This window comes from Mixophyes fleayi, chromosome 4 (genome assembly GCF_038048845.1).
Source record: "Mixophyes fleayi isolate aMixFle1 chromosome 4, aMixFle1.hap1, whole genome shotgun sequence".
NCBI lineage: Eukaryota > Metazoa > Chordata > Amphibia > Anura > Limnodynastidae > Mixophyes > Mixophyes fleayi.
Genome location: NC_134405.1, coordinates 61650504 through 61898411, shown reverse-complemented (window position 1 = coordinate 61898411; position 247908 = coordinate 61650504). Strand labels below are relative to the sequence as shown.

At 42.9% G+C, this 247908-nt stretch overlaps 2 protein-coding genes across 5 annotated transcripts; one reads left to right on the top strand and one right to left on the bottom strand.

Annotated features, from left to right (window-relative positions):
• Positions 1-50172: 50172 nt before the first annotated feature.
• Positions 50173-190671, bottom strand: TCF7L1 (transcription factor 7 like 1). 3 transcript variants are annotated; one of them, XM_075207224.1, is made up of 14 exons: positions 190600-190671; positions 189695-189763; positions 83423-83542; positions 83020-83080; positions 81291-81421; positions 60162-60245; positions 55846-55978; positions 55660-55762; positions 55469-55552; positions 55178-55321; positions 54580-54739; positions 54350-54457; positions 54018-54084; positions 50173-51791 (listed from the first exon to the last, which is right to left on the bottom strand). In XM_075207224.1, the coding sequence occupies exons 2-14, from the start codon at positions 189719-189721 to the stop codon at positions 51370-51372; spliced, it is 1644 nt and encodes a 547-aa protein (XP_075063325.1). In that variant the 5' UTR covers positions 189722-189763; positions 190600-190671; the 3' UTR covers positions 50173-51369. The 3 variants fall into 3 exon arrangements, with proteins under 3 accessions (XP_075063325.1, XP_075063323.1, XP_075063324.1); XM_075207222.1 differs by lacking the exons at positions 189695-189763; positions 190600-190671 and having other exon boundaries at positions 83423-83879; XM_075207223.1 differs by lacking the exons at positions 189695-189763; positions 190600-190671 and having other exon boundaries at positions 54018-54066; positions 83423-83879.
• Positions 190156-202970, top strand: TGOLN2 (trans-golgi network protein 2). 2 transcript variants are annotated; one of them, XM_075207225.1, is made up of 5 exons: positions 190156-190273; positions 190634-190818; positions 194696-196032; positions 200237-200320; positions 202422-202970. In XM_075207225.1, the coding sequence occupies exons 2-5, from the start codon at positions 190683-190685 to the stop codon at positions 202425-202427; spliced, it is 1563 nt and encodes a 520-aa protein (XP_075063326.1). In that variant the 5' UTR covers positions 190156-190273; positions 190634-190682; the 3' UTR covers positions 202428-202970. The 2 variants fall into 2 exon arrangements, with proteins under 2 accessions (XP_075063326.1, XP_075063327.1); XM_075207226.1 differs by lacking the exon at positions 190634-190818.
• The last annotated feature ends 44938 nt before the right edge of the window (positions 202971-247908 follow it).

Genomic DNA, 247908 nt, shown 5'->3' with positions numbered 1-247908 from the left:
TAGGCTGGTCAACTATATAATTGACAACATCTGAAGACCTCTATGGACACATTCAGTGTTTTTTTCAGCTTTGGTCCTTAAATACCTAGAACAGGGCATGTTTTAGGACTGTCCTTTGTAGAGAGACGCAATAGTTTTAGACATTCAAATAAAGTATGTCACCTGCATGATTACAGAAATCTTCAAAGCATTACTTTTTTGGTGGTACTTGAGGTGTGAAATATAAACAGCACATCATCACATATCACAGACTATGGTATTGCAGTGCAGTATTTAACTACAGCATTTCCTGCCATAGAATAGCATATGATAATAGATTGAAGTATGTAGCGGCACATATCAGAGGATAGCATATGGTATTACAGTATTATCTGTAATGGTACAGCCTTTCATGTCATTATTATTTTTTATTTAGACATATCAAGCAAAATTATAGGAATCAAGGAAAAATGAGCTTACAATTTTAGAGAGGTGCGGGGAACACTTGATACATAAGGTAGTAGACTAATAATTGTAACTGTTGATGGGGAAAGTGTGTGTTGCTTGTGTAAGTCAGCAGCACTATTAGTCTCCTGTAATAAAGCAGTCGTTGGCGACTGTCGTTTCTGTGCAGCTATCGGTGGGGCAGTATGGTTAGAACGATGAGAGAGTGGGAGGTGGACACAGAAACTTAAACCAGTCACTCTAGAAATCTTAAAACATTCAGCTGCTGTCAACCATAACTATCCATAACAAATTTATCTTAACCAAACCTCCTCTTTTGGTTCTGGGGAAGGTTTTCATGCTGCTCAGTCCATGGGGATCACCAAAGGAGGAGCAGTGATGGCAACAGTAGTGACAGTTGAACTCACTGGGTTTAGCAGCTAAACTGAGATGCTATTCAATATCATCTAAACCTTGTCCTTGATGTGATGATAGTTATCGTCATTACCAAGTCATTTCCCACTCCTGTCACAAATTTGTAATGGTTTTATATTTGTAGGAAGATAGTTATGTGGGGGGACGGAATAGCGATGATATAAAGCTCAGCCATCACTAGCTACACTCACATCCTTCTCATAGACTAACCTATGGTATTAGACTGAAGTATTCAGCTGCAGAGAATTACATAATCAAAGAAAAGCATGTATTTAATGTTAAATACTTTCGTGTTAAAAATGCCTCAAACAAAAGCATGGTAATACAGTGTAGTCTTTAATGGCAACATTGCATATCACAGAATAGTATGGCATTCTAGTGAAAGATGTAGCAGCAGGACTATATAGTACAAAAAGCATGTGTTATTACAGTGATGTATGCAGTGGTACACTGTATTGATCAAGTGGGAAGTTTGAACATTGTTTCATATTAACAGGAGCCTCATATCAATATACTGTGCTTTTGGAGGGCCCAGCTTCTTTCACAAATTAATTCTTAGTCTGTGGTTTTGCACTTGCTTCCAATTCCCTCCTCACATAATGACACTCTCCATGTTTCGTGCAGCAGTATTCCCTCCTCACATAATGACACTCTCCATGTTTCGTGCAGCAGTATTCCCTCCTCACATAATGACACTCTCCATGTTTCGTGCAGCAGTATTCCCTCCTCACATAATGACACTCTCCATGTTTCGTGCAGTAGTATTCCCTCCTCACATAATGACACTCTCCATGTTTCGTGCAGCAGTATTCCCTCCTCACATAATCATACAAGTGAAGAGTTACTGCCCTCCACAAGATCAGCACACTCATCTCCTGAAACATTCTGCTCTGCTGTGAACATTCAGATGATCTGATTGGAAACACAAGATTAGCATGATATAGAGAATTATACAAAAATGTGTTCTGCATAGTTTGGTTTAAATGTTAAACTACTTTATGTAAAGCGCACATAAGAAGGGAGCAGTTGGATAAACAACTGTGGCCTGATTCATTAAGGATCTTATCTTAAGAAACTTCTTATTTAAGCCTCCTGGACAAAACCATGTTACAATACAAGTTTCCCCTTGTAAAGGGAAACTTCCTTTTACAAGGCAGCGCCGCTTTAAATTTAAGCTGTCATCTTGCCGATTTCCGGCGACTTGTACAACCCGCACTATGATACATTTACCCCCTGGTCTCTATCTTCTCTGGCTTAGTGTCAGGAAGGCTGAGAGTTTGAGTGCCATTGTATCATTGATGCCTGCTGTATTGTGACACCTGCAAGAAAAAAGGTGCCCAGTAGTCCTGGCACTTGTGAGCAGTTATCCCAATGAGAGACTGGCATACGAGACCTGAAGATCAAAGCTGTCCGATAAGGTCATGTGACACTTTTTTTTAGCAGGGACAGTGCTGCATTTAAAGATCTAGATCAAGGGTCACTTTGCTGGTTGCTCCAAGGAGAGAACCACTTGGCTGGCATAGTTATTAGAGGCACACCACGACCGGCCAAGTTGCTGAGTCCTGAGAGAACAGGTCATGAAGAGCAAAGCTGAAGTTGATAGGTTGGAGAAGGTGAAATCATGATGGATGTAACCAAAGTCACAGGGTTGCGAAGACAGGATGACCACCAGGTAGATATTGTGATTAAGATAGAATGGGGATACACCCATGGAATCTTGCACCAGGTTTCATGAGGACTTTCCCCACCAGCAATTGGGACCAGTTGCCCTGGGAATCTGAGACAAAGTAGAGTAGAAACTGCTCAAGTGATTGGTTGGCATTCTCCGTCTGTCATTTCAACTGGAATGTACCCATACGAGAAGAGGAGAGAAATTCCCAGCCCTTTGTTGAAGTCTTATTAAAGTAATTCTATCGTTTTCAAATAAGCATTGCCCAAACGATTGTATTGTGTTTCTAACGCACAAAGTGATTTATTTTAGCAGATGTAAATAGTCAACAATTCAATACATTCTTATTATTATTATTATTATTCATTTTTATTTATAGGGCGCCACTAGGTATCCGTAGCGCCGTACAGGGACAAACAAGATTACAATACAAAGGTGAGACAGCAGGATACAGTAAACAAAACGCACAGAAACTCAGTGAGCTCAAAGCACAGCTAGAGGGGCGGGGGAGGGGAGAGGGGAAGGTCCCGCATACGGCGGAGCCCAAGAGGGCACGGATGGCAGGGAAACCCCCAGAATGGAGAGGAGGGAGCAAGAGGGAATGGGGAGAAGAAGGTCCTAGAGGAGGAGGGCGAGGTAGCTGGAGAGCAGAGTTAAAAGTGGTGAAAACAGGAGGAGAGATGACCCTGCTCAAAGGAGCGTACAATCTAAGGGGTGGGGTAGACAGACAGAGAGACACGAGGGAGGGAGAGAAGGAGGATAAGGGAAGGGGAGTGAAGGGGAAGAGGCAGAAGATCTGGTAGGGAGTTAAGTGGGAGACTGGAAGGCTTTAAGAAAAAGGTGGGTTTTTAGAGCCCGTTTGAAACTGGACAGATTACGGCAGGTTCTGATAGAGGGAGGGAGCTTGTTCCAGTGGAGGGGGGCAGCGCGGGCGAAGTCTTGGATACGCGCATGGGAGGAGGTGATCAGGGGAGAAGAGAGGCGACGGTCATTGGCTGATCGGGGAGGGCAGGATGGAGCATGAATAGAGAGAAGGGTGGAGATGTAGGGTGCAGTGGAGTTGGCGAGGGCCTTGTATGTAATAGTGAGAAGCTTGAAGAGGATTCTGTAGGGGAAGGGGAGCCAGTGAAGGGATAGGTAGAGGGGGGAGACAGACGAGGAGCGGCGAGAAAGGAAGATAAGCCTAGCGGCTGCGTTAAGAACAGATCGAAGGGGAGCGAGATGAGAGAGGGGGAGGCCAGTAAGGAGGAGGTTGCAGTAGTCCAAGCGGGAGATGATCAGAGAGTGAATAAGACACTTGGTGGCATCTTGGGAGAGGAAGGGCCGGATGCGAGCGATGTTGCGCAGCTGGAAGCGGCAGGATTTCGCAAGAGAGAGAATGTGGGGGCCGAAGGAGAGAGAGGAGTCGAGGATGACACTGAGGCAGCGAAGTTGGGGGACAGGGGAGATAGAGGTGTTGTCGACAGTGATAGCGAGGTCAGAAGGGGCGAGGTATGAGAGGGAGGAAAGACTAAGATTTCTGTTTTGGCGAGGTTGAGTTTGAGGAATCGAGAGGACATCCAGGAGGAGATGGCAGAGAGGCAGGCGGACACCCTAGAGAGGAGGGAGGGAGAGCGATCAGGAGAGGAGAGGTAAAGTTGAGTGTCGTCAGTGTAGAGGTGGTAGTTGAGGCCATAGGTGCTGATGAGTTCACCCAGGGAAGAGGTGTATAGAGAGAAGAGTAAGGGTCCAAGGACAGAGCCCTGACATTATTATATTATGATACAGTACAGTACAGCCAATACCAAAAGATAGATACATACCGCTGCTATCGCATGCGCTCGCTGTGCACCCACGGGACCCAGTGGACAGTATATCTGTTAGAATACTGCGGTCAGTGAAGACTGAAGACTGGGTGCGCAGCTATGATCATATATACACATGCAGTGTTACAGAGAACAATGCAAATGACGTGGCTCGCTTCTATAGGTCCAGACTTCAGATGAGTCCAGGCTAAACAGGTCATAGGCTGATTCAATCTAAGGAATCCAAAGGTGGGGGTCGTCTCGAGGGGATGAGCTCCTTTCTTCCCGCCAATGCTCCAGTTATATCTCAGTAAATTAGCATTTCATAGCCAGCATCATACAAAGGTTTATTCCCTAACATCAATAACTAGAGTATGCAATATGCGATCTCTTCGGCGATGGAACCGGACAGTTGCTGATGAATAGGTTTTTAATATGATACTAGGCATGATACTTTTCCTATAACCTGAACCTTGATTATCACTGAAGTGTACATATAATCAATATATATATAGACTACTAATAAACCAAATACTATCTGCTCATAAATTACAGTGTAACGGAACCAATATGAATATGAATTATATAAATAACTAAATGTTGTAATGCGAGTGTGTGCGTGCGTATTTTACCGTGCGATCGCACCATGCCACGTGTTACGTGGCGTACGGATCGCAATCGCACGGCAAAACAATATTAACCAATATACTTTCGTTCATCCAATTATACGATTTCGACAGTCTCCAAAACGTAACCACGAGCCTCAGTTAGAGACAAGCTCAAAGGGAAATCTGTGCAGCCGGAAGACCTCTTTAGTGAATATCTGGGAGATACCGATTGCCAACGGCAGGTTTTTCAAGACCATGAAGTGGACTTGCTTGGAGAAGTGATCACTACTTCCAGGATTTTACCTTGGGAGCTGGGGAGGTCAATGATGAAATTCAAAAAGACATGTACATGGTCTCTGTGGAATGGACAAGGGCATCAGAATCCCAGAGGACAGGGTCCATGGCACCTAGTTGTGTGCACAATTAGTACAGGATTGTATGAAGTAGGTGACATCCTTACAGTCGGCCACCAGAATTCCCAGTGGACCAAATAATTTGTTTTCCTGATGCCAAGATGCCCTGCCAATTGTGAGTCGTGTTCCCGTTGCAGGACCTTCAGCCGACAGGCAGGAGGAACAAAGCTCTTGCCTTCGGGTGCCCGGGCACCTTGGTAAGTGCTGGCATTTCAACCTGGATCCTATCCAACAACTCTGCTGGTTGCTCCCAGAACCAAGCCTCATTGAATAATAGCTTTGCCCTCCCATGTGTCACACCTGAGGATTTGTCTGTACCCGGATTGGGTTGTGTCTGGAACTGAACTGGCGGCTACCTACTCAAAGCTGGGTTGCTTGAGTAGGTTCCTTTGCATGAGATGGAAAGAACTGGAGCAGGTGGTGGTTGCTGAGAGTTCAGGAGATTACTAAACATGAATGGCACAGGAGACTGGCAAGGAGTCAAAAATAGCAAGACGGTGATCAGATTTAGCAGGAGAGACCAGACTGGAACTGGATTGCTAGACCGGGCTGGAACCAGATTGCTGGACTGGACTGGGACTGGACTGGAACCAGAGTCCTGGCTGCGTTGTCTGGGCAGAATTAACTGAGACAACTGCTAGAGATCAGGTTGGTGTCTGAGGAAACAAGGTTGCACTGGCAATTGGTTAGTGGCCCAGGAAGTCCTTTGTATGAACGGCTATCCCCTGATTGGAGGCTGCTGTCAGCTGAGTGAGAGCAGCACTCAGACTGGTTGAGAGGGAGCATTCGACAGAAACCACAATGGCAGCGCCCATGCACTGGTTTTGAAGGGATCTCTGGAGTGGCGACAGACTGGGCAGCATGCCGCAGAGAGATCTGAAACCAGCAGAGCCTGCGAACCGCAGAAACAGCCGAGAAAGACAGCGGAGAGGCAAGTAACAGGTCTTGAGATTCGTGACACCATGACAGTTCGAGAGAGAGCATCTGCATTGACATTGCTAGATCCAGGCCAGTATGCTTTTGTCAAACCTAATTTCAAATAGTACCCACCACACCTCTTGAGAGAATTTTTCAGGTTGTTGTGGTTGGTGAGGATAGAGAGAGGGAATATGGCTCCCTCCAGAAGGCTCCTCTACTCAATGAGGTCCATAATGACGACGTTCTCACTTCATAGTTGACTTTGGCAGAGGTGAACCTCTTTAAAAAGAAGGTGCATAGGTGAAGGATGTGCTTGTCATCAGCTGGGAGAACATAGCTCCTGCTCCATACTTTGATGCATCATCCTATTATGAGTGTACAGGCCTGTATTGGGTTTGGTTTCTGGAATATGGGTGCAGCGGTAAAGAAATAGTTCAAGGTATCAAAAAATTGTGCCTGGGGAGCCCATGTGTCCTAGGATTCCCTGTTTGTTCAAGACTTTTATAGAGCACACGACCATTAGTGTCCTTAGATCTCTATGGAGTGTGCAGAGTTATTATCTTTTCAGCCAATGGGTTCGACAGATGAAGAACACAAATCTGAAGATAAATCTTGTAAATCTTTTGTGTGTACACATGAATCGATATACTGGTTGGGACTTTTTGTTAACATTATCGCATGGGACAATTTTTTTGTAGTGTGTACCCAACTTTAGCCAGTGGGTGTGTCAATCAAGGGGAAAATACAATTGAATGGAATCAAGGTTAAGAAGGGTATCAAAATTTTGAATCCAATCATTGAACCAAACTGAATGTAATTTATAGTTGTTCTCTTATTGTCCAAGCAAAGACAAAAATCAATAACCAAAGAACAATCCAATCTTCATCTAGGTTCTTACTTGTCCTTTGATTGCTGTTTCAGTCCTGGATATATAAGTAAATGTAGGATAAAAAAAAATCCTTATTTTTTGGGCATAGAAAAGTCATGGCGTATTTTCTAGTAGCGTGGTGGTTCAGCTGATCAGAACCCTGTGGATATTTCAAAGTTCAAATTGCTGTCTGATGTAGATGTAATTAATGTCAAGGTGCTAATTGGGATCTGGGATTTCATCTACAGTTATGGGAAGCCAGATATCTCGTATGGGTTTTGTACAACACAATATCCAAACAATGCAAAGTTAATTATTATATCATAATGAACCACTATAGTTAGTAGGGAGCCTTTATGCAGGTAATCAGTATCCAGATACTAATATACAGATGGTATTTATATTTCTACTAATATAATGTTTAGAATAATTAGCTTTAGAATTGTTTGGATATTGTGTTGCACAAAACCCATATGGAACATCTGTATTGCTTTAATCCTTCTGGGCACCGGCCAATTGAGCACAAAGGAGAACTTCTTTGGTTACATTTTATCCTTGTGCTGAAATAAAGTGTCCCAGGAAGCTTACTCTGGACTGGTTGAAGGAACAATTCTGCATCTTGGCAAATAGTTGATTTTACAGGAGCCTTTGCAATATGTATCTAGCTAAAATAGTTGGATGGATCGATGTGAACTCTGGTCTCCTAACAAGAGTTTTAAACTTTTCTCAAAACTCTCTCTCCTCACAGCTAGTAAAAGTGCAGGAGTCTTTTCCCTGGGACCCTTGCAATTATCAGATTATTCAATGCATTTCCCAGGTTGCTGCACCTGGAGAATTTTGATATAAACATGATGTTCTTCAAGTGTGCTGGAGAAAATGAGAATATCATCCAGGTAGATGATATCCTCTACCTGCCTCCAGCAGGTCCTTAAAGAGGGAATTCTCTAAAGCTCACTGCACTTGCTTCCTACTCTGGTGAGCAAAGCCGTTTCCCAAGGGCTCATAGTCCTGGGCACTCTTTCTTCCACTGGCCTCGGCAGCCACAATAAAGACATCTGCTCATTTATTAGCAGCGACTTCTCTCATCCTCAAACATAGAAAACCTCCCTAGCTGTTATGCTCCTCTAAGCGCCCAGCTGGCACAGTGCTGGTTGCTCCCGAGAATCACCTTGTTGTGGGAGCTATCAAATACACACCACGATTGGCCAAGGTGCTAAATCCTCAGAGGACGAGGCTCAAGGGAAAAAGCTGAAGTTAATGGGGTAGAGAATGTAGAATCATGAGGGATAAAGGCAAAGTCAATAAACAGGCAAACAAGACTAGATTTTTGAAGCACCAGCATATAAACAACATTATAACTTTGCTTGTGCAAAGAATGGTAGGAGTGAGGGCCTCTTAAAGGCTGCATATAAGTGAAGTCTCTTATTCCTAATAGACATGACCTTTCGCAAAGTGCTGATTGAAGTAAGTGAAAATGCGGATCCTCACGTTTGCAGTTGTCAGTGTTGACGGTGCTCTGCCACCTGTCATCTGTAGCTGGTGTTGCAGCAGATCCTCATTGGGTCACTGCCATGTCCAGAATTGATTTCTTTCTGTCTAGGCCACTTTTTTATGGCTTACCCATGCCCTCCACTGTCATTGCCCATGGATGGGTGAAGGTATAGTGGAGATTCTTATGTAGACCTTTTCATCCCAGTGGGTAGTTACATGGACAGGTGCCCGAGGCACATGCAGGTTTAGCAACAATAAAATTGACATTGTATTGTTATAATCATTCACTATATTACAGAGAATACAGAACCATTCACATTTGTCCTTGCCTCACTGAGCTTACAATCTAAATCCCTGCCACACACACATTTGGGTTCATTTTGTCAGAAGCCAATTAACCTACTATACTATATTTGGACATTGGAGGAAAGAAGAGCACTTGAGGAAAACCATGCAAACAAGCTCCACGCAGATAGTTCCCTTATTGGAATCAAACCCATGGCAAAAGTGCAAAGATTTAGCAATCACATACTTTATCCCCAGAGCTGACACTATCAGTAGTCAGAACTATCCCTCTGCCTTTCTGTCCCCAGCCTCAGCACTACCAGGGCCACATTATCACGATCTGCCCCCTGCAGCTCCTGTTTGGCAGGAGCTATGTTGGACTTTCTGAACATATAGAGCCTGCAGTACCACCATGCCACCAAAGGGGCCACTGTGACGCTTGAACTGTTTCCTGCTGAACTAAGCGCGTTTTCTCAGGATAATATATACACCTGCTGCTACTCCTTAAAAGACAGCCTTGCCCAACAGTCTGGGCCAGATCATCAGGTCACTCAACCTGATAGGAAGCATTATTATTACTCTTGGTGTTTTTGCTGTTCATTTTAGTGCCGCAGACACAGCTTGTGGATCTTGGTGCTTTTGCTCTCTGCAGCTCATTGCTTCTCAGTGTAACCTGTTTAGCTTACTTCCATCTTTACCTGCTATCTGCTCTCAAGTATTTCAACATTGCCAGGCTACTCATCTCTCCACCTTTGCAGAGGTATTCAACCCTGCAACCCGCAGGCTAGTCATCTCTCCACCTTTCCAGAGCTATCTAACCTGGCAAACCTGCAGGCTACTCATCTCTCCTTTCCAGAGGTATCCAACCAGGGCTGGACTGGGACTAAAAATCAGCCCTGGCATTTAAAGTACACAGGCCCACCTCAGTACCAGCAGGAAATAAAATGTGTGCCGCCGCATTGTGTTGTGTGTGTGGCCAACATGGGGCATTGATACATACATTATAATAATACATTACATTTATCATGCCCTCCCAGCCACATCACGCCATCCCCCCAGGCAAATTATGACACCCCAAGCACATTGTACTTATCTATGCTTCTGGTGCTGCTGACATCCATAAGGGTGGGAACTTCCTGTAGAGTGAGCAGGGAATCTCTTTGTCTCACAAGATTACCAAATCTTGTGATACTTAGAGCTCCTCGGCTTGCTCTGCAGTCTGTGTCCTGTCCAGGAACTGGGAGCAGCTATCAGTTCCCTTCCCCTAACCAGAGGTTATTTAAGGTATTTAAGACAGCAGGGCCCCTGACATGGTTATCATTTTAGACAAATACACAGGCACTACTGTTAGAAGCACACAGCTCTGCCTTCACAAGCAGTACGTTATGAAGCTGGACATACCTCCCAACTGTTCTTGCAGTCGGACCAAATCCTGACTAAGGGAGATAGTCACCCAAATTCAGGGCTGCCCCAACAGATTCAGGACAGTTGGCAGACTGTCCTGCTCTCTCCTACCTGACTTGGTCAATTTCACCACCTGTAGCAGCTGGTTTCTTTAGCTCAGTTCATTCTTGTCTTGATCCTGGAATATTGGATGCCCTATTTGAAAAAAAAAAATGGGTACATGAGATTTAGAAAACTCCAACCAGCCCCGGTGTTAAAACAATAGCACTCACGTTTTATAATTAGACCTCTCTCCAGTCCCCACAATAATAATATTCACATTTAATAAGTAGACCTATTTCCCTCCAACCAGCCCCAACATTAAATTAACAGTATACCCATTTACTCAAAACATATTTCCCTCCCTCCAAACAGTCCCAGCAATAAATTAAATAGCATTCATCTTCATCATCATCATCATCACCATTTATTTATATAGCGCCACTGATTCAGCAGCGCTGTACAGAGAACTCATTCACATCAGTCCCTGCCCTATTGGAGCTTACAGTCTAAATTCCCTAACATACATACACACAGACATAGAGAGAGAGTGTCACTCACCGGACCGTGAGTGCATCTGCGCTGGTGCGTGGTTCTCTATCCTTCCTGCCGGCGTCTGTCCTGAGCCGCGGCTGTCCGCCATTTTGATGGGCTGCGCATGCGCAGGATCCATGAACTCTTATGACCTTGCTTTTAACCTAATTGGTGGATCAATCACCTCTCCCTATTTAAGGCACCTGTGGCCATGGTATCGTTGCCTGATCTTGAGTCTCATTCCCTGTGAGTCTCATTCCCTGTGAGTCTCATTCCCTGTGAGTCTCATTCCCTGTGAGTCTCATTCCCTGTGAGTCTCATTCCCTGTGAGTCTCTGAAGGTGTCTCCTGTGTCCTGCTCGTATCTTCAGTTTCCTGCTGGATTACCTGCTCTGCTCATCGGCGGTTCCCATACCCGCTACTGACTCCTGTGTCCTGCTCGTGTCTTCAGCTGTCTGGTGGATTACCTGCTCTGCTCATCGGCGGTTCCCATACCCGCTAATGAGTCCTGTGTCCTGCTCGTGTCTTCAGCTGTCTGCTGGATTACCTGCTCTGCTCTCCTGAGGTTCCCATACCCGCTACTGACTCCTGTGTCCTGCTCGTGTCTTCAGCTGTCTGCTGGATTACCTGCTCTGCTCTCCTGCGGTTCCCATACCCGCTACTGACTCCTGTGTCCTGCTCGTGTCTTCAGCATTACCTGCTCTGCTCTCCTGCGGTTCCCATACCTGCTACAGTCTCTCAGCTCTCCTGCTGTGCCTGCATATCCTCGTTGGACAAGCTTCTCTACTCAGCAGCGGTATCCATACCCGCTATAGACTATTAGCCGTTACGCTGCATATCTGTGTGAACAAGCTTCTCTACTCAGCAGCGATATGCATACTTGTTATTGACTATCAGTTGTTATCCTGTATATCCGCTTTGGACAAGCCTCTCTACTCAGCAGCGGTATACATAACCGCTATAGACTACTAGCTGTGACGCTGCATATCTGTTTGGAACTAGCTCCTCTGCTCTCCAATTGTATTTATACAGTTATAGACTTATCTCTCCTCCACTTATCCGCACCTGGACAAGTCCTCACCTCATCACAGCAGTGGTACAACTTGCTATACGCAGACCACTGACTCTCCCGCTACCTACCTACACCTGGACAAGTCTTCCCTTCACAGCAGTGGTACAACTTGCTATACGCAGACCACTGACTCTCCCGCTACCTACCTGCACCTGGACAAGTCTTCCCTTCACAGCAGTGGTACAACTTGCTATCCGCAGACCACTGACTATCCCGTTACCTTCCTTCACCTGTTCACTTCCACTCTACTCTCCTACCAGTACAGCTGCAAGTCGCTGACTCTCCTACTAGTATAGCTGCAAGTCACTGACTCTCACCTATTCCATTGGCATTCTCTCTCCATCTGCTGTTATATACGTTCCTACTATTCACCCTACTGCCCAGAGGACCGCTGTGTAAACCCCGTCCCTCTGGTAAGCATTATCAACCAGTGAATCCTGGGCAGAACTCCTAGTGCCCGTGACAGAGAGAAAGACTAGGGTCAATTTTGATAGCAGCCAATTAACCTACTAGTATGTTTTTGGAGAGTGGGAGAATAATTCATATTCACATTTAATAAATAGCCCTCTTCCCCAAAATCAGCCCCATATTCAATTGATAGCCCTAAACCACCCCAGCATTAAATTAAAGGTTCCTTCACCTCACCTTAAATAATTAGCCCCCACTTACACTCCACCATTAAATAGCCTACCTCCCACACTATATTAAGATCCTCCCTTCCCTTACATATTAAAATACTGCGCGCGCGCACACACACACACACACAGATGGACCTTCATAGGACTATTCAGGCAGCCGGACCTTTATACGACTATTTTTATTTTATTTTAATTATATTACTCTATTACCCTCTGGTCAGGGGTATTCAGCATTGAGCTAGTCTACTGTGCAGGGGCCCGCTCCTAGAGGACCAACCACACTGATGTAAACCAAGAAGAAATAAGAAGTGTTAAAAAAACAAACCAACTGCAGTGTAAGGCAAGTTAAACAGACATAAAAAAACAATATATTTTAGCAAAAAAAGACGCAACAAGCCTTGTCTCTATTTGCAAAGCTGTGCTTGTTAAAATAAAAAACACATACAAAACCAAATAGTGATGAGGCGCTTAATCGCAGCAAAAATACCACTTTGGTTTTTAATTACTATGTACAAAAGGGTGTATCTACTAAACTGCGGGTTTGAAAAAAGTGGAGATGTTGCCTATAGCAACAAATCAGATTCTAGCTGTCATTTTGTAGAATGAACTAAAAAAATGACAGCTAGAATCTGATTGGTTGCTATAGGCAACATCTCCACTTTTTCAAACCCGCAGTTTAGTAAATATACCCCAAAATGTTTAAAGTGTTTTCTACTAGTCGACCACAAGGTGGCACTGGCATGGCATGGAGCTGTGCAACCTATTGGATATTATGAAGTGTAGGCTTTTGCAATTTAACATTCCAGCTTGCGACTTGCGTGGCATGCTGAAACCTTTAGTTCCACAACATCTGGAGATCCATGGATTGTCTGCCTATATTACAGAATAAATGTTCAGTATCATATTTGTATTTAAATTATGTGTGTAGACAACAAACCTGCAAGAAATGCTTTACCGTGAGAAATTTATCATAAAAAAATTGTAAAGTTTTTCCGACTTTGTTACTACTACGACTCTTTTCTTAGGCATTGCATTCTAGACTGGTCTGCTCATAGCTGTATGTAATTGTGAGCTATTGTGCCCTAGCTGTACTTAGGTATCATAATAGGCTGTCCTGTCCCTAGCTGTATACAGTTATCACAAGCTGTATACAGTTATCACACTTACCACCATCTGATTACTGGTAGAATAGAAGTGTGTTATTCAATGTGATGGGATTGCGATATGGAGTCATAAAGAGTTAGGACAACAAATGTGGCTTAAGGGAGTAAAATAAATTATTCAGGTCCAGCTGTAATTCACTATCTCATTCTAGGCTGCCTCCATATAAATACAGATAGCGGACAAATAAAACACCAATATAAAGTCACTCAATTGAGATTTGGGCCACAACATTTTACCAGTAGGACCTTTTAGCGTCCCAGCTTTGAGTCTATCAATGCCTGGAAATGTGCTGGTGGGATGCCACTCCATTCTTCCCCAAGAAAGTCACTCGACTGATACTTGGTTGATGGTGGTGGAAAACGCTGCACCATACATCAGTCCAGAATATCCCATAAATGCTCTATTTGGTTCCTATCAGGTGACTGTGAAAGACATGAAAATAGAGAATTATACTCAGCATTAATTTCCTTTCCTTGAAATACTCCATGGCAGCCCTTACAATGGGTTAATCCCTGATCAGCTAGTGTAGACAGGAAGAATTTTGTCCCACCTGGCCCCTATATAAGACAGCTCCTCCTCTTCCTCAGTGTCTTTCGTAACTTCCCAAGCTGTCCTATACATAGCTACAGAACAAGGGTGGGAAAATATAGGGCTGCCATAGAATATCTCAAGAAAAGGAAATTAACGGTGAGTATAATTCTCAATTTTCCTTTCCCTACTCCATGGCAGCCCTTACAATGGGATATACCAAAGCAGTACAATAATTAGGAGGGCAATAAAACCAACACCTTAATAAGGTCAAACAGAAAATTTATTCACAGCACTTGCTGGAGAATCTTTTTCCCAAACTGTGTCTCCTCAGAGACCGAAACATCAAGAAGATAATGTTTAGAAAAGGTGTGCATCGACGACCATCCGGCTGCCTTATAGATGTCGGTTGCCGATGCATGGGTTCTATGTGCCCAGGAGGCCGCTACCGCCCTAGTTGAATGCGCCTTCAGTATCCTAGGTACTTCACGGCCTTTCCCCCTGTAGGCCTGTGCAATCACTTCTCTGATCCACTTCGCCAATGTGGGTTTGTATGGGACCTGTCCCCTGCGAGGACATTCAGGAAGTACAAATAGTTGCTTTGTCTAACTAAGATTTTTTGTCTTGATAATGTACGTATATATAGATCTCACCACATCTAGAGTATGGAGACGTGTTTCGTCACTATTAGTGGGATGAGGGTAGAGAAATGGCAGAATCAACTCCTGATTGATGAGAAAGGAGGATACCACCTTGGGTAAATAATCCGGATTCGTCTTCAAAAGTACTCTATCTTCATAGATATTTAGAAAGGGTTCTTCACACCACAAAGCATGTATGTCCCCTATTCGACGAGCCGAAGTGATAGTCACCAAAAAGAGCACCTTCAGAGTGAGGCATCTCAGAGATATGTCTTGAAGAGGTTCAAAAGGATAGGCTGTTAAAGCATCTAAGACAATATTAAGGTCCCAAGGGGCTAAGAATGGTTTCCGTCTTGGGCGTAATCTCTTTAGTGCTTGAAAAAACTGGAAGATAAGACCCTGAGATGCCAGTTTGATATCAAGAAGGATGCTAAGGGCAGATACTTACACCTTTAACGTAGCAGGTGCTAGTCCTTTAACAAAACCATCTTTGAGAAATTCTAACACATCCGGCACACTGGCAGACATGGGATCCTTCGCCATGTCCCCTGCCCAACAAATCATTTTTTTCCAGATTCTGTAATAAATCATAGAGGAGTTCCTTTTTGTGGCCTGAATTAGAATGTCTATTACTTCATCTGAGACCCCTTTGGATTTCAGTAATTGCCTCTCAGTCTCCACGCCATCAAACTTAGGGAGTTTGAATTTGGATGCAAAACTGGACCCCGATGTATGAGACCTCGCTTGACCGGTAATGGCCATGGATGTTCTAGCAACATTCTCTGTGCTACCGCGAACCAGGTATGCCTCGGCCATGCCGGGAGGACCGCTATCACCTCCACTTTTTCTTTCCTTATTTTCCTTTTATGTTGTGATGGTGTCAGATGGCTTTTTGATACATTGACTAACCAACTGTGCTGTTGCAGAAACTGGATTACTTGGGCTGCTCCTTCTGACTATTGTCCAGATACGACCACAAAGTCACCCCTCTTTCCCTGAGTGCCGCTATGAGAACTATAAGGACCTTGGTGAATGTTCTTGGAGATGTGGAAAGGACAAACGGAAGGCAACTGAACTGGAAGTGACGGCCTTGAATGCAAAATCTCAGAAATTGCTGGTGACAATGTAATCGGGATATTGCTGTCAGAAAATCTCCTGTTTCCACTGCTTTGAAAATTGAGCTGACAGATTCCATCCGGAAATGTTTTGCTCGTACATAGCAGTTGAGAGCCCTTAAATTTACCACTGTCCTGAAGGCACCTGCTGGTTTCTGGACGAGAAATATTCTGGAATAGAACCCCATGTTTTCCTGACTTGATGGTACTTGTACGATAGCCTTTGTTTTCACCAGGCCTCTTAGGCTTTCCTCCAGCGCTTGCTGTTCTAAGGGAGACGAGGGGCTTCTTGACTGAATAAATTTGTTTGTCACTGGGTATGTATGAAATTCTATGGCATAGTCCTTGGTGACTTTCTCCTGGACCCATTTGTCTTGTGTGGTCTGAATCCAAACTTTTGCAAAGCGTGATATCCTGCCGCCCACTGGAGCTAGTGGAGACTAGATCTGTAGATAGTCATTGGGATATCTGCTGTCCTTGTTTTTTGGTCTGAAGGGCCGAAAGGACTGTCTTGCCATATTATCTTAATGCCTAGATTATTGTCTCCCTGGCCTATAGGTACGGGCCTCTTTGAACTGTTGTTTTGGAGAATAAGTGCAAAAAGTCTCACCTTTCTGTCCTGTGGTAGGCGATTGGCATTGCCACTTGCAAGTCTCTGCATTAGATTATCCAGTTTTTCACCAAACAAGAATCTGCCTTCGTATGGAAGCGTTGTCAGACGGCTCTTGGATTGATGATCTGCCGCCCACGGACGTAGCCAGAGCGCCCTTCTTGCTACAACTGCCGTGGTCATGCTCCTGAAAGAGAAAACAATTGTATCCAACGAAGCTTCACACAGGAAATGAATGCTTTTCTGCATAACCTCTAAGGATTTAAGAAGATATAATCTATTTATCTTATCCTCAATGTCTGTATGTAGAGTACTGGCCCACAGCCTCAGGGCTCTAGCTACCGAAGCCATGGCTATACCAGACTTTAAGGTTATGCCTGAGGAGATGTGTAATTTCCTGAAGGAAGTCTCCATTCTCCTATCCATAGCATCTTTCAATGGACCTCCATCATCTCACTGGAGAGTGGTCTTTGAGGATAAGCCAGCTATGGCTGAATCCACCGAACACCATTTCAGCATATATTCATCTTGAAAAGGATACGTACGATTTAGTCTCCCCATGTTAGGATGACTTTTGTCTAAAGCCTGACATTCTTTAGCAATCTTTAACCACTTTATGCGTATGGAACACTCTAGACTTCACTTGGTGCTCTAAAAACAATGCATCCTGTGGTTTAATTGGTACAGTTAGCTCCTCAATACCTAAAGACTTTTTAATGTTATTAAGTATAATATTCACAGTATTCAAGTTAAACATCCTGGGATCATCTTTCACTTCATCCTCACTATCTGACTCCGAATCCCATTCCCGAGCAGAACTAAATGTTTCAGAGGACGGCCCTGGCCTTACTTCCTCTATATCTTCTGCTATAGGGATCCTGTCCCTTATCGTTCTCTGTTCTGGGGCATGATACTCTTGCATTGCTTTAACCATCCATGAAAATAACTGCTTAACATGTTCAGGGGGCCCAGGCTCCTCTACCGTTTCTGGGGTGCATAACACACATAACGGATCAATACAATCTTTCGGTAAACTGACATCACAAGCTGCACATACACGATTCTTCAGTTTATACTTCCTTTTTCCCTGCACAAGCTCCACAGAGGTTCGCGATTTCCAAGTGTGCACGCCCACCGGCAATCTTACTAGACTTGCTCGGTACTTTCCCCGCTGGTACTGTCATCCTAACAGCCAGCTCAGAGGAAAGCCAGAAAACCTCCAGGTAAGTCTTTTAGAATGAAATTAAAAAAAAACACTCACTACACTACCTGTCCTGCACACTGCTGAGACAGGAAGAGAAGACACTGAGGAAGAGGAGGAGCTGCCTTATATAGGGGCCAGGTGGGCCAAAATTCTTCCTGTCTACACTAGCTGATTAGGGATTAATCCATTGTAAGGGCTGCCATGGAGTAGGGAAAGGAAATATGGATAACATCAGCTTCATGCTGTCACAGCGCTTACCTGTCTCAGCGCCGATTCCCCGCTCCATACCGCCGCACTTCCAGGTAGGTCCCGGCAGAGGTTAGCTGATCTCTGGCCGGGGAATTCAAATCCTACTTTAGCCCTGCTCTGACACACTGTCTGTGTTTCCTGCTTCTGGCTGCATTCCCTGTGCTCCTGTCTCCCTTGTGCTTCCCCTTTGCTACTCCTGACTCCTGTGTACCGAACTGGCTGTATTTCTGACCATTCTCCTGCTTCATCCCTGGTACTGCATATTGGACAGACTTCTGTGTACCGAACCGGCTGTGTCCCTGGCTATCCTGCCTAAATCCTGGTACCTCGTATTGGACTGATTCCTGTGTACCGAACCGGCTATATTCCTGACTACTCTTCTGCCCCTGGGGCTACACCGCGGATTGATTCCTGCGTACCAACCAGCTTCCACTCCAGGCTGCTACCTTCTATATATACGGTTAGTGAACCTGGTCATCAGTTCCCTGTAGATCTGTCCGTACCTCTGCATGTCCATCTCATAGAACTCTCTCCTTACGTCAGTAGGCTAACCTGGGGGCCGCGACCTGCGGTTCTCCGGCAGCAAAACTTACCCTGCCTTGCAGCGGTTCTTGGAGAAGACCGGTAGGGCCGTTAGACTCCGCGCCCTAGGAAGGCCGGCGTAAATACTGACTAAGGTAACTTGAAACCTAACACATGCTCATCAAACCACTGAATGACAACCCTCGCTCTGTGGATCGGGGCATTGTCATCTTAGAAGACACCCCGCACATCAGGAAATAGACGCTACAACATGAGGTGTAGATGATCATAGTACTATTATGTAGTGATTAGCATTGACCTGGCATTCCATGGGAATGGCTACACCCAAACCATGCCATTAAAAAATGCCTACAACTGAACCACCAGAACCCTTCACCATTTAAAGGACTTTGGAAGAGATGGGAGACAGGTGATATGTTTGAGGTTTGCTGAATTTCGGCAATATTCAGATATATGTGTATGAGGGATGTGGGGGGGACCTGGATTAGGTGATATATCACCAGCTAATGGAAGCAAAGAGCGAAAGATAGGTGAGATGATTGCAAGATTTATTACCTTTTATTTTCTGTAGACAGTGTGAGGATGTCCCAGGTTAAGACTGTGCTGTCTTAGGGCTAGATTTACTAAGCTGCGGGTTTGAAAAAGTGGGGATGTTGCCTATAGCAACCAATCAGATTCTAGCTTTCATTTATTTAGTACTTTCTACAAAATGACAACTAGAATCTGATTGGTTGCTATAGGCAACATCCCCACTTTTTCAAACCCGCAGCTTAGTAAATCTAGCCCCAACATTCTGACTGTAGAGTTCTGTAGGTTGACGTTACACGTGCACTTGTCCATTTGTTGACAACATGATAAAAGATGATTCCTATGGCCATAGCACCTTCATCCAGTCAGATTACGTGTGATACAGCCACAGTCATAAAACATACAGTGTTGGCTGTTAAGAAGGTTAAACCAGTTTATGTTGTATGGCTGGTCGGGTGATTAATTGGTTGATATGGTGATTTTTACTGTACAGTTTGGAATACAGGTAATTTGTCAAATATGAGTTAGGCAGCTATTAGACATACTTTCCTTCAGATTTGTCTTTTGAGGAAATTGTAGTCATATTCATGTGGTTATGATCTACATCCGAGTGTTATATATTACATATGGAATAAGTAACTTTGTTATGTCTGCACACACGTGTTAACCACTGCTTTTATTATTTGTAATTTTACTTATAATAAATAGATTTTAACTGTATTTGGGCATTTAATATATTCTATAACCCCCTTTTTTTAACCCACATTACTTTAGTGCCACTTTCTTGCTTGTTCTTCTTATACTCATCAGGAGGCACAATGTCCCTTAGTGCCTCATGCCTCGGTGATATCACTAGTTCCTAGTGTACTGATATTGGATCAGTACAAAAAATGGCTGTCTCCGCCGTGTATCAGCGACAGGTAGACTTGAACTTGAGCCACGCAGCTGTGATACATGTGCATATGTGTGTGTATGTATGTATGTTATATATATATATATATATATATATATACACACACAGAGAACATGCATATGCTCCCTCTAATATTGCATGGTAATGCAGAAATCTAGGTCTTACCCTCTCCCATGGAGCAGCTGCTCATATGATTCTGTGATGTGGATAAATGAATAAGCCCAATTAACCCCAGCCTACTCCATGAGAAAAGACACCAGGGACATCATTAGCCATTTCAATTAGCACGAATTAAGCAGCCCATCATTTGGGGTGGGGGCGGTACACTGGAGAGAGCAAAGACTCCCTTGAGATTCTTGTCAGCCGAAAATCCAAAGCTGCCATTATTAATCCAGTGACAATTGTGAAGTCTTAAAATTTAACAGACAAAAAATAAATACCAGTGATAAAATTAAAAGAAAAATGTCTTTGTGCAGTACTATACACATTATTTCACTACAAATAGTAATTGCTTTGTGATGATGGCCATCTCATCATGATATTGAGCTCAACTTGTATGTTGTGTTCTATGCCAACCGCTCTATGAAGACATTAGCAATTTGCTGAAAGAACCTAGCACCACCTACAGAATGTAAGCAGATGCTGTCAGTAACAAACTTCTGAAAAATTTTACAGTTACCACTAGACACATGTGGGGGCAGCATGGTGGCTTAGTGGTTAGCACCTCTGCCTCTGGGGTCACGAGTTTGAATCCCAACCGTGGCATTATCTGTGTGGAATTTGTATGCTCTCTCCGTATTTGCGTGGGTTTCCTCCCACACTCCAAAAACATACTAGTAGGTTATTTGGCTGCTATCAAATTGACCCTAGTCTTTGTGTGTGTGTGTGTGTGTGTGTGTGTGTTAGGGAATTTAGACTGTAAGCTCCATTGGGGCAGGGACTGATGTGAGTTCTCTGTACAGCGCTGCGGAATTAGTGGTGCTATATAAATAGTGCTGACGATGATGATGTGCAGTTGTGTGTTACTGGCAATTGACTGTCTGGTTACTTTACTATAGTCTAAGGGGTATATTTACTACACTGCTGGTTTGAAAAAGTGGAGATGTTGCCTATAGCAACCAATCAGATTCTAGCTGTCATTTTGTAGAAAGTACTAAATAAATGAAAGCTAGAATCTGATTGGTTGCTATAGGCAACATCCCCACTTTTTCAAACCCGCAGTTTAGTAAATCTAGCCCTAAGACAGCACAGTCTTAACCTGGGACATCCTCACCCTGTCTACAGAAAATAAAAGGTAATAAATCTTGCAATCATCTCACCTATCTTTCGCTCTTTGCTTCCATTAGCTGGTGATATATCACCTAATCCAGGTCCCCCCCACATCCCTCATACACATATATCTGAATATTGCCGAAATTCAGCAAACCTCAAACATATCACCTGTCTCCCATCTCTTCCAAAGTCCTTTAAAGGTACCCTTTGGCATGTACGCTCTGTTTGTAACAATCTTAACTCCATGCAAGACCTCTTCCTCTCAAACAACCTCAACCTTCTGGCAATAACAAACATGGCTCACGCAATCAGACACTGCCTCACCTGCAGCCCTTTCACTTGGAGGCCTCCATCTCACCCACACCCCCAGACCTGGAGGCAGACAAGGAGGTGGTGTTGGACTACTTCTCTCCCCACAGTGCACATTCACAGTTCTACCAAATGTACCATCACTCACGTTCACACCTTTTGAAGTACGTTATTCAGATTTTTAATCCATTCTGTGTTGCTGTGATCTATTGCCCACCTTAAACATTTATCTGCATGACTCTCTCCCTAATTCAGTTAATGTTATCTACTGCCTCTCCTGTCCATGTAATTTGAAGTATATTGGAATGACGAGCAGACCCTTTAAGAAGCGAGTTTTGGAACATATAGGGAATATAAAAAGGGCGGCCAATGACAAGGCCAATTTAAAGCAAATAACAGTGGTGGCTAAACATTTTTTAAATTTCCATCACAGTGATCCCAAGATGTTAACAGCCTTTGCTATGGAACAAGCTAATCTAGGTCTGAGAGGGGGGGATATTACTAACGAATTATTACGGAAAGAGACCAGGCAAATCTTTTTAATGGGCAGTATGGTACCATATGGACTGAATGATCATAGTAACTATACAGTGTTTTTGAATTGAAGTGCTTAACAAATTCTTCACTCCACCTGTAGATATTTTATAGTTATAGAAATGATCTATCAAGGTCAAGAAGATATCTTGATACATTATGATATCAATAGTAACCTGTATTTCTACAATCTTTTGTTTAATTGCACTACTTTAGGTTTTTATTTATAATAATTTTTTCACACCAATCACCACAATAAAAATTGGCCATAAATGACCATCTTACATAGGAGGTTTTTTCTCAATACATTTAATCTGTTTAAATTGTTTCACTTTATTAACCTAATGTTTAATGTATGGGTTAGAAGTAAATTTGACCCAATCATCACATATTTGCACAACATATTAAAAAACAAAAACAAAAAAAAAAATCTATAATTTTTTTTTTTTCTTTTTATACTCATTCCGATGAATGGATCACTATCACGGTATCTTTATCGCTTATAATGCTTAGCAATATAGGTTAAAGTAATCAATAATAATAGACTAATTAATATCACTTTTAATATATATTTAATTACACTTATTTTTTGGTCATAATGTGGTTATCTAGAGCTTCTTGGAGATGAATTAATAGATTATAATACCAACTACTATACTTACCTTTAGATCCTCAAAGTTTGGAATAGAATTCAAAGAAATTAATAAAGCAATAAGATCATACAGACTACTCTATTTGTCTGTATTAAAGCACTGTATTTACAGTTACATCTATGTTATCAGAGAAATCTACAAGATAGTAATAAAGTAAAGATCATCCAATAACTATATTTGTCTCTCAGTATTTCATATAGTGATTGACATATTTAATTAAATTAAGATGATCTTCCCATATAGATATGGTGTCGCCGTTAATATGGACTGTGGTAATTAAATCAAGGAATTTATCCTCCGTTTATAACAATATTTAAATAGTTAAATTCATTTATCCATTGTCAGTCATTAATCATATATATGATCTAGTCTGATTACAAAATAACAATTTCTATATTAGCAGATCGGTGTAAGAACATAGGTATATCCGTTTTTAAGCTTAGCACCCCTGGTTACTAAACACGTTGCTAAGGAAGTAGTCATTCAAGGGGAGGGCTCTCCACTTTAAATAGCTTACCAAGCCGTGAATTCGGCTTGCCTCGTTAAAGCTAATAGCGAAACGCGCATCGGCGGACGCCGCGATCGCTGCTCAGCTTTCCCCTAAATAAACTGGAATAGTCCAGTATTACAAATCACTGATGGTAGTTGTTTAATCCTCAGTTTAGCGTTCATTTGCCTTGTCAATTGTGGAGGCATAGTAGTACAGCGACAGTTAGAGGCTAGTGGAACCAGTTAGAATACAATGTAACAAAACCCCAGCCTCACTGAAAGGATTAACCCTAAAAGGTTATGCAGGCAATTATATAGAGTGAAAACCAGAAACAATACTGCTTCTATCTATATCCTAATTCTAAAACATTAGATGGTTAATGATATGTTATTAGGAGTACCTGATAATGGGAATTATCCTACCATGAGTAATAGGACTGATATATATCTACCCAATTTATACTAAGAAACAATTTAGAGGGATTATCATAAATTCTATCAGCCCTATTGAACATTATTAATAAAGATTAATTATAAGCTATATGTGATAGATTACTCATTAGTCTCATCATATTGAGCATAAATTAAGTAATATCAATCATGTGTTATTGATGTGTAATATTAGAATCAGAGGACTATCAGTATCCACCAATAGGGGAATTATTTAAGAACAGAATAATTTTGATATACTCAAAAACAAAAAGACCATTTGTTCTGAGCAGGATAGCGGTTAGACAAGGAATTATTGTCTATTTTATCAGTATTCTGTTAATTTCAGTGTGTCAATTCATTACATCTTTTATATTTCGCTACTAGACCAATTTTAATCTATTTAATTAATAAAGAATAATTTTAAGGATTCCAATATACAGCAACATTAGGTATAAGTTTATGCTGCTTTCATTCTGAGTGCCCCAGATGATCATTCTTTTTTTCTCTGTTTGATATTTGATTAATTTATGATCTCCCTGCTCAGTGGTCAAGCACTTGTCTGGGCCTCACCGGTTGTTCAGTGTTCATTTCTCTGCATCTGACTCCTCTTTCTCAGTTGTGTACACAAGCCTTGATGATCATCATCAGCCTAGGCTCTCTGCTCTCCTATAAAGTTACTTAAACTGGACACATTTTTATTCTTGTTCTGTGAACTGAGGCTAAAATTCAACAGAATATCTATAATTTAAGAACCATTTATAATGGTAATGTTTTACTGGTTTGACCATATTCGAGCCAGTTCAACAGATTGAGTCAGTTCACACACATGCAAACCAGATTGCAAAAAGTCATCTGGTTTTCATGCATGCAAACCGGCTCCAATATGTTCAATTTAAATTTGAAATATTTGGGCAGTTTTTATTTTGAATGGCGAAACTCCAATACAAACTGTGAATGGTGAACTTCTAGAGTATTTTACTCTATTACTCTTTCTATTAATTACAAATAAAATTTATATAGTGGTTTTTTTTTTCTCCAAACATAAACAAAAACATAAAAATTTTATTTCATTCACAAATAGGCGATACTGAAATCCAAAAGGTGCTTATTATCAATCCAAGAGATGTGGTTTAGAATTGAAATGCTTAAAAATTTCAAACTGGTTAGAAATGCAATCAAGTTTCACCTTTTCAAAAGGCCCTGAACATCTTCATGGTGCAAATGTCAATAGGTTTGAAATTTGCAGTTTCCGTTCACATTAAAATTATTGGTTATTTATCCACAATGGATCTTCCACCATCTCTTTTTGCCTCTATTAATGAATGACTTTCTGCCATTTTATCTTGGATGTTGTCTTCACCACCAAACTCAATCTTTCAAAATCTAATACATTTTACGGGAAGTGTGGCCATTAGCCTAAACGCAGGTAAAAACACGTGGGTGAGTGATTTGTGTTTAGGCTATAGGCTTCTTGTTTTGTCAATCAATAAGACAGAGGCGGGGGGTGGTTTAATTTTATATAGGTTGATGTTCTCCAGCAGTTCTCTCTCTCTGCTTCCGGATTTCACGCTGAGGAGTCGGGCTGAGTAGACCTGGTGCCTTGTGGTATCGTATTGCTGTGCAGTTATATATTGTTTGGTGAACCAGTGTTGCTTTATTTTTGTTTGCTGTATTTTCCCTGCCGCCCTTCCTTTCTGTCGCCTTCCGTTCTCTCCCTATCCCCTACCCTCTCCCCTCCTCCCTCTCGTCCTCCCCCTCTTCCCCTCTCCCTTATCTCTGTACCTCTAGCTGTTTCCTTGGCCGCAGGGCTCCATGGCTGTCTTCCCCCTTGTCTGTCCGTGTGTTGGTAGGCGCTGTTATGTCTAGGCCTAGTCGGGTGCGCAGTGCACCGGCTAGGTATCGGGAGGCGGGGCCGGGTCCAGTGTCCCTTCCGTCCTCTCCTTCGTTCCGGTCAGCGGGAGATGCAGCCCCAGTTCCTGGCAGTGTGCCCGCCAGGGGGTCGCGCAGTGTCTCCCCCCCTTTTGGCACCAGGACCAAAGTTCTCGCGAGGGGGCGGCGGGGCGGTCAGGGCTCCAGTGGCAGAGGCTTCTGTGGTCTGTCCCCTGGGGGGGGTAGGGGAGGCAGCGGTGAGTCAAGGTCCCGGAAGTGGGCGAGGTGGTTCCCCGGTCAGTTCTCTCCCTGTGATGCGGCCCTCCCAGTCTGTTCCAGCAGGGGGCATGTTTAGGGGGTAGGGAGACGTCGCAGTCCTCGGCGGCCCAGGGAGGTGTCATTCATAGGGGGGGGCGTAGGTCTCCATCACCTTACAGGGGCTTGGGCCCGGTTATCTTGGATCCTCTTATTCCGGGGGTGCATCCGTTTATCCCCTCTAGCGGTGATCCTTTTAAAGGGGTGTTGGCAGGAGGCAGTGGCTGTAGTTCCTTGCCCTATTCTGTGGGAGTCAGTGGTGTGGGCAGCGGAGGCACAGGACCTGCTATCAGCAGGCCTTGGCAGGTGGATGTTCCTTTGCCTCCTGTGGGGGGTGGGGTAAGGGCTGACCTTCTGGGGCATGGGGCTGTTTTTCCCTGGACAGGTGTCTATAGTGCGGGCCCTCAGCTCAATTACGGGGTGGGGTTCCTGGCAGGGGCGCAGTCTTCACATGCAGGCCAAGCCGGTGTGCGGTCACTATTGCCCCCGTTTCCGGTGGCCACGGCGGTTCCTCCACAGGTTTTGTGGGATTTGCCGTACCCACCTGTGGGTGGTACCTCATTTGCTCCTGCGGCGGATGGTGTCCCCCCATACCCTATTCCTTCCAGTGTATACACTCATTACTACCTGGTGCCCATGGCGCACTTTGGGGGGAGGGGGGCGACCCGGGGGAGGCCCAGGCGCTTCATTAATTAGACCCCCTCCTCCTGGGTTTGTTGTGGCAGGGCAGGAGCTCTTAGGAGGCAGCGCATCAGGGGCGTTGCTAAGTTTACCGGCAGGGAATCAGCAAAGTCTGTCAGATCTTAACATGCCTCTTGTTGCAGATTCGCAAGCTATGGTTGGAGGGTCAATGGCGCAGCCATCACAGGTGGTCGGTGACAGGCCAGGAGTGGAAGGGCAAACTCTGGTCGCAACGGATAGTCGGAGGTCGCAGGCAGGAGGGGCATCGGGTGATTTGCCGGGACCGGAATCACAGCAGGCGGGCGCCATGAAGGCTGCATCGGCAACGGGACCTTCCGGGGCGTCAGTATCCATGCCACAAGCAGAGGCGGTCGTTGGTGGTGAGTTGTTGGATCTTGGTCTGTCTCAAGCACGCACACATAGCCCACCATTGTCTTCCACTGACGAGGATTCCCCCTCTTCATCGGGGGAGGGTCCTCGGAAGTTGATAAAGTTACTCAACACACATTTTGGCAGGTCAAGATCGCAGGGTGAGAGAAGGGGAATGGCAGCAAAGTTGGCAGCGACTAAGGCCCCCATGGTTCACTGTGAGAACACCGCTCTGTTAGCAGGTATACGCCCCAGTATTAGGGACAGGATTAGGAAGGGCTGGTTCGGGAACATGTTTGAGCTGACGAAGGCGGCGAAAAAGGAGTTAGACGCGGCCTGCGCAAAAGGGGGCATAGGTGAGGAGGCCTATAAAACTTTCCCTAATTGAGTGGCCGGGTATTCCTTGGCGTGCTACATCGAGACTAGACCAGAGGCAAACGGGGAGGTCTGGAAGTATTTGCACCTCATAAATGAGATGTATATAAACGATCGTCCGGGAACTTGGCTTAAATACGAGTTATTTCAAGAGAGAGTGGACGGTCGTGTTGACATGTCGCTGGGTGTGAAAGACGTGGAGATTTGGATGCAGCTTAATCGGGCTAGCTTAGCTTTCGGTTCAGGGGCCCAGGGGAATCGGTTTCTGCAAGGGGGGGGGGGTGGAGACGTGGTGCTCCCCAGTTTGCAAAGAACAGATGTTTCGCGTGTATAGGCACAATTGTACATATTGCAGCGGACCACATTCTGCCAAAGAGTGTCCGAGGAGTGCCCCCGGTCTCTGCAGAGGTCGCGGCAACGACGGTAATGTTGGTTAAAGCTCACTCCCCTATTTGTAATGATGTCTTAGAACGCTGGCTTAGACTATACCCAGATGCAGAGCAGGCTTCTTTTTTCCAGGAAGGTTTTCGTCACGGCTTCCGATTGGGGCAACGGTTAACGCTAGGGCCGCTAGAAATCTAAAATCGGCATATATTGTTCCGGAAGTTCTTGACGACAAGATTCGTGGGGAAATTAGCCTAGGACGCTGTTATGACCTGCCTTGTTTCTTTGTGTGCATTTTACCGTGTTATGATTTGCCTTGTTACCCTGTGTGCACATTACCATGCAGTATCTGTGATTCTCCAGAGGAGCTGCTGTCCGGCCATTCCTCTATCTGGGGGTTAACTAGCACTGCTATTAATTATCCTCACCTGTCTGTGGCCTATATATGCCTGCTTATTCCTGAATCCTTTGCTGGTCATTGATGTTCCTAGCCTGCTCATGTGTCTCTCTGTTCCTGGATTACCTGCATGTTTCTGGCTGCTACTACAAACTGGTTTCAGTTAAGTCATCTGCTGCATTTCTTTATTATTTACTGCTTGTTTGCCAAGATCTGGAAATCCATTGTTCCATTCAGCCTGAACTGTTACTGTTTATTTTTGCCTTACCTGGACTTTACTGCAATAAACAGTTTAAACGTTTATTTCATGTGTCTGGCTCCATGGCTGTAATCAAGGAATTAGTTTTGAACAGAACCTTAACAGAATGACCAGCCCAAAAAGAAAGCCTTGGAGTCATGTGGAAAAACCCTGCTTCAGATTTCACCTGGAACTCTCATTGCAATTGATTTCATTTGTTTTCTCCCTGCAAACATGTCTGCTCTACAAATGGCTGAACAGCCTCTGCTTCAGTGTCTACAAACTGACATAATTCTGTTACGCTCTCAGCTGGCTCAATTTTCTGCTATACTTTTGGACCCACTCACGAGACTATCAGAATCTATTTCTCTGAAATCCAGTACTGTTGATTTGCGTCAGCCAACTCTGTCTGCTGCTGAAACTGTGCTGCCAGCACCTCTTAATAGTACTATGACAAATTTGCATTTAACTAACAACTACAGTGTAACAAATGCCCGGTTCACAGGTGGTCCACGCCCCCACCTGACCGAAGCGGAGCGACGGCGCAGAATAACCAACAAACTGTGTCTCTACTGTGCAAGTAATATACACTTCTTACAAGCCTGTCCTCTCCGCAGACCACGACAGCCTACCAAACCATCTTCTGTTGTTACTTCTCCGCATTCTGGATTTGTTTATACTTCACCTATTCTGCTCCCTGGCATGAGACCCAATCTGCCAACCCCAGTTACTAGCTCTGAGGTGCCAGCCCCAGCCGCCTGTCCCGAGGTGCCAGCCCCAGCCGCCTGTCCCGAGGTGCCAGCCCCAGCCGCCTGTCCCGAGGTGCCAGCCCCAGCCGCCTGTCCCGAGGTGCCAGCCCCAGCCGCCTGTCCCGAGGTGCCAGCCCCAGCCGCCTGTCCCGAGGTGCCAGCCCCAGCCGCCTGTCCCGAGGTGCCAGCCCCAGCCGCCTGTCCCGAGGTGCCAGCCTCTGCCTCCTGTCCCGAGGAGCCAGCCTCTGCCTCCAGCTCTGAGGTCACATCATCTGCCTCCAGCTCTGAGGTCACATCATCTGCCTCCAGCTCTGAGGTCACATCATCTGCCTCCAGCTCTGAGGTCACATCATCTGCCTCCAGCTCTGAGGTCACATCATCTGCCTCCAGCTCTGAGGTCACATCATCTGCCTCCAGCTCTGAGGTCACATCATCTGCCTCCAGCTCTGAGGTCACATCATCTGCCTCCAGCTCTGAGGTCACATCATCTGCCTTCAGCTCTGAGGTCACATCATCTGCCTCCAGCTTGGAGCCTGCTGCCACTGTGTCCGGTCCTGAGCCTGCTGCCACTGTGTCCGGTCCTGAGCCTGCTGCCACTGTGTCCGGTCCCGAGCCTGCTGCCACTGTGTCCGGTCCCGAGTCTCCTGCTGCAGCCATTGCACCCGAGTCTCCTGCCACTGTGCTGCCCGGTTCCGAGTCTTCAGCAGCTGCCTCCAGTTTCGAGTCACAAGCTGCTGTTGTTGTTCCTGCCCTTACAGTCCGCTCCAGAGGGGGCGCTGCCCTTACAGTCCGCTCCAGAGGGGGCGCTGCCCTTACAGTCCGCTCCAGAGGGGGCCCTGTCCCTCCAGTCTGCTCCAGAGAGGGCCCTGTCTCCCCAGTCTGCTCCAGAGAGGGCCCTGTCCCCCCAGTCTGCTCCAGAGAGGGCCCGGTTCCATGCGGTTCAGCCCGAGTTGCCAGTCCATGCGGTTCAGCCCGAGTTGCCAGTCCATGCGGTTCAGCCCGAGTTACCACTTGGTGCTGCCTGCTCTGCGGCTCCTCACAGTGCTGTCTGCTCTGCGGCTCCTCACAGTGCTGTCTGCTCTGCGGCTCCTCACAGTGCTGTCTGCTCTGCGGCTCCTCACAGTGCTGTCTGCTCTGCGGCTCCCCATAGTGCTGTCCAGTCCGAGTGGTGTGCTCAGTTTGGGCAATCCATCCAATGTGCCCAGCTTGCCGTCCCAGTGGGGGACTCCTGCTCTGACGTCCCAGTCGGGGACTTATGCTCTGCCATCCCAGTGAGGGATTCTCCAGAGACTGCTGCTCAAGTTGAAGACTCCCCAGAGTTTCCTAGTGAGCCAGAATGCCCAGATGCCTCTTCCAAGTCATCAGATCCTCCTCCAGTCTTCTTTGATGGAGACATCAAACAGTTTATTTCGGTTCTTCAGCTTTCCATGAAACTGTTTCAAGACTCGCCAGATTACTTTACCAGCCAATTTAACCAAGTGGGTTCTATGATCATGAGTTTTAGAGGGGAGCCACAGACCTGGGCCTTCTCCCTTTTAAATTCCGATAACCCCATTATCCATAATACCATGGACTTTGTTAACGCTGTGTGCAAGAAGTACTCTCCATCAACAGTTGAGTTTCCTGGTCATAGTTCTTCTGTTTCCATTCCAGCCTGTGTTTCTGCACCTAAGCTTATTCACAAGTCATCGATGTCCGTTGCTTCCATTGCTCAGCCTATATCTTCAAAAAATAAAAAGAACAATCACAAACAACAAACCTTGGTTACCGGCTTCATGGGCATTTCACCATCTTCTCATAAAATTAACAGTCCTGTTCCGACTCTAGGCTGGGACTCAGACTCTGAAAGCGAATTTTTGGAGGATACTAGAGTGTTAGTGGACGAACTTGCCAATTCTTCTGCTTCTGAAGAATTGGGTCTTCTCTGTACTCCATTAGAGAAGAACCCAATTGTGTCTCCAGGGAGATCTTATAAAAAGAAAAAGAAGAGGAGAAAAATCTGAAAGGAGCATGTATGGAGCGTCTGGAATCCGCTCCTTAAAGGGGGGGGCTATGTTATGATCTGCCTTGTTTCTTTGTGTGCATTTTTGTTATGATCTGCCCTGTTTCTTTGTGTGCATTTTACCCTGTGTTATGAGTTGCCTTGTTACCCTGTGTGCACATTACCATGCAGTATCTGTGATTCTCCAGAGGAGCTGCTGTCCGGCCATTCCTCTATCTGGGGTTAACTAGCACTGCTATTAATTATCCTCACCTGTCTGTGGCCTATATATGCCTGCTTATTCCTGAATCCTTTGCTGGCCATTGATGTTCCTAGCCTGCTCATGTGTCTCTCTGTTCCTGGATTACCTGCATGTTTCTGGCTGCTACTACAAACTGGTTTCAGTTAAGTCATCTGCTGCATTTCTTTATTATTTACTGCTTGTTTGCCAAGATCTGGAAATCCATTGTTCCATTCAGCCTGAACTGTTACTGTTTATTTTTGCCTTACCTGGACTTTACTGCACTAAACAGTTTAAACGTTTATTTCATGTGTCTGGCTCCATGGCTGTAATCAAGGAATTGGTTTTGAACAGAACCTTAACAGACGCATGATTGGCCCTTTCAGCTCACCCCCCATAGCGGATTTAGTCATCTCCCCAGTGGGGATAGTCCCAAAAAGGTCCCCGGTAAATTTTGTCTAATCCAACATCTGTCACATCCGGTGGGCGGTTCAGTTAATGACGCTATTGATCAGGACATCAGTTCGGTAGTTTATCAATCATTTGAGGAGGCCCTGATGTTGGTTAGGCACTTTGGAGCGGGTGCCCTCATGGCAAAATTGGATATAGAATCCGCATTTAGATTACTTCCCCTACACCCCAACTCCTTCAAATACATGGGGTTCCAAATCAAAGGAGAGTATTACGTCGATAGATGTCTGCCAATGTGTTGTTGTCTATTTTGTGCTTATTTTGAATCATTTAGTTCTTTCCTCCACTGGGCGGTTCAAGCAGGGACAGGGCACGAAGGCATTGCTCATTACCTTGATGATTTTTTGTTTGTGGGCCCGGCTGAGTCCTCGTCGTGTGCGGATACGTTGTTTTCCGCGCAAGCCTCGTTTTCAATCATGGGGGTTCTGGTAGCGCAGGACAAGACGGAAGGTCCGACTACATGTTTGTCCTTCCTAGGGATAGAGATAGACACGGTGGCGGGCTGCTGTCGGTTGCCAGCAGGGAAAAAAAAATCGCAAAGCTAGGGGTTATGATATCTGATGCTATGTACGCTCCCTTTCTTACATTTAAACAAGTTCAGGCACTGTTAGGACTGTTTAATTTTGCATGTAGGGTTATTCCGATGGGAAGGATTTTTTGTAGAAAGCTGCAGCTTTCTACAGCGGGTAGGAATAGGCATCATGCCTTGATTAAACTGAAAGAGGAGATCAGACAGGACTTGATGGTGTGGACATCTTTCCTGGGTAGATTTAACTGTTTTAGGATTTGGCCTTCCCCCCCTATTTCCACGATGGATTTAGAATTGTTCACAGATGCGGCAGGGTCCAAGGGTTTCGTGGCATACTTTCAGGGTGAGTGGTGTGCATCTCCATGGCCTCAGGAGTGGGTTGAGAGAGATTTGTTAAAGAATTTACTCGTATTAGAGTTGTTTCCCATTATTGTGGCCTTTGAGTTGTGGGCTCCTCAGCTCAGGGGTCATAATGTTTCCTTTTGGTGTGAGAATTTGGGGGTAGTTCAGGCAATCAAATCGCCAGAGTGCGTCTTCCGGACCAGCAGTGAACTTATTGCGTGTACTGGTCCTTCGTTGCTTGGACTACGACATAAATTTTCGGGCCAAACATGTCCCGGGGATAGAAAATTGCATTGCTGATACTCTTTCCCGTTTTGATTGGGGGCGGTTTAGATCATTGGCTCCGGGGGCTAATCCCTTGTCCATCTTATATTTGGCAGATGGTCGGTCCGGCATAAGGTTTTTGGCTGAAGCTGCCTTAGCTACCTCTACATTGAAGGCTTACCGGTTGGCCTGGAAGCGCAGGGAGAGTTATTTGTTATCTTCTGACAGGCGGTTAACAGGCGATGGTGCGGACATGGAGGATTTTGTGTTGGGGTGCTATCAAGAAGGCCTTAGTAAAGCATCTATGTCATCTACAATAGCAGGTATATCTTTTATGGCAAAGGTTTGGGGGCTTACTGATACTACAAAATCATTCTTGGTTAGGAAAGCCCTGAAATGTTGGTCTAGATTACACTCTATACCCAGGGATCACAGGCGTCCTATAGATACATTTTTTTTGGCCCAGTTGATGGTAGTTTTGCCAGATATAACTGTCTATGTTTTTGAGGCTTCTCTTTTTAGCGCGGCGTTCTCCATGGCATTTCACGGGGCTTTGAGAGTAGGGGAGCTGATTGCGCAGTCCAAAAATCAGTTAGGGTCGGCCATTTTAGCTAAAAATTTCATTTTAAATCTAGATACTATTCAAATTAAGATTGCCCGGTCTAAAACAGATCAATTGGGAGTTGGTCATTGGTTAACGCTAGCAAGACGGTATTATTTGTCCGGTCAGGCTTTGCCACGAGTTAGCAGAAGCACGCCCGCAGCAAGCGGAAGCCTGGTTGGTTCACAGAGACAGTTCCCTGGTTACTAAGATTCAATTCCATGCCATTATGTGCAAAGCGTTGGGGTTTTTGGGTTTACCTCCGGCTGAATTTGGTACTCACTCCTTTCGTATTGGTGCAGCGACAGCGGCAGATGGGGTATCAAGTTCAGCTATACAAGCTTTAGGTAGATGGAAATCCAGCGATACATTAGACCTGATGTTAAACCAATTTTGTTTGTTTCCTCTTTTACGCAGCTCTTCCTTTCTCTTAGGTGGTAGACCCAGGGGTTAGCTGCTCGCCGCTTTTTGCGGGTGTGTGAAGGGCTTATTCCCACCGGGTTTTCACCTTTACCTGGGTCGCTGCCTTTCCTTTTCACGTTCTATTTAATGTTGGAAGTAAAATCCCCGCCCCTTTTTTATCTCAGCCGATACAGGTATTTCCCCCATTTGGTTGGTAGTTATCTGGTTGCATTACGTTTTTTAGTTTTTAGGTTGTGTTTAATATGTGTTATTTGGCCCTATGTGGTAGTTACTATACGTTAATTTCTTTTAGGGGGGGATATCAGAAAAATTTCGGTTTGGGTGTTGGGACACTCCTATGTCTACTGGGCGAGTAGACATGCTTTTCTTCGGAGGTGTCCATGGCTCCCGGTGCATGCGGAGGTCATATAGATAGGCCGGCGTGGTATGAGATGGATGGAGTTCATGACGGTTCTATCAAGGGAGATTGCTGAGCGTGGAGTTCCTGATATTCTTGTGGTCCACTTGGGTGGCAATGACGTCGGTCAAGTTAAATCATTGGACCTGATTATTAAAATACGTGATGACATTTTGTTGGTCTCTGTGAGATGACCGTCCATATAACTATGCTGGTTTTATATGGTTCCCCGTAGAAAATGGAGGTTTGATATGCCCGCTATGACCATCGCATCGGTGGTCAGAACAGTTAATCAGGTGGCTAATAAGATTTTCCGTGAGTCGGGAGGTTTTTCCATTTCACATCCATTATTGAAGGCTAAATTTGTCCATTTGTTTCGAGATGATGGGGTCCATTTGTCCGATGTTGGTATTATCTTTTTTATAGATCAGCTTTTTTTGGAAGCTGAGAGTTATTTTTAGGTCTGTGTTTGGCGGGCCGCATTTATAGTCATCTCTGCGGCGTGGGTGGGAGAGCAGTGTAGTCGGTAAGTTTGCATATGGTGCTTGGGTTATCTCGTCATAGGTCACTACTCCCCCTTTTGGATTGTGTTGTCAGTGACTGGGACTCTGGGCCAGTATGTTGAATATTTGACTGGCGGTTATAAGGGGGGTGTAGTCTTGCCGTTGGACAGATATTTCGCACCGGCCAATAGATAAGGTATGACCCTGGGTTGGTGGTACTATGGTCTGACCTTTCCACCGTTATTGGTTTTGTGTTTGCTGACTGCCCTGCTCTCGTCCGCCTCTCAGACCCTTTAGGTTTAATAGTAGTCATTCAATAAATACTAATTTTATTCCAACGTTAATTTGGTGTCCGTGTCTTTACCATAATACCATAAGGAAAACCAACAAACACCAGGGCCGGACTGGGACTAAAAATCAGCCCTGGCATTTAAAGTACACAGGCCCACCTCAGTCCCAGTAGGAAAGAAACTATGTGTCGCCGCGCAGTGGCAGCGCCAAAATGGGCGTGAGCACATTGTGTTGTGGGTGTGACCAACATGGGGCATTGATACACACATTATAATAAAACATTACATTTATGAGACAGTCACCCAAATTCAGGACTGCCCCACCAGATTCAGGACAGTTGGCAGACTGTCCTGCTCTCTCCTACCTGTTTTGGTCACTTTCACCACTTGTAGCAGCTGGTTTCTTTAGCTCAGTTCTTTCTTGTCTTGATCCTGGAATATTGGATGCCTTATTTTGAAAAAAAATGGGTACATGAGATTTAGAAAACTCCAACCAGCCCCGGTGTTAAAACAATAGCACTCACGTTTTATAATTAGGCCTCCCTCCAGTCCCCACAATAATAATATTCACATTTAATCAGTAGACATATTCCCCTCCAACCAGCCCCAACATTAAATTAAATAGCATTAAAGTTTAATATAGCCATTTTCCACAACCATCCGTGGAAATAATTCATATTCATATTTAATAAATAGCCCTCCTCCCCAAAATCAGCCCCATATTCAATGGATAGCCCTAAACCACTCCAGCATTAAATTAAAGGTTGCTTCCCCTCACCTTAACTCCACCATTAAATAGCCTACCTCCCACACTATATTAAGAGCCTCCCTTTCCTCACATATTAAATTGAAAAACTGCGCGCACACTATATGAATATGGGGCCACACACGCACACTATAGCCACATGGGGCCACACACTATAGCCACACAGCCACGCACACACTAAGTAAAATGGTTCCGAGCTACCTTACCTAGTGTACATTGCTGCCTTTGGGAATGGTGATGGGGTGCGTCCCAATCCCCAACAATAATAAATGGTAGATAAAAGATTTCCCAGGCGCAGAAGTAAATTGCTGAAATGTTGCATAAAATAAATTAACTTTGAACCAGTGCACTGGATTTGTTGAAACTAATTCGCATAAGAATATAAACACAATCCAATTGGAAGTGTGTGTTCATCCACAATGTAGTATAAACCAAGATAGTTGCTCCAATAAATAATGAAATACAGCAAACAATCTCTAAACTGAACAGTGGAATGGATTAAACTCAGACTAGTACACTTTGAAACAGTCATCCAATGCTGTGAATGTCCGATATCCATAATCTCCAATAATCCAAAAAAGTAGAGTCATACAGGTAGTAGGTTAATAAAAAGATAGAAAACACAATAGCACCACCATAACGAACATCTAAAATAGCTGGAGGAAATAGGTTCTATATATAAACATGCAAGGGCACAAAAATCTCTGACTTCTTTTAAGCGATATAATCCATGCATAGAAAAATGTAATCAATCCTACAATGCCCCTAATGATCCAAAGCAAGACACATAAAAACTAAAAATAAATAATAAAAATTCAAAAATCCCGATAAAAATATGCAGTGACGCACGCAGGGGGGTTTTCTGGGTCTCCAGAAACCCCACCCCCTCCGCTAAGTGCCCACCATAGTGGCACTGTCCTATACAGCAGCCGCGGCGCTGTCAAAGAAGCGTCCGCGGCCGTGCTGTATTGTATACAGCACCGCCGAGGACGCTTCTTTGACTGCGTCGCGGCGGCTGTATAGGACAGCTCTGCCGAAACGGAGCTGCTGCGCATGCGAGCTCTCTCGCGGTTTTTTGTTTGTTTTTCTGGGTCACAATCCTGCGTGTGCCCCTGATATGCATGCATAAAAACACATAATAGAAATGGACAATGGATGAAATCCTTCACATATGATGGCCACTCCGCTGTAAGTAACGAAATTAGAATCTCTCCAGAGAAGGAATAATGAGTCCCATAACTTTTTGCAGATAGTGAAAAGTGGCAAACTATATATAGTAAAATGAAGATATTGTCACCTTCAGCTCAAATAAATGCCGTGAAATGTCCTTTACTTGACATGCTATAGGGTGCACCCGAAACGAGCAAAGTAAAGCTGGTCACAGATGCCTTACCGAATCCTGGACCCTCCGGAGAAGTAGCGGAAGTACGGCTGTTCCGACTGAAGTAGTCTGTAGACACACATACACTATAGACACACAGACATACACTACAACACTTACCTTGTTACATCCTTTTATTTATTTATACTTTCAGGCCCCTTATTTCTCAGACCCAGGCTGGCAGGATCTCCACGAAGGCTGCAGATAAAGGATCTCAACAAAGGAGACGAATCACGGCAAATGTAGCTATCGATGTCGACCTCACTGCTTTAAACTTTTAGGTGCTCTCTTCAGATTTCCGACCTCTGTGCTGACCGTAGAGTCTGGCCAGCTCTCTGGGTGCATAGTCCTAGCATTCCAGCAGAGAACTTCCGCAGCTCATGTAATCTAATGTATATATGAGCCTGTAGTGCCACTGACGGCCAGCAGTGAAGAGCACACACTTTTTGTCTGACAAATGCGACTAGTTGTGAGAGATTGTGACCCTGAGTCAGGGCCATAACTAGGGCTGTGCAACAGGGGCGACCGCCCAGGGGGCAACGCTGAATGGGGGCGCAATTTAGGAATATTTTAGGTCCATTGGGTCAAAATTGAGGGCTAGGGGGGCGGCGTTTGTCTTTCTCGCCCCAGGCGCTAGAATTCTAAGTTATGGCTCTGCCCTGAGTATATTAGCAAGGTCTCCTGCATTGACTAGTAGAGTCAGTTTCATGGGGACCTCATTTTGTGTCCCCACTACCGCTGAGGTTCCCACACTGTTGGTGTGTAAAAAGGTCACGGTCCCCATAAGTATAGAAATACAAACAGGTTAATTTTTTCAGCAGACCATTAGCCTACCAGTATGTTTTAGGAGCGAGAACATACAAACTCCACACAGTTAGGGCCCTGATTGGGGATTAAAATAATGCCCCCAGCTCTGTGAAGCAGAAATGCCTGTACCTTTATTTGTTCCTATTTACAACTATCCTCCTACTTTTCCCTTCACCTCTTTATCCCAATCTCTCCTCTATTCTTTGTCCTGCTTCCAACCCATGTTCCTATGTCCTGGCCCTCCCATATTTTCCCTCTAACTCTCCCCACTCCTCTGCATCCCTACTTAACCCCACTACCCACTCACACTCTATCCCACTCATCTTTATTTATGCACGTAGCCCAGGGGCGGATCTAGAAAAGTACTGTACCCGGGGCGATTTAGGGGGGGCGATTTAGGCCCCGTCCCTTTCTAAAATCTTAGGCTGCTGACGGCTGCACACTATGTGCAGGTTCGTCCAGCCGTGACAGGCAGGGACAGTGTGCTGCCCGGCTGTTCTGATTGTGTTTTAAACAGGGCAGCACACTGTCCCTGCCTGTCACGGCTGGACGGACCTGCACATACTGTGCAGCCGTCGGCAGCAAGTGTCTGCTAGGGGGGGGGGCGATCGCCCCTATCGCCCCCCCCCCCCCCCCCTGGATCCGCCACTGACGTAGCCATACACAGTTATACTATTTCCTATCTTCTATTTTTGCTGTAATCCATATAAAAGATTTTTTTTTACTCACCACACAAATCGATTTGTTTTACTCCATGGGGAGACACCGAGACATTGGAGTATAGTAGGTGGCATTAGGAGTCTAGGCACTTATCAAACTTGTTTGTTCCCCAAACTCCTCCCCTATTATGCCCCTCCTCTCCAGCTCAGACCTCAGTTTTGTACAACCAAGCCAGGAAGAGAGGAGAAACAATTCAGAAATTAACACCAAGGACAGCACTACTTTCAGAGCAAGGGAGGATGCGCAGTGTCCCCCAATGGAGTAAGAGAAATCAATTTTTCGGTGAGTAAAAATCTTCTTTTCTCTTTCCTACCATTGGGGGACACTGCAAGACATTGGGGACATACCAAAGCTGCCTCTAAAGGAGGGAATTCTCTGGAACAGCTACACGCAATATTTTGTGGCCAAAACTCACATCAGCGGATGCAAAACCATGCAACCATGAAACTCTGCAGAAGGTGTAGACCAGGCATGTCCAACCTGCGGCCCTCCAGGTGTTATGAAACTACAAACCCCTGCATGCTTTGCTGGTAGACAACCAGTTGATAGCTGGAAGGGCATGCTGGGACTTGTAGTTTCACAACATCTGGAGAGCCGCAGGTTGGACTGGCCTGGTGTAGACATTTCCACGCTGCCCAACTGCACCATTGAAGCACCCTGTTGTGCCGTCCAAGAAGCTACAACCCCCCTGGAGAGTGTGCTCTAAAAAGTCACCTGAACAGGATGAGGGGCACAAACAGAATGGTGGAAGTGATGTAGCGGCAAGAGACTGTTTGGACACTGGGCCACCCCGCTATTTAGTGTTAGGAAGGGGACGAAGGGGACATTAGTCCCATGGCTGGAGACTGTGGGGACAAGAGCTCGAACCACCTCCAGCCGAAGAAGTGTTACACAAAAAGAGGAAGAATAAGAATGCTAAACCACAAGTCCCTGCGTTAAGTTGGATCCAGACAATATCGTCTGAACCAATTATGCGACGCACCAATATCCTCATGGAAAATTAAAATGTGGGAGTGCAATATATACCCCTGCCACTGAACCTCTGCGAACATAGGCGATATCCAAGGGAGCACCCATACCATGAGATAACAATTTAACCAACTCAGTGGGTCAAAAGGTGGCCAAAGCAAGCACTGTGATGACGAGATCTAGATTCCATGGCTTCATCCGACCAACCAAAAGTAGGCTGAGCCTGAAGAATCCCCCTGATGAAAGACAACCTCCTGTTGAGCTAGATGGAGAGCTCCAGGAGCTGCACTCTGAGGAAACCAAGGCAGGGATCCATTTCTGAGACAGCCCGCGAAAGAAAATGATTTGGAGATCCATCACAGGGACATGTGAAAACCTTGGTATAAACACCAAACGGTGTATCGTTTCTAGCCCAGTGAGAACGGCTGGGGAAGATGCCCTACGGGCTGTATTCAAGATGCCAAACAGCTTTCTGCAAAGATCCTCTGGCCATAAGATTTGGGTGTCAAACGCCACAGTGCCAAGCTAGACAATGTAAATAAAAAATGGGAGAAGAGGCCCATGAACTATAAGATCTGGCCGTCCTGGTAGGCGGAAGAAAGGAGTCGCCACCAAGCGCCGAATGTAGGAGAACCATGCTCTGCGAGACAAACGGGGGGCCACCAGGCTATCTGGAAGCCGCCCCCTTTTAGAAATTCTTTAGCACCAACAAAAACATGAGATGTGGAAGTGACAGGTACACCAAGTTCCAGGGAGGCCTTCTGGCCCTGGAAAATTCCACCTGAGGGTCAATAGATTCTGAGCAGAAAAAGGGTAGCCTGAGAAATGAGCATGTCCGCCCTCCCGGAGGGCCCTACGACTTCCCCAGGAGGACAAAAGGCGATTTTGTGGAGAGACACTTTTCCCTTGGTTAACCGCTTGCCTGCTGAGAATCTCGGTCTCCCACTTATTTACATCGAGGTAACATGGTCAATAGTCAGGAAACAGGACACACCACTCTGGCTATAACCTGGTCGACTCTCACATTGCTGTCAGGGCACGTGTTCCCCATTGATGCTACAGATATGCAACAGCTGTGGCATTATCTGACAGAATGTCTAGAGGTTTGCTGATGAGGAACTGCTGGGTCTGATGCAACCCTTTGTCACATGTGAGCCCCAAATTTGAACAAAAGAACAGTTCTTTTGGGAGGTCCAAAAGACCCTGGAACATTAAGGATCCTATTAATCCACCTCAACCTAACAGACTAGCACCTGTCATGACCACCTGACATGGTGAATGACTGACCCACTCTTGACTGTTTTTGGCTAACCACCATGAGAAAGGTATACGAGTGAGTTAGGGCAGAGTGATGCTGTGTGTGTCCAATAACATGGAAACCAGACCTTTTGTGGAGAAGCTCCTTCTGGAGATGTGGGAGATGTCGCGAGTGGAGCGAGCAAACGTTACTAGCTAGAACCCTGGTTTCCAAGTTTGCAGAAACCTCGTGTAACCGAGAAAATAATTTATTTATTTTTGCGCCAGGAGTGTCCTAGTACTGTGCTGAAGTGAGAGGACCCTGTCCTCCGGTAGGAAGACACTGTGGGTCACAGTATAGAATATGAGGCATAAGAAAAATGCATCTGCTGTGGTAGAGGACCTGGGTAAGTGCAAATGTTAGAAATCGTGTAATGCTTAAGTTGAAATTATCCACCCTGTGAGTGGATATGGAATCAGAGGTAATAATGTCTTTGTAAATCAAAATTCAAATAGCCATTCTCTGCTGAGGAATGAACCATATCCTGATTCTGACTGTGAACAACTTGTGAAAAGCAAAATGATGCTCATCTCTCTGAGATGGTGACCAAATGTGTCTCTGTCTGGATGGACTTAGACTGGGATAGAGGAATGCTGCTTCTGTGTTGGAAGATGTGCCTGTGACAGATCTGAGCTGTGTGGGCTCAATGTGTGTAGAAGTGTGAGAAGAGGGATACTCACGTACCTTTTTGGATTATAAAATCACCTTTGTGAGTTTGGCCATTGATGCTGGCAGTGATTTAGGCCAGACTTGTTCCTGCAGAGCTGCTGACACCGAAGTGGGAGCACCCTGTTCACAGACCCTAGCCTCGCAAGCTGCACCGAGGGCATACGGGCTAGGCTGTTGAAAAGATAATATAAAAATTACATTCTGCACATATATAATGCAGCTCAGACGTACCAGCGGGTCTGTCTGAAACATAAAACAATGGTAGGCAAAGTGTCACCAAACAAGTTCATATAACATGTTTGGTACATATATAATGCAGTACCTGCGAACCAGCGAGTGTCTTACTCCTGGAAGTGCCCCCTATTGTGAACATAATACAATGCTAAGGAAGGAGACAGAATAAATTTGTCTTTTATTCTCTGGGCACACTATATATTATATATATATATATATATATTTTCTATCTGAAAACCAGAATATGTCACAGAAGAATAGCAAATTACCAAGTTTGTATACTCGGTAATCCTACGATATATATACACCAATCCCAGGACACTGAAAACAGTAGTCTTGACTGTGTAAATGCCTTGAACAGCCTGACAGTTGTTTAAAAATAGTAATTTAAAACAATCCAAAACTACCAGGTGAGGAGAGACAAAGTAGGGAAACAGCGTGCACTCGATGTGTCTGTGTTCCAGAGTCCGAAGATGGTCGCCATCTGCGCCAGGAAGCTGATGGGGAGAGTAGGAATTGCTGTCTCCAGATCCTCCCCTAACATGGCCGCATTTGAGTAGCGCCGATCAGTCCATATATTTAATATGGCTGTCGCCTGTGAGACCTGCCTCGATGCATGTGTCCAGGTTACGTGGGGTCTAAATGACAACTGCATCGCCTCCTAATGAGTGCGATCGGTGTCAGTCTCCTCCGCAGCTCGTTGTCTAGGGGTGGGGGGAACTGCCGGCATGTCGGGCGGGCAGGGAGGGGAGTCTGTTACAGCTTCACTCCCGGCCCCCCTTTCATAACATGGCCGACTATGTGGCCGATATGGTATAAATATCTGGTGCCCAAATAAGTGCTGCTTAATGGCAGACTTCAGAATTATGGTCTTGTTGCTCGTTTCTAGGGGAAGTCTGCCAGCAGACATGCAAGGCAAGAGAGCCCAGGCTGCTGCTTACCTGCGCAGGGACCCAGAGTGAACAGAGCTGCAGTCCTATTCAATCCTCTGGATCGAGTCCCGCACTACACCTAAAAGGAATTAAAATAAAAACGTGAAAAATAACTAAAACTAAACCAAGTATAGGCAGAAGCCTATACCTACGTGACCTAACTCCTAGGCACTTAGAAAAATCTGAGGAGAGGAGGAGCATAGTAGGGAAGGACTGAGAGGAACAAACAAGTTTGATAAGTTCTTAGACTCCTAGTCCCACCTACTATAACCCAATGTCTCGCAGTGTCCCCCAATGGTAGGAAAGAAATTATTTTTCTTTAAAGATTCAGAATTCATAGTCCTAAAGCTGCTCATTCCTCTACTCACATTACCATCTCTCGCACTCCTTAGCGTTCATTACCCAGGAACTGGCTCTTTCCAATCTGTCCCCTCAACCACTACCTATGTTCTCCTGCTTCCCATCCACAGAACCTGGCTCCTGTACAATGCTACCACAACAACCACCTACATGCAACACTCTACAGCTATGGAGAGCTAAGTTTCACTTTGTTTCTAGGTAGAGGAATTTGTCTTAGCAGTACATATACACACTGCCACAGTAGCAATGTGCAATAGTGCACTTGTAATTATAGTCTCGGTACCTGCTGCAGCAAGTGCCAGTGCTTAGCACACTTGATGCAGACCGCTCTTGGTCCAGTCTTTGCGTAACTGCTCTGCCCAGGATAGCTACAGCTCTTTCAGGGAAGCATAATTTGGCTATCTAGTGTATAGAATGTCCCGTCGGGTTTAATCTTTATTTGACTGTGCTGGATACCTCTCCTTGAACATGGAGATAATTGGGTAAAAAGTACAAATATCGACAATAGTCTGACATATTGACGCTCTAGAGTGCAAGAAAGATCAGATAAGTTACAAGAGGAGCATGCTCAGAAAGCGTCAGTTCATAAATGTGACCAAGATGCTTGGCACCTACAAGATCCGATGGGGTTACATTTGAAGGAAACCCCATATCACCAAAAGCCCTGAACAAGGAATTGAATTACAAAGCTTTGTATTATGGTTGTTGACCAGCTTCCACTTCTGCATCTAATAGAAAGAACCCCCCCCCCCCCCCCCACAACCTAATGCTCATAATCTTGAAGCCACTGACCGCTACAACCACTCCAACAATTCTATAGATGACCTTCCAAAGGAACCATCATAAGGAGAACTCTTGAGGCTGAACTATCAAAAAGTTTTGGCAGGAGCCCAGGCCTCACCACGCAGTTTCACAATTGTTTTTTTTTTTGTTTGTGTACAAACCAAGTTTTAATGCGGTTTTCAGGAAGGAAAAGCTGATGACCCCTGCTCTAGATGGACGGTTCTAGATCAATATGGAAGAAAGCACAGGATCCACACCTCTATGCGAGTGTGGTTCTCTTAATATCTAGTTGCTTACTATGCACCAGGTTCCTTTCAACAAGTACTTGCCGCCCCCCCCCCCTCCCCAACAAACCTCTTATAACTTTCTCCACCCTCCACCTTGCAGCTATACTTTAAAGAGATTCCCCCATCTCAAGGATCTGGAATGCTTTCTCCAATTTTTAGCTAGCAATAAACATTAAGTTATTAGGTAGGACATTAAATGTAAATGGATCAAACGCACTGATCAAGCAAACAATGACCCTCCAGTCAGAGGCGGAACTAGCGGGCCCCGGTGCAGGGAGTAGGAAACCAGGGCCCCTGACCCTCTGCATCTGCCATGGAGCCACATTATCTCCATGGGCCCCGATGCACTGCACCTGCCGCACCAATGGTAGTTCCGCCACTGCCTTCAGTTTCTTAAAAGGCAAAATACAGAATAAAATTATTTTACAAGAACCTCATATCTAGCTCTCCCATCCCAACCTCACCAGTAGAACTTTCTTGCACACCTATTACTCTACTGCCAAAAAGAAGCACTAATGTGGTGCTATCCTCATTCACAATAGGGCCCCCATTAAGGTTGAAACATTCTTTTCAAACCTACAAGACCAATAGAATATCACAATGGGGTAAATAGCCATCTTCCCCTTACAGTAACATTGGTTTATGCTACCATTTGTGGGACAGTGTTTTAACATATGACATCATTTAAAAAGAAAAAAAAAAAAAAAAAAAAGTAGGGAGGGAACAAATTATAAAAAGGAGATGATTTTAACTCTGTCCTAAGTGGGATCGGCCTTTGAATACCAAAATTAGCCCAGATACCCTCAGATAATCCAAAAGACTATTAAAAAGACAAGACCTATAGGATGTGTAGAGGATCCTGTACAAACGACCGAACTCTTTCAGGCAATTCAATATGTTTACACTTTGAGAGATTACAGTTTCCCCCCCCGTGTCTGTTTTACTAGGGCACAGTAGTGGACTTCTTGTAAACACCACTACCCAACCTCATCGGAGGCTCAATGAGTCTCTTCTCTTAAAAACCTACAATATAGCAAGAGAAATAGAAAAAGTTTTAGCGAGTACTATGACCTTAGCAAAAGGTCAAAGATTTCATAAACTTAGCCTCTGCCCACAAATGTCTCATACTGCATAACTAGAGACACAAATAAAAGAATGTACTATCAAACACCCAAGGTTCCCTTCGCTACAACAGGGGTCAACATAACCAAATACTCTCAGCCAAATCTCTGCTATGTCTTCAACAAATGTTATACTCCTGGGGACAAGGAGTACTCTTTACTAGCTGCCAATCTTAAAACCATATGTACTCGTGATAGAAACCAATCAAAGAGAAGCAACCTACATACAGAGGATTCTATTAAAGTGTTTAATATTTTCATGCAACACATTGTCAATAAATTGACAGGGAAGTTGAAAGAGCCAAACTGAATTCTAAAATCAAACAATACCCTCCTCGCCTTCCACAGTTCTCAGATGCCCAATAACTGGGTTGTCAAGGCAACTTAGGAGTTCAGAATTTCAGCATCTCCAGGAACAGATAGCCTCTCTGCACTCTATTACAATAAATTCTAGAATACTCTCACCACATTACACAGCTAAATTTGACAGGGTCACCACCACAGTCGCAATAGTAGTCTAACTAGAGGGGAACCTGGAATGGTTAAAGGTTAAGCCAGCTTGGGGCACCTCTCATCGGGAACAATCCCAGCCCAACTTTTCCCAGGGAATGAAAAGAACTGACTGCTACCACAGCAAGACCCAAAACTTTGGACCAGAGTGTCCCTCACTCATAATGTTACCTGACATTCCTTTACAAAGTTATGTTAATATGAGATCTAGTATGTCCAGAGGTCACTCTTTAATTAAGTTGACCATCATTGCTTTTACTAGTAAACAGGAAAAGCGCATCAGAGTGTAGGATCCTACTAGAGACTTGCAATGTTAAACACTCTCCAGCTGCAAATCCATTCGGGAAGTTAACTCCCAGTGTTCACCTCCACATCTGTAGCTGCAGAACGTGTAACAATATGGAGAGCACTGGGAAAAATAAACCTCACATAGTAAAATGACATTTAATTGTTGGTAAAGATAAAGAAAAAAAAACCCAAAAAAAAAAATTGCAAGCATCTGCCACAATACTTGCTACAGGCAACAGATGGCAGTGCACCTTCAACACAGAAACAGCAACATGTGAAGATCCACTGCTTATACCAGCTACAGAAGACAGGTGGCAGTGTCGCACCAACACCATCAACTGCACATTCTTTTAGCTTACTGTAATCAGCACTTTGCTACAGGTCAAGTCAATGCCTATTATACTCCCACCTGAAGTGTTGCTGTGTCATGAACTTTTGCTATTCCACCAATGGAGTTACCATCATCCTCCAGCCTGTAGTGAGATCACCTGTGCTGTGGCTTTATTACACTTCCTCTCACAGCTATCAATGTTTTTTTTACAGGTTCTGTCTCCTGTGCTTTGGTTCGTTCACCGTTGCTGACCCTGTGCCTGAACCAGACCCCTGTGCCTGAACCAGACTACACTATTTTCCGGCCACTGATCCTGTGCCTGGACCCAACTATACTATTTGTCTGCCGCCAGCTCTGACCAGCTTCCTGGACCAGATTATGCCATTTGCCTGGCACTGACCCTGTGTTTGGACCAAACTACACTGGCAGCCACTCAAAAGAGTTATATAGGAACCCACCATAACCGGCATTGTCACCCAAGGATTGAGTAACCCCTACTCCTGGTATGAATTACTCTAAATAATGCCCTTACTACGCTACTGACCCCAAAGTATCATTATCAGTCATTCCAGATGTTGAGAAGCTCCCTGCAAGCCATTCCTTTCAGAAAGAAAAGAGGACTCAAACCGACTACATCCCCCAGCTTTTGCCAAATGCCTGTAGTGATCAACAAGTGTTGATGTGGGTATAAAATGGTTGCATTAACATTAAATCTTTCTTAAGGTGGCCCCACACTGGTTGATCCTATGACTTGGCCTGGGCACATAGATTTGGACAGGGTGTGGACTTTCCAATCTGCCATATAGCTTCTACCAAAATTTAGGATTATCAGTTAGATGACTGAAGTCACCTTAATTTATCAAAATGTCTGATTAGGACTAGACCCTAGACTGATCATTGTAGACTAATTAGAGCCACATGCTGCATTACTACTTAAAAGGTTCATCTGATCTGCCTCCCCTGGGGACATTTTTTCCTGGTCAGCCAGATCACAGAATTGAAACAGGCAACCCAGCAGATTAGAATATCTACCCCGTATGACTACTTCCAACATTCTGGATTAGTGGATCACACCAGCTATTGACCAGTGTCAGGAAGTCCAACACTTCCATTGCTGGGTAACTTTGGCCATTACAAAAACAGTGTTGGGACCCATCAACTGGGTATGGCTACTTCAGCAGGAAATAAAGGTAGTCACACATTTGCTCCCAGCATTCCAATTGGTGGACTGCACTAACCAATCATCTCCAGTGAATGACAACAAGATAGACAAGGACAGCTTTATGTCAAAAGTTGGAGGTGGTCGGAAGCCATATATTTGGAAGGGTTTGCCTTGTAAAGCCACCAGCTATTTGGGTGTGCCTGCACTGCATAGTGGTCACTAGTATGCTCTGCATTTTGTATTGTGGTTCTTACAATCTTAATCTCTATTGTAGATCTGCATAGGCAAACTAAGGGGAGGGGGGGGGGGGGGGGGGGGGGGGGGTTCCTAGTGTTTGAAAACCCCCCTCCAAGCCTGGGGCACTGTATAATTGAGGTGGCTGGACCGTGCCCCCGCTTCACAGGGCTCTGCTTGAAAAGGGAGAGCTGTGTGCACCTAACAGTAGTGCGCGCAGCATTGCCCATGTATATTATGGGGATAAGAAGAGTTGGGGAGCAGCCAAGCACTGTCTAAAATTATGGACACGCCCCCATGCATGCTGGTCACGCCCATTGGCGTGGTGTGGGAAACCCCCCCTCTACACATCCTGTGTTTGCTGGATAGTTCTATTGTATAGAATGTTCTTTGAATTGTAGAATGGACACAAAAAATCCAAGCTGTGTAGATGTCACTAGAACGCGTTGTTATAGCGCTTTGAAATAACTTACTAACTGTACAAAACCTACACCCACATTGTTTGGCCACCACTTTTTCTAGTACTCTGCCACATGTGACTGGCCCACTTACTTGTGTGTGTCAGAACAAAAGCTGCCAGTCCTCTCACAACGGTCTCCAACATACCATGTCCCATGAACCCTTTAATAGTCCCCACTCGTCTGTACAGAAGTCCTGCTGGCCAGTACATGCCAATTGGAATAAGGGGCAACATAACTGCCTGTTTCAGCCTGGCCAGCAGGGCTACTATTCAGAAGAGCAGAGTGGGACCGTTTAATACTTCAGGCGACACACTGGATCGGAAGAATGGCGTATTAGTGGTAAGCCAAGATATAAAGTAAACATCATGAATGCCATCCAATACTAGATTCTAAGGGGTAGGTTTACTTTTGTAGAACATCTTCTGTATGATCTCACCAGACAGCCCCTCCACATAATGTGCTCAGATAGAGGGATGTCCATCTCTCCTGAACAGTCTTGTAAAAGGGTGGTGGTCAAATTAGAAAGAAAAGTACTTTATTTTAAAATAAAAAACAAAAAAAAACTTCTGGGTCCTCTAAGCCTAAAATACAATTACAATATACATACACAAAAGTTTCAGGAGTTTTTTGGAAATGGATAAAAAGTAGCGATTGTCAGGTAGCTCCTCTATGCACTGCAGGCTTTCCTGTTAGTATTCCTACTCAAGGACACTATATAGTTAGCAGAAAACAATGATAACTACTTGCGCTCAGCTGCATAGTATATTTGAATAGAATGTCAGTCAAGTTATGGAAACTTTTACATACAGCTATGGAAAAAAAACCCTATCTAAAATCTATCCCATTATCCATTTAAACAAAGTAAATTGCTGCTAGGAAATTATATCAGTGACTAAAAGGGAGCACTTTGTGGTCCTGTGAGTGTTTGAGGATGCCAGGGGCAGTATGGGTGGGCAGCAGACAGACAAGGGCAAAATGTTTTTGGAAATTAGTATTTTTGGGTAAAGTGCTTTGAAAATTATGTAAGTGTACGCTATGTGTATTTTATACTTAAGACTATTACAACATGGTCTACAACAGTGGTTTCTTAAGCCTGATCCTCAAGACCCCTAACAGTGCCTGTTTTCCATATCTCCGTATCGGACACCAACAGATCCAGAGGTGGTATAGTTTCCCTTGTCACCTGGAAAACTTGCACTGTTATTAGTCCTGAGGACTGGGTTTGAGAAACACTAGTCTACAACAATGCACCTGTTGCATATTCACAAGGAATAAGTATGGAGAAGCATAATAAAAACATCAATAAACTCAGAGGGGAATATTCAATTGTCGGCGGAAACGGCAAAAATCTTGCGGCGCGCGCACTATTACCATTATTACGGTAATAGTGCGCGTAAAAACCATTATTACGGTAGTTTTCTCGCTGGATTTCAGCTCGCAGCTTCCTGAGCCGCGAGCTGAATTCCAGCTTACGATTACCGTAATAACGGTATTAGTTTCAACACCGCAGAAAACATTGAGAATTGAATATGCCCCAGAGTGTCAAGAAATGCAGATAATAGCCGCCATACCTCTATTTGTGAGTATTATCAGCCCTTTTAGGGAATATGTATATTATATCCAGCAGTGCATTACAGTGAAAAAATATATAATAATGCAAATATGAGAGATCAACAGAACGGTCTCATGTCCTTTATTTGGTTTCAATAGTCTCCAATTCAACACAGGCCTTTGTCATGTAGCTATTTTCGGGCTGACCCTACATTTCCAACCGAGTAAGACTTTGTAGTCTGCACACCGTACCAAAAACACAAGAACAAACCCATATATTTTAAAACACAATATATTTTCTATTTTGTTACAAAAGTGTGTCACATTTTCTCAATAATTTTCTTTTCCATAAAAAACAAAATACATAAAAAACTGGAGAAAGACTGGAATGGAGGAGAAAAGCTGAAGGAAGGGGTAAAAAACAAAACAAGAAAAAAAAACACACAAATACCTCAGGAGAAGAAGTGGGAGAAAAAGAAAACCGATGCTATAAACCTAGGGAATGCCAGATCTGTAAAACAAATGACTGCTGCCACAAGACCAGCAAATAAAAAGAGGAGACCAAGACTGTTCCTCCCCAACCCCCCAACTCCCACCCTTAGAACATACAAAAAAAAAAAAAAAAATGGAAATCCTTGCATAAAAGGAAACATGCATACCCTATTTCCCCTAACCGGGCACATTATGTACAATATACATGGATTTTTCCTATTAATCCCATTTTCATTTTATTAAAAAAAAAAGAAAAAAATAATATATATATTTATATATAAACACAAAGAAAAATGAGAAAAAAAAACCAAGGAGGGATGGCTAAACAACGTGATCCGCGGGGCTAAGGGTAAAATCTCTAGGTCAAATATTGACCAATAATCCGTGCGGGTCTGGTGTTTATGGCCCAATGCATTGAGTGGCTGGGTGGTGGAGGAGAGGTACAATCCTTAGTCCGTCTGCATGATACCGACCAATTGAGGGTCAAAATTGTAATGCACAGGAACTTCCTGGGATGTTCCATTAACAGACCAGAGTGCTCTTGGTTCACCCCACCAGATGAGTCCTTTATCAAGTGATGCATGCCCTGTATGGCCAATACAATGAAATATCTGCACCAGTACACAGTGGTGTCCACATCCACAGAGCACTGTCCATATCTGCAGAGTAGGATAAAATGGTCCCCCATTAGCCCATCATCATATATACACCAATCAGTGCAGAAACATATCCATATCTGCAAAGCAGTATATATACTAGTGCAGAGCTGCAGAGGGCTCCTCCTTTTAGGTGTGTGGGTTCTGGCTTCCCAGGCCATATAGTTCTCTCACGTCAGTCACTGGACTTGGTCACCAGAGAGAGGGGCTGTGCCTGCATCATGGGTAAAGCTTGCAGGGTGGAGGAGAAGATTCCAGGCGGAGACAATATGGAGGATGTGAGCGGGATGGGACGAGAAAGCAGATGGGATCCAATGTGGGATGACAGGTGCCCAGACAGACTGGAGGACGGAGGAGATTTGGAGGCCAGGAAGGCGGCAGAGTGGCTGAGAGACAGGTGTGCTCTTGCTTCAGGCTTGGTGGTGAGGGAGAGCGGTTGAGCCTGCTCGGAGTGGGTGGCGGCAGGGGCTGCAGGAGATGCCAGAGCGGCAGAGGGCGTGGCTGGAGAGTCCAGCATGCTGCCATGGGAAGAGGCCGGACTGTCACATGACTTCTCTGCAGGAAGATGCTGCACACACACCTTCTTGGGCTTACAGACTGCAAATGACATAATTACAAAGTCAGTTAAAGATACATATATTCAGTTAGTCCAGGCCTGTCCAACCTGCGGCCCTCCAGATGTTGACAAACTACAAGTCCCAGCATGCCCTTCCAGCTATTAACAGGTTGTCTACTGGCAAAGCATGCTGGGGCTTGTAGTTTCACAACACCTGGAGGGCCGCAGGTTGGACAGGCCTGAGTTAGTCTTTTGTCTGTAATTTTTCCTATGTTGTAATAATAATTCTACATATTACTTACTTTGGTGGTTTGAACCATTGTGCTAGCACAGGCATATGGCAGACACCAGTTTGTTTATTTTTTTAAAAAAATAACCTAGGATACCCTAAAGTTATCTGGATAATATAACTATAAGAACACATCTTACACATCTCAGTTTATTTTTTTCTGGCCATCTGTCCTTATTGAATTACATGTTAAAACGAAAAAAAATAAAATTATAAAAATAAAAAAAACCAAAAAAAAACCCATAAGTGTTGCCTGTGGTCAGTTTTGTGCTCTCACACTGAGCTGCTATGGCTGTTAAGCGGCAGCTGCATGCACCTTGCATTTTATAGATCGGACGCGATGTAGAAAAAAAAAACCTGAAAGTAGCTCACATTACCCAAGCGCTTCTCTGCCCAGTGATCATGGCGACGTCTGCTTTTTGGGTGTTGAACTTCTGTTAATAGAACATTCCCTGCAGACCTGAGGACAACCTACCTAATACTCCAACACAAGTTCCACCTCCTCTTCCACCACCAGCTGTAACAACCTAACTTCATTATGTCTAAAGTGGTCCATGTATAGTATAATCATGGCCAAAAGTTTTGGGAATGACAAATATTTTTCACAAAGTCTGCTGCCTCAGTTTTTTGTTTTTTTTATGACAATTTGCATATACTCCAGAATGTCAGAGTGATCAGATGAATTGAAATTAATTTCAAAGCCCTCCTTGCCATGACAATGAACTTTTTCCCAAAAACAATATTTCTACTGCATTTCAGCCCTGCCACAAAAGGACCAGCTGATATCAGGTCAGTGATTCTCTGGTTAACACATGTGAGAGTGGTGATGAGGACAAGGCTGGAGATCACTCTGTCATGCTGATTTAAAATAACAGACTGGAAGTTGTGGAATCAGGGCACCACCAGTGCAGAGCTTGCTCAGGAATGGAAGCAGGCAGGTGCAAGTGCATCTGCACGCACAGTGAGGCGAAGACTCACTGTGAGGAAGGCCAGCAAAGAAGCCACTTCTCTCCAGGAAAAACCATCAGGGACAGACTGATATTCTGCAAAAGGTACAGAAATTGGACTGCTAAGGAATGGGGTAAAGTCATTTTCTCTGATGAATCAATCCCCTTTCAGATTGTTTGGGGCATTCATGTGTGAGGTTGCTTCTCAGCCAAGGGAGTGGGCTTACTAACAATTTTGCCTAAGAACACAGCCATGAATAAAGAACAGTACCAAAACATCCAACTTCTCCCAACCATCAAAGAACAATTTGGTGACGAACAATGCCTTCTCCAGCATGATGGAGCACCTTGCATAAGGCAAAAGTGATAACTAAGTGGCTCAGGGATCAAAACATCAAAGTTTTGGGTCCATGGCCAGGAAACGCCCCAGACCTTAATCCCATTAAGGATTGACCTCAAATACTCAAGAGGCGGGTGGACAAACAAAAACCCACAAATTCTGGCAAACTCCAAGCATCGACTAGGCAAGAAGGTGCGGCCATCAGTCAGTATGTGGCCCAGAAGTTGATTGACAGCACGCCAGGGCGAATTACAGAGGTCTTTGAAACACTGTAAATATTGACCCTCTGCATAAACCTAATGTAATTGTCAATAAAAGCCTTTGACACTTCTGAAATGCTTGTAATGTTACTTCAGTATAACATAGCAACATCTGACAAAAAAAAAAAAGTCTAAACACTGAAGCAGCCAACTTTGTGAAAACCAATACTTGTCATTCTCAAAACTTTTGGCCATGACTGTACCCATCAGAATCTTACATGGCCATCGCTGTTTCAATAATGTAACGTGTTCAAAACCCATTCTACTACAACATTGCTGTATAAAGGATAATACCTTACATGACCCTTTCCATATTGGTTTTAGTGACACGGCTTCAGAAACAGACACTTCTGCAGGTTTGGTTCTGGGATGTTACGCTTCCTGTATCACTTATTACAGAAAATTACTTTTATCTAAAACACTGCATTTACCTTCTGCTTCCTGTGACTGTTTCTCTCTCTTCCGCTTCTTTCTCTTTCCCTGGGGATGACAAGATTTCTGAGTCAATTAATGTAGGAACCGCAGTTATTACTGAACATTTTTTTATACAGCATGTATAACCACACAGCGCTGTACACAAATGTACAGGCGCAGTTCTCCTGCAGTTTACGTTATAATCTAACTTTTAGTACTTGGGACAGTAGTCATGAAAGGGCAGCCTATCAATCTGCCAGTGGTTAGTTACATCACTACGGCATGAGAACAATGTCACTAGTCCCTAATGAATGGATAAGCCTTCAACACACATACAGGGCACACTTACATAGTTATCCCGTGCAGACCATGTCGGGTAGAGCTGGGAGTGGAGCTGCCTCTCCTTTCTGGCTAACTCGTAGTACTTTGCCTGTTCTTCCCGTGATAAGGAGTGCCACTGTGGAGACAGGACAGTCAAACGTGTGCTTCTCACACAAGTATTAACAAAATAGCCAACTGTCACCAATGGGACGGTGTCCCGACAAACAAAACCACAAACTACTAACGACTGTTACACACCCGGCGGCCAAGGATCTGATTAATGGCTGCACTCTCCTTTAGTGTGCACTCTGCTACGACCTTGGCTCTCATCTCTTTCATGTACAGCATGAAGGCATTCAGCGGCTTTTTAACGTGTGGCTTTTTCTCCTCTTCTTTCTTGACCAGCACTGAGGACTTCCTACAGAAGCACAAGAGTGTTAACACAGCTTCATGGCCACTGAGGGATACTCCATCTATGAACACAACGTCAAACGTAGAACCACACTGGCCCAACACCTCTAACTCAATGGTCAATCTTTTCTTCCAGTCACCGTTCTAAATCCTACACCATTCTTGGTCTTTAGGCTAGACTATATAGGTATTTACTTCAGAGTATAGATTTAACTTGTACAATAAGGTTACTAAAATAAGTAGAAAGTGTTAGTGGATGGATGGGCGGCAGAAATATAGACTAACTACTAGTTTAGGCCACAAAGTGTCATTCTCCACTAAATACAGTTTGTCCATACAAAGTTATTTAGACCTTCTAGAAACATGCCATATTTATTCAAACACCTTCTATAGAGAATGGGCCACTTATGCTCATTGAGAGAATTTAAGATGGTAAAACACTTACGAGTTGAGGTTGGGACTGAGGTTGCCACAGGACGGTTCCTGCTTTACAATGGGTGACACAATGGCAGGGTGAGGGATCCCTGAGGGGTGCAAGCTGTGGTGAGGAGGGGGCACCATGTGTGGAGAGAACCGGCTGGAAACCAAGCTAGATAAGGAAAGAATAAACAAGGTGTTGGGAGAAATTTGGTGCATTGTAGAACAGAGAACATAACAGGAAACAGGTAGGAAGAGGTGGAGGGGGGGGGGGGGGGGGGTAGAGAATATAAGCAAGGTTAGATCAGGGACAAGATACCTGGACATTGAGGCATTCATTGCCAGGGCAGGATATGGATGTCTGAAGCCACCAGGAGGGATTGAGTACATCGGTTGACCCTGCCTGAGAGACAAAGCTGATAAGTTACAAACTGCAAAACAATATTACACAGTTCAAGTGCATTAACGATAAGTTTGAAGTAAGAGAAAAACAAAAAACAACCCACTTACTGTGGAACCAGCCAGCCCAAGGGGTGAGGAATTTGTCCTACAGCTCCCGGAGATAGCGGGTAATACGGAGACAGTTCCGACGGATGAGGAGGGCGGGGGATTCCTGTGAATAGAATTGCCCGGTGAATGACATGAAACCCTCAAGACCCCAAATGTCAAGCATATATAAAAACACCCCAGCATTACCGGTCTTTGGGTCTATATCAGGTGACAAGTGTCCTGGAGGAGTCACTGGGGAGAAGCGGTCATTGCTGTAGGTGATGAGGGGTGTTAGGGGGTGCATATGATGTGGGTGCTGAACGACTGGCACCTTGTTGGACTGAGGAGAGAAAAACACTGTAGCGTCATCAAACCGTAACGTTAGTGCGAGTTACACATTATACAACAGAGGAAGCACCAGAGATATTTCGGCTGGTAGGCTAGTGGACACTGCCTGAAACCTCATGGCAACGATAAAGATCAGAGGTCACAGAAAACACCCCAAGGTCAACACAACAACTCACCGTCGGCAATGTATTAAAGAACATCAGGACATTAGATGCTATATAGCTTTATGTTCAATATATTGCCAAAAAGTAGCTACAAAAAATAAATGTTCCGGTTTGTAATTCTCGTTCATGTTTGTGAATATATTCATAATAATATATTCCACATGATCACTCTCCTGGATAGGTGTGTAGGTGGAAAACCTCTACATTTTCAATGGTAATTTTCCCTTAAACAGCAGAACAGATGAACATCTTTACAGAAGAAAGCAGACGGAACAAACATGTCCCTGACAAATACCTATAATCCCTCCTTATTTGTATCCCCCCCCCACCCACCCCCCCGAAAAGCCCCGTTAAGCAGCTATTAGTATTTGGGAGCCAGTCACGGAGTAGTTAGAGCCTCACCCTTAATTCACTCTTTCCAATGAGGTATTGTGAAGAGTTTAACTTCCAACCCCCCCTCCCCTCTCCTGCATTAAGTAGCAGCTCAGCTCTTGTTGCTGAAAGACTTAACGCCTAAAGAATAGGCAGGAATCCAGGTGCTAGCACAGGTATACAAAAGAGGAACAAAGGACGGCCTCGTGTGTGCAAAATGTTTCTTATCACACACATATGTAAGCATGAGTGAGCGTGTAAAGTTACGAAAGCATGCTTGTGTGCACACTGTGCAGCAAGACTAAGTATGAATGTATTGTGGAGATGGTGTCAGTGTTTACAACTGCATACAAAATACACATTAAACCTCTGGAAATACACTTCATTTTAATTTTTCTACTTCCTCAATGAAAGGATAATGCAAGATTGACCAAAATGACATTCAATAAGATATAGGTGGCTTAGCTTACAGTAAACATTTCTCATTTATTAGAAAAACTACTGAAATAAATTAGATCTTTTTTGGTTTAATTCATTGACTGGAGTAGTTCATATAAAATATTCTATATACTCAAACACGTTTTTCAATTTTCTTTTAAAACAGGGAAACAGACAAAAAACAAAAACACACAAACACACCACAAAGGAATGTAATAAATTATATTTCCATGGTTGGGCGCTAGTCCGTCTGACAAATCACGTTTGAGAAGTATATACCGGAGAATGTTTTTACAACCTGTATGATCTTAGTATGGCAATTTTGATACAGTTCACCGTTACAACCAGTGATGGTGGCACTCTGCCCCACATGGCAGTGGTATTCTTTCCACCCTCACCTGGGGGGCCACATCAATGGGAAGGTGAACTCAGCACCGAAAGCCACATTTAGTTAGAGAAGTGTTGAAGTACAGCCACTTCAACAGATCTAAGGCGTTGGCAGCATTCAGAGACACCAAAACCCTACAACCTAGATCATGCAAGCATTGGATATTCTCAGACCATACAGATGTTGTATATATTTGACAGACAAAGCCAGTTTTGTCTGGGAGGATTATTTGAGAAATAACGGACTTAAGCCAATGGCCAGAACCTTTGCCAGAATTTGAATCTCTACTGCGAGGAGACGAACAGGCTGGTGTGAACCACAGAAGGCTCCTTGCTAAACATAGGAAATACTAGTTTTACGAAGGGCAGAGGGATACTCCCACAAAAGCTTCATGGTAGATTGTTAGCAAGTTTGAAGGTAGGAGAGAAATCTATAGTGATAGGGGAGTACTAGATTTGATTCTTAAGATGCCAGAGCATCAGACAGTGGGGAAAAACAGCATATATAAAACCAGGACAAACAAAGTAGACAAAATAAATGTAGGCATGAAAACCCAGGGTATGGAGGGTCCTGCTCTAGTGGAAAGAAGGAGACAAGACAGATGGATCAACTGGAGATTGAGACGGTAGCAAGGGCATACTAGTGCAAGCCACATAGCTAGGAGTGCGGTAGGTTTTAATGGAGCGGTTAAATATTTAAGGGCTCGTGAAGTCTCTGATCAGGCACAGTAGGGAATTCCATAAGTGCAAGCAGTCTTGGGTGGAAGGGATGGGATCAGAAAGAAGGTGAGGCAGAGTTCATAGAAGCTTGAGGCGAAGATTAGTCTTGAGATGGCACCAATAGGATGGCTTGAAACGGGGATAAATACACGAGGGGAATGCAAGAGAAGGAGTTTGCAGAAGTCAAGGCAGGAGATTTGGTTGCATCTTGGGTAAGAAAAGGGTAAATATTCAGTAGTCAGACACCTTCCTCAGGAGCTGTTAAGAATATAAGCAAAGACCATTCTAGGTCATTATAGGCAGAGTAACAGGAATATTATTAGCCCTCAGGTTGTTGGTGCTTCCATGTGTCTACACTGTCTAGGAGTATGGCAAGACAGTCAGAGCTAGACATGGGAACTGGGTAGGGCAGAATGAAAAACGTTAAGTCTCCAAACTAGATTGTTGGTGTAGGTGGAAGTGTGGCAAGGTCACAAGATCACCAAGTGTAGCAAGGTATGTAAGAAGCCATGAATACAGGAGGATTATCAATACTATTATTTATTGAGTTCAATTCCCAATCATGGCCTTATCTGTGTGGAGTTTGTATGTTCTCCCTGTGTTTGCGTGGGTTTCCTCCGGGTGCTCCGGTTTCCTCCCACACTCCAAAAACATACTAGTAGGATAACTGGCCGATGTCAAAATTGACCCTAGTCTGTCTCTGTGTGTGTATGTTAGGGAATTTAGACTGTAAGCCCCAATGGGGCAGGGACTGATGTGAGTGAGTTCTCTGTACAGCGCTGCGGAATTAGTGGCGCTATATAAATAAATGGTGATGATATTTATAAGGCACCACAGATTTTGTAGCGCCAGATACAGAAGTAACAAATAGATGAGGCAATACACATAAGTAGCACATATTATAAGATATTGATTTAAGAAGAGATAGATGGCGCTAATATCCCACTGCTGCTAAACACACCTATGGGAATCACACAATCTTCCCAATATAAGACATAAATAGATAAATATAGGAATGTTTCAGCGCTGTGGTTGTGATCACATAGGCAAAAATAACAATCCTAACTCCTTATACAACATATACAAGTGGTAATGAGGTTGAAAAAAATACTTAAATTTGGAGGTGTGGAGATCTTTTCATTCAGAACTTTCCTCCAGTACGTGATGACGTGGCATAAAAAATACAAAGACACAACCTAGTGTAATACAATAACAATAAATGACGGTATATGAATGAATATGTGGTGAACTTCAATCCTTCCTTCTTATGTGAATCCACTCACCAGATACAAGATATAAGTGTGCCTTAATTAATTAGAGGTAGATATCATATGGTGTCTTCACCCAATTTCTTATGTGATTACACTTACAAGATGGAAAGAAATAACAGGCCTAGGTTCAAATTTCTTTTGGAATCTCCCTTTTGGACAGTCAGGATCTCTCTCTCAGATAAACATGTTCCACATAAGAAATTGGGTGAAGACACCATATGATATCTACCTCTAATTAATTAAGGCACACTTATATCTTGTATCTGGTGAGTGGATTCACATAAGAAGGATTGAAGTTCACCACATTTTCACCATATACCGTCATTTATTGTTATTGTATTACACTATGTTGTGTCTTTGTATTTTTTATGCCACGTCATCACGTACTGGAGGAAAGTTCTGAATGAAAAGATCTCCACACCTCCAAATTTAAGTATTTTTTTCAACCTCATTACCACTTGTATATGTTGTATAAGGTGTTAGGATTGTTATTTTTGCCTATGTGATCACAGAAACATTCCTATATTTATCTATTTACATAAGTAGCACAGATGAGTGCGAGTAATGCTATGGGGACACCCACAAAAGGCATAACAGGATATATGAGGAAGTCAGACATGGGACAATCGGTAGAGAGGACCCTGCCTGTAAGAGCTTACAATCTAGAGGATGATGAGGTACAACTTGAATAAACTTAAGATAATGCGGTTTGTCTTCGTAGTAGAGACACATAAAACGTAGGGATATCATGTAACAACTGGTGATGCCATCTGCAAAACACGTTTCTACCAAGGACAAGGTAGTTCAACTAGGCAACACTCACCAGGTGTGCAGGTGACGGTGACCTGGCATCCTTCAAGCCAGCAGTACTGGGAGCGTCAATGAGAGGCCATTTCATCTGTAGATACTGCAAAACAAAGACCGCAAGTTAAACACAACCAAACATTTTAAACAAGTAATACAGGAATGTAAGTAGGGTTCGCCTCATAACAGCTGCTACACAACAGGCTCCTTTTACCCATTGTTGGAATACCACCTAATGATCGCCACTATTTTCTCACGAGCAATCTAGATGGTGCCATTAGAGCTGGCTAGTCCCTAGCACAAGGCAATAAAGCAGTACCAAGTGCAGATCTACTGTACATAGAAGCAATGCTCTGATCATGTCTGCAAGACCCACTTCTATATAGACAACTACCTTATTAAAATATAGGCGTTAACCAGAGAAACCCAATTCACCTATCAAGGGTTTAACAGCATATATTACATGATATAAAAGCAGGGTTGTTTTTATGGTAAACACTGGAATATGCACGTTATGTTTAATAAACTTGCCATTAAATGTGCTTTGGTGGAAGTAAAATTAAATATCAGCCACAGACTCAAAGACAAAAGCATTGATACAAAGAACAGACTTTCAGTAACTTTTAGTTACAGAAAAATAAAATAATAAACTACAAGTAATGTGCATTTAAGCCTTTCCTCAACCTATGAAACTTTTACTAAATTTACATGAGGGCAGTCATATTATTTACACATATGTACACATACTATATAAAAGTGCGTGTCCTAGAGTATATGTCAAATTAGCTGCCTGTAAACCTCTAAGTATATGGAAGAAATCTGACCCGTTCTCCTCCCCCAGATGCTGGGGAGGATTTAGGGATTTTGTGCAGTGTGAGGGGGTAGCAGGAAACTGCCTGCATGGGCAGATATAAATCCTGGAGGATCCAGGGAATGTTTACATGGGAGAAAGAAAACTAGGGCAGTAAAACCAACACAGTAAGACAAGGTCCAGCTGTGAGATGGCAGCTTGTAGACCTTCTCCTCCTTACATCAGCTGCTGCACAACAGGCTGCTAAAGGCCTGAAAAACTATTAGTCTTTTATTGCTTGTGATAAGAGACGGTGCCCAGACCAGCAGAGCCCAGACAGGGCACAGAGGAGGGGTGCCTAGTGTCAGAGACTTGTGTTTAGAGGGGAGGGCAGTCTGTAGAGTGACTGGAATCCAGCAGGAAATGTCCTTATTGTTCCCAATGACAATTTCCAGAACTCAAGCAGACAAATGGCATTGTCGTCCAAATCAGCCCCCCCCCCCCCTCCCTCAGAGCAGCTTTCCAATTTTAAACCCTCTTCCACTCAAAAGATAAGCAGATATCTCCAGAAAGGGAAGGGGCTAAAAATGCTGAATGGAATAGTTCCTGTGATAAGAGCAGAGAGTTGTCCACTACAGAGTTATCATGGAGGTTTAGTAATGAGCTTCTCAGTGAGACTAGGAAACACCTGACTAAAGGGCATCTAACAGGCCACGTACCACACAGAAGGCCTTTCCTGCAACCCATTTGGGTAGGGGGTTCTAGGTATCCTGGGATTCCCCAGGACATGCCCTTATTTCACCAAATATCTTTAACTCGCTCTAATTATTATTTTTTCTAACATTTAAACTTTTGGTGAACTCAAAATAAACAGGACAAGAGGAAATAGACTCCTATAAGTTTTACCTTATACGTGACCTAAATATAAGTATGGGGTAAGCTATATGGCCTTGCCAAACTCCAGGCCACATGGGTGTCATGTCCCCCCCATTTCTTATTATGAGAGCTCTAGTCTTGGGGGGCATTTACACAGTAACCTGTCATAAGAACATAATCCATAGCAGGAAGACAGGAGAATTTTTAAGCCCACTGTACAAAGCTCTGTAATGTGCTGGCTCTTTATAGGTGAAGCATAACTAAAGCCTCTCTAATCACACATTCCAGCTACTGCTCTTTGTATTACATCTATCCTGTGTATAACCACAATCATACCAAGTGTCAGAGAGAGAAGGGCAGCACGGTGGCTAAGTGGTTAGCACTTCTGCCTCATAGCGCTGGGGTCATGAGTTCAATTCCCGACCATGGTCTTATCTGTGTGGAGTTTGTATGTTCCCCCTGTGTTTGCGTGGGTTTCCTCCGGGTGCTCCGGTTTCCTCCCACACTCCAAAAACATACTAGTATGTTAATTGGCTGCTATCAAATTGCCCTTAGTCTCTCTGTGAGTGTGTGTATGTGTGTGTATATTAGGGAATTTAGACTGTAAGCTCCAATGGGGCAAGGACTGATGTGAAGGAGTTCTATGTACAGCGCTGCGGAATCAGTGGCGCTATATAAATAAATGGTGATGAGGATTCTATCAAAAGGGAACAATGTACAATGACAGCAAGTGCCGAGAACATCAGGAGAGCCACAACAGCTTGCAATCTATGTAAAACCTGTTTGCATGAACTATGCAGGCCAGCAGTGAACTGAAAGCAGCCAATCAAGGCAGCGTAAGAATCTATCTGAATTGTGCAGAAGATTCACAAAGTGCAAATTTGTATCCCGGGCAGAGATCACTGCTTACTGTTAAAAGGAATCAAAAACAGAAAAGTTGCACATATTACTATGCAACAAAACTTACAGAAAGTTTTTACATGTAGTGCATCACTGCACACCACTGGCTATTCATATACAAACAATGCTCTCTGCATAATTTAAAAAAAAAAATAAAAAAAAAATAAGACAGCTATACAGACAGATTTCTTAATGCTGAATTGTTTTCTTTGCTATAGCCTGCAGGAATGCTTCCCCTCCCACCCTCCCCCCTCTATCCTATGCTCCCTCTACACTCCTCCGCCTCCTCACCCCCCCCACCCCCCAATCAGTGGCACAGTCTCCCAGTCACTCCTGCCCTGGGGATGTTTACTTTGGCTGCGCCTAGACCTATAGCTCTGGAAAAAGGAGAGGGTGAGGGAGACTCAGGGAGGGGATGCAGTTACACAAAGCTGCTATATACTGGTATTATAATAAAAAACAAAAAAAACAAAAAAAAAAAAAAACACCTTTTTAAAAGTTGTAATGTGTGTACTCCCTGGAGAGCCATCCCAGGGCAAACTCTACGAAAGAAAAAAGTTGCCCCATAATGGTCGGAGTTTCAAAATCACCAACAAGACTCCACTGATCACTCAGATATGAGTACTGGCTAGAAGGCGAGTGATGAAGATGCGCAGATTATAGATTTCATGTTTGCATGTAAACCATACATATACTATGAAAGGTAAAAAAAAAAGTTGAGGCTTGATCAACAGCTGTTAAACTACAACGTCCATCAGTTACTTCAAGTTGGAGTTTGATTGATGTTACCAAAACCTAGGGGTATATTTACTAAACGGCGGGTTTGAAAAAGTGGAGATGTTGCCTATAGCAACCAATAAGATTCTAGTTGTAGTGTTGTAGAGCGCACTAAATAACTAGAATCTGGTTGCTATAGGCAACATCTTCACTTTTCCATACCCCCCTAGTCTCAGTGGAAGATGTAAAGGATCATAAACCTATTTTGCCGCTTCGTACATAAGCGCACAAGGAGTGCGCTAAGCAGCGTTCAGAAGCAGGGATTCGGACTGCAAAAAGATTAAGGAATAAAAACAGGGTAACTTTAATTTAGGGCCTGAAACAGTTCTAAGAAAAGTTCTCATCTATGTCTTCTACCAGAGCTATATAAAGCAGTGTGCTTCCAGAACAAGCCAAATGCAAGGTGGCGGAGCTGTATTTAGGATTGCAGACAGCCTCCCTCTGACCCCGCGCAGGGTGATGTTTCCTCCAGCACAGCCTTTGATGCGGCTTACAGTGTGCTGGATGAAAGAACCGGGTAGAGAGCGGGAGTCCCCAAATCTGGCAAAGAAACAAAAATACAAACAGGGAACCCTAGATCCCTCCTTGCTTCTCAGAAAGGGGAGGGCAGAGTTAACTCTTACTCCCAACAGGCCTCGAAGGGAGTCTACAGGCTGCATCTAAGTACTGGAAGACTCTACACTGAAATTGGAGTATTGAGGTGCACTACCACTCAGCTAAGACAGGGCAGCTTTCCTTAGCTACATGCAATTGGCTCGTTTTTATAAAGAGCATACTCTCCCAGTCAGGTTTCCAATTGTTTTTTGGTGCTTGAGAAGGCAGCCAATACTTGCATTCACACCAGGGTCTCTGGCAAGTCTGTTAAAGTCATTGCTCATACATAGAACTACTCTGCTACTTCTTCCTCCACCTGCTAATGTTGTGTGCTGACTGAATGGCCTGTTAGCAGCCAACTATTGCCAGTCTTCATTAATACACGCACAAGTCTAGAATATGGCCTGAGCTGCAGAGCAGGATGGGTTCGGTATCTGAATGAGACATGTCTCAATCGTCAGGTCAATACATACAAGGCCACATGATCTCCCACTTCAAGGGTCAGTGCTCATAGTGAATCAGCCCCACATTCCCATGAAGCCAATGCCAAACTGAAATGTGAGGGTGGGACTATGACAGGAACACAAAGCAAAAAATTATTTAGTTGTGCCCCCTACATCAGTTTCCTCACCCCCCTCTCCAGCTCTGCTGAGAACACAAGGTGAGCAAACAAAGCTCATTCCAGAGGGATTACACCTTGCACAAAGATTAGTGCACACTCCTCCCCCAGCCCTGCACAAATGGATGCTCCTCTTAAAGGGACAAACCGAACTTCATGCAGTTTAATATACCAGGCATATAAGAGGGATTGAATGTTTACTTTTGATGCCTGTTGCACTGGCAGCTTGAGGTCTATAGGAGCCATAAAATAGGAGGAAAGTTCAGCTCACAAAGCTTTGTGCCACTCCACAGCACTAAAAGACAACAGGACTGGCAATAGTCTCCTAATTTAAGGCGGCAGAATAAAACGTGGTGTTCGCTAGATCAGGTAAAGAAACATCTACAACATCTCAAAGTATTAAACCGGAATGAATGGTTAAATTAAGTGCATTTTACCATTGAAAAAGATACGTTGTATAACCCCTCATGCCCAGAACGTCCATCTTAGAGAGTAACCAGAGGTGAAACGCTGCAAATAAATAGAGGGTATGAGGGATGCCCATGCTTGTGACATGGCCTTTGGCTCTACTGTGCATGTTCCGTACTGAATGTGGCTAATGAAGCTATAAACCCTCAGACTGGCTTCACGTGTAGACTGGGCAGCCAACGGTCACCTTCCACTAAAACAGTCAGAACACTGCACTGGTTGTAGCTCCATTCCAATTGTTCTAAAATCTAATCCAAGAGGATTTCACCTCCAGAAAGCCAAACCAGGTCAGCTCATGACCCTATTGGCACCAGAGGGGGAGTGGTAGGCAATTTGTGTTGGTCTTGTGTCTACTTGCAAGTAGACACAAGACCAATGAAATGTGGACTTCCACATACATGTGTAGAGGAAACCGGTAGTTGGTTCGATTTCACTGCATCAGCAAATTACTTTTAAGGCAAAGAAAAGAAATTTAACCTGCACCCGTTACCAGTAAAGAAGAAGAAAAAAAAAAACCCCAATAACCAACAACCCACACAAACTCCACCACAAAATCAGCCTGCCCTACACTTCGAGTCAGAGAACTGTGCCTTCAGTTTAACAAACAGATGGGTGGCTAATACATCAGTGAAGGAATTAATAAAAGTTGTAGCTGTGCAGGTTACACTTTTCTGAAAGCATTTTGTAATATCAACTCCAACATCTACGCTGCTAATGCAAGTCAAGAAATTAAAGTGAGTTTTATAGTGGAGAACAATGCAATATTCACAATTGTATGTATTCTGAGCAGCTGCCGGGAATTTCTTGGCATCTTACTTTTAATTAAGTCATAAAGAATACTGTAATGACACTTTATTCATTGTTCTATAAGCTGGTTTCCCACCGAGAGCTGGTTGGAGACAGTAAGGTCATCAAAACGTACTAAGGCTATGTCATGTCAGTCTTACTAGGTAGTGGCCAGATACACCTCTTGTGAACACTGTAGTTTGAGGAGAAAAACTTCAGTGCAAAGTACCCTTCTAGTCATAATTCAGAACAATCAGGGCAAGCTGTATAGTAAGAGGCCTATACTCTCAACTAACCAGTCCACCTCCATTCACAGCAGCGACCTGAGGAAAGTGCGAGGAGTGGGCTTCTGATAGGTAATCACAGGGTCAGTCAGAGTGAATGATGATCACATAATGGAACTGTCCACAGATTATTAAGAATGCTGCTGCACACACTTGTCAGATAGGCCGTGCTACGCAAGTCATCTGCGCACAGTGGATTCTGCCATATTGTGGTCTGAACCAATATTTATAAAGATGAAGCCTATAAAATTGCTACACACTAGTGAAACCATTGAGGTACAAAAGCACTCATTTGTTCACCCTCAAACCACCATCCTGTCTAAGGGTGGCCACTCATACACATTACATTTCAATCCAATAATTTAATCCTTAAAGAACTGATGTAGATGGCCAAATAGTCACCCACATGTAACCATATCAAATTTATTAACAGGTAATCTGATAAAGTGAAAAACTGTCACCCCGATCAATGGTCAGATTGCAGAGTATGTATTGTAATTGTACAATTAACGTGTAATGGTCACACAACCACCCAATAGTCCGCACGAAAAGGTCTCTTTCCGAAAAGGTTTATTTTCTCGTTATCATACGAATAATACGAATTACGATAAAACTGTGTGTGCCTCAGTTGTATAATGTTTTAAAACAGAAATGCAAGCACAAAAAAATTAAATAAAAAAATCAGGAGGAGGGGGGGGTTGCATTTCATTCTATTGCTGGTACAGGTATTGGATTCATTATCTGAAATACCTGGTTCTCCAAATTACAACCAAGTCCCGGTCATTTCTCCTCAAACTGTTTAGCAGTGCTCCTAACAGTGACTATAAGAGGAAACACTTTAACCATGTTAGTGTAGGATATCAGCAGCAGTAACTTCCTTCTTGGTTTTCAGAGCTTTCTAAATCAGAGATCCCATACCATACAGTATAACTGCTTATCCCCTTAAAGGACTGCCATTTGGCAGTATTGACAATCACTGTCTACAAGATTTAAGTTATATGATACTAGGTATAGTACACTGGGTACCTGCCAAAGAAGCCTACACTAATATACACACACGCTAAAATATACACACACATATAATCATATCAAAATAATGAACAAAGAGTCGTACTGGGTACCCAATCATACTACACAGAACCACATTTTACATGGACACTTTAATTCCAACATACTTCATCCAACACAATGAAGTCCAGTCTTTGTGGTCCGCTAATACAACAATGCTGCAGAGACCATGGCCTGTTATATGGATATATTAAAGGGTGTGATGCAATCCCTCCAGCAACAGATGTCTTAAAATGTAAATGATGTATATACACACAGAGATACTATCTTAGTCCAATTCATGTTTCACTGGGATCCTCCTTTCTTTGCAGAGTGAAGTTTCTCCTCTGGAAATAAAACATGCCTGAGAGATGAAATATCTGCAGCATTCCTACTTGGAGAAGGACAGAACACAGCTGCACAGAACAGGGGAGGGAGAGGAAAGTAGCGGAAAGGGAACAGAATTAAGGGAAACAAACTAGAAAATGAAGAGTACAAAAGAGACAATAAGCCCAAAGCAAGGCTTTATATATGTAAGCGGTCCTGCTTTAACAGCCCAAGCATCAATGTAAAGGAACTGGGCATTCTGTAAGTGTTTCCATCTTTACCAGTGGACTTGACAGAAAATATTGTCTTTCTGGTCATCTTTACTCCTTACACTCTAGTCTCCAGTCACATCACCCCTCTCCCTGCTACACGTTATATCCCCTCCCTCTCCATGTTGCCCCCCTCCTCTCCTGACAGCAGGACAAGCTGTTTAGGATTTCTCATGCAATTTTTTTTTTTCCAGACCATTTTTTTCTTCCTAAAACAGCTGCAAATCCAGTTACTAGTAGGAATGTACAGGCTGAGCTCATGGGGGCCCTAACACAGGGAGGGGGCACCAGGGCAATATGGTTCGGAGAAAAAATAAAAAAGGAACAAAGGGCAAAAATTGCATTTAACCTATTATTTTCTAGCAAAAAATCTAACTTCTGACTTGACATCATATTGTTGGGGATTACCGCTAAGTTTTATATATTAGTCATTAACAAGATACACTTGCCAATTACAGTACTCAGAGGTCACAATATACAGACGCCATGTTGAAATGATCGTGTACAAGGAGGCGAAGAGGCCTAGAATTTTTGAGGCACTCAGCGTTAAATGATATTCACAGCCCAATCAAATGAGGGGGGGTTATTGCAATCAAGGGGTTATAGGTCAGCCAGGCCTTTGGCTTGGGTTCCCATGGAAACATGGCCTATTCAGAAGAGAAGCAGACCCTTCTTCACCGAGACACAATAGGAACCATTAGTAAAAGGAAGAGATTGAGTGTGCATACAAGGGAGGGTGAAGAATGCTCTGCCTCAAGAGGAATTCCATTTTGCTTTTAAAATGTTCTGATAGTTAAATTTTTTAAGTGAAACAAAGTAGTCTTTCACGAGCCTCAAACAAAATAAACCTGCGCTGCTTTAATGCTCTCCCTTACGGTCATCAGAAGAGCTCATTAAATCACATGTAACCTATAAACAAAACAACTATATTAACATCCAGGTGTGGAGTATAAACAGCTAAATGTAGATCAATAAAGGATTCTCTTTCTGAAAAGCAGCCATCTTTGGTGAAGATGGATCATACACATTGTAGTGTGAAATATAAAGATTAGTCACAAAAGGCCACAGGATTTAGTACTGGTCAAATAACGCTATAAGTCTGATTCATTGAATAATTAGTAATTATAAACACAACTCACCATTCATACCAAATCAGCCATACTTTTTACTATTATCACCCCCTTTACTGCATTTATATATTCTATAGACCACCTCACATTTCACATTCCCTTCCATCATTATCTTCTGTAGTGAAAATGTTATTTTTTTTGAAGATGCTGGTCTTTAGTTATTTGTGCAATTAACTTAGCAAGTCCTGGTGCAACTGGACACTTGATAGACACTTAGACAAGAGCGTGAATACACAGACACGTTTTAGACTTTATACTTATTTTTTTTCTGAAGTAGAGATCTGGATGTGGACACATACTTCATTCTTCGTATACACATTACTCTAATGAATTGACTTTGGTATGTTCAACATCTTCGCTAGGGAATATTAAACTTTAACCCTGGCTCTGCAGGGGTTAATGGCTTCCACAATACATCGCAGGCCACTTGGACTAGAAGTTATTAGTAGGGTCTATTGAGAAGGAGGGGTAGGGGGCACATCCGCTCTGTGTTCGCTCAATGCTGAAATCTGAACCCCTTCATACAGAAATGCCCCGTAGCTGTTCATGCCATTTAACGCTTCCCTCAAAATATCCCCAATTGCTGCGATTCCCCCTCGCCCAACCCATCTGCTCCAGTCTGCTTTTTGTCCCAATACACCATGATCCCACAGACTAACACTGATTCAGTTGTGTCACAACAAAATCACACTCCCCCAGCCCACAACCAATCCATCACCATCCTATTTGCTCCAATATTGTTCTCTCCCATGCAAATGAGCTATGGACAAATCTAATTTTCCCCTCTAATCTATTTAGCATGCACATATTGCAGTCCCCTCTACTGACAAGATACTCAAGGCATCTACTAATCATCCAGGAAATCAGGAGTCCACCTTCCAATTCCTCAAATACTAATCAGTTATCATAATAAGAGCATTATGCATCGGTAGATATCCCAAAATCACAAAGTTAGGAAATAGAAGTCACTAAACCCTGGCCAGCCAATATCCTCCATGTATCACCCATAAGAGATATTATCCTGTTCTCCAGGGAGAAAAAGCTTTCCATAAATAGACCCACAGAGACCAAAAACACTGAAATGCAATTCTGGTCACTTGGCACCTATGTCTGTCCTATGAAATGTGCACCACATCCTCTTGTCACTCAATAAATCAGAGTAAGAGTCCGCTCTTCAGGAACATGATCCCTGTCCCGCCACCCCTACAGTGAGTACAGCTGGTGTAAGTGTTCAGAGGAGGGGGAGGGGGAAATAAACTAAAATAAAGTGTTATAATTGTACAATAGTAGCCCTTGACTATATAACTATGGCTCTCTGGGTGCAGAGTGGAGGAGTGTAAAGAAGGGAGAGCAGTATAACAGCTGCCCCTGAGGTGTCAATTATCCCAGAAACCTCCACACCACCTCCCACCCCTGACTGGTGTGAAATTACACAGGGCTCACAGGCATACTTCCTGGGCCAACTGGATGCCATATGGAGACCTGCACCAGTCCAACATGTGAATTATACAGCTGTACTGAACTGAAGAGCTTACTCTTTATATCAAAAGACACAAAACAATGCCTGGAGACAAAAATACATACATTTTTTTAAAAATCGAGAAAGATTCCCAATCCACATCTGTATTTGGAAGAGCTACATATCCTGTATACACTAAAAAAAGAACACAACTTTTAGGATCTAAAAGGACAAGACCTACTGTTTGGGGGATATATTTTTTACATTTGCTTGGGAAAGAACTTCTAGGATACAAACACCAGAAACATTTAAGTGAGGGATGTGCCAGATGATCACCATTTTTAACGTAAACCAAATTAATAAATAAAGAACTTTGTTTTGTTCCTTTAAGTCAGAATGTTAGTGGTGAAATCATGTTACCCCTCAGTTTGTATTTACCATCAGCTTTCACACAGGCTATACAATAGAAAAACAGAAAGTAGAAGAAATGGAGACCTTCTGGACGCAGATTATAACAATTTACCAACATTAACAATTTGACAGCAGCTATCTTTTTGGAAAAGGTAGTAAACGCCAAAAGGGTTAAAGAAAACAGAGAAAGTTATGAGCGCAGCTGGATTTTACTGCATGGGAATCATAATTAAAGACCCCCCCCTTCAGCCCCCACCTCATGCATACGCTCACAGCCCCCCTCCAAGACGCTCATTCCCCAAAATAATATGAGCCAGATGTGCCCTTGCAGCTGTCTGAGTGTGTAGCGGTGACCAATATGGGGGAGATTAACCCCCTGTGCTGCAGCCTCAAGAGATTAGAACTCGGTTTAAGCAAGTGGTAGATTTAGATTCAGGGGTTCAGAATATACAGGCAAAAAAAAACCCACACAAAAATCAGCTATTTGAGCCATGAAAATAGAAACATAATATTCCACAACTGCAGATATTACCAGTTACACTCACACATTTCACATCTTTAAGACTGAAGTAGAACATTTCATGGTTTTGCAATCTATGCTAGAAAGCAGATCCAGTTCAGCGTACACCAAAAGTTTGGAGTTAATTTAGGGTACATCCCCCTTCCATATAAAGAATATCAGGAGTGCTCTCGGTGCAGAGATTAGACTAATGAGGAGGATGTGAGAATTCTTTCACAATGAAAATTAAATAGAGTGTTAGAAATCTACAGCACAGAGCGACCAATACAGCAAATACGGTCTAAGGCTTTCAGAACATTTAGAGACTAACGCTGCAGAACTACCTGTGCAATAAGGCACATGGTGGGAGTCTCATTGTACATGCGGTTACAACTTAATGCCTGGGTTTTGAGGGGCTTTCAGGGAGGGGTCATAGAAGGGGTTGGGGGTGGGGGTAGTTCTCCCGCAGACTCTGAATCCTGCTCAGCTGGTTTCATGGTCTGCGCTGTGCATTGTGAGAATGAATAGCTCCTTTCAGCCTGTGAGACAAGAAGCTGTGTGCACAGCCTGAGGAGGGAGAGAGGGGGTTACGTTGCAGACCATTGCCCCATTAACCTTTTGCTGACTGAATTCTTGTACTGCAGGTATAGGGGCACACAGACATATGTCAACACAGGACAATTAAAAATGAAATCTTATTAGGAAAAAAAAAAAAAAAAAAATTCAATAAAAAGACATGCTCAAATAAATAGATATTTGACCTCTCTGTCTTGAATACCAGTAAACAAACACTTCAAATGCTAAATTAAGTTAGGTGTATTGTGTATAAAGGCAGCCATCTTTAATTACTGGTAACACAGAACTTTGGACAGCCATGCACAGGATGCAGAAGTGACACACTCACTTAAGGCTGTGCAGCACTGTGAAATTCCACATGTCAGGGAGGGAGAGGGCGGAGGGTGCAAGAACACAGACCCCTTTCAGTAAGCAAAAAAAACACAAACCAGGAGCACAGCCTAGATAGAGCAAAGAAGGGGAGGAACAGTAGGGGGGATAGCAAGGACAAAACACACACTCCATCTGCACTCAATAACTAGCCACGTCAAACGCAAATCCACACCGATTGCAAGCTTCTAAAGCCAGGCACTACTTGTATCAGATAGATGTGCATATCAAATCTATAGAAAAGCTGAAAAGTTTTCAGTTTGCCCGAGGGCCAGGATCAGTGTCCGTTTTGGCCACACATGTAGAAAGAATGGGCCAATGGCTGTAATATTACTGCATTTGTCACCATGCACAATAGTCAGGTTTGTCATTTTATTCTAGCACAGCTTCAGATTACAGCTATTTGGTTACCAGAGCACCACTTTGTTTGCCTTCACCCTGGAATGAGGAGCACCCCATTTGTGTTCTGCGTTCACTTCCTAGTAGAAGATACATGCAAATGGTGTGCAAGACAATGGATCATAGGAATACAGTGAGGTACCTTTAAATACACCAGGGGTATATTTATCAAGCTGCGGGTTTGAAATAGTAAAGATGTTGTCTATAGCAACCAATCTGCTGTCATTTTATAGAATGTACTAAATAAATGACAGCTAGAATCTGATTGGCTGCTATTGGCAACATCTTACCTTTTTCAAACCCGAAGCTTGATAAATTACAACCAGGTGTATACCACAGAGGCCCTGAAAGCAGCAATATGGTTTCTCAATGGCCAATTCTGACAAAAGAAAAAGAGGCATCTCCTACATCAATTTGGATGCAGTGGGAACAAAGATTCAAGACTATGAACTAGTGAAATCAGAGTGCTTTTTTTTCTAGTAAATAGATTGGCCCATGTCACAAAATGGCTGCCTCCGCTCCATTATACAGTATAAAGGTAATTGGTTATATTCATGCTTGGCTTACAAGTTTCTCTAGATACATAATTTAGACAGTTGGCAAAAATTAAATTATGCATCTTATTAAATGATAGAACGACACACGAGTGCTTCGTGGGAACCTGCATCTTATTGCTAATGTGCTCTCGACCGAAAACACCTTTTTCTTGTGTCCAACATTCAAGGGGATCACCGGTGTGTACTGACTGGCTTATCTCTGTTAGGAGACGTTATCTAGCTGGGTTCTGACAACGCTGAATGCGCATCATATCAATGAAACACAGGGGCAGAGAAAGTGCCAATGTTTAGCAGCCCTTGCTATTCAAAGACTGGAACATTTGACTTCTAAGAACATTATAAAATACTTAATGTTCAACATCCAAGAAAGCATCTATTAATTTAAACAAGAGAACAGAAATGTAAAAGTGCATTGAAAATAGTTTACGTGTGGAGCATAGAAGACGTGGCCTGGTAACTATTTATATATGTTAATATTCTACAAATAGTACTACTAATAATTTTAATCAATTTCCCATGAACATCAGTCAATTATTAAGGGGGACCTCCATAAATTACATAACGTAACAAGCTGTTTAGATGAAGAACACAATCGACAGCAGTTGTAGAATGCTTGTAAGCAGAAGTAAGCAAACTAGACTGGTCACGTCAGCATGTGAGCTTCCCTTCTATATCTATTCCATATTTCCTTATTTGCTTCAAAAAAAAATAATTAAAAGCTGGCTATAGAGGCAAAAATTATTCACATTCTAAAACAAACTATGAAGTTTATATACGATTAGATACATTGACAATGATTGCATTTATATATTTTTAATGCCAACATTAAAATAATCACTTCACACATCAACATAAGATTTGTGGCAGGATTACGCTGTATATTCTTCAAAGAGATTGAATTTAACCTCTTCCGATTTAGGAATGGGGGCAAATTTCTAAGAAAAACAATGAGCTCTTAATATCGGACTTTAACATATGTGGCCAGCTAGTTCCATTAGTCATTAGGTAGATTGTGCTTTATAATGGGCGGATGGCATTTTCCTGGACAGCAGTGTCTGTGGTGGCCCTTTATTTAGTTCTTCAAAACTGTCATCATTAGTCAGTACTATGTCTGTAGTTCAGGCCTGTATACTGTGGTTAAAGCTGGGTGCTTCTGGGAAAGGATTAGGAAGTTTTTTTTTCTGTGCTCTGCCTGAGGGCCCCACTCCTGTTAAGACTCGTCCCACCTCCCATCCAGAACACCATTCCAATAGCAGTGGATGGGTGTTGCACTGTTGACTTGGTGTTACATCAGGACTCAAACACTGAACATCTCAACTTACTTGGCAAAGACCCTACATATTTCAAACTATCACGAAATTTCCCCCTCACCCAATACTATAAGCAATGTCTGGCACAGAGGGAGTTAAAAAAATATTAAGCTCAGTTATAAAAAATGGCGGCAGCCATTTTAATTTTACATATAAGTCAAAACAAAAAGACAATTCTCGACTCTATACAAAAAAGTGACCAATTGGATTATCTGTATTAAACAGATGCTTCATTTACAGATGTGTAAATGGGCACACTTCATAAAATCTATTTTTTTTGAACGGTTTGAACAAAGTTTGACAATAGTCCAAATTACAGCAAATCAACAAGTCTCTCGGGTCGTATTATGTGTAATTTCAGATGCAATCAATAATTAGCTTTGGCAAGTCTCTCTAGACTTTGCTAGGTCATCATATAGGACACTAGGTGTAGTATAAAATATATCCATCTCAGAAGAAGGCTGTCTGTATATTAGGCTCCTGTGAAACTAGTCCCAGCATGCATTGGGCACGATGTTCCACAACAGATGGAGCTCGTCAGGTTCAGCTAGCCTAACCTATATTCATTACTTAAGTGCACAGGGGAAAAAAATATTTTAAAACCGAAAGAAAAAAAACCCAACACATTTTAGTACATACCTTAAAAAAAAGTTAAATAATCTCACCATGCACGTGTGCATTGGTAAAACAAACTCCAAAAGGAATGCACTAGAATAAAGTTCACTAGGAGGTGAAATTTGAGGGGGGGGGGGGGGGAACTATGAAAAACAATACATATGTACAGATAGAGCAAGGGCACTTATAATCTGTTTTGCACTTTGCATACTAGGATTGCATGCCACATGAACACAATTCCTCTAATACAACCACTCATTAACTGTATTTGCATTGCACTATTAATCTGTTATTGCAGAAAGATATCACATTTCCAATACAAATTATTTTTAATGCCATCGTCCTAGACTCCAATATCAATTCCATAGCTGCTTAATCCTTTTGCCCGGGGACGATTGAAGTTATTCTATTGAAAATGATCATTTTGATGTCCCATTTTGTCCACCAGTGCTAGCCCATAATTTGTAAATAGAATCCCCTCCCCCTCCCCCATTCAGACCTAGCAACATTCTGTGCCCATGACCCTTTCAGTGTGGGCTAATGATGTAACAAGTATACATAAATGAAGGTTCACATTTTCTTTGCCTAACTGCCTTGTTCGGTGGAAGGCATAAGACCTACTTTGAGGTTCTCCATGTACAGGTTATACACGAACTTAGGGCGCAAAGTCCTCATCGCTGCCGACTTTTATGGACCCTCTGGACCTGACCATGCTCAGTGGCATTATCATGTGCTCCAAGTAATGTACCACTAAGCCACTGTAGGGCTTTGGGAGGAGAGGAGGGGATTGTGGGACAGAGGAAAAAAATGGTTCTATGGTGTGGTCGACATCATATATAGTTAACAGATAGTAGTGCCGCTGGCAGATAACCAAACGATCACAAAACATTTTAAGACTATATATAAAAATCACACAAACCTACACAAAACAAACAAAAAAGTCTTTAGATTTGTAGAGTAAAATAAAGCTTTCTATAGTTCCAGGAATACAACTACAAGCTAGATATAAAATGTAAAAAGTAAAAAAAATAAATAAATTTACACACAGTAAATTTAGGTTTGAGGGGCTGAAAACTATTTTGGATAGTAAATATTGTCCATATTCATAGCTGTGACGCAGGGGGAACAGGTGCAACATTTCTCCCTCTCAGCTCAGATTTGTGAGTTGTAGGTAACAATAGGGTCCTGTTTGTGTAAAAGTAGTCCCTGTATACCCAGCCACCCCCTGCTTTCATTCACTTAACACCTATTGTTCATTTCAGAACAGGAGGTCTCTGTTTACCCCGCCCCCCATCTCCCAATTAGCAGAGATGTTATTTCAGTAACAAGGCACCGGCACCAACACGGAAACCTGTGCCCAGGACACGCACACAGGAAAGGAACACAGATAAGAGACGCCACAGATTTTATGAAAGGGGTCGGCCCAAGAGCATGCATATTAAAGAAAAAATATATATATCACCCCTTTCTACTTTCTGTACCCCATAATTTCTGAAAAATTAATAATAAAAATACTATTGAAGTAAAAAAAAATAATTATATATATACACACATACATACATACATACACATATATATATGTATACACACACACACACACTACTACTTCAGCAGGCAGGTCCTATAATGGCCGGCGTGAGTTGGAAGCATCAGCCACACATATGCACAGACATATGCCACAAGACAATGTAGCTCATTACAGGCCATACAGAAATGTACATTTTGTTTATACATAGGGTGTCATATGGACCCACAGAAAAATAACTTGTAGGAAGGAAAGCAGGAAGGAAACTGGTCTCGGGGAAGGAAGAGCCAGATAAACATGCAAGTTGACCCAGAACGCACACATACAGCATCATATGGCTCAGCAGACACTAGAGGGACAGGGCACAGCATTGCCCTTATAGAAAGGTGTTATTTATGGAGCGGTCTTCCAGCAGATGTGGTAGGAGTATAACAAGCAAGCGAGCAGAAAACTTTATATTCGTCCAAAGAAAAAACTACAAGTCATTTGTAGCCAACATTTGTATCATGGTGACCCAACAGGTTGTCAAACAGCTTCCGAGACTGTTCAGTTGTCTCTTTCCTGGGAAAGACCCCGCTGTGAAGAAATGTTTTGTCTCCGAGTACATTGTAATTTGGCATTTGCTTCAGTGCAACTATACTGTAAGTGGTCATGTCACGTAAGGGTTATTTATAGCTACCTAATGTGTATATTGAAGGCCATTTATGAAATACTGTGCCACAGACAACTGCAGAATAATCAACGTTGCCTATAGCAGTGTGGTATAAGTAGAACATACAAAGCACTGCTTGTGAGAGGTTCTCATTTTGAGGGAGAATGGGAACATGATTCGGAATGGGGCACAGCTGGTATCAGAGTAGGTTGTACACAAATGTGAGGGAGAGTTACACCAGAAATCAATTTAGGGTTTGGCTTAGGACAGCGTTGCAAAAGTGTATGGAAAGGCATTTAAGTCTAGTGCCATTTGTGTCATTAAATCTGATTAAGTACTCTTACCCGCACACAGGAATCATGTTCTCTACTCGGTATCTAAACAGAGGCCATAACAGGAGTGTAACAAGCCATGTCGTACATGTATATTTGTAATCTGCATTTCTGCCGCTTCCACACATTGCTCAAATAGTGATCAATTCAAATACACCAATCCTCCAAACCCTAACACAAGGCCAGACTAATTCCAAAATCCTGGACGTGTACTATACTACATTGGAGTACACACAAGAAAGCTCCAAAACATGGCAGTATGTTTATTAGAGTCCGGACAGCAAGCACTATCCTAGGCCTGAACCAGTTCAACCTATTGCAAATTAGGAAAGGGGGAGGGGGGGAATAAATAAAAAAAAAAATCAAGTTCCCAACTGGTTGCTATGATTTACATTTACATGTGCATAAGTTCATTTAAATTTACCTCCCCACCACTACTGTGTTTCTGGATTTAGTGAGAACTGAACAGTATGTTGGATGTTTTTAGTTGTAAAGCAGTTTGTTGTGGGTATCTTAATGGGCATAAAATGCTGTTTAGTTTAGTTTTGTCTAATTAGTTTGCAGGCATAATTCTCCAAATTGCTTCTTCATTGATATCTCACAACTACCACAACAAACATGGTGGAGACCTTTATCAACAGCCATGAGCGTGGGCTATCTTCCTCATAGCATGCGTATATATATTTACAGTATTTTCTACATAACTATATCAATGCAACACGCACATTAGCCCCTATGATTTGTCACATGGTCAAGTTCTTAACAACAGAAGCAGAAGTTGCGGGACAGCAGTGTTCCCCAGCCACCCACTGAGGTGGGACCAAGACATTTCAGTTAATTGAGACAGGTATGGGATTTTAATTAGGCAGCAGTCATGTGCTGCAACAGTCTTGTTTGGGGTAGGTTTAGATGGCTTATAAACCCTCCTCCTGTCCCTCAGGGTGAGGCAATTTACAATGCACATGGGGAGGGGGGCGCATCATTCCTGTCCTGTAGAGGAATTTAATTTGCAACCAGACAATTCACCCTGATCACCTCCCAAAACAGAGCACACAATGCTGGCTCATTAACAGCACTCAGTGGTAGCTGAGGGGGTCATTTAAATAATAAAGAAAGAGACAGACAAAAGCAGAGGGGATTGATAATCCCACCAACAGCTCCATTGTCCCTTAACCCCTTGTAAATCATTCAAATCTCATATGGAGGAACATGCAGAAATGTGATGGCAGATCCAAAACCTCTTCCATTGACAGAGAAACACAAATCCAAACTGTATTTGCCCAGTAACAGTGATCACTTATTAGTGATCAAAATGACCAGCAGCCATTTTTCTATCACCTTGCTCTCAATGTGGTTTCAGTAAAGAGCAAACTCCTTCACAAATAGGCCCATTAATCAGCAGTGACAGATTGTAAACAGTGTTCATAGACTGCTATTCTACATATTAATTCATTTTGCCAAAGTCAAAATTAACGCTCAAAAATACAACCTTTCTGTAAGGAAAACACTTACAGTCAAGTTTTACCACACCACACTCAGAATATTAATATACCTGGTTTCTCCCCTTGCACCACTTAAAGTGGTGATTATGTGAGGGTGTTAATTAAAGAAAAGCACACAAACCATAAGACAAACCCAGAATTTCCCCCATGTTGGGGTACTAGTTTTTATGCACGGTGACAATTCACTATTCAGGCACAAGAGGTGGGGGGGTATAGGAAATGCAAGAGTAATGTAACAAAGCCCAGTCTGTGCACAGAGGAACACCTTGTCCTGCTCTGCTGGGCTTATAGTGGGCACACAGACCCCAGTCAAACTCCAAGTAAAATACCCTCTTATTCAGGGACTGAACAGGAAAAACAAAAAAAAAAAAAAAGAAAGAGAAAAACTTTAATTTCAAAATATTTAAAGGGGGCCTATCAGCTATATATAGCGGAGACAGACAATTTGGAGTCAAAATAACATTGATGGGGCACAGTGATGTCACTAGCTCCGACTGAACACAAACTGAATATTGCTCCAGCTCACAAAATGGCTGCCTTCACCATGTGTAAGGTGTTGGTTGTAGCCCTGTCTTTAAAAAGGACACAAAGGAAGACAAATGCACATACATAAATAAAGTCATTAACATTACTTTACTTGTACAACACTCATTATGCAGTTCCAGAGAGATCTATAGACCTCAACATTGTGCGTTAGACAAATACACTGTTAGGTAATTAAAGATTGCCAGGAATGGTGGGGCATGCAAACTAGGTGGGTGAGGGGGAAAAAACGCTCTTTAAAAATTACAAGGTACAACTCAAGAGTTTTTCCTGAACATAGGCCATTTTCAGAAAAGCAGCCAATGTAAAGCAGAAATGCCACGCTGCATGTATACCAGTCTTATCTTTTCCACAGATTTACACAATATTCTGTTCCTTGTCCCCAGACTAGTGACACAAGAGGTATGACAGGACATCTATCCAGCAATACACTCAAGAGTTAAATTTGCAGTGTGAGATTTCAGATCTCTACATAGTAAATACTACATTATAATGATCAATCTACAAAAAAAAAAAAAACACTAAAAAACACACAGTGCCTTAAATCACCCTTCCGTTTATATACGTGTATTCATGTTATAAGCCAAAGCGTTTTCAAGTTGCTGAAAAATTGTTAAAGACCAGAAATATATAGCTCTCAAAACAATACTATCAAATGATTTCATCCCAAAATACAGTGGGTCACACAAATACACTGTAAGAATAGCACAAGTATTTAAGAGACAGCAGGTAAAAAAATGTATTTTAAAGACTATCCCAAATACGGAAGTACATGAAGATCCAAGTACCCACTCTAGCCAAAATGTATGTATGTATGTATGTATGTATGCATGTATGTATGTACCTATAGGACTGATTGACCAACACTACATTTAGAGGCACAACCTCAACTAAACCACAGGGGCCAGCCAGAACTTGCTTTATTGTCCAACTTGCACTAGACAGATGAAAGGCAATTGCTGATTGGTTGTCATGGTTCACTGCCAATTTCACACCCATGTGCAGTTTTAGAAAAAAACATGCGCCTCTTCCTCAAATGCAGTCTATAGCAAACACTGCACAACTGCAACACTATTTTAAATTTGTGAGGTGGCAGTATTGCAAAATACAGAAAAAAGATGTAAGTCCCAATTACAATGTGTACCTAGTGTCTATCCTAATGGCCACTCCCACATTTAAACTCTATTGGAGTACACTACTTTTAATGCCATAAACTAGAAATAAAATCAGTAGTAATCAGGCAGTATCCTTTAATCATCCAAAAATTCTGTGACAGCTCAGAGTAATAAAGAGTGGTCTACATACATGTATGTAGGACTGGAGCGCCATTTATCTTCTACAAATACAGATTTACCCTAATGTTTACCCAAAGTGAAATGAATGCCCCCCGCCCCCATACAACAATGCAACACTTGTTCCCATGAGTCATTATTGCAGTAAATCCTTCACAATACCCCGTCACTGACAGCTTACTACAAAAATAAAAAAAGATGCAGATTAAAATGGTATTGTCACGTTTGGAAAGTTCTTACTGTGCGTGCACTGGGCGAGAGGGCACCATTGGGCAAGTAATGGCCTCCAAGGTCAGGAATCATCAGGAATGGGTACCCGGCATAGGGCGGTCCTTTGAAGAAAGCTGCATCTTGGTGCTGCCTCCTAAATGCTGTTGGGAAGAGGGACAATATAGAGTAAATAGCTTGACAAGCACACCCCATCAACGGACCACTGGTATACAAATAGTGGTATTACAATAGCTCAAATGCCAGACAGGGCAAGATCACAATCCTCTCACTAGTAAACATGGCACAGGCCATATTTGGATGTACAGGCGCACGGGTCTCTTTGTGCACGTTGAGGTTAGCATTTAAAAAAAAGACAAAAATTAGTTATTTGATTATTCTTTTAAACCAAGATAATCCATAACATGATTTCATGTTTACCTCATGCTAGGAGAAAATGTCCCCATCCCCCAGACAGACATGCTGGAGCAGTGACTCACCTTGTGCTACATTACTCTTCACAACACATTATACACAATTACTGTTACATTAAGATAAAGCTTCGTTTAATGAAAACAGACAAATATTTGCGTACAGAAAAAAATAATTATTCTGAATGTAATATACAGTCTAGACAAATCAAAAATGAAGGACTTTTAAACTTGACATTTTTCAATTTCCACTTTTCTATCGTCGGGTAGTAGTTTTTTCCCCAACATACGTCGATTGTTAGCTAAACTGAGAGCGCATGCCCTGTATTCACTTCAAGATTAGCATCATGGCTCCCACAGAACAGAAACTTGTACACATGCACAAGTCCAAAAAAAAAATAACGGATGACATCCTTTGCAAATTATGTAGCACCAGAGAAATACATGTTTTGTTTGTGTTAAAAATAATCCTACACAAAATCAGGCTAGCTGAAAATATAATATTACACATTACATTTAAAGATATAGCATTTAATAAATAAGTGGATTTCAGAAATGAGCCTACCGTGAGACAATTCAACCCTTGTTTTGTTAATACAAGGCCAAAGACTTCAACCACCTATAGGGGATTTTTGTGGTTTTGTTTTTTGTTTTTTTAGAACAATAAAAATACAAACAGAGTACCACATGCAGTTATAAACTGCACAATGCCAAAATACATTAACAATTTGTACCCATAAACCCACCTATAGATAAAATTGTTAGCTTGTTGAAAAGGTATGCGACATTCTTGCAACAATTGTTTTTGCAGACATTTTTTCTAATTTGAATTTTAAGACTGAGCCACAAATTGATAATTACATTTCTGTATTTGAGGATTGCACAATCATAAAACAAATAGTATTACTTCAATAATATTTATTATTATGAATATATTCTAGGTAACAGAATGTTAAATAGTGGATTATATTTGAACCACAAATTAAATATATTTTGTGTAAATCCAGGAAATCAGAACGGATACAACATGACAGTTAATTTGCTACTGAAGAGAGCTTGCAATCAAATGTGTGCTTAATGAGTAATTTTGGGGACTTTCAATAACTAATGCATAGATTACAATTCTAGGGAGTTCTCCACATTAGTTTTGACAACCACCATGATTTCTAAATAAATTACTCTTAAGTGGGAACTCAACCTAAAAGTTTTCTTTTTTTTATAATACCTGGGCAATGATGAACTGCCAAAACACTATAAAAAAACAGCCATCATTTAAGCAACAAATTAAGAAAAAACAACAACAAAAAACCCGAGGTGTGGGGGTGACTCACCTTCAGACAGGTAATCCCGGTGTTTCTCAAAGCTCTCTCTTGGAGGGGGGCGCCTCTCCGCCTGGAAACGGGTGAATGGAGAGTCACAAATAAGTTGAGAACAACATCCTGCCTAATGTTTGTTTCAGGATCAGATGAATCGGGACACGCGGACTGTGCGTTCCCAGCGGGACATGGGGCAGCAGGGATTACACACAGACGCATTGTTATATAGGGGAACGCGTTCAGGGTATGGGGCCCATCTGAGTACGTGAACATATGGGACAGCACTACATAAGCCCATGTGGAGAGGTGCGGGTGCATTTGTGTGGTTTCTAGGGAGGTTGTCAGGATACGTGTCAATAAGGGACAGTATTAGGGGAGGCTGTATATTGGGGTACACACACAGGGGAAGCGCTCATACCTCAGAGTCCGAATCGCTGCTGTGATTCTCCGTTTCGTTGACCAGCGAGGATTTGACGTCTGCCAGGTCCCCTTCAGCTGAGCCCTCTCCGGGGCTCTTATCCTCCTGCTCCCCCTCATCCTTAAACCGAATCAACTCATCGTTAGCCCCCAGCTCATCCCCCCCTCCGCTGTTTAACTGAGGCATCGTGACACCAAGGATAGAAAAAAATCCAAAACTTAGCCCCCTTTGGAGAACAAAAATATCTGACAACCTCTAGAAGCTCCCCCTTCAGAAAGTAAGACAAACAACCCTATGCGACATAGAGGCGACCCGAAAAAAAACTTCCTAAACTTCAGGAATGTTCCCAAGTTTAAGCTAAACAACCTATTATTGAACTATACTGCCAGATCCCTCTAAAAACTAATGATAAACACCCCCTTCCATACGCAGACGCCCCCCTAAATACACAGCATATTCAGGGTCTCAGCCCCCCCACCCCACTGCACAAGCTGGCTCTCCCCCCATTACACTGCACAGCCTCCCTCCTCCCCACTACAATGCACAGCCAGGCTCCCCCTCCTTCGCAGAGCAAACTTCCTGCAGCCTCCTAAGGAATGAGATGTTTTCTTTCAGTAACAGAATGTCTTTGTATGTTACAATCTGCTCGGCATTGCAGCCCCTGTGCAAACAGAGGGTCCAAAAACTGATGCAAGAATTCCAAATAAGTCCCCGTTCCACCCAACGCTACTCAGCCCCTGCAACAAGTAGGACCCTAAAAAAAACAAGACTGCGTCTAACTCCCCCCTCCTTGTTCTCTGCCACCTCCCTTTACAATCCAGGGGGACTGTGAAGTTCCTTGAAAAAGTTGCAAAAAAACAAAAATTAAATCACAGCTCCAGGAGTGCAGAGATGTCCAAATGAGAGAGGAACAGCTTCCTCCCAGCCAGCTCCAATCTTCTACTCAGGGTCTCCTGTGTCCTGCTTTTTTTTTTTTTTTTCCTCTCTTTTAGGGGAGGGGAATTACATACCCCCAGCCTGTAGGATCTGTTTGAGATCCTGCTCCTTTCACTGGGTAAACTATAATGCGGACTTGCAAGAGCAGGATCCCCAGCCAGAATACATGGGAGGAGTCTGTGCATGCAAACTGACACTTATTTAAAAAGAACTGCTCAATGGACAATTGAGGGAATGAGGCCAAGATTAACTCTTCTGCTTCTTAAGTGGGAGGGTAGGGGGTGGGATGCATAATTTAACTCCCTTGTTGCCACTGCAATCCTGTTAGCACTATGATCACTGGTTTAAGCAAACTTCTAACATACACAATTTGTCTACATAGAACAGTAACATGACCTAGTGCTGCATTTGTGTTTGTATATTCAGAATATTCCAAATATTTCCATGCTACAAATTGATTTAATACCCTTAAAGAATTTTATAATTTTCTTTTCTTTAATATTTCTAAAAATCTAAAGGTAACTAGACAATGTGGCCATCGTTCTTGTGTTCCACAAAGTTTGCAGATATTTACTAGGGAGGCTACTTATTTTGTAAACTATTTATATCAGGAATGTTCAAAAAGCTAGGTTACTGGATCTGGTTCGTCACTGTGTGCTGGTGACCCCCAGTTTCCTCCATAGCCACAGTCCTACAACATCTAAATTGTTCAGGCCTCAAACTTCCTATATAAACACTTAACTAACCATCACAGATTTTTTTGATTTGATTTGTATTGGTAGTGTGTTTTGCCACATTGATTTGTTAATCTAGATTGTGCGTGAAGGATTTGCTAGAGCCAGGCCCGGCGCTCCCATTAGGCAAGGTTAGGCACTTGCCTAGGGCGCCGGGCTCTGGAGGGCGCCACAGAATACTAAAAGACTTTAAAACTGTGCGGCGACCGCTGACCATACCTGTCACGGCCGCCGCACAGCATTCAGATGCACGGGGAGGGGGGGAAGAGGCTATCTTGTCACCACCGCCGCCTCTCTGCTCCGTCTCCTCCCCTCCACTTACTAGTGTCAGTGATTGGAGGGGAGGAGACGGAGCAGAGAGGCGGCGGTGGTGAGACAAGGTAAGGAGAGGAGGGTGGCGATTTTTTTTGGGGGGGGGGCGAGTTTTGCGGAGGGGGGGGGCGCCGCTTTTTTAAAAATGCCTAGGGCGCCGTGGACCCTAGCACCGGCCCTGGCTAGAGCGTTGACTATACTGTATAACAGGGTCGTTCTTCCTCTCAAAATTCCCAATTTGAAGATCTGCAAATTGCACTGATTTAATGGAGACCCCAATTCTCACTGTTGGCTCCATGTGCTCTTGGGTGTCACTCTGTCTTCCCATATCACAGTCACCAGGAAATACATTGTAAATTCAATTAAGAAGCAAAAATTAGTTTGAAGCATTACGTGTACAGCACTGTGTAAAGTTATGTGGCTTTTTATAAAAAATAATGGTAATCATGAAGCTTAGAGTCATAAATTATTTCAACACTGTGACTAGTACGGAAGATGGATTTATATTATATGCAGTGTTCAAGACTCTATGGGGGAGACCCAATTCAATTAATTGCAAAATAGTGCCGGAGGCTTGTGCCATGAGGCTCTGCTGCGATGTCCGGCATGAAATCTTCTCTTAGTTTTGCACCCACCTCATTGTTTACATGTGCGTCCATGTTTACCTCTGTAGGATTTTATGAAATTAAAAATATTGTAATTTACTGAACCATTCTGATTTATATGTAGCATATATTCTCTATAAGATCATGAGACTTTATTACTCCTTGGGGTGCTGTGCTGATGCCGGTGATTATGTTTTAGCGTGGGATATTTACTGAAGGAAGCATGGACACAACACAGATAGACTGAGAGATAAGCTCAGGGTGCTGTATAAAGAGGTGCATAGAACAATAGCTGTGTACATGTAAGCTTACTGACAATAGCAACAACTTGGTCTCGCTTAGGAAGTGCCTTTCATGCACACATCACAACACCTTGGTTTTGAACCAGAGCACCTGGATGACCCAAACTTGCCCACTCTTCCGGACATTCAGGGAGACTCCTTAATTTCAGAGAGTACTTCTGGACTCTCGGCAGAGTAGTCCACCTTCCCGGATCTCGCATCACTCCAGGACCTTCCAGCTAAAAAGTAGACAAATATAGGATGACCCATTCAGTGCACATCATAGTTGCCAAATGTTTACTCTTTCCGGAGATCCCGTAGGGGAATTGAAGTGTGAGGAGGGAAGGGGGAGAGGCACTAAAATCCGCATAATTTTTGCCTTGCCCCCCTATGTAATGACATGTTAGCGTCATTTTGGCGCCGGGGGTTGGGCGAAAATGACACAAATCATGTCATGGAGGTTCCCATCCCATTTCACTAGGAAGTGGGCAGGATGCAGCAGTATGGCTTGCTCTCCTGGAGTCCGGGAGACCTACCCGTTATTCGGGAGTCTCCCGGACATTCCGGGAGAGAGGGCAAGTATGGTGCACATCATGGTGCCCTTGGCAAACTAGAAGTACAACTAGGTGTGTGTGCAGAGGAGGTAACATATCCTGAGGTGCACTGTGCAAAACTATAAACGTCATATTAAGATCCAATCTCCTACCAATTTAGGGAACCAACACAAAGTAATAAAACTAGGCTGGTTATTAACAAACAGACAAAAAGGTAAGAGGTATTGCTTACAATCTATAGGGTACTTATCCCAAATAATGCAATAACAGCAGCTTGATGAGATATGGGTTCAGTGATTGCATTTAAAGGGCTCACAAACCTGCTCATTGCCTGATCCATTCATGTTCTGTGTATGGTGTTATCATGTCAAATCTTTACCGACCGTTATTTTGTTGTAAACAGTATATGAAAAGATTGCATATTCTTTCTTTACTTCCATTAAATGTACCGGACAGTGGCACCTGGAATAAGCCAGCTCTACGGCAAATGTCAACTAGAGCCCACCGTGTGACTTCCATACTAAGAGCTCAGGAGGGGTCTCAATGTATTCTGTAGCCCATATTCTCCTTCTTCTTTTCTCTACCCCATTTTCTATCACCTCCTCCCATTCTCTCCCCTTATTCCATGGGAGGGGCCTCCCAGATCTGTCAGTGTCTCATCCAGAGCTGGAGGGAAAGTGACAGAAAACAATGTTTCTTTCTTAAAAATCCCTGGAAAGGAAAAGGAAAAAAAAAAAAACAGGAGACCTCTGAGTTTAGACAATTAATCATTGGTTTACCAGCCCCCCATCAGTCCACTCTCCGAGCATTGTGATGGGGCACACATCTGTGCAACCTTTCATGGGTTAAAATAATTGGGAGAATGAGCAGGACCCCTGAGTAAGTTATTCACACATACACCGCCTCTCGGCCAAAGTTTATATACAAAGCACTTGGTCAATTTTTATAGAGAATCCACAGAAACACTATCTAAAAATTGACTTTGTGCACTTATCTGAAATTACTGTAAAGTTATTTCTAACGTTCTCTCATTCTGTAACAAGCTTACCATTACACTGATTTTACTTTTTTTATTTTAAATTGCAAACTATTTTTATGGTTCGGTTTTTAACAAGTCAGTTATTTCAACTTCAGAACTAGAGAGGGATTATGTGTGAACACGGATGGGGTACTGTGTGGCTGCAGGGTAAATAAAGCTTAAGCTAGGTACACACGACAGAAATTTCGACCAACTTTTTATGCCGAGCGATTTTACATGCGACCGATGGTCCGATCGCTCGATCCATGGACTGCATACACACTAGCCTTGTTTAGGACGAGAAAGGGAAGAGCGGACGTCCCTTTAGCGACTTTTTACAGCCACATTGACGTGAGCAATGATTTTAATTTCGTACACACTGCAGCGGCATTTGCGGGAAATGTAACGAGATACCAAAGACATTAGCATAAAGGGGCAGAGCTTTCGCTATAGTTAACACCCAAAGCTGCATAAAAAGAGATGGCAACACTGTCTCTTCATTCATTTCTATAAAATAGAAGTTTAGTAATATACATTAAATTTAGAAAAACATTTAACTGCTAAAGTGCAATGCAATGAATATTCCCTAATAATAAAATCCCTTCGTATGTAATGGAATGCTCCATTCATCGCTGATTGGTCCACAGCAGAAACGAACGCCCATGTCTGAGTGTATAAAATTACAGAGGAGCCTGTTTGGCACCGAGGAGCGTCAGAAGATGGCGAGTGACAAAGTGTCAGTGGGGGTTGCGGGTGAGGAGAAGGTGTCAGTGGGGGTTGCGGGTGAGGAGAAGGTGTCAGTGGGGGTTGCGGGTGAGGACAAGGTGTCAGTGGGGGTTGCAGCTATGGAGACGGAGATAGAGTCAGAGATGGTGCTGGAAGCAGGGCCATCTTAACAACATTATGGGCCCCCGGGCAAAGCAGTGCACGGGGCCCCTAGATATAGATATAGATATATACAGATACAGATATAGATATAGATATATACAGATACAGATAGATAGATGTACTTGCTCAGTGACCCTTGAAGGTTTTTTTGCAGGTTTTTTGCTTTTGCAGGATTATTTATTCTCATTAAAAGCCGTGCCTATAGGGCTCTCTTGCCTGTGGGGCCCCCGGCAGCTGCCCATCGTGCCCAATGGAAAAGATGGCCTTGGCTGGAAGGGCCAAAAAATGTTGGAAAAGTTAAGGTGGGGGATGGAGATACTCAAGAAGAGCAAAGAGCAAATCCAATGAGCCCAAGAGAGGTGGAGATGATGGTCAAAGTACTGGACCAGGACGACAACGACATTAAAAAAGGTCAGTAGCACGTGTAGTCTACCTGCTAGAAGGACTTTATTTTATTCTAGTGTCACACGAAGCAATGTAAACTAATTTGTAACCTAATTTTTTTTATGTCAGAACGAAGAAATAATGGTGAGAAGGCCTGTTTAGATACCACTGATACCACTAATGTTACACCTATTAGCAAACAAGAAAAAATTGAAAAAGAAAAATATACTAAAGAAGTTCTACACAAAGGTATTTCAGTGAACATGTGTAGTCAACTAAATGCTTTGGGCACATACCTGTACCGTTATAATAACCAAAATGGCGCCTGTTTTCCAGAATGTATGGAGGTTAAGCCCGCTATTATTGCGATTTCGCCACAGGGACCAAAATATAAACTGATCTCGAGCAGTGTGCAAGGTGAGAAAATGAGAGTATTTATGTCGTTGAATATAAATTACAGATATAGAAGTTAAATGGTAAACATTTTTTTATTTCCCTGTATAATAGATAAAGAAATCAAAGGGGATAGAAACCCAAGCGACATCAAGACCTGTTCTGCCACAAACCAGTAGCACCTTTAAAAATACTAAATACTAAAAATAATACTCTGCAGTACTCTGCGCTCTGATTGGTTTTGGGCGCGCTCACTTCACATGCGATTCTTTCAGACAGCTGTGTGTGTAAATATTTTTGTACCTTTTTCCTGCAATAAAAATGTTGCTTGAACACTGTGGTTTATTCTGGGTACTTCACAATTATAAGTTAATAAAGGTTAATATAACTTTAATAGGTTATAAAGGTATAAGTGTATAAAGAGTAAATATGAATACATTGCCGACATAGACGCAAAGGGTAATAACACACCTGTTTTATACAAGTGTAATGGTCTGCAGCCAGACAGGTGCAATATACATCGATACAAAACACAAGTCAGTGATGTGCGGATTCCGCACCACGTGGGACTGGGACAGACATCAAAAAATTTACATACACACGCCCCCCCCAGGTCGAGGAAGTATCGGAGGATTGTCGTGGATCGGTCAGAAGTTTATACACACTACACAGCGGAAACGAGATTGGAACGAAAATATTAAACGGTACGACCAACCAAATGAGGCGATAATCGTCCATTTGGGCAGACTTTCGACCATCGTGTCACTGAACACACTGACCCGACTTTTGAACGAGCGGTCGTATGTCGGCTGATTGAGCCGATTATTGGACGAAAACCATGTAGTATATACCCAGCTTTACTTGCATCACTGGAATGGTAAGCGATGATAGTGTCACTATTTACCACAATGGGGCTTATCATCATTTATAAGGTGCCACAGATTCTGCAGCAAGGCTACATCAATACAAAACATGCACATAGAGTAATAATACATAAATATAATAATAATACATACCGTAAACGAGATAATACAAATAAGCATAAGACAAATACAACAATCCATGTAGCCCACATAGTAAATAACACAATATAGCCTACCACATGCAACGTACAATGTAACAGGAACATACAGACAGGACCCGCACACAGGAGACACAGGGTAGAGAGGACCATGAAAGCTTACATTCTAGAGGAAGGAAATATGTTGAGTTGAACGCATATGCATAAAGAAAAAAAGCTCTAAAAAGCCTCATGTAAAAATATCATATGTACGTTCATATGCTGAGTTAATATATAATCTTCCTTCTTGTGTACGAATGGAAGTAACAAATAATTCATTTTCAGCCAATTACAAGTGTCTAGCTAGTGCTGGCGACAGTCATCATCATCAGCGTGTATTACCACCAGCACTCTGACACCCTGCAATTGATAAGGTTTCTGACAGGCATGTCTGGCTCAGTTCACAATTACGCAAACACGCCCTTACTGTATTCAGTCTGTGTTTGCAAGCCGCTTTGCTCCCTTATTCCGCCTCTCCAAGTGTAAGGAGGTGCAAGTACCAAAGCTGCATATAGATGTGAGCATGCAAAGTACAAATTTGCATATCTCACACCAAACAGACAGCCGTATACCCAACTAGGCTCAATGAGCACACTAGTGCTTGATTCATCTTATGTGCCGTATCTTGCGTGAAATAGTTCTGTGCATGCTCAGAAACGGACATTACGATAATGAGCACAATTGCATGCAATTCACGTCTGAACGCAAATGACACATAGGACTGCCTACGACTAGAAGGGCGGAATGGGAGATGGAAGGGACAGATTGATGTAGGTAGTGTGTTAAGGGCGTGCTAAAGCAGATGTGGCCAATTCAAGTCCTTTGTTTCTCTACAGTACGTATTTTAGCCGTATCATTTGCACCAGCTCCAGGGCAGGTGTAAGTGCCGACTGATAGTGATGACTGGCACAGAGCAGCTAATACAGCTATTGCTTTATGACTGGTACAGCATAGTCTTTGTATTAAAATACATGTATGTGTGCCACTAAATAGCACAGAAGGGCCTTGATTCATTAAGGAAAGTAAAGCAAAAAAATGAGTTTTCTCCTGGGCAAAACCATGTTATAATGCCATACATGGCAACTTTGGCAATGCGGAAAAATCGGGGAGAGGTGGGCGTGTGGGAGTGGGGCTCAATGAACCGCATCACCGTGCCCCCCCAACTTGTCATAATCTTTCTAAGCCTATAACAGCAGGAGGCGGAGCCATGATGATGTGGGAACTGCATCATAAGCCCCGCCCCTCATCTAAAGACATGGGCAGTAACCGGGAGGTTTGCCTGCTCTCCCGGGAGAACTGACAGGAATTCGGGAGTCTCCCGGACATTTCGGGAGAGTAGGCAACTATGTACAATGCAAGGGGTGCAAATTAGTTTCTTATTTTGCACATAAGTTAAATACTAGCTGCTTTATCATGTAGCACACAAATACCTCATAGCTTTATTTTTACACTGAAATTTAAAGTTGATCTGGGACATGCCTTATCCAAGCTATAAATCTGTCCCTAGATTTTTAACTTACCTCCCCCACCAATGTAACATGGTGTTGCCAAGGTTCAAAGTTACTAAATTTTTTTGCTTTTCTCTCCTTAATGATTCAGGCCCAAGATGTGTATACAGGGAATATAGTATGATGATAGGAAGATAGTACAGATTGTAGGATCACCCTGATTTATGTATTTACTGTAAAAAAAATTCTATGCAGATACAAATGGAAATGTACATACAGATCTGTTTGTATTTTAATGCGGTCGGAACTACGCTCATTTTTTAAAAGGCAGGTTACGTCTGAATATGAATCAGACCTATGTATCCAATATAGGATTGTTCAATATTGTGAATTAATTCTGCATGTCACAATGGACTAGGGTGGGTATATATATATATATATATATATATATATATATATATATATATATATATATATATATATATATATATAGTGAAAGTTTATAACAGATGAAAGGAAAGGAGAATAACTATCACCTAGTTACATTGACCACCATGATAATTGTGTCCACATTGGCTAGGTAACTAAGTGGACCTGTCAGGTATACTAGTTCCTAATTCATTTATAGGCTGAATTCTTTAACATATTGGTTCAGCACACACCATGGTTGATTACAGTGTGTGCAGATGGCAAGTACACTTTCATGAAATGGTTGAGCATATAAACTTTATAGGGTGCCAAAACATAAAAAATATGTATAATGTATGTATTTAAACCTGTGACTTGGAGCTTTACACCGAATAATTCCATGATTTCCTGTCCTAAATCGCTTTGCACTGTGATCATTAATGTACTGGGTATATGAGGAAACCACCATCAATTCAACATAAAGCTTCTATATGCAGCACATATGCTTCATAGTCTTTACAGGCTTTGGCAACCAATGGCTCTTTAGCTGTTGTGAAACTACATACTTATCATTCATGTTTTATTGTAGTTAATGAACCCATCAGAACCACATCCTCTTTCCTGCAACCATTGCCATTGTACATAGTGGTGCCTAGTAGTAATAGATGGTAGAGGAGGAAGTGGCTCAGAGATTCTGCCTCACAGCACTGGGGTCATGAGTTCAATTCCCGACCATGGCCTTATCTATGAGGAGTTTGTATGTTCTCCCCGTGTTTGTGTGGGTTTCCTCCGGGTGCTCCGGTTTCCTCCCACACTCCAAAAACATACTGGTAGGTTAATTGACTGCTAACAAATTGACCCTAGTGTGTATCTGTCTGTGTGTGTGTGTGTGTGTGTGTGTATATTAGGGAATTTAGACTGTAAGCCCCAATGAGGCAGGGACTGATGTGAATGAGTTCTGCTTTCTCCTTCCAGCATAATTCCCCTGGAATTTAAAAATTAATTACTCTTTGCTGGTTTCATAATAAAATGTTGTCAGTCTGTGACAAATTTTCTTTAAATGTTTGGCCACATCGAGTCAGGTCCAGTTGGCTTTTTAGAATGACCAAATCATGTAGGTTACAAACAATTCAGTTAGCAGATGTCTGCACACAAATGTGGATTGTGCTCATTGGCCAACCAGATTTAGCAACATGTGTGACCACTTTAAAATAAGCATAACTTCAAGACTGTATGGAACTATGCTGTCATAAACATTTACTAAGTTAGGAGACCAAGATTGGTACAATTTTGCATTTTCTCCCATAACCTCCCTGTACCTAAACCGATAATAGAAATGTGAGGGTCACAAGCCCAGTGGTCACTGAGTAACTGTCGATGGAGCTGGTTGGAAGGTCATGAAACTGAGAGTTCAATACACAACTTCGTACTACACATCTTGAATCTCCCACCAAGCTCCAGTCTTCAGCGCTGAAAGATCTTCTCTAATCACTGTGAATTCTCTTCCCATTACTACCTGGATCTCTAAAGACTGCTTACAGATACATTGAATTACTGTACTTACTGTAGTTAGATAATGATTATAACACAGTACTGTTATGTATTTTCTTAACTTTAGGGTGGGGTGTTGTCTAGCTGAACATTTTAATGTCTTGGAAACTATCCTGCTAACTCTAAATACCTGTTGGAGAAAGGAGTGAGAGGTATCCCATTCTATCAAGTGAAACAGTTTGTTTAACAAGTCTGAAAGTCGTGGTCCTTGGTTAGGTCTACCACAACAAGAGCGGCCACCCACAGGATTCTTTGAAATGGAAGGATAAGGACATCTGTTCTACTTTTACAGAGTCTCTGGAAGGAGAGGGCCTTCTAAAGATCACTAGATCAGAGATCTAAGGGGCTGGTTTTTAGTCAGAAGTCCAAGAGCGTGTGATATGGTCTATATTACACTCTGCAGCTCATCTCCCCGGCAGCAGAGACAGTGGCGTGCAACTGGAGAGATCAGACCTAAGTTTGTACCCTCTCCCCTCTGCCAGCTAAATAGTTTTGAACCAAGGCTCTGAAAGTAAGGCAAGAGGGATCTGGGCCAATAAATCATGGGATCAAGCCTCCAGATAAGGCTCAGCTCCTCATCTAAGCTTGTAGCTATAGCAGGCAAAGGTAAATGTGTTTGCTGGGAAGTTCCTACCCCCCTTCACCTCACTCCCCTATTACATCTGGGGTCCCTGCAGTCAGCCATCTGGCTGCTAGCCCAACAAAGTACTGTTGGCAAAGGAGGTAAAGTTCTGAAGAGGACATGCTGTAATCAGCACTTCTACACGTTTTCATCAAGGTCAAGGGGCTAAATAAGAGTTTCGGGAGGCAAATAACGGATATGACATAGTTGTTGTATACAACTGAAATCCAATTGCTCAAAACACAGCAAGGGGATGTGGGTAGCAGGACTGGCGGCCTGGGGAGAATATCTACTGGAACTAGAGGTGTGCCATTTACCGGGTCATTTTCAGGCTTGGTGGTGGCTTATATCACTATGAGGAGCATTCTACTCGAAATTTGTATGGGCAAGACTAGCCACACAATAGCTGTTATTCGACTGCTGTTTATGCTCTGCAAATAATATTGGGGAGTTGCAGCACTCTGCCTCATAGCCAACAGAAGCAGAGCAATCCAGCAGAACCGAGTCCGGCCTCATACATTTATGGCTAAAGTATTACACTAGGGGGTGAATTTAAAATGCGGCGGTTCCATAGAACCGCGAATTCCTGGTGCTTTGGAATCGCTTTCTTAAAACTGCAATTTTCTTAAAAAGAAATCCCAATGGGCTGTTTAAAAAGTGCTGCTTAAAAAGATGAGTTGAAAGTGATGGTAATCGGCAGCTCTACAGAACCGCTGCATAGAGTTCTACCCGTCACTGGAGGGTAGTTCTACCCTCCTCTCTGGAGTGTAGGACCATGCTACAAGGAGGAGAGTGTCTCTTATTTGTGTGGCTGGGTTCAGATTCTAGGTTGTAGCTGTAGGGGGTGAAGATAGGTCACAGTTGAGGATGGGCATACAGGGTTGGGGATAGGGTAATGTTTAGTTGGGGTAGGAATTATGAACATTTGTCACATAGTGCTGGAGAGGTCTCTTATTCAATTGTTGTAATTGTGCATTGCAATGTTTACAATGGAGTGTCTATTGCACATTGGTGCTCACGAGGATGACTTAGGCTGGGTACACACTACAGGAAAACTCTAACGATGTGATAGTTTTAGCGATTTCACCAACGACAGAAAAAAAAGTCCTGGTCAGCATGTCGATGCATGTGTACACACTATACCTGTTGTACACGATTACCTTCAGTTCTGTGCTCTTCATCTGTCATAACCATTGGATCCTGTACCTACTGACACCCCTTCTTATTGTCAATCTCTGTCTCCTCCTCAGAAACTAACAAGGCTCTGCATGCATTTAAGTTAAGGGACTACCCATTGCTAAAAGAATATATTGTGAGGTTCTTTTGGGAAAGTACTGAATAGTAGATGTACAGGGACAGTGAAGGAGTTAATAATGTCTGGGGAAGCGGACTGGTTCTAAATGGCAGGCAATGGGGAGAAACTTCATGCTGGACAAAAAGGGACATGGAAATATATATAAGAAGCAGGTTTTGGAAGGTAATACATAGAGAAATATTTGAGTATGAGTGGGGGATACACTGAGAGCAAGTGAGGTAGTAAGTGTAGTTGCGTCACATGTTAGACGCTGGTTGTCCAGTCTCTAAACACTTCCAGTGTTCCCACTCTCTCTCCTCCCCATCATTACACTAAGCTGTGTGCAATAAGACAGCTTGTATTTATCTCTCTATTCAGTGCACACTGCCCTCCAGAGAGAGATGTAGATGGGTCTCCCCATAGCCGGAAGTGCACTTCTACCTGTGTGGCACCGTGGTATGGACCAGCACTGAAGGCAAGAACAGAAATCCTGGAACACGCTCTCACTGGCGGAACACTCGCAGCGACTCCGGACCCCAAGACACCCCTCCAATGTAACAAGTGACCCCGAGTTCCTACTCATAGTTAAACTGTCATTCCAATTCTGCAGTGTGTATGACATCTGCAGTGTGAACGACATTGTTCCATTGTTGAAAGAGATTTTCAGTTCAGTTTAAAAATCTTATTAAACGATATGATGTGCATTGGAATGATAATCGTTCCTCATTGCATGGTACACACTACTGTGCTATCAGGCCAACCGGCCATTTATCGTCTGATTGGCCCAATAATCGGCTGAAAACACAGTAGTGTGTGAAATGAACTTATGGCACGTACACCAGAGATACTGGTTATCTGTAGGGTGAATTTTAACAATGTAATGGATAAGCACTTAGATGAAGGGGGAACTCGGTGGCCGAGGAGAATGGAGGTCTGGCATTTGTGTGCTTGGTAGAGGAAACAAGTTTGGGTATTGAGTTGCGCAACAGGCAGGTACTGATCAGTTCTCCTGTTTTTCAACCACTCACAATGCTTTATCTAGAATAGTTGTATATAAACCAAGTTACACATCTGATCACTCCCCCTGCTACTTATGGTTGATTTCACCATACAGCAATGCAAAAAATATTTTAATTTAATCTACTTGGTTAATCACTGGGAGGTGTACTTCTCTGCGAATGCACAGACAGTAGGACTATCTATGCTCTGGGATGTGCTTAAAGCTTTTTATTATTAAGGGAATCCATATAATTAGGGTGGTTGGCCTTAACAAATGTCAAAGCAAAAACAAAAAAATCTGGAATAGAAATGCTGGGAGTTAGAGGAAATGTATATAATCTGACACTCAGAGGCAGCCCGAATATACTAGTTGACTGCTCAAAACGCATGAGCTGATTATCTCCTTGATAATCAAAACACAGGTTGCTCTTCACTAAGTTATTTGCTACTTTGGTCCTTATTTCTGGCTTGTTCCTGACTACCCTTTTGTCCTGCAATTTGGTATTATCTGCTATCTGGATCCTGATCTTCGGCTCGCCTCTGACCTTTTCTTTGGACGTTCCCTCTGTACTACGCTATCATTTGGTATCTGACTCGGACTGCACGACCATCCCTGTTCTCTACCCACTGCTCTGGTAACTAACTGGGTGAAACGCGTCCTAGGCACCTCACACAGCCAAGCCCATACCTCCTTGCAGGGGTCCCTGGTGAAAACCGGGGTGCGTTAGACTCCGTGCCTCCTTGCTTAGTTGCACTAATATCAGTCAGTGGCACCCTCTAAAATCATTATCGTGACAAGTACATTCTACAAAATGACCAATAGAATCTGATTGGTTGCTATAGGCAACATCTCCACTTTTTCAAACCCGCAGCTTGATAAATTTACCCCAAAGTCACTTTTCTGAGGTCCCAGTTTTGAATTTGAGTCCTTATATTTGATTCCAATTATTTTTCCATGGACAGTTAACATAAAGTATGACGTAATGATGTAGGATGTAATCTTTGGCTCCAAAGGGCAATGCTTCAACATGAATGGACAATGAGTCATCTGGACACTGAAAAATGCTGTTTCACATTTTAACAATACACTCTGTGACCTGATATGTTGCTTGTTAACATACTGAACATAAAAACAAGAATATTAGTTGCAGACGTTGACTAATACTACATTACTTAAGGGATATAATGCGGCCTTGTTCACATAATTTTAGATACAGCAAATCACTCCTCTTTCAATTTAAAAAAAATGAATAAAATAAACTTGAATTAAAGAAAAACAAACCTTATGTAACAACATCCTCTGTCTTTTCCTGTCCCTGGGAAGGTCTCATATAATGCATCTATACTACTTTACTTGTGCCCCTCACTTGAGCTCCACCACAGTATGGTACGTTTATTTGTGGTGACTGTTGTTCAGTATTAAAATCAGGCATGTGCCTAGTCATTAAGATGCCTGAGGTTACAACCGTAATTACACGCTTATCATCCCTTCCGAAGAGTACCATAAACATTCTATTTGAGTAGTGTGCATTATAAAAGACCAAGATTGTCTCTTTAATCATTATCACACTTACCATTAAGGTAGAAGATGCTTATTTAGAATTTTGCAGAAAACAATTTGCATACCTTATATATTCCAGCTCCCAAAAACTCTGCTACCCGAGACAGTTGCTTACACACAGGCAGACATCTTTATAGACTAAACCAATATTCAGCCTATCATGTTACTAGTGACAAGTTCCTAGTGAACTGGATTCTCAAGAATATTGGTTCAGCAGCTATATATGAGTGCTATTTAGCTGTGTCCCCCACTACAAACTTTGCATTTAATTGGGACTGCCTTTCCAAACCACACTAAGCACTGGATATATATCTATTGTCCCTCTCCTCCCTGGTGGGCTTGTTCTCCTCCCCCTATCCAAGTATTTAATCCACATTTCCAGCTCTACCTCCCTGCATTCAAAGTCCTGAGCTTCTGCAAGGGAAAAAATGTGTTTTGTTTAGTGTATAATTAACTATTCTCTGGCTAATGCGTTGTTTAACGAGGTGCAAGGACAACTAATTGTTCCCATTGTGTGGGGCAGTTATGAAGCTACCAGTGAGAAAGAAGCCATGCCTTTTCTATTAACCCTTCTCATACCAAAGATATACATACCAAGGCCCATTTTCTATCTGTGGTAAAACATTGGTGGCCCTATATAGCATTTGGTGGCCCTAAATTTCTCAATAGGCCTCAATCGCCACTGCTGAATTACATAATTATCATTTATTTATATAACGTCACTAATTCTGCAGCGCTGTACAGAGAACTCACTCACATCAGTCCCTGCCCAATTGGGGCTTACAGTCTAAATTCCCTAACATACACACAGACTAGGGTCAATTTTGTTAGCAGCCCATTAACCTACTAGTATGTTTTTGGAGAGTGTGGGAGGAAACCGAAGCACCCAGAGGAAATCCACGCAAACACGGGGAGAACATACAAACTCCACACAGATAAGGCCATGGTCAAGAATTGAACTCATGACCCCAGTGCTGTAAGGCAGAAGTGCTAATCACTTAGCCACCGTGCTGCCCATAATTACATTAACAGATAACTGCCCATGAATGTGTATCTATGGGCAATCTGCCACAACATTAGAGTTTCAGCACCTTGTTAATATCTCTGCCATCTCCGGTTGAAGACAGTTTGATGAATTCACTACTTTCGATAAGTTCCTTCCTAGTACAATGCATTTCTCCTACCACTGTCACTCATTTAAAGTGAAGCCATTGTCGACTTCCACTGGAGGCAGACATTTTATGGGCTGACCAATACTCACGTGAAGTCAGCCATCAAGTTAATATGAACTGATGCAATCACTCATGTCTTAGTGATGTCACTAGATCCTCATCAGTTGGTAGGGTGAAAATTGGTTACAATTTTCAAACTGGACAATTGAAAACAGCAAAATTATCAAAAGCTTTATGGTGATAGATCTCATCTATTACTACGTGCACCAAATTACTTTCTAACGACCGTAAATCTCAACTATGATTCTTTCTTATATTCATTTAACAAGAGTGCTGAGATGGACGAGGGGACTCATTTTTTTTAAATCTGAACCTGTCCTAAAAGTCTGTAGATGGACAAGACAAAATTAATTAATTCTTCCAGATAGAATCACCTTAATGACTGGCCTTTCAAGCTAGTCATTTTCTGTTTGTCCCACCAGGAGAATGAAGTGATAATTGCTGAGGAGGGGATGTTTAGAATGTGAATTAGGCATGGAAAGAGCAAAATGCATTAAAAAAGGATCTATTACTAGAATCTATTTGACTTTTTTTTGGAGATAAAGGGGTTAAAGACTGGAAATAATTTTTAGTTGCGCCAGTGACAATAGTGATCACATTTCAAGATAGGAATACTATTATAATTTACTTTTTGTTGTGCATATTTACTCATTTGTGGCTGGTATGTGGGAGGGAGGGTGCCCCGGGGCCTCTGCTATTCAATAAAACTGCAGTAAGGATTACACTGTGGATTACCATTGTTACGAGCATACCCTTATTTGTTTTAGGACCACATCACCGTAACGACTATCAATTTGTCTTGGGATAAGGAAACGGAACAGTATTCATTATAGAGAAACATTCAAACATGGGTCATAGATACAAACTCTAACACTCATGTTTGTACAAACAGATTAAACACAGATGTCCGCAAAGTAGCATACACATATATATATATATATATATATATATATATATATATATATATATATATATATATGTGGCATGGTTGTATCTTTCAGACACTACATACTCCACTTACATTCACTGAAGTATATGCAATGGGGTTAATGAAGTGTCTTCCACTGACCCCCTTTTTGACTGCAGAGGTAAGTGCTGGTTACCCACCTCATGTCCAGTGCCATTCCATTTGGTGTCACCGGCGTTTTCGGTAACAATCTCAATGAACATCTCTTTAACAAAGTATTTTGTTATTACATCAACTTTTAGATAACTTTCTTTTAGTTATACAATGCCATCATATTATATATTATTTTCTTCCAGTGTTTAAGGGTTTCCAGTCCATGACACCAGCTAATATAGTACCCATTTTACTGCACATAGAAGAAATTCAGCACACTCTAGCCAAATCACAATGTAAACAAGTATTGACAGTGCACAGATAAGTGCCACCTATGTGACAAATGCTTGTGAGCCACTTTCATAAAACAAGAGGTGGAAAGGGTAAAAGAGTGCGATGCAGGACTACAATATGCTCAGCTACAATATGTATTGATTGCTTTGTACAAATCCTGGCACTGTTGGGTATGTAAACAATGAATCAGACTCTGTGCTAGTTACTATCCTGTGACTTCATTTCCTCTCCAACGCGGCAATAAGAATAACTATATCTTAAACTCACATCAAGCTCTCTGTGGAATATAAATTGATACCATTGTTGTAAGTATTAATTTACAAAAACCAGTGAATAACAACAGAATAGGAGAACTGCGTGTTATATACAGAATAAAAGAAATGTTATTGGACAGCCTTTTAAAGTAGGGACATTTCCAGTGCCAAAGACTTCCAGGTACAAATGTTTAAAACCAGGGACAATCCCTGTACATGAATGCCGATATATATAACTATGTATAACTTTATTTCTTCTTCTACATTTAGATTGGTCCTGATCTATCTGAATCGAGAAGTGAGTCAATAGATCAGACAGAACTAATGGGTGGTTTGGTTGCTACAGGTTATTTGACCTTTTCATTTTGTTAGTAAGTCACCTTGTGAGCTATCCTAGTATACGGCTTATGTTGGAGATATTTGTATTTGAGATGTTAATGTACTCCTCTCCTTCCTGTTGCTCTTTTTGTGTAGAGTGTGAAAAGCAGCCTGGCCAGTAATGGAGGGTGCCAAGTCCTCAGGCATTTTACAGAGATGATACCCTGATGTCACCACACATCCTGCCAGCTGTCCGCTAAATACCTGCCTCTGTGCCAGCCTACCTCTCGTAAAACACAGGGTGCCTGCACAGAGTAGTGACCCAGGCCAGTGCTGTTTTGGGGGCATGTAGAACACCCACCTGTAGCATGGGGAATAGGAAACAGGAAATATTGTATGGAACCATTACTTATTTTGAGAACATTTTAATACATTACACAAGAAAACAAATGTGTAATTGTGTCTGAGAAATGTCTTGTTTCAGAGTTATTATTGGGTTTTGCTATGCATTTATTGTCGCATAATGCTACAGAGTGGTATTGTTGTATATATGTGTATGGAATATACTTCATTCTACCTCTACTGAGCAATATGGCATCTCTATACATACTTTTATTTTATATAAATATATTGGCACAATAAATATTTTTTTTTTCCAGTTTTTATTACCACACCAATAAATATTGATAAAAAAGTGACACTTTGTGTTGCTATAGCAGGGAATATGATAAAGGCCATGAACCTATATATCCTTTGTGGAAAGACATATCCCAGCATGCCCTGCCCCAGACCATCATGGCACTTGTACAGCAACAACAGCTGGTGAGCTGATCGCCACCCTCTGTCTCTGAAGATCTCACAATTGGTGATACAGTGGTATGTAGCATGTGCCTGCAGACAAGGAACAGGTAAATCCCTAACAAATACGATCAACTACTACATAATGAACATGTTTTTCCATGTGCTAGAAGTAAGAGTGGAGATGAGACTGACACAGTGTCAGAACAGAACTTTCTGTTGTCCTCCATATGAACTGGCTCATGTGTACCCATCACATCCCCAACACACAGTAGGAACAGACATTTTCTTGGCTGGACCAATATTCATGGGCATGTGGCACAGTGGTTAGCATTTCTGCCTCACAGTGCTTGGGTCATAAGTTCGATTCCTATCCAATCCCTTGTCTGTGTAGAGTTTGCATGTTCGTTTGTATGTTTCCCATGTTTGCATGAGTTTCCTCCGGATGCTCCAGTATCTTCTCACACTCCAATAAACATACTGGTAGGCTAACTGACTGCTGACAAAGTTATCCCTGTAAGTGTCGCTGTCTTTATATTCATGTGTTAGGGGATTTAGATTGTAAGCTTCATTCATGTGAATGGTAAATATTCTCTGTAGAAAAATGTAATGAAGTGAAACAATGGCTACAAGATAATCTTTCACAGTGAGTCTAGGACAATTGCTTGTCTACAATTAAGAGTGTGGGTAACGAGAAATTGCTCCTACAGAGCAGGTCCAGGCTGCAGCCTAATCAGATCTGTAAGAGAAGTGTGGAGGGCCAGAGTTAACAGCTTGAACTGCAATGGAAATTATCCACGCATGCTTTCCTGTCAGCTAATGATACCGATGGGTGTCAGACGAACCTGGTTTGGCGTCCTCCTGGATGACATGAAATCTGGTCAGATCAATCGGATGTGCGTAAAATCTAACCACCAACACCTTAAACCTAGCCACCCTCTGCCACATATCCGCCACTTCCCGACCCTAACATGTCACCAGCTAAACCTGTCCTCTCCCCCTGGCAGGTTACTTGCTGGGGCAAATTCATGATGAAAAAGCTTGTGCTCACTGTTTTACAAACACTTGTAATGGAGCAACTAAATTGACCATGTACATCATCTAATGGATTCACTTGTTTTTTTTTTTTAGCTTTAAATTAAATAAAAATATTATCCTGAAAAAATGTAGTATTATAGTTGTATGTGTACTGCTATGTCATGTTTCATGTCAGACACTAAACCCATAGAGGATGAACCTTTAAATAGACAGAGCAAGAGAAATGCTCCAGCAGCTCATGTTCTGGCATCGTGCATGGAAAATCACAGTATGACTGTCATGTGTTTTTTACAGCTCAAGCCAATGGCTACTTCAGCTGCACATTCCTCCCTTGTGCCCCAAAAGTCCAAAGGGGTAATGGGAATCACTTACTCAGAATGCAGAAATATGTTAATGTGAAGCCTTGATAATGAATCTTTACATAGATAATACAGATATAGTCTAAGTGCTAACGTAAACCGAATAAGGTGGGTGCAAGTAATCATGACAGTGACCTAATGCCTATAATATGTGTATGTGATGATTCATCTTATCAGAAGTTGCTCATGGAATCACAGACTGGTTAATACATTCCACTGTAGAACACTGTCAAGTGGGAAGGTGCAGTTTACTGAGTGCATGGAGACATACAGACAGCTTCACCTCAGGCACAATACACATAACGGGAGCTCAGCATGGGGGACAGTTATATGTATTGTTTCCATCTTCAGCTTATCACAACTGCACTAAACCTACCAAGTGTTGTGCAGTTTAGGTGTTACAATATAGTAGATGTTCTGCTGTCTTCACAGTGGAAATACATCCTAACCTCATTATAAAGTGGTAACGAGGTGCCTGAGGCACAAATACTTGTGTATTCTCACTATGAACACACAAGGGAGACTGTCCTAAACACACAAGATTCATCACAATCAATAATCACAAGATTTGCAGAGCTCAGCAGCCCATTGTAAACCTTTTATCACCATGTACAGGTTAGGAATAATATTACCACCTACTCATCACCACAGGACAGCTGTTAATAAGGATGTCTCAATTACAGTTCACATTCTAATTCCAATGTATCATTTCTAAGTGACTATGCCAATAATCCATTCTGAGTTTTGTAATGCTCGACTTCACATAGGGATCAGTGATTCTGGAATCATCTGTGCTCTGGACACTGCATAAGGCACAGATATGAGCTTAGACCAGATGTATACACCTGTGTGTGTGTGAATTGTGTTACCGCCATCTTTTATGCCTATAAGGCAACAGTGCTTCCGGAGTCATCACTATAGAACAAATTGTCATATATTAGTGACATTGATGATGGAGTTACTCATAATACTCACAAAAGTTTCAAGAACGTATCAGAACTGAAGACATCTGAGATGAAATTAACATTGTGAAGGAAGAGTTTTCTTCTATGCACAGTTGACATCCTGTCAATGAAATTAAGTAGGGCACTGCTGGGTGTCATTTATGGGGTGTATTTGTCAAACGGAGAAAAGTCATAATACTGGCAAAAACGTTGTGTGTGCGTGTTTTCCGCAGAGATAAAAAAATATTTTTTTCACTTTGCCCTATCTATCAAGGGGTTAAAGACGGTGCGAGCAGAAGATCATAAATGAATAAAATGTTTTATTTTTTAAAAGAAGTATATTTTTTTTCAATCTCTGGTTTCGTAGTTGGTGGCAGAGACTCTTTTCCACCTGACAAAACAATCTGATAATTAAATGTGCTTGGTGGTCAGAAAGAGATCAGGCGTCAGCCTATACTTACAAGGGAACACCTTTTGCACACTGTATATACCAAACTAATAAAAGCAAATTACAATAGAAACACAATCAATAAAAACTGTGCAATTCTCCCCTTATTCTCATTATAAATGTAAAGGGTAAATGTAATGGTTGAAATTAATGATGGGGATGGTCTACCAGATCCAGGGATATATACCTAAATGAAATTCCACTACTGGAGCCAGGCTGATCTTGAATAAAACATACAGAAATATCTATATCCTACCCAACAGAAAAGAAGACAATGATTATTATGAAGCTGTGACTAGCAGCTAAGAAACCAAACCGGTTTCATGTATGTCTGTGTGCTTCCTCAGGGTAGCAAATACCCTAGATAATCATTGGAAGTTTTAATTAAATATGCAGTGTTTGGCTGCCTACGGCATCGGGTTATATAGCAGAGACTGAAAAAGCAACAGGTAACTCCAATACGGAGGTAGCTGATTGTATACGATGCAAACCATGTCTTTGAACACCTCTGAACACCATGTAAAAATTCTTCATGTTGCCTTTGAACAAAACTATTGCTAAAATTGCAAGTAGAAATGAATACATTCTTGTTGAACCTAACAGGTGATAGATAATATACCGAAATCTTAAACAATCGGCTTGGATCAAAATACTTTATAAGGCCAATATATTTGAACAACATAGCCAACGACTCATGATCCACTATTTAATGTGCAAACGTCCAGGGGACTGGATGGGACCAAAGCAAAGTGCATTAATGTTTTAATAAACCTCTTTTTTAACCGGCTGTAAAAATTCGGAGAAAAAACCCAATTGCACAGGCGAGTGGAGCTGTACATTTCATTTTGTACTTGTGGCTGAGCGATACATGATGGGAAGGACGGAGATAAAAGAAGGGAGTTTTATATTCTAGTTACGCACACGATAAGCGAGCTGGTAGGATATGGGTAAATAATAGTGAGGGCTTCAAACACCCCCCTCCCACGACTGATGCACAGTGACACAGTGGCTCACACACTCATGAATTTATCATTAAAGCGTCAGGCAGATGGAAGGATTGGGGAGCCGAGCATCACAGGTCCCACAGGCCACATGAAATATTCCGATTGAACTGGTCCAAGAGCCAGGGAATGTGATCTGACTTCTGATTCCTAAGCCATCGCAGGGGAGCAGCAGGACACAATGTGCTTATAGGATGGCAGTGGAACGGTTAATGAAAATCATCCATTCATCAGCATCTGAGGCTTAATTCAGTTGCTTTATATCCCTTCAATAAGGAATCGTATACATGGTGATTGAAAAACAAAGCTAGTTAATAGCGCAAACAAAGTCTTATAATTTCTCCTCGCTTTTAACACAGCGCTCGATATGTGTTTTCAAAGCTTCCCTGCAGCATACTGTACTATGTTCTTAATAACTTCCCATAGAACTCCATTATATTGTACCAAGCGGTAACGTTTGTGAATGCTGCAGGCAACAGCAATGTTAAGGCCAAGCATAATGAAGGGAACACGTGTCACAGTGTGTGTGTACAGGTCCTTTCGCTTACATTTTTTTCTGACTATCAGCGTTAAAATGCAATTAATATGCTTTAACAATGTGTGGCGAACGCCTAAAATGTGCGCTCCTGTGTATGAGCCCTTAGGCATATAATTAGTTAAAATGATAATGACATACATTAGGCCAGCAGTTACAGGGTTAGATCTCTAGAGGTCATCCAAAATTTGCATAATCACATAAATATACATTTTTAAATTATCCACCCCCCCATTATCACAGGAGAGGCGAACAGGACATGGAGACACAGAACATACACCCAGAGGGCAGGCTGTACTGTGTCACTGCCTAATCCTAACACCTCTAGACACATCTTGAACTCATTAGTCTGAACTGGCACCCGCTGGGATGGGAGGTGGGAATCCTGTTTAAATCTAACATTATCTTTCACTCTAAAAGTGGAAAATACAAACTGAGGGATTCCACTTGGAATAGGGTAGGCCATATAAAGAATGTATCTCCAGGCTATTCCCCCCTCTTCTATAAAATCACTCACATCTACCCATAAGAATGATGACACGTATCAACAAATACACCCTGTGAGGTAGATTTATCAAGGAAAAGTGTAGCTGATGCCCATAGCAACCAATCAGATTCTAGCTATAATTTTCTAGACTGTAGTAGATAAATGATAGCTAGAATCTGATTGGTTGCTATTTGCAACACCTTTCTTTACTATTCCTTTTTAGGAGGTTTGATAAATCTACCCTTGTCTCATGTATGTAGATTTTGTGGAACTATAAGTCTCAGCATATCATGCCAATCTCCATCTTTGATACCTCAGTCAAAAATGAGATATCATTAGAATCAGTGGTCGAAGCGTAAATTTAGAAGTGTAAGTATAGAACTTTCACTTTGGAATGAATGGCCAGGAGCTTGGGGGTCGCCTAGGTCCACTGAAGTTTTAGGGGTTTTGATAGTGTGAAATAAATTTTAGATGCATTTTAACAGTATATAGTATAATATAAAACATATGAAATGATGCAAGGCTATTCACCCTGTGTCCCTCACCTTTCCTGTGTCCAACTATCTTTCCTCTGTGTCATCATCATCATCATCTATTTATATGGCGCCACTAATTCCGCAGGGCTGTACAGAGAACTCATTCACATCAGTGTCCTTCCACCTCTCCCTCCTGTCTCCTTTGTGTACTTACACTTTTCCTCATATCTCCATATTATAATATAACTTTCCATAATATCTCTCAAATCTTCCCTGCTACCCTTTATCTTCCCCTAATCTGTTTCCTTTCTCTGTTCCTATGTGCTGTTACGAGCCACGGCGGTGCCCAGCCGCCGCGTCTCTCCTACCTGCGTGGGACATCACTTCCGCCTATGACCCGGCCGTTGCCGGGGCAACGGAGGGACGCTTCAGCGCTGCGTCCCGGCAATGAGAAGCTGGGCGCATGCGCCCATCAATATTACTAGCCTGCGGGCTAATGAATTTAGGTGCAGGGGGCTGGGTATTATCAGAGCCAGGCTCTGATTGGCTGTCCTCACTATTTAAGGCAATGAGGTCTGCTACCTCATTGCCGGTTATAGCTTCTGTGCTCCAGTCTGCTGACCTGCTAGTTCCTGTTCCTGTATTCTGATACCACTACTGACTCCCCGTGTATGACCCTTGGCTTTGAATTGGACTTCGCTCGTGTTTCCTGTGACCCTGATCTCTGGCCTGTTTACCGGTTCTGCTATTCGCCTGTGACCCCTGACCTCAGCTTGTTCACCGATACTGTTGTCTGCTGCCGGCCCTTGACCTCTGTGTGGACCTGACTCTTCTTGCCTGGGTTCTCACTTCACGACCCTCTGTCAGTCTGCGGCCCAGTCTGTCCCCACCATCAGGGGCTCCAGTGAACACCTGATTAGCAGAGTAGATTCCGGGTTGTGTTGTGCCGGCTGGAGGGGTTCCTAACATTATAACCGGCCCACTCACGGAGACGAGGTTGGAATGGATGCAAGTGGATCCACACTGTCTCCGGCACAAGCCCTAGCAGCCCATGTTGAGTCCTTGTATCAGATGATCCAGGGATTGGCTGAGCGTCTGTCTGTTCAAGAAGAAGCCGCAAAAATTTCACAACCCACTCCAAGTTCCGTCTGTGAACCTAAGATGAATTTGCCGGATTGCTTCTCTGGAAATAGGTCCCTGTTTCGGAATTTCAGGGAAAGCTGCAAGCTCTATTTCCGGTTGAGACCCCGCTCCTCCGGGTCAGAGCATCAAAGAGTCGGGATTATCATTTCCCTCCTACAAGGTGACCCCCAGTCCTGGGCCTTTTCTTTGCCACAGACCAGTCCTGCCATGCAGTCCGTAGACGCTTTCTTTGAGGCATTGGGTCTACTATATGATGACCCAGATCGAGTGTCCTCCGCGGAAGCTCATCTACGGGCCTTGAAACAAGGCCGGCGGTCGGCAGAAGAATACTGCGCTGAATTCCGTAGATGGTCACCTGATAGTGGATGGAATGATCCCGCCTTACGTAGCTAGTTCCGTCTCGGCTTATCGGAACAGATCAAAGACTCTTTGGTGCAATACCCATCTCCAACATCTCTGGAGGATCTGATGCACCTCTCCATTAAAATCGACAGGAGGTTTAAAGAGCGGAAAACCGAAAAGAAGACATCATCATCTCCATCCGCCTTCGTTCCTGTTTCCATGGATGGTGAGGAAACGATGCAATTAGGGGCACATCGTCTTTCCCCTGAGGAAAGAGTCAGGAGACAATCACAAGGCCTATGTCTCTATTGTGGCACAAAAGGCCACTTCTCCCGTTCCTGCCCAAATAAGCCGGGAAAAGAGCATGCCTAGGGAACGAGGGGAGAGTTCACCTAGGTCTGCAGATTGTTTCCCCGAAAAATGCTGTTTTGATTCCTGCACAGCTCACCTTCAGTGCCCGTTCTGTGAAACTATCGGCCTTCATCGACAGTGGAGCTGCTGGCAACTTCCTTGACATCGAGTTTGCCCGTTCTGCTGGGATTCCGCGGATTAAACTCCAATCTGCCATTACGGTATGTGGTTTAGACGGTAGTCCGTTGCCAGGCGGCAAGATTACTTGGGAGACCCCACCACTACAGTTGAACATTGGCGCTCTCCATTCGGAATCCATAGTCTTCCGTCTTATCGAATGTCCATCAGTTTCTTTAATTCTGGGCCACCCCTGGCTATCCCGTCATAGATTGGGTAAAAGGAGAAATTGTCCAGTGGAGCCCTCATTGTACACAGTCTTGCTTGACACTACCTCTGCGTATGGTTCAGTCTACTCCGGAGCAGCTCCCTTCACAGTATCATGACTACCGGGATGTTTTCTCTAAAAATGCTGCTGACACTCTACCACCGCACCGGGATTTCGACTGTGCAATTGAGCTCATTCCGGGCTCTAAATTACCCAAGGGACCCTTGTACTCTCTCTCCGGCCTTGAGACCAAATCCATGTAAGAGTATATTGATGAAAACTTAGAGAAAGGCTTCATCAGGCCATCCAAGTCCCCAGTAGGAGCAGGGTGCTTCTTTGTGTCCAAGAAGGACGGCGGACTCAGACCCTGTATTGATTATCGAGGGCTGAACCTTATTACGGTTAAGAACACCTATCCCCTTCCCCTCATCTCCATACTTTTTGATCAACTGAGAGGGGCAACGATCTTCACAAAAATTGATCTTCGTGGTGCCTATAATCTCATACGTATTAGAGCAGGTGATGAGTGGAAGACGACATTCAACACGCTCTCGGGCCACTACGAATATCTGGTCATGCCGTTTGGCCTTAGTAATGCTCCTGCTGTATTCCAGGATTTGATTAATGAGGTGTTACGTGAGTTCCTGGGTCACTTTGTTGTTGTCTACTTAGATGACATTCTCATATATTCCAAATCATTGTCTGTGCACCAGGGTCATGTCAGACAAGTCTTACAGAAATTGCGGGAACATCACCTCTACGCTAAACTCGAGAAATGCGAGTTCGAGGTTCAGAAGGTATCCTTCTTGGGCTATATAATCTCCTCAGAAGGTTTCTCCATGGACCCAACCAAGGTCCAGGCAATCCTGGATTGGGTACAACCCAATAACCTCAAGGCGGTCCAGAGATTCTTGGGATTCGCCAATTATTACAGGAGATTTATTGGCGGTTTAGCTGACATCGTGGCTCCTATCGTCACCTTGACCCGCAAAGGAGGTGATCCAGCTGTTTGGTCACAACAGGCAATAACTGCATTCAAAACCCTGAAGAAAGCTTTAGTGTCCGCTCAGGTCCTCAGACACCCGGACCCTAAGGTACCGTTTAGTCTTGAGGTAGATGCCTCTGACGTCGGTGCTGGAGCCATCTTGTCACAAAAAGATCCTCAGACCCACCGCTTGCATCCATGTGCCTTTTTTTCCCGTCAGTTCTCCTCAGCGGAAACCAACTATGACGTGGGAAACTGAGAATTGTTGGCAATTAAATGGGCCTTTGAGGAATGGCGACACTGGTTGGAAGGCGCTGCACAGATCTCCGTCATAACGGATCATAAGAATCTGCAGTATATACAGTCAGTCAAACGTCTGAACCCCCGACAGGCTCGTTGGTCGCTGTTCTTCACTCGGTTTAACTTTATTATCACCTATCGTCCTGGTTCTAAAAATATTAAAGCGGACGCCCTGTCCAGAAGTTTCCTGGCACATCATGCTCCGGTCACTAGCCCAGAACCTATTGTTCCTGTGTCTATGATCCACGCCGGATTAACTCAAGATTTGAGCTGTACCTTACAAAGGTTCCAGAGGTTGGCTCCTGATAATACTCCGGTAGGATGCTTGTTTGTTCCTGTTCATCTAAGAAAGGCAGTCCTTACTGAAGCACACAATAGTCAGTCTGCTGGACACCCTGGAGTCTTCAAAACATTGGAAATCCTTTCCCGTATTGTATGGTGGCCATCACTGTCTGCCGACGTCAAGAGTCACGTCTTGTCTTGTGAAGTTTGTGCCAGGAACAAAGTTCCCAGGACTCGCCCGGTAGGTCAGTTGGTTCCGTTGGCCGCTCCTGCAAAGCCTTGGACACATTTGTCCATGGACTTTATCGTTGATTTACCACCTTCTGCGGGACACAATACCATTTGGGTCGTGGTAGATCGCTTCAGCAAAATGGCACATTTCATTCCACTAACCCGACTGCCTACTGCTCGAGATCTAGCCACTCTCTTCATACAGCATATTTTCCGTCTCCATGGACTTCCTTCTGATATCGTTTCTGATCGTGGATCACAATTCATTGCACAGTTCTGGAAATCCTTCTGTACCCTACTCGGAATTAAAATCAGCTTGTCATCCGCATACCACCCTCAGTCAAACGGTCAAACCGAAAGGGTTAACCAGGCCTTAGAGCAATTTTTAAGATGCTACACATCAGAATTCCATGATAAGTGGTCCTCCTTGTTACCCTGGGCGGAAGTTGTAATAACTCATGTCATTCATCCACCAAAGTCTCTCCGTTTTTTTGCAATTATGGCTTTCACCCCAGATCCAACTCCTTATACTCACTCAAATCTGCTGGTATCCAGGAGATCCGCTCTACTGCCAGGGACCTCAGACTTATCTGGACGAAGGTACACTCATCTTTGAGACGAGCTTCATTTGCTGCAAAAAAAAATTCTGACCGCCACTGTACCATCTGCTCTCTCAAGGTGGGTCAGAAGGTATGGCTCTCTACAAAAAATATCAGGCTCAGACAGCCTTGCAAAAAGTTGGGCCCTAAGTTCATTGGGCCATTCTCCATTATCAAGAAGGTTAATTCCGTAGCATTTAGGTTAAAAATTCCGGTTTCGTTAAGGATCCCCAACACATTTCATTGTTCATTGTTGAAGCCTGTACTGTATCCGAGCCAATCTCCAAGTGTGCCTGGGAGAAATTCGAATGGACCACGGAGATATGTGGTCCAAAGGATCCTGGATTCCAAAAGAGTGCAAGGGCAGGTGCACTTCCTGGTACAGTGGAGGAACCACGGTTTAGAAGAGCGGTCTTGGGTTCCGCGGAGACAACTCCATGCCTCTAAGCAATTGAAGGAGTTTTTCAAGAGATTCCCAAGAAAACCTGGATGTCGGAGTCCCTCGACCCCTCCTCAAGGGGGGGGTACTGTTACGAGTCGCGGTGGTGCCCAACCGCCGCGGCTCTCCTACCGGCGTCCCGGCCGTCGCTATGGCCGTTGCCGGGGCAACGGAGGGACGCTTCAGCACTGCGTCCCGGCAATGAGAAGCCGGGTGCATGCGCCCATCAATATTACTAGCCTGCGGGCTAATGAATTTAGGTGCAGGGGGCTGGGTATTATCAGAGCCAGGCTCTGATTGGCTGTCCTCACTATTTAAGGCAATGAGGTCTGCTACCTCATTGCCGGTTATAGCTTCTGTGCTCCAGTCTGCTGACCTGCTAGTTCCTGTTCCTGTATTCTGATACCACTACTGACTCCCCGTGTATGACCCTTGGCTTTGAATTGGACTTCGCTCGTGTTTCCTGTGACCCTGATCTCTGGCCTGTTTACCGGTTCTGCTATTCGCCTGTGACCCCTGACCTCAGCTTGTTCACCGATACTGTTGTCTGCTGCCAGCCCTTGACCTCTGCGTGGACCTGACTCTTCTTGCCTGGGTTCTCCCCAGCCGGTACACACTTCACGACCCTCTGTCAGTCTGCGGCCCAGTCTGTCCCCACCATCAGGGGCTCCAGTGAACACCTGATTGGCAGAGTAGATTCCGGGTTGTGTTGTGCCGGCTGGAGGGGTTCCTAACATGTGCCCCTACCTTTATTGCAGGTATCCCCCTCACTTCCTCCCTTCCTGCTGTCCTATGTCTCACATCCTGCTTCTCTCACTCCTCCCTTATTCCTTCATCCTCTCTATACCTGTTCCTGCTCCTATTATTCCCTCTCACTAGTGAATTCACACTTTTGCCCCTCCATCATCACAATGCAGCCTCCTTCATCCCACTGTGCCCCTTCCTTCAACACACGTTTGCCCCTTCATCACACTGTGCCCCCTCTTTCATCACATCGTGCCCCCTCTGTTCTTTACTTACATTTCTATGACCTTCCTCTTCTTCGGTCTCCTTTCTGCACCACTCCTTCTTTCGGCACCAACAATTTTTTCTTACAGGGCCGACATTGTAAGAAAGTAGATTGAAGACTTCGATCACTGGTTAGAATACCAAAAACTTTCAAAAGGGCCAAACAATAATACATCTAAAATAAATTATAATGTCCTTGCTTGCTACATTGGTGTTTTCTACCTTGTTTGTAGTGACATTAATTGTATACACTACACAATTCTTTGTTTTTATTGTGGGAGAAGTAATTTTGGTTGTCACCTCAGCCAGCAGAATGGTTCGGCATACCACTGAACGTCTTCAAAGTACTGATAACCTGTCACAGGTTCTCCATCTAACAGCACATTAACCAGCACAGTAACTCAGTGGTTAGCACTTCTGCCTCACAGCACTGGGGTCATGAGTTCAATTCCCGACCATGGCCTTATTTGTGTGGAGTTTGTATGTTCTCCTGTGTCCGCGTGGGTTTCCTCTGGGTGCTCCGGTTTCCTCCCACACTCCAAAAACATACTGGTAGGTTAATTGGCTTCTATCAAATTGATCCTAGTGTGTGTATGTTAGGAAATTTAGACTGTAATGGGAGCAGGAACTGATATGAGTTCTCTATACAGCGCTGTGGAATTAGTGGTGCTATATAAATAGATGATGATAATGATGATGAATAATGAATACATTATATTATATATAGGTTATAGCCTTCTCTAATACTCCACATCATTATCATATCTCTATACTTCAGTCTTACATCATCTTACTATCACATGCTATGATAAAACCTGTTGTCCAGTAAAGGATAATAGATTTCTCATGATGAATGAAGACAACTGTAGAAGATAAGTAGCCATAAGTTTACAACACTCGGCGGTACCATATCACCGTACATCTCTCTTTTGGTCGAAGGCAGCATTCTACCCTGGGACAAGCGTGACTTATGTCTGCAGTACTGGAGGCTGCCATCTTGTGTGAGACATTTGCTAAACATCCAGCTGAGTCTGAACACCTGATCTCATCCACCAATTAGCTTCCTCTGCAGACTATAAGAATCTCCTCCTACACTCAGCAAATTGCCAGTGCAACAGTTTCCTAGTTCTAGACTGCCACAGTGTTTGTTTGCTGTTTCATCCTACCTGCTGTGTACAGATCTCAACCATCAACCCTTCGTGTGAATTCAGCTTGATCCTGTTTGCTGCTTCATTCCGCCTGCGATAAACAGATTTCAATCATTTACCCTCTGAGTGAGTTGAGATTTATACTGTTTGCTGTTGTATTCCAAACCATTAACCCTTTGTGTGAATTCAGCTTCACTCTGCTTGCTGAAATAAAGACTTTGGCTATTTATTCCTCATGTGGATTCACTTTCATTATATCTGCTTGTGCACAGTTTCCAGCTGTTACATTCTGTGTGGATCCTCCCCTCATCAATCTATTCCTGTCTCTCCTACTGGCTAACTGGGATAGTAGGTTGTTGTTCTGAGTCATCCACTTTCTGGAGCCATCTCTGTGTCTTGGTGTACCGACTTCCAGTTTCAGGCCTACATCAGGTTCTGCGTTGCCCAGGGCCAGCTCCAGGCTTATTCGGTTCAGGAGGTTGCCACCCCCTGTATAGTCTCTGCCTGAGTTCTGAGTCTTCCCAGTCCTAGTTGTTGTACTATATTCCTCTAAGTTTCTGAGTTCCTGGCGGTATTGAGTCTCTGGCTGTGGGGTCAGGTCCTCCCTGTTCCCACGTCCAGGTTCCAGTCCATCAGGTCCAGTTTCCAGTCGTTTATTCCAGTACGGAGTCCAGTCCAGCATTCCTCCTCCTAACGTCTGGTATACAGGAATAGAGGTACCCCTATGAGCAAGACACTCATCCAGCCTCCCAGTTTCCACTACATCCCTGCCACAGCTAGCCGCAAGGGTCCAGAGACGGATCCCAGCATCCCTATTGCCGTGACAGGTTACTTTTTTGCTGCTGATCTTTCCAGAAACATCTCTGCAATATAACATTTCTGGACATAAATACAGATTTCAAATAATATAGCTTCAAAATTTCGCTAGATATGGACATCAACCAGAAGTTTTCCAATTGAGCAAAAATGAGCACACACTAAAGACATATGCGAACTAAAAAATAGCACTTAACTTAAAACAAAATTAAACCCACAAAAAATGGAAATCTTTATTTTATATTCATACACTAGAAAGTGATAAATATTTATCCTGTCTTATCTCTGCTTGGTGACTAGGAGTTATTATTATTATTAATTTTTATTTATAGGGCGCCACTAGGTGTCCGTAGCGCCGTACAGGGACAAACAAAATTACAATACGAGGTGAGACAGCACAGTACAGTAAACAATAAGCACAGTAACTCAGTGAGCTCAAAGCACAGCTAGGGGGAGGGGAGAGGGGAAGGTCCTCCTAAGACAGAGTCCAAGAGGGAGGGCACGGGTGACAGGGAGACCCACAGAGGGGGGAGGAGGGAGCGAGAGGGGACAAGGGGAAGAGGGTCCTCGAGGAGGAGGGCGAGGTAGCTGGAGAGCAGAGTTAAAAGTGGTGAAGACAGGAGGAGAGAAGACCCTGCTCAAAGGAGCGTACAATCTAAGGGGTGGGGTAGACAGAGAGACACGGGGGAGAGAAGGAGGAATGTAGGATAAGGGAAGGGGAATGGAGGGGAAGAGTCAGAAGAAAAGGTAGGAAGTTAAGTGGGAGACTGGAAGGCTTTAAGAAAAAGGTGGGTTTTTTAAAGCCCGTTTGAAACTGGACAGATTAGGGGAAGTTCTGATGGAGGGAGGAGGCTTGTTCCAGTGGAGGGGGCAGCGCGGGCGAAGTCTTGGATACGCGCATGGGAGGAGGTGATCAGGGGGGAAGAGAGGCGACGGTCATTGGCAGAACGGAGAGGGCGGGATGGAGCATGAATAGAGAGGAGGGTGGAAGTGTAGGGTGCAGTGGCATTGGCGAGGGCCTTGTATGTAAGAGTGAGGAGCTTGAACAGGATTCTGTAGGGGAATGGGAGCCAGTGAAGGGATAGGTAGAGGGGGAGACGGAAGAGGAGCGGCGATAAGGGAAGATAAGCCTAGCGGCTGCGTTAAGTACAGATCGAAGGGGAGCGAGATGAGAGAGGGGGAGGCCAGTAAGGAGGAGGTTGCAGTAGTCCAAGCGGGAGATGATCAGAGAGTGAATAAGACATATGGTGGCATCTAGGGAGAAGAAAGGCCGGATGCGAGCGATGTTCCGTAGCTGGAAGCGGCAGGATTTAGCAAGAGAGAGAATGTGGGGGCCAAAGGAGTTGCCATACATTGTATGACAAAGTAGCTAGGACTGAATTTTATATACTTAAATTTGATTGTTTACTTTGTAAACAGTTCGATATGTAAACAGGTAAAGGAGATGTCTCGTATTAAACTGGTAAATTGGCCTGATATCGATTACTCCTAAAGCATGAGCCGATCAAAAGTGATATTTGTTTGCTATCATTTGGCCTAATTCATTAAGGCACGCAAAACAAATGCAAATTAATTATTATGTATTATATATATTATATTGATAATAACGCACGTAATTCGGACATACGCACGTCCGTATTCAACTAGAAGCGGATCTGAAGAAACGTCTCTTGTTGAATACGGGTCTAATCTTGACGTATTCCCATGCTAGAGGCTGAAGGAAATGAGTCATCCTTGGGTGGGCATTTGAGGACAAGCGAGTAGCAGAGCCAAGTATGGCGACAGGTGTGGGCATGACATCCTCCTCCTCCTCTACCTTCACATCTTCACCTTCAGTTGCGTTCGTTCATGCCTCCGTTCTGACTTTAATGAAAACAAAAATGAGTGACAATGATTGCCGTGACTTTTTAAAAAACCAAGTAGAACTGAGTATCAAAAACACGGTAACAAAAATATTGGTGAGGGGTTAGGAGAACAGGGGGAGTGAAGGAAGCTGGATTTTAAATTATGAACGTGTTTGTTTTTACCTATTCTGTATTAGCCTGGTGTGGAAGGCAAGGGGCACTACAAGTGCATTAGCCTAGGGCAGCCTGAATCCTTAATCAGGGCCTGGGGAATGGGTTGAGTATGAAATGTGACAAAAATATGCTGCCTCACAGGACTAGGGTTTTGACTTTGATTCCAACCTGGGTGCTAATATTATTATTTTTATTATTTATTTATAAGGCACCACAGATTCCGTAGCACCGTATACAGAAGCAAGTAACAGATGAGGTAATACACATAAGTAGTACAGATGAGTGTGAGCAATGCTATGGGTACCTTCACAGAGTGCAACAAAAGACAGGATAGGATGTACGAGGGAGTCAGACAGACATGGGATAATAGGTTCTGAGGACCCTGCCTGTAAGAGCTTACATTCTAGAGGACATTCTGTCTACATGAAATACGTTCTCACCATGTTCCCCAGGGGATGTAGTTGAAAATCAATAGTGAAAATGTAAACAGTGAAACTGTCTGCACCAAAATGTCGTCAGTCATCATATCTACATGTTCATAAGGTCGACACAGTTGAAATATCAACATGTACAATCATGGGTAAATTTTTTGAGAATGACACAAGTATTGGTTTTCACAAAGTTTGCTGCTTCAGTGGTTTTAGACCTTTTTGATAGATGTTGCTATGATATACTGAAGTAAAATTACAAGCATTTCATAAGTGTCAAAGGCTTTTATTGACAATTACATTAAGTTTATGCAAAGAGTCAATATTTGCAGTGTTGACCCTTTCTTTTTGAAGACCTCTGCAATTCGCCCTGGCATGCTGTCAATCAACTTCTGGGCCACAGCTGATAGCCGCCCATTCTTGCCTAATCAGTGCTTGGAGTTTGTCAGAATTTGTGGGTTTTTGTTTGTACACCCGCCTCTTGAGAATTGACCAAAAGTTCTCAATGGGATTAAGTTTTGGGGAGTTTCCTGGCCCTGGACCCAAAATTTTGATGTTTTGATCCCCGAGCCACTTATTTATCACTTTTGCCTTATGGCAATGTGCTCCACCGTGCTGGGAAAGGCATTGTTCGTCACCAAACTGTAGGATGTTTTGGTACCATTCTTTATTCATGGCTGTGTTCTTAGGCAAAATTATGTGTGAGCCCACTCCCTTGGCTGAAAAGCAACCTCACACATGAATGGTCTCATGAAGCTTTACTGTTGGCACGACACAGGACTGATGGTAGCGCTCACCTTTCCTTCTCCGGACAAGCGATTTTCCAGATGCCCCAAACAATCTGAAAGGGGATTCATCAGAGATAATAACTTTACCCCAGTCCTCAGCAGTCCAATTCTTGTATCTTTTGCAGAATATTAGTCTGTCCCTGATTTTTTTTTTTTGGAGAGAAGTGGCTTCTTTGCTGGCCTTCTTGACATCAGGTCATCCTCCAAAAGTCTTCGCCTCACTGTGCGTACAGATACACTCACACCTGCCTGCTGCAATTCATGAGCAAGCTTTGCACTGGTGGAGCCCCGATCCTGCAGCTGAATCAACTTTAGGAGACGGTCTTGGCGCTTGCTGGACGTTCTTGGGTGCCCTGCAGCCTTCTTCACAACTATTGAACCTCACTCCTTGAAGTTCTTGATGATCTGATAAATGGTTGATTTAGGTGCAATCTAACTAGCAGAATTATCCTTGCCTGTGAAGCCCTTTTTGTGCAAAACAATGATGACTGCACATGTTTTCTTGCAGATAACCATGGTTAACAGAGGAAGAACAATGATTTCAAGCACCATCCTCCTTTTAAAGCTTCCAGTCTGTTATTCTATCTCAATCAGCATGACAGAGTGAACTCCAGCTTTGTCATCGTCAACACTATCACCTGTGTTAACGAGAGAATCACTGACCTGATGTCAGCTGGTCCTTTTGTGACAGGGCTGAAATGCAGTGGAAATGTTGTTTTGGGATAAAGTTCATTGTCATGGAAAAAAAAGGGACTTTGAAATTAATTGCAATTCATCTGATCGCTCTTCATGACATTCTGTAGTAAATGGAAATTGTCATCATAAAAACTGAGGCAGCAGACTTTGTGAAAAATAATATTTGTGTCATTCTCAGAAGTTTTGGCCATGCCTGTAAAATGTGGACAGTGTTGTAAAGTCGAGAGACAAAATGTCGAAATAAATCACTAGACTTAAAATGGCAATAAATGATGGACAAATAAACCCTCAAGAAATGTTAAAAACAAAAACATTGTCCACCTTTTTCCCCCAAACAGATTAACCAATCCTAGTGCTGCCAGTCTAGGCTGGTACTAACTAAATTGGGTGGACAAAGAACGTGGGGTCCCCCTGATTTTACTATTACCAGCACTAGGCTTAATCGGTCTGGGCTGGTGGCATTATGGCAGTTAAACCTGCTTCGTGGGATCCCCCTGTCATAATGCTAAACAGTCTCAGGCAGGTCAGCATGGGGCAGGATCCAGAGATCGGGTCCCCTAAAAAAATGCGGAACCCCCCCTCCCTGGTTTAACAGTCTGATAGCACTAGGGCTCTTCCCACATTTGATAGTAAAAGTCCATTTTGTCGCTGGTGCACTACAGGTCATCATCATCATTTATTTATATAGCACCACTAATTCCGCAGCGCTGTACAGACAACTCACTCACATCAGGTCCTGCCCTGCCCCATTGGAGCTTACAGTCTAAATTCCCTAACATACATACACACACATAGGCCGAGAGAGACTAAAGTCAATTTAATAGCAGCCAATTAACCTATTAGTATGTTTATTAAGTGTGGGAGCAGCCCGGGTTGCCATTAAGTGTTTGGGCATGCTGACTAAATGTAGAACTACGAGCAACAGCATACCCATGGTTGTCAGGACGTATTAGCACACTACCTCATCCACCACTACACTACCCTCAATCACCCTCATCATCATCAACATCATAATCTATTTATATAGCGTCAGCAAATTTCGTAGCGCTTTACAATAGGGAACAAACATTAATAAGACAATACTGGGTAATACATACAGACAGAGAGGTAAGAGAACCCTGCTCGCAAGCTTACAATCTATAGGACCCTCAATCACCCTCTTTATTTCTCACCTAGATCCAGGGTGTAATAAATCCAGAGATCCTTGGGTTGGGAAAATAAAAAACCCCTCACATACGATGCAATAATGGCTCCTAAAAGCTCCCCATGCAAATGAGCTCTTACGGCAGTTAAGTCATATTTATAACATGGGGATTTCGCACAGCTTGAACTGAAGTCCTGTATGAGAAATATAGAGGGTAAATGAGGGAAGTGTAGGGGTGCTTTTATTTCAAATAAAAGTATTTTACACTGATGTCTGTGCTTTATTTACATTTTTCCCAGGCAACCATGGGAATGTTGGTGCTCGTTGTACTACAAGCACCAGCATGCCCAAACACTTATTGGCAGCCTCGGCATGTTGGGATCTGTAGTGCACCAGGGACAAAATGGATTTTTACTATCAAATAATTATCATTATCCCACAACCCCTGCCCAGGGGTGTGGGAAGAGCCCAGCACGGGGCTAGTCACACCTAGGGGTGGGGAGTTGTTCAGGGTACAATTTTTTTTTTTAGACGAACCTGATCTCCCTAGGCAATCCAGGCCCGTGCTGAGCATCCTGGGGTTGGTTTTGCATTATGGCAGGGGGACATCACGCTGCAGTATTCCTGCTATCGTGCCACCAGCCCAGGCTGACAAAGCCTAGTGCTGGTAATAGTAAAATCGGGGAGGGGGGAAATGCTTTTTGCAACCCTGATTTTTTTTCCAATACCAGCCTAGGCTGGAAACACGAGGGTTGGTTAAGCTGTTTGGCGGGAGGGCACACAGTATCTTATTTTGACATATCTTGCCCTTTTTTCATGTATTTCCATTTTAAATCTATTGATTTATGTTGACATTTTGACTGTCCTCTTTACAACCCTGTCCCCTTTTTACATGTCGACATTATTACTGTCAACCTTATAACTGTGTAGACATTATGACTGTCAACATTTTGGTGTACACAATTTCACTGTTTAAATTTTCACTGTCGATTTTCAACTACGTCCCCGGGGAAACATGGTGAGAATGTATTTCATGTAGAATGTCCTCTAGAATGTAAGCTCTTACGGGCAGGGTCCTCAGTACCTATTGTGCCATGTCTGTCTGACTCCTTCGTATGTCCCATCATGTCTTCTGCTGCACTCTGTGTAAGTACCCATAGCATTGCTCACACTCATCTGTGCTACTTGTATTACCTCATCTGTTACTTGCTTCTGTATCCGGTGCTACTGAATCTGTGACGCCTTAGAAATAAATAATAATAACAATAATATTAGCACCCAGGTCAGAAGCAAAGCCAAAACCCTAGTCCTGTGAGGCAGCATATTTTTCACTGTCACTGAGCTTCCGCAGGTTCTTGTCAATGTATTGGAACACTGCTCCAGCACTTATACTGTGCACCCCTACATGAACACAGAATAAGAACTGCCTATGGTGAAAAGCAAATAAACTTACAAGAGGGAAGACATAATAATAACAATTTAATAGTACTTTGTGAGAAGGACACTCAAACCACTACAGATAATATGGTATAATATACTGGAATTGTTGTCAGTAATAGGGGGCTGCTGAAAGGGGGGCACTTAAACAGCCGCAAGGGATAGTAAGAGCACTAGAAGGGGGAGGGGGACTGTGAAACAAGAGAGCGCACACCGCTGACTGCTGGGCAGATCTGTAGCGTTACAGAGACATAACGGGATGTACAAGAGGGGGGGGGGATGTACAAACAGCAAAAACACTTCAGACACAGAGACATTGAGCCACTCACAACAAACACAGTGCTAACAATTGCTCCAGGACTGTATTGATCTGTATTGTATTTATAGTCCCATTCAGGCATCTAAAGTGTTAATATTATGCCTTGTTTCTATAGTCTTACTATCTCTTATTTATTTACATCAGCTTAGACGACCAGTAGCTCCCCAGGTGTTGTAGAACTACAAGTTTCAGCATACCCTGTCAATGTCTATCTAGTACTCATGTTCCAAAACAGCTGAAGAGTCACAACTGCTGTATACTATGTTCATCAGCCTTCCTGTCGATCATGGATTCTTGTGTGGCTCTTTTTTCTGCAATTCCATTAGCGTCTGCAGTCTATTTCTCATTCTCTCCCACCCCAATCTAGTATTTCCCCTCTCTTCACACCGCTCCGTCATCTTGTCTCTCTCTTCTCTACGCCTTTCTCCTATCTCTCTCAGCCCATCTTTCAGCTTGCTGTCAGACAACATTTCATGCCAGTCCTGCTGTCAGGAATTGGCTCTGATTGACAGAGTAGGGTTCCCGGTGGATCTCATTAGTGTGATCCAGTGCCCCCCACCCTGCGTTCCGGCTCCTCCCCAGCCCCTGGCACAAGGTCATTAGAATAATATTTTGGCCCCACCACAAAGACTGGAATTAATTCACACTGCAGCTACAGATGTTACATGCACTAATGATGTGTCACTGTGGGGGGTCAGCCCCTTCAGGTGACCGGTCACAACACAGTCCCTGCACCCCCCACACTCTTCATGCAATGATCACTCACATTAACCCCTTACTCTGAGTGACATAAAGGTCTGCAGCAGAGAATGCACTGGCAGATGCAATCTGTTTACAGAAGACTGGAATATCTGGAGGAATCTGACATTTTAAACAGCCATCGAGGTTTATGTTGTTTTGTTTGGAAACAAAAATATCAGAGCAGATTAATCTAGTATGTGCACATATTATTTATCTTCTGCATCGATGTGGTACATTTGCAGCTGGGTACCTCTAAATTACACTTGGGGAACCTGTGGTTCTCCAGACGATGTGGAAGTACAAAATCCGAACATGCCCTGTCAGTCTCACATGGCTTGCAGGAATTTATAGCTCCACAGAAGCTGGTGAGCAAAAGGTTTGCTATCTCTGGCCTGCTATCTTTGCCAGGGGCAGACTGGGATCGGGGGCAGGGGGGCATCTGCCCTCTGGGCCGGTTCCATAGTGGGCTACCTTGGGCTGGGTCACCAGCATTTTTTCCCTTTAAAATGTTCCTAACAGGCTGCTGGAGTCGAGTCTTGCCCCCTGGGCTAAAATTTGCGAGCCCTCCCCTGATCTTTGCCCTAAGCCAACAGTTCCACTACGGCATCATGCAGCATCACAAGGAATTACAGGAAATATAAAGATATGTGTTGGTTATACCTTTTGATGGTAATAAAGGTGCCCAGTTGCTTGTCATACAGCAGTAGTGCAGGCAATACAGATTATACGCAGTGTCATGGAGCATGCACCTATACACTTATATATACAGATGCAGGCAAGACTCTTGGTTATACTGCACAGCCATGCAGTTTATTGTGGCAGACTCCTCTAATATATATGGCGGCACAGTAGGAAGTCTCCGCTTACTGTTGTGGCCACTTTGAGGAACTTATATTAACTTTGGCCATGCAGCTCTCTAAGCTGTGACTTGTTCCGTCAGTGTCTGGCTGGAAGTAACGGCGCAAAAGCCAAACTTCTGGTTTCGGGGTTTGGAGCATGCCAAGTAGCACAAATCGGACATAGGCATCCTGCCCCACTTCCGGTTTCCTGCTAGACCACCGGGGAATACAAGTAACCAAGCCAACGGACAGGGAGACGGAACAAAGCGCTCCTATAACAATATGTGAAAGCATGAATTCTTTCAACATTAATCCTAGGTTGCATTAATTCGGTGGCACGGTTGAGGTTAGATACGGAAATCGTGAGTGTAATGATATTAAATGCACACTGCCACCATTTTAAAGCTTTCCTATATGAGTTATCTAATGAGAGTTATAAAGAAATATACTTCTATAAAATTTATATTATGATAAGGTGAAAGCCCTATCTCTGACGGAAACAGGTGTTTTTGCCACAGATAGAGCTTTGGCAATAGAGTGGTAGCCCGTCGGTTGTAAGATTTGCCAGGTCTCGCCGGCAAAGCATTAGAAAGCCTATTTAACAAGGATCATGTAAGAAAATTTAATGAATAAGTATTCATTAGTTATATAAAGCATTTTTTTCAATAGTAAATTATCTTAGCTGAGTAGCGCATGGGCATATCCCCTGAGACTGGTGAAGTGAAGATACCGCACCGGCCAGTATCGCTCAGCTGCCTCAGCGAGATTTTATTAATACATTTTGGTGATAAGTGATAGAAAAATCAGCTCTATGGCCTGTTCTTAATAAACAGACCCCTAAGTGACAGCACCTGTTACACGTAGCAGTAAACAGACCATTGTTCTTGTTGTCTTTACAGATAAGACCTTCTCTTATGTGTGTGCGCAACCCCCTCCTCTGTCTACATCACTTCCCCTCCATACAGTAGACAGAACTACTTTACTCTACTCTCTTATCAGACATTTGTTTAATAGGCAAGGGGTTGGGGAGAGTGGGAGGGAGCAGAAAGGACCATTGAGGACCACTCATGGCTTCCAGCTGCGTGTCAACAAACTGACATTTACCAATCACAAAAAACACAAGCCCGCACTGCTGTTTTATTTTAAGCTTTCCTAATTGTACTCAAAACGAATTTCCAGATACATGTCTACCTACTAGTCCTTGGAAAGACCAGAAATGGGTTACTTGCCTATATTTGTGGATGCTCCAGAAAATGCGCTTGGTCGAGACAGTAAGATCGTCACTAAATGTAATAAAGGTCTTCTGGTTCATGTAACCAGTGGCAGAAGAACAAAATGCTGCATTCCTAGCTGTAAAACAGGGAACACCGTCCTAAAGGCCAATTCTCCACCCCACCAGCTCATTTAAATAACCCCATCCTGCAAAACTACTCCAATGGTAAACATTTGTGTATCTACTCAGTAATGATCAGCAAGGAACGCCCTAAATCCAACCATCAGAAGCTGCAAACTCTTCCCACCCTGTTGACACACCATTTTGATCCACAAAACCATAGACTTACCTGTAAAAACTGGTGAATTTGTGCAAACATAGGCTCATGAAATCACAAAGTTTTATTTATACTACACTTTTATAGAATACTCTTACTATCTTCCAGAAATGTCTTTACACAAAGATATAAAAGCAGACCTATTTTCACATATATTTTCCTACACACAATATACATAAAAGAAGAAGTCAACATTAAAGCTAAATGAGTATGTCTTTGATAAATACGTTTTTACAGTGTTACATATAAGATGTAAGTAAACTGTGTGGAATTAAAAATTAAATTAAAGTAATGACGTGAACACTTTTGGACATCTGCTACTTAGCCTTTACCAAATGTACCTTTTAGCTAGGGGTTTCCCTGCATTGTATGTATATTTGCAAAGTGTCCTTAATTTCCAGGGACAATGCCAAGATTTAGGGATATGTGGGAATTATTGTTCTATAGGCTCTTTACTCCGACCATGAGAGTGCATTTTGTATTGGCAAGTTATTGTGGCAATAAAAAATCCATTATAACGCATTTTATCGAAAACATATAGCTGGAGCGGCTGCCTTTTGCGATACTGGACCACCATAATACTTGTCAAGTGTACACGGGATAGCCAGCACAGGCCAATCCTAATGGTGACAGCAGTGTTATCACCAGTGGTAACTCAAACTTTTTTTAGGATGAAGCGAGAGAAAACCCTATTGGCGGCAAAACACCTATTATTTGCCAGCAAAATGGCTTTTCATCTGTTAATAGATTGGCCCCGTTGCCTCAGGAATTGTCCCCATATTTTAGTACAGACTAAACGGCACAATATTATTTTCCTTTTTCTGCCTCCTACATGGAATTCTTACCGTCTCTTCTTCATTTCCAAATTGTTTTATCATTTAAAATGCAAATGATTATGTTATAAAATTAAAGAAATGTAAGACAATGGGGATTGCAGTCATTAGAGCCACTAGCTCAGGAGCAAAATGGGCTGGCAAAATATTTTAACATGCTGGTATCTATGTTGGTGGGAAAATAACATCAACCGTGTTTGTTTTATTTCCCCTATTTAGCACAACAGTGGAGAACCCACCTCTGAGCCCATCAGTTACCTGTGATGCAGAAATTGTGAATTATCCAGGCTTTGGTGCCTGGAAAAAAAATGTGACTAAAATGTATGCTAGTTAGGACAAGTGCATAATCCTTTGCAATTGGGGCTCATCGGAGAATGAATGGATAATTAAAATTGTGATTGCTTTAGGTAGAACCACCCTTTAAACTTAGGGGCATAATTTTTGCAGGTAATAGGGTTTATTCTTGCTTTGCCCAAGTCATCAAAGTAGATATCACTGGTGATAACCCTGCAAAAGAGCCTTAGCTTAGTATACCAATCCAATATCTATCCTGTTATCATCTCAGTATGGCAATAAATGATTAAAACTGATTGATTTATTCATTTAATAAAGCATTTCTATAAATACAGTATTTTTTTTAATGCATTGTTGCATGTTTAAAAATATTTTTTTTACATTTTTAAAATAAATGAAACCTTTCTTAAACTTTTATTTTTTTTATTTTTACCAAGTGGAAATGAAGTTTAAATCTGGGCTTTCAGTCCCACTGCGAGCTGGGTCCGCACAACTGCAGAGACTGGCCTAGCGAAGCGGTAATTTAACTTTTGCCTATCCGGGTCATTATTGCTGGAGCAGGTGAGTATGGCTCAAAGCTGTCTCAACAGCTTATTACTGATAAATGGCGTGAGAAGTGATATTTCTATTGCTGCCATAAGCAGAAATTTAAAAAAATCATCCTTTTTGCAGCGATGGGACTGCCGTTCATAAGTGTGCACTTTAGTCAGAAAGAGGGAGTAGGAAAAAAAAAGCTTGGTTAGCGTCCATCCCTCCATTGCATTCTGATATAATACAAGGGGTGATGCATATACCAGTCTTTATGCCGTATATATTACCCACTTCATGTAACTGCAGCAGCATAAAGTTTCTGTTTTCTAAAAAGGGTCTTCAGGTAACAGACAGTGGTTTGCTTATTAGATGGTCTATATGTCTTGGCAGCCAGTATCTGCCTCTGGCAGATCAGGGGTTAAGGAAATGTGTGAGGCCATCTGAATAATCAAGGGCCTGGGAGCTCTAGCTTGGGGGGTACAGTGAGCTTGTAAGTGTCCAGTATGGGAGAGGTTAATCTTATTTTATAGTCCTGTGTAAAAACAGAGGATAATGACTTTGAGGTCATGGTGACCTGGGGACATGTACCAGGCTTATCTGACACATACAAGGATTCTGTGCCAATCTCTGTCCTTAGATGCTTTTCTGCCTCTTTCCCCTCATACCCCTCACATTACTGGATCTAGGCAGACCCCAAGGACAGCATGTATATCAGCAAAGGAAACCTTGAGAGGGATAGAATACAGCGGCTGTGGGATACTGACAGTGAGACAGCTGGGATAGGAGAGATGGATCTTCATCTGGGGAAGGAGTGAGACACAGGAAATCAGTGTGAGACTGCAGGACCACTAGCAAATACAATTACAAGCCCCCCACCTTACAAACAGAAAATGTGTCTCGTGCATTCCTTATGTCAAATATGTTATAGGAGAATTCTTAGGCTTGGGGCCCAAAGGAGGAATTTCTGGTATATTTAAAGCCGGCTCATTACCTAAGCCCATTTTGTGGACTAAACCAATATTCAGTCTATCAATTCGATAGGAACTAGTGACATCACTGACGTATTAAGGACATCATAGGGTGATGGTCACTGGTCCTATACATCAAGGGGTCACCACCGGCAAGAACAATGCTATAACATTCTCCTGGTTTCACAGGAGATAAACTTCCGGGGAAGCCTGTTTAACAAATATTACTCAGGATAGTGATAACAGCAGAGAATTAATGAAAACGTGTTTTATTCTTTGAATAATTTTTTTTTTTTTCCAGTGGTCGGTATTTTGTTTAACTTTTTTTATATTGTATTCTATTTTTTTTAACAATTATTTTTTCCTTTTACTAAGTAAGAGTCTGGGATATGAGTTTCACTGCGTATGTGTGAACTGGCTGGCTACAACCGGCTGGCCTGGTAAGGTTAACTAACCGCTCCGGGTCTGCCAGTATTGCTGCCTATACCTCAGCTGCACCGGCCATATTTTATTGATAAATTGTGGTGACAGTTGTTGTTGTTTTTTTATCGCTGTGATTAACAATGATAAAAATTCTACCTATTGCCACATATTAATAAATACACCTCAAAATGCCTCATCTCCTGCCTCAGTGACACTAATTCTCAGTGAATTAATAAGCTGCATTGACATGTTGGTTCAGCACACAAAATGGCTGCTGTGTAGATGATCGGTTCACTTTGATGACCAACACAAGAAATTTTATAGAAACAAGTTTGTTTTCATGTTGTAGCCATACATTGCACAGCAGCAGATACTCCAATCAAGTTTTTATAATTATTCATCGATTGTTTAATTGGTCTGCCATTGGATAGTGTGGTATACATAAAAGACCCCTCAGTACTGATAGCATCACATCACCCTGATGAAGTCCCAAGACGAAACGCGTAGGTTAGGAGTGCTGCTGTGTTCACTTGTGGTACAAGGTCACCTTGGCTCTTCTCCTCCAATGCACTTTTTGAGCAGCATTTTGGGGCAAGAAAACAACCTCTTTATAAGAGTATCTGAATTTGGACCTCTACCACAATTACAGATACGCTGTTGTCTTTCACTATTTTATACTTAAATTAATAAATCTTGGTTTTATTAAAAATCCTACACTACCCTGTGCTATTTTATATATCCCATGTATATATTAGGCTAATTGTGCTTACCTGCTTGTGAAACTGTGGAGATTGAAAAACCACAAAAGTTCTCCACTACTATCCACAAGTTTGGGCACATTTTTCTACATCAGTTTATTTGATAAGCAATTATCAAGTTCCTTATCTGGTACGTGGTTTGGCTGTCCATCCTCTTAATTCACCATAGGGCTCCTACTGTTTTTTCTCTACTTGCCAAATTGAATTTCACTCGGATAGCAACAGGTTTTTGGATGGCTGCCACCCTGTATTGTTAATGAGGGTGATACTTATGGACTTCTTTGGACATTTGTGATTCTGTTCTTTGTCAATAGATATCTTGTGACTGTGTTAACTGATTTATGATTTATTTGCCTTGAGGTTTTTTATATTATTCATTTGTACTTATTAGTCCTTTTTTTATATATATGACACTACAACCATGTTGCACGGTGATAACTTGGGTCACAATAAAGCATTTCCCATGGTTTTCTGTTGCTTGGTGAAAAGGATCATGGGAATTCTGTATGAGGTACTATCCAGAGGGCACTGATCCCAACTGAAGAAAGCCTGTCACACAAATTGTTATATTTAAGTGTAAGCTACACTGTGCCTACAGTTGAGACCTGACTGAAGTGTCTTTGACAAACTGACCACCAGAGATGACTTCTAGTTTCACATTATTTGAGAGCCTTGGGCAAATAGTGACCCTGAAGATGTGGATTGACATTTCAGCACACTCAACAGCTTTTAAAGGGCTATTCATGTATAATTTATGTTTAACCATATAAAAGAGGCCATAGTTTCTATCTAGATTATATTTTTACAATGTTATTACTTAAAGCTGCAGTTATTATCAATGTAAAATTTAGTCTAAGGAGCCGATTCAATTATCTGCAGGGTTCTGTAGTAGCCTCATGAGGTGCAAGCAAAAAATGAGAGATCATTACCAAACCATCAAACGGAAAAACAATGTCTGATGCTACTACGGCACCTGATAATGGAATTGGCCCCTAAATGTAAAGGTAAATATATTAACACTAATTAGCTGAATGTGCTACCTATTTAGCCTAAGTAGCCTGAGTCAGGTTAAAAGAGTTAATGGAGAAAATGTCACAGAGAGCTGACTGGTGTAAAAGGTTTTTGCATAGAAACAGTGGAAGTTATTTACGATGCGCAGAACGGACAAGGCGCAGCACAGAATAAGCTTTTGCACAATATTTCCGCTAAAGCACATAAGTGTGCACAGCAAGATGTCAAGGTTAGCAAAGGAACATAAGATTGCACAGGCAGAGGTAAGGAGTTCAGAGTTGTGATGAGGTTCTTTGTAAAGTACGGAGTAGATGCACCAGGTCACCTAGTTGCAGAACAGTGAGGTAGGTAGGTTAATTGGCTGCAAACACTAGTGTGTGTGTGCTAGGGAACTTAGAAAGTGCCTATGGGGCAGGGACTGATCTGAATGATTACAAATTCTCTGTACAGCACTGCATAATATGAATAAATAATAATAATTATTATTGTAATAACTGCCTCATTAGAACTTATAGTCTAAATTCTCTAACACACACATCCTATGGGGTAGATTGAATTGGCCACGATGTTCTTCAGATCATCGCAACCACGCATTTTTACCTCCTGTAAAAAAAAAAAATCGACGGAAGATGTCTTGTGGCCGTTCTTGCGCAGATTTGTTTACATTGGACCCCCCCCTATATCATCAATTTAAATTACAGAACATATTAAACAAAACAAAAAAGTAATGATAGAAATATTACTAACCATTGTGGAAAAAAAAAGTTTTCCTAAGTCTTGAAGCTGGCACAGCGTTTACATCTGGTAAATTGTAATCCAAGAACTTATTCAATACGTCATAGAAGCCACTGGCAACATACTATTCCAGAATGTGGACCATCTTTTTAACCCATTTATAGAGTTTGACGGCTTGGCCCATTCAAGACCGTTGTTCAAGCTGTAGATGGATCATTGTCTCAATGTATATCAAATCAAAGCCCCAGAGCTGGGTTGGTAACGCTTCATAAGTAATTCTAATTTAAACTGAGTGTTCATGTCAAGACTATGCAGCTCTAGACAACTGTTGTTTTGACACAGCATCCTTGTCTGTACAAAGCCATAAGTGTCTCTGAAATTCTGGAATGTTACAGTAATGCTGGCGTAAAATTGCCAATTCACAATGGGCATAGGTCAATGGGACATGCAAGATGATTTACCTATAGCCAGAGGGCGTAGGGAGATCTCAGCATTCTAGACGGTCAGTTTCTGAAAAGTGGAGCTACTCTGTCCAGCAATATCATCTAGAATATATATTTTTAGTACATTCTACAAAATGACAGCTAGAATCTGATTGGTTGCTATAAGCAACTTCTCCACTTTTCAAACCCGCCAGAAAACTCCCAGCTTGATACATTTACCCCCAGGGGTCATTTATAGTGCAAAAAAGTGTAGCACATTTGATTTAGTGCAGTTATGCCTGTTTTAATGCATTGTGAGTGACAAATTTCATATTCCAATGAGCAATTTATTGCTTGGTCTACATGATCTTCAGTAGGAAAAAGTACATCCTATCACATTTGAACTTTCCCCAAATTTTAACTATTTCATTTTTTTCCTCTTAATTCACGGCTCATTTATTTCTCATTTAGCTGTTAAACAACTAGCGTAAAGGAACTGCTTTCATTTCAAGTGTCATATTGTCTATTTGCATATTCCTGCTTGAGTTTTATTTTACAGGGTCCAATTACAATGTCACTTTATAAATCCAATTGAAAGTAGGCAACATCATCATGGCCTGTAGCACATTTGAAAAGCTTTGCGATTCCTACAAAAATGGCGATGTGCCTTCGTTTGCAGTACAATTTTTTTTCAGCTCAATATATCTTCTGTGTATGTATGTATGTATATCTACACATATATATATATATATATATATATATATATATATATATATATATACACACCGATCAGACGCAATATTAAAACCACCTGCCTCATATTGTGTATGTGACCATTGTGCTGCCAAACAGCTTTGACCCAACGAGGAATTGCCTTGGTGTCATGTCCTGTGGTATCTGACAGCAAGACTTTAGCAGCAGATCCCTTAAGTCCTGTAAGTTGCAAGGTGGGGCCTCCATGGCTCAAATTTGTTTTCCAGCACATCCCACAGATGCTCGATCAGACTGAGATTTGGGGAATTTGAAGGCGAAGTCAGCACCTTGAATTTATGTTTCTCAAACGATTCCTGAACAATTTTTGCAGTGTGACAGGGCACATTATCCTGCTGACGGCCACTGCCATCAGGAAATACAGTTACTATGAAGGGGTAAACAATGTTTAGGTAGGTGAAACATGTCAATGTTACATCCACATAAATGATAGGACCCAAGGTTTCCCAGCAGAACATTGCCCAGGGCATCACACTGCCTCCGCTGACTTGCCTTCTTATCATAGTGCATCCTGATGCCATCTCTTCCTCAGGTAAATGAAGCACATGCACCTGGCTGTCCACATGATGTAAAGGACAGCGTGATTCATCAGACCTGGTCACCTTCTTCCATTGCGCCATGGTCCAGTTCTTCTGCTCACATGCCCATTGTTGGTGCTTTCAGCGGTGGACAGGGGTCAGTATGGACACTCTGATCGGACTGCTGCTACGAAGCACAATACATAGCAAGCTGCAATCCCGCACAATACATAGCAAGCTGTAATCCCAACCTCCTGTCTCTAACCAATTTGATCAAAACAGTATCTTAATCGCAAAGCAGAACAAAGTAAAGTATAACAGTGCAGTGTAACAGTGATGGCGATAAGATCAGTAAAAATAATGGCAGTGGGAAATGAAACAGCAGCAGAAGAGGGGAGAAGAGAAGAGACAGAGGTAGCCATGGTGTAGTGAGAGAGCAGAACTAGTGAGATAGGGTAGGAGACAAGGACAGAAAGTGGTTAGCGGAAGGGAAGGAAGATATGTGGTCTGCTGCATTCAGTCCAAAGACGAGGGTCTGAAGGTCCCAGAAGCAATGGGTGAAAGGCAGAAGTGGTAGAGGCCATTTAGACCAATGGAAGAAGAATGTTCCATATTCCCAGTTACTTAGACTTAGGAAAAATTGTAATGATCCAAAAGTGTTTATCCAGCAATGTCATTGTTTTTGATACAGAGGTTCATTGATAGAGGTTATAGTGAAAATATGTTAGATGTTGCTATTGAAAAGGCCTCTAATGTTGATAAGATAATCTCATTACAACCTAAAAAGATTGACAATAGTAAGAAAAGTCCAAATTTGGAATCTAATCGTAATTTTGTTACTAGATATAATATCAAACGTAGGAGTACTGAGCAACAAATAAACACTGGGACATTCTGCTGTGTGATCCTATTTTGGGTCCATTTGCCCTCTAAACCAAAATTATTTGTAGAAGAGCTAGCAATTTAAAATATATGCTAGCACCAAGCTTATGGAGAAAGTTGTCTTTGCTTTCTGCCCGTTCGTGGTTTGTCTTGTCAACCACTGTCATATGAAAAAAACGGCTGCTTTATGTGTCAACTGTGCAATATCTGTAAATTTATGGATAAGAAAAATGAGTCTTTTATAAAAAAAAAAGAATATAAAATAGCTGTATTACATGTAATTCAACTTTTATTGTGTATATGGTTAGACGTAATTGCAACTTAATTTACATAGGGAAAACTAAAAGGATGTTAAAGATTAGAATACAAGAACATCTACGTAATATAAAAAAATAACATAACAGTACATAGCCTCCCTAGACATGTTAGTGTCTTTCATAATAATAATGTAGATTATTTTGCATATAAAGAGTTAGAACAGATACCTACCAATGTTAGAGGTAGGAACAGGAAATTACAGTTGTCCAAAAGGGATCCTTTTGGATATATGAAATGGATTCAATGTTGCCTATTGGATTAAATGAGAGTTTTGATATAGTCTTTTTTTTTTAATAATAATTAATCATTTTTTAGTTATTTTTAATTTTGGTGTGCTTATATTTAACTTTTTTTTTTTAGGATTCTGTTTTAACTTATATCCATCGTGTTTATATATGGTTTTTATTGTGTTGAATGGTTTAATAATATAATCATGGCTGTACTAAATTGTTTGTTTTGTACTAGATGATGATCCTGTGAATTATGTTATGTATTATTATGATCTTTTAGTTTTTTTGCTTGTGGCGAGTTTTTGACCCATATGTGGCGGTGGCCATATTGTTGGTTGTCGGCAATTTTGCTGGTCTCACAAAATATACTTAAGCATTGAGATCATTTGAGGTGATTTTCTAGCTTGTTAAAAGCTGATTTTGCTTTTTTGACTCTTCGATGGTGTCAGCCATTTTGCTGGTGGGATACAATTGGATACCCTGATAGGTTCAGCCATCTCATTGGTGGGATACAATAGGTTTTTGAACCCGCAAGATTTTTGTCCATCTTAGTTTTGTCTTTGTGGCGAAAACGGATCTCTTCATCATTAGGTGGCCTCCTCATGTGTGTTTAATTGTTAACAGGATGGTCTTCTATTAAGTGATCCTGTATACTATAAAAACATATGAAGCCAAACCTTCTACCATAGTTGCCTACTATCCCGGAATGTCCGGAAAACTCCCAAGTTTTTGGGGAGCTCTTCCGGACTCCTGGCAGAGCAGGGCAACATACTGAATTCTGCCCACTTTGTTGGTTAAGTGGGAGGGGCTAATCATGTCACCCTGTTCCCGCCTCCTGCTATAATAGGTCAAAATTGGTATTGTATAGCAGGGGACGGGGCCTAATTACACAATTAGCATGGCCACGCTCCCAAGACACGGCCAACTTTGGAAATCTCTCGGAGGGATGATCTTCAAAGGTGGGAATTTTGCCTTCTACCCTTGATGAAGCGCTCTGCATGAAACACTTTGGATGGTGTTGTCGCTTGTTCCGGACTGTGACATCGCTGTTTATGAGATGTTGAATCAGATAAGCCTTATTTTTACTACCTTTTTTGTGAGTGTTTTTTAACCATTTGAGAATTAACACTTTGGAAACATTTCTATACCGGTGTGGCTTTTTCTCTTACATTCCTTAGGAATTCATCATTCTGTTTTTGGATTGGGGTTTTATTCTGGGATAGTTTTATGAGGATTACAGATAAGCCAAAATGTATTGTAATATTTTACACAGTTTTAATTAGATTCATATGCATCTATTTGGTGTTAAATAATTACTGCATTATGAGTATCCCCACATCTGTTAGATTGTCATGTTATTGTAATTTGTTTGTATCATAACTAAATATATCATAAATGAAGGATAATAATAAAGGCTAAAATATGGAGAGACAGTGTAAGGTGGAGATATTAAAGCTTTATTAGTCCCTGTAGAAATCTTAACAGTCAGACAATGACAACCATGCCTCTCCTTCCCCAATATTTCTTAAATTAACTATTTATGTCCTACACGGGTTCTTGAGTAGGCTTTTGCTGGCATATAAGCACAAGTTTGCCCATACGCCAGCTCAAAGTAGTTGTATGCCTGATGTTTTTCTTTAGCATCATGGACTCTGATTCCCCATTTTAGGAATAGAGATCATCAAAAGAGGAACAGAGCTGGTAACAGCAATGGATCCAACTGCTAAACTGAGACTGTATTCAGAAGATCTTCTAAACAACTCTATCCGTGGCATGACGAGACTCCTCAGCACAATCATGCTATCTCAAACTACCTTCACAAATACTATGTTTTAAATTTGAAGATAACTATGTGAGAAGTAGAGCACAGAGCTGATCTAAAGTGCTAGTGATACCAATACATAGTTTTCCACCCAGCTAGAGCTATCCTGTTCTCAATGGGTGGAAGGAATGGAAGCCACTAATTTCAGTTGAATAGCCGATCTGATAATTTTGTACCAGTTTTTGAAAAGCATGCCTGCTGAAGTCCATGTATGGGTAGCCGACCGCAAGCTAGTTACCTCAGAACAAGCTGCATGGCTGGCAGAATATTTGCCAAACAGTCAGTTCCCAACACAGCCCGACTGGCATGCACCACTGACCAGAGCTACAGAAGCAACCAGCGAATCAACACTTCCTGATAGCTCAGGACAAGCATAGATTTGACTCTTGTTCATGCCATGAGAAGTTGAGGGCAAGAGCTTCCAGACCACCAAACTTGCTTCTGATGTCAACAGCCAGGACATATCCAATGGAACTGCTTGAGAAGCCGGGATTTTTTCCCAAGACCAAGCTAGCCCTTCCAGTGGCTTACAGTTATCGTGAACTAACCAATCAGTCCCATCAGTGTGGAAAGAGCAGGATGATCCAAAACATACCACCTCATCAGTGAAGCATGGTGGTGGTAGTGTCATGGCGTGGGCATGTATGGCTGCCAATGGAACTGGTTCCCTTGTATTTATTGATGATGTGACTGCTGACAAAAGCACCAGGATGAATTCTGAAGTGTTTCAGGCAATATTATCTGCTCATATTCAGTCAAATGCTTCAGAACTCATTGGACGGTGTTTCACAGTGCAGATAGACAATGACCCGAAGCATACTGCAAAAGCAACCAAAGAGTTTTTTAAAGCTAACAAGTGGAATGTTATGCAATGGCCAAGTCTGTCACCTGACCTGATTCTGATTGAGCATGCATTTCACTTGATGAAGACAAAACTGAAAGGAAAATGCCCCAAGAACAAGCAGGAACTGAAGACGTTTGCAGTAGAGGCCTGGCAGAGCATCATCAGGGATGAAACCCAGCGTCTGGTGAAATATATGCGTTCCAGACTTCAGGCTGTAATTGACTGCAAAGGATTTGCAACAAAGTTTTAAAAAGTGAAAGCTTGATGTAGGATTGTTTAGTTTGTCCCATTAATTTTGGTCCCTTAAAAAGTGGGAGACACATATGGAAACCGTTGTAATTCCTACACTGTTCACCTGATTTGGATGTAAATTCCCTCAAATTAAAGCTGAAAGTCTGCAGGTAAAGCACATATTGTTAGTTTTATTTCAAATACATTGTGGTGGTGTATAGAGCCCAAAATATGAGAATTGTGTCGATGTCCCAATATTTATGGACTTGACTGTACATGTAATACTTGTCATATATTGTAGAACAACGTAAGACATTGTTCAACTGTCTTTGCTGGTGGTTGGACATGTTGTGCTTGAAGTGACGGTCAGCTGTAGGACCACTTTCACGCAAAAAGACAATCATGGGTTAGAACAGAGACTTAATTAAATTATCCTTTATTGCCTGGCAAATGGGTGCTATTTGTTCTCTGAGTTCAGGTAGACTTCTCAGAGCCCTTCTCTACCTGCTGCAACCCAAGGACTATGTGGAGGCCCAGTGGCCACCACCCAATAAGCAGGTACCCAATTCTGCAGGGAAGCAGGTACCCAAGGCCACACCATCGTGGGGACAATTTGGGCTTAAAAGGGAACTCCTCAGGTGACAGACTGACAAGAGTTCCTTATGGTACTGTCTAAGGTTTGTAATTGTGTGGCTCTTCATGACTCCACAGACATTGCTACCTTGTGTACTTGCTAAAAGCAGAATTACATTGGACTTGGTCCCTGCCTAGCTGGCAGGACTGAAAATCGTGGCTTGATGGCTGAGACAGCACTCCACTGGTTTGGGAACAGAATTCCATGGAACTCGGTGACTAAAGCCTGTTTAGGGTATGGCTGTCTAATAAGCTCGCTTGTGCAGTAAAACCCTTGCTGTTTGATAATAGCATTTATTCATGTGCGATTTGCAAATACATCTAATTTTTATATAAAATCAAGTCCACTTGTACTTTTCCAGATGTCTGTCTGAGTGATTGCAAACCCAGAATTTTACTGGGTATCCTCAATCCGTACGAAAGGCAACTTTCAGTGAAATTAGCCTGTCTGAGCAGCAAAAGAACTACTCATAAACCCGGTATTCTAACAATCAGTCAAACGCTCTACATGGGGATAAGCCTGAAACTGAAGTGACAAGAAATTGTGAGAGTGGGGTGGGTTACACTGAGAAATAGCACCCACTCAAAGAGTGGGTGCTAGAGAAGAAGGTTTAGCGGCTTAGGGATTTGAAAGCATCCATTACTCTGGAGGATAGGTGGATTTGTATTACCATGGGGGGAGGTCAAAGATACATCCATGGCCCAGGTCCATCTAGACTGAAAACACGATCAAGGCTTTTTGAATGTATTACCTACTAATGTCATCATGGGAAAATGATTTCTTTAATGGGCTGGCAAGCCAATTTGTGGTCAGTTTGATTTCTTTGATTTCTTAGAAGCCAAGCCTTCTAACAACTTGCAGTGTATCAAACATCTGCACCAACTGCCTTGACGAACCCAGCAGAGAAGCCTGATCTCTCCGGTCAAAACACCTGGGTGAATAGCTCTTTCACTGACAGAATTGACTCAGGAGTTGACTTAGGGGAGATAGACAAAGCTGAAAGTTAGGAATTCCTCCATACAGACCATTCTCTACAGTGCAGTTGACCATCCTGACCCACCAACAGATGATGACAGAATTGTGTGGGGGACAGGCTGTTGTACCTGGTAGCAAGTATGCAGTCACCAAACAAGTCCTGGACAGCTAGGTATTTGGGGATCTGAAAGACTAGTGCTCAGTTGCAGTGGAGTTTTTTCTGGCCTGACTTCACCCAAGATTTCAAGCAATTTCATACAGCCTACATTACCTGACACATAATTGGGAAATCTCCATGACAAGTCTAGCTACCGTCTTATTCAACAGGTGGCAGTAGACATTGTAAACCCTCTATCCGAACGTAGTCGCAAAGGGAAAAAGTTTATCCTTACCCTGGTTGACTTTGCCACCCATTATACAAAAGCAGTAGCACTATTATCCACTGATGCTGTGCTCATAGTGCAGACTCCAATAGATCATTAGCTAGGATTCCCACAGGAGGTGTTCACAGAGCAGGTATTGCAACTTCAAGAGGAAATCAAGCAAACCACATGGGAAAAGTATGGGGTCGTCCCGCTACAAACCCCAGAATAAAGGTCTGTGCAAGCGGTTTAACGGAACCTTTAAGAACTTGCTTTCCATATATGTCTACTTGCCGGAGGGAGACTGGGAGGAATCGAACATTTTCTCTCCATTCAAGTTACTGTATCGGCAGAGGATCCAGGGTCCACTGTAGAAACTCGGGTGAGAGAACTACAGGTAGGACATAAACTTCTGGTACTTGTTCCTGTTTAAAAGAATAAGTAGCAGGCAACCTAGGCTGGACCATACATTTTCAAACAGAGGATTGGGGAAGCAGATAACACTAGTACTAGATTCTGTTGAAGTTCTACCTGGAAAGAAATATTGGGGCCATGGCCAAATGCTGTCCCCTCACAGAAGCTCCAGGAGTGGACCCACTCCCTGATCTGCTAGCTGAGGCCAAGTAATCTATGAGGCTAGAACAGCTACAGATAGACCCACAACTGACTGACTGATGCAACAGATGGAGAGATTCTAGAGAAGCAGCTACCCCATTTCACTGGATTGCCAGGGAGAAACTCCTCTAGAGGCCCATCATGTTGACAGTAGAGATTCTAAGCCCATTCAGCACACTGCATAATGGATAGCTCCCGAGATGCTCAAGATGGACATTAAGGAGGCTGATGAGATGTTGAAGATGGGGGTGATTGTACTGTCCAGAGGTCCCAGCACTGCCAGCACAGTGCTGGATTCAAAGAAAGACCTAAAACTAGGTTCTGCATAGACTACTGATGACTGAACAAGGTGACAGTTACTGAAATCTACCTCATGGCCCACATAGGCAAACTCCTGGACTAACTGGGGTGTGTGGTTTGCTATGTATCAAACCTAAACTTATGTGTAATGCCAATTTTATCTTGGTTTCGGTTGAGTTTATGGTGATGCCCTTCAGAATGGAAAAGGCACTGTCCACCTTTCAGCGAATGGTGGAATACATTGTGGTGAGGTGTCAGTATGTTGTCCAAGATTACTAGGATGATATAGCAAATCTTTAATTATTTTTTTGCAAAGTACAATTTGTCATGTTGTATCCGAGAGGCCATTAGATCAGAAAGCACAGAATAAGAATGAGAGAGGTGCTCTGCATGGGGCAGTGAGTTGGGAGAAGCAGTCAAGGCAATTTTGAATTGGCTTTCCAACAGAGCATTCCTACGCACCTGACTGACTTGATGGCTAAAAAGTTTGATAAAACTCCCCAATGTGAGAAAGTCATGACAGACTGAAAGTGGCTCTGGTGCAGACAGACATGTATTGCTAGAGGTGATTACTAGTGCAAACTGATGTCTTTGGCAGTGGATTAGGTGTAGTGCTGAGCTAAGTCTTAGGTGAGAGGAAGGAGTCAACATCTATTGAAAGCTGTAGTGCTTGGCTACATTTTGAGCTACGCAAATGCTCTAATCTTATCTTTACAGATGGGAGCTCTCGGCGACCCCTGATCACAACCCAATTGGCTACTCCATAGGACTGCTAGAGACAATGGCCGGCTACCTAGGTGAAGTCTGGCTTTGTTATTTCACAAAAAAACACAAGGACCATGGGAATACAGATGTTCACTCTAGACAAGAAGAACTGGAACTGGTATACATCCAAGATCACCACATGCCCCGTCCATCAGTACAGGCCTAATGGAAGGACAAACTGAACTCTGAGGTGGATTTAAAAAGGGGGAAAATGTAGGGAGTGAGGACCATCATGTCTGAACCATGGATACCCTACATCTGCAATAGAACATCTGCAGATATCTCATCTGGTGGGCACATGCAAAACATGTGCAGGGTGACATCAGCAGTTGATAGCTGCCTGGCTGGCAGTAGAGGGAATCAGACTTGTAATACCAAGTAGAGACAGACAATCCTATGCCTGGGGAGGCTGTAATGTATGCTCTTCATGTTTGTGTTTTACCTTTGTGTGAAATATTGCTATGCATGGTGTAACATCAACCTATTCCCGAAATGAGTTATAGCCGTGTTAGCAATCCTTGTTGTAATAAATAAATCATAATGTTTTTCATGTATAAGATAATTGTTTGGGTGTGAAAATATTTTCCCACACCACGGTATTGAGGCAGGTGGTAGGCAGATAGGTCGCCATGTGAACCCTGTCCCGGGGCGGGAGTCTATGTTGGATAACTATAGTTACACATTCCACCGGTCGGTGTATACAAATAGCCTGTAGGTGTCCTGGTATTATGGCATGGTGTCACTAGTTTGCTTCATGTGTGGGGTATCAATAATTTAAATGTGTGAATGGTAATGAAGGAAGTAGTAAATGGGGCACCTATGCAATAAGTGTGTGGGGAGTGGGGGGATAATTTTGCCACCTGCGATTTGGTTTCCAAAACAAATTCTACCACTCTATATGTATATGAAAGTGGTCTCTCTTTAGAAGGATCCCCAGGGCTGTGCTGCACAGACTAGCTCTTTCATACCAGTCCAATTATCAGTCAGTGTTGGTGATGAAAGCTGTGTATTCAAGCTCTAACAACTGCTTGGTGGGAGCAATATACTATTAAACATACAAAACCAATGCCAACTGAAAGAAAAGAGGAGTATCAGGTCCAGTTGCCAAATTAAAGCATATTCATGATCTGCCCAGCTATATTTGAAGGGAAGAAGCAGCAAAAGGCCATTCTGCCAATGTGAAGGGTGTCTATGGTCTGACTTTTTGTGTTCCAGAGAAAATCAGAAATACCTGGATCACTTATCAAAGTGAAGGATATCTACTATAAAGACCAAAGTATTGAGTTCCCCCTTCAACACTCGATGCAGAGATTAATACAAGCTTAAGCGTAACTTGTGTTTGGAAAAGTTGCACATAAGTGAATGTGTATGTACGCCGTAGTCAGAGTTAAAGATACATCCAGGTCTGAATGCGTAGCGGATGCACCTGCTTGACAAAAGACACACCCCTCAGACACTTACATCTTACTTTAATCATTCATTTAAACTTGAATAACCAGCAGGAACAAATTTCCGACAAGCGTACAAAAAAATATAATATTTTTTTCTTTCCTAAATCATGCTCAGCAAATCCTCATCTATGGCGAGCTACTACTACTACTACTACTAACAATTGCTACTACACAATAAGCATCTGCAAATCTTTAGCAAACCTCTCATTACAAGTAGTTTGCTGATTTGGATGTTTGACATTAACCACCACTTACACCTGCAAATAAAATCGCTATTTCAGTTGTATTTGCGACTACGTCCCAGTGTGAATCTGAACCCAATTACTCGAACATGCCTTTTCTATACATTTCCCACTTTAGAACACCCCACCATGCCTGTTCATGTGTAAGGAGTTGTAAGTGCCAAAAAGTCGCAGCTCTGAATAGCCACAGTTACGTGGTTCAAGTACTGAGCATGCGTGTGAAAAAACGCAAAGATACGCTACACAAACAGGAGTACGTCTCACTCTGAATTAGGCCCACAGTATCATGAAATACAGATGAAGAAAAATTCAGGATGCAGGGTGGCATACTCCAATGGGATTGGGGAGGGGATGGTTATTCCACCAATCTGTTTTCCTGTTTTATAGGAAGTGACTCTCAAGAATCTTGCCACCACAGATCCTAAACAGGATGTACGGTAACTCCAGTTGCACAATCACTTCATCTGATTGTCTATGTGGTTATCATCCAAATGTTGTATTGGCGCTCCATTTGATTCAGACATTTGACCTAAGTGTCCAATGGCTGCATGCTTTAGATTTGGCCAAATAGATGGCTGGCAGGTCAGCTTCTGTGGAAACACCTTAAGAAATGTGCTATTACTTAAAAATTAGCAGTCTGAAAACTTAAATACTGGAGAGGATACTAGGTACCAAGATACATACCATTACCTAGATTACATAGCTATGAGGCTCATGTTTTAGATGCATATGTGCCTCGTATATAAGCAGGAAAAGACTCACACATGAAAAAGCACATATGCTCTGTAGGATCCACTTAGCGTGTGCAAGTCAGCAGTAACAAGTGTGTATACTTATACACCACAATAACATGGAGAGACCGTAGGGATATTGTAGAGATGTGGCTTGACAATGTCAGTACAAAATGTGAAATTCACATTACCCAATTTGCAGACAACATAGTAATGTAATTAAATATTATATACAGAGAGATTGGTGTCTGGATAGACAGAGAAATTAAATACAGACACAAATACAACATAAAATTAAAAATTAAATTCACTTAAATACATTTTTGGTTGTCCCTCATCAATAATCAAATCGGAACTCAGAGGACCTTGAACTGGAAGGAATGGTCGGTCATTAAAGTCCGTATTGCTAAATCTTCTATTAACATCTCAATAAAGGAAAACTGTTTATAAACTTTATACTAGGTGGCTATCAAATTTCACAGAATCTACCTCAGTACTTCTAACAAGCTCTGGAGGGAATGTGGAAGTGTGGGATCTTTCTCTGGGACCAGGTTGCTGACCTCCTCACCCACATTTTGGACGCTTGTGTGGCTGCAGACCCCCTCATTCTGTTACTATGCTACCCAATGAAAATGCTTTCTAAACATGATGACAAACTGGTGCAACATGTTTGTGCCACAGCTCATCTCCAGATAGCTAAGGGTTGAAAGCTCTCCTGTTCCCGAAGCTCACGGTGGAGGTGTCCCTTATTTGGTATATAGCCTCTATGGAGAACATCACGGAGTAAATGTATTAAGCTCCGGGTTCTTCAACACCCGCGAGTTCGGCGTCTTCGCCGTTTAAATTTAAAGCGGCGCTGCCTTGTAAAGGGAAGTTTCCCTTTACAAGGCAGTGCCGCTTTAAATTTAAACGCCGAAGACGCCGAACTCGCGGGTGTTGAAGAACCCGGAACTTAATACATTTACCCCCACATCTGCTTCATGATAAGATGTTCCATTTTAACAAGATTTGGGATTCATGGACACATTTTATTAATCTTCATTACCCAGTGCTCAGTTGTCATACGAGTTTCTACCTCTCAATATTTTTTTATTCCCCTTTAACTTTCACAGGGTCCATACCTTATATAGGACCTGCATGAGTTGATGGCAATTCCTCTCTCTCCTGCTGTTCCTCATTTTCCTGCTTCCTTTTCTAGGTCCTGGTTGGGCTGGAGATCTAGATTGTCTCTCCCCCCCATTCCACCCCCCCCCCCTTCTATTCTTCCCAACCCTTGCATTTTTCCCTTTATACTAAATATCCAACAATTGGTTTTTCCGTTGCTATATATCCGTGAAACTTCCTATGTCTATTATTACTCTTATTCCTACTAGAGATGTTCACTGACCCCCGTGTTTTGGTTTTGGATCTGGATTAAATTTGTGTTTTGGTTTTGGCAAAACCGCCCTTGCGTGTTTTGGTTTTTGGTTTTAGATCTGTATTTTTTAGAATAGGTAAAATATGCTTATATCACATAAGTTTGCTCTTTTTTGTTCTTACATTATTATTAACCTCAATAACACTAATTTACAGTAAATTTTGACCACCTCACAGGTCACAATATTATTTTCAACCACTTTCGGACAAAGACTGCAGTGACTTGGCTGGATGGTAAGCGACAGAGCAACGACACAAACACACAGCAGTTCATAGCACATCTTGGAAACATTTCCACACAGCAGTGGCAGAAAAGAATATTGGTGTAAGATGGAATTCTCCTTGAGCCCTCCCACCCACCCTTATGTAAGATATTGAAAAGGACATGTACATTTTAAGATAGCAAGCACTCCAGCGACAAGGAGTGCCACTTTTGTGGCTGCAGTGCTTGGTTTGTTTAGGCCCCCACAAAACAAGCTACCAATAGCTTAGCTGCCTTAAGCCCAATAGTGCTGTCAATGAACTCTACATTATTAAACCATGTCTGCTCGTGCTGCATCTTTAATCTCTTTCTCCTCTCTGGATACCTCCCTCTCATCCCTGAAGAACTGCTAAACTTACATAGACACAGGAATGGATATTATAATAGGAGTGGCATTACATCTGCTTCAGACAGACTGTGACACGGAACATGTGGGCAGTATGGAATCCGTCATCTTGTAATATACTGCATTGAACAGATTATTTAAACCAATATAAAGATGCAGTTGAGGAGACCGTACTTAAAATAAAATGTGACCCACTGGATGAGATCCCAGATTTAAGAGAGCTTGTACACGAGAGCTACACTGCGCTTCAGAAGAATAATACAGAGGAGGACCTAAGGCACGATGATAAATATGTCCAGTTTAAGGAACAGCTAAGAGACCTGAGAAAACAAATGGGTGTGTCATCGGCCCCTGAGGATGAAGATTTGGAAGATGAAGACGAGGAGATCGTCATCATCCAGAGAACTCCTTTAACACAGTGGGAGATGGTGAACCCAGTGAAAAACAAAGTATGTGGTCACATGTACGAGAGAGAAGCAATTGAAAGGATGATTGAAAACAAACTTCAACACTTATAGGACATGTAGGTAACATTGGCACACAGCGGTAGCTGAAAGGAAAAGTGGTCCAAGATGGATATGTCCTTGGGACCCTCCCACCCACCCTTATAATGGATCTTAAAAAAGACATGCACACTTTAACAAACCAAGCACCTCAGCAACAAGGAGTGCCACTATTGTGGCTGAAGTGCTTGGTTTGTTTGGGCCCCCCACAAAACAAGGTAACAATGGGCTTAAGGCAACAGTGCTGCCAATGAACACTACAGTGGCAAGATGTCATCTTCAGCCTCATCCTCACCCCATCAGTGTGTACATCATCCACCATTACAGAAGTCTCTGTAACATAAATGTCAAAACCAAAATGTAAAAAAGATAGTGTTTACCTTTTTAAAGAAAAAACACATCTTTAATAAAGGTGAAACTATATTGTAGAAAAACATAAAATTGCCAACATGTCATTTTACACAAATATTAATAAGCATTCCAACATCAGCTAGCTTCCTTCTCTCAGCTAGATCCCAGCACCTACAATCTACATTGTCATTATCCTCACCCTCATCAGTGTGTACATCATCATCACTCAATACTAATTAATCCCAGCTGGAATCCACCATTACAGAAGTCTCTGTACTTTGATCTAAATGCCAGTAAAGGCCTTCCTCGTGGAATTTGTTGTTCATTTTACGACAGAGCTGTCACTATCTCTGGGCAATTCTTTTAGACCAGACCAAATGTCAAAATGTTCTGCTGAATCATCTGCATCATCCTTGGGTCTCTTAGAAAAGCTTAGTTTTCTCCTAGCAGCACTAGCCTGAGAAACTGAAGGAGGGGACGCCGTCGTGTCAGGTACCACTTCAGCTGTCAACTTGCTCACCAGGAGCTCATTGCATCTCTTGTGATCTTAGCATAATTTCTTGGTTTCATCTCCCCCTTCAATTTTTCAAGGTGCTTTTCCAAAAGTCTAATTAAGGGAATCACTTTGCTCAAGCTATCAGTGTCTGAACTTCGTTCACAGGTGACTACTTCGAATCATTTGAGCACCTTGCACAACATAGAAAGTATTCTCCACTGCTCTGGACTAAATTACATTCCCCCTCCTTTCAAAATGTCATGGCTTGTGGAGTAAGCATGGATGGCTTTTCACTGTTCCTCCATCCTCACAAGCATATAAAGTGTGGAATTCCACCTTGTTACTATCTCTTGCTTCAGTTGGTGGCAGGGCAAAATAAATTGTTCTTGCAGCTGCTGAAATTTCCTACATGCTGTTGCAGAATGCCGAAAATGTCCCGAAATGTTTCAGGCCACAGACAGCATTTTCTGCACGTCCCTGTCATTTTTCAAAAAGCTCTGTACCACCAAGTAAAGTGTGTGAACAAAACAGGGAATGTGATGGATTTCACCCAGGTCAATGCTCTCACAATATTGGCTGTGTTTGGCCTCTGCAGTCATTGGTCAGTCCTCCTTTATAAGGCTCCTCCTTTCACCTTTTCATTGCTGGTTCTTCAAGTCTACACCTGGTCTGTTTCAGCCTCCTCTCTCCGTTATGATCTATGCCGCTACTTACTCTGCATGCACTGCTGACTACTGCTGATTCGTTCCACATCTCTGTGGTAAGCCGTGGCTCATCGTTTGCTGCATACCTGGATACCGCTGATCTCTGTTCATCTGTTCCACTCATTCGTGGTAATCACTGTGATCAACGCCTGCTACTTACTCTGCACGCACCGCTGAATACTGCTGATTCATTCCACATCCCTGTGGTAAGCTGTGGCTCATCATTTGCTGCATACCTGGATACCGCTGATCTCTGTTCATCTAGTCCACTCGTTACTGGTAACAGCTGTGATCATCTCTCACTATCTACTCTGCCTGCATCGCTGACCTCCACTAATTCCTTCCACAGCCGTGTGGTGATATTTGTGACTCATTGTCTGATGTATGCTTCATTTAACGCTGCATAAGATGTTTCACTCTTTAGTGGTATTTTTTGTGATCATCACTTACTATGTATTCTGCCTGCACCGCTGAACTGCGCTGTTTCTACTCTCCAGTATAACAGCCGTGTTCCATCATCTGGAGTATACTCTGTACTTCATTGAACTTTGCATTTATCTTCTACTCTTTAGTGGCAATTGCTATGATCATCATCTGCTATTAGAACAGTATCTCCCTAAATGCTGCTTAAACTAATTCTCTAATCTGTCTCACTGGGAACTTCCCAGGAGGACCGCGACTTGCAGGGTTGAAGCTGTTGAAGCCCAAATTCCCTTGCGGGAATCCCTGGTAAATACCTTCCATTCTGTTAGACTCCGCGCATTTAGGGAAATCTAGCCAATAGCAGTTGAGACAGTAGGATCTCATTCATTCTTGGCGTGCAAACCTGACATTAGTGAAGCTGCTGATACACAGAGTAGGCTGCCTCGGAATAATCTGGCGTTGTTGGGTACATGCTACTGCTCTTCCTGCTGCTGAAAGCAATTCACCAACCCAGTGGGCTGTCACAGTTATATAATCTTTAGTTTGCCCAGTTTTGCTTGTCCACATATCTGTGGTTAAGTGTACAGTGGGTAAAATGGCATTTTGTAGCCCAATAATTACATTTTATGGAACCTTCTGGTAGAGGTAATGAATTATTTTTCTAGTAAAATGGTGTAGTGATGGAATTTGGCAACGGGGACACAGGACCTCAATTAACTGTCTAAAACCAGCTGCATTAATTGTGGATATTGGATGCAGATTTAATACTAGCATAGTCGCCATGGCGTCTGTGATCCGCTTTGCAACTGGGTGACAGCTTTCATACTTGCTTCCTCTTGCAAAGGATTGTTTAACAGTCAATTGTTGTACACTACTAGTAGTCTTCTTCTTGGTCTTCTTCTGGGTTGAAGATCCACCCCCAGCAGCAGTAGCGGGACTAATGCTCAATAATTCTTAAGAGTAATCCTGGATAGGGGAGAATTCCTCTAGCCTTAGCAACTTGGATGGAGGACTAACTCCGATCACTTGTGAGGATATTGATGAGGAAGATGTTGTCAGTGTGGCTTTACAAACGCTACAACTGTTGTCAGGATTGCATGAAAATAATTGCAGACATAAGAGGTGTATTTTTTGGTCTTATGCCCAGGCATGACAACGGCCTTATTCTTATCACTGGCAAGAACTGCTTCCACTGGTGCAGGACTTACACAAACAACATCACCCTAATCATCATCCTCATCAACATCCTCATTAGCGCTGTTGTCAACTACACAAATATCCCCCTCATCCTGTTGCAAATACAAAGTGGTATCCTACATTTGTGTATCACCGGCTACACTAAGAGGCTGTCAGGGTTCCCAAGGTAAGACCACGGAGATAAAGTAGGTGAACAAAGTGGTTTTATTAGAGACACAGTTAATACAGGTTCAGGATGCAATAACTGGTAAGGCAGTAATATAACCACAGATCTTAACAGCGGAATAAGCAATACTGTTAAGCAATGGCGAGAAGCAGTAGTCTGCGGATTGCAGGGTTGGAAACCTCTGGAAAGGTGGTGAGATGAGTAGCCTGCGCATTGCAGGGCTGGATACATCTAGAACGGTGGTAAGACGAGTAGCCTGTGGGTTGCAGGGTTGGATACTTCTGAAAAGGTTGCGAGATGAGTAGCCTGCGGATTGCAAGGTTAGATACCTCTAGAAAGATGGTGAGATGAGTAGCCTGCGGCTTGCATACCTCTGGAAAGGTGATGAGACGAGTAGCCTGCAGGTTTCAGGGATGGATACCACTGGAAAGGCGGTGAGACAAGTAGCCTGTGGGTTGCATGGTTGGATACCTCTAGGAAGGTAGTGAGACGAGTAGCCTGCGGGTTGCTGGGTTGGATACCTCTGGAAAGGAGAGATGAGTAACCTGCAGGTTGCAGGGTTAGATACCTCTGGAAAGATGGAGAGACGAGTAGCCTGCGGGTTGCAGGGTTGCAGGGTTGGATACCTCTGGAAAGGTGGTGAGACTAGTAGCCTGCGGGTTGCAGGGTTGGATACCTCTGGAAATGTGGAGTGATGAGAAGCCTGCGGGTTGCTGGGTTGGATACCTCTGGAAAGGAGAGATGAGTAACCTGCAGGTTGCAGGGTTAGATACCTCTGGAAAGATGGAGAGACGAGTAGCCTGCGGGTTGCAGGGTTGGATACCTCTGGAAAGGTGGTGAGACTAGTAGCCTGCGGGTTGCAGGGTTGGATACCTCTGGAAATGTGGAGTGATGAGAAGCCTGCGGGTTGCTGGGTTGGATACCTCTGAAAAGGAGAGATGAGTAACCTGCAGGTTGCAGGGTTAGATACCTCTGGAAAGATGGAGAGACGAGTAGCCTGCGGGTTGCAGGGTTGGATACCTCTGGAAAGGTGGTGAGACTAGTAGCCTGCGGGTTGCAGGGTTGGATACCTCTGGAAATGTGGAGTGATGAGAAGCCTGCGGGTTGCAGGATTGGATACCTCTGGAAAGGTGGAGAGCAGACAACAGGTAAAGGTGGAAGTAAACTGAACAGGTTACACTGAGAAGCAATAAGCTGCAGAGAACAAAAGCACCGAGATCCACATAGGTGTATAACTTAGGAACAGGGTAGATGAAGCTGTGTCTGCGACACTGGAATGAACAGCAAAAACACCATGACAGGTACACAGGAAAGTATAACCAGGAACAGGAGTCAAAGGAGAATGCTTCCTATCAGGTTGAGTGACCTGATAATCTGTCCCAGACTGTTGGGCGAGGCTGTCTTTTAAGGAGTAGCAACAGGTGTAAATCATCCTGAGAAAACAAGCTTAGTTCAGCAGGAAGGGAAACAGTTCAAGTGCCACAGAGGCCACTTTGGCAGCATGGTGGTACTACAGTATATATATATATATATATATATATATATATATATATATATATATATATATATATATATATATATCCAGAAAGTCCAACATAGCTCCTGCCAAACAGGAGCTACAGGGGGCAGAACGTGATAAAGGGATACTGCTGACAAGCTGTTTGAAAAACCATGCAACATGGCTTATGCTGCTTGGACTCTCCTGAGAAAATGCCATTTGTGATAATGCCACCAATATTGTGAGAGCATTACAGTGGGGAGAATTCCATCACATTCCCTGTTTTGCTCACACAATCCACTTCATGGTACCGAGCTTTTTAAAAAATGACAGTGACATGCAAGAGATGCTGTCTGTGTCCCAAAATAATTTGGATAATTTCGGCATTCTGCAACAGCATGTAGGAGATTGCAGCTGCTGAAAGAAGAATCAAATTTGAGGGGGAATGTACTTTAGTCCAGCGCAGTGGAGAATACTTTCCGCGTTGTGCAAGGTGCTGAAACCACTTTAAGTAGTCATCTGTGAAGTAAGTTCAGACACTGTTAGCTTGAGTCAAGTGACTCTCCTAATTAGACTTTTGGAAAAGCAGCTACAGAAAGGAGGAGATGAAACTAAGCAAGTCTGCTAAACATGTAGGACTTGTAAATCAAGTACTTTATTTGCGTCGCCAGGATCCGAGAGTTAGCAACATCTTGAAATCGGATCACTACATTTTGGCAACTGTACATAATCCTAGGTTTAAGAGCTATGTCTTCTCTTTCTTTCCAGCTGACCCAGATCTCAAGAGATGCAATGAGCTCCTGGTCAGCAAGCTGACAGCTCAAATGGTACATGACATGATGACTCATCCTCCCTCAGTTTTTTTGGCAACTGCTGCTAGGAAAAAACTTAGCTTTCCCAAGACACCCAGTGGTGATGCAGATGAGTCAACACAACATTTTGACACTTGGTTTGGTGTAAAAGAATTGCCCAAAAATTGTGACAGCTTTGTCGCAAAATGAACTACAAATTCCACGGGGAAGGCCATTACCGGCAAGTACATCAAAGTACAGAGACTTCTGTAATGGTAGATTCCAGCGGGGATGAATTAGTATTGTGTGAGGATGATGTACACACTGATGAGGGTGAAGATAATGACAGTGTAGATTGAAGATGCTGGGATCTAGCTGAGAGAAGGGAGCTAGCTGATGCTGGTATGCTTGTTAATGTTTTGGGTAAAATAGCATGTTGGCAATTTTATGTTTTTCTACAGTAAACCTTACCTTTATTAAAGAGGTGTTTTTTTCTTTTTTTTTACATTTTTGTTTCCCTGACTTAAAACCACTATGCACTTGAATTTAGGCTTTATCACATGACGTAGAGGGATTAGTATCATCATCACTGAGACTGGAGAGTAACAAGAGCAATGTGACTGAAGACTGGAGAGTGACAAGAACAATGTGACTGGAGACTATTATTACAATTTCTGTTTCAGCACTAAACAATGCCACTTCTCCTATTTCTCCTATTTTCTTACCTGATCTTGCAGCGTAGACTACCTGATGTTCTCGTTTGCTTGTTCTTGGAGCTTTGTCAGTTGGTTGGCTTCTGGATACTTGGAGTCCTGTATTTAAAATAGTGCAAAATTTTAACACACCCTGAATGATTCAAACACAACATTCCATGATGACCATATAAAACAACTCTCTAGTACATACATAGACAACAAAATATATGAAAATTATTTACAATCATATACTGACATCTACTATCCCTGACAGTCTAGTATTTAGCATTCTAGTCACCGCCACACAATACAGAGATCATGCCCCCCACAAGCTATTTCATCAGCTCCCCCCACCAGCCACTACATCCCCCCATCCATTTTTATCAACGCCCGCCAGAAGGTTTATGACTCCCACCATCTATTTCATCACCCACTCAACCACTCATTTGCTCACCCCCCCAGTCAATTCATTAACCCTCCCTAGCCAATTTGTCAACCCCCCTTCAATTCATTAACCCCGCCTAGTCACTTCATTAACCCCTCCCAGGTCACTTTATTACCCCCCCCCCTCAGTCACTTCATTAACCCCTCTCAACCACTTCATTAACCCCCCAGTCAAATCATTATCCCCCCTTCCAGTCGCTGCATTAACCCCCCCTAGCTACTTCCTTAAGCCCCCACCCCCAACCATCAAGCAGTTTCCAGTTAATCACCCCCCCACCCCCTCTGATATTTAACAAATAGAACTTATCTTGAAATCTTCTGCTCCTCTTCTCTTTGGCACTTCTGTCTTTATGACAGGCAGCTAATAGCACATCCCATGCTGTTAGCTGTCCTATCAGTGCAGCAAGTGTGGTCATGTGATCATCTCACATGACTATAGTCAGCTTAGCACCGCAGCTACACTGACAGGGCAGCTAACAGCATGGATTTGCTTTTAGCTACCTTCATCAGTGTAATTAGATACACTGACAGCCGGGACCGCCCCCTTCAGACCAGGGGCGGCCGATCACGGAGGAGGCAGCGCTGACAGATTAGGTAGGACATTTTTTTAAAAAATTCATGTTAATTGTGTCGGCACTGCGCTCCCTTGGGACCCAGTGCCTCAGGCTGCAGCCTGATCAGCCTAATGGTTGATTAGGCCCTGGGCATAGTAGAATGTAACTGGAGACTTTTAAAAACACTGCCAACCCTATTATTTTTATTTCAGCAATGACAATTAGCAACGAAGCAATGTCACATAGACTGTAGATTGGCAAGAACACTTTGACCTCTCCTGTTTCTGTGTAAGCTATAATTCAGTAGAATGTGACTGGAGACTTTAAAGAAAACTGCCACCCCTCCTCTTTCTGTTTTAGATATGACGTTGCCCAACTGCACTAGAGACTGCCAAGAACTATGCTACCCCTTCTGTGTTTCTTTGTGAAATGGCGCTGGATCTCCGTGGAGGGCAGTACTTATAGAATCCAAAACTCGCGAGATCCGACGACCCAATGATGATGTTTTGCCTCGTTTTCACTTCCCAGGGCGTGTGAAAGTACCGAGCCGACTCGGTAATCGAATCAGTGAAGTTCGGGTGGACTCGATTCTCCAAGAACCGAGCCCGAGCATCTCTACCTACAATGTTCTATATGCTTTGACATGTACCTCGGAATGGTTTAACTTTGTATTGCTTTTCTCTTTTTGCTTTTTTGGCTTCTGTTTTCTGTATTGATTGTTGTGGATACAAATAAAAAGATTTGAAGAAAAAAATAATAAAATGAGAATCTTCTTTCCTGTGGTTGTTCAAATGAAAATTTCAATTAAGTAATGGAAATAGACGGCCATGACTTCATATAATATAGAAGCCACACTAATGAATGAAGTACTATGTGTGCGTCTCGTTTCCCCAGCCTTCCAGCACCCACAACAGGTATGACTCCAGACAGGTGTATATGTATATGCTTCCTAGGTTTACCTCAATTCAATATTACAATAACACGTTGTTACTGTGCTCATACTACGCTTGCCTTTCACTTTGAATGTATGTAAATGCTAATTTTTTACGCAAAAAAACATAAGTCTAACTCTACATGATCCCCACTGTATATGACTGCCTACATACGGGATTAAAACGTATGTTCCGCTTGCAAAAAGACCACATACAGGTTCCCCATGATGCTGGAGGACACTAAACAAAGGCCTTTTTGGGGCACATCTGGCATGTATACAGCCCTGGTCTATGGCATAAACACTGAAAATAAATTGTAATTGCATGCCCCTATTCTCCTGCTATTCTGGACAGCTGGTAGAGATATGTACATGTAGAAAGGAGAAGACAAATTACCCGTATCCTGTCCCCAGTGTCAATGTATGAAGACTCCCGCTCACCCCAATTGCACTCTGATTTTCTGAGCGTGGAAATCCACAGCCCCTGGTAGTTCAGCTCTCTCTCAATGGTTTCTCCAGCTGTCCTCTACTCTAAGTAAAGCGGGGAGGGGGGTGCGGGCAATAGCACTGTATTGCGGAGCTGGGTGGGATGTTAAGTTCACATGGGCACATCTGGAGATCTTGAGAGGGAAAATGATCAGAAAAGTCTTATTTGTACTCTCAATGAACAGTCAAGCAGCATTTTCTTCTGCTGTAATGACAGTAATGGGAATCAGACTGGCAGTTTAACTGATATCCCTGTCCAGAATATATGCATATTTCTCCATTTGCTGACACTAGTGATACAGACTGATAATACCTCTGAACTCCCTGTACTCTGTAGACTTGACGAGGGGAAGAGTGTGTGACAAGAGTGCCAGCATTGCTTGTCATATGTCTGGTATGTGTGAGAGAGGGTAAGGCTAGTGCTACTTGCCATATATCTAAGTAAGTGTAAGAGAGGGTAAGGCTGGTGCTGCTTGTCATATATCTAAGTAAGTGTGAGAGAGGGTAAGGCTAGTGCTGCTTGCCATATGTCTGGTATGTGTGAGAGAGGGTAAGGCTAGTGCTGCTTGTCATATGACTAAGTTAGTGTGAGAGAGGGTAAGGATGGTGCTGCTTGTCATATATCTAAGTAAGTGTGAGAGAGGGTAAGGATGGTGCTGCTTGTCATATATCTAAGTAAGTGTGATAGAGGGTAAGTCTGGTGCTGCTTGTCATATGTCTAGGTATGTGTGAGAGAGGGTAAGGATGGTGCTACTTGTCATATATCTAATAAAGTGTGAGAGAGGGTAAGGCTGGTGCTGCTTGTCATATGTCTAGGTATGTGTGAGAGAGGGTAAGGATGGTGCTGCTTGTCATATGTCTAGGTATGTGTGAGAGAGGATAAGGCTGGTGCTGCTTGTCATATATCTAAGTAAGTGTGACAGAGGATAAGGCTGGTGCTGCTTGTCATATGTCTAGGTATGTGTGAGAGAGGGTAAGAATGGTGCTGCTTGTCATATGTCTAGGTATGTGTGACAGAGGGTAAGGCTGGTGCTACAATCCACACATGTAATGATAAACGTTGCTGTCTATATGTGTGTGGTATTACGCTTCTCACTGTAACACACTGTAACCTATGTGTCACTGGGGTTAATTTACAATGTGTACATGTTGTGCAATGTTGACAGTAGTAGAAATTAGTGAATTGATGCACTATCACAAATGCTGTCGCAGTCCACAAAACAGCTGCCTCCACGATTTGTAGGCGACAGTCCACTTTATTGACCAATCCAACCTTGAAAAAAAAATATACATTAAATATTTACATAAACTCATGAGAGGAACAACCTATAGAAACAAGTGCACTTTTATATACAACAAGTTAACCTGTGCATGATACTCATGCATTCTAGTCAAATTAAGCTACTTAAGGTGTTAAAAAGGTTCTTGTCATGCATTTGGGGCTAGGCCAGGCCTCCTCAGGGGAGGAGCGTTACTTCCAGACCTAAGCGCCCTTTTTTAACGTGGTTTTGTCCACATGTCACCACCTCATCATTCATCCTTCATCGCCACATCCTTAATCTCCATCGTCTTACTGTTCTAAAACCTCTCGATACACAACGTTTCTGCTAAACACCTTATCGCTGTGCTCAATCCGTTTTCCTTCAAGGGCAGTATTCATAACCTGCACTTTCACATCACTGCTTCTCCGTACTCGTGAAAATGCGACATACAATTGTCCATGACCAAACACAGGCTCTGGTAAATAAATACCCACACGGTCAAGAGTTTGAGCCCTCAACTGGTAAATTTAGCCTTTACTACCCCTCCCACGGGGGGAAGGGGGGATGATGGAAGTTAACTGACTTCACTATTATAATTTTTTTGTCAAATAATGTCAGTATACCAAATTTCAGGTCAATTGGATGAGCCCTTTCTGAGAAAATAGTTTTTTCCACACACACTTACACACGCCGCTAGGCTTATATATATTAGATAATTTGATAGGAAATGATGAATAAAGTGTACAATAGCAGACATTGCAACCATGTTTATATGGTGCTAACTTGACGTACAATAAAGCAGTGGCTCAATATACCATGTAGTTGTAGAAGAATTTCAACCTAGAATACAGAGGTCACAAACACCTGGGACTTACCAAAAGGTTCAATCCAATTCAAGGCATCAATCATCTTTTGCAAAGCACACTAGGGGCTATATTTACCAAGCTGCGGGTTTGAAAAAGTGGGGATGTTGCCTATAGCAACCAATCAGATTCTAGCTTTCATTTATTTAGTACTTTTTACAAAATGACAGCTAGAATCTGATTGGTTGCTATAGGCAACATCCCCACTTTTTCAAACCCGCAGCTTAGTAAATCTAGCCCTAGATGTTCAGACCAATACACCTTGGTTTTACACCCAAGTGTCTATATGGCCCACAAAGTGCATATCAGGGTGTACAATTCCTCTCTGCTCTTGGGAGATTTGAAGGGAGACAGAAATATTGCAATGTAAAAATATATAAACATCCCATTAAGGTCCAACTTAAGAAGTGGAAATAATGTGACGGTATGGAAAATGTAAGTGAATGGAATTTTATAACTTTACAATGAAAGGAGTAGAAGTGGCAGTATGGCGTACCACCGTAAACCAAACCACTGTGTATAGTGTAAGATCCCTGCACCCTCACACCTAATTCAGTTTGTGTTACACCATACATAGAGTGTCAAAACATTTTCTTATATAGTAACAGAACTCACCAGAACATATACACCTATACTAATAAAACCACCTACATGAAATATGTTCATTGCAGCATATAATTGTTACATTTAGAAATACAGTGGGATCTAATAAGTAAATACATGGGTCAGCATTGATTCTTACACTCTGTCTGTTCTAAATTCTTCATGACATACATGGCCAAAAATATGTGCACACCCAAACATCACAACCATATGTGCTTGTTGGACATCTCTTTACACAACCATGGGCATTAATATGAAGTTGGTTGCCCCTTTGCTGCTATAACAGCCTCCACTCTTCTGGAAAGGCTTTACACCATATTTTGGAACATGGCAGCAGGGATTTGCATCCATACAGCCACAAGAGTGTAACAGTTATGTAACGTGTGCAACAATGCACTAATGTAGGTAATAAAATATGGAGTACTTGCCTTACTCTAGATCAGCGCTGGCCGGCCGGTGGTGCGGAGTCTAACGAACCCCCTGGTGTTCACCAAGAACCGCCACAAGGCGGGATGGGCTTTGCTGCGGAGGATCGCAGGTCGCGTTCCTCTGGTCTGCCTCTAGAGGCAAGGATGTAGGAGGTAGCTCACGATCACACTGGAACTGGAAGGTAATTATGAACCACTCCGTGGTCAGGATAGCCGAGGTCTGGTACACTGGATACAGATAATGCATGGTACAACAAGCCTGGGTCTGGTACACTGGAGTGGAGATATATACATAGTCAGCAAGCCTGGGTCTGGTACACTGGAGCGGAGATATATACGTAGTCAGCAAGCCTGGGTCTGGTACACTGGAGCGGAGATATATATGTGGTCAGTAAGCCTGGGTCTGGTACACTTGGAGCAGAGATAAATACGTGGTCAGCAAGCCTGGGTCTGGTACACTTGGAGCAGAGATAAATACGTGGTCAGCAAGCCTGGGTCTGGTACACTTGGAGCAAAGATATATACGTAGTCAGCAAGCCTGGGTCTGGTACACTTGGAGCGGAGATTAATACCTGGTCAGCAAGCCTGGGTCTGGTATACTGGAGAAGAGAAGCCTGGGAAGTCAGCTAAGCAGGTCTGGTACACAGGGAATCCACACAGAAAACACCAAGTCAGGGAACAGAGATAGTTGCTCTGGCGCTGCCCAGGCGTCAGAGCAGGGTTTTCATGGTCTGCCGTTTTGAATTCCCCGCCCTATGCTGTCATTATGATAGCGTTGCCGAGACCCGGAAGAGAGAGAGGATCGCGGCGCTGGAGCGAGGACAGGTGAGTTGTAACAAAGAGCATTAGTGGGTTGTACACTGATGCTGGGCAATAAGGCCTGGTTCACAGTCAGCATGCCAATTTATCCCAAAGGTATTCAATGAAGTTGAGGTCAGGACTCTGTTGTCACAAAGTTGTAAGCACACAATTCTCTAGAACAGGTTTGGCTAACCACTGGCACTCCAGGTGTTGTGAAACTACAAGCCCCAGAATGCTCTGCCAGCAGATAGCAGCACTTCGAGAGCCACATATTGGCCAAGCCTACACTAGAACATCATTGTATGCTGTAGCATTAAGATTTCCCTTTGCTGGAACTAAGGCACTGAGAAACCATGAAAAACAGCATTATTTCTCCTTCACCAAACTTTACAGTTGGTAGTACACATTTGGGTAGGAAGTGTTCTCCTAGCACCCACCAAACCAAGATTCGTCACTTCAGAGAACGCTCTTCCACTTCTTTAGAGTTCAATGGCGGCATGCTTTACACCACTCCAATCACCGTTTGGTATTGCGCATGGAAATCCGAGACTTGTGTGCGGCTGCTCAGCCATGGAAATCCAATCCATGAAGCTTCAGAGGAACAGTTCAGAGGAACAGCAACTGAGGACAGACTATTTTTGCACATATGCTTCAGCACTCTGTGGTCCCGTTCGGTGAAAATGTTTAGTAACTGTTTTACGATGTTTCCAACTTCACAATAGCAGCACTTACAGTTCACCAGGGCAGAAATTTGACAAATTGACTTGTTGGGTAGGTGGCATCCTATGGCAGTGCCACATTGAAAGTCACTGAGCTCCTCTGTACAATCCATTCTACTGCTAATGTTTATCTATGGAGATTGCATGTCTGTATGCAACTGTTAGCAATGGGTGATGCTGAAATGACTGACATGGCCAAACACACTAATTAGAAGGTTGTGTCCACAGGCATTATGAACAACATAATCAAACATTTATCAAACCTTTTAAAAAGTAAATATGGAGATGTTGCTCATAGCAACCAATCAGATTCTAACAATTATTTTCTAGAATGTACTAGGTAAATGATAGCTTGAATCTGCTCTGGGCTGCACATCAAATTTTCCTTTTTAGAAGATTTGCTAAATCTAACCCTTAGGGGGGTATTCAATTGTCCGCGGGTTCGAGCGCGGAAAAACTATTACCGTTAATACGGTAATCTCTCGCTGGATTTCAGCTCGCAGCTCGCTGAGCTGCGAGCTGAAATCCAGCGAGTAAACTACCGTAATAACGGTAATCCTGCGCGGACAGCGGGATTTTCGGCAATCCCGCGGACAATTGAATATGCCCCTTAATATTGTTCATAATTCATGTGTGTATATCAAGGTAAGGCAAGTTCTCAAAGGTATTCAACCACTTAAAATATGAAATTGGCAGCAATTCACCCACAGGGCCATATTTTATTAAATTATGAGTGCAACCTTTATACTGAACTGTATGTTTTTGCAGTGCAAGACACATTAACCAATAAATTAGGTGCATCCAGCCCTGTCCACTTCAAGGCTATGGGCTTCTTCTAGCAAAATAAAGAACAAGGTTCCATATCACAATAACTTTGAACAGTCGCAATTTCCCAGACCAGATGAAACAGAGTGTCTTCCACGTCTTCCACATAAGAAGTCGCACCTAACCCCCAGCTTAAACAGCCTTAGAGGTATAAAATAGACTATCTAAATAGTCAAGTTGCATGACTCTGTTCCTAAGGCTGGGTACACACTACAGAAAATTTCTCCCCGGTTAATATCATTAACGATTTTACCTGAAATTCCCGATCAGCAGCCGATTCATGTGTACACACTATACACATTTTACAATATCTACCTTCACATCTGTGCTCTTCATCTGTCATAACCATCAGCTGAAAAGTTTGTGACTCTGTAAACTCTATGGAGATCTGCCTACACTGCTGGTTGTGAGTGCATACACAATACAGAATTTGTCCAACATCGTTCCATCGTTTATAGAGATTTTTAGTCCGTTTATAAAATCAACTCAAACGGTACAATGTGCTTTGTATCGATAAAACATGATATAAATAAACAGATGTGAATGAGTTCTCTATACAGCGCTGTGGAATCAGTGGCGCTATATAAATAAATGGTGATGATGATGATGATCATGGGAGCGTACCCACACAAATGCAATATTGGACCGAACGGTCATTTATCATGTGATTGGTACAATAGTCAGGTGAAAAACCTGTAGTGTGTACCCAGCCTAACAATGCTGAAGGCTATCTTTGGCATCAGAAAGCCTGCTCCAAGTCCACATCATCTAGGGACCTTTGTTCCTTAAATAAAAGAAAATCTAATTTGGTGTGCCTTAAAATCATAGCATAATATGTATTGTTATTTTATCCTGTTTGAAGAGGCTACAAAGTTCTTTCTCAGCCTATCGCCCTAATTTTACTGTGAGGCTTTGTAACTGTGAACGTACAGCATGCTTTAATTGAATATAATTGAATCGGCAGAGGGGACTAAATAGATAAATATTCAAAGGCTACAGAGCCATTTATGCATGCATCTCACAAGGTCACAACATTTCCGCAAGTCCAAAATATTCTACTAGGAAGTTACACATCATCATCATCATTTATTTATATAGCGCCACTGATTCCGCAGCGCTGTACAGAGAACTCATTCACATCAGTCCCTGCCCAATTGGAGCTTACAGTCTAAATTCCCTAACAGACACACACAGACAGAGAGGGAAAGACTAGGGTCAATTTTGATAGCAGTCAATTAACCTACCACTATGTTTTTGGAGTGTTGGAGGAAACCGGAGCACCCGGAGGAAACCCACGCAAACACGGGGAGAACATACAAACTTCACACAGATAAGGCCATGGTCAGTAATTGAACTCATGACCCTAGCGCTTTCTTTGTGAATATGTCACTTAATCCTATTGGTGGTGTTATTTCACTGTGAAGCCATTTGTGAGCGGACAATAAATTAAGCAATTTTGTCTGAGGATCTTTAGAGTTTGCACAACTATAGGGAGCTGGATGGATTTATTCCAGTTCATAGGTCAGTCCAAAAACTGCTATGAATTATTAGGGTCCTTGTGCCTGGCGTTCTATAGTGTCAAAAGCCTTGACCCTATCCAAAGATGCCACAATCCCAGTACCTACATTGGCACAACACACTTGTAAATTATTAAAAAGCTGCATCAGACTTGTAGATGTAGTACACTTGGTTATACATTCTGACTGGTCTGAATGTATCACCTTGGCAACTACTAAATTAATCCTGTTTGACAATATTTTGGCTAAAATATTAACATCATTATTTAAAAGCGATATGGGACGGTATGACTCACAAAGGCTCTCTCCTCCTGTCTTTTTGTGTATGTTCTATTGTTATGCCTTTTGCATGTTCTGCACTATACTTTCTTCTGTAGGTGCCTATTATGTCTTATTTATCATTGTTATGCACCTTAAAACTGCAGCGTTTTAGGCTCCATATAAATAAATTATATTAATTGTATAGCGTCAATATATTACGCAGAGTTTTTTTTTAAAAAAAACCTGAATCCTTTATAGTAGTCCTTGCCCCATTGGAGCGTACACTCTAAATTACATATCATACACACACACAAACACACTAGGGCCCATTTTGTCAGAAGCCAATTAACCCACCAGTATGCTTCTTTTGGACTGTGGCAGAAAACTGAACCACCTGGAGAAAACCCACACAAACCCGGGGAGAACATACAAAATCCACACAGATAGTATCCTGGTCAGAATCAAAGCCCGCAAAAAAATGGCCCCAGCACTGTGAGGTAGCAATGCTAACCACTGTGCTGCCCTAATAATGATAGCAACAAAGCCTCTTTTTGAGATCCAGGGGGAGACCCTCCATCACATGCTTCCAGAAATATATTTAATAATATCAGGCTCAACATATACTTGTAGATTTCACAGAATTCTATGGGTAACCTATCCAGACCAGGGGACTTCCTATTAGGGAAGGAAATAATAGCCTCTGCTACCTCCTCTTTATTTTATCTAATTGCAGCCTTACAGTAAAGCCAGTATCTTTAATATGAAGTACAAGACACCTCCCAGCCTAGTAGCCCAGCTCAGAGGCCCTCATGTAGAGTTGGACGTAAGGTGCAGCAATTTGCTTTGTTTAACAGAGCATGTGTAGTAAAACAACATGGAATTTTGAATGAAATATGCATGCAATGCACTTACATCCTGGAGAGGTGGATCAGGTGCAAGCAACCTGGTTAGGGTAAAGGCATACACACAAGTGAGCAGAGTAGGCTGCATCTCCAGATGGGCCTGTAATGAGGCGCAAAACTTGCAGCTACCCGAGCCGTCGTGTAAAGATCACCATTAATATGTACGTGTGAAAAAAAATTAATTTAAAAATAATGTGTCTCCCTCCCTTCCTAAAACTGTAAGCAGCGCCAGTGCTTATATCCTGGGCTGCTTACCCCTACTGCAGGAAGGAGAGAGGGGGGTTCCCCTGCAAAAGCCACAACCAACACTAGGTTGTGCCAGAACGGGCTGGTCACACTATAACTGGGAGACCCGTAATGTGGAGCCCCCTCTCATAATTTGAGTCATCTCCAGCCTGGTCAGCACAGTACTGGATTCCCTAGAAAAATTGGGCATCCATGCCCACCACTCTGAGCTGTACTAGATATGCCCACTGTGGGAGTAAGACGTGGCTGGCCCCACGTTGGGTTTAGCTGCATTCAAGTACATTGATTCAATGTACTTCAATCATATTAAACCATACGCTCTGCTCTATATGTATCTTTATGCAGTACCCTCAAATAATGTAGTATGCCGAGTCACCATATCTTTACATATGTGCAGCTCTGCATACACTAGTAAACGCTTCTTTTTTTGGATGCCGTTTACAGCGTCTTTGATATAAATTGCGTCCAACTCTACATCAGACCCATAATACATGTTTCTTGCAAAAGCAGGCTAGTTGGAGAATATTTTTTATATAGTCAAAATGGGACCATTTGAATTTGTCATCAAGGACTCATACATTCCAAGACATTATGGTGACAGTACCTCTATGCGGCATATAGAAAATAAGGCAAATGAACAGATTTCTAGAATAAAACATTACACAACACATAGTATTAGAATAGGGTATGCTGTTGATGCAGTAAAATTAAAGTGCACCTCAAACATGGACACAAACAATTTTGGAGCCTCACCAGGCCCTGGAGGTCGCCAAAAAATGTCAACTTCTGATGTGTTAGTGCACTATGCTATGAACTGTAGTAAGCAATAAACAACATGAACATTAATTAATTAATTATAAAAAGGAATCTTCTCTTTAGGAATCATCTTCTTCTTGGTTAGCCCGTGTCTCCAGACGTACAATGATATCCCCTGGCATGGCCAAAAACCTGTGTACTGTCCGTCAACAACTCTGAGTTTTGCCAATATAGCATGATGAACTTAATATTGACTTCTCTGAGAGGTTTTTTGCCTCAACAAATGCCTGCCTTTTATATGACTAAGTAAACGTCTGTATATATATGGACAATCTGCGGATGTCCTATAAAATTGCAAATTTGCTTCTTGCTAGCAACAATATCTATGTCTTTATAATTCAGCAGCTTTTCAATAACTGATCTAGGCGTTGTGCCAGGAGGTGCAATTCTCATGCGAGAACCTTTCTATGCCAAAACATGATGAGAAACATTTACTCCAAATGTAGTCATCAGCCATGCTTCCAGGAACGCCTCCTGCGCTTGCCCATAACTTTTCAGGGAGACTCATAGGTGGATATTATTATGTCTCTGCCTCTTCTAAATCATCAGATCTTTCAGAACTCTCTCACCAGAGTTGTGTAGCAATCTTTCACCGCTCCTATGCCCCTCTCAGTGGTGCAATTTCCAAGTTTACAGACATCATGCTTTGTAATTGCAAAGTCCTCCCTTAGCTCGCCCATTATGCTAGTGAACATTAACCGGCAGTTGTCGATTGGTGAAAGAAGACCCACTAGCTGTTGCGCAGTGGAGGGAACAGCCAGTACAGAGGATGTGGCTATCATATTGGCTCCAGCACCTTCTGTCTGTACAAGGCCCTGGAGCCAATATGGAAGCAGCATCCTCATGCCAGTGTTGTGAGCATACTGAGCTAGTTTAACTGCACTTTGGCAGAGCCATTTGTACTCTTAGGCAAATATACCGTTGTAGCTTGTGAGAAAGTATTTTGAGTGGTAAGCCCTTGTTCTGTGCTCCCACACCTTACCATCCACCTTCTACCAATGGCTCTTCCACAAATGTCATTATCTTGCGCCACAAACCCCCGTGTTTTGGCCAAGATCTGCCCCTGCACAAATCGAAGCACACATCGCCACCCATGTGCGGTCCATTGCCTGGTTTGTGCTTAGTAAATGAAGACTTCCGACAGCAGAAAATCTTATGCCCCTTTGTTGATATATGCGTATGCTCATTCACAGAGATCTAAATGCATGACAAAAAGGTGGATGCAACTCTAAATTTAGGAGCCAGACTGACTCTTTGTGGGTCATATGGTCCAGACATAAAAAGGCACAGTTTGGGAGAGAAGAGCAAGGGGTTTAGCTTCAGTTTGACAGTAAAGCTAACCAAATGATCCTGTACACCCACTGCAGGGTGCATCTAAAAAAATAAGTGCACAGGTAGTTGTTTCAAGGAAGGTGCTGTAATCCATAGTAACCAACCTGTTTGTAATTGGCATTGTTATTTTAGAAAATGGCTTTGGAAAATGCAAGCAAACACCAGATTGGTTTCTATGGGTTACAGCATGTTTCCTCTGCACCAGTTTTCACCAATGTCCCAAGGTATGCAAGGCTATTGTGACACAGATGTATTATGGTCAGCACTTCATTATTTTGTACAAGTCCTGTGTGTGTGCTTGTATTAGCCTTTCTAAGTCTGCAAGTATTCAGTAGAACTGATGTGAGTCTCCATCTTTGTAAACATTTTACATAGTGTTCATTTGTGTAGAGCTGTGAGTAAATGTCTGCATATGCTGTGTTTGCATGATGCGGATTGTTTGCTAGGTAACTGTGAAGCTCTGACTAAGACTAGGGGCTAGATTTACTAAGCTGCGGGTTTGAAAAAGTGGGGATGTTGCCTATAGCAACCAATCAGATTCTAGCTATCATTTTGTAGAAGGTACTAAATAAATGAAAGCTAGAATCTGATTGGTTGCTATAGGCAACATCCCCACTTTTTCAAACCCGCAGCTTAGTAAGTCTAGCCCTAAGTTTGTCTTTAAGATGTAGTACATTATCTACAGAGTGTGTCTGGACTAGTGAGCAAATGTTCTGAGTTATTTTCTCTATCTATGTGCCAGTATGTATGTGTGCGTGCATGTAATGGACAATCAGCAATGCATGGTCTTTGTGTCCGCAGATGCTGATTGGCCGGAAGTATCTCCTTTGTATGTGCAGATGTTGGATTGTATCAGTCTCTCCCATCCTCTATCAGTCAGATAATGGACCTAGCTAATCCAACGTCACCAGCACGCAGGAAACTGCCACAACCAAATTATCACTCCCTCCCACCGCTGCCACCATCACCACTGTCATTAGCATAAAACGGCTTTTTTTCTTTTTAAAGGAGACAGTGATCCTGCACCTGATATGAATATCATTACTATTCTACGATCATAGTGCCTGTATCTAAAATGTGTTCCATTATTAATGCATGTTGGATCAAGTGTATATATGTCACAATGAAGCAGCGTCAGCATAGGTTATCTTTCATGTGCTAAGGAGGCTGCTATCGTAATGCAGGCTTACAAGTAGGGTAAATCTCAGGACAGCTTGCTAAATGTCCTTCAGAGCCACAAAAAATCAGGAATGCCTTCAGGTATGTGCAATGTACACCCCATTCATGATTATTCTCATATCCCATTTTCTAATGCATCATAAACTTATATTGCACCAAACACGCAGCGGTGAGCAATGCCCCCTTTCCATCAACCCAGGACCACCAATCGTCCCATACTTACAATGGATGCTATCTTACATCACACAGCCATGCACAGTTCTGTATATACAATTTGTGCTGTCACAGAGTCACCTGTGAACCTCTTTTGTTCTGCTGCAGGAACACAAATGACCAACTGTTACTATGTGCATGTGTACTGTACTGTGCATACATACCTGTGTGTATTATGTAAGATGCTGGCTATGTTACAGCCATGTACCTGTATAACGTGTTTCTTTGTGGTGGAAGTGGGGGTGTATACGGTGATATATGGTGCTATGCCATAACGCCACTTCTCCTACTGCATTCATTGTAACACTATCAAATTCCATTAACTTACATCTTCCATGCCGTCCTATAAATATCCCCTTTCGGACACTAAATATACCTGTACACAAGCTCCCAGCTGTGGTGTACACATCATCTAGTACAGTGTTCTGTTTATGAGGATGACTTGACAGTGTGTCAGAGGATTAGTTAATATTTCCTCCCAGCAGGGAATATATTTGTTATCTCTGTGTCTGCCAGGATAGCCGATGCATGAAAATAAAGCTTATTGTAAAGGGGCACATGAAGTCTGTCCCTCCTACAGAGGCTGACATAGTCACACACACACACAAACATCCCGTCGCAGAGCTGGCTGTGCCGTATAACAATGGGGGCTGTGTGGAGGAGGAGGCAGAAAAGTTTGGTAGAGGGCTGGGATAAGTAGGAGAATAGGAATTGTAGGAGACACAGCTAAGGGCGGGAGAGGAAGCAGAGAGAATTAGGACAGGGGTAATCATTTTCTGCCCCCAGGCGCACAGATATAGCGGCTGGTGACAATGACCAGTTACTGTGCTCATCCCGTCAGCGCACATCGCCCTCCGGCAGGAACCTGTCAGTTTTCCCCGCAGGGCAGATCAGCACTAGACCTATTAGAATAAACAGCTTCTCTCACTGACAGAATCAGAAAGCACTCACCCTTCTGACAATCATAATAAGGTGCATTTCTTTCTATGATACTGTGCACATTAAAAACTAATGCTCCAGGGCCCTCTGCTCTAAAGAGCTTACACTCTAATTGTAATTCACAAGCTACACAGTGCTGATATAAGAGATTGTATCAACCCCCATCTTCAATTACATAGTTATTTAATTGAACTCTTACTCTAAGAATGTTACATTTTTAGCTAATTATTTATGCTGTTGGGTTAAATAAAAGGAGATGTGTGATGGATCTAGGACAAATTATTCATTGTGCAGTGGGAAGCTGCGCACTGTGTGACCTCTCTCAGCACACATGTATGATTTGGTCACGTATGACTCTCTGTTACAACACACTGAGGTACCATTGTGCTGAGACAGCTCATCCGCACATTTCTTTATTTATGGGCGCATGTGTTTCTCATACTGTACTTGGATGAGCTGTGTTTGCAAAATACGTGCGTGCATTTCTTTAGTGTGTGTGTGAGTGCCTGTGAATTGGATCAGCCAATAGGACTGTGTTGAAAACACATTTTTTTTAATCAGTCTATTCTTTGTTTATTCTTTGTTCATATTTAATGATTCTTAAGCGCTTTTCAACTGAGATGATTGAATCCATTGTTCAGTATTGAATTGAATTAATAATATTTCCTTTTAAAGGTTTTTTTTTACCTTAAATAATATTACACCAAAAACCCTCTTCACTATAAATTAGACTTTGACTAGGGTCCCTCTCATGTGGCCCCTATTATTTGCTGCAAATACTTATATACATGAGGGAAAAAAAAGGGGGGGAGTACAACCGCACTAGGTCTATAGCCAAGTATCCTATATAGATCAGTTTATAATTGATATTATATTATCATTGAAATCAGCAGTATCGCTGAAAGGTGCACCCTATAACCTAAAGATGTATATATAACAAGAAGAGACAGAACAGAGGTTATAAATTGGGGCACTCTAGGATACGAGGTTAATGAAGATATGTATGATAAAAGGCAAATCTTTATTGGTATATGTTAAAATACACACATCCTAGCAAAAAGAAAGCTACGCGAAATAATTAAAAGAAAAACAAAAATAGTGAGATTAAAAGTTGCAAATCAACTGCAACAATCGCTCTATGGTCCCTCTCATGTGGCCCCTATTATTTGCTGCAAATACTTATATACAGCCAAAACCTCTACCGATAAACTTCTTCTCCACTCGGGCCTCTCTAAAGCACCATAGAAGGGACGAGGGCAGCTGGTAAATAGAAGAGTGGTCTCTACTGCTTTGGAGAGAGCCTATCAACACTGCAGGTGATCAGTAGTGGTCCCAGCTGTATTGGGTACTGTTGTCTAAATATAGTGTTGCATGAAATTGTAGAAAATGATTAAAGTTTTATAGTAGGTAATTGCTCGCTCATGTATAAGAAGGATTTTTAAGGTAGTGACTGACCATTGAAGATCTACTGTTCTTCAACTGGATCTTCAGTTTGGACATTGCAGGTCTGATACGGAACATTATTAGATTGAAACAATTAAAATATTTCTGCTCCACAAGGACTAAAAGCACTTAGGTCATGTGCCTTTACCAGTATCAGGATGCTTCCAAAAGTGGAGACAGAAGAGGACAGAAACATAGTCAGTGCATTGGCACCTCAAAACTCTACAGCGTCGAACAGTCAGAATTACAAATCATACAAAATACAAATGACACATAAAACAGAACAAGTGCATATAAGGATGGGTAAGGGGGTTCAGACTTGAGATAGAAGGTAAACAAAGACCCTGCTCATGAGAGCTTACAATCTAGGACAGTTCCAAACGGGGCTTCACTGTACTGGCCTCTTTGCATACTCAGAAGAAAACAGTGGAGGCTTTGGGAGGAGATGGTCCGGCATTTCTGGGAAACCATACCACTGGACCATAGCTGCCGCCTCGCCCCTGCAATGGAGGTAGCTCAGCCATCGGCATTAAACAAATCTATATGGAGTACAAATCATCAGGAAGGGGTTTGGTCAGCAAACAAAGCTAAAAAACACATCCACTTTTTTAAATTCATATTCCCAAAATAATAATAATGCTACCTTGTGTTTGAAAACACTATTTAAACAAAATGTTCTCGGTAGCATTAAGGGTAAATACAGAGAGCTGCAAATGGTCGCCTGCCAAGTTCTATTGTAGTGAGGAAGGAATATCTTTTCAAATTCAAGCTGAAATCTCCAAATCACAAGTACATAGGTTAGAAGCACCTTATAGCATAAAGCATTTTCCATTTACATAAAAGGCAGCATAAAATGTAATAACAATATATTGCCATTCTTCTTATTACCCATTGGGGGATATTAAGTTTTATAGACCTATTGTGTAGGCTTCCTGTAAGGTCAAGGTTGGTGGTAATTATCAGAGGTCAAATAACTAGTATAGTAAGCATAGCCAACAATACTATAAATGGTACCAACAAAGAATCCAGTTTACACAAGCTAAAAGGCATACTCAAGCCACACATCCATATGCTTTTAAGTTTACATTGCAGTATTGTGAAAGCCTATGTACATACACAGATCGCCAGGGGCGGATTCGGCATAGTCCAGAGGCTTAACTAGGCCGCCTCATATATCACTTTTTTTTCCTCTAATCCCCCCTCCCCCTCAGCACAAGTGGGGGTAGGGGTATCGGTATGGGAGAGGGGGGTTGGGCTAGGAGGCGTTAAAACATTGGTAGTAAGTGGATAGCAACAGGCAGCCAATCGCTAGGCTGCCTGTTGCTGTATGGGGTCCCAGAATACTATGCGGCAGACAGGAAGTCCACATCACTTCCCATCTGCCTGATGTGAGGAGCGACGCCAGCCAGCTCAACTAATTGTAAGTGAGCAGGGGTGGGGGTGGGCTGCCTTTACTAAACTATAGGGGTGGCTGCCTGTTCTAAACCATAGGGGGTGGCTGCCTATACTAAACTATAGGGGGCTGCCTATACTAAAGTATGGGGGGCTGCCTATGCTAAAGTGTGGGGGGAGCTGCCTATTCTAAACTATGGGGTGGCAGCCTATACTAAACTATAGGGAGGCTGCCTATTCTTAACTATGGAGGGGCTGCCTATTCTAATCTATAGGAGGGCTGCCTATTTTAAACTATAGGGGGGCTGCCTATATTAAACTATAGGGGGGGCTGCCTATATTAAACTATAGGGGGGCTTCCTATACTAAACTATAGGGAATGAGAGGGGGGCTGCATATACTAAACTATATGGAGGGGTGGGGGCTGTCATACAAAACTATAAGGAGAGAGGTGGGAGCTGTCATACAAAACTATAAGGAGAGAGGTGGGAGCTGTCATACAAAACTATATTGAGGGAGAGGGGGACTGCCATACAAAACTATAGGGGGGGGGGCTGTCTATACCAAACTAAATAATGTGTGAGGGAAAAGGGGTGTATGTTGCTGTAGTGTGTGAGGGAGTGGGGGGGGGGTGTCTTAATATATTGTGTGATATGAGGGAAGGGAGGAGGGCTGTCTTAATAGCATTTCGGTGGGAGGTAGGCTATTAATATAATGGTGGACATTAGGTGGGGGATAATTATTTAATGGTTGCTATTTTATTTGTGGGATGATGGTGGGGCAATTTAATTTATTGGTGAGGCCTACTAAATTAAGATGGGGTGACAGGACCTTTAATTTAATGCTGAGGTGGTTTGGGGTTATTTATTGAATGTGGGGTTGGGTCTAGGGAGGAGGACTATTTATTAAATGGGAATATTAATTATTTAATGCCGGGGCTTGTTGTAGGAAATGGTTATATTAAACGTAAATGCTATTAATTTATTGCGTGGGAGGGAAATAGGTATATTTATTAAATGGAATTACTATTACTTTAATGTCAGTGTTGGCTGGAGGGAAATAGATTTATTTATCATATGAGAGTACTATTATTTTATTTTGGGACTGGAGGGAGGCCTAATTATTAAATGTGGGTGCTATGATTTAATGCCGGAGCTGGTTGGAGTTTTATAAAATTCATTTACCCATTTTTTTACTCCAACATTCCAGGATCCAGACAAACAGCCACTGATCTGAAGACACCAGCAGCCACAGGCAGTGAACGTGACAAGAGCGGGTAGGAGAATGCAGGACAGTCTGCCAAATGTCCTGAATCTGGTGGGGCAGTCCCAAATTTGGGTGACTGTCTTGCTTAGTCAGGATTTGGCCTGACTACAAAGACAGCTGTGAGGTATGTCACACTGTACTGCTCGTGAAGCTGCATGCAACTAACAGTAGTGCACACAGTTTTGCCTGTGTATTTGTCTAAAATGATAACCCTCCTGTCTTAAATGTCCCAGGCCCCCAAAAGCCTTATTTGAGCTCTGGTTATACTTTAGTGCATTGATTCCATTGCCTGCCACCTTGCACTGGTCCCATTCTCAGATCACTTTGTAGAACATATGGCCAGCCCCTATTGTACTGACAATATCATTAATCCTGCCTCCATTGTACTTACTATATCACCAGCAAACCCTTGGAATAGCTGTCTCCTTCACTTATCATCATCATCATCACCATTTATATAGCGCCACTAATTCCGCAGCACTCTACAGAGAACTCATTCACATCAGTCCCTACCCCATTGGAGCTTACAGTCTACATTCCCTAATATACACACATACACAAAGACAGAGAGAGAGACTAGGGTCAATTTTAATAGCTGTCCGGGAGGTGGTCCCACCATCTTCAACAACGGGACAGCTGGATCCGGGATTTTTGCCTGCTCTCTCGAGAGTCCGGGAGAACTCCCAAGAATTCGGGAGTCTCCCGGACATTCCGGGAGAGTAGGCAACTATGTGCTATTGTCTGCCAAACCTCCCTGCACTGTTATTAATTCAAACCATCACCAATCACTGGGCACATTTAGGGCTCATACACAGTTGTTACAAAAAAGTGTTCCCTTTCGGTTGCTTGAAGCATTTCACCTTTGTAGTGATCGCACTGAATCACCACAAGGATTATTATTAATGCCTTTTTTGCTGAAACACACAATATACATATTCATACATTATATAGAGAAAAATTTGACTGGTAGTTTTCATCTCAGGAAGTCAGGGAAAGATGCAACTGTGGGGTAAGGTGCTCATATGCTGCTCTGGCAGACTGATCAAATGCAATTGTGCCAACATGTTTCGTGTTAAAATTATTAAACAAAGTCAGATATGTTTCTCTGAAGGGAATTTGGGAAGGATATGTTATTAGTAGGCAACTAAACAAGTTTGGGCACAGAGGTATAAACCAGTCACAAATCATCCAAAATGATTCAGGTATTTTTTATAGCACAGGACTGTCAGCCTTTTTCCAGCTTTACTTTAGAGATGACCCACTGTGTCATCACATCAAGGTTTTCCTAAACGTTACTAGAACCAGATTCCAATATTTTTAAATCCCGCCTACTTTTGTGTTGGCCCCACCTCCAGTTGACTTGGTCCGACCCACATGAGTCCACTTTAAGAATTTTTTACAGGGCCACTTTAAGTTCCCAATCCGCCCCTGCAGACAGCCAAGAAAGAGCCAGATCGAAATAGATGCTAACTCATGCTGGGCTATTTTGTAGTCTTTTGCCTTGTCTACCATGCAGTTAGCAAAGAAAGACTCTAACTGGGGAACAGAGAAAATTGGCCCAGGAGTCCGAGCTTTGGCTTGGAAGAAGATTCAGACTGTGATCGCTAAGAGCTCACTTCCTGTGTATATTACAGCTCTCTTGCTATGCAGGCCGGAGGGAGCCTGGACATGAGATAGCATAGCTCTAAGAGGGCACCACTGGATTTAATGTTCTCTCCTGGGTGACAGGGGTCATGAGGGGAAGGGGGAATGTTTTTTTTTGGCTAAGTACTAAAGCAATGAAATGAAAACAGAGGACCTGGTGACCGGTCATACCTAATAATAGTGACAGGGGCTGATGGTCACACCAGACAGTAGGAAAAAATAAAATAAACAACCAGTGGAACCACTTGGAACTCTGAATTTGTATTATGCTCATACATGTAGTTGTTGTAATGTTTCCCAAACCACCATGAACATAAGTTTCACTAGGAATGGCTGGTCGGTGACATATTAACAGAAGTAAGGCAAACTAAAGCAGTCGTCTTAGACAGCTGGATTAAGGTATAGCAAAATGACCAGAGGTATTTCATACCATTGTGACAGGTTCATTTTCACAATTTTCTATGTGTTAGTTAAACGGAGAATAATTTGTAACTGTTTAGTACATTTCAAATAGTTTGTTTGGAACTTTTGTTCACATAGAGAAATAAATAACTTTACTTTTGGCGATTTATACCAAGAAATTGCCCACGCCTTCCCATAGAGCTGCACATAGTGCTCACTATGAGGTTGGGGAGCCCAGCTTCCATAAATCTTTATCTGCAGGAGGCGGGCAGGAAGGTATTAAAAGGGTTGGACTGGGGAGTTCAACTAACAATAATTTCTTGCTGGGTGGGGGAAGGGAGGGAAGTCCAATGTAATTTGCAGGTCTGCTCTTCTCAGGATTTTAGCCCTGTGCCAACCGGGCTGGTATCACATTATGGCAGGAGGACCCCACACTGGCTCCGTTACACTGTGACTAGCCCAGCCTGGCATAGCCTACAATTGACTGTTTATTGTCCTTGGGTATATAGATGGTTTTAGAAAATAATGGTACAAACTTGTTATTATGATCATACTGGTCATGTCACACAGCATTATATGCAGAATATGTTATCACACCGCTGCTGCAGATTTGTCGGCTGAACAGTCATGGTGCAAATCTCACGTTCCACCACATCCCAGAGGAGATCTCTTGGATTGAGATCTGGTGACCGTTGAGGCCATTGGAGTACACTGAACTTATTGTCATGTGTGTGGAACCAGCTTGAGAGCACGTGTGTTTTATGACTTGGTGCTTTATTCTGCTGGAAGTAGCCATTAGAAGATGGGTAGACTGTGGTCATAAAGGGTGCACATTGTATTAAGGGGCCTAATGTGTGCCAAGAAAATATTCTCCACCCCTTTACACCACCTGAAACATTGGATGGATCTATGGATCTTCATGTTGTTTGCGCCAAATACTGATCCTACCATCTGCAGCAGAAATTGAGACTCGTCAGACCAGTTTTGATGAACCTGTACTTGCCACCGTGTCCTCAGTTTACTGAATATATATATATATATATATATATATATATATATATAGAGAGAGAGAGAGAGAGAGACAGAGAGAGAGAGAGAGAGAGAGAGATATAGACAGAGAGAGAGACAGAGAGAGGGAATGAATGAGAGATACACGTACAGGGCAGAAGCCTTTCTGATATTAATGTTTGAATCTTAATGATTTTAGGGCCTGATTCAAGCCTCAATTCAACTTGCACATAAGTTGCGTTTTAAACAATGAGCATGAAACTTGTGACTGTATACAAGTCACACCATGCGTAGACACACAGAGCAGACTGCAGTATATCACATGCGCATGTACAATAAAAGGTCATACAGAACGCATTGAAACAAATTGATAACATAAAATATTATACCAACTTTTAATATTATAAACATTACTAGAATTATTTGTTTTAAAATTTATATATATTTTTGTTACATTACATACCTGAATAAAGATGCTTTCAATGTGCACTGTACATACAACTCATTTATAGTCTATTTCAGTTGCATGCAGTTGCTCTGTGATAGCTACTGACACACATATGTGTACTTTTTAAACTAAACACTATGTCGTGTTAGTCATCACTATCAGTCAGCATTTACACCTGCCCTGTAGGGGGTGCAAGTGATACTGCTGAAACCAAGCGCACTTACGAGAAACCCAGGACTTGAATTGGCCGCATCCATGCCCGAATGTCCTTGGCATGCCCTGATTGTACATGGCCTACGTTAGTCCATACATACATACTTTCTGGAAGCTCTTTCCGGGAGAGGGGCGTGAGTGGAGGGCGGGAGGGGGTGGGGCGTGGCATTTTGGCCCGCCCGCGCGACGAAAATGCAGTTTTGTCGCGGGGGTGGGGCTAAAATGACGCGATCCACCGCGAATCGCGTCATTTAGTGGTGGCAGGAGCGGGAGATTTGCCAGCTCTCCCGGGAGTCCATGAGACCAATCCGAATTTCGGGAGTCTCCCGGACATTCCGGGAGAGTTGGCAAGTATGCGTTAGTCCACCCTTTCCCTCAAGTCATAGACAGTTGTAAGCATCATGCATTCAGACATGAATTGCATGCAAGTGCATTGGATGGCATGAGGTCAGTTTCTGAGCACGTGGAGAGCTATTCCACACAAGATACGTTATGCAATAGGGTGTACGTCTGAACATGAATCAGGCCCATAATTTAAAAAAGCCTACTACTTTATATGAGAAATGCTTTGTTTGAAAATAATTACAATGTATATATTCTGCTTTTTTCACTGAAAATTGGTGCTGTTCTAATGTTTATAAAGAAGCTATCCTCTTAACCTAGTAAATCAAGAAACATGGCACCTCCTTGCTGTACATTATTGTGGGCTTTGTCTGGGTATCATTTTAAAGAAAGGTAATAGAAAAAGGAAACTATATTTTCAGTGGTAATTGATGGGCTTTTAAAAAGTTTCTACCCTTTTAAAATGTGTTGCATCAAAATTGCACCTATGGAACCAGGGTCATGCAGTAAATGTAGTTTATTTTTTTCCACCTATTACTTCTAACCTCAGTGTGCTTGCAGGTTTTGCAAACATTTTCTGCTATGTATCTGCAAAGTCCCCAAAGAACACAGCAGACAGGAAGTTCTGCCACACATTTTGCACAGTGCAGTCTACTTTTAGACAGCGTCAACTTTGATGAGAGCAGCCAGTACAGTCTTCTCTATAGTAGAGGTCTACAGAGTTGGTGGTTTTTTAACAAATCAATGCGGCTACCTTCCACAATGCAAACCAATATGAGATTCCTCTATTAGACATCATGACTTTGATAAAGGGTTTGCAGCAAGATTGTTACATGACATGATTTTGTTAAATGGATCTCGGCCAACAATATTTAGCTGTAATACATATCCATCAGATAGTACAGAAATGTTATAAAGAAATTGCTAGCATATAAAATGAATGGCTGATTGTGTAGTGCCCACTAGTGGACAAAGATGTCAACAGGTACAAAACCCAGAAAGTACAGACGTGTTCATTCCGCAGAGCACACTCCACATGCATATAATTACACTAAATCAATATATATATTTGTTTTTTAAGCCATGGGGTTTCTTGGTGCTCTGAGCTCTAGTCGGTGGGGACTCTGATTGCTGGTTGGTTAAGAATGGCAAGGTGACATCTGGGGGTAAATGTATCATACCCCAGTTTTTTCAACTCGCCGGGAATCGGCGAGTTGACAGCTAAGATTGAAAGCGGCGCTGGCTTGTAAAGGCAAGCGCTGCCTTTACAAGCCAGCGCTGCTTTAAACTTTAGCTGTCAACTCGCCGATTCCCGGCGAGTTGAAAAAACTGGGGTATGATACATTTACCCCCTGGTATCCGGGCTGTTGTGTTTTTATGCTACCTGTAAGTTTTCTTCCTTTACCTACTTCTTATGAGTCTGGATTTCCTTCTTAAACCTTGTGTCTCCTATTTATCTTTATTAAAGTTGAGGAGTCTCCTTTCCTCAAAACCCTCATTTGATATCGGTTTCTAGCAAGATGGAGAAATAAAGATTTAAAATATGCACTTGACCTGTCTTGATACCACTTAGATGCGACTTACAGCACCTCATGCAGATGGCATTCATAAAGTTGACCTTACATGTTTAGAGCGAAATGAAGGTTTACTAGCTATATATATATATATATATATATATATATATATATATATATATATACATACATACATATATATATATATATATACATACATACATACACACACACACATACATATATATACACATCCATCCAGTACCGGGTTTCTTCTGGGTAACTGACGCTGCTAGCGTATCTTGTTGCTGGTGCACCTGGGCTGGTACTTCTGACCTCTTACTATGGATCAGGGAAGCTGTGGATGGATTAACCCTGGTCTATCACACTGACCAGGGCTGCATGGGTAGCAGGCAGAGCAGTGGTACTGGAAAGCGTGGGTCCAAACCTGAGTTAGCCGGAGAATGGATTAGATTTAGGGTCTAATCTGCAGGTCACAGGAATACAGCAATACTGAAGATGTTTTCAAGCAGGTGTTTGAAGCAAGTTTTTTATTTGCTCTCACACTGGTTAAGGGTACCAGTGATCAGGTCAGATGTTGAAATCAGAAGAACAAGTTTCCAATACAAGCTAGTGCCTTTTATACAGTTCAGACACAGGCTATTTTAAGCATCAGGATATAACCTGTTTATACAAACATGGATTTACATGCATTGCAAAGCCAATAATATTTACACTTAGCTATGAAATTCTTAAAAACCTTCCTGTGATGTCCTGCGTCTTATTTCAGAGGCAGGATACATACTAGCAAGTCAAAAGGTCTATCTGACATGAATGCCTTCTTCAGACAGTCGCTGAATACACATTCCCACAGAACAACAAAAATCCAAAACAATCCACTTCCCCACACCACAATACACCAAAGGCTTTTTAAACAAAGGCTCATTGTATCAATTATATACATCAGACATAATGCATTTCCTCTAGAGAGGCTAAACAGAAAAAACACTTTTTCAACCCTGGTCTCAGAAATAATGATTTCCTATCTCAAAATATACACAATATAAAAAATATGTGCATTGGCAATTTATATAAATAAGCGCCCTGCGCTATTTCTTTTAAATAAATTCATACCATAAGTTATTTATATGTGATCCAGTCATACGTACCCAACCCCATCTGGTGATTGTGGAGAACATTGGAGTACACTGAACTCATTGTCATGTTTGTGGAACCAGCTTGAGATGACGTGTGCTATGTGATATGGTACTTTATCCTGCTGGAAGTAGCCATTAGAAGATGGGTAGACTGTGGCCATAAAGGGTGCACATGGTCAGCAACAATACTGAGCATTTAAATGATGCTCAGTTGGTATTAAGGGCCCTAATGTGTGCCAAGAAAACATTCCCCACACTGTTGTACCACCACAACCTGCCTGTATCAATTACACAAGGAAGTATGTATTCATGGATTTAAGTTGTTTACACCAAATTCTGACCCTACCACCTGCATGTTGCAGCAGAAATTGAGATTTGTCAGACTGGACAATATATTTCTAAACTCCAACTGTCCAGTTTTTGTGAGCCTGTGCCCACTGTCACATCAGTTTCCTGTTTTTAGCTGAAAGGAGTGGAACACAGTGTGATCTTCTCCTGATGTAGCCCAAAAACTTCAAGGTTGTATTTGCTGTGCATTCAGATATGCTCTTCTGCATACTACTGACTGTTATGTGTAACAATGGAATACCTGGTTATTTGAGTTACTCTTGTCTTCCTGACAGATGAAATCAGCTTGGTCATTCTCCTCTGACCACTCTAATTAACAAGGTGTTTCAGCCACAGAATTGCTGCACTGGATGTATTTTGTTTTGCGCACTATTGCCTGGAGAATCTAGAGACTGATGTATGTGAAAATCCCCGGAGATCAGGCCGAGACACTCAAAGCACCCTATCTTGCATCAACAATCATTTCATGGTCAAAGTCATTTAGATCAGATTTTTCCCTATTCTGGTGTTTGGTCTGAACTAGAACTGACCATGTCTGCATGCTGTTATGAATTGAATTCCTGCCATATGAATGGATGATTTGCATTATATTGCAGACATTTGCATTAACGGGCAGGTGTACCTAATAAAGTGGCCACACACATTCACAGGACTCGAGTAAGGTGAAATAAGTTATGTTTATATAAACAGGACTAACATTACTCAATTCCTGTGAGTACTTAAATCGTGACTTTTATTTAGTACTTTATTCATGGTATGCACCCAGTGTTACCTCCTCAATGTGGGTGCTCTTTAGCCCTCTAAACATTTCAATATATGGACATAAGTATTCGGACGCTTGACCATGACACCAACAGGGACTGTAATGACATTGTATTCAAATACACATAGTTTAATATGGAATTGTTCCCACTTTTGCAGTGATAACAGCTTCCACTCTTCTTGGAAGGCTTTCCACAAGATGTTGGAGTGCTTCTGTGGAAATTTGTGCCCATTCATTCTGTAGAGCATTTATGAGGTCAGCCACTGATGTTGGACAAGAAGGCCTGGCTCGCAATCTTCATTTCAGCTCATCCCAAAGGTGTTCAATGGGGTTGAAGTCAGGGCTCTGTACAGGCCAATCAAGTTCTTCTACACCAAACTCATCAAACCATGTCTTTGTAGTCATTGCTTTGTGCACTGGGGCACAGCCATGGTGGAATAGAAAAGGGCCTTCCCCAAACTGTTGTCACAAAGTTGGAAGCATAGAATTGTCCAAAATGACTTGGTATGCTGAAGAATTAAGATTGCCTTTCACTGGAGATAAAGGACCTAATCCAAACCCTGAAAAAGAGCACCATACCATTATCTCTTCTCCACCAAACTTCACAGTTGGCATAATGCAGTCAGGGAGGCAACATTCTCCCTGCATCCGCCAAACCTAGACTCGCCCATCTGACTGCCAGAGAAGCCTCACTCCACAGAACACGTTTCTAGCGTCCACTATTGGTATGCTTTACGCCACTCCATCCGACACTTGGCATCGGTCTTAGTGATGTGAGGCTTGCATGCAGCTGCACGCCCATGGAAACCCATTCCATTAACCTCCCACATTAATGGACATTAAGTTCCATTGGCATTAATTACATTAATGCCAGTGGAAGTTCAGAACTCTTCAGCTATGGAATCACCAGAGCATTCGTGACTTTTACGCACCATGCGCCTTAGCAGCCGTTCACCCCGTTGTGTGAGTTTATGTGGTCTTCCGCTACGTGTCTGAATTGCTGTTGTTCCTAAATGCTTCCACTTTCTAATAATATCATTTACAGTTGACCTTGGAATATCCAGCAGGGATGAAATTTCACAAACCGCCTTATTGCAAAGGTGGCATCTTATCACGCTTGAAGTCACTGAGCTCTTCAGAACGACCCATTTTGTATTACAAATGTTTGCAAATGGAGACTGCATCACCATCATAATTTATTTATATAGTGCCAGCAAATTCTGTAGAGCTTTAATTTACAATTGAGAAGAAACACATACATACATACATACTAATAATACATAATACATACAAACAATGAAACAAAAGGGCACGTGCTACATCATATTGCACATTGGTCCAGCTAGAATGCAAAGGTAAAAAGTATTGACTGGGCTGTGTGATCAGTCACACAGCAATGTTGGTCAGAAGGTTGTTGTCTTGTGTTAGCTGTGTAGAGGGTGATAATAGGGTAACCTAGGGAGATTAAGATACTGGTTGAGGAATATCATAAGCTTGTCTGAAGAGGTGGGTTTTCAGAGAATGCTTGAAGGTTTGAAGACCAGAGGAAAGTCTTATTGTGCGAGGGAGGGAATTGCACAAAGTGGGTGCAGCCCGAAAAAAGTCCTATAACTGTGAATTGGAGTATGTGATGAGAGTGGAAGAGAGAGACGCAGATTTTATGCAGAACAGAGGTGTCGAGTTGGGACATACTTTGAGACAAGTGAGGAGATATGTGTCGGTGCAATTTTGATGATGGCCTTCTAGGTTAGAAGAATTTTATATTGGATTTGTTGAAAGACAGGCAACCAATGTAGAGACTGAAAGAGTGGCTCAGCAGAGGAAGAACGGTGTGCAAGGAAAATCAATCTAGCTGCTCCGTGCAAAATAGATTATAGGGGGTCAAGTCTTATTTTGGGAAGACCAGTAAGGAGGGAATTGCAATAGTTGATGTGGGATATGATGAGTGCATGAATTAAGGTTTTTTCAATGTCTTCTGTGAGATATGTGCGTTTTATGGAAATGTTCTTCAGATGTATGTAACATGATTTAGATATAAAGTCGATCTGGGGAAAAAAGGATAGTTGTGTGTCAAGGATTACACCTAGACAGCGAGCTTGCGGGGTGGGATTTATGGTCATGTTATCAACAGAAATAGAAATGTCAGGCAGGAAGCTTCTGTTTTTGGGTGGGAATATTATTAATTCAGTTTTTGAAAAATTGAGTTTGAGCTGGCGAGAAGACATCCAAGATAAAATAGCAGAAAGACAATCAGTAACGCGAGACAACACAGATTGTGAGAGATCAGGAGAGGATAGATAGATTTGTTGATCATCCACATAGAGATGACTCTGAAATCCAAAGGAGCTTATTAGTTTTCCAAGAGAAGTGGTGTAGATAGAGATAGCAGAGGACCAAGGACTGAGACTTGTGGTACTCCAACTGATAAAGGAAGCGGAGCAGAGGTGGATCCAGCAAAATTAACACTGAAAGAGCGATTAGATAGGTAGGATGAGAACCAGGATAGGACAGCGCCTACAAGATCTAAGGACAGTAGCATTTGTATAAGGAAAGAGTGGTCAACAGTGTCAAATGCAGCAGAGAGATCCAGGAGAATTAGAAGAGAGCAATGATCTTAAGTTTTTGCTCTCATCAAATCATTGACAACCTTGGTGAGCACAGTCTCTGTGGATTGTTGAGAGCGAAAGCCTGACTGAAGATAATCCTGCAGGTTGTTTGTTGTAAGAAAGCGTGTGAGGCAAATGTAGGCAATTCTCTCGAGAAGCTTGGAGGGGTATGGGAGCTGAGAGATGGGGCGGTAATTTGAGAGAGAGTTTGGGTCAGAATTTTGTTTTTTCAACATAGGAGTAATCACTGCATGCTTGAATAGTGATGGAAAAATACCAGTAGAGAGAGAGAGACTACAAATTTTAGTTAGAGGTGGAATGAGCACAGGAGACAGGGACTTACCAATTTATGAGGGTAAGGGATCAAGAGGACAGGAGGTAGTGTAGGAAGATAAGAAGAGAGTAGAAACTTCCTCTTAATTTGTGGGATCAAATGAAGAGTGTCAGAGGGTGCTACAAAGGAATTGAGCTGAGTGCTTGTGGAGGGAGAGGATACCATTTCAAGTCTGAGCTTATCAATTTTGTCCTTGAAATAGGAAGCAAGATCCTGGGCACTGATGGAAGTCGGAGGGTTTGGGGTAGGAGGGTTTAGAAGAGATTTAAATGTGTTAAAAAGGCGTTTGGGGTTAGTATAGATGAGAGATTGGAAGTATGTGTGTTTTGCAGTGTCCAGAGCATTTCGATAGGAGTGGTAGATAGTAGTATATGTGATGAAATCATTAGAGGTACAAGATGTTCTACTTTACGAGAAAGTTTTAGTAGAGTCCGTGTTAATTTAGTGTGCCACGGTTGGCAACGAAGTCTATGCGGAGTATGAAGAGTCGCTGGAGCTATTTGATCAAGGGCAGTTGCTAGGGTTTGGTGAAAATAAGGTACTGCCCTATCAGGGGAGAATGTATAAATTGGGGAGAGAAGGTGTTGGAGAGGTGGAAAACTGTTAAAATCAATAGTGTTAATATTCCTGCGGGTGTGAGGAGGCTTGGAAGAGTTTGACAACAGGGAGGGTAAAGAACTGGGGGTGAGCGAGTAGCTAATAAGGTGATGATCTGAGAGGGGAAAAGGAGTGTTAAGGAAATGAGAAACTGAGCCTAGTCTAGAGAAAACAAGATCAAGACAGTGACCTTTCCCACTGGGAGAGGTCAAGTGAGTAAGTTAGAGAGTAGTTTGGAAGTAGCATTGGAACGCGGATTAGCAGTAGAGATGTTGAAATCACCCATGATGATGGTGGGGATGTCAGAGGATAAGAAGTGAGGGAGCCATGCAGAGACGTGTTTAAGAAATTGTTGGTGTGGTCCAGGGGGGTGATAGATGACAACAACACGCATAGAGACCGAGTTAAAAATCCTAACAGTATGTACCTCAAAAGATGTTAACGTGAGTGATGGGACATTTGGTGGAACTGTGAACGTGCACTGTGGACAGAGAAGTAGTCCAACCCTACCTCCTTGTCTGTCTCCAGTGGTGGAAGCGGAGATGTATACAGTGCCATACCGCCACTTCTCTTTCTGCCTTTGTTGTAAAACTATCAACTTACATTGCCTTACATTTTTTATACCTCCACTTCTAAATTTACTCTTCGACAGCTGCATATAAGCCTTATAACTTTGGACCTGCAGTGCACCTCGATTTGAATAAATGCGCCTAGATTTCTGCAGAAGTGCATGGGTTTACGGAGTAAGATGGCGACGTTGGTGGAGTAGAAGTTTGCACAGCCTGAGGAAGTAGTTGGGTGGAGTGAGGATGTTCCTTGCATAGTAAGGAATATGCACATCAATGAACCTAGCTCTGTAGAGAAATGGGATTGTCTCTTCCCAAAAGAGTGATTTCCACTCTGCAAATAGACTTGCATACTGCACCAGCTCACCAATCTTTCGGTCTTTATTAATCATTTTAATTGACTTGTTTTCTGTCTCCTTGCTACACAACAACAGAGAACCACATGTTCAGGCACACTGTGAGCAATCTAAACAGCGTGACACACACAAAATTGTCACATACAGTAAGTGAGTCTCTGGGGCTCAAGCCAAGTTGTGCGCACACCTCTTTACTTAGCGCAAAATATGCAACTTTGTACTGTGCATGCGCACACAAAAGTGTACGCCTACATATGTATGCAGGTTTTATACTTCTGATTGGAGAGGCGGAATGGAATGGATGTGTAAACAGAGTTTAGTGAGGGGGTGTTTGAATAATTCAGAACAGAGCCTGACCCCTACGGAGAGGGAGATATGCCTGTCAGTAGCTGTTTCAACTGCAGGTGCCTGAGGGCTGGAGCAAAAAAAGTTTTCTTGTGCTCATGACCTGGCTGGGTGTAAGTGTATCTGGGAGTAAGTACGCCTGATGTAAACCTTGTACATATACCAATACATATGCTACTTGCAGCTTTTTAGAGCTTATTTTTTGAAGCATGTGTGTTCAACTCAGCATGACCACCTCTATGTTTCCTCATAATGAATTTAAAACATAGATGAGGTTAAACTGAACAGTATTTTAATATAAAGTAGAAGGGTAGTTTATTGAGAGAGTAGTACTAAAGTGGTATGACTAAGATGTGGCATTTATACTTTTGCAGAGTGCGGTGTTAGGACTAAGATGTGGCATTTATACTTTTGCAGAGTGCGGTGTTAGGACTAAGATGTGGCATTTATACTTTTGCAGAGTGCGGTGTTAGGACTAAGATGTGGCGTTTATACTTTTGCAGAGTGTGATGGTATGACTAAGATGTGGCGTTTGTACTTTTGCAGAGTGCAGTGTTAGGACTAAGATGTGGCATTTATACTTTTGCAGAGTGCGGTGTTGCTGGAGATTGTTTCTGCCTCTCTACGCACCTGGGCGCACTTATAGCCTGTGGAGGCACCTCCTGAGAGTGGAGGGGAAGAGAGCGCCTTGGAATGCACTGGGCGGAACATTCAGCAGCACCCGGTGGGTACAAAAATGAGGTGTTTTAGGATATGCATAGAATGTGCTTCATGGTTCACCTCCACTGTGTGTAGGTGACAAGTAGCACCATTCCTGATTCACTTCACATGTCCCTCTGTTGCTACCATGATGGTTTAACAGAAGAGGAGCACTGTCTTAGAAAGTCACATACAGTGGCATACCCACATCTTCTGGCTGGTGGAGCATGATGGGAAATATAGCTGAACAATATCTGGAGAGCTCAAGCTTGCTCAACTCCAATCTAAAAACTAATGACCATGACAGTGTAATAAATAATAATGTTATGATTTTTAATATATAATGGCGTATATTAATATACACTAATAATAAGTACAATGACATCCAAAGTGTTGTATTTTGTACTGAAATGTACACAATTGTTATGAACTATTGCAACTATATTTGACTGCAATAATGGGTTAATCCTGGAGCAGAAGGCGGTACATGGTTGAGTGATTTGTCTTTACTGCTTGTCGAGTTAGCTTTAATCTGTTTTACAAGGTAACAAATAAATATGCTCCAGTGAGGAATGAAGCAAATAAAAGCTTTGTTAGCAAAATTAATTTCTGTTAATAATTGCATATTTCCAAAGGGTTTAACTCACCTGCTATTCAGAGCATTAGTAACGAGGTGTGCACTGGGGCGAGAATGTCTACACATAGGACCCCAAATGTTTATATGATTGACATTAGTAACAAGCCAGTCTCTTGGTTAAATAACCTTTTCCCTTCCTAAGGGGTCAGAAATGCACCGATCAGCAGACATCACTGGCCTCTCTGTTTGTTTGTTTCTCTACCTAGCCATGTATAAGACTTCAATGATGCAGTGAGGCAGCTGTCTTCAACAGTTGTAAAATATTGAAAACCATTTTATTAATATATTTTTTCTTGATACCGTAGTCTAAACTATTGTATCCTACCTTGTGCGATAAATCGAAGAACAATTAAAGTAGCACAAAGGAGGTGCAAATATGAGACAGAGGGTAGAGAGAGCCCTGCTCGTAACAAATTACTATCTAGCAGGAGAAGGCAATGCTGAGGAGCTAGTGGGACTCCAGAGGGAATAGTATCAGGTGGTGGTATGATAGGCTATAGCGAAGACACAGAGGGACAGCGTGTGGTCAGGTGGGGTTGAGAGATCCAAAAGGGGGAGCAGCAAAGAAGAAGCCTTGAAGGCGGGAGAGATGGCTATCGGAGAGAAGACGAGGCACAGGTCAGAGGTTCTACCAGCAAAGTAGGGACCAAGCCTGATGTCTCCACACTTTTTTCAGGGTCAGAAAGCTGCAAAGTCAAAGGAGACTTGAAGCTCTGCAGAGTTCTGTGCCAGTGGTCAGTACTAACAGTGTGGGGGCCTCTCGACAGCTGGGTATCCTGCTGACCTTAAGTGACAGTAACTCCTATAGAGGATATGTGTAAAGAATCTAGTGGTGCATTAAGAACCCACCACATTACAGACCTATCCCGATAGGTAGTTACATAAACCCCTCAAAACCCAGCGTTTTATCATAGCCTATTCTGCCCCCACCTGTTACTACTCCCTCTGAGCACATCCAGCTGCCAGTCTAGACCAGTGGCACTCACTAAAAAAATTTCAAGACCTGCTAATAGGTACTAACAAGTACAAGTGGGCCACAACACAACTGAATTACAAGTGCATAAATTAACTGCAACAAAGGCTTATAAATATAAAGTATATATTATTACTATTCTGCCACCCTCATATCTCTCATAGCTATCCTCATTGACCCTTTGACAGGTCGCTCTGCTGCTGCACTGCGCACTCTGCTTCTATGTTGCTCAGACAGGAGGTGAGGAATTATTAACACACTTCCTTTCTGAGAACATTATTATTAATATTATTAGTATTATAATTCTGCCTGATATCTCCTTGGAGTGCCCAGACAGCGCTCTGAGGAGACTGAGCTGCAGTCAGATTAGCCTCATGCATTTTACCCATACTTGCCAACTCTCCCGGAATGTCCGGGAGACTCCCGCATTTTGCGAGAGTCTCCCGGACTCCCGGGCGAGTGTGGCAATCTCCCGAATTCTGCCCACTTCACTAGGAAGTGCCCACTTCCTAGTGAAGTGGGCAGAATTAGATCCCAAACGCCGCGATTCCCGATGAATCGCGGCGTTTAGCCCCGCCCCCCGCTGTCAAATGACGCAATTTGCGTCATGACGTCACAGGGGGCGGGGCCGAAATGACGCGATTTTGGCCGCCCCGCCCCCTCACGCCCCCCTCCACTGGCTGGCTCCCGGAAGAGAGCTGAAGAAAGTAGGTAAGTATGATTTTACCACCTACAAACATGCTGCTTTACCCTTATTGAAGTTCATCAGTGCAGAGTAGAAGTTTTCTTCTTAGAACGTGTAATATGGAGACCGCTTCAGAGAAGAAAATTATAATGGTAAGAAGAGACTTCTTGGAAAGACCTGTCAGCACTTTGAATAAATGCCACCAGTTTTCAGGAATTCTCGCTCAGTACTGGCCTGTGCCACGATGTTAACACCAGTGGGAAATGCATTTCAGGCAAATGTTAAGAACATTTGGGAGATAGACCGACAATACAGTATACAAATAAGTAGCATGGGCCTGTTGGAGGCTTTGTGGAACCTGACAGATCGGATAAACAGCGCATTAAAGATAAGTAAGAGCATACTTGCCAACTCTCCCGGATTGTCCGGGAGACTCCCGCATTTTGCGAGAGTCTCCCGGACGAGTGTGGCAATCTCCCTGATAGGAAGGGGGAAAAATTTAGTTTAAACGCCGCGATTCACCCGGAATCGCGGCGTTTAGCCCCGCCCCCACTGTAAAATGACGCAATTTGCGTCATTCCGTCACGGGGGCGGGGCCAAAATGACGCCATTTCGCAGCCCCGCCCCCTGCACGCCCACGTCCCAGCCGGCATCTCCCGGAAACAGAAAAAAAAATGTTGGCAAGTATGAGTAAGAGACAGGATTTAATCTATCTTAATGAATTCCACCCAATATAACATTTTAGTTAGAGTACATTATTAAGTTCACCTCATACTAACCTTTATGTCTGCTTTCTTTTCAGAAGAGGTCTGAATATTTCTCTATCCTAACATAGAAGTAGTTTCTGTTGGTCAAGGGGCGCAGAGTTTCAACTCTATGGAGGTCATTTACGAAGGGCAGAGCAATAGTACATATTTTTACAGTGCATACACAGGTACACATCCCAACTGAGGATATTCCTTTTCACGATTATTCCGACTTTAAAGACAGAATTCATACATATACATATCTAAAAACATCACCATTAAACATGTCCTACTTCACATTTGGACCACCTCTTCACCAACGTAAACGTATATTTTTCTCCCAATACAATGCTCCTATGACCCTGATTTATGTTTCATATGGATTATGAAGATAGGGGAAACTGGGGCTGTTGTTAGTCCAGTAAAAAAAAATTAAGCACATTGTGCATTATTTATGCTTAGATAAAGCGCTTGTTGAACTGAAGGTGGTGTACGTTTAAGGTGTTTTTGCACAACAAAAAAGAAAAATGCTATAAAAAAAACCAAAAAACACATTTGTGCGGATCATATGCATTATTGCAACTATCCTATGTTGTGACGAAACTCCCATCATCTCACAAACTATTTGCACCTTCCACAACAAAAGCCATTTGTCCTGCAAATCCATGATCTGCAAAGCAATTTTTGTGACATCACAACTGCACTTCCTTGTTTTTCTTGTGTTGCTCAGCCAATCCTCTAGAATGTAAGCTCTCATGAGCAGGGAACATTCTTCGATTTGTTTTCCTTACAAACTGCAAAATTACATAATTTATGTAATTCTATAAAAGCTATAAGAAGGCAAATACTAAAACCTCTTAGTCATGGGGCCTGATCCATCAAGGCAGGCATTCTGAGCGCAACCCGCATTCAGTATTATGCGCACGTATTTAGGCGCACTCCCGAATTCATCAAGGCACGGATCTCAAGATATCAGTGTTTTTGAAATCAGTGGCAGGTCTGCTTTGTTCTACTACACAACATGCTGCAGGATGCGCACAATACCTATGTGGATCAATAACTTGACAAAAGAACGCACAGACATAAAAAAAATATTGAATTAATGTAATCTAGTAATACTATAGGCATTAATGATAAAACAGTTAAAAAAAATAAAAAATCCCATGAAATACATTAGGATAATCTTAATATCTACTGAGCATAAAATACATTTTTATAGTTGCACTTGATTGCAAACACGTTTTATCCAGCATATGAGACTCATCAACGCTGATCAGGACTTAGACTAGCCCTTTAGTTGGAGCAAGAGATACGGCAAAAACACAAGTAACTTTCAGACGCTCAGAGCTGGATTCGAATGTGCTGCGTGCGCTTGAGTTTGGCACGCCCTTTCTGTAAATTCACTAAGGCAAAACGACCCTTCCCCACTCAGTTCACTCCCCGAAATCGTAGGCTGTAGTAAGTGTCCTTTGCACTCGTAGGCGCACAGAACAGCATTCACTAACGTTTCTGTAGATTCTGGACATGTGCAGAGTGATATGAACATTTGCGTACGATATGAACAAAATCAGCTGATACGTGTCTTGATGAATCAGGCCCATAGTGTTTTAGTCACCAGTGTATTACATGTGTGGATGACTGATTCAATAGGAGTTAAAAGCATAGGACTCACTGATTTTTGATGAGATTCAACTTCCATCCGACTAGTGAAGTGACATGAGCGGAAAGCAGATCCTCAGACCTATAAAAAAGTGGACATATATTTATAAACTTCTAGGATATATACAAAATATACACACTTCTTTCTACATCCAATGTAACTCTTAGCCAGTCTCCACTGAATCTCTTCCTAGCTTCTCTTGTACTATACCTCTTGCCATGGCAGAACAGCGCAAAATGGTTCTGTTACAACCATCCCCCCAAAAACATACTTGCCAACTCTCCCGGAATGTCCGGGAGACTCCCGCATTTTGCGAGAGTCTCCCGGACTCCCGGGCGAGTGTGGCAATCTCCCGAATTCTGCCCACTTCACTAGGAAGTGCCCACTTCCTAGTGAAGTGGGCAGAATTAGATCCCAAACGCCGCGATTCCCGATGAATCGCGGCGTTTAGCCCCGCCCCCCGCTGTCAAATGACGCAATTTGCGTCATGACGTCACAGGGGGCGGGGCCGAAATGACGCGATTTTGGCCGCCCCGCCCCCTCACGCCCCCCTCCACTGGCTGGCTCCCGGAAGAGAGCTGAAGAAAGTAGGTAAGTATGCCCAAAAATATACATATATTTTCATTATGTGATGTCTATAAAAGTGACATTTTATTGACTTTAAGACTTCTTAAAAAACTGTCCCATCTGAACAACCATGTTTCTTCTGAATGTTTTGGAATTTGACATTTAAAGTAGAACTGACACAGTGCTATACTACCCCACTCATCATATAAGCATCTCTCATACAACAAAATCGACACTGATCTGAATTCAAGGATAATACGCTTCATCAGGAATATGGATAATCATGACTAAGTGTGAAAACTAAAATATACAATATGTAATCGATGAATCTATGTATATCTAAACTATACCACAAGATGGCGTCTGAATTATCTGCTGGCGAAGCCGCCATCTTTGTCCCCCCACCAAGGTTCCGCTCCCAAGGTGTAGAAACATGTCTGCGCCACCGTCACCCGGAAGCAGGAAGTGTTACCGGAAGTGTCAACGCACTCTCCTAATGATGGCTGCTCGGGTGTCGTGCTGTGTGCTGCTCCTTGTGTTCCTAGTCTTTGATGGATCCCCGGGCAGTGGTGAGAAACATTACATAAAATAAAAAAAAAAAATAACTATTATGTGTCGATCAGAAATGAATCTACGGCGGCTCATAGGTTGTAGCTTTAAGTCAACTTCACCACTGGGATCCCTCCAACCTGTCACTGACATATGCCCTTATATATAATATATCTCTGGTATTTAATAAGCAGGGCAATGCATTGTTACTTGTATTATCATATACTCTGATTATTATATAATCCATCTTTTTTATTTACCACTGGTTAATATATACTTGTATTATTATTACCATTTATATAGCGCCACTATTCCGCAGCGCACACACACACGTTTTTTGGAGTGTGGGAGGAAACCAGAGCACCCAGAGTAAACCCACACAAACACAGGGAGAACACACTTAGCCATTGTGTTGCGCCACACATAGTATATAGTATAGCTTTGCTTATATGTAACTCAACTTATTATATATGACCAATTTCAGTGCACTTTAAGAAATCTATGTGACAACATTTAAAGGGAAATTACATCTAAGGAAGGTTAGCAATTCTGGCATTTATGACAAGAGCGTATTTTTTTGTTTGTGTTTCCTAAATGAACAAGTACATGTATGGTGTCAAATGTGTACAGTGATGACTTGCCATATTAATATGTGTTTTTGCTAATATAATTTTAAAGAACAAATAGTTAAGGCTGGTGTACACTAATAAAAGGATGTAAGTGTAAGTATCACTCATCACAGCAAATATATATTTAGTATTAGAGCATACATATCAACAATCAGTAAAAATCTCTTATGTTAGTGGTTTAGGTTACTTCTTTATAGATAAGCTTGATTTATTATTTTTGCTTTATGTTTAATGGGTTTAATAAGGAAATAATAAGGTTATGGTCACCATTGCCTTTCAGTTAATTTCAGTCAACTGCTTTATTTGTAAAATCACGAACAACCAGCTATTCCAGATACTCGGGTCATACAGGGGCAAGATGATTGTTATGGTTGTACAGGGGTCCTGGAAATCTTGTTCTGCCTGTATGTATGATGCCTACCATGTATATCTATGGTTCCTTTAGTGGGCTCAACCAGCTTTCATGACAATGCAGTCTATCAACTTACAAGTAAATTAGAGCTTCGTGTCTAAATGATGTCATTAGGTCCTAGTGCATTGATAAGCTGAATACTGGTTTGGCCCCCAAAATGGTTGCAACTGAATGCAAAATAAGCACCTGTTTGTGTCCTCCATAAATTTACTATTGCAACTATTTGGGCTGAATTAATTAGTTGAAGGTGAATTTAAATATACATTAATTCAGCCCAGGTTACGATAATAAATTGCTTACACACCCCTCTGCTGCCCTCTATAGGTGGTTAACGTAACTGATTTGTTGGTCCTGTGTAACAGAACCAACAGAGCCCTGGGGAAAAATGGCTTCATGTAGCAGCTCCACCAGATGGCTGACGAGATCCTACATTGCCACCTTTTACTAGGTAGTAGTGCAGCTTTAAGAGCTGGTGACATCTATGAGGCACGCTACCTCAGGCAACATAAAATTAAATATCCGCTATAAACTTCAATGCACAAAGTATCTTTCAAACATATGGGTATCATTCATTGTCTTACAGGAACAGTTACTCAAAGTTAACAAATATCCCTCCCTTCACGACTTCCCCTTTGGGATTGCAGTGATTCATTAAGTAGCAGTGTTACCATATAGAAACAGGGACCCGTCTTTGGCTTGAAATGTCTGTCTCCTTTTGATTTTTATACCAAAAGGGCTGCAGGGAGCAACTGTTACATATTCATCAGATTCCTACAGTGTATAGTGACAGCACCATGCATGTATTCCACCCAAGCTTGATACTGCACCCTGATATTGAGCCCTTTGTAAGGTATTACATTGTTACACCTGCAGGGCTTAGTACTGAAGCCATACATAGTGAGCGGTGGGGGCGAGGGTAAGGATGTTATGATGGTCAGATGGGAAAAAAATAATCATTTAATTAGCAAGAGGCATTCTACAAGTATAATTAGAATAAGTAATGATTGTAAATATGTAACAGTTCAGCTTAACACACTTTTTAATTTCATAATTTGCTTGTCATCTTCGTACAAGTCACAGAATGGTCAATTAAGGGGTATTTAAATGGACACCACTAAAATATAACTTAAATGTATAAACACAACATTTACAGTTATTGCACAAAACCCTCAGCTGTTATTTACCTTTACCCCCCACCCCCCAAACAATCTCTTTGGCTTGTCATGTGTGTGTTGTAGATAACAGGTACTCCGTATTATGACTAATACACTATTAGCTTTATCTATAGCGCAGGTAATGTAAACCTGGCTACATAAGTGAATGTAGAGATAGGTTTTCATAAAGTGACTTCTGGCTGCTCTTGCAATGTCACAATAGACCTGCACTTGTGTGATTCCAAAGCAATAAAACAGGAAAACATATCAACCTGAAATGTTATTGTTGTAAGATGGTGACCTAAATTTACAAACCTAAAACTTATTTTTTGATGATGATGATGATAAGCCTATCCACTAGTATTTAAAGGCTAAGATGAAAGATAGCACAGTTTTATTAAGCCTAATTGAAAACTAAAATTATACACTGAAAGAATTTTAGGCATATACCACGTGACTAACCTAATTTTCAAATTGATATATGTAGTGTTCATTTAATAAAGAAAGTTACACATCACTAAACATATACATGTAAACCTGCATAACCACTTTTTGTGTAACCTTTCATATGTCTACATGAGGTTTTAAACACCAATTTCTCACTCAACGCATTTTATGAGGCATGCTCTCGTTTAATGCATGCTGCTGAGGGGACTTGTCTTTGAAATCGTAAATACTGTACACCATTATTGGCCCCTTTACTGGAAGTATCTTGCAATAGAAATAGTGCCAATAATTATGAGTCCTTTGTTTTCTGCCCTGTATTTAGAGGTTTATGGAAAAATCATTTAGTGAGTGTGTCATCTTTTGTTGAGTTTTTGTAGAATATAGTTGTTACAGTGTGGGACATAGGACAGGTTACGGTACTGACTTAGCAGGAAGCAGCAAGGGTTGAATGCATAACCCTTCGTTATTTATCACTTGCACGGTCTCTTAACCATATGAACTGTTTTTACTACAGCACTTCAACTTCTAGAACATCATAATGTACCCACAGGTTTCACCATTCATGCCTTCATAACAGGAATTGTCTGAGTTACCTTTGGGCAAGGAGTTCTGTGGGACATTGTAATTCCTGCAGTGTCTGAGTCCACACACCAGCACACTCACACAGCTCCTGAGGACAAACCAGCCTTACAGTATCTGTTCTTTAGCTGTCAAAGGAGTTGATGCCACAGCTTGCTGGCACACGGCAGCTCTTGCCATCAGACATCAGTCCATGTAACAGCCATGTGCTGTAAGTACTCTCTTTCCCACTCCAGAGTACTTGTTATACCTTGTCACGTTCTAGACACACAGATGTCCGCTCCTTGCTTTCCAGGGTACCTGCTATCAGTCTGCCAACTGTAACTAGATATTTCCCATTTGAGGAAGATCTAATGGGTGTTCTGAGGCAGTAATGACTTTCCCCAGTAATACACACTTACTCTGGAAATAATACTTATTATGAGTATTTTAAAAGCAACACAGTTGGTCAATTTTCAATATTTACTGTAAAGACGGCTATAGGTACAAACTTTCACTTAACCAGTACAGGTATGTTTTCTACCACCTTAAGGTGGACTCTTTCTATGTTGCATAGTTCTAAGAGATTCATATTTTTCCTATGTTACATTTAGTTAATTCTGTGTCTTTTTTTAATACTGTAAATACATACTAGAGTATAACAGGCATGTATATAATTTAATTTTTATTTTAACAGCTGCTCCGGCTGATCCTGGGAAAAATGATGACTCTGTAAAGCAGTCAGAAACAAAAGAGGGAAAAATGGTGGAGGGTAATACGGTGGAAGGGGAGCAGAAGACGGAGGGTAAGGCAGAGGAAGGGGAGAAGAAGGTGGTAGAAGGGGAGAAGAAGACGGAGGGTAAGGCAGAGGAAGGGGAGAAGAAGGTGGTAGAAGGGGAGCAAAAGACAGAGGGCAAGGCAGAGGAAGGGGAGAAGAAGATGGAGGGTAAGGCAGAGGAAGGGGAGAAAAAGACCGAGGGTAAGGCAGAGGAAGGGGAGAAGAAGGTGGAAGAAGGGGAGAAGAAGACTGAGGATAAAGCAGAGGAAGTGGAGAAGAAGGTGGTAGAAGGGGAAAAGAAGACGGAGGGTAAGGCAGAGGAAGGGGAAAAGAAGACGGAGGGTAAGGCAGAGGAAGGGGAAAAGAAGACGGAGAGTAAGGAAGGGGAAAAGAAGACGGAGGGTAAGGCAGAGGAAGGGGAAAAGAAGACTGAGGGTAAGGCAGAGGAAGGGGAAAAGAAGACTGAGGGTAAGGCAGAGGTAGGGGAAAAGAAGACGGAGGGTAAGGCAGAGGAAGGGGAAAAGAAGACGGAGGGTAAGGCAGAGGAAGGGGAAAAGAAGATGGAGGGTAAGGCAGAGGAAGGGGAAAAGAAGACGGAGGGTAAGGCAGAGGAAGGGGAAAAGAAGACGGAGGGTAAGGCAGAGGAAGGGGAAAAGAAGACGGAGGGTAAGGCAGAGGAAGGGGAAAAGAAGACGGAGGGTAAGGCAGAGGAAGGGGAAAAGAAGACGGAGGGTAAGGCAGAGGAAGGGGAAAAGAAGACGGAGGGTAAGGCAGAGGAAGGGGAAAAGAAGACGGAGGGTAAGGCAGAGGAAGGGGAAAAGAAGACGGAGGGTAAGGCAGAGGAAGGGGAAAAGAAGACGGAGGGTAAGGCAGAGGAAGGGGAAAAGAAGACGGAGGGTACGGCGGAGGAGGGGGAAAAGAAGACGGAGGGTACGGCGGAGGAGGGGGAGAAGAAGGCGGAGGGCAATCTTGAGGAGGAGCAGGAAGAAAACGACGGCGAGGGGGGTGAGAAAGACAACGAGAAGGAAGGTGAGGAAGAAGAAACAGACGACAGTTATGATAATGCTGAAAATGCTGCTGGTACTAGTGATGCAGATGACGAAAACTCACCACGTCAACAGGATAACGTTCCCGCTGAAAATAAAGATAAAACTCTGATGCAGGATGAATCAGAAAGCAGCCATTTCTTTGCCTATCTTGTGACCTCGGCTATCCTGGTTGCTGTACTGTACATCGGCTATCACAACAAACGCAAGGTAAATCCCTATATAATTTTCAATTTTACATGAACTCTGCTTCAAAAATGCCCAACTAAGTGAGAATAGCACAGGCCAGGGCAATATTTGAATTCTGGTAATTGCTGGATTAGGCACAGGTATCCACTGACGGGTATAGTAGTACTTGGGATGTAGTTCATTTAATCTACATGTTTTTTGCAGTATATTTCCAGCCATTTTAAGATTATACACTTTAACATCATAACACTGCCAGTACAAATTACATGGATCTATTTGTTGAATGTACTTATAGCACGTCTTAAATACAGTTACATAAGTATCATCTGCTACGCATCTTTAGTCCAATTGCCTGAAGACATGAGGTGCAGAGGGTACAGTTGGGATAGTAAAGAGGAAATGAGTTGTTGGGGGGTTGTACCACAGTTTATAAAGTAGGTATATATTTAGATGTCAGACTAACTCAGGGATGGGCAAGTTTCTGTCAGGACATCATAGGGATTAGCCATCATTGGTCGATGTAGAGAGCTGTGTACATAGTTCTGATTGAATTGCCTGTGTGCTCATTCCATTTGGAACGGTGTGTACCCAGCCCATCTGTCTCCTTATTCCATTTGGAACAGTGTGGACCCAGCCAGTGGGAAGACTATTGATCCTTAGATGATTCTTACTTTTCATGCCCACAGTATTCTCTCACTTAGAATAGTAACACCCTAGTACAAAGGCCTGTTTGTTCCCACACATGATGCAGTTATGTTCTTTATAGTCTCTGAATTCAGAAATGGAGCCAACAGTGGTCCTGGCAGGGTCCCAGGGGGGGGAATCCTTCTTAATCTAGGATTCAGCACATTGTTTCTGGAGATTGTCCTACCATGCTTTCCTACTTTTTTATTTTACTTTATTTTTTTACTTGATGAGTCAGCAAGGTATCCACTGTATCTCTAAATCCACTGTTATACATCTATCAATATCCAGCGCTCAGATTCCAAGGTTGTGCCACAGAGGATTTGTAGGTTCTGACAAAGGAGGCTTACATCCAATTTAAGTTCCTCAATCTTTCATTTTACCGCCATGCTACAGGAAATGATGATAGAAAGGAGTTTCTCAGTAACCTCCTTTAGGGTTGAAGTCTGGAGATACTTGGCTATCAGGCACTTTGGTGGCCATAGTTTGATTGGCTTGTTGGACATTAGGTCCAGTGCCCGCTCTGGGATAAGATCTTGGGCATTATTCCAATTTTTGGGCTATATAGGAATTGGAAGCCCAGAAACGGAGTCATCTGGCTGCTTATCTCCTGCCTTCTGACATATGGAGAATGTAAAGGTGAGGTATTCAACATCAGGCAGTGCTCTTACTACAGATTACTTGCAGATATTACCTGCCTAACTTGCAAGACTGAGAAAGTACTAACTGTGCCTTCCACAGTTTACTGAGAAACTAGATCACGTATATACTGCGTTCTTAATCACAACGATCAGCAGTTAATGTGCTTTTCAGCTGCTAACACTTGAGGACTGCTCAAAGAATAGAAGGATTAAGATTTTAATTTGAATAATCGAAAGTACTGTATAGTTATGTATTTGGTGCACTTTTAGTAGATTTCAATTGTGAAATTAATATCCTCAGTATTTGAAATGCCAAATGATATTATGAGGATCTCTGTTAGATTGACATTGGGCGCACGCGGGCATGGCCTGGCAGCCATCGTAGCAAAAAGATGATTTGTGTGGCTCCTGATTCTCGGACATAGGATCTGCTTGTTGTCATGGTTTCCCCAGTCAGTAGTGTCCAATAAGTACCCACCTTGATCCCCAGTTCACTCCAGGAAGGTGTCAAGCACCTTATTTAGATTTGTAATTGCGCTGTTCGGAAGCGCCGACTCTGACCTCATCTGCGATTTAGTACAGTGTTTGGCGGACACAGTATCCTCTATCTTACAATCAATATCCAGCTGTGATACCAGAGTTGCCACCGGAGAACTGTGCACCCCGTCAGCCTGCACTCTAGAGGCAAAATCCTCAGCTTAGGTGACTCGCCAGTGTGTGAAGACTACCCACTAAGAGAGCCTCAGCACAGATATCAGTCTAGCATTCCCGCCCTGAAGGAGCCGTTATCAACTTGGACGCAGTTACAATTGCTCAGCAAGAGAAATTGGGCGTACACTGTAGAGGGCAGATCCTCTCTCGTCATTAATGCCACAGTAGTAGCGCCTGCATTTTTTTCTCTATATACTGAGGCAGCTGTGTTCACTATTGCTGGCTGTAAATCAGCCTGCATCACTCCTTCCACAATAAGAAATAAAGTCCTGGTTTGTGGACATATACAGATTCAGCGACTGCCTTATCCTTTCTGCCAGGCTCAATCCCTTCATTATGCAGATCGCCACAACCTGGTGGTCTACTGAAGATGTTAGATGGGCTGTTCACTTCCTGCTGTCTTTCCTCTCCTTGTTAGCGTCTCTGCACAAGTAAGCTGGCAGATAGCCAAGGTGGCTCCCTGTGGTGCGAGTGGCTTCATTTGTCCCCCTCTGGCTACATAATTAATGTTAATGACTATCATGCCAAACTAATGTTAAAACAACTTCCTCCTCTTCTTTTTTTTTTTTTTTTTTAACTGATATGTAGTAAACAATCAAAGAAAATTGAGACACTTTAAACAGTGCAGGGAAGTGAGCACGAAACGGTGCCCTTGGATTGTGACGTATATTTGCAAGTGTACAGGGATATTTAACTTTCTTTACTAAGAGATAGGGTTTTGTAGCTGTGCAATAGGTGGAAATGGTCCACTGGTCTTATTGTGATGATACCTAGGGCACAGGACTATCTCAAGGCCAGTTTTGTCTGTTTTCCTTTCAGTTGTGTTTGAGAGGTAATCTGGCCTAGCCAGACCCGTTATCAGGGACTAAGGAGCAGAGGGGCTGTGTATGAACACGTTGGGAATTTGAGCTTGCACCTAGATTGATGAAAAATTAAGCATATGTATTTTAACTTTAAAAGAGGGCCACAGCAAGTAACAGAACAATCTTCCTACATGACGAAAGTGCACGTTAACATATAAGGGAAGCACAGAACAACAACCAAGCAATATTGCTGCCTTTTAGCCCACATAGATTGGGTGTCCATGGGTCTAATGTTCTCAAAGATTTTGAAGGTTTTGTAGCCTTCACACTGTCTGTTGCAACAGGCAGAATCAGGCTATAAAGTCTCCCCGCTTTCGGTGAGCCCACACTGTATATTCGGATGAGATGCAAAGTGGAGCAGTGGCAAACAACTGTCTCTTTGTCTATGCAGCTTTCCAATTCTTTCCATATGAATAAACTAGATGGGAACCTTGATCTTTAGTTTGCCCAAAATTCCCCCAAACATAGTCTTTTGTATCACGGCAAAATTGTATACGCTCCTAGGACGGACCAACTCGACAGGGAACCATGGATGTTGCCCTGCCATTGGCTTGGTGGTTGGAGCTGAGTTAGACTGGGAAGGGGCATAGCAAAGGGATCCCTTTTTTAATCCCCCCTCCCCTTCCCCTACAATCATTGGGATGGCTCCAATGTGACCGGTATGGTCTTGGGGATAAGAAAACAGCTTATTCAGGAACAAAAGAGCCATTGTAAAATAGTGGGATTATGTTGGGCTAACAGGTTGGCACACATAGCAGGAGATTCAAAATAGGTTGAACTTGATGGACTGATGTCTTTTTTTCAACCTCCTCATGTTACATGGGAAAACTGTGGGAGGACTAATTGGATTAAAACAATGGGGAATATATTTATAGCTTTAGGTGTTTTGCAAATGGGGGAAACCTCTATTTGTCAAACCCATACAGTAAATAACTGCATAAAATTAGTTTTTTCTCACTACTGTATTTGAAAGTAACCAGTCACCTACACACACTGAAGGCAGCCATTTTCTTAGACTGCATTCTCATGAATATTGTGTTGGTTATCAGTGCAAGTCTTAGGTCCAGCCCACACAATGACTGCCTCCACTTTGTAGCCTACAGGTACACTCTAAAGCAAGCTTGTCCAACCTGCGGCCCTCCAGATGTTTGTGAAACTACAAGTCCCAGCATGCCCTTCCAGCTATCAACAGGTTGTCTACTGGCAAAGCATGCTGGGGCTTGTAGTTTCACAACACCTGGAGGGCCGCAGGTTGGACAGGCCTGCTCTAAAGGATTAATCTCTGAGGACTTAGCCAGTTATTACAATTTCTTGCTCTTTTCTCAGATTATCGCTTTTGCACTTGAAGGGAAACGTTCCAGAAATGGCAGACGGCCAAATTCAGGAGAATACCAGCGATTGGAGCACAAGGTGAGATCTGTATAAATCTGTAGCAGGATTGATCCTTTTTTACTGATATTAATATAGCCACTTGTCCAGAAAGTAATTTAGGGGGGAGAGAGAAGCACAGGCGTCAATTAACAACCGTGCCGAAAATACCTTAAACTCCTCCCTCGTGAAAATATGAAAATGAGCATCTCTATTACAGCACTCATTGTCGGACTGTCAGTAACACAATACAAATAATAGCACAAAATGATAGTTTGCGTCTGTAAGAATAATGCTTGGTTTCCATGCCCCCCGATTTACTTAAATTCGATGTTAAAGCAGCTTTATAGATTAATTAACATCTAAAGTAAAGTGAAATGTCTGCTCACTCCGGCTGAGTCTATTTTGGCCTTTTACATAATATTGTTACATCTTTAGGATCTGGCGACTAAGTGTGGCCTTTATCTGTAAGGCCTAATCCAGGATTTAATTTTTATTCATTTAAAGATTCTTTTTAAAAACATATTTTGTAGTTTACTTTTTTTGGCCAATCCAGTAAGGGTTTGACAACAATTTAAATAGATGGTAGTAATGTCTATTAGCCTCTAGTTGGAGCTATTTGCTTTGCTATTAATAGACCACATTTTGCCAATGGCAAAACCTCTTTAATAGCAAACAGCAACTCAGCGTTATAGTGCTTTAAAAAAGATAATCAGCCTCCATTACGATAGTTTGGTACTGACCCACAAAGTATTGGGTACCATGTCGCTTCAAAATAAATATCCTATATATATATAGATATATATATAGATATATAGAGAGATATAGATATATATATATATATATATATATATATATATATATATATAGATATCTATATCTATATATATATATAGATATCTATATCTATATATAGATATCTATATCTATATCTATGATATAGATATAGATACCCAGTGAAATTGTCTCAAGTCACACAATTTGCTCTTTGGCTCCTCTTGTGTAAGAGAAGTGAGGAACATCTGTTGTTACTTATTTTGTAAATATAAGTTTGCCTCTTGTCTGGGAGGTCCTACAGTGTAGTAGAGACTTTCTGGAAGAAAAGATTCCATCCCAAACAAATTATAGATACGACGATGAAACTGTATAAATCTGTGTAAGGCTAGAAGACCATTATAAAGTGTAAGACGTACAGAGCTACATTCACATTGCCCAGATCAGGCCGCCCCCTTAACTTCTGGACAAGAAGGGGCCTATCAGAAAAGTTACTTTTAGGCTGACGGTGACATTGAACAATCTACAGAGAAGTCAGTGGTTGTGTGTGATGGGATATACTGTACCTGGACCAACAATGTCTAAGGCATTGCACAAATGGAGTGTCGTAAGTAAGAAGCCCGGACTGAAAATCAAACAGATCCCTTGACAGATAGGCCCCATGAGAGGAAATTTGTCTTGAGCGCATCTTGATTGCAATCCAATTTAAAGTCAGTGCCAATACCTCAAACTTGCTGCCTATCGCCGCTCACCAACAAACCTGTCTCAGTTTGACCAGGAAGAACGGACACATATTTCTCCATTACCGGCTGTAATAGTTGCCAGTGGTGGTGGAACCAAGTACTGACTAAAAGGGGGGGGTAAAATTAAATAATATGTCAATCTTAATGGTTAAACTTTATGGTTTACTATTATCTTTTTCAAGGAGGATGTAGCTCTGAGCATCAAGGTGCGACTAAAAGTTCCTATTCTAAAGAATAAAACATCTAGGCTGTGACATTCTTAAGAGTGGGATGTGGGTCAGGAGCTGAATCCCTTTTAAAGCACTGTATATATTTTATAAGCTATATTTTCAAAATAAAAATTGGGAATCTTCATTATTTCTTTTAATGAAAATTTTACTTTAAAAAAGCATTGGGTTTGTTTGATCTGTGAGTTGTTCCCCATAATTTAACGTCTTATTTTGTTCATTAGGTTATTGTCCGATACGTGTTCTACTACCAATTAATGTATGTGTGTAGCGGGGTGCTCAAATTTATTAAATGATCATCTTCTTAAGCCTGATTCATTTTCTGTTTTTAAAGAGGGATTTGCTAATCATGAAGAAGGGTTTTTTTATCTCCGTTTAACTCATGGATTTTTTTTTCAGATTTGAGACGTCTACTTGCTTCTGCCCTGCAGCTGTCAGCTGGGAAGATAGCGGACTGTGTTCTTTCCCAGTTCACCAAGCTGTCCACTTACGAATTTTGGTGACTTTAGCACTCTGCTCAGCGCACCCTCGTCATCTAGTTTACCCGCACGTGTACACTTAGATCTGTATTGGGGAAGACCGTTTATTAGCTCACAGTTAAACTATGTTTGCACATGCACAAATCTCTAGTTAGATCTGTCTGAACACAAACAGGAATGTTCTACAAAACCACAGAGTTTGGAGTAAATTATGTATTGAAAATTGTTATGTTATAGTTTATTCCGTAAAAATATTATTAAGGGTGAGAGGATTCTCTAGTGAACAGTTGAAATGTCTTACATGGAAGTAACATTATATTAAATGACGTAAAGCATCGCTACAGAAACCAAAATAGAAAATGAGATGTAAAAGACTTTTTTTCCATCTTCAAACTATCTACCAGACTTGTCTTGTGGAATAGCTTTTTTTCTTGTAGAATTTGTTAATTAAATTTATCTACCGTACAAATCTATCGATATTTGTTTTTTTTATCACAAATCAAAAACACTCCCATTTTGCCCATGTTTCAACATTTAGGGCAATATTCAATTGTTAGTTTTCCGCGACGCGGAAAAACTAATACCGTTACTACGGTAATAGATAGCTGGATTTCAGCTCGCGTCTCAGAGAGCTGCGAGCTGAAATCCAGCAAGAAAATTACCGTATTAACTGTTTTTACGCGCACTATTACCGTAGTAACGGTAAAAGTGTGACGAGCGCGAGATTTTCTGAATTTCCGCCGACAATTGAATATGCCCCTTAAATTTTTTTAATAAAGACAATATCCTCAATTCACACCCTTCCCCATTTATTTAGTATACTCCTACAGAGTACAAATAGCACTTTAAATATTTGTAATGTCCATTTTTTTTTGAGGTGCAATGATTGATCTTATATTTTTTTTATGAAATCACTCCACATAAGACATTTATAGTCGTGGTACACAGAGACAGGCAGATACAGCACAGACTATGGATATATCGCCTTCAGAGTTAAAGCTGTCACTGAACTACAACTGCCAGGATGCTCAGCCATTGAACAGACTGAGCATCATTGAAAATGTAGTTCAGGAAATAGCTGGTCTGATGAACTGTGTCTGATATGGCAATGGGGGGGGGGGAGTAAAGCAACTTATTTTAGGACTGTATTTTGCACTATGTAAAAAGAAAATGTTATACATATTCCAGTTCATTGTGTGGTATTTGTGCTAGTTTGGGGTAATCAAAACAAGGTGCCTTGCACTAAGCAGAAAATGTAGGATTTCAGCTGATGATCCTAGGGCTTATAGTCTGTTTAAAATGTGATTTGAGGTATATCAAGCTAGCGAACAATAAGAGATAATTTGAGGAACATGCCAAAATGTTAAATGGAGAACAGGAGCCAGTTATATCAGGGATGTATAACTAATCAATGATGAGTATATGCAGGACAGGATTTATGGATATCTCTGAAAAGTGAGAATTGATAATAACTAACAATATTATCTCTTAAAGATGGCCTGCTGTTTTCATGATTGCTGCGCAGGGACAATTACTTAAGTTACAGAAAACAGAGTTTACATACAATTCCTAGGCATGGTAATGAATTATAGAAGTGTTTAAACTTCTGTTATAATTCATACTTGCCAACTCTCCCGGAATGTCCGGGAGACTCCCGCATTTTGCGAGAGTCTCCCGGACTCCCGGGCGAGTGTGGCAATCTCCCGAATTCTGCCCACTTCACTAGGAAGTGCCCACTTCCTAGTGAAGTGGGCAGAATTAGATCCCAAACGCCGCGATTCCCGATGAATCGCGGCGTTTAGCCCCGCCCCCCGCTGTCAAATGACGCAATTTGCGTCATGACGTCACAGGGGGCGGGGCCGAAATGACGCGATTTTGGCCGCCCCGCCCCCTCACGCCCCCCTCCACTGGCTGGCTCCCGGAAGAGAGCTGAAGAAAGTAGGTAAGTATGTTATAATTGCCATAGACAAATGGACCCTCAACCCTTGCTTTAAAGCAGGCCTGTCCAACCTACAGCCCTCCAGGTATTGTGAAACTACAAGCCCCAGCATGCTTTGCCGGTAGACAACCAGTTGATAGCTGGAGGGGCATGCTGGGACTTGTAGTTTCACAACTCCTAGAGGGCCGCAGGTTGGACAGGCCTGCTTTAAAGTTTAAACTATGACTTCTGTATTTGTCTGGCTGCCTCCTGAATTCTACATCATGTTGTCCTGCTCTGATGTGAGGTAAAATTAGAGACAAATAGAAAGCATTTATATAAAAATAAAAAAATTGTCATATTGCGTTGCCAGAAATACCCTCAACTATTTTGTGTTTTTTTTCAGGTTTATAGATATGTTGTTTATTATGTGATTTTATTGTTAGTATTTTGTTTAAAATTTGTGATTTAGTGTCAAATGAATGTCACACATCCACTTTGGGCAATGGCGGGTTTTTGTTTTCCTAATTTATTTAAGATTTAATATATGAGGGAATATGGTGGATTTGTAAATAGTGTATTGGGGGGATTGAATTAAAGTACACCTCTCATCGGCACATTGGAGGCAGCCATCTTGTGGGTATGAAAATGTTGCGCACACATGTAATTTGTCTAGGTGTCAGGTACATATTAAGGAGAAGAGTGTGTTGTGTGTGTCTGTGGGGATTACTCTGGGCCCAAAGCCACAGACTACTGCACATATGTGAAGGATTTGGACACCCTACATAGACATGAGCTGGAAAACAAAACTACTAGTCTGCTTCAAAGGATAAACTTCTTTGTTCAGTTTTCTGCACAGAAGTTGCTCAAATTAAGTCAATGTTTGGGCTGAAGATGATATTTTGAACATTGTGGTAGAAATCTTATTTTAGAGTGTTGCAATGAGCGTTTGAATTGCTACCAATAAAGATTTGTTTTTTTTAAAAAAATACTTGTGGGAAGTTTAACTGTACTGAGCCGTTCCATGCAGTCATTAGGGGGCAGGAGTGGGGTTCAATCAGTAGTAAGGGTGTCAATATGGTGCTTTCTAAATGTATTGAAAGATGGATGAAATTATGGAAATGTTGTTTTTTATTTGTTTGATTTAAATAAACCTGATGGATTTGCACCTTTTAAGAGTGGCTTTTTATTTATCTTTTCTATTCACAGTGTATGTCAAACTAAAGAAATGAAACAAGTTTCAGTCTTATATGTGTGAATATTTGTACATGCTTGTTTGAAAGTTACATTTTATTTTACCTCAGATACAGCAGCCATGTGGCTTTCATTTGGGTGGAAGGAGTATAGAAGAACAGCGCACTCTATGTGCAGATGCAGGAACTGCGGTGTAGGGGAGTGGTGATGTAAGGAGGATGCTGCAAGGGTGATCAGGGCTTTGGGTTACGGCACAGTTTAAATTTGATGCAACTCGTAGCAACCACTGAGATTCATCTCTCCAGTACATTTTGGGAAATGGTACAAACATCTGATTAGTTGCTGTGGATTACAGAACTTTTCTGTGCACTAGTTTTTATGTGTCCCATTGTGAGGTGGTAAATGTGAGACAAAGAGGAACCATATAATGGGTGGGGTAACTCAAGTACACACAGGGCCAAATTATGGATATATTCGTGGGACAGAGTGACATTAAATTATGAGATGTGCTGGAAATCTTTTTGTTTAAAAAAAATACCCCGACTTCTGTTGCAGTAGAAGTAGACGGTATTACATGTTAACATAAAAAAAGAATATATATAATAGCCATAAATGTTGTAATATAACAGTTTTTCCTCGCCACATAACAGACCATTCATGTGTGACCACTGATATGGCTGCACGGTGGCTTAGTGGTTAGCACCTCTGCCTCACAGCACTGGGGTCATGAGTTTGATTCCCGACCACGGCCTTATCTGTGAGGAGTTTGTGTGTTTGCGTGGGTTTCTTCCGTGTGCTCCAGTTTCCTCCCACACTACAAAAACATACTAGTAGGTTAATTGGCTGCTGTCAAATTGACCTTAGTCTCTCGGTCTGTGTGTGTCTATATTAAGGAATTTAGACTGTAAGCTCCAATGGGACAGGGACTGATGTAAGTGAGTTCTCTGTACAGCGCTGCGGTATTGGTGGCGCTATATAAATAAATGATGTTGCTTCAGGCCTGGCAGTCTCTAAATGTCGGTCTCAATGACAAGATGTTGTCCTCCATACAAGTCTTCTCTAATGAATTTTGCTTTCCACCCACTCTGTCCCCACCCTGTTCAAACACCTTTTTCCGAGTCTGCAGTTCCTGGATACGTTTCTCACCTCATTTATTGACCTTTGTCAATAAATGAGGTAAAACTAATGTCACATGTTGACACTGCTGTACTTTCTGTATTCATAACAGATTTGGCTTGAGAACAAACCTAAATAATCTGCACCCACATTGTAAATTAGATCAAAGTCCTGCGAGCTATAAAATTCTACTTAGGAATACAAATATTTTTTAGTGCAAAAAGTCCAGGTTACTTTAGATTCGGTAGGTGATTTTTACATGATGTGTCAATGCACATATCCAGAGAACATCACAATGCCCAAACGCTTAATGAGCTGATCTGGACTTCTAAACTTTTGTTAAAATGAGCTGCTCAGCCCCCCACCCCTGCATTTTATAAAATAGTCTTGTGATACAGCCGCTCTGCACTTGGCCCCTGCAATTGTACTGGATCAGTGGTGGATCCAGGAGATAGACAGAATGGTGAACTACCAAGTGAATGATGGAGCCCTCTGTGACATCACTAGGATGGGCAAAACATTTTGGGCTCCATCAGTAGATTTACTGACACTTGCTCTGTGTTTGTAGAGAACTGTTTATTGTATGTCTGTTTATATGATTTACTACCTGACTACATCTAGAGGTTACTGCAGTACCAACTGTTGTACTGGCATCCTGTTACGAGCCGCGGCGGTGTCCAGCCGCCGCGACTCACTCACCTGTGTCCCGGCCGTCGCTATGGCGACCGGGACATCACTTCCGGCCCTGACCCGGCCGTTGCCGGGGCAACGAGAAGACGCTTCGGCGCTGCGTCCCGGCAATGAGAGGAAGCCGGGCGCAGCGCTCACCATATGTTCTAGCCTGTGGGCTAATTAATGCAGCCTATTAATTATGCTGGGGGCTGTGTCTAATTCAGAGCTAGGCTCTGATTGGTGGACACTGGTATTTAAGGCAATGAGGTCTGCTGCCTCATTGCCGGTTATAGCTCCTGTGTTCCAGTCTGCTAACCTGCTAGTTCCTGTCCTGTATCCTGATATCTCTATTTGACTCCCCGTGTATGACCCTTGGCTTTGATTTGGACCTTGCTCGTGTTTCCTGTGACCCTGATCTTTGGCCTGTTTACCCGTTCTGCTATTTGCCTGTGACCCCTGACCTCAGCTTGTTCATCGATACTGTTGTCTGCTGCCGGCCCTTGACCTCTGCGTGGACCTGACTCCTCTTGCCTGGGTTCTCCCCAGCTGGTACGCACTTCACGACCCTCTGTCAGTCTGCAGCCCAGTCTGTCCCCACCATCAGGGGCTCCAGTGAACACCTGACTGGCAGAGTAGATTCCGGGTTGTGTTGTGCCGGCTGGAGGGGTTCCTAACATTATAACCGGCCCACTCACGGAGACGAGGTTGGAATGGATGCAAGTGGATCCTCACCGTCTCCGGCACAAGCCCTAGCAGCTCATGTCGAGTCCTTATATCAGATGATCCAGGGATTGGCTGAGCGTCTGTCTGTTCAAGAAGAAGCCGCAAAAGTGTCACAACCCACTCCAAGTTCCGTCTGTGAACCTAAGATGAACTTGCCGGATCGCTTCTCTGTAAATAGGTCCCTGTTTCGGAATTTCAGGGAGAGCTGCAAGCTCTATTTCCGATTGAGACCCCGCTCCTCCGGGTCAGAGCATCAAAGAGTCGGGATTATCATTTCCCTTCTACAGGGTGACCCCCAGTCCTGGGCGTTTTCCTTGCCGCAGACCAGTCCTGCCATGCAGTCAGTAGACGCTTTCTTCGAGGCGTTAGGTCTACTATATGACGACCCGGACCGTACTGCCTCCGCTGAAACTCATCTACGGGCCTTGAAACAAGGCCGGCGCTCGGCAGAGGAATACTGCGCTGAATTCCGTAGATGGTCACCTGATAGTGGATGGAATGATCCTGCCTTGCAGAGTCAGTTCCGTCTTGGCCTGTCGGAACAGGTCAAAGACTCTTTAATGCAGTACCCATCTCCTACCTCTCTGGAGGATCTGATGCACCTCTCCATTAAAATCGACAGGAGATTTAAAGAGCGGAAAATCGAAAAGGAGACATCATCACCTCTATCCGGCTTCATTCCTGTTCCCACGGATGGTGAGGAACCCATGCAATTGGGGGCGTATCGTCTCTCCCCTGAGGAAAGAGACAAGAGAAGATCACAGGGCCTATGTCTCTATTGCGGAACAAAAGGCCACTTCTCCCGTTCCTGCCCGAATAAGCCGGGAAAAGAGCATGCCTAGGGAACGAGGGGAAAGTTCACCTAGGTCTGCAGATTGTCTCCCCGAAAAACGCCGTATTGATCCCTGCACAGCTCATGTTTAGTGCTCGTTCAATGGACCTGTCTGCCTTCGTTGATAGTGGAGCTGCAGGCAACTTCCTGGACATCGGGTTCGCCCGCGCTGCTAAAATTCCGATGGTAAAACTCAAGTCCGCTATTACTGTCTGTGGCTTAGATGGAGGTCCGTTGCCTGGTGGCAAGATTTCCTGGGAGACCTCGCCACTACAATTAAAAATCGGAGCTCTCCATTCAGAGTCAATAACCTTCCTTCTTATCGATTGTTCATCAGTTCCCTTGATCTTGGGTCACCCATGGCTTTCCCGTCATAACCCTGTCATGGACTGGGTAAAAGGAGAAATTGTCCAGTGGAGCTCTTACTGTACACAGTCCTGCTTGTCACTGCCCCTGCGGGTGATTCAGTCTATTCCGGAGCAGCTTCCCTCACAATATCATGAGTTCTGGGATGTGTTCTCCAAGAAGGCTGCTGACACCTTACCACCACACCGTGACTTTGACTGTGCCATCGAGCTTATTCCTGGTTCCAAGTTGCCTAAGGGTCGCCTGTACTCTCTCTCTGGTCCGGAGACCAAGTCAATGCAGGAATACATTGAAGAAAATCTGGAGAAGGGCTTCAGGCCATCTAAATCTCCCGTAGGAGCAGGATGCTTCTTTGTATCCAAAAAGGACGGAGGACTAAGACCCTGTATTGATTACCGGGGATTGAATCTTATTACAATCAAGAATACCTATCCCCTTCCGCTCATCTCTGTATTATTTGATCAGCTGAGAGGTGCTACTGTCTTCTCAAAAATCGATCTTCGTGGAGCGTATAACCTCATCCGTATCAAGGAGGGAGACGAGTGGAAGACGGCATTCAATACGCACTCTGGCCATTATGAATACTTGGTTATGCCGTTCGGTCTTAGCAATGCACCTGCAGTATTCCAGGACTTAATCAATGAGGTTCTTCGGGACTTTCTTGGTAGTTTCGTGGTCGTCTATTTAGATGATATCCTCATCTATTCCAGATCGCTGTCTGTACATCAGAATCACGTTAAACAAGTTCTACGAAGACTGCGAGAGAACCACCTTTACGCCAAACTAGAAAAGTGTGAGTTCGAGGTGCAGAAAGTATCCTTTTTAGGTTACATAATCTCTTCTGAGGGATTCTCCATGGATCCAACTAAGGTTCAGGCTATTCTAGATTGGGTGCAACCAAACAACCTTAAGGCGCTGCAGAGGTTTCTGGGCTTCTCCAATTATTATAGAAGGTTCATTCCAGGTTTTGCGGACATCGTGGCTCCCATTGTCGCCCTAACCCGTAAAGGGATGGATCCAACTAATTGGTCGCCTCAAGCAGTATCCTCATTCGAAAGCCTGAAAAAAGCCTTTGTCTCCGCTCAGGTCCTTAGACACCCGGATCCAGCTAAACCATTTGTTCTTGAGGTCGACGCCTCTGACGTCGGTGCTGGGGCTATACTATCACAGAAGGACCCTCATACTAATCGTCTACACCCGTGTGCCTATTTCTCCCGTCAGTTCTCTTCAGCAGAAGCCAACTATGATGTCGGGAATAGGGAACTGTTGGCAATCAAATGGGCCTTCGAGGAGTGGCGACATTGGCTGGAGGGTGCTCCACATCAGATCTCTGTCATTACCGACCACAAGAACTTGCAATATATACAATCAGCCAAACGTCTAAATCCCAGACAGGCCCGTTGATCGTTGTTCTTTACCCGGTTCAATTTCCTGATCACCTATCGACCGGGTTCCAAAAATGTCCGGGCAGATGCTCTGTCCAGAAGTTTCTTGGCACACCACGTTCCAGTTTCGAACCCAGAGCCTATTATTCCTCCTTCCATAATCCATGTTGGATTAACCCAAGATCTGAGTATCACACTTCAGAGATTCCAGAAATTAGCCCCTGATACTACTCCGGAACAACGTCTTTTTGTTCCAGTCCATCTAAGGAAGGCGGTTCTTGCAGAGGCGCATAATAGTAGGTCTGCTGGACACCCTGGAGTTTATAAGACGCTGGAGATCCTTTCCCGTACGGTCTGGTGGCCATCCTTGTCCGCTGACGTCAAAAGTCATGTCCTCTCGTGTGAAATTTGTGCCAGGAACAAAGTCCCCAGGACTCGCCCGGTGGGTCAATTGCTTCCATTGCCCATTCCTGCAAAACCTTGGACACATTTGTCCATGGATTTTATTGTTGATTTGCCACCTTCTGCAGGACATAATACTATTTGGGTTGTGGTGGACCGTTTCAGTAAAATGGCACATTTCATCCCATTAACCAGGCTTCCTACAGCTCGAGATCTGGCCATTCTCTTCATACAACATGTTTTCCGGCTCCATGGCCTTCCTTCCGATAATTTTTCTGATAGTGGTTCACAATTCATAGCACAATTCTGGAAATCCTTCTGCACCCTCCTCGGAATCCGGATCAGTCTGTCATCTGCATACCACCCTCAGTCTAACGGGCAAACTGAAAGGGTTAACCAAGCACTTGAACAGTTCCTCCGATGTTATTCCTCAGAATTCCATGACAACTGGTCATCTTTGCTGCCTTGGGCAGAGTTTGCCTACAATAACTCATCTCACTCATCTACTCAAACTTCCCCGTTCTACTGTAACTTCGGTTTCCATCCCAGGTCTAATTCTCTGTACTCTCTCAAATCTGCTGGAATTCCGGAGATTCATTCCACAGCTGCTGATCTGAAAGTAATTTGGGGGAAAGTTCAGTCCTCCTTGAAAAAATCCTCACTGTCGGCCAAAATTTTTTCGGATCGCCACCGTACCACCTGCCCATTCAGAGTGGGCCAGAAAGTATGGCTATCAACTAGAAATCTCAGGCTCAGACAGCCTTGTAAAAAACTAGGGCCTAAATTTATTGGGCCGTTCATGATTACCAAACAGATCAATCCGGTAGCTTTTAGATTGAAGATTCCTAGCTCACTAAAAATTCCGAACACATTTCATTGTTCATTGTTGAAGCCGGTATTGTATCCTAGCCAATCCTCAACTGTGCCTGGGGGAAGTTCGAGGAAGCCACTAAGATATGTGGTTCAAAGGATTTTAGATTCCAAAAAAGTGCAAGGACAGGTGCACTTCCTGGTGCAGTGGAGGAATCGCGGGTTAGAAGAGCGATCTTGGGTTCCGCGAAGACAACTCCATGCCCCTAAACAATTGAAGGAATTCTTCAGGAGGTTCCCAAGAAAACCTGGATGTCGGGGTCCCTCGACCCCTCCTCAAGGGGGGGGTACTGTTACGAGCCGCGGCGGTGCCCAGCCGCCGCGACTCACTCACCTGCGTCCCGGCCGTCGCTATGGCGACCGGGACGTCACTTCCGGCCCTGACCCGGCCGTTGCCGGGGCAACGAGAAGACGCTTCGGCGCTGCGTCCCGGCAATGAGAGGAAGCCGGGCGCAGCGCTCACCATATGTTCTAGCCTGTGGGCTAATTAATGCAGCCTATTAATTATGCTGGGGGCTGTGTCTAATTCAGAGCTAGGCTCTGATTGGTGGCCACTGGTATTTAAGGCAATGAGGTCTGCTGCCTCATTGCCGGTTATAGCTCCTGTGTTCCAGTCTGCTAACCTGCTAGTTCCTGTCCTGTATCCTGATATCTCTATTTGACTCCCCGTGTATGACCCTTGGCTTTGATTTGGACCTTGCTCGTGTTTCCTGTGACCCTGATCTTTGGCCTGTTTACCCGTTCTGCTATTTGCCTGTGACCCCTGACCTCAGCTTGTTCATCGATACTGTTGTCTGCTGCCGGCCCTTGACCTCTGCGTGGACCTGACTCCTCTTGCCTGGGTTCTCCCCAGCTGGTACGCACTTCACGACCCTCTGTCAGTCTGCGGCCCAGTCTGTCCCCACCATCAGGGGCTCCAGTGAACACCTGACTGGCAGAGTAGATTCCGGGTTGTGTTGTGCCGGCTGGAGGGGTTCCTAACACATCCTGCCCACTCTGTGACCTGCAACATTACAGTAGATGTAAGTCATTGCATGTTCAGTAAAGCTTATGTAATAATAACATAACCTATAGAAACCAATCAAGGTTTATTAGTCTAGATTGCAGCATTGTTGCTGGAACCACTGCTCAATCTCACACATTCACATACATACAGCATCTGATGGTGAGGAAATAGTAAGAGCACCTTGTAGGTGAGTAATTGCTACATGTGTGTTTTGCTGAGTAAGAAATGTCATCATTCCGTACATTCTGTACGTTTAATCTGCTTCCTGTTCACCTGTTTCCTGTTACTTCAGTCTGGCTACAGGTCACTAGACATGTAGTAATTCCCTGGAAATCTCCAGTTTCTAATCCTCGTAAAGAATTGACCTCAGGCTTGAGAGGAGGAGCCAGTGATGTCTCCGACACTTGTGCAATGCTTAATACTGCTTAACTCAACATTTTGTAGTAGCTACATCTGGTTTTTTTTTTTATTGTAAATCTCATATATTTGTATTTAACATGTAAAATTAAAAAGAAAGTTGTTTTTTTTTTAGTATGTTGTGCAAAATTAATTGAAGTAAATTAAACATGGTTGGATTTATATAATATAGTTGTATATTAAAAATGGTTGTTAGTCAATTATTATTAGCATAGATTTGTAAGCTGCCACAGTGCTCCGCAGCGCCATACAGTAGGGAAAACAGTACATACATAAAACAGGTACATACAAGGTAGACAGAATAAATGCTGACATGAAATCAAAGGGTCTGAAGGACTCTGCTCATTAGAGAGCGTACATACTAAGGGGAAGAGGGCACAGCTGAAACAAGAGGAGCAAATGTGGTTCAGAGTGGAGTTTGGGACAGTTGTGAGGGGGCATTAATGAGAATAATCAATGTGAGTTTGTGTTATATGTGACCCTGTGTTTTCTTCCATTAAGCGTCTTATTGTTGCTCTGGATGTGTTACAGACAAATTATGCTGTTCCAGCTATACTGTGTTCACTGAATACAGCTGTTTTCTTGTTCTCCAAGTTTATCTGCCATCATTTATAAATAAAGGTAAGCTTGACCAAGCTGAATGGACCGAAATTCCACTGAATGGCTGACCACTAACTAATAAAGTCTGATCCATTTGCTTAAAGGGAAAATGAACACATTTATTTAATAAAACATTAGTTTAAGATTGAATTACGCAGCACAGCCAACATGATAGCTTGGAGGTTTCAGGACTGAAATCTCTGACTATAGCAGAAAAGACGAGTTTTTGTACTATTTGAACAATGGGATCAGTTCACACATAAACATAAATTATTACAATGTTATGCAACAATTCCAAAAAGCAGTTCATTATAATATGCAATAAGTTCTGTTTCTCTCTGGGCGGATGAAATGTCATCTTTGCTTTTGTCTCTCAGGCAATGTTGACATCTGGCATTTTTGATCAATTAATCACAGATAAATTCTAAATACAAATATTACAATTAGTTAAGTCATATTTAGTCTTAAATTAATAAGGATTTAATAGCAAGTATGATAGTGACATTTTTCAAGACTCTAAACCAGGCCTGTCCAACCTGCGGCCCTCCAGATGTTGTGAAACTACAAGTCCCAGCATGCCCTTGCAGCTATCAACAGGTTGTCTACTGGCAAAGCATGCTGGGGCTTGTAGTTTCACAACACCTGGAGGGCCGCAGATTGGACAGGCCTGCTCTAAACCTTCTACTAAGTACTTATCTTATTAAGATATTGAGCAGAGATACTAGTCAATGTGAGAATTTATCTTACTTATTAATGACAAATATAGCGTCATAGTAAAATAGAATGAACTTACGATTAAAGATACAATCACATCGGTTTATTAAAAATGACACTTTAACACCACACATGTAAGTGGACCAGGGCCGGACTGGGACTAAAAATCAGCCCTGGCATTTAAAATACACAGGCCCATCCCAGTTCAAGCATGAAAAGAACTGTGTGCCGCCGGGCATGCGGCGGCGAAAAGGGCGTGACCACCTTGTGTTGTGGGTGTGGCCAACATGGGGCATTGATACATACATTATAATAAAACATTACATTTATCTTGCCCTCCCAGCCCCATCACGCCATCCCCAGCCCACTGTACTTATCTATTCTTCTGGTGCTGCTGACATCCATAAGGGTGGAAACTACCTGTAGAGTGAGCAGGGAAGCTCTTTGTCTCACGAGATTACCAAATCTTGTGATACTTAGAGCTCCTCGGCTTGCTCTGCAGGCTGTGTCCTGTCCGGGAACTGAGAGCAGCTATCAGTTCCCTTTCCCTAACCTGAGCTGGATTAAGGCTCGGGAGGCCCGGGGTATTTAAGACAGCAATGCCCCTATTATGTAACATGGTTATCATTTTAGACAAATACACAGGCAATACTGTGTACACTTCTGTTAGAAGAACACAGCTCTGCCTTCACAAGCAGTACGTGGTGAAGCGAGACATACCTCACAACTGTCCTTGCAGTCGGACCAAATCCTGACTAAGTGAGACAGTCACCCAAATTCAAGACTGCCCCACCAGATTCAGGACAGTTGGCAGACTGTCCTGCTCTCTTCTACCTGCCTTGCTCACTTTCACCACTTGTAGCAGCTGGTTTCTTTAGCTCAGTTCTGTCTTGTCGTGATCCTGGAATATTGGATGCCCTATTTTGAAAAAAATGGGGTACATGAGATTTAGATAACTCCAACCAGCCCTGGTGTTAAAACAAGAGCACTCACATTTTATAATTAGGCTTCCCTCCAGTCCCTACAATAATAATATTCACATTTAATAAGTATATCTATTTCCCTCCAACTAGCCCCAACATTAAATTAACAATATACCCATTTACTCAAAACATATTTCCCACCCTCCAAACAGTCCCAGCAATAAATTAAATAGCATTAAAGTTTAATAAATATAGCCATTTTCCACAACCATCCCCAGCAATAAATAATTCATATTTGTCAGGAACCCTACCAACCAATACAACACCACCCGGAGTCTACTCTATAGTCAGGTGTTCACTGGAGCCCCTAGTGGTGAGGACAGACTTGGCTGCAGACTACAGAGGGTCGTGTGGCGTCTATCAGCTGCGGGGAACCCAGGAGCAGAGGTAATGGCAGGCAACAGTTCCAAAGGTCAGGCCGAGGTCAGGGGTCACTTACTAGGAAGAATAGTCCAGTAACAAGCCAAGGGTCGAGGTCATGAGCAATACAGCAGAAACGGTGGTACAGGCCAGTAGGTCTAGGGCACAGGCAAATCCAGGAAACAGGCAGAGGTCATACACGGCAGAAATCAATCCAAAAGGTTATCACCAAAGGTACAGGAGAGCAACAGCAGGCAGCGACACAGGAACTGGAAGCTATAACCGGCAGGGAGGATAAGCCCTCCCTGCCTTAAATACTGAAACAGACCAATGATAGCTCAATACTCTAATTGCCCACAGGCCGTCCCTTGATAGAATTAATTAGCCTGCAGGCTTGCCCCGCTGTTGCGCACGCGCCCGGCTGCTCTGTAATGCCGGGACGCGGCGCTGGACAGAAGAGCGTCTGGCCGTTGCTATGGCAGCGGCCGGCGTGCCCCCGGAAGTGACGTCCCGGTCGTCATAGCGACGGCCGGGACGGAGGTAGGAAAGTCGCAGTGGCTGGACATCGCCGCGGCTCGTAACAATATTCACATTAAATAAATAGCGTTCCTCCTCCAAATCAGCCCCATATTCAATAGATAGCCCTAAACCACCCCAGCACCCCACCCTAGTTCCTTCACCTCACCTTAAAAAATTAGCCCCCACCTACACTCCACCAATAAATCGCCTACCTCAAACACAATATTAAGATCCTTCCTTCCCTCACTAAAATACTGCGCCCACAATATGAACATGGCCACACACAGATAGATATATATATATATATATATATATATATATATATATATATATATATATATATATATATGTCCAGACTCCACACAATGTACTGATACACAATTGTCAGCCAGACACACAGCCCCCCCCAGAGAGAGAGAGAGAGAGACACAGCCCTCCCCAGAGAGAGAGGCACACAAAGACCCCCCCCAGTCAGTGAAACACAGCCCCCTCAGTGAACCAAACACAGCCCCCCTCTGTAATACAAACACAGCCCCCCTCTGTAATACAAACACAACCCCCCTCTGTCTGTAATACAAACACAGCCCCCCTCTGTCTGTAATACAAACACAACCCCCCTCTGTCTGTAATACAAACACAACCCGCCTCTGTCTGTAATACAAACACAACCCCCCTCTGTCTGTAATACAAACACAACCCCCCTCTGTCTGTAATACAAACACAGCCCCCCTCTGTAATACAAACACAGCCCCCCTCTGTCTGTAATACAAACACAACCCCCCTCTGTCTGTAATACAAACACAGCCCCCCTCTGTCTGTAATACAAACACAGCCCCCCTCTGTAATACAAACACAGCCCCCTCTGTAATACAAACACAGCCCCCCCTCTGTCTGTAATACAAACACAGCCCCCCTCTGTCTGTAATACAAACACAGCCCCCTCTGTAATACATACACAGCCCCCCCTCTGTCTGTAATACAAACACAGCCCCCCTCTGTCTGTAATACAAACACAGCCCCCCTCTGTCTGTAATAAAAACACAGCCCCCCTCTGTAATACAAACACAGCCCCCCTCTGTCTGTAATAAAAACACTTACCTTATTGCTCGGCGGAGGGAGTTTCAATGTGATGTACGGCCGATGTTAGTAATCACATGGGACGCGCACCATGTGACAGGTGTTAATACTCACACATCACATTGAAAGTTTCAACTCCCTCCGCCGAGTAGCGCGCAGTGAGCTGCGCTGCTCAAGCGGGCAAGGTGCCCCACTGAATCGGCCCAACTAACCATCGGCCCTTCTTGCATTTGCCAGAAGTGCCCGATGGCCAGTCCGGCCCTGAAGTGGACAGATGGCTTATAGTGATGTACAACTAAAAGTCTCGTCATCAGACAAACACCCTGTAATATGTATTTTAAACTTATGTGGATAATAAGATTAACATTATACAAACAAGTATGCTGGCTATTTGCTGCATTTGTCCTTTTTAGTAACAAGTTATGTGACATTACACCCTTAAGGTGGCTGACTTGGTATTTTGTGCAAGTTTCCCTGCATAGAAAATAAAAATGCCCACACTCAACCTACATTTTAAGGAAACTATGACTAGAAAAAGAACTGTTGTCAGCAACAAAAACAAAATATAACCAGGAAGGAAGCCAAACAGTTAAGATCAAGAGTGAGATTATGGTCAATATTATTGAAACTACAAATACAGTAGAAGTTGTTAATTTTAAATAAGAGATATAAGAACAGACCAGCTTTAGAATACACTTTAAGCTTATAGTCTATTCCACATGCCTTGCTGTCATCTCTCGGTCTGTGTGTGTATGTTAGAGATTTAAATTGTAAGCTCCAATGGGGCAGGGACTAATGTGAATGAGTTCTCTGCACAGAGCTGCGGAATTAGTGGCGCTATATAAATAAATAGATGATGATGATCTGTCTTTAAAGAAATATGTTTGTGTTGTCCACTCACTACTTTGGAGGTGAAACGTAAAATTCAGTTTTCCAACAAATGATACAGCATGAGACTGCAATAACATGTAAATACAATTCTAGAGATTTTATAGCAGCCATATTGTAGATTATCTTCTGTGCACACTTCATGAATTATATTGAAAAGTAAATATTGCCATTTAAATTAGATCAGAATCAGAAGTCACTTTGGAGTTTGACAAAAACAAACTAATTGATGAATACAACGTCTCTCTGATTGTAGCCTTCTCCCTATAGTTCTCATCGAGAGAATTGCCTACATTCGCCTCACACACTTTCTTACAGCAAACAACCTATTGGATCCTCGTCAGTCAGGCTTTCACTCTCAACACTCCACAGAGACTGCGCTGACCAAGGTTGTCAATGATTTGATCACAGCAAAAAGTAATAACCATTACTCTCTTCTAATTCTCCTGGATCACTCTGCTGCATTTGACACTGTTGACCATCCTCTCCTCATACAAATGCTACAATCCCTAGGTCTTGAAGGCACTGTCCTATCCTTGTTCTCATCCTACCTATCTAATCGCTCTTTAAGTGTTAATTTCTCTGGATCCACCTCTGCTCCGCTTCCTCTATCAGTTGTAGTACCACAAGGCTCAGTCCTAGGTCCTCTGCTATTCTCTATCTACACCACTTCTCTTGGAAAACTAATAAGCTCCTTTGGATTTCAGTATCATCTCTATGCGGATGATACACAAATCTATCTATCCTCTCCTGATCTCTCACCATCTGTGTTGTCTCGCGTTGCTGACTGTCTTTCTGCCATTTTATCTTGGATGTCTTCTCGCCAACTCAAACTCAATCTTTCAAAAACTGAATTAATAATATTCCCACCCAAAAACAGAAGCTTCCTGCCTGACATTTCTATTTCTGTTGATAACATGACCATAAATCCCACCCCGCAAGCTCGTTGCCTAGGTGTAATCCTTGATTCACAACTGTCGTTTATTCCCCACATCAACTCTATATCTAAATCATGTTACATACACCTAAAGAACATTTCCAGAATACGCACATATCTGACACAAGACATCGCAAAAACATGAATTCATGCACTCATCATCTCCCGCATCGACTATTGCAATTCCCTCCTTACTGGTCTTCCCAAAGTCAGACTTGAACCCCTATAATCTATTTTGCACGCAGCGGCTATATTGATTTTCCTTGCAAACTGTTAATCCTCTGCTGAGTCACTCTGTCAGTCTCTACATTGGCTGCCTGTATTTCAACGAATCCAATATAAAATTCTTCTACTAACATATAAGGCCATCAACAAAATTGCACCGACATACATTTCCTCACTTGTCTCAAACTATCTCCCAACTCGACACTTCCGTTCTGCACAAGATCTACGTCTCTCCTCCACTCTCATCACATCCTCCCATTCTCGGTTACAGGATTTTTTCCGGGCTGCACCCACTTTGTGGAATTCCCTCCCACGCACAGTAAGACTTTCCTCCAGTCTTCAAACCTTGAAGCGTTCACTGAAAACCCACCTCTTCAGACAAGGTTATGATATTCCTCAACCACCATCTTAATTTCCCTAGATTACCCTATTACCTCCCTCTACACTGCTAACGCAAGACAACAACCCTCTGGCCAACATTGCAACACACACAGCCCACTCAATACTATTACCTTTGCATTCTAGCTGGTCCATTGTGCAATATGATGTAGCACATGCCCTTGTGTTTCTAACTCCCATTGTCCTATAGATTGTAAGCTTGCGAGCAGGGTTCTCTTACCTCTCTCTCTGTCTGTATGTATTACCCAGTATTGTTTTGTAAAGCGCTATGGAATTTGCTGGTGCTATATAAATAAATGTTGATGATGATTGTTGCCCCTTCCTGTAACTTTCATTACAGCCCCCTCCCTATGGCTCTCATTACAGCCCCCTCCATGTCTCTCACTGGCCTCTCCATGTCTCTTACTGCCCCCTACCACATCTCTCTCATTGCAGCCCCCTCCCCATAGCACTTAATGCAGTCCCTTCCTTTTAGTTATCATTGCAGCTCTGTTCAAATCAAATACAACGTATGGTTTGCATGAAAAGGTAAGGGAAAGGCTTATTGCCACAGATATGAGCTCAAAAGGAAATACAATGTAGTCACCTAGTCCTCCCATCAGAAGTGCAATCAGGTATAGCAACGATGAATGGGACACAGGCAATCAAATAAATAAATGAACTGCTGAATAAAAAAATGAGTCCTGATTTATTTATTCATATATATATATATATATATATATATATATATATATATATATATATACATATGTATATATATATATATATATATATATATATATAACTGTGCAATACATGTATGTAATGCATCTGCCATTCTAAAGCAAAAGCTAAAAGAGTATCACTAAGCAAATAGAAAATAAGAATGCCCACACTCAACCTACATTTTAAGGAAACTATGACTAGAAAAAGAACTGTTGTCAGCAACAAAAACAAAATATAACCAGGAAGGAAGCCAAACAGTTAAGATTAAGAGTGAGATTATGGTCAGGCCATGATCGATACCAATTCCTTATATCAATGTGAGAATATCATAGGTCATGATGTAAGTTGCCACATGGCACATCATGTGCATGGTTGCTCCTGGTACATTGCAGTACCCAGTGCCCAGAGCCAGCCAAAGCAAAACCTGGCAATTCTGTGCCCAGCAAGATTGTTTCAAAGATCTGACTGCATAAGTTACTGGAGGATAACTAAGAGGAAACGATCTGAGGAACGTTGACAGGTAAGGAGTCTTATAGTGACGAAAGGAGCAGAACAGCTCAATGAAAGAGATCAAGCTGTTACCCATGCAATAGTAAATCCACAAAACACTCCTCAATAACCAGAAAACACAGGGGAAGCCGAACTGTGAATGACAAATCAGATTTAGAAAAGGGTTAACATCCTGCAGACTCACAATAAAAGATAATCCTGTTTAATATACTCTGCTTGTATTGACAGTGGTTACACCTTCTCCCTTCTGACAGGGAAGTGTTGAACGAATGCATGATCATTTGTTTCACTGTTTCAGGGAAATACTCTTTCTCCGACTCGTCATTTTGTAGCTGGACCAGTTCTAAAATGGAACATATATGTAAAGGACTTAGGTAAAAATACAAACCATATATCAAGTAAAAGTACCTTCTACGAGGCAGTAATACTGCCAATGCACCCTGATGTCGTGCCCAAAGAAGTCTGCCAATTGTTCAAGTTCTGTGTTGAGAACCTAAATGACACAGGAAGAGTGCCAGTATGAAAGAGTACCAGTATGCTTTTGAAGCCTCGTGGAAGACAGTGTTTGGGGATTTTTAGCTCCACACTCTCGGACAAAGAAACATATGAGCCTCTGAAACATGACAACGCAGCTGGTCTGACCTGACCCAGTTGAGAGATGTTGCTCCACCTGCATGATGCATCTCTTATAGTTGTCTGTGAGTAAAAATTAATCTTGGGTCATGTCGCTAAGGAGCTTCAAAAGTCACCATTGATGTCAGGTGGAACAGGCTGAGCAAAGGCTCACAGAGACTGGACTCTGCCAGGACTGTTTTTGCTAGGTTTGGGATTGTTGCCCCTTTGGTTTACATTACATGTCTTCATGTGTCGCCACAGGTATTTTATTGCAAACAAGGCTTGGAAAGCAGCACAGTGAATGACGCCTCTGGGAACCATCTCTTTGGTAGTTTGCATGGAATCAGAAAACCACATCCTGTCCTTATAGCCTCAGAGTTGTGTGCAAAGTCGCCTCTATTCCGTAGATGTTCAATTTGCATGCACCTTTCTGGCTGCCGGGACAGGCGGACAGACCCATAGAATCAGGATTGTCCCACCTAAATGGGGTCAGTTGGTAGGTAAGGGGTTGCAGTTTGTGTTTGTGCTCTGTTAAGGAAATCTAATGGCATGTATTTCGACATTTGTCATTTGATTTCAGCAGGGAAACAAACCAGAAACTTGTTATTCACACTAAGATCTCTGTTGTACTTCTAACTCATCAAATTTCCACAGTAAGATTGATCTTTGTTTCTGAGATTGCAGTATCCATTATACCTATAGTTGGTTTTATGTGTGCTTGATATTAGGTATTTAATATCCTCTTAGCCAGTGGTCGAAGTGGAAATACAGAAGTACTGGTATGGAACTTCTACTTTGAAATTAATGTCCTGGGGCTTGGAGGCCGCCTAAGACCTCCAAAGGTTTAGAGGTTTTGATAGAGTGAAATTAATGTTTGATGCATTGTAGCACTATAATATAATATAAAACATATGAATTGATGGAAGGCTCCTGTGTTCCCCACCTCTTCTGTATCCAATTACCTTTCCTCTGTGTCCCTCCACCTCTCCCTACTGTCTCCTTTGTGTACTTACATTTTCCCTCATATCTCCATAATATTATAATAATACTTTCCATAATATCTCCCTTATATATTCCATGTTACCCTTTATCTTCCCCTAATCTGTTTCCTTTCTCTGTTCCCTTGTGTCCCTATCATCATTGCAGGTATCCCCTGCACTGTGCGCCCTCCTCCATCAATACACTGTGCCTCCTCCATATCACACTGCCCTCATTCATCACACTGTGCCTCCTCCATATCACACTGTCCTCATTCATCACACTGTGCCTCCTCCATATCACACTGCCCTCATTCATCACACTGTGCCTCCTCCATATCACACTACCCTCATTCATCACACTGTGCCTCCTCCATATCACACTGCCCTCATTCATCACACTGTGCCTCCTCCATATCACACTGTCCTCATTCATCACACTGTGCCTCCTCCATATCACACTGCCCTCATTCATCACACTGTGCCTCCTCCATATCACACTGCCCTCATTTATCACACTGTGCCTCCTCCATATCACACTACCCTCATTCATCACACTGTGCCTCCTCCATATCACACTGCCCTCATTCATCACACTGTGCCTCCTCCATATCACACTGTCCTCATTCATCACACTGTGCCTCCTCCATATCACATTGCCCTCATTCATCACACTGTGCCTCCTCCATATCACACTGCCCTCATTCATCACACTGTGCCTCCTCCATATCACACTGCCCTCATTCATCACACTGTGCCTCCTCCATATCACACTGCCCTCATTCATCACACTGTGCCTCCTCCATATCACACTGCCCTCATTCATCACACTGTGCCTCCTCCATATCACACTGCCCTCATTCATCACACTGTGCCTCCTCCATATCACACTGCCCTCATTCATCACACTGTGCCTCCTCCATATCACACTGCCCTCATTCATCACACTGTGCCTCCTCCATATCACACTGCCCTCATTCATCACACTGTGCCTCCTCCATATCACACTGCCCTCATTCATCACACTGTGCCTCCTCCATATCACACTGCCCTCATTCATCACACTGTACCCCTCTTCTGTGTTCTGGCTCCTCTCTGCTCATTGCTCCATTCTCACCTACTGTCGGGCGTGATATCATTACATCCCAACAGTCAGTGAGAATGTAGCAGAGAGGAGCAGGGAGACGCCACCGGATGTAGCATTTGTGGACAAGCAGGGAAGGCAGAGGAGCTAACTCTCAGGCATGGGGCTCCCCCACCTTGCCTACCCCACTTACTGCTTGGCCTGGTTGTGAATAGATGGGGCAGAGAAATGCCAGTATGTCTTATCGGCACATACCGCCCCACTTCCAGCACTGCACTTAGCCAAAATAGTACCTTGGTTAATATTTAAAAATGTTATACTCCATTTATTGATCAACAGTTTACCCATAAATTAAAACTGGCTTTGCTTAAATAAAACAAATTGTAACCTTGTGCCATACAAAAGGTAAAAATGAGAATATGTAATTTTGTATATGTGAGACTGATGTCAACCTTCTGGCTGCAACATTACTGGTCAAATTTTGGAGTAGATCCCCTCAGATGATAAAAAAAAATAGACATCATTAAGGCGTCCATTAATACAGTAATTTCACATCATGAATCTAACACTAAAAAACGCTGACACTGAAGATACTGCAATAGCTACCCAAAATGCTATAGAAATGCAGAGTAAATCCATTAATTTTTTGACAGATAAATGATAAGACCTGGAAAATTGTCATAGGTGAAACAATTTGAGATTCAAATGTATCCCATAGAGCATTTCAGGTGCTAGATCTTCATGTCTAGGGTGCTCCCTGCTACTCTCACATTTTGGCTCAATCTCCACTGTATTCCTGGTATCTTCATCTCCATTGTATTCCTGGTACCTTTATCGCCATTGTATTTCTTGTACCTTCATCTTCACCGTATTCCTGGTATCTTCATCACCATTGTATTCTTGGTACCTTCATCTCCAGCGTAATCCTGGTATCTTCAGCTCCAACATATTCCTGGTATCTTCATCTCCATTGTATTCCTGGTACCTTCATCGCCATTGTATTTCTTGTACCTTCATCTTTACCGTATTCCTGGAATCTTCATCACCATTGTATTCTTGGTACCTTCATCTTTATTGTATTCCTGGTACCTTCATCTCCACTGTATTCCTGGTACCTTCATCTCCAGCGTACTCCTGGTACTTTCATCTCCAGCGTAATCCTGGTATCTTCAGCTCCAACATATTCCTGGTATCTTCATATCCTTTGTATTCCTGGTACCATCAACTCCAGCATCTATTCTAGGAATCTCCTGGTATTTGTTCCTGCAATCACCTATTTCAGCATTCCTGGTTTTAGTTCCAGCACTACTCTTGGGCTCGGCACCAATGTTCCTGATATCTTTCCCTGCGCTACCTGCCAATCTCGCCTAGTACCTGCACGGAGGACCGGGACCTGTGTGGTGTAAGCAGTAAAGTCCATACCGCCTTGTGGGAGTTCCTGGCAAAGACCTATGCCATGTTACATTCTGCACCTCCACAGTGGGTAGCGTTAAACCAGGTAGACTGCTTTGAATCCAGAAGTTCCAGTGCCTTTCCTGAAAACAACAAAACAAACAAGTCTCTAGCACACAGATTACTTTTTACCACATATTCCAGATATGAGTGTGTTATAATACAGACCATCACCTGGGGTAGACAAACCTAGGTGGTCACCACCGGCGCCAATGGTTAGGGGGCACCTAAAACACTGATTGAGTGAAATAATGGAGCGTCGATCACTGACGTGAAGGAGAAGCAATCAGCAGCTTCTTACCTGTGAAGCTGACGGCTGCTGCTCCTCTGTCTTAGTAAAACACTGGGAGTGTGAAACTGGGCTTTGATGTGACATCCAGGTGCCTTACTCCTTTACCATCAATGATGGCATCAAGTGAGGCAACCTAATTTACTCAGAGTTATTGTAACACAGTCAGTTATATGCCTTAAATGTGCATTTATTAAAAGAAAAAGAGAAGTAAAAGTAACTTGCCTATTTGGCACATTCATTTGTTAAGATCCCAAAGGCAGACTGTTATTAAATGGAGTTTAATATGACAAAAACATCACAATGCTTATTGGGGGAAAAAAAATAACAAACTGACATACAGAAATACAAATGTAAAACTATTATCTTTAAAATAAAACAACATGAATAGTCATAGCACACTCAAATAGACTTTTGATGTAATTCTGCTCCATGGGAAAAGCTGAAGGGTATGGATAATTCATCAGTAGACAACTAAACCCCATGAACCGACAACCTTTAACAGCTTTTCGAATACTTTTAAACATTCCCTCTTTGTCCACCTCTTCCCCTTACTTGTAGACTTCCTGTAGAAGCAATTTGGTATGCTAATATCACGCAGTCCCACCAATTTATTTTTTTGAAATCCAGTATTTTTATTGGAATTTTTCAAGGTACAAACATACCAAACAACCAAAAACAAAACAAAACAATACAATCGCATACATGTCAGTATCCAAGGACAAAATTTACAATACATCAGTAAAGCAAAGTAACAATATATGTGTTATGCTTACACCTATGTACAAAGGACGTCTGCCCTCGATGTCATCGGATAGAATGGAGGCTCAAACCATCTGTACCATATACCCTCAAATTTCTGCAGGGCCTGTCTGCTAGTATAGACAAATCTCTCATGCCTTATAGTGGTGTTAACCAGAGCCTTCCAATTTTTAATCGTGGGACTCGTCGGGGCCAACCACAGCCTCGCTATGTTGACCTTAGCTGGCATCAATAATTGAGAAATATACATTTTGGTCAGCTTATTAACTTTACCCTTCAATCTGAGCCCAAAGAGACAAGTGGCCGGTGATCGAAGGGACACTTCAATTCCAGTCACCCGGATACATCGCCTAACCCTGCGTCAGAAAGTCTGTACACATGGACACTCGCATAGAAGGTGCCAAAAGATAGTATTTTCCGAGTTGCATTTTGGACAACCAGGGGTGCCACCCGGGCGAAATTTTTCCAGTCTAATAGGGATTTAGTGACGAAGTATACCCACTAGTGCTGTCTATAACCATCCCCCACTCCTTATCGGAAAAAGGACCAATATCTATTTCCCATTGACTCCTCAGACCATTCAAATCATCTACAGTGGATTCACCCAGAAGACATGAGCACATATGAGAAATCAGACCCCTGTGACCCAGGGCCTGTAGTTGTTTCCTCAGTGGAGCTATGCCAATCACCAGTGGCTTTCCCTGAAACTGTGTGTTTATACAATGTCGCGATTGGGGGTAAGAGTAAAACATTGTTCTAGGCACTGAAAATTCCCCAACCAACTGTTCAAAGGATTTGAGTACATTTGAATCATATAATTGACCTACAGCCACTACCCCCAACCGGGACCACCGCCTGGCCCCCTCCACTGTATCCAACTCCTCAAGTTTCTTTGCCCCCCAGATGGGAGTACATGAATCAACATCAGTCTGTCTCATTATTTTATTACTAATTGTCCAGATCTTAATTGCCTGGATCAGAAGCGGGAGAGCCGTATACCCAGCCGCCCTGCCAGCAGTGACTGTAAGGGGGTATGATTAGAATTGAATTGGTGAACCAACACCCAGTGTAAGTCATGGTAGTCGGGATCAGAAACCCATACCTTGAGGTGAGCTAACTGAGAGGCAATATAATACAGTTTCAAGTTAGGAAGTGCAAGTCTACCAGAGGATCTGGACCTGTACAACGAGCTGAGCTTGACCTTAGCCCTTCCCCCTCCCCAGACCAAGTAAGTCAAGTAGCTGTCAATACATGGAAAAATGGAGAGTGGAATATATATATATATGTGAATGCTGGAGAATATATACAAAAACTTTGGCTGCACCACCATTTTAATTAAGTTTATCCTACCAGAAATAGAAAGCGGGAGCTTCCTCCACACATGAGTCTTTTCTTTAAGATATTCAATCTGGGGTCTCAAGTTAAGTTCTACATACTCAGCGGGGGTATTAGTGACCCATACTCCTAAATATTTAAATTTCGATGCCCATTTTAACTGGAGGCCTGTTAATATTGTTGTGGGGCATTCCCAACCCAAAGGAAACACGCTAGACTTGTCCCAATTAATTTTTAAACCGGAAAAGAACCCGAATCCATCAACCACACGCAACAAATTTTTTAGGGAAGTATCATGGTCTGCAAGGAACAGTAGCATATCATCTGCGTATAAAGCCACCTTATCCCCCTGTGTTCCGATCTAAGTCCCTCAATTTCATTATCATGCCGGATCAGACAGGCCAGCGGCTCTATTGCCAATGCGAACAGGGTCGGAGACAATGGGCATCCCTGTCTAGTGCCCCGCTCTAATTGGAATGGTTGAGAGAGATGACCATTGACACAGACCCGCGCCACTGGATGTGAATACAGGAGTTTAATCCATTTTATAAATTCCGGGCCCACTACAAATCGGGACAGTACTTCCCACAAGTACGGCCACTCCACCGAGTCAAGTGCCTTGGCTGTGTCCAAGGACACCACAACTTCGCTCTCAGAGGAAGGCGACCGCACCTGCAGGAGAGTGTACAGCCTTCTAAGATTAATAGATGTGGACTTGCCCGGCATAAATCCCGTTTGATCCAGATGAATCAGTTCCAGCACCAATCTATTCAACCTCAAAGCCAGCAATTTAGCCAGAATCTTAACATCATTTGACAAAAGTGAAATTGGCGGGAGGACTCAGGGTATAACGGATCTTTCCCTGACTTAGGTAGCACCACCACTATTGCCTCTGCCATTAAAGGGGAAAGAGCGCCAGTCTCACCCAGCTCGGTGAATGTATCCAACAACTTAGACACAAAAAAGGGTCGATGTTTTTTATATAATTCGATTGGAATTCCATCTACTCCAGGGGCTTTACCATTGGGGAACGACATAATAGCTATATCAATCTCTTCAAGAGTAAAAGGTGAGTCAAAAAACTCCCTACTGTCATCGGAGAGAACAGGAAGAGAAATATCATTTAAATACAACTGTAACATAGCCAAGTCATACCTGACCTATGACCTATATGCATTAGTATAATATTTATGAAACACCTCAACAATATCAGGCATCGGAAACCTCTTAACCCCACTGTCATCACAGATAACCGGTACTGCCGCGTCTGCCCTCTCCGCCCTTGTCAGATAAGCCAGAAAACTACCATTTCTATCGCCCTCGGCATATCGTACATGCTTAGAGAAAAGGAACTTTCATTTGGTTTTCTCAAATACATAATCTACCCATCCCTCTGGGCCAACTGCCAAGCTTGCCTTGCAACCTCAGTTTTATCCTCTATGTATTGTGCTTCTAAGGATTTACATGTTTTCTCTAACAACTGTTCTTTTTGTCTAGACAACTTTTTAATTTCAGCTACACCAGCAATTAATGTCCCCCTCAGAAAAGCCTTGAAAGCGTCCCAAACTTTAGGTGGCCTTGCTGTTGCCAGATTATCCACAAAGAAGCCTTCCCACTGTGTCACCAATGTCGCTCCTGTACCCATCAAGGAGAGCCAAAAGGGGTTTAATCTCCAAAAGGACTGGCCTCTATCAATTGCAAAATCAATAAGCAAACAGAGGGGCGAGTGGTCAGAGATCCCCCTAGCCCTATACTCCACGCTCCTCACCAGCGGTACCAGAGAGTGTGACAGCAGAGCCAGGTCAATTCTTGAAAATGCATTGTATGATGTAGAAAAGCAGGAGAATTGGACATCTTCTGGGTGCCTCAATCGCCATCTACTAACCCCATTTGCTCAACCAAAGCCGAAAAAGACGACTTAGAGTGACCAATTACAACATTTTGCTCTCGCCATCTGTCCACCTCTCTATTTATCACATTATTGAAATCCCCTATACAAATAGTGGGAACCTCTGGGAACAATGCCATGAATTCTCCACATTTCCTTAACACCTCACTATTGTACGGTGGGGGTATATATACAGCTAACAGAATCACCGGAACCAAATTAATGACAGCCTTCATCAGCACAAACCTTCCACCTGCATCCACCTGAATTTTTCCAAGGAGAAGCCGAGACGTTTATGCACCAATATAGAGACCCCTCGAGAATTAGTTGTGTGCATAGAGTGGTACGCCCTACCCACCCATGCATTTTTAAGTGCGAGTACTCTTTCCCCGTGTTAGTGAGTCTCCAATAAACAAACAATATCAGGATCATTTTTTCAGATTTTTGGTAGCACAAGAGAACATTTCACAGCATTATTTAGGCCCCGCACATTCCAGGAAAGAATTTTCAATTCCTTATCAGATGCAACAGAATTCATACAATAACCTCATAACTGTATCCGGAGTCCCTCTGGTCCCACTGCCCCGTGTCCCACACCCCTGCAGAGCATACATTTTCAGATATAATTGTAAACACACGTAATCTTTGTTCATGTTTTTGCGATAACATTAAAACTACCCACAAAGTAGATTAAATAACCTTAATACTAAACCCACACCCCCACCCTGTATACTCCACCCAATTTAAGTATACCTTAATCCCTAACTAAAGTTAACTTAGGATACTCAACCAGCCAGCATGTGACCGAAAGAGGCCACACACCAGCCAGCAAAGTAACAAATTGTCAGAACAGACAAACAGAGAAAAGTGGGGAGAAAGAAGGAGTACAAAATAGTAAGTGAGAAAGGAGAAAGGAAAAAGAAAAAAGAAGCAGACTGGGGCCAAAAGGAAAAAGAAACCGGTCTTAAAGCCATGTGCTCTCCAGCCCATAACATCTTACAGTGGACCTGATAACACATTATTACTTATCCACCCATATTTGGTCATTGTTTGAAAACTTCAATACACCATCTGATATACATTTTTGCACTACAAAAGAAACATTGCATTATGTATAACATCTTCCATGCATATTATCAAATACAAATCAACAATGCCCCACAGACCAAGGAGAAAGGCAGAGAAAAGTACTCATCAGGCATCAGCGTCCACCAGCAGCCAGGCGGTCCAACAAAGTGGCAGAATCTCTAGGTGTATAGAAGAAGGATGTACGACCCTCCGAGACTACCCGTAGCCGGGCAGGGAAAATCATGGACTATGGGATCTGCAGATCTCTCAGTCTTATCTTCACCGGAATAAACTGAGCCCTATTCTTTTGTACATCCAAGGCGAAAATCAGGATATACCGCTATGCGCTGGTCATTATATTCCACTGGACCCTTCTGCCTAGCCAGGCGCAGTACCAGTGGCGGATCCAGGGGGGGCGATCGGGGCGATTGCCCCCCCTAGCATGGGCTTGCTGCCGACAGCTGTACACTGTGCAGGTCCGTTCGGCAGTGACAGTGTGCTGCCCGGCTGCTCTGATTGTGTTTAAAACATAATCAGAGCAGCCGGGCAGCAAACTGTCACTGCCGAACGGACCTGCACATAGTGTGCAGCCGCCGGCAGCCTTAGAAGACAGAAAGGGGGCGGGGCCTAAATCGCCCCCTTAAAATCGCCCCGGGTAGAACAATTGTCTAGATCCGCCCCTGCGCAGTACAGCATCTCGGTCACGATAGTGCAGGAATTTGGTTATGAAGGTATGTGGAGGGGCTCCAGGAGGAGGTGTCTGGGTTGGAATACGATGTGCCCTCTCCACCGCAAATTGGGCTGTAAACGAATCTGTACCAAACAATTGGATTAGCCACTTATCCAGGAAAGATTCTGGGGAGGCACCTTCTGCCTTCTCTGGCAGTCCAACCAAACAAATGTTGCTGCGACGTAGACGCTCTTCAATATCCGTGAGCTTTTGCTTGAAGAGGGCAGCATCAGTCTCCAAACCCTCCAATCGACCCCCAACTAGTGCAGAAGTGTCTTCCAGTGTGGACACACGAGCCTCCACCTCACCCACTCTCTCCCTTATTTTCTGTATATCTTGCCGGAGGAGAGAAAGGTCAATCTGTACCTCTCCTATTTTTTCGGCTACATGCTTCTCAGATGCCCCAATGGCCTGCAGTACCTGTTGCAGTGTGACCTCCGTATCCACTGGTGGGGCCTCTACAGGGGGAGCAGCGGACTGCGATGCACCTCCCGAGTCAGAGGCATTAGTGGAAGAGCGGGCAAAACGCTCCAGTTTTCCCGCTGCGGTAGGCTGACTATGCTTGCCCATGGTTACAGGGGAGTAAATGAGGCGGTATTTATCCTTTGAACTTTAAGGTGGCACCAAAGCCTGTCCAACTCCAGTCAGACCAGTGCATATGTCAGATTATATTGCAAGCGGTACAGTCATTTATCCTCACACCAGCCTGGCAAGTAACATTCAACCACCACCATATACTACAGGCAGGGTAAACCTCCCTCGCTCTCCATCAACGCCGGCAGCAGCAATCAAACAAGTCCAGAGTACAGCCAAACTACTCCTCAGCAAATACAATTATGAAGTATATGCCTACTGCGGATAACTGTACATCTGCTGTTATATAGCACTGCAGGACCTGCAGACAGATGTTTACTTCTGCCAGTCAGTTTTCAGCATGTACCTGCAATCACTTGTGCAGTCTCCAGGATGTCACACTGCAGGCTACACAGACAAAGTCCTCCCTGCAGCGCTGAATCTTCAGCCTGGTGCTCCTCAGAACAAGACAAGATGGTGCTCCGGGACATGAAGTGGCGCGAAAACAGGGATTTTTAATCCCTCCAAATCTCCCCGTCCAACCCGGCCAGGAAACCTCTGCTGCTGCCACTACAGGTAAGACCAGGGAGTAGACCGCTGACTTGCTGCCCGTCTGTGCCCCTCCGTGCCCCTCCGTCCTCCGAGACTCACCGCCTCCACAGTCGCAGCACCTCAGACCCGGCGAGCACTCTCCCCCCGCACAGCGATCTCCGTCACTTCAGGTCTCCTGCAGCCAGCTGAACTTCGGAGGCGCTGCGGGTGAGTATTTATATATTTTGAGTCCACTTACAGGAGTTTTCAGGATGTACAAGCTGGAGAGCATGTAGCGATACGTGCTACTCCATGCTTGTCCCGGCCACGCCCCACGCATCGTACCAGTTTAGTTTTGTGTGGTTCATTGTGTTCATTAGTTTTCCTTGGTTACCGCTATCTGCTGTTCAGCCTGGCGTTCCTCTCTCATCAGACGCCATTTTGCCTAGTGGTCTGCGCATGCGATACGCCGGGAATCTTCAAACCTCTGCTCATGGGTGATTGGATCATCTGCAGGCAGTTCCATTTATAAGGGCCATCCTCCGTTTAAAGGGTGTCAGATCATCAGGTCTCTCTAACTGATAGGAAGCATCTCCTCTGACTCCTGTTCACCTATACCCGTGGTTCCTGACATCGTGGATGATGCAGCTCACCGCTTCTCAACAAACACCTGTGTAGCTCACTGCATCTCAGCAATACCTGTGCAGCTCATCGCTTCTCAGCGTTTTCCGGTGCAGCTCATCACTTACCAGCTATATCTGTGAGCTCACCGCTTCTCAGCGTTTATTGGTGCAGCTCATCGCTTCCCAGCTATACATGTGCAGCTCATATCTTCTCAGCAATACCTGTGTAGCTCACTGCATCTCAGCAAACACCTGTGCAGCTCCTCACTTCTCAGCATTACCTGTGCAGCTCATCGCTTCTCAGCATTACCTGTGCAGCTCATCGCTTCTCAGCATTACCTGTGCAGCTCATCGCTTCTCAGCATTACCTGTGCAGCTCATCGCTTCTCAGCAGAGCCGTAACGACGGCGGTGCGGGCGGTGCGACCGCCCCGGGCGCAAGCCCAAGTGGGCGCAGCCGCCCGATACCTGACTCCGTGCCCAGAGGAATCGCCGCTCTAATTCAGATCCCCTACAAGCAACAATCCATTCCCGGCAATGCAGTGGAACGCATGTGCGTTCCAACAACAGGAAGTTCGGCATTTGGAACGCAAATGCGTTCCAAATGCCGAACTTCCTGTTGTTGGAACGCATCATTGCCAGGAATGGATTGTTGCTTGTAGGGGATCTGAATTAGAGCGGCGATTCCTCTGGGCACGGAGTCAGGTATCGGGCGGCTGCGCCCACTTGGGCCAAGTATCCTGGCAGAGTGTCAGTTTGGACATGTTTTATATGCAGGTGTGATACCTGTTGATTATAATATGAAGAGACCCTAATGTCCTGCCATTTGTAGCAGCCACTTCTATTACTTTTTATATCTAAGCTTTGCCAGTGCAGCTCATACATACAGTACTCTTTATACCACCTTCTTTATAACATCGCTCTTGTTTACCATCAGGTTTATTCTCCACACAAAAGTACATTTAAATATATTATGTCCAGTATACACCAACTTTCTATACCAGCAGTTTTGTCTATATATTTAGTGGGAATTATATGGAGCACTTTATAATGTGTACTGTATGTAGTATTTGTAGGCTATGTACAAACATAAACATGAATATTTTGGTGAAGAACAAACTTGGAAAACCTCTACATCAAAGTCCTGCTCTCGCCCCTAATAGTATGTCTCCTTCCGTTATATTGACATCTGCTTGGGTTCATCATGAAAAGTGCCTATTTGTGTTTTGTGATTATTGTGTTTTTGATTATTTGCTAAAACATCCGGTTGTTACAGTGAGATATAAATTAAATGCTGCTTGATGTGAGCATGTCATCATTATTTGATACAACATAGACAGGAAATTTGTGCTTACAGCAAATTGCATTATATTATAATATATACAAATTCTTTCAGTAAAGTGCTAGCCACACCCATATTAAGTTGGCCACACCCACTTGTCAAATGCCACTCCCACTTAGATGGGGGGCGCCGGTGCCCAGTCTCGCCCAGGGCACCACAATGTCTAGTTACGGCACTGCTTCTCAGCATTACCTGTGCAGCTCATCGCTTCCCAGCATTACCACTGCAGAGCAACGCTCATCATCAGTCCTGTTCCGGAGTTATAACACCTGTGTGGATCTCAGTGCTTCCGCTCTCTGCAGTTCATCTCTTCACTACTACTTCTATTCTGCTTTACAGTTGCTTGGTGGTTCCACGCGATATCTGCTCTGCGCCCCCTAGAGGACTGCGACTTGCAGTTGAGAGCAGCTAAGACCATATTCCCTTGTGGGAATCCCTGGTGAATACCTCTCCTCCGTTAGACTTCACACTTCTCTGAGGGTAAACTGTCACTCGAGCAGAGGTCAAAACCATTCCCATTATCTGGCTCTGTGACAGCTAATCAGTTTTACATTTGGCTTCATTGAATTTTGTGTTCAAACACACTTCTAGTAATGTATTCTATAACTGGTATACAGTCAAGTCCATAAATATTGGGACATCAACCCAATTCTCATATTTTGGGCTCTATACACCACCACAATGGATTTAACAATGAAACTAACAAGATGTGCTTTAACTGCAGACTTTCAGCTTTAATTTGAGGGTATTCACATCCAAATCAGGTGAACGGTGTAGGAATTACAACGGTTTCTATATGTGCCTCCCACTTTTTAAGATACCAAATGTAATGGGACAATCGACTCAAAAAATCACAAATCAACAAAAGGTCTGAGGTTTGAATGTTTTTACAAATTTTGCATCAGTCTCCGTTGTTCTTTATTTTTTAGGTCTGACCAATGCTTCTGACTTGAAATTTAATTATTTTCTTTCCAAGTTTCTTCTTAGTTTGTTTTAATTTTTGCAATTTCTGCGTTATTAGTTCCTTTCTGGTAATAACTCTTCAGTATTTTCTCTTTTGGCAGTCGTAGTCGTACTGGCCCAGTACTTTTACCATCATCTTCACCTCTCTCAGGCTCATTGCCCTTGCTCTTTTCACACCCGATAATTGTATTTCTTCTTCTTCGTCATGCCCCACCACTATTTCTACATTTGTTTCTCCTTCTCGCACCCCCACCGACACCTGCTCCTCATCCGCCATCTTCTAACGTCCCTCGACGCCAGACAGGCTCCTCAGTAATTTTATATACTCAGACACGGGCGTTCATTTCAGTTGTGGACCAATCAGTTGTGGTACCTGTACAGAATGTGGGTGAAGGCCATTTGTGTATAATAACCTTGTGTTTAACGAATATATCAATATATTTAACCCCTAGTGGTCCTAGAAAAACTAACGGATATTACGAGCGTTTTACACCTTACGTCCATTGCCATACAAGGTAAGTTGTTTATGGAAGGTTTATGAATGTTTTCTTGTACCATTGTGCTTATGGTAACAACTGTATAAATATTTATTTTGTGAATGTTAATATGTGTCTATTCAAAATACTTTTGTAATACTTATTAGTATTATTTATGATATACAAATTTATTTTTAAAGAGAACCTGAAAATGTCATATGAGCTCAATGTGGAACTCATGAAGGATTAAATTGAGATATATAGGATGCACCCCTGTTTGTGGACGATAAAATTAAAGGAATATTGTAACCAAATGTTATGTAATGTGGTTATGCAAGAACCTGTGAAAGCATGCCTGACACATTACCCTGGAGCAAATTTGGAATGGGCAAAGAGCAAAATACAGAACTACCGCACTGTAAACAAGAAAGAACTAAATAAAGTTGAGGCCTCTAAAACATCTGGGACAGGTGCAGATGATTATGTGCCAAAGCTGTGGTACTTTGACCTTCTGCACTTCATTCGTGAAAATTAAATTACACGACAGTTCACCTGCAGCCTGAATACGGACAGTAGGTCTCCTACTGATGTGGTCCAAGCAGATGACATACCTTCTAGTGGAACTGTAAGTAAAGTTGCTGTGTAACAGGTTTATTAAAGTAGAAATACATAACAATAAAGTTTGCACACATAACTTGCTTATGAACAACTGTTACACAAACTCATTCTGCAACAGCACTGCACCCTCCCTGTTAAAATATTGAAGGTATGCCTCCCTGTTTAATTTTGCACTGGCACTTGCATTTCTAAGGTGGCCCGACTCTAGAGGTGTCAAGCCAACCACCTCCGTTTCCGCTACATTGTTGTCCTCATATGTATGTGTTTACATCTTAGAAAGTTATACAAAACACAACAGTCCATCACCACTTTGTCTATCTTGTCCAAATGTAGATTTATAGCAGAATAATAAGCTCTGAATCTGTTACTGAGAATTCCAAATGCATTTTCAACAACACACCAAGCTTGTGACAGTTTATAATTAAATATCCGCCTTTCTGTAGACAGATTGTGTTGCGGGTATGGATTCAATACATTGTTGTGCAATGCAAATGCTTCATTAGCTACAAACGCAAAATTAAGTCCATATTTTGTATTGCTTACAGTTGGAATATTAAGTTCATAGTTTATTAGTTTAGCATGAAAGGGAGTCTGCTCCAATGCACCCCATCAGACACTTTCCCATTTTTAATAATGTCCACAAATAAGAATTCTTAGTTCGCATCCACTATGGCCATTAGAATGATGCTGAAAAAAATCCTTTATAATTATAATAAAAAGATCCACTTTTGGATGGAGACATAACTCAGACATGTTTCCCATCAATGGCACCACCACAGTTTGGAAAGTTCCATTGGCTCCAAAATTCTTCCGCAATAACTTGCCATTGTTCTACCTTTGCAGGAAACTGAAACATAAAGAGGTGTGAAATAGTTTAATTACATGCATTTTATATCATACTCTTTTCTTTTCTCATTTTTTTATTACTCAGCCTGCTGTCCTGTCACAAGAACTCTTGTTGGATATTGCTGACCAAGAAGAGACAAGTACAACTACTGTACAGGGAAGCCAGCGGACAGTCAACAGCCAGGATGTACCTGAGGTAGCAATTCCACCACAAACACAACAGAAGAGGAAGAAAAAAAGGCTCCAGGAAGTTGATCAAAGTGATGCGCTAACTGCAAAGATGGTGGAATGTGCAAACAGTTTGATGGCCAAAAAACCTGCACAACACACTTTTGACCTACTTGGAGCAAGGCTAGCAAGTAAAATGAAAAGTTCCAGTAGACCGATATAAGTGGAAATGGAGCGTTTGGTGTGCGACCTCATGTGTAGGACTACCGAGGAAGATTTGTACCCGGATACAATTATAACGGCAGTAAGCCACCGGCAGACACCATCGTACACATTTCAGCATACACAGATGCAGCATGGTAGTATGGGAGGACAATATTTAATGCCAAAACCATATATGACTTCTACCCCTATACCCAGCTCAAACATGCAACTGTTCAGTGGAAGTCCATCACAAATGGATAATAGCGAAGTGTTGCAATATGAACAACTATAAACTATTTATTTGGCTGCTTTTATTGGTTTGCACTTTATGTATTTACTATATATTTTAAATTTTATTTATGTAACTAAAATTATACATTTGAGTCTAAAGAAGACTATTTATGTTTACCAACCTTTATATACTGTTCATGGAGAACTTCAATGATAGCATCACAGGTCTCAGGTATTATCAAACCCAGAGCTTGCGGTGAAATTGCTGTGCTGTATTTCATATCAGCCAGTGTCCTTCCTGTTGCCAGAAATCTTAGGGTAGCAACCAGTCTCTGTTCTGCAGATATGGGTCTCCTGAAACGGGTGTCCTCCTTCTGGATGGGGATGAGTAGTTGGAGCAGTTGCTGGAATGTAGGTTCATTCATTCTCAGGAAATTCCTGAAGTCATCAGGGTTGTTGTCTCGTATCTCCTGTAACAGGGGCATGTAAGAGCATGAGTCTCTCCTCTTGAACCACTGTTTGGTCCAACAAGATCTATTCTTTCTCCTTCTTTCCCTTCGAGTCTGTACTTGCTGTCTTCTTTCAACAGCGAGCAGAAAAGAGCAGTTGCTTATTGTTCTTCAACAGTATCCATATTAGTAAAAAAAATTGTTGATGTGCGCTAGCGAACGAACGTACACTGTACATGTGCTAACGAATGTATGAAGAAAACGTGTTACCTTTGCGTTTTTAACAAGGTTTGGTGTGGTTACTATTGAACATGCTCTGCCCTTTATTAAAATTTCTTGAGGATATATACGTTATATGGACCTCAAAAGTCGTTTCAGTGTGTACAAAATTCTAATCTTTGCTCACGACAATATGACTGTGAAAAGTCGCTGCCCGGACGGTCGGTCTTTCATTAATCGTCTAAAATGTGACCAGTGTGTGCACATTAATCATCCAAGCGATCGGACCTTCAGTCGAAGGTAAAGTCGTTGTAGATAAAACGTCAGTCGGAAAATTCTCCAGTGTGTACCTAGCACAGTAACACTCAGCATCTCTGTATAAGCAATCCAGCTGGGGGACACAGGAAAGATTTCTAGAGTCGATATTATTCCATTAACCCATGTTTTGCTTACACTCAGGACTTCACATGTATTCATACCTTTGGGAGTAATAATAACCACATGTATTTGTTGTTTTTTTTTCTAATTCATGATTATGTCAAAAGCATGACACAAACATTGACAATACTGTTATATCCAATCATGTCCCTATTTTAATTGATCTAGCTAAATGCCCAAAAAACAGCAAGATCCAATTTTGGGGCTTTGCTTCGTATCTCTGCCAAAACGAGAATTTTTAATTATATATCAAACATAAATGGCAAAAAAATGGATGATAATAGGGAACATTGTGATACACCATCTTATTCTGAGAGAAGTTTAATGCTGTAAATAAAAGGGATTATCAGGAAACATGTAACATCTTAAACAAATGGATGAAAGACCTTTAAGCTACAACTACTATAATAATAATCCCATTGATGATCCACTAGAAGCTTAAAGTAAAAACAAACAAATTCTAGAAAACTTCCTCATACAACACGCACTAAGGAAAATAGATTATACCAGTGGTTCCCAAACTTTTGCAGTTCGCGGCACTCTAAGAGTCTCCAAATTTTTTCAAGGCACCCCTCCAAAATAATTACTGAGCAGCCCTGTTTTAGAAGTAGTTGGGTCAAAAAATTGTAATAAGTATTTAGGTCACGACAGAAATACTTATTTAGTTGTATGCAAAAATGCCCCTCTGCATCCAGTCATTCTGCCCCCTCTGCATCCAGACACTCTGCCCCCTCTGCATCCAGGTACACTGCCCCCTCTGCAACCAGGCACACTGCCCCCTCTGCATCCAGGCACACTGCCCCCTCTGCATCCAGACACACTGCCCTCTCTGCATCCAGACACATTGCCCTCTCTCACGTTGCCCCCTCTGCCCTCTGTCACGCTGTCCCCTCCTCTGCCCTCTCTCACGCTGTCCCCCTCCTCTGCCCTCTCTCACGCTGTCCCCCTCCTCTGCCCTCTCTCACGCTGTCCCCCTCCTCTGCCCTCTCTCACGCTGTTCCCCCTCCTCTGCCCTCTGTCACGCTGTCCCCCTCCTCTGCCCTCTCTCACGCTGTCCCCCTCCTCTGCCCTCTTTCACACTGTCCCCCTCCTCTGCCCTCTCTCACGCTGTCCCCCTCCTCTGCCCTCTTTCACACTGTCCCCCTCCTCTGCCCTCTCTCACGCTGTCCCCCTCCTCTGCCCTCTCTCAGACTGTCCCCTTCCTCTGCCCTCTGTCACGCTGTCCCCCTCCTCTGCCCTCTGTCACGCTGTCCCCCTCCTCTGCCCTCTCTCACACTGTCCCCCTCCTCTGCTCTCTGTCCCCCTCCTCTGCTCTCTGCCCTCCTCCTCTGCTCTCTGTCCCCCTCCTCTGCCCTCTGTCCCCCTCCTCTGCTCTCTGTGTCCCCCACCTCTGCTCTCTGTCCCCCTCATCTGCTCTCTATCCTCCTCCTCTGTCCCCCTCCTCTTCTCTCTGTCCCCCTCCTCTGCTCTTTGTCCCCCTCCTTTGCTCTCTATCCTCCTCCTCTGCCCTCTGTCCCCCTCCTCTGCCATCTGTCCCCCTCCTCTGCTCTCTGTCCCCCTCCTCTGCCATCTGTCCCCCTCCTCTGCTCTCTGTCCTCCTCCTCTGCTCCCTGTCCCCCTCCTCTGCTCTCTGTCCCCCTCCTCTGCTCTCTGTCCTCCTCCTCTGCTCTCTGTCCTCCCCCTCTGCCCTCCTCCTCTGCTCTCTGTCCCCCTTCTCTGCCCTATGTCCCCCTCCTCTGTTCTCTGTCCCCCTCATCTGCTCTCTGTCCTCCTCCTCTGTCCCCCTCCTCTGCTCTCTGTCCCCCTCCTCTGCTCTCTGTCCCCCTCCTCTGCTCTCTGTCCTCCTCCTCTGCCCTCTGTCCCCCTCCTCTGCCCTCTGTCCCCCTCCTCTGCCATCTGTCCTCCTCCTCTGCCCTCTGTCCCCCTCCTCTGCCAACTGTCCCCCTCCTCTGCTCTCTGTCCCCCTCCTCTGCCATCTGTCCCCCTCCTCTGCTCTCTGTCCCCTTCTCTGCTCTCTGTCCCCTCCTCTGCTCTCTGTCCTCCTCCTCTGCTCTCTGTCCTCCCCCTCTGCCCTCCTCCTCTGCTCTCTGTCCCCCTCCTCTGCCACGATCCCTCTCACTCTGCCCCACGCCAGGCGCCAGCCATAGAAAAAAGAAAGAAAACAGAAACTTACCAATGCGCGCGGCGCCGGGACTCAGCAGCCTCCTCTCTCCCGCAGCTGTCACTGACGTCGATATTCAGTGACAGCTGCGGGAGAGAGGTGGATGCTGGGTCCCGGCGCCACGCGGATTGGTAATTTCTGTTTTCTTTCTTTTTTCTATGGCTGGCCCGCGGCACCCCAGTGACAGCGCCGCGACACCCCTGGGAGCGGCAGCGCACACTTAAGGAACCGCTGGACTATACCAAAAAGAAGACTCTTCAAGCCTTGTGGAATTACAATATGGGGTCATTTTGAACAGAAGAAAAGAAGACATTTTCCAGGGACCTTTATGAAATTACTAATTATTTGGGACATCTTCATGAACCTTTGTGGAAAATAATATTTTTTTAAAAAAAAAATAAGCAAATAATGTGGATATAAAGAGGATGTTGTTTGTCATTTTGGATGGTTTATTATTTTTATTAAAGCAATGTGGTTTGAATGAGAGTGCTGTGGTTTGTTTTACATTTTTCTTTGTTGTACTACATGTCGCAGCAAGTCATGGGTGTCAGGGCATGTTTGCACTTATGGTTCTCCAAGTGCCAGCGTGCGGTGGCTGCCATGGGTATGCAGGCGCTTGTAGCTCTACAAGCACCAGCATGCCCACACTGTTAATGGCAGCCTGGGCTGGCTGGGACTTGTAGTTCCACAAATAAAAATGGTGTTTTCTTTATTTTTTAACATTCCTGTGCCATTATTACCCTATACCCACCACCCCAAGGGTCTAGGAAGAGTCCTAATGCTTTCAGCACTGGGCTGGGTATTTATTAATAGAGGGGGCCCCACTCCCTAGGGAATCCAGTCCTGTTGTCATTATGGCAGGGGGACCCCCTGCTGCGTGTCCCCCTGCTATAGTGCCTCCCAACCCGGCTGGTTTGCCTAGTGCTGGTTGCATGGAAATCGGAGGGACCCCAAGCATGTTTTTTTCCGATTTTCCCACAATCAGCAGGAGGTTGGCAGCACCAGGGTTAATAGTCTTTAGAGGGAGGACCCCCACGCATTTTTGTTTTTACATTCTACACCTGCCAACTCGTGCGGCTGTATTGCCCAACAGTGTAACAGTGATGTGTTTGGTAATCTCACCTCTAGAAATCAGAGTGTTGTAACTGGCGATTTTTAATTCAAACTCGGGCAAGTTTGTAAAATCGCAGCTTCATACATTTGGCGACTTGTATAGCTAGAGTGGGAAAAAGTCTGGACCGTGATTTGCAGCGATTGTGATAATGGCGAATTTGAAAGAAACACATCTCTGGTGATTTTACATCAAATCGTTGTTTAATACATTGGCGAGTTTAAACTCGCCCAAGAAAATCGCTGGAAATGCAAAATCGCAGCTTAATAAATGTACCCCCTGGAGAGCTACTGACATGGTCCACTATATTAATTGCTCCAAATCTACTTCGTTAATAATGACCGCATTATGAGAATCTTAGTGACATATGAAAATGTTACTTATAATTTAACTTTAATTTTAAGAGGTAACTTTGTATAATCATTATACAGCACCAACTATTCATCTTCATAGGCCACATTACATCAGTTAAAATTTATATTATTCTTAGGTTATTATACCTGCCTCATACCATGCCCTTTAGAGTATCTATCAAGATGTTCTCTACTTTACAATGGATAACATCTTTTTTATATAGTCTAGGAAAAGGCAGAGAGTTAAGTTCTACAATAATCCGCTCAGCTTGCACAATGAATTCAATGATACTCTCCCCCAGGATCAAGACTCTGAGTAGATATAGAATCAGCTACCCTCTCCATAGGCAAACCGAGGGGGGGGGGTTTCCTAGTGCCTGGAAACCCCCCCCCCCCAGCCTGGGGTACTGTATACTTGAGGTGGCTGGACCCTGCCCCGGGACCTGCCACTTTGCAGCTTATGTGCAGATCGTTTCTGTCTGCACTGTTCACATCCATCTCTCCCCAACAAGTATTGAAAGCAGCAAGAACAGGTAGGAGGGAGCAGTATATGAATGGGAAGAGTTGGAGAGCAGCCAAGCACTGCCTAAAATTATAGCCACGCCTCGAAGCATGCTGGCCACGCCAACTGGCGGTGTGACATGGAAACCCCTTTCTACAAATCCTGCGTTTGCCCCTGCTCTCCTCATCTCTACTCTCTTCTTTACTATGGCTCCAGCCTCCACAAATATCCCTGATAACCCGCTTTCACTCAGTAATTAACCCTTCACTTTCTTACAATCGTTTGCCCTTGGCCCCAATTCTCTGAATATTAATTCAGCTTCATTGTTTGTAGGCAGTATGTTTAATTTAACCTGTTTTTTTAAACCTGTTGTTATTTTGATGATCCTACCCTATCTGGCTGCACTTACTGAAACCAACGCTGCATGCTATGATGTCTGCTTAGAGAGTACATCCTGTTGGTAAAAGTCCCAGTATCTCACCAGGCCTTCTTATTCTAACTTGTATTTTCCTGAAATGTCCTTCCTTGGAGGAAGTTTCTCACTCCTACTGGCAGGTAAGAAAAATTTCCGGTAAATTACTTTCCAATACAACCCGTACCACACCCTGTCCTGGTTAGTCACTGGTCAGGTGCTGAAATTACTGACCAGAAATCCGGCTGTGATGAATTAGGTACAAGGGTGAAGAGGGAGGGGTGTGGCTGAGGCTAACGAGACTAGTCTTATCAACCACAGAATGAAAGTACAAGATGTTAAGCTGCGTAATCAAGATTCACTTCACAATCACTGCTCTATTCTTGTGAATAGTATGTATTAATTAAATAATTATAGTTATTCCTATCAATCCTTTTTTCTGCATATATAGTGTAACAGTCCAGAGACTGAGTTGGAGTCCAGTGGCAAAAAGGAGAGCAGGCCCTTAATGGTTAGTGAATATAAGAATGGTCCAATGCAGCCAGGTTTGGTACACAGAGAAGCAAATAAGGCAAAGGGTACCGGCAGAGGCGTAGTTGAGGACAATCTGAGGTCAGTACACAAATAATGGATACCTGGTGCAGGATGCAGCAACTGGTGCAGGATGCACCAACAGCAGAAGGAACTAGATTGCTGGCAGGAGCACAATAATCTGACCAACAGAGAGGAACATGCAAGGCTTATATAGGAAGTCAGAAGGTGGGACTAGAACATGCTGGAACTTCAGGAAAACAGTAAGACTAAGCTAGAACATAGGGTTAAGGCAGTGAGCCATCCAGCAGTCAGAATAGCACAGTCAGCAGTGCGTCTATCTCCAGAGGCAGAAGATCCGAGTTCCAATCCTGACATACCGATTTTTATAAATTTATTGGAATACAATCAGTTACATAGAAAACAGCATGAGTCTACCAAGGGGCCTGACATGGGTAGATGAGAAAGTGAAGCAATTATACTCCAAATGTTGCAGTCTTGTTTCATATAACCGATATGACCAGGGGGTAAATGTATCAAAGTGCGATTAGTGACTGCTTTATTAACCTGCAGGAGTGTGTTCAACCTGTGATTGGTTCAGCTGGGTATTTAAGGCAATGAGGTCTGCTGCCTCATTGCCGGTTATAGCTCCTGTGTTCCAGTCTGCTAACCTGCTAGTTCCTGTCCTGTATCCTGATATCGCTTTTTGACTCCCCGTGTATGACCCTTGGCTTTGATTTGGACCTTGCTCGTGTTTCCTGTGACCCTGATCTCTGGCCTGTTTACCCGTTCTGCTATTTGCCTGTGACCCTTGACCTCTGCGTGGACCTGACTCCTCTTGCCTGGGTTCTCCCCAGCTGGTACGCACTTCACGACCCTCTGTCAGTCTGCGGCCCAGTCTGTCCCCACCATCAGGGGCTCCAGTGAACACCTGACTGGCAGAGTAGATTCCGGGTTGTGTTGTGCCGGCTGGAGGGGTTCCTAACAGCAGCTGTATGACAGGTCAGTGTAACAGTGATGTGTTTACAACTCACTGTTACAACACAGGAGAGTTTGCCAAACACAGGAGAGTAAGCTAAATTTGGGAGTGTTTACATCGCACAAAATCGCCAGAGAGGACCAGCGATTTTGAACTTCAGTGTCAAAATCGCAGCTTGATACATTTCAGGTTTTTTTTCCAAAACTCGCGGGTAAACCCGCGATTTGCCGCGATTTAAACACGCTGGCAAACTCGCACTTTGATACATTTACCCCAGATCTTAAATTATTGTATTATAAATAATTTATATTATGTAATTCTATGTATTATCCACAAACTTTTTTCCTTTACTTATATAGGTAGATGACTCGAGACTTACAAATCCTAGAAAAGATTAGCTGTGTGTCGCTATACAGGCTGCCGGGTATTTCATCTAACACAGTCTCTTGGATACTGGGGAGCTGAGCAAGTGATAAGGACTGTCAATGTAATTCATTGTAGAGATGCAAGCAACCGGCCCACAGTCATCCATCAGACCCATTTAATTCATAAGTTGTCTGCTCCTGATCATTGCAATGACTCATATGATGAACCTCAATTGAGTAATTCATGTAAAAGGTGTGCATTATATCAGTTAATTAACTGAGCCCATGTTAATTTACTCAGAAAGTCAGTGCTAGGTTCAGGAGCATACAAACCTCTCCCGAAGGAAATGAATTAGGTTGACATCTGTCTTAGATTTTTGGGAGTTTTGTCATTCATCCAGTTCCAGGACCCTGGCTCCCAGAGGGTGCTCTAACCAATCAGATTGCCCAGTTTATTTATCTATTTTTTAGTTCTATATTAAAATGCCAGTCATCATCATTAAGTTGATGATGATGACTGGATGCATCATAATGTACTTTATCTTTATGTGCTTTAAACATATCTTTATGAGAATGCATTTAATATACTTTGCTAAGTTAAACGTGTCTTAAGATATATGTAATTTTGTTGCATTCAATTCACATAAATGTTTTCAATGCAAGTGCGTACAACTCTACATGAAGCCGATAGAGTGAACAGGTAAGAAAGCAGGTCCAGACATCATGTGACCATCCCCTAACACTGATCACATGACTATTCCAAGACACGGCAAGTGACCATCTTGCGACACATGAACATTCACATTTTTAGGTATTATTTTGCTAAAGGCAAGAAACACCTTTTGTGCTCTTCTGTTTGTCTATCTGTCAAATGTAATAAACAAAGAGGCCTCAATTACAGTTAAGTTACTCATTTCAATGGAACTTCTAAAAACCATTGAAGTGTATACTTAATAGCAGGATGCAATGTGCACAACTGTTCTGTAACCCATATTATTATTATTATTATTATCATTTATTGATAAGGAGCCAAACAGTGGGGGTCAGAGCAAACAACAAAATTACGTAATGAACAAACAGCAACCCAATAAAAAGTTGGGGAGAATAACTACAGATTAGACATTTAGCAGAACGATAAGCAGAGTATAGGAAAAGTACAAAGTAGGGAGCAAGACAGTACCTTGGAGTGTGGGCACGAAAAGAAGGGCTAGAGGCTGAGGGTTAGCCTTAAACACCGGGCTGAAACTGCATCTCAAGGGTGAGGAGACAAAAAAGGAAAAACACAAGGAATGTGGGACCTGCTCAATCGAGAGGGGAGTGACAGGCACAAAGAGAGGGACACTGAGTGGAAAGTAAGAGGGTGAGACTGAGTGAGGAGTAAGAGGGTAACACGGAGTGGGGAGTAAGAGGGTGGCACTGAGTCAGGAACCAGAGTATGGCACTGAGTGGCAAGTAAGAGGGTGGCACTGAGTCAGGCACCAGAGTATGGCACTGAGTGGGGAGTAAGAGGGTGGCACTGAGTCAGGCACCAGAGTATGGCACTGAGTGGGGAGTAAGAGGGTGAGACTGAGTCAGGCACAAGAGGGTGGCACTGAGTGAGGAGTAAGAGGGTGGCACTTAGTGGGGAGTAAGATTGTGACACTGAGTAGGGAGTAAGAGGGTTACACTGAGTGGTGAGCAAGAAGGTGACTGAGTGGGGAGTAAGAGGGTGACTGAATGGGGAATAAGAGGGTGACTGAGTGGGGAGTAAGAGGGTGACTGAGTGGGGAATAAGAGGGTGACTGAGTGGGGAGTAAGAGGGTGACTGAGAGGGGAATAAGAGTGTGACTGAATGGGGAATAAGAGGGTGACTGAGTGGGGAGTAAGAGGGTGACTGAGTGGGGAATAAGAGGGTGACTGAGTGGGGAATAAGAGGGTGACTGAGTGGGGAGTAAGAGGGTGACTGAGTGGGGAATAAGAGGGTGACACTGAGAGGGGAGTAAGAGGGTGACACTGTGTGAGAAGTAACAGGGTGATACTGAATGAGGAGTAAGTGCGGAAGAGCAGGGTTGAGTTAGGAGTAGGGCTGGTAGGCTTTGATGAAAAGATGAAAACCCGTAGCAAATAATCAGATCTCTCTCTGTTCCTGACTACCGTGGATCTGAATTCTCTTTTATGATCACACAAACATGGATTTGCAAACTGAGATGACAGCATCTGCTGGGGTTGAAGCCTTTTCAAAGGGAGATGAAAGGAGTTCAACAGATCCGAGTGTTCCTTAATGCACCAACAAACAAAAATGTAATATTTTTTTGT

Excerpts from the sequence above, each read along its gene's own strand:
- TCF7L1 (XM_075207222.1), bottom strand. The coding sequence starts at position 83,608 with ATGCCTCAGTTAAACAGCGGAGGGGGGGATGAGCTGGGGGCTAACGAT. Across the intron at positions 81,422-83,019 it reads CCGGGATTACCTGTCTGAAG|CATTTAGGAGGCAGCACCAA; the intron begins GTGAGTCACCCC and ends TCTTCCCAACAG. Across the intron at positions 60,246-81,290 it reads TCTCGCCCAGTGCACGCACA|TATCTACAGATGAAATGGCC; the intron begins GTAAGAACTTTC and ends TTTGTTTTGCAG.
- TGOLN2 (XM_075207225.1), top strand. The coding sequence starts at position 190,683 with ATGTCTGCGCCACCGTCACCCGGAAGCAGGAAGTGTTACCGGAAGTGT. Across the intron at positions 190,819-194,695 it reads TGATGGATCCCCGGGCAGTG|CTGCTCCGGCTGATCCTGGG; the intron begins GTGAGAAACATT and ends TTATTTTAACAG. Across the intron at positions 196,033-200,236 it reads GCTATCACAACAAACGCAAG|ATTATCGCTTTTGCACTTGA; the intron begins GTAAATCCCTAT and ends CTCTTTTCTCAG.